The 257,135-nt window shown below is 43.5% G+C and overlaps 4 protein-coding genes, 4 long non-coding RNA genes and 1 pseudogene across 15 annotated transcripts in view; 6 read left to right on the top strand and 3 right to left on the bottom strand.

The window, feature by feature from the left end:
• Nucleotides 1-10,079: 10,079 nt before the first annotated feature.
• Mob1a (MOB kinase activator 1A) lies at nucleotides 10,080-33,373 on the top strand. 2 transcript variants are annotated; one of them, XM_048352769.1, is made up of 6 exons: nucleotides 10,080-10,320; nucleotides 13,924-14,087; nucleotides 20,754-20,847; nucleotides 24,774-24,907; nucleotides 29,456-29,619; nucleotides 32,414-33,373. In XM_048352769.1, exons 1-6 carry the CDS (start codon nucleotides 10,307-10,309, stop codon nucleotides 32,489-32,491), a joined length of 648 nt encoding a protein of 215 aa, XP_048208726.1. In that variant the 5' UTR covers nucleotides 10,080-10,306; the 3' UTR covers nucleotides 32,492-33,373. The 2 variants fall into 2 exon arrangements, with proteins under 2 accessions (XP_048208726.1, XP_048208725.1); XM_048352768.1 differs by having other exon boundaries at nucleotides 10,081-10,320; nucleotides 13,921-14,087.
• Nucleotides 33,374-33,732: 359 nt separating this feature from the next.
• Nucleotides 33,733-56,894, top strand: LOC125356360. Its single transcript, XR_007211880.1, has 3 exons — nucleotides 33,733-35,651; nucleotides 38,097-38,100; nucleotides 56,883-56,894. It is a non-coding gene; the product is annotated as an uncharacterized LOC125356360 (long non-coding RNA).
• Bola3 (bolA family member 3) lies at nucleotides 39,559-51,521 on the top strand. Its single transcript, XM_048352770.1, has 4 exons — nucleotides 39,559-39,719; nucleotides 41,927-42,050; nucleotides 45,357-45,445; nucleotides 51,272-51,521. The coding sequence occupies exons 1-4, from the start codon at nucleotides 39,666-39,668 to the stop codon at nucleotides 51,335-51,337; spliced, it is 333 nt and encodes a 110-aa protein (XP_048208727.1). The 5' UTR covers nucleotides 39,559-39,665; the 3' UTR covers nucleotides 51,338-51,521.
• Nucleotides 56,895-91,933: 35,039 nt separating the features above from the next.
• Tet3 (tet methylcytosine dioxygenase 3) lies at nucleotides 91,934-203,169 on the bottom strand. 5 transcript variants are annotated; one of them, XR_007211877.1, is made up of 13 exons: nucleotides 202,944-203,169; nucleotides 201,430-202,166; nucleotides 187,542-187,598; nucleotides 141,521-143,657; nucleotides 116,407-116,497; nucleotides 111,666-111,759; nucleotides 106,341-106,549; nucleotides 105,088-105,238; nucleotides 102,673-102,762; nucleotides 101,160-101,297; nucleotides 97,262-97,598; nucleotides 93,537-96,369; nucleotides 91,934-93,435 (listed from the first exon to the last, which is right to left on the bottom strand). XR_007211877.1 is itself a non-coding variant. In XM_048352763.1 (12 exons), the coding sequence occupies exons 2-12, from the start codon at nucleotides 201,730-201,732 to the stop codon at nucleotides 94,589-94,591; spliced, it is 5,388 nt and encodes a 1,795-aa protein (XP_048208720.1). In that variant the 5' UTR covers nucleotides 201,733-202,166; nucleotides 202,944-203,169; the 3' UTR covers nucleotides 91,934-94,588. The 5 variants fall into 5 exon arrangements, 4 of the variants coding, with proteins under 4 accessions (XP_048208720.1, XP_048208721.1, XP_048208722.1 ...); XM_048352763.1 differs by having other exon boundaries at nucleotides 91,934-96,369; XM_048352764.1 differs by lacking the exon at nucleotides 202,944-203,169 and having other exon boundaries at nucleotides 91,934-96,369; nucleotides 201,430-202,554.
• On the top strand, nucleotides 108,354-109,654 carry LOC125356357. Its single transcript, XR_007211879.1, has 2 exons — nucleotides 108,354-109,311; nucleotides 109,544-109,654. It is a non-coding gene; the product is annotated as an uncharacterized LOC125356357 (long non-coding RNA).
• On the bottom strand, nucleotides 115,056-115,633 carry LOC125356356. Its single transcript, XR_007211878.1, has 2 exons — nucleotides 115,519-115,633; nucleotides 115,056-115,299 (listed from the first exon to the last, which is right to left on the bottom strand). It is a non-coding gene; the product is annotated as an uncharacterized LOC125356356 (long non-coding RNA).
• Nucleotides 203,170-208,117: 4,948 nt separating the features above from the next.
• Nucleotides 208,118-208,796, top strand: LOC125356355 (annotated as a pseudogene).
• Nucleotides 208,797-228,741: 19,945 nt separating this feature from the next.
• Nucleotides 228,742-257,135, bottom strand: part of Dguok (deoxyguanosine kinase) — a 31,028-nt gene continuing 2,634 nt past the window's right edge. Inside the window, exons 2-7 of one of the 3 annotated variants that reach the window (XM_048352760.1) lie at nucleotides 246,480-246,592; nucleotides 239,291-239,478; nucleotides 235,571-235,718; nucleotides 231,068-231,183; nucleotides 229,468-229,567; nucleotides 228,742-228,986 (exon numbers count right to left, since the gene is read on the bottom strand). In XM_048352760.1, the coding sequence (XP_048208717.1) occupies nucleotides 228,960-228,986; nucleotides 229,468-229,567; nucleotides 231,068-231,183; nucleotides 235,571-235,718; nucleotides 239,291-239,478; nucleotides 246,480-246,592 (692 nt within the window). In that variant the 3' untranslated portion in view covers nucleotides 228,742-228,959. The remainder of the gene's footprint in view (nucleotides 228,987-229,467; nucleotides 229,568-231,067; nucleotides 231,184-235,570; nucleotides 235,719-239,290; nucleotides 239,479-246,479; nucleotides 246,593-257,135) is intronic. The other 2 variants (XM_048352761.1, XM_048352762.1) reach the window with 2 other exon arrangements.
• The window catches only part of LOC125356352, a 3,723-nt gene continuing 1,729 nt past the window's right edge, over nucleotides 255,142-257,135 (top strand). Inside the window, exons 1-2 of the long non-coding RNA XR_007211876.1 lie at nucleotides 255,142-255,153; nucleotides 256,428-256,429. This is a non-coding gene — a long non-coding RNA (uncharacterized LOC125356352). The remainder of the gene's footprint in view (nucleotides 255,154-256,427; nucleotides 256,430-257,135) is intronic.

Below are 257,135 nucleotides of genomic sequence, written 5' to 3'. Positions count from 1 at the left end.
TTAAGCCCCATGACTGACAAAAAACATTTTTTTAAGTTATTGAAATGAACTTCAAGAAATGAAAACAAGAGTTTTTTCTTTTTTGCTATTTTTGTTTTTCTTTTTGTTCTGTCTGTTTCTATGTCTCTGGGAGTATAAGGGGAGGCACAGAAATGGAGGGACAAAGAGTGAACAAATGCAGCAATGCTACTCAATGGACACTATGTTGAAAATGAACAATACAACTTGTGGATAGGGCTGAGAGGGAAAAACTGGGAGACAGCAAAGAAGGGGTGATACAGTCCAAAAAGAAATCTGCTCTTTACCTGACTTATGTAGCTGCAAGCCCTCTGTACATCACCTTTATAATAATAATTTAAAATTTTTAAAAGTTCATTTACTAATTTATTGAACAGAATAGCACCTAGTACGTGTTGGGCACTTATAGGCACCATAAAGTGTTGATAAATAGGCAAGGACTATTTGTCTAGCAAGCAGGAGCCTTGGGTTTTAAACCCCTGTACCACAAAATAAAAGCAACTAGACTACTGACAAAGAAATGTAGATTGAGTCTGAAAATCACAACTGACAAAGTCATAGTAAAAAAGTATTCAGAGTCAACAAGATGTCGAAACAGCTGTGTGAAGGCTGGATGATGAATAACATGTGTACATATAAGTTTGCCAGATCTAACAAAGAAAAGTACAATATACCCAATTAAATTTTAAAAAATTAATAATAACTTCTAGAGGTCCTATTTGTACTTTAAAGATTACTATTTATCAGGACAACCAGTTTCCAAGTCCTGCTGCTCACTCTCCTGAGTGGCCTTTACTTTCTTCTCTATTAAATAAATTCCTTTCTTTAAAAAAAAGTATTATAGGGCTGGGATGTAGCTCAATGGCAAAGTGCTTGCCTAGAAGTGCAACATCTTGGATTTGATCCCCAGTACCAGAAAAGAAAAGACAAAAAATACAGTTTAAAAAAAAAAACCTCAACCCCCTCCAAATTCTTATTTTAAAAAAAACAACCACAACTTTATCTGGGCACTGGTGGCTCATGCCTGTAATCCTAGCTAGTCAGGAGGCTGAGATCTAAGGATCTCGGTTCAAAGCCAGCCTGGGAAGAAAAGTATGTGAGACTCTTATCTCCAGTTAACCACCAGGAAATTGGAAGTGGCTCTGTGGCTCACGTGGTAGAGTGCTAGCCTTGAGCTGAAGAGCTCAGGGATAGTAACCAGGCTCAGAGCTCAAGCCTCACGATCAACAAAAGCAAAAAAAGTATTATTTATCTGGGATTCAAACTGGAGCTTTCTGTATTCTATCTGATAGCTATTTTGCATAGTCTCAAAATAGCTCTCCAGTAAGACACTAATAATAAAACCCAAGTCATCAAAGTTAATATACAAGTAACAAAACAAGCACATATTATGTGCACCTAATGGATTCATTGAGAACATATCACTTCATGTTTTTAACATGCCTGAAATCTTAATGCAGAAATTTTCCTAAACCAACAAGTTTCTTAAAAAACTGTTACAGACAACAGCAACAACAAAACAGCTCTGAAACATATTGTGTAGAATTTTTCCTGAATAAAAACAAATAAAATTTTTAAAAAATGGTTACAGATTTCTCATTTTAACATTGATAAGAGAGATTTTTTAAAAAGCTGGAATGTAAAGACTGTCCAGGAAAAAAATATGTTCCTCTAATATTACACTACATTACAAGATCTTAATCTAATTATGAGGAAATAGCAAACAAGCCACTTTAAATGACAAATCACTGCTAGTCTTTGAAAATGCTAACATTGCGATAGAAGGAGGAACTGTTCTAGCTTAAAGGAGTTTTTGACAACTAAATTCAGTAATTCTTGGTTAGATTCTGGAGCTCTCCAGTTTTTTTTCTTTTTTCTTTTTTGCTATAAATGATACCATAAGACAATTGGCAAAATAGGAATCAAGTCTGTAACTAGCTAGTAGCAGTGTGTCAATGTTACTTTCTTGACTTAGCTAAATATATTATGAAATCTAAGAGAGTAGATACAACTAGCTGTTCAAGACTAAGGTCACATAATGTTTGCAATTTACTTGAAAAGTAGCTCAGAAAAAAATAATGTATCAGGGCTGGGAATGTGGCTTAGCGGCAGAGTGCTTGCCTAACGTGCATAAAGCCCTGGGATCTATTCCTCATCACCACATAAACAAGCTGGAAGTGGTGCTGTGGCTCAAGAGGTAGAGTGCTAGCCTGGAACAAAAAGAAGCCAGGGACAGTGCTCAGGCCCTGATTCCAAGCCCCAGGACTGGCAAAAAAAAAAAAAAAAAAAAAAAAAAGTGTCAATTTGCTAGACTGCCATAAAAAAAACTCTACATACCTAATGGTTTAAACAACAGGAATTTATTTTGTCACAATTCTGGGGGCTGGAAGAATAAGATTAAGGTGCTTACAGAACTGACTTCATGTAAGGCCTCTGCCCTTGGCTTGAGGCTGGCTATATGCTGGCTATAGCATGGACTTTTCTCTGGACACATGTATCCTTGGTCTGTTTTTATCTCTACCAATCTCTTTTCCTTTTCTCTATCTCTTCTTCCTTAGCCCCCTCCATCTTCCTTTCTGTCTTTCTCTGTCTGTCTCTCTGTGTCTCCCCCTCACCTCTCCACATTTTAACGTCCTCTAGTAATAAATAAAGCCCACCTCTAAATGTTTATTTTTAAGCTTCTGTCTCCAAGTACAGTTATACTCTAAGTTAGGGTTCTAACATTGAATTTTGAGAGGAACATTTAGTATATAACAATGTGTAGACATAATGAGAAACTAGTTAAATGGAAAATGTTAGATAAAAGTTATCTGGACTAAGAGTATACAAGTATTCTTTGGATTTTTCTGCCACCTTTCTATGTCTGAAATTATTTTAAAAACAAAGCAGGACTGTAATTCTAGTTATTCAGGAGGCTATGATCTGAAAATTCCAAATCGAAGATAGCCTGGGTAGGAAAATCCATGAGACTCTTATCTCCAATTAACCCCCAAAAAGCTGGAAATGAAGCCATGGCACAAGTGGTAGAGCACTAGCCTTGAGCAAAAAAGCTCAGGGACAGAGTTGGGACTGGAGCACATACACAAAAAGAATGTGATGCTGAGCAGGGTGCTTGTGCCTTACACCTATAATCCTAGCCCCTCAGGAAGCTAGTATCTTTGTTCAAAACCAATCTGAGCAGAAAAGACCACCAGCAAAAGGCCAGAAGTAGGAGAGCACCTGCTCAAGTGGTAGAGTGCCAGCCTTTAACAAAAAATGCCAAGTAAGAGCATGAGCCCTGATTTCAAGCCTCAGCACTGGCATAATGAACAAACAAACAAATAACGTGGTGCAGAGATTTCTCAGGAGGATTCAGGGCTCTGAAGGGCTATAGGGATATTGTGTGATTAGAACTTGTCCTCAGCAGGCTGTGACTTGGGTTTACCTGAACTGGCAACTGTTACTGCATCTGAAACCAGTGATGCATCAGGGAAGAGGTGTCCAAAAGGGAGGTTATTTCTGCCTGGGCTTTGGGTACTGAGTTCTTGATGCTTTCAGAAAAAAATGAGTGACTCATACCTGTAATCCCAACTATTCAGGAGGCTGAGATCTGAGGATCATGGTTCAAAGCCAGCCAGGGTAGGAAAGTCCATCGTGAAATTCTTACCTCCAATTAAGTACCCAAAAAACAGAAGTAAAACTGTGGCTCAAGTTATAGAGGGATAGTGCTAGCCTTGAGCAAAACAAAATGCTCAGGGACAGCACCCAAGCTCAAGCCCCAGGATCAGCACAAAAATAAACAAGAATGAAAAACAGGGAGGGAGGGAGGGAGGGAGGGAGGGAGGGAGGGAGGAAGGAAGGAAGGAAGGAAGGAAGGAAGGAAGGAAGGAAGGAAGGAAGGAAGGAAGGAAGGAAAGAAGGAAGGAAAGGAGGAAGAACAGGAGGAAGAAAGGGAGGGAGAAAGAACGAGAGTAATGACCTGAGGATACATCAGTCTAGAGACCAAGGAAGTTCATTAGTAAAGCAAAGACAGAAAAAAGTGCACAGCTGGACATGGAGACAGGCACATCTGCCAATAGGTTTAATGAGTGCTTTAGCATTACAGGTAAATACGGTGATACAAGAGGTTGGAGTTTGGCTCAAATTCACCTTAGGACAGGTGTTTCTCTGTGTTCAGACACCTGGTATTTTGCCAATTACACTGTTTTATCAACTGGGCCTAGAGACCTCAAGGTAGCCTGCTCAAATTTGGGTCACTGATAGAGCGGAATTTTCCTCCAATCTCAAGTCATTGATGTCTGGACTTCTCTCTAGACAAAGGATGAATTCTTTCAAGACAGATGTCCACCCTTGAAATAAATATTTTCTTAGCAAACAGTTTTTGTGCCCCAAAGTAGTAATTTTCCCAGAATACATATCTATTTTAAGATTTCTTTGCTTAGTTTTAGAGCATGTATCCAGCTGGGCATGTAGACAGGGTCAGAAGAAGAGAACTATTGTATTTTTTTTAATTTTTTTACTAAATTTACAGCTTATGAGAGAATATAAAGCTCAAGACAAAAATAATGAATTCATCAATACAATATTGTATTGAATTTGTCGATACAATACAATATGATATTATATTCATTAATACAATATTTGTCTCAATTCCTGGCTGCTGTGTCCCACGTCTCATTTTCTCTGATCTATCCTGCCTTACAACCATAGCTGTGACAAATTGAAAGAAAATATGTATGCTCTGCTTTAAAAAAACAACACCACCTAATCCTCTTGCTGGGCACTGGTGGCTTAGGCCTGTTATCCTGGCTACTCAGGAGGCTGAGATCTGAGGATCATGATTCAAACCCAGCCCAGGCAGGAAAATCGGTATCTCCAACTAACCACCAGAAAACCGGAAGTGGTGCTGTGGCTCAAGTGGTAGAGCACTAGCCTTGAGCTGAAGAGTTCAGGGACAGTGCCCCAGCCCAAAGTTCAAGCTCCACTACCAGAGCAAACAAAAAAATCCAAAAGAACCTAATCCTCTGACCTCTCTGCACATGTTCAGAAATTCTCTTTTCCCAGAATGTGTAACTATTGTGGACATGATTATAGATCTATATATTGAATGCTAGCCAAGCACTCTACCAACTGAGATACACCCCCAAACTTAATTATAGATTTTAATGTGCTTAACAAAAGAATTTGCTTCTATACTTCTCATAGTATTATACTGAAATATCACTTGTTTAATAAAAATACTTAAAGTCAGTTTGGACCAGATTCTGTGGGGTGAGGTACTCATGCCTTTCTGTCCCCAACCCTAAATCAACTTTTCTGCGGTTTCCTTTCTCTTTCATCCCTAGAGCACATTTTGTCCTATAGGCTGTTTGGTTGTATTCCTTTCTTTATTCCCACAAAACTACAGCCACTCAAGCCTCAAAACTGCACCCTTATGCTATAAGACATACAAACCTGGCCTCTAGGTCTCCACATCCAGCTCTTTACTGGAACTAATTTAAACCTCTCTCCAAAAGAGGCCTCAATTTCACCTCTCTCTTGATTGGCCTATTTCTGACCTACTCTGACTCCTACCCAGACAAATACAATAAGCTTAACCTCCTAACTGCTTCACCTTTTTTTCCCCCCCAGTCCTGGGGCTTGGACTCAGGGCCTGAGCACTGTCCCTGGCTTCTTTTTCTCAAGGCTAGCACTCTACCTCTTGAGCCATTGCACAATTTCCAGCTTTTTCTGTTTATATGTTGCTGAGGAATGGAACCCAGGGCTTCACACATGCTAGCAAGCACTCTAGCACTAAGCCACATTCCCAGCCCCAACTTCATCTTTTTTTTTTTTTTTGCCAGTCCTGGGTCTTGGACTCAGAGCCTGGCTTCATTTTTTTGCTCAAGGCTAGCACTCTGGCCATTTTCGATATATGTGGTGTTAGGGAATCAAACCTAGGGCTTCATGTATATGAGGCAAGCACTCTTGCCACTAGGGCATATTCCCAGCCCCCCCCACACACTTCATCTTTTAAAAGAGTAGATAAGTATCATACTTCTGGAACACTTTCAATGGTTGGACACCTTGCTTCAAGTAGGCTGAGAGTCTTGGTGACAGGTGTTTTCCCCTGATGTGTCACATTCTCATCACACGGGCTTCTTTTGGTTCTTTGAGAGTAGCAAAGTCCTTTGCTTTCTTCAGTCTTTGCACAGGCAATTGACTCGGACAGATCTTTCTCTTCATTTGGCTAATTCATCATCTAGGGACTTAAGGCCATCTTAAGGGACATAAAATGTTCTATTATCTCTTGGATCTCTTCTGTCACAGTCTCTTAATGATGGTGATCTATTACTTGAGTCACATCCACTTTCTGCTTTTTGGTAGTTAATTGGAAATAAAAATCTCACAGACTTTTCTGCCTGGTTGGCTTCTAAAAGTTCTCATGTCTCAGCCTCTTGAGAAGCTAGAATTAAAGGCCACAAGTGCCTGGCTTCTTAATGTTCATAGTTGCATTCTGTACAATTATCACTATTTAAAATTATATATTACCTAGTGGTGTCATTTATTTGATTAATGTTATGGGGTTAGAAATGTTACTGGGTTCGAGGGGAGGGGGGGAAGGAGTTCCCATCCCTCCAAAAGTCCTCCACTCAGAGACAGTCTCAAACAAAAAGATGGATTTATTGGGGAAGCACAAAGTGAACTGCCTGGTCAGGGATACAGCACAGACTCGGGAGCTGAAACTACACCCCCACCAGTCCTTGAGCTGGGGTTTATCAAAGTAAAAGAGTAGCACAGATGTAGGGGATTGACACAAGGGATAGAAAATGCAAAAAGCAAATGTGGCACAGATGTAGGAGGTCGACGCAGGGGGTAGAACAAGCAACGAACAGATTAATCAAGCCATTTACAGAAGCAGATTTTGGGGTCAGGTTGACCTAATAATCAATATGGAGTCAGCTCTATTCCCCCCAACATTTCCTACCATGTTTCCTTAATCAAGATGGAGTCAGCTCTACAACAATTAAGATCTATCTTATCCAACTGAATGCAAGCACTACACAGGGCAGAGGCCATGTTCACCAGTGTGTATGGCAAATACAGAGCTCTCATCTTGGGGTTATGACATTTTTGGAAGGGAAGCTTTGAAATGGCTTTCTTGGCTTGAGTGAGTGTTCGGTGTCTGATAAATTGGGGTTTTTCTCTCACTGTCTACAACCTAAGTCCTAAGATAATGGGAAGGAACAGCTTCATTGTCTCTTTCATTTACCCATGACTGAGGCTAAAATAGGAGTCCCTGAGAGTTCCAACTGTCTGGGAGAGGAATCTTACTGCAAGTGACAAAAGTGGAGGGAGGTTGTTAAGATAAAGATGAAGTTTTGCAAACGAAGGACCAAGGCTGTTAAACAGTGGTTGCAAATCCTCTCCAAGCTGGAGAAAAGGGAGCTGTGTGATGAACTAAGGTGGATGTGGATGTGGGTGTGGGTGGTGTGGGGTGGAAAGAGGTACCCTAGAGGTGGGACCTATATCTTTGTAACTGGCTGCTCAGTTTCTGTTTTTAGTGTCTGCTGTGAACAGATGGTGACCGCTTGGTCCCACTGAGCCAAGGAGGGAATAAACCTTTCCCAGTCTTTGTGTAGAATCTATCTGTGGGGAATAAATTGCCATACAGCGATGAGCAATTAGCAACTTTCTCCCTCATTTCTAGGAAATTTTGTCTTTGATCTCTAAAGGACTACATGAATATCCCAGCCAAATTTTAACCAGAGATTTTCCCCTAATGCATTACTAAGGCTTCCTCTCTTCTTCCTGAAATCTAATTATACTGAAAGTATTTTCTAATGTCATATCTTTTGTAGATTTAGTAATTCTCTAGCTTGAACAACATCCCATTAAAAAGAAAAACATTCTTCAATTTTTAAAATTCTCATGTTGTATTATACTTTTTAAATGGTGTAAGGTATTTAAAAGTATGTGTCTATTTTGTTTTGTTTTGTTTTTGCCAGTCCTGGGGCTTGAGCTCAGAGCTTAGGCACCATCCCTGAGCTTCTTTTGCTTAAGGCTAGTATTCAACCACTTCAGCTTTGGAAGCACCACTTCCAGCTTTTTTTCTGTTTATGTGCTACTGAGGAATCGAACCCAGGGCTTCATGCCTGCTAGGCAAGCACTCTACCATGAAGCCACATTCCCAGCCCTGGGTCTGTTCTTATATTTATACCTTCCATATGACTGTAACAAAGCACATATTTTAAACTATCTACAAATAAAATTAATAAAGTTAATAAAATTTAAAAGCAAACCTCAAAGCTAGACACAGATGGATCATGCCTGCAATCCTTCCAGGCTAGAGCAGGCAGTAAAACTCATGGGCACCATCTCAACAGAAGTTGCACACAGTGGTACACATCTGTTATCTCAGTTACAATGGATAGCATAAAATAGGCAGATCACAATCCAGGTACAGTCCAGGCAAAAAACAAAACCCTACCTCAAAAGTAATCAGTAAAACAAATGCAGCAATAGTACTTACTGGACACTATGTTGAAAATGAACTATACAACTTATGGGTGGGGGTGGAAGGGAAAAACTGGGAGAATGCAAGGAAGGGAAGGGGTGACATTGTCCAAAAAGAAATATACTCTTTTTAAAGAACTAGCACAACTGGATGCCAGTGACTCACACCTGTAATTCTAGCTTTTCAGGAAACCAAAATCTGAATATTGCAGTTTGAAGCTAGTCTGGGCAGAAAAGTCAGTGAAACTCTTATCTTCAATTAACCATTAAAAATTGAAAGTAGAGCTATTATTCAAGTGGTACAGTACTAGCCTTAAACACAAAAGCTCAGGGCAGTGCTCAGGCCCCGAGATCTAGCCTCAGGACCACCACAAAAAATAATTTTTTTAAGTACAAAAAAAGAGATGGGGGGCTGGGAATATGGCCTACTGGCAAGAGTGCTTGCCTTGTATACATGAAGCCCTGGGTTCGATTCCCCAGCACCACATATGTAGAAAAATGGCCAGAAGTGGCGCTGTGGCTCAAGTGGCAGAGTGCTAGCCTTGCGCAAAAAGAAGCCAGGGACAGTGCTCTGGCCCGGAGTCCAAGGCCCAGGACTGGGAAAAAAAAAAAAAAAGAGATGGAGAGGGGCTGGGAATATGGCTTAGTGGTAAAGTGCTTGCCTCGTCGTATACATGAAGCCCTGGGTTCGATTCCTCAGCACCACATAGATAGAAAAAGCCGGAGGTGGTGCTGTGGCTCAATTGGTAGAGTGCTAGCCTTGAGCAAAAAGAAGCCAGGGACAGTGCTCAGGCCCTGAGTTCAAGCCCCAGGACTGGCAAAAAACAAAAAACAAACAAAAAGTTGGAGGAATGGCTCACCGATACTACCAAAAATGAAAAAATAAAAAAGTAATATCATTAGCTGGTTGCCAGCGGCTCAAGCCTGAAATACTAGCTACTCGGGAGGCTCAGATCTACACGTGTGTGTGCACAAATTAACATCGTTAACTTAATGTGACAAGTGATGTTTGAGTGAAATGAATTCATAAATACCACCGTGACTGACAGATTCAGAGCAAGGTCTTTTTACAGTAGGCGTTCTGCACCCCCACTTACTGAGCCTGTGACTCAACTTTCCCACAATTTCCCTTGTTATCTTCTTTTTGCTCTGAATTAATGCATGTTCATCCTCACGAAAACCTGTCCCCGAACTTGAAAGTTCATAGTGGGGGTAGCCAGGAGCTAGGGTAGGATCTGAGAGAAAAGGGACAGCTACTGGACAAAGGACAAAAATGTTCTAGAATTAAATAACGGTGAGTGTGGTTGCAAAACTCTGTGAATACATACACAAAACCCTGGAGCACACAATTTAAGAGGGACTTTCCTGCTATGTGAACATATCCCTATTAGTGCCTTATATGTTTTAAATTGCAGTATTAGGGGGCGGGGACTAGATTCAGGCTTCTGGAAGACCTCGGCCCTCACCCCGCCCCCGGGAGAGGGAAGGCACGGCGATTGGCTGATCTCTAAAGGAGGGCGGGGAGAAAGGGGATGCCAAGCCGCTGCCGGCGGGGCGAGGCGGACGAAGCCACGGCTCGCGAGATTTTGCTGGTTCCGTATTTCGGGTCTGCGAAGTGGGGGAGGCTGACGAGGTGGACGCTGCGGTGCCTGGCCCTGCTAGCCGCAACTCGAACCCCGGTCTAGGCCGGGCGCCCTGCTGTTCCGCTCTCCGCGAGCTGAGGACGGCCCTCCGCCTCTTAGTTCCCGCGTGGGCTCCGAATCCTGACCGGGGCCGGGGGCCAGCGCCCCCTCCCCAGCCCTGAGGACCGAAGATGAGCTTCCTCTTGTGAGTGAGGCCAAGCGAGAGCCCGGGGCGCCAGGCAGAGGGCGGGGAGACCCCGGGGCGTCGGCTGTGCCAGGCTGGGGGCCACCGTGGAGGCCTGGGGGTGGGGGGAAGCCGAGGACGCGGAGTGAGAAGTTTGGAGAGCTGAAAGGCCCCGAGGCCGGTAGCGCCTCCAAACTTTTCCGCCCCAGCGCCCTGGTGGGCGGAGAGACGATGGGCGGACCGAGTGCCCGGCCCCGCCGCCAGTTGGGGGTTCGCACCGGTCTAGCGGGCTGCTTTAGCTTTCCTTTCCTCCCTTCGTGTGTCTGGTTTCATTAATGTCGTTATAATAGCCCAGCGGAAAAATGCTGCCCCGGAAAATGCATTGCTGTAGTGTTGAGGACATTGCTGTTCGATCTGGGCCCTGCAGCCAGACCGTTCTGTGCCATTCTCCTGCCCAGTACTGGCTTCGTGACCTGTTGTCCTTTTAGAATCCCATTTTAGAGATAAGGCCAGGGCCCTAACGCGGCGTTAACCTTAACGCGCATTAAGATCTGAGAACCATCACTCCACTCTTCTGAAGTGGTTAGCTAGGAGTTATGAGTGAATAGCCATACGCTATAGGTTAGAAATAGAACCCACGTGCTTGGCATTTTAATTATATTTTACTGAAATTATATTTTACTGTGTTTCACGACCAGAGTTTGCCTCCCCCCCTGCCCCCCCCCACCCCGTAAATGCTACGTTTTTTGAACTCAGGACCTTCTCAGCTAGACAGATAGACCATCAGTTGAGCCGGAGCCCTCAGCTCTCAGATTTCGTTTACTTTTCGAGTAGGATGTAGCTTTTCCTTGAAGGGCTTCAGACCGACTACTTCAGGCCTCTCATAGATGGAATTACAGGTGTGCAATCAGGCTTATTTGTTGAGGTGGGGTCTCAATGGCTTTTTTTTCCAGGCTGACCTCAAACCTTGATCCAGTCTCTTCTGGAGTAGTTGTTGCTACAGGCTTGAACCAGTGTGCCTAGTCGTATTCATTCCTTTTCTTTTCCTTTCCTTTCTTTTCTTTCTGTGCCAGTCTTGGAGCTTGAACTCAGGTCAGGGTGCTGCTCCTGAGCTCTTTTGTTAAGGCTGTCTCTCTGCCACTTGAGCCACAGCTATACATTCTGCTTTTTGGTGGCTACTTGGACATAAGAGTTTCATGGACTTTCCAGTCTGGGCTGACTTAAAACTGCCATCCTCAGATCTCAACTAAAATTACAGGCATAGGCCATCAGCAGCCCTACTCAGTTCTTTAATGTGATAAATTTGAATTCTTTGTAGTAATTTGCTATTATAGCTTTACTAAAAATACCTTTACTGAAATCTCACTTGCTTTCCTTTGGGTATTGACCATGAAGAATGATTACTGTGTTAAAAGTCTGTACACTTTAGATTAAATTACTGATTTCCACGTTACTGGAGGTAACACACACACAAACACACACCCCATAGACTAATTGCTTACTTATTGATTTGTGGATATATTGTTGCCTCTGGACATAGTTACATAGTTTTATTTCTTTTAAACCTTGTCTTGTTGATGGACATGGATTGTTTTTTCCTCTTCTGAATAGTGCTGCTATGATCATTTGAGCACAGGTTTTTGCACGTATGTATGTGTGTGTTCATTTCTCTTGGTTATAGACTTAAGAATGGGATTGCTGGTCTTTTTAGGAACTGCTAAACGTTTTCAAAGTGCTACCCTGTTTTATTTTCACACTGCACTATAGTCAGGTTCCAAATTGCCCACACTCTTGCACTTCTGGTTTGTCACTTTTATTACAGCCATCTAAGTGTGAAGTGGAATCTCCTCCTATAGTTTGGCACTTCCCTATTAGTAACTAGTCATTACTAATAATGTTGAATATCTCTTTTGTGTGCTTATTCACCATTTGTGCATATATTTTTGGAGTAAGGCTCTTCAAATCTTTTGCCCACTTTTAAGTTTGGATTGATTTTAAAATTTTTGTTATCACCTGTTAGTTGGAGAAATTAATGGACGCCATTGACTTTTCCATACATGTATGAATTTTGTATTCCTCATATCTACCCTGTCCTCCTACCTTTTTGTTTTTGAGTTGTAAGAGTTTTTAAAAATATATTTTGACTACAAGTCTCTTAGATTTATGATGTCTAAATATTCTCTCTCGTGGATCATTTTCATTGTCTTGATAGTGTTACTTGAAGCATAAAAGTCTTAATTTAGATAAAGATCATAGTGAACTTTGAAATCATTTCACATTCTCCTATCATTCAATTTCTTTTCTTTCATTCCTTTTTTTTTTTGGTGATACTGTGCTCAGGCCTGCTAGGAACATGCCTCCAGCTCCCACTTTTTTTCTAGGTCTTTAGTTTGCTGCTGAGACTATATTAACCAGTTAGATTGTTCATATTTGTATAGAATATATCCATTAAATATAATTCAAGCTGTGTATGGGGACTCACGATGCTGTGGCAGAAGGATATTAAGTTCAATGCTAGCCTGAGTTACATCCTATCTCAAAATAACAAAAAAATTAAAACTACTGTTTTAATGTTTTCTTCCTTTCCCTCCCTCCCTCCCTTCCTTCTTCTCTTCCTTTCTTTCTTTCTTCTTTTTTTTTTTTGATGGTTGTGGGGCTTGAACTCTGGGCCTTGGTGCTGTCCCTGAACTCTTCAGCTCAAGGTTAGTGCTCTACCACTTGAGCCACAGTGCCACTTCTGGTTTTCTGGTGGTTAATTGGAGATAAGTCTCACAGACTTTTCTGCCTGGGCTGGCTTTGAACCACGATCTTCATATATCTCACCCTTTTGAATAGCTAGGATTATAGGCATGAGCTACCTTCGCCGGCTTTCACTCAGCTTTTGTTTGGCTTGTGATTAGCAGTCTTAACACCAGAGCCATGCCTTCAGTCTTAGCTTTTTTGCTGGTTCACTAGGGATAGTCTCAGACTCTTCTGTCCAGGCTAGCTTCAACTGTAATTTTCAGATCTCTGCCTCCTGAGTGGCTAGGATTATAGGCATGAGCCACCAGAACTTGCCCCTTCACAGCTTTCTATAGGTAGAAATTGAGGCTAAAAGAAAGTTTGGTTTCTTAGAAAGGTCACAGAGTTAGCAGCAGATCAAGGGCTAGAACCCAGGATTTTCTCCTTGGTGCAAGTGTGTGTGTGTGTGTATGATGCTAGGGGTAGAACCCACAGTCTCATGCATGCTAGGCAAGCATTGTACCACTGAACTGTATTTTAGCCCTAAATCCTTTTTTTTTTTTTTTTTTTTTGCCAGTCCTGAGGCTTGAACTCAGGGCCTGGACACTGTCCATGAGCTTCATTTGCTCAAGGCTAGCACTCTACCAATTCAGCCACAGTGACACGTATAGCTTTTTCTGCTTATGGGATGCTGAGGAATCAAACCCAGGGCTTCATGCATGGTAGACAAGTACTTCACCACTAAGCCACATCCCCAGCCCTAAAATAACCTTCTATTGTGATTATCTCTTTTCCATCCTGGCACATTTCAGGGAATATTTTTTTCCAGTTACATGCCTAAAGTTATGCCATTATGCTTTTAGTTCTCAAAATTTATACTTCTTTCTTTGAACCCAACAGCAGCAGCCGCTCTTCTAAAACATTCAAGCCCAAGAAGAATATCCCGGAAGGATCTCATCAGTATGAACTCTTGAAACATGCTGAAGCAACTCTAGGAAGTGGGAATCTGAGACAAGCTGTTATGTTGCCAGAGGGAGAGGACCTCAATGAATGGATTGCTGTTAACAGTATGTGTTTAACAACATTCAATCTAGTGGTTTATAGATTTTGTTAAAATCTTGTTATGAATACATTTCCTTGTACAGGTATAACTGTGTAATAGAGCAAATTATCTGTAAAGGAACAGTAGTACGAACACATCCAAAACTCTGTTACTCAGAGTATTATTTGGTAGTGGCTTGTGAGATTGAGTAGAGACTTGAGGAGAAACAAAGAGTGAGATGTAATTCCTAAGAATACTATGAAGCTGAAGGACTCAGTCAAGTCAAATAAAGGACTGATAAGTACAGAGATTCTACTGTGGAACATGAGTTTATAGGAAGTCTGTCTTTGGGGATTTGCCCCACCTCCCAGCAGCCCTCAGGGGCCTGCACAGGAAGAAAAAGTCAGCTATAGTTCCTATGGGCAGTTAGTAGTTTATTGTAGCTTTGGGGTGGTCTTATACATATTTGTTTCTTTCATATCTTTTTGTGATTTAATAGCTCACAAATTTTCAGCGTGGAACATTCCAATTTCTAGTTATAGTAGAGTTTATTCTCTTACTGAAAAATGTCTTGATTGCTTTATTCAAAGCTGCTGTAAACAGCTGTAATGATACATGTGCATGTTTTGGGGTGGGCCTAATATGTCAACTCCTTTGGGTAGATACGAAAGGACACAGTTAACAGATGGTATGGTAAGAGTATAAGAAACCCCAAGTTGGGCTGGGAATATGGCCTAGTGGCAAGAGTGCTTGCCTCCTACACATGAGGCTCTCAGTTCGATTCCGCAGCACCACATATATGGAAAACGGCCAGAAGGGGCGCTGTGGCTCAGGTGGCAGAGTGCTAGCCTTGAGCGGGAAGAAGCCAGGGACAGTGCTCAGGCCCTGAGTTCAAGGCCCAGGACTGGCCAAAAAAAAGAAAAAAGAAACCTCAAGTTTTCCCAAGTGGCTGGACTATTTTACATTCCCACCAGCAGCAAATGAGAATTTCTGTTGCTCTACATACTTGCCCAGTGTTTGATGTTGTCAGTCTAAATAGTGGTACTGGTGTCCATTGTTCACAGTGTGCATCTCCCTGATGAACATCTTTTCATATGCTTTTCTGTTACCTATATTTCTTTGGTCAGGTTTAAGGTTTTTGGCTCATTTTTTGAGTCTTGTGGTTGAGTTTTAATAGTTTTCTTTGTATCTCTAGGCTGTCTTTTATTATGTATGCCTTTTGCAGATATTTTTCTTCTTGTCTATTTGTCTTTGAGTGTGTGAGTGTGTGTGTGTGTGTGAGAGAGAGAGAGAGAGAGACAGAGACAGAGAGAGAGAGTGAGAGAGACAGAGAGACAACCAGTCCCAGGGCTTGAAGTTGTCCTGAGCACTGTCCCTGAGCTTCTTTGCTCACAGCCAGTACTCTACCACTTAGCCACAAATCCACTTCTGGTTTTGTTTTTTTGTTTTAGGGGGGAGGGGTAGTTTATATGAGATAAAAGTCTCATAGAGTTTCTTGCCCAGGCTGATTCCAAACCACGATCCTCAGAGCTCAGCCTCCTGAGTAGCAAAGAATACAGATATGAGCTATCGGCATTGGCCCTATTTGTCTTTTTATTCTCTTGATGGTGTATTCTGCAGAGCAGGAACTTTGAATTCAGTGAAATCTAGCTTACCAATTATTTCTTACATAAAATGCATCTTTGGTGTAGTATCTCAAATGTCATTGCCAAATTCAGGGTCACTTAGATTTTCTCCTATGTTCTTCCTTTGTTATCTAGGAATCCTATATTTTCATATTTTATATTAGGTTTGTAATTGCTTTCAAATGCTTTTTTTTCTTTTGAACTGGGATTTGAACTCCAGGTTGCACTTGTTAAGCAGCTCTCTACATGTGAGCAACACCCAGAGCCCATTTTGAGTATATTTTTGTGAGAGGTATAAGATCTGCGTTTTGTTTCAGTGTTTGCATGTGGATTTTCAGTTGTTCCAGCACTTCATTGAAAAGACTGTCATTTCTTCATTGCATTGTCTTTGTTCCTTCGTCAGATCTGTTTTGAGGTTCTCTATTCTGTTCCATTAACCTATTTGTTTGTTATTTCACTAGTACTGCACTGGCTGGATTTCTGTACCTAGGTGTCAAAATTGGGTAGTGTCAATGCTCCTACTTTGTTTTCCTTAAATGTTACTACAGGCTGCCCAGGTATTTTGCTTTTTCATATGAACTTTAGAACATGGGTATGGAAGTATGCGTGTGTGCACACACACGTGCACACACATGCATGGGAACATGTGCACGCCAGTCCCAGGGTTTGAACTTAGGGCCAAGGCATTGTCCCTGAAATTTTTTGCTCAAAACTAGCACTCTACCACTTGAGCCACACTTCCACCTCTGGTTTTTTGGTGGTTAATTGTAGATAAGAATCTCATGGACTTTTCTGTCTGTGTTGACTTTGAACCACAATCCTCAGGTTTCAGCTTTAAGTAGCTAGAATTACAGACATGAGCCGCCAGCACCAGATTTTTATTTTTTTTTTTGCCAGTCCTGGGGCTTGAACTCAGGGCCTGAACACTGTTCCTGGCTTCTTTTTTGCTCAAGGCACTTGAGCCACAGCACCACTTTCAGCTTTTTCTGTTTATGTGGTGCTAAGGAATCGAACCCAGGGCTTCATGCATGCTAGGCAAGCACTCTACCCCTAAGCTACATCCCCAGCCCCCAGCACCAGATTTTTTTTTGGCCAGTCCTGGGGCTTGGACTCAGGGCCTGAGCACTGTCCCTGGCTTCTTTTTGCTCAAGGCTAACACTCTGCCACTTGAGCCACAGTGCCCCCTCTGGCCATTTTCTGTATATGTGGTGCTGGGGAATTGAACCCAGGGCCTCATGTATAAGAGGCAAGCACTCTTGCCACTAGGCCATATCCCCAGCCCCCAGCACCAGATTTTTGAAAACCACAAAATAACTTACTGTGGTTTTGATTGAGACTAGTTGGTTTTGTTTTTTTGTTCCATTGCTGGAACTTAGACTCAGAGCCTGGGCACTGTTCCTGCAAGTTTGTGCTCAAAGCAAGTTCTCTACCACTTGAGCCACAGCTTTACATTCCGCTTTTTGGTGGTTAACTGGAGATAAGAGTCTCACAGACTTTCCTGCCAGGACTGGCTTCAAATGGTGAATCTCAGCTATCAGCCTCCTTAGTTGCTAGGATTACATACATGTGTGAGCCACCAGTGCCCAGTTGCAAGAAAAGGTAAAGAAACAAAAATAGTTAAACTGAGTGTACAAAAAGGAGTTGAGTTGTTGAAATTTAAATGTTACTGTTAATTTTTATGTATTGTTTTGATATTTAAACCACATGAAAATGAAGACAAATGGCCAGTTATAATTATTTTATTTCATAGATTCTCTCCTTGAAACAGGGGATCCCCTGGACCACATTTTGAGAACAGTGACTTTGAACCAAATGAGCCACTACCTGGGCATATTCTTTGCTTTGAGAGAATCTCCATGGCACAATGTTACATTAGAAACATGACTAAGAGAAAAGGTTTATAAGTGAGGGACTTTTATGTAAAATTCTTTTTGACAAGGTGGATTTTTTTTTTTTTTTTTTTTGCCAGTCCTGGGCCTTAGACTCAGGGCCTGAACACTGTCCCTGGCTTCTTTTTGCTCAAGGCTAGCACTCTGCCACTTGAGCCACAGCGCCACTTCTGGCCATTTTCTATATGTGGTGCTGGGGAATTGAACCCAGGGCTTCATGTATACGAGTCAAGCACTCTTGCCACTAGGCCATATTCCCAGCCCCACAAGGTAGATTTTTTTAAAAAAATCTGTTTTGTTTTAAAGAATTCTAGAAAAGCCCTAGTTACATTGTGAGATACTTCCTCAGACTGAGAACAATTTAAAAAAAACTTTACAAGTTTATGTAGTTCTGTGTACACAGAGTAGTTAGACTTGACTCAGTTGGGTTTATTACTCTTCTCTTTTCTGTTTTCTTCTACATCTAGCTAGAGCTAGAACCTGTTTCCAGACCACGCCAGCTCTTCCTCACCTTGCCTTTTCTCTGAACTTCCTAATACTTAACCTTGGTGTTTAGATTTGATATTTCTGTACTTTATATTACTCATCTCTTTTTTGTTGTTGTTCTTGGTGATTGTAGAGCTTGATCTCAGGGCCTGTGCTCTGTCCCTGAGCCCTTTTTGCTCATGCTTACTGCTCTATCACTGTGAGCCACAGCACTACTTCTGGTTTTCTGGTGATTATTTGGAGATAAGAGTCTCATGGACTTTCTTACCTGGGCTGACTTTGAACTGTGATTCTCAGATCTCAGACTCCTGAGTAGCTAGGATTTATAGGCATGAGACACCAGCATCTAGCTAGATGGTGTTTTTATATTATTATTGTTATTACTAAGTAGTTGTACAAAGGGATTATGATTCCTTAAAGTCAGATTGTGAATACAGTGATTCTTGGTCAGTGTCACCCCTTCCTTCGTTCTTCTCCTGTCCCTGCCCTCAAGTTATATAGTTCATTTTTTTTTTTTTTTACGTAATGGACACTGAATATAATGACTACTGTCATTTACTCACCTTTCTTCTCTCCATTCCTGTGCCCTACTCTTGCCAGCCCCTCCCTCAACATGTCTTTTTTCTTTTTGGTTGGTCATAGGGCTTGAACTCTGGGCCTGGGTCCCATCTCTGAGCTCTTCAGCTCAAGGCTAGCACTCTACCACTTGAGCCACAACACCACTTCCAGTTTTCTGGTGGTTAAGGTGGTTAATTGGAGATAAGAGTCTCACAGACTTTCCTGCCTGGGCTGGTTTAAACCACAATCCTCAGATCTCAGCCTCTTGAGTGGCCAGGATTACATTCATGAACCATCAGTGCCCAGCTCCAAAACACATTTTTACCTCCTGGTATTCATTTTGATAAACAGTACATTAGTTCAGAAGAGTTATGTATTTAGATTCCTCTTCCAAGTATACCATCCTTTAGTCAAGTTTGTGTGTAAATGCATTGAGTTCTTTTCTTTTCTTTTTTGGCTAGTCCTTGGGGCTTGGACTCAGGGCCTTGGCACTTGAGCCACAATGCCATTTCTGGCCTTTTCTTTCTTTTTTATTTTATTTATTTATTTATTTTTGTAATTTATTAATTAAACACAATTTTTTTGACAAGGTGTTGTGCAAAAAGGGTACAGTTACATAGTAGGGCAGTGTGTACATTTCTTGTGATATCTTACACCCTGTTTTTCTTTCCCTTCCCTAGGTCAGGTAGACATATATACAATACACAATGTACCAAGAACATATACAGTAGCCACGTGGCCTGTGCCCAAGAAAATTCGCCTAGGGCTTTAAATGTAATGTCAACATTAGACAATATGTCGACAGTAGTCTTATATGAACGTACAAACAGAGCACTTCTGGCCTTTTCTATGTATGTGGTGCTGAGGAATCAAACCCAGGGCTTCATGTATACGAGGCAAGCACTCTTGCCACTAGGCCATATTCCCAGCCCTACATTGAGTCCTGAATATACTAGCATGCATAGTTGTACATTAGATCTAGCTTCCACATATGAGAGAAAACATGAACCTGACTTACTTCACTTATATTATTATACTCTGCCAATAAGTTCTAATGTTCATGTAGTAGTTCAAAGTTTTAGGTCTGATATTGAGGTCTTTGATCCATTTTGAGTTTATATTGGTGCAAGCTGACAGACAGGGATCCAGCTTTAGTCTTCTACATATGAGTGTCCAGTTTTCTTAACACCAGTTATTAAAGAAGTGACCTAAATGTTTTGAGTGCCTGTTACCTGTTGATAAAGCTGGTACACCTCTCCCTTATACTATATTCTACACCACTTTTCTCTTTCCTAGCCAATGCTATTATTTGGTTCAGACTGGTAAGAAGCTATGAATTTTTTCATATATAATGTTTTATTCATATATGATTTATAATCAAATGACTTGATTTATTATGAAATGACATATTCTGAAGATGTAGTAGTCACTATTAAGTTAAAATTATCTCCAGTATTTTCTTTTCCTACTGTTACATGTTGGTTAGAAATTCTGTATACGTTAACTTTTAGTTGGGCAGGTCCTAGCTACTTGGGATACTGAGGCCAACCTGGGAAACCTAGCAAGACTTCATCTCAAAAAAGTACTGCCTATCTTCTCTTCAGCTGAAAGGTCTGATGTTTTTGTTGTGTTTACACAGACCTTTAATACAATTTCACCATCTAATACGATTATTTAAGATACTTAATGTAAGCCAGGCACTGGTGGCTCATGCCTGCAATCCTAGCTGCTCAGGAGGCTGAGATCTGAGGATCACAGTTTGAAAGCCAGCCTGGATAGGAAAGTCCATGAGACTCTTATCTCTAGTTAACTACCAGAAAACTGGAATGGAGCTATAGCTCAAACTAGCCTTGAGCAAAAAAGCTCAGGGACAATGCCCAGGCTCAGAAATGGAGCTGTGGCTCAAAGTGGTAAAGTGCTAGCCTTGAGCAATAATACTCACAGATAGTGCCCAGGCCCTGAGTTCAAGCTCTATGACCCTTCCCCATCTTGTCCCCACCAGATATAGATATATATATGTAAAATAATGCAATACAACGTAATAAACATAATACAATATAAAATACAATATAATAAAATACAATATAAAATACCAAATATATATATAATACAATTTTGCTATTATCTCTGCAGCTGTCGATTTCTTCAACCAGATCAATATGTTATATGGAACTATTACAGAATTCTGTACTGAAGCCAGCTGCCCAGTCATGTCTGCAGGTCCCAGGTATGTGTATGGCCTGTTACATAGGGGATTACTTTTGCTTTATCACTGATAGGTTAAGTAATATGTTAAAGACAGCTCTTATTGTCCCTTTGTTTGTATAAAGACAGTTCATTTAATAGTTTTTAAGTACTTGCCTTTAGCTGTTATTATTAAATAAGTACATTTGTGGATACTCAGTGTTTGATTAAAAGAATTTTTTTGTTGTTGTTGTTGCCAGTCCTGGGACTTTGACTCAGGGTCTGAGCACTGTCCCTGGCTTCTTTTTTGCTCAAGGCTAGCACTCTACCTCTTGAACCACAGCACCACTTCTGGCTTTTTTTATGTTTATGTGGTGCTGAGGAATTGAACCCAGGGCTTCATGCATACAAAGCAAGCACTCTACCACTAAGCCATATTCCCAGCCCTAATTTTTTTTTATTATTATAAAGGTAATGTACGGAGGATTACCATTTCATAAGACAGGTAATGAGTATGTTTCTTTTTGGACAGTGTTGCCCCTTCCTCTGTTCTCTTCCCATTTTTCACTCCTGTCTTCACCCACAGTTTATATAGTTCATTTTCAACATGGGTTCTATTGAGTACCACTGCTGCATTTGTTCACTGCATGTCCCTCCATTTTTGTACTCCCTCTTAGTCCTACCAAAGACAGATAAACAAAAAGACAAAAAAAGAAAAGAAAAAAGAGGGGAAAAAAAACCCTCTTGTTTCTGTTTCCTGGAGTTCATTTCCATCAACATTACAATCAGAGGCACAGAGGCATTACACTTCTGTGTTCCTCCCCTCAGAGGGTTCTCTTTTGGTCTCACTGTGTGTAAATTCCTAGAGTCCTATATAATTTATCATGTACTTTAGATTTAGCTTCTACATGTGAGAGAAAACGTGCCATTTGTCTTTCTGAACTTGACTTACCTCACTTAACATGATTTGTTCTAGGTCTACCCTTTCCTTGCAAATCACATAATACTATTCTTTCTAATAGTTGTGTAAAATTCCATTGTATATAGGTACCACATTTTTTTGAATCCACTCATCTATTATAGGATATCTGGGCTGTTTGTATAACTTGGCTATTGTGAATAGTGCAGCAATGAGCGTGGATGTGGAAGTATCTTTATGGTATCCTGGTTTGTGATGTTCTGGGTAGCTTCCCAGGAACAGTATGGCAGGGTTGTAGGGAAGAGCCATGCTTAGTTTTTTGAAGAATCTCCAGACTGCTGTCTAACGTGCTTGTATTAGCTTATATTCCCATCAACAGTGCAGTAGGGTTCCTTTTTCCCTACACCTCTGCCAACATTTGTTGTTGTTTGAATTCATGATGTTAGTCAATTAGTGTTTGATTTTTTTAAATTGCATCATAGTAAGTATAATTGTATTGTAGGGGTAAAATTATAGAATTTGAGTTAGGGTTTTCTTGCATCCTAAAAGTTCACTTTTTTTTTAAACTTTGCTTTTTAAAAAGAAAGATGGAATGATTCTAATTCAGATGCACTGTACACATAGATGCACTGAACACAGAGATAAATGGACATGTTAAAGTGTAATTGAAGATAAATTTTAAGTGAAAAACCAACAAAAAAAATTTCCCCTTATTTTTTAAATTGTTATTGTTTGTGCAGGTACTGGAGCTTGAACTCCATCCTTGAGCTGTTGCTCACTTTTTGGTTCACAGCTGGTGCTCTACTACTTGATCCATACCTCTAATGTTAAAGTATGATGGACTTGGAAAGTATTTTCTTCCAGTGTTTTTCCTATAATAAATTATTGATTTTATGTGGAGATAGCTAAAAAATACAAGCTGTTTTCCTCTTAATGAAGATTGTCTTTTATGACTTTGCTATAGGTATAAAGGAAAAAAGATTCCTCAGTGACGGCTGGGAAAATGGCCTAGTGGCAAGAGTGCTTGCCTTATATACATGAAGCCCTAGGTTCGATTCCCCAGCACCACATATATAGAAAACGGCCAGAAGTGGCACTGTGGCTCATAGTGGCAGAATAGCTAGCCTTGAGCAAAGAGAAGCCAGGGACAGTGCTCAGGCCCCGAGTCCAAGGCCCAAGACTAGCCAAAAAAAAAAAAAAAGAGGAAAGATTCCTAGTGAGTCCTTTTTATTGTGGTATTTTAGGAGGAAAATTTTTACTTTATTTTCTAATTATTTCTTAAACTACAAAATAAATTAAAATAAAATGTAGGGCATTTAAATTTGTCTGTGGTTTATTTTTTTTCTTCAAGAACACACTGAATATTTTTATTTTATCCATCAGAGCATGTCCAACAAGTTCATCAATTTAAGTGTATGTGGCTACAAAGATGGTTGAGATGGGTTTTCACAAAAATTAATTTATCAGTGTCTATTTTATTAACAATGTGTAGTATTTACAATCCATATATTTTTGTATTTTGGAAGCACTGGAGATTGAATCCAGTCCTCACAAGTGATTTAAAGAATCCTACTACTGACCTGTATAATCTAGCATTTATCTATAATTTTATAAAGAATTCTATTTAGATTTTAAATTTATGCACAAATTGTAAATGAGTAAACGAATAATTCTATTTTTAACAATTTAAGCTCTTGCTCAGATTTCTAGTTTAAAAATAAATCAGTATTGTGCATGATAAAATTTTAAATGGCCTGTATTAATATTTAAAAGTTTAATGACATAAATATATCTTAAAAAGATGTTTTAATATTTCATTAAGCTGGGGCTGGGGATATAGCCTAGTGGCGAGAGTGCCTGCCTCGGATACATGAGGCCCTAGGTTCGATTCCCCAGCACCACATATACAGAAAATGGCCAGAAGCGGCACTGTGGCTCAAGTGGCGGAGTGCTAGCCTTGAGCGGGAAGAAGCCAGGGACAGTGCTCAGGCCCTGAGTCCAAGGCCCAGGACTGGCCAAAAAAAAAAAAAAAAAAAAAAAAAAATTCATTAAGCAATAAATAGGTCACATTTTGAGGATTATAATTTTCTCTGAAGTCATTTGCCCCCCCCCCAAAAAAAGCACATTTAAAGTAAATATATTAATTTGCTTGAGTCATATATTTGCTCTTGGACATACCATACACAAGCCCAAATGAATATGGATACTTATACACAGCATACACACACCTCACACAAATAACTAGGTAATTCATGCAAGGTTTCCAGTTACCACTTGAAGAAAATAACACAGAGTATTCAGGTGTTAACACACTGAGCCAGGTGCTGGTGATTCACGCCTGTAAATCCTACCAACTCAGAAGACTGAGGTCTGAGGATAGATTGTCTGTGGTTTAAATGCTTTGCTTGGAACTTTTGTATATGTATTAATTATTTTAGCTCTCTCCAACTAACAAGATTTTATAATCTTGGCTCTAATAATTATGACCAAAGATCTCAAAATATAGTGGATTCATCACCACACTTAAGCCAGTTCTCAGCACACTTCTGCCTTATAGATAGGAATGTAGTTCCTTTATTGCCTGTTTTTCTTATAAAACTATTCTGCCACTGCCAGCTGCAATTGTAATTATTATATTTTACAATGGTTCCATAGTGAGTTCACATCTTCACTAGAACTTGACATAATTTTATTAAAGTTACAGATGAACAGCCAGGTGCTGGTTTCTGGAGCCCCTACTGAGGATTGCAGTTTAAAGTCAGCCTAGGCAGAAAAGTCTCTGAGACTCTTATCTCCAGCTAGCCAGCAAAATCTGGAAGTAGAGTTGTGGTCCAAGTGGTAGAAATGCAGCCACGAGCTAAAAAGCCAAGTGAGAGCAAGCAGGCCCTGATTTCAAGCCCTAGTATGAGTACCAAAAAACAAACAAACAAAAAACCCAAAGGAAACAAAGAAAAAAAAAGCAAGAAAATTATATATGAACCTGCTCTCATTACAAGTTTTAAGTTGTGAAGTTTTTTGAAAACTATCACTGACATATTTTTTTCCTCCAGATATGAATATCATTGGGCAGATGGAACTAATATTAAGAAGCCAATCAAATGTTCTGCGCCAAAATACATTGACTATTTAATGACTTGGGTTCAGGATCAGCTTGATGATGAAACTCTTTTTCCTTCTAAGATTGGTAAGTTAGTATTATAGAACTATTCTGAATGAAACATGTAATATTTGAATACTCTTACTTTAATAATTTAATACAGACTGATACACTCTTTTCCAAAAATCTTTACTAGTATATACTTCACCCAGCATGTCTGCCTGTTTCTTCATCTCACTGATTATTACTCACTGTTTAATCTTTTCCAGTCTGTCTAGATAATTTTTTGTTTGAATGTACATCTTAAAAATATTCACATATAAGCTTTTTTTTTTTCTGGAATGGGGGTTTGAACTCGGGATCTCACACTCAATTAGCTTGCTTGGCTTGGCCCCATACCTCAAGCATAGCTTTTTGCCATTTATATTTGAGATGGAATCTCATGGACTTTTCTGTCTAGGATGGTCTCATGTTGCAATCCTCTGGAGTTCAACCTCAGTCCTCTGGATCTCACATAATAAGCATGTGCTCTACTGCTCCCAACTTCTGTATTTCTTTTAAAAAATGTTCTGCTTCAGAGCTACTAATCCTACTACTTGGGAGCTGAGATTGGGAGTATCAAGGCTCAGGCCAGTTAGAGCAATAAGTTAAAGGGTATGGCTTAAGTAGCAGAATGCCTACCTACCAAGTTTGAGGCCCTGAGTTCAAACTCCAGTACTAGGTGAAAAAGATTTCTACTAGTAGACCCTTCCTTCCTTCCTTCCTTCCTTCCTTCCTTCCTTCCTTCCTTCCTTCCTTCCTTCCTTCCTTCCTTCCTTCCTGTTTTCCTTCCCTCCCCCTCCCTCCCCCCTTTCTTTCCTTCCTTCCCTCCCTCCCTCCCTTCCTCCCTCCCGCCCTCCCTCCTTCCCTCTCTCCCTCTCTCCCTCTCTCCCTCCCTCCTTCCCTTTCTTCCTTCTATCATGAGGCTTGAACTTTGGGCCTGGGCGCTGTCCCTGAGCTCTTCAGCTCAAGGCTAGCACTTGAGCCACAGCACCACTTCAGTTTTTCTGGTGATTAATTGGTGATTAACTGGAGATTAATTGGAGTCTCATGGACCGGGCTGAATTTGAACCATGATCCTCAGATCTCAGCTTCCTAAGTAGCTAGGATTACAGGCATGAGCCACTGGTGCCCAGCTAGACTATTTCTTTCTTTCATTTTTTTTTTTTTTTTGGCCAGTCCTGGGGCTTGAACTCAGGGCCTGTGCTGGTGTTAGGGCTTGAATTCAGGGTCTGGGTACTGTCCCTTGGCTTTTTCATTTAAGGCTAATACTCCTTACCACTTGAACCACAGTTCCATGTCTGGCTTTTTAGTGGTTAAGTAGAGATAAAGAGTCTCACAGACTTTCTTGCTCTGGTTGGCTTTGAACCACAACCCTTAGGTCAGCTTCGTGAATAGCTAGGATTACAGGTGTAAGCCACCTGCACTTGGCTTTTATTTACTAATATTTTGATGAAGATTTTGGCATTAGTATTCAAGAATGGGATGAGTCACTTTCAATTCAGAAGTGTCTGTAAGCAACATACTAGTGGATTCCTATTTGCAACCTATGCAGGGGCTTTTGCAGCAGAGACATTTGTAACAAGTTATTCTTTTTTTATTAATTAAATTTTATTGACAAGGTGTTGTGCAAAAGGGGTACAGTTACATAAGGCAGTGAGTACATTTCTTGTGATATCTTACACCCTCGTTTTTCTTTCCCTTCCCTAGATCAGGTAGGCATATATACAATATCCAGTGTACCAAAATCATATACAGTAACCATGTAGGGTACGCCAAAGGAAATTCACCTGGAACTTTAAATGTAACATCAACAATAGAATCCTCCTGTGTCCTTCTCTTGGAGTTGTTTTTGCTTATCCTCATCTTATATGATCATGTGTACATAGCTGTTGAGCTATTGTGCTCCACTGATAGGTCTGTTCTAGACCTTTTTATGTTTAGTAGTTGTTTGGTTTTAGATACATAATGTAAAGTCAATGACCCAAACATGTGGAAATACCATTTCCACATGGTAAGACATTTGTTGTTTTGTAGACCTGGTCTCTACTGTCTCTCCCCCACCTCCCCTCCCAGTCATATATCAAGGAGGCCATGCCCCTTTGTTCTCTGTGTTCTAGGCTTGTCTTGCTCAACATTATTTGTGTAACAAGTTATTCTTGAGCCGTTTGCTGTTGGTCATTTTTTCTACGCTGTTATTAAACCTTTCATATCTTTTCTTACAGATACTTTGTGTATGGGCTCTGCTTAAATGACTTTTAAGGTCAGCTTGGAAAGGACTTACATTAAAACAAAGCTATTTGTTTGCTCACTAAGGTTTCCTTTGGAGTTATTAAGAGTTCTTTTGAGGGTTGGGAATATGGCCTAGTGGCAAGAGTGCTTGCCTCATATACATGAAACCCTGGGTTCGATTCCTCTGCACCACATATATAGAAAATGGCCAGAAGTGGCACTGTGGCTCAAGTGGTAGAGTGCTAGCCTTGAGCAAAAACAAGCCAGGGACAGCACTCAGGCACTGAGTCCAAGGCCCAGGACTGGCAAAAAAAAAAAAAAAAAAAAGAGTTCTTTTGACCTTTATCCTTTTTTCTCATCTTTTTTCTCTTGGATAATTTATTCTGATATTTTTGGATCCCCATCCCTACTTCACTAGGCTATTTATTTTATTTTATTTTTTGCCAGTCCTGGGGCTTGGACTCAGGGCCTGAAGTACTGTCCCTGGCTTCTTTTTGCTCAAGGCTAGCACTCTACCACTAGGCCATATTCCCAGCCCCATAGGCTATATATTATCAGTGTCTTTTTCTTGTTAGACAAACTGTTTATTGTTTTTACTAGTATATTCAGCTTATTAATAAGATGACCATTATATATTCTGAGAGAAAAGAACTTGAATTTTGAAAACCGAACTTTCAGTATATAAAAAGATTCTGGTCAGAAAAACGTATCCATAAGTTCTAGTGCAATGGTTAAAAAGTTGAGTTAGTCAAGACTTGGGGGCCAGGCACAATTACCACAAAACTTAACTATCAAGCTGTTAGAAACTAGCTAAAGAGAAAATAAAACAAATGTGGAGCAAGTGTGTTTTTTGGTTGGTTTTTTTGTTTTGTTTTGCCAGTCCTGGGGCTTGGATTCAAGGCCTGAGCACTGTCCTTGGCTTCTTTTTACTCAAGGCTAGCACTCTACCACTTGAGCCACAGCACCACTTCTGGCTTTTTCTGTGTTTGTGATGCTGGGGAATAAAACTCTACTGCTAAGCCACATTCCCAGCCCCAGAGCAAGTGTGTTTTTAATGTCTTTGTTTTCTGAAAGTTTGGAAAAAAAAATGGAACAAGTGTGTGTACATGCACCAGTGCGTGGGCCTCATGTGCGGCTCCTGGGGCTTAAATTAAGGGCCTGGGCACTGTCCTTGAACTTTTCTGTTCAAGGCTAGTTCTACTTCCAGCTTTTTGGTGGTTAATTTGAGATAAGTCTCATGGACTTGCCTGGCCAGGTTGGCTTTGAACCACAGTTCTCAAATCTCAGCCTCCTGGTTACCTAGGATTATAAGGGTGAGTCACCAATACCCCACCTAGAAGAGGGTGGGATTTTTGCTTTTCTTTGTTGGCCCTGGGACTTGAAATCAGAATCTGGGTAATTTCCCTTTTTTCTCATGGCTGTTGCTCTACCACTTAAGCCACAGCTCTACTTCTAACTTTTTTGTTACTTAGTTTAATGGTGACTAATTTGGGTTGTTCTGGAAGCAAATATTATCTTAATGTTTGAGGCCCGAACTCAAATCCCAGTATTACCAAAATGACAAAAGAGGGGTTTATTTCCTTCCTTTTATTACATGTGCTTGTTTTCAATATTTTCTTGAAGTAGTGTCTGTACATGGACTTTTTTACTCTTTTTTGTGTGTGTGTGCTGGTATTAGGGCTTGAACTCAGGGCCTGGGCATCCGTCCCTTAGCTTTTTCACTCAAAGCTGGGATACTACCACTTGAGCCACAACTCTACTTCCAGCTCTTTGGTGGTTAACTGGAGATAAGAGTCTCATGGACTTTCCTACCCTGGCTGTCTTCAAACAGCTATCCTCAGATCTTAGACTTACTTCTGAGTAGTTAGGATTACAGGCATGAGCCACTGGTGCCTGTCTTTTTTCTTTGAAAACATCAGGAGGTCTTCCTCCTCTAAGGATATGCCTTTTCCAGGCTACAGAAAAATGATCAATTTAGAAGATATAATACTTTACACGTAGATATGCTGTCTCTTTCTTTGCTTAGGAGAGTTTCTAATCCCAGTTGAGTGTGTGAGTGTACACATGAATGTATGTGTAACTTTATAGAACTACAAGTTACAAAAGTAATGTGTGATCTATTTACATTTGAAATGCTTATTCTTGTTGCGTTTACTCAGGGAGAAGCTCATAATATTAACTAAAATTAAGTTTAATCTTTGAACATCATATGTCATTTGATGCCTGTTGTACAAAAATGGCTGTGTGTATTGGTGAGGTTATATGTGTGTGTTTATGTGATGCAGTTACTCACAGCTATATCAAGACTTGCTGCTATTTATTTAAGTAAAAGACTAACTGCTACATATGTGTTTTTGATTGCAGGTGTCCCATTTCCCAAAAACTTTATGTCTGTGGCAAAGACCATTCTGAAGCGTCTGTTCAGGGTTTATGCCCATATTTATCACCAGCATTTTGATTCAGTGATGCAGCTGCAAGAGGAGGCCCACCTCAACACCTCCTTTAAGCACTTTATTTTCTTTGTTCAGGTAGGTGAGCAGGGTTGATTTCTGTGTCCTCTGACACAGAACTTGGACTTTCTTGGGTTGGTAACCTTAATAAAGAGCAGTGTGTTTAGCTGGGCACCTGTGTCTTTCATCTGTAATCCTAGCTACTCAGGAGGCTGAGATCTAAGGGTCATTGTTCTAAGCCAGTCCTGGCAGGAGAGTCCTCGAGAAAACCAGAAGTAGGGCTGTGACTCAAAGTGCTAGCCTTGAGCAAAAAAGCTTAGAGATAGTACCTAGGCCATGAGTTCAAGTCCCACAACCAACCAAATACAAAGCAAAACAATAGCAATGTACTTATTATAGATGGAGAGCAGCTAAGTACAAGCATGATTGTGTGTACTACAGCCACATAAAATGCATCATCCCTGTTTTAGCCCTTCTACTTCTGGCTCCCCAGGTCTCTGATGAGGATGTGTCATTCAGTGATGTGACTGATTGAGTTATGAGCACTTAGAACTAGAGGTTTTAAAAATCACAATAATTCATACTATTTGAATGATGTATTGTTGGAAACATTGACTCTCTCCTGTCAGAAAATGGATAGACACATTTGTCAAGGCATTTTAGTTCTGCACAGAGGGTGTACTGCCAGTTTCCCCAGAGTTCCGCAGCCACATTGGGTGGGGTGGTCTGCTTGGTTCCTATCCCAAGCCAAGGGGTGACATTGTTCCATCTCCTTGTTGCTAAGGAGTCAGGCTCATTTCTATTTATAATTTGTTACTAAGATGATGGGGTGATACAAGGAAGGTAGCACTCTAACCATGCAAAGGGGGTCTGTCTCGTCACTTTATTTACCACCTGGCTGGAAGCAGGGTCACTAATGGTTACAGCTGGAAGAAGTTGGTAAGTCAGTGGAAATTTCCCACTCAAGGGTGGAGGTTCTTCTATTCTTTAACTACATTGGTAGGGACTCTTAACATGACTGGCTGGTTACAAACAACACAGCTGATAGTTACAGTTGAAGTCAAGAAGCAGATAATTCCAGGAAATATCAGTACCAGGAAATACCAGTACAGAATGGTGACTGGTTACAAGATGGAGAAATTTTAATTTGACAGAAATTGCTTTTTCTCACAACATCAAAGAATTGGCTGGACATAGTGGTACATGTCTGTAATCACAGTATTTGGGAAGCAAGAGGATTGTGAATTTGAGGCTAGCTCTGACTAACGAAACAGTAAAAAAAAAACACCAAAAAAACCCCCCAAAGGATAGGGGTTCCTTTAGCTTAACTTTAGAGCTCTCTAATTCTGTACATAGAATATGGTCTCTAGATTGTCTGTATAGTATTTTATGATGGAAAATGGTAGCTTTTTAGTAGATAACTGTATATTATAGCTCTACAAAGAAGAGTGTGTGTGTGTTTAAAAGTACACTGTTCGAGAGTTGGCCAGGATAAAAGGTTCAATTTATAGTTTGGGGATACAGTCAAATAATGATTTTGATAAATGTTGGTGTAAACAGTGTTGATTTTAGTATTTAATACAGAATCATTCTCATACCTATAATTGCTTATTTAACTCTCCTAGTGCAAGGATATGGGGGAAACTGAGTTTCTCTTGCTATGATCTGATAACACAGAGTACTTTGTGACCAAACATATGGGACTCCCCCCATCGACACACATGCAACAAGCCAGTGACTGATCAATTTACTGCTTCCATGCTCTTGGTCCCCTAATCTAATTCAGTTCAGTCTGATGCTATCTGGAGGTACTGTTCACCCCACAGTGGAGAGTTCCACCCCACAAGTCTGCTACCCACTTCAGATGCCGGTCAAAAGTAATGTGTTTTAGCTGGGCACCCGGTGCTCACGCCTCTAATCCTCTAGGAAGCTGAGATCTGAGGATCATGGTTTGAAACTAGGCTGGGCAGAAAAGCCTATGAGACTCTTCTCTCTAATTAACCACCAAAAAGCCAGAAATAGCCATGGTTCAAGTAGTAGAATATCACTTTTGAGCAAAAGAGTTAAGGCTCTGAAGCTCTGAGGTCAAGCCCCATACTGGCACACACAAAGTAATGACTAGTAGTGATCTGCACATCAAAGTTCCCTGGAGACCCTCTTTCAGTTGAATTAATTGGTTTGAACAGCTTACTGAACTCAGGAAACCTGATTACTGATTTTTAGAAAGTTTTACAAAGGATACAATCAAGCAGCCAGGTAGAAGAGATTCATGGGGTAATGCATGGGAGGTGCATGTGCCCTTTCAAAACCAGACACCCTCCAGGAACTTCTGTGTTCTTGAGCTGTCTAGAAGCTCTGTCCTTTGGGGTTTTTATGGGGCTTAATTACTTAGTCATGACTGATAACAGTAGCCATTGGTGAATAACTTACTCCTGAGTCTGTCCTCTCCCTAGATGGTGTATGTGTGTGTGAATCTAGTGCTGTAATATTCATGCTTTGGTTCTAGTGACAGGCTGATGCTCTCACAGCCACTGGCCATACCATCAGTATGTGAAAGACAGTGTTTCTAAAAGGAGCTGACAGGAAACAGGGAGGAAAACCAGGGTGTACCTCCATGTCATAGCCATGTTTTTAAAAAGAGTAAAAACAATTCTGGTTTTACATGTTGATAGTGATCATTTAATCTTTCTTTTGGATTTATGAAAGCTAGGTTTAGAAATCCCTTCTCTAAAACAACATGTAAAGGGGGACTGAGGCAAAGCTAAAGTGAAGTGTAAACGTGAAGCCCTGAGGTCAGTCCCTCATTCCACCAAAAAAATAAAGCATCTTAATTTAGGTCCATTGTGAACTTTTATTTTTCTTCTCTTTTCAGGAGTTTAATCTGATTGACAGGCGTGAGTTGGCACCTCTTCAGGAATTAATTGAGAAGCTTGGATCGAAAGACAGATAAATGTTTCTTCTAGAACACAGTTACCCTCTTGCATCATCTCCTGCTAGATCTTTCTCATTGCTACCTTGTATAGGCTATTGATATAAACTTTAAGGCAACAGGAAAAGATACCCCTGGTCTGTGTCTACAGATAAAATTGTCCTAAAGAGGGAGAGTGCCCTGATAGCTTCACAGTGAGACCTTGACACAGCCCAGACCAAGGGCCTGTGCATCTGCTCTTGTTACTGTCATTCACGGTTGCTACATGTGACAAATAACTTGTTGACTTATTCTTTCACTTAAGAAAGTAATTGGTTCTATTTCTGGTGACAGAATAATGGATATTGAAAATTTTTAGCAATAATTATTAGTAAGTTTTCTAAGCAGATTTCTTAACACAATCAAATCAATTTTATTATCTTAGTTTATAAATACTTTTTTTTTAGTTTCTTCATTTAAAACTTCTGTGACCCTTTAGATACCTTTTTATTTCAAGTTTGTATGCTGGTGTTTTTATAGATAAGAATATACCATTTTTTAGCTAGGCAAGTTGGTGCACACCTGAAATCCCAGCTTTTGGGAGGCTAGGCAAGAGGATCACGAGTTCAAGGCTAGCCTGGGCAGGTTAGTAAGACCTTTCCTCAAAAAAAAAAAAAAAAAAAGAATATATATATATGTACATATATATATTCAAAAATCTTTGATTGCAGTTAAATCATATGGCCTATGTGAATGGGATTAACAGTTATTTTTGATGACATAATTTTAATCTTTATTTGGAATTGTATTCATATCAAATAATTAGAAGTATATCAGAAATAATTTTTCTTTGACTTCTGAGGGTAGTCTTACAATTTTTAAATTTTAAATGCTTTATTCAAATTAATATGTTGCTTTGGCTAAGAAAAAAACTTCAAAAAAATTGCAACAGACTTAGATCTCAAAAACCACTACTTTTGTTCATATTGTTATTCATAAGCCTTGCAATTCTGGATAAGAGAGTGACAAAGTATTTAATGCTTCATTATTTTATTTCCTAAAAAAATATTTTTATGGGCTGGGAATATGGCCTAGTGGCAAGAGAGCCTGCCTCGTATACATGAAGCCCTGGGTTCAATTCCCCAGTACCACATATATGGAAAATGGCCAGAAGTGGCACTGTGGCTCAAGTGGCAGAGTGCAAGCCTTGAGCAAAAGGAAGCCAGGGACAGTGCTCAGGCCCGGAGTCCAAGCCCCAGGACTGGCAAAAAAAAAAATTATGTTTTTTACTGTGATTGACAGTTTGTATGAGTAGTAGGAATGCACTGATTTTATACCATTAAGAACAAAACCAGACTACAAGTAAAATAAAAACCTTTAAGGGCATACCTTAATAGGTTTTCTACCTATTCATAAGCAAGAGAGAGAAAGAGGGAGAGAGGGGGAAGAGAGAGGGAAAGAGTTAAAAGGAGACAAAATGGGAGAAGTAAGGTTAAAATCAAGTCCATTAATACTCAAAAGGATGGATTGAACCTACATAGGGATTTTATCTTGTTTTAAATGATGCATCAAAACTTGAACTTCTTTGTAATTGATAAAAGAATATTTCCCTTTAGTGAAGACTTGACTGTTTTTCATGCTTGAAATATGCCAGGCATAGGTTTCCTGGAAGACCTGTCAGACTGGCAGAACTTTAGTTTTGTGAGCTATGATTTTTGCAAAGCACTCACTATTGTCTTTTGATAAAGGTTAGATTTGGTAAGTGTTTTTTTTTAATTTATTTTTATTCCAGTAGACTATAAAGAATTGTGTAGAAGCCCCCATTTTTAATAACTCAATTTCAGAAAGCTCCTAAATATGCATGGAGTTGTAAAGGAACTATTTCATCTAATTTAGGCTAAAGCTTGAATTTAAGAGTGAATTCATCACTTAGGGAGAGGACAGCCACTCTTTCACATTTTATGATACATTCCAGCCCATGTTTTATGTTTATCCAAAGGTCTAAATGTCAGCTGTTCTGCACAATTAGGTTGATCATTTGCAAACAGGAAAGCCAGTTCCTAAGCTGCCACCTAGAAAATAATTATTTCATGGCCTTTCATTTTTAAGTCCTCAGGGAATGAAAATTTTCAACAGTGGTTGTACTATCATCCCTTATATTTCAGATATTCTGAAGTAGAGCTTCTCATTTCTTTCTATGTGTTTTCAATAATAGAAATCCTCTCTTTCCTCATGACTAGGACCCAACATGAACCAAAGACGGTTACATGCTAGGACAATAGTACAAATAGCCTATAAATGGAGTTAAAAGTTTGCTGGTAATTTACATTTGCAATGTCTTTTAGTTTTATTTCTGCCTTTTCTTTTTGCCTTTTTTGTTGTTATTAAGTAGTTGTACAAAGGGATTACAATTGCTTAAGTCAGGTTGAGTACAGTGTTTCTTGGTCAATGTCACTTCTTCATTAGTTCTTCCCCATTTTCCCTCCTGTCCCTACCCACAAGTTACGTAGTTCATTTTTTTAAACATAATGTACACTGAATATAACGACTGCATTTGCTCACCCTTCTGTCCATTTTTCTCCGTTTTGCTCCCCCAAACCTGTTTTCAATCTATGTATTTTTTTCTTTTTAAAAATGAGAATAGTTTCTCAAATCAGGCTGGCTTAAACAACAATGTACTCAAACAGTATATTATTTGTGAGAGGAGGAAGAGAAATGGAGGAAGGGAAGAGAATGGGAAAAGGATAGCACCTTGCTGGGTGGCTACAGAGCCACTCTTTGGTAAGCATTTGAAGGAATATGTGTCTTTATTTGCCTATTCCTAGGTTCTGCCTATTCTGCATCATTCCCTTCCCTTTACTCTCCTAAGAAATTGTCTCTCAGAATCTGATCCAGTCATACAGTCATAGGGTGGGTAGTGCTTACTAAATTATGAAATTAATCCTGTGGTGCTTTAATTTTCAGGCCTTTAAGAAATATTTATACTTCTTGTACTACAGTTTTTATATTGACAGCCAAATACATCATTTATTCTCCTTCACATTGTGAATAAAGTGATCATAGGCTTCCAACTAACACGGTATTATTTTTTAAGAGCTCTAGTTCAGACAGCTACTTACTAGAGAAATGCAGATCTGTCTTCTCCTTGACTGATAACGGAAGCAGAGTTTTTCTAGTAGTGCAGACACAAGGGCAGCTTTATGTGAGGCTGTCCCCTACCACTATGAAGCCTTGGCCAGGAAAACGTTGGCCTGCACCCCAAGCACTGAGCACCTTCAACAGGAGCAGTCTTCCTGCTGAGGTCAGGACAGTAAGTGGATTTGGATTGGTTTTACTACTGTAAAATTACATTGAACAGGGAAAGTAGTAGGCATATTCCTAGTTTCATAATCAGTTTTGATACTTCTGGACTGTAAAAGGCTTTGGAGGATAATATATCTGGCAGCAATTTTACTGAAGCATTGAAATTCACTTGGGTTTTCTCGTTAGATTTTATTTCAAGTATTCTGTAACTCCAAATGAATTACCAGTGTGTTACAGACTGATTGTAGAACATTGTTTGTTGTACATCAAAAATAGTTTGTTTAATTTAGTCTTAGTTACCACCTAAAATATTTTTGAATGTTCTTTACATAAAAATTTATGTTGTATTTTTAAACCTTTTGGGACTTTATCTATTTTTCTAAGTCAGTTAACTGTACTTTTCAAAATAAAAGTATTTTGTATCTACTTTTGTAATTTCATCAGAATAAAATATATTGAAAGCAGAAAATGACTAACATGTGTCTCAACACTTATTTAAATATTGAAATTGGAGATTTTTTCAGGTTTTACAGATTTTATGAAAATTTGAAAGGCTTTTTTCTCCTATCATTTTTATTTATTTATTTATATATTTTTTTTGGCCAGTCCTAGGCCGTGAACTCAGGGCCTGAGCACTGTCCCTGGCTTCTTTCTTTGCTCAAGGCTAGCAATCTGCCACTTGAGCCACAGCGCCACTTCTGGCCATTTTCTGTATATGTGGTGCTGAGGAATCGAACCCAGGGCCTCATGTATATGAGGCAAGCACTCTTGCCACTAGGCCATATTCCCAGCCCTCTCCTATCATTTTTATTTCCGGAATTTGAAGTATTATGAAAGATCAATAAATTAGCATAGATAATTGTTGGGAGGGACAGAGTCAGGATTTGAAGTATCACAGCCAAGAAAAAAATGTCCAGGTCATGCTTTGTACTGTTGTGCCAACTCGCGAAACCACCACCAAGAAGACCATCGAGACTCAGACATTCCGAAATGCAAAAGCAAGGCAAGACTTTATTCAAGCGGGCTGCGGCTCGGGCCTCGTCCTACCCACCAACACAGTGGAGGTTAGGAGGAAGTCTCGAGCTGCGATTACACAGGGCTTATAAAGGCAAAGAACAAGGTTACAACAATCAGGTGTTCAAGCAAGCAAGATTAGGACACAGGTACAAATCTGATTGGCTCAGGGTTCGATTCTAAAATGGGGTTCACATGGTAAAATGGGGCCCGACTTCAAAGTCTGGCACTTCAGTACCGTTGGCAGCAAATAACATGACTGCCTACACTGCTACTGCTGGCCACTAGGCTCAGCGTCCCTCAGTAGTGTCTCCTGGAAGCTAAATGCCTCTTCCATGTCATAAGTCAAGGATTTTTTTTCTGCCTAGCACCTTTTTGTGTGTGTGTGGGGGGGGGGGGGGGGAACCACGCTTGAAATAAATAAAATTGTTAAAAATTTAAAAAATTATACTTGAACAGTTATATTGGAACTAATTTGAAATCCTATGATTGGTGAGATTTTCTCTCAATCCTTTTGGTTTTTTTTTTTTTTGCCAGTCCTAGGGCTTGAGCTCAGGGCCTGAGCACTGTCCCTGGCTTCTTTCTTTGTGCTCAAGGGTAGCACGCTGCCATTTGAGCCACAGTGCCACTTCTGGCCTTTTCTGTATATGCAGTGCTGAGGAATCGAATCCAGGGCTTCATGTATACAATGCAAGCACTCTACCACTAGGCCATATTCCCAGCCCCCAATTTTTTTTTTTAAAGGATCAGATTCAAACTCAGGAAGCTCAGATTGTTCAGCTCTTGTCAGTTCTGCTCAGCAATCACAGTGCACAAGCTTTTGTCCTGTTCCATGTTGGGCTGTTGATAATAGATGACTAAATTAAAGTTGTGTCCTTGTGGAGCTTACAGAACTGCGGAAAAACACTTGAATATGCTAACAGGCTCTAAGGGAAATAAAAGTTGTGTATACTTTTTAGGCCCTGCTTTTCTTGTAAGGTGGTTAGTGATGGCTTCCAGAAGAGACAAGGCTGTGCCGACTAAAAAGATGGGTAATTACATAACCAAACACATGGTATATGTTGTGCAGGAAGGTTCCAGTAGTTTAGTATTTCTGAACAGTAGGTTTCAGCTGAGCAAACAGGTAAGGATTAAATCATGTGGAAGAAATTGGTTATTGCCTAGGGATTTTTTTTTCCAGTGCTGGGGCTTGAACTCAGGGCTTGGGCACTGTCCCTGAGCTTCTTTTGCTCAAGGGTAGGCACTTTACCCTTTGAGACACAGTGCCACTTCTGGCTTTTTCTATATATGTGGTTCTGAGGAATTGAACCCAGGGCTTCATGCATGGTAGGCAAGTACTCTACCACTAAGCCACATTCCCAGCCCACCTACGGATTTATTGATAGGGAGTCTGAGGGATTTTAAGTAGTAAATGTTTTCATTTTACATGAAAACAGCATTATGGAAACAATAAGAAAAGCAGGATGGGGCAAAGACCCAAATAGTTCAGCACCACAGAGTTATGTGGGTAGGTGTTAAATAATGGGGAAGGAGAAAATTGGTGTTAAAAAAAATATTACTTTCGATAAAGCAAATGAGTAATTCTGCAAATACTGATCTATGAACTTAAGCTGGGTTAGTTACAAGTTACAAACTCATCTGAATTTGATTTAGTGTTCATTCCAGTGTTGCTGGCTTCTTTGAATAAGCAATGTACAACCATCTGTCTTCTTTGAGCTTTGCTTTCTTTTGTGTCTGTTTCATTTCCAAACAGCTCTACTCACATGGTTGCCAGTAGTTTCAGCTTTCCTACTGGCTCAGATTATGTGGCCAGTCTTAAACCAATCACCATCTAGTTAACTAACACCTCGGTATGACCACTTTTAGAACTAGGGATGAGTCTGTCTCAATCAAACCATCTGGTTTGGACACCAAAGGGGGTTCACTGCTAGGAAAAATTTCCCATAGCTTTAATTGTATCATTGATACCAATAAGAAAGATTTATGAGCTGCTTCTAGTTAGACCTATAACTTTTAAGGAATCAAACAGAAGTAATCAAAAGGTGAAATGGTAAGGGCTGGAATCAATACTAGAATGAATGACTACTTTAAAGAAGGAATATGGATATGATCTATCCAGGTGAAATTTTGGAGATATTCACTGAATATGACAAAAAACTGATAAGTCCCACTAATAAATCCTGATTAATCAGGACTACATGCTGCAAATCAGTCCAGCCTAGAGAGAAAAGGCCTGGTTGAATTTTAGCCTTGACTTGTCTGTTTACTCCACATTTTCCCTACGTTCTCAGGACTCTTTTATATGTAGTGTCCAACGGCTCCTCAAATTCTGGCAAGTCCAAAACTAAATTTGTGGTGTCCTCCATCTGTTTTCATTGTTCAACTCTACAGGTCTGTCTTCATCTGCCATTTCAGTCCTGTATAGTCAGCCTCTTTCTCCCACCTCCACCCCCACCCCCCTCCTGAGGATGAACTCTGCACCTGAGCACTGTCTCTGAGCTCCTTTTGCTCAAGGCTAGCACTCTACCACTTGAGCCACAGCACCACTTCTGGCTTTTTCTGAAATTTAATTGGAGATGAGTCTTGCAGACTTTCCTGTCAGGGCTGGCTTCGAACCCTGATCCTCAGATCTCAGCCTCCTTCCTGAGTAGCTAGCCTCTTTGAGGTCGTGGCCCAGGAAACAGCCTCAGTCTGTCAGTGCTGCCTGTTCTGGGAGACTAGGCCTTGGGGGCGTGGCCGGGCGTACGGGGCGCGGCCGGGCTACGGGGCGTGGCCAGAAGGCCTAGCGGCCTCCAAGCAGCAGAGGGCGACCTTGTCGGCAACAGCGGCTTTCTGTCCTGGGCTCCACGTCTTTTCTGACCACACAGTGACCTCGGGCAGCGGGTCGCGTCGGCCGGGCATGGCGGCATGGTGCCCGGTCGTGTTAGTGCCTCTGCTCCGCGGGAGCCGCGGGGTGAGCGGCGGGGCCCGGGTCTGTTTTCCGCCGGGCAGAGTTGCGGGGGGACCTGGGGCCGGCGGCTGTCAGGGCTGGAGGACGCGGCCGGGCCAGGGCGGCCACGTTCCGTTCTCTCATTCCTTCCTTCCGTCCCCCCTTGGCCGACACGGGCGTGCGGGGGGGAGCCGGGCCCGGGCGCGCCCCGAAGGAGCTTCGAGCCGGTGGAGGCGGGACGCCCGCGGACTAGCATCTAGCCGGTCCACGTGCCGCCGGGGAGGAGCTTTTCAATTGTACTTTCGTTTCGTTTTTGCTTTACGGAGCGGGAAAACGCTGAGGTCTAGGCGTGGTGCTGAACCCTGGAAGGGTCGGAGTCCCGGGAAGGTCGGCCGGGCCTGCGAGCTTGACCCTCCAAAGCCTGCAGCCCGGAGGAGAAGCCCAGCCGAGGACACTCCCCGGGTTCCCTCCCAATCCCAATCCATCCTTCCTGGCTCATTCTTAGCCTCACTCGTTTCTTTCTTCTCTGGCCGCCCTATTGGTCTTCAGCCTGCAGCCCCTTCCTGTCACCTCCCCCAATGCTGGTGGTTAACTCCCCTCCCCCATAGGATGTTCGGTGTGGGCAATGGTCATCTGGGGATTTTGTCAGTCTGTTAACAGGGCTGCCTGCCCCACAGGTCCTCTAAGATGATAGGCTAGCCACCTCGTGACTGCGCATTTTTCTTGCCTTCTGATTACTGTGTTTGTCTCCTGAGACCCTGTTTTCAGAATAGTTCCACCCCCCCAACCTAGCAATCACACCCAGTGTCACAACATCAAGTTTCTGTCCTATTCGGCACACTTCCTGACTTGCATTTCAGCTACCTGCCAAATTTCTTTGCCTGTGTACCCAGTAGTCATGCTCCTACTCAGCCCATTCAGTGTTCCCCTTATCATGTGTTTTAGAGGGCCTGCTTTAAGGTCAGCTCGGGAGGTTGCTGTAGCTGGATAGGCTCCATCTTGGCCTTTAAGGCTAGTTGGTAAGAAAGCCATGCACACTGAGATTCTATAAGAGCCACCTGTTCTGAGCTATCAGGAGAGGCTTGAGGACAGGCAAGACTGAGAGGTGTTAAGGTACCAGCCCTGCTATTCTCCCATCTGCCCTCCCATGCTATCAGGGACCAGTCCTTGATTCCCTTCCCTCTCCCTAATGCCTGAACATCTGCCTAGCTGCATAGAGCATTTTTCTGTAGCTTACTTTGATGCTGAGGGCCCAGGTCACATGCCCTAATAAGTTCACAATCTCTAGCCTGTGGCATTCATGATCTGATTAGGCTTTCTGTTCAGCATGTGCTTAATCAGAAGCTCACTTGATTTTGACCTAAGGGTTGAAACACATTCTTTCTCAAGCACTGGCTTCCCAGGGTAGCCATCTGGGAAGGGGGTAGGGCATTGCCAATAGTGATTAATCAAAAAATATTCCTTCTTCATGTCATTTCATAGAATTCTGCGGCTTCTCCCCAGTGAGTGAGTACACCATGTTGAGAGCTGGGTTGGGCTGGGGAGTATGGTGTTAATCAGGCCTCAGGGCTAGGCGGAATTTAGCTTTACCAGTGCAGGGCAGTGAATGGTCAGTGCCTGGCTTAGCGGGGTAGGTGTGAGACGGGCTGCTTGGCCTCTCCCATAGCTGTGTCTTCCTGACAGATAGATCCAGCCTTGGGGACTATCCTTACGGCCTGTTTCCTAACCTATAAAACTAGCATCAAAATAGTGTCTCTCACAGCTTTGTCATAAACATCTCTTAAGTCTGAGGCCTTATTGTCTTTACAAGTATTTATAATTAGCTTCTTCCCTCTGCAAAAAACATGTATTCAGGGCTGGGAATGTGGCCTAGTGGCAAGAGTGCTCGCTTCCTATACATGAAGCCCTGGGTTTGATTCCTCAGCACCACATATATAGAAAAGGCCAGAAGTGGCGCTGTGGCTCAAGGGGTAGAGAGCTAGCTTTGAGCAAAAAGAAGCCAGGGACAGTGCTCAGGCCCTGAGTTCAAGCCCCAGGACTGGCAAAAAAAAAAAAAAAATCAATGTCCTAGAAAGCTATTACGCCATACCACACAGCTCCCTGACAGCCTGTGGCTCTGCTGGGAAGATCCCAAGGCCTGCCTTGCTGGGAAGTGGCCAGCAAGACTTGCACACTTGTCCAGGGGCAGCGTAATCTTGCTCTGCCACAACCCTTTTCTCTGTCTGTGACAGCTTCCTCTTCTCCACTGTGTCCATCGGATGTTTGCTTCCCAGACTGAGGGAGAGCTCAAAGTGACCCAGATTCTCAAAGAAAAGTTTCCTCGAGCCACAGCTATCAAAGTCACTGACATTTCAGGTAAGGCCTTCTCATCCTTGCCATTGTTGGTTGGAGCTTTTTAAGATCTTGCCTGTGGAGGGCCAGAGGGCAAAGAGTTTGAAGGAGGGAACTTGCTTCCAGAAGCTTCTCAGTGTATATTGCTTTCTGACAAATAGAACTCGGGCTCTCCCACCTGATGAGGTGAGGAAACATTAGAAAGAAATGGGACAGCCCCAGCTGTGGGGCTCAAGATGGCTGGCATGGCCCAGCTTGAGTGAGGACCCTCAGTCAATCAAAGCTCAGGTCTGTGGCCTCATTTGCCTCAACATGAACCTTCATCTAATCTCCCTATATTATTCTCACCCCAGAAGAGCAGAGCTAGAATAGGATCTCAGGCAAGTTTTGTCGACTCCCCTTTTTTCTTCATGAGGAGACAAACACAGAAAGGCAAAAGACCTCAGCCACTCCCAGGTTGGAGATAGAGGAGTCCGTAGAACCAGAACCAGGACTCAGGGCAAACTGTGTACTAAGCCTACCTACTACTGAGCCAAGCTCTGCCTTCCTTAGGAAGTTACTATACCTCTCAAGTTTAGACCAGCTCTGTGTCAGGTGCAGACTTGGGGATAAGTGTCTACACACGCAGCTGGAGGGAGATAGGCATTTATCCAGAAACACAGCAGAGCTGCATGCAGCTAGATAGACATTAGCCTGAATCCACACCCAGCTGCACTTAGTCATTCAGTGTTGACATGGGGGCCAGCTGCTTTCCCTAGATGCATATTATATGATCGGAAGAGCATTTAGAAATTGATTTCCTGAGGGGTCTCCAGGCATTGCTGACCTTTTTTTTTGCCAGTCCTGGGCCTTGGACTCAGGGCCTGAGCACTGTCCCTGGCTTCTTTTTGCTCAAGGTTAGCACTCTGCCACTTGAGCCACAGCGCCACTTCTGGCCATTTTCTATATATGTGGTGCTGGGGAATCGAACCCATGGCTTCATGTATATGAGGCGAGCACTTTTGCCACTAGGCCATATTCCAGCCCCATTGCTGATGTTTTGATGTCATTAAGTCTCAACCTGCCCCAGGCCTAGGGCAGACCTGGAAACTTGACCTTTAGTTTACCTCTACCTCATCCCAGACAAAATGTAAGAAGTCAGTGTGATACTATGTTTTATATATATATATATAATATATAGTATATATATTATATGTGTATATATGTATGTATGTATATGTGTATATATACATATATACATATGCACACACACACACACACACGCACACACACATACACACATATATGGTTTTTTGATCACAGGTCCTGGTTTACAACTCCTTCCCCAAGGCAGGCTAAGAAACTAGAATTTCTTTCCCAAGGCCGGTCATAGAAACTAATCTATGGTATAAGCTTTTAAATGTAGCATTGGAGAGGCTAAGGCAGTAGGATCACTGATTCAAAGCCAACCTGGACTACACAACACAACTGTCTAATATAAACTAATTCATTAATTTGAATCTTTCCTCACCTTTCTGTTTTGGAGCTGGCCATATAGAATTTCTCTGAATTAACACTTTTATTTCAGAAAAGATTCTGCACCATACCTTGGAATGCTGCACAGGAACCTGAAATTGTTTGCCTCAGTCTAAGAGCAGCCATGCCTATGAAACAGTTTCCATAAAAAACCAAAAGGGGGCTGGGGATATAGCCTAGTGGCAAGAGTGCCTGCCTCGGATACACGAGGCCCTAGGTTCGATTCCCCAGCACCACATATACAGAAAACGGCCAGAAGTGGCGCTGTGGCTCAAGTGGCAGAGTGCTAGCCTTGAGCGGGAAGAAGCCAGGGACAGTGCTCAGGCCCTGAGTCCAAGGCCCAGGACTGGCCAAAAAAAAAACCAAAAGGACGGGGTTCAGAGAATTCAGGGTAGCTAAATGCGTATAGATTGCTGGAGGGTGGTTGTCTAGAGAGGGCATAGAAGCTCCATACTTCTCCTATACACTTTGTTTTTAACATCTTTTACCATCAGTCAGTACACTTAAATGTTTTCTGCGAGTTCTCTGAGCCAAATGAACAGCTAATCCATCTCATAGAGGGAATTACAGGAACTCCTGTATAGTTCGTGGGTCAGAGCACAGAAACAGCCTGGAGCTTGTAACTGGCATTTATGACTGGGGAGATGGTGTCAGAACTGAATCGGCTTAACGGACACCCAGTTGGTAACTGATGCTGTTTGATTGGTGGCTGGTGGGGAGAAATGGCTCCACCTTGTGAGGTCACACATGTATACAAGGAGAAACTGTGATTGGTTGGTTTTCCTTCTCTGTTCTTAGTCACTGAGGGAGGAACCTTTGTGTAGTAAAAACATGAAATCCTAGAGCACACTGTAAGAGGAGTAAAAGTGTGTTGAGTAGTGCCTGTCATGTGGTGGCTAGTGTTCCCAGGGCCGAGGGCATTCTCCTGCCTGAGTCTCACACCAATGTGATAGGGGCATCATCAACCTCAGCAGCTCTCTAGCTTATCCAGCCAGGGCTTCACGGAGGTACCAGGGCTGTGGACCAGGAGGTTCAAAGTCAGCTCCGAGCATAGTAGGTTTACAGTGTCCCTGGCTCTCTTTGTTCCTTTCCATTTTGCATAGCATCATAGACACTTTTCAAAGCAAAGTGTAGGATATTTTTGCACTTTAAGAAAACTGATTGCAGATCCTTTGGGAGATGAAATACTGCAATTCAGCCCTCTCTATTCTGAATATGGTACTTTTGGGGCCCACTAAAATGACCTGCTCTACACCCCCCCCCCCACATTTTCCTTATGCTATTTCTTCCTTCCTGCCCATATGTAATGATCTGCATAGCACATTGACCTTGCAAAGAGGAGCACATGTGGGTGGAGGCAGTCTGCCAGGAAGTCACATATTGAAAGCCAGGATCCTTTTCTTCACTTCTTTAAAGTTTTTCTGTTTTCTTTTTCTTTTCATTTCATTTCTTTTCTTTAATTTTTTTTTTCTGGAGCCAATGTGGGGGCTTGAACTTGGGGCCTAGATGCTGTCTTTTAGCTATTACATTCAAGACTAATGCTCTACTACTTGAGCCACAGTTCCATTTCTGGCTTTTTGCTGTTGAATGGAGATATGAATCTTGCAGACTTTACTGCCCACACTGGGTTTGAACTGTAGCCCTCAGTTCTCAGTCTGCTGACTATCTAGGATTACAGGCATGAGCCACGGGTGCTTTTGTTTATGCTGAACAAGAATATATAGACCCCTTGGTTTGTATAGTACTTCAAGGCTAAACAGAACTGTGGCTACCATGCTTAATCATTGAAAGGCCTTTTACTCTTGTTTGTTTTAGGAGGCTGTGGGGCCATGTATGAAATTAAAATCGAATCCGAAGAATTTAAGGAGAAGAGGACTGTCCAGCAACACCAGATGGTTAATCAGGTCAGTGGAGGAACAACTCCTTGACCTCGGGTCTTCAGAGACCTGAGAAAAATAGCTGAGATTCTCTGGAATTAGATTGTGGGCAAATGTAGGTTTTACTCAAAATTGCACATAAGCTACTCACCCTGTAGTTACTTTGTAATTACTTGTATAATGCTATCAGTGTTTACTGTGTGTGTATGTGTGCATGTGAGTGTGTGCATGTGTGTGTGTATGTGTGTGCGCGCGCGTGTGCCAGTCCTGGGGCTTGAACTCAGAGCCTGGGCACTTTTCCTGAACTTTTTCACTCAAGGCTGGCACTGTACCACTTGAGCCATAGCTCCATTTCCAGCTTTTGGGTGGTTAATTGGGTTAATTGGAGATCAGAGCCTCATGGACTTTCCTGCCCAGGTTGGCTTTGAACCTAGCCTGAATCCTCAGTTCTCAGCCTTCTGTTCTGAATAGCTAGGATTACAGGCTTGAGTTACTGGCTTCTTCTTTTTTTTTTTCTTATTTTGGAGATAGATAGGATCTTGCCATGTAGCCAAGGTTGGCCTTGAACTCTTCAGTCCTCCTGCCTCGGACTCCTAAGAAATGGGATTATAGGCATATGCCACTATTCCCCATCCAGTGCTTTCTGTTGTCATATATTGAATAACATTTGTGAGCATGTTAAAAGATACATTTTTGTAGTTGGTGACTTTCTAAAAGAAAGCCTTTTTGTTTTTGGATCTGCCTACAGATTAATTAGTGCACAGCATGGCTAAGAATTACTATAACTGTCCCAACCCAGTGACAGAACATTTGGGGTCTGAAATGCCATGTTTAATCAGACAAAGTTCATACATTCCCCATGTTTAGTTTACTTGGGTTTTATATCAGTTTTGACTCTTTAAAAATTTTTTTATTGTAAAATTGATGTACAGAGGGGTTACAGTTACATAGTAAGATAATAAGTACATTTCTTGTTGAGCATTGTTACCCCCTCCCTCATTTTTCTTCTACTTTCCTCCCCCCCAACTCCTCCCTCCCCAAGTTGTAAAGTTTATTTCCAACATAATGTCTTGTGAGTATTGCTGTTGCATTGGCTCACCCTTTGTCCTTTGTCTCATCATTTTGTTATTCCCCTTCCCTTTCCCAAATTAGATAAACGTTTATATAAGTCACAAGGTACCAAAATAAAAAACAGTGACAGCAGGGGATAAACCAAAGGGAAAAAAATGAAAGAAAAAAATAACTTCACACAGTACATTAAAAACCACAACACAAAAAGCCTTCTTGTTTCCATATCATGGAGTTCATTTTGATTAGCATCATTTTATATGATCATATGTACATAGCTATTGAGCTATTGTGACCCTCTGCTGGGGCTGTCCTAGACATATACTAATTATTATTACAAATGAGGGAAACCATGGAGTCTGTCTTTCTTGGGGTCTGGCTTACTTCACTTAATATGATTTTTTCCAAGTCTTTCCATTTCTTTATGAATGGGGCCAGTTTTGGCTCTTATGGCCATAAATTCACCACGTTTGGCAATGTGTTTGACATCATTCTGAAAGGTCTTGTACATTGTGAGCTAATTTGATTTTTGTAAAGCATAGCTCTGGCTGTGAGGGTCTCAGTGACCCCTCATTCATTGAGTTCAAGTGTCCTGTGCTGCTGTTTAAGGACTCCCCACCCCTGCACACACCCCAGTCGCTCCCTGCTGGTCTCTCTTTGTACATCTAGTTGTTAACCCAAGTAGGATCTCCCACTAGGTTGTCCTTCCCCCAGCTCAAATGCTGTCCTGTCCTTGTGGCAGAGCATGGTGCTCCTCATCCTCTGACTCCTCCTTTCTGCTGCTAATGTTTCTGCCTTGTGTCCTGGATAACTATGCTGCTCTGTCTGTCTGTCGCTTTCTACCTGTCAGCCCTTTGTGGGCTGGTTGCCTTTCAGATTCACCTTTGCATTTCTCATGGTACTATCCTTTCACCTTGGACATGGCTCCCACAGCACTAAAGCCAGTGGATGGTCTGACAGGCAGGCTGGGGCAGGGCAGAACCACCTGGCTCCTCCAGATGCAATCCACATTGTCTCAGAGGTTAGAGTCCAGATAGGAGAGGCCAGAGAGGCACAGCTGATCCCCAGGCAGTGAGCCTTGGGTTTCGTTTTCAAATTATAGAGGCTGCCCAGCAGAACTGGACTCCAAGATGATACTAATTTGTATGCATCCCTTGGCCCAAAGTTACAGTTGCAAGATGTGGGTTCTGGAGTCCAAATCTGGGCTCTGGAAAGGGCTCTGGGCCCTTCTGACACTGGAATCTCCTCTCTAGCATCTCATTAAACAGCCCAACTCATTCCTGCTCTTCATTAGGAGTGGCTCTTGCTTTTCTGGGATCTGCTGACTTATGACATGAGGCTTGGCTTCTCCAAGGCCCCACAGTTCCTTGCTGCTCTGTGGAAATAACTCAGTGAGCAGAGCAATTGCTTGGGGCCAAGCCCCAGGGAGGTGGGATGAAGAGGACTTCCTGCCAGGAGCATTTCCCCTGCCCCATCCTGCTCTTGGGTGTGGTGGGAATGATGTGCTAGCTCTCCATTTGGACAGAGGTGGGATATACCTTCCTGATTCAACATTGCCTGAGGCAGCATACCCCCCCCCCCCCCACTTCTCCATCCAGGAGCTCAGCTGGCTCTTTGGAAAGGCACACGCATGGAAGGCAGTGGTCAGTAGCCATCATCCCCTCCCCTTCCTCCAGCTCATTTCCGTTCGTTGCCTCATCACCCTTCCTAAGGGTATGACTACCCACGTCTTCCCCCCCTCAGAGCCTATCAGTGGGTTTTCCAGTTGCCCAGAGTCAAATTCTAGCCTGGGATTTGTCATCTTTGATGTGATCTACCTGATTTGAGACGTTGCTTCCCTCGCAGGGGCCTTCTAGCCTCTCCTCACATGGCCAGGTGCCCTGTCCCTGCTGCCCATTCCACTCCGTGTCTGCCGCCTCCTTGGATTCTTCACTGCTCATCTCACTATGGTGGGGCGTCCTTCCTATGGTGGATGAGCTGCGCAGAGTGGCTCACAGGTCACAGCTCACAGCAGCATCACTGCCGGCCTCGAGTCCATTTTTGTGGGCTCTGTTACTTCTCTTAACTGCTTTGTGGCTATCCCCTGCTGTAACTCTGAGAGTGCACATTTACTGAGCTGCATCTGCTTACCCATGGTACTTTCACCAAGCCACTTCTCCCAAGCAGGGCCTCACTTTCCTCAGTTGTAAAGTGTGATCTCAGAGATGGGGATCCTCTGGGGCGTGCCTACACAGAGCAGGGTGGAGGTGTTGGGAGGTAGTGTGCAAGGCCTGTGGTGGCAAAGCTGGGGAGATTCTTTACTCCAAGCCTGTGAGCTGACTGCATGGCTAGCCCTCACTAGTCAAGGGGGTTTTTAAAGAATGAGAGGCTGGCTGTGGCCAGGCGCAAACACAAGGATGCCTCGAGGAGCACTCCAAGCAAGTGGCTCTTCACCAAGTAATGATGAGGCTTTTCCCAGCGACATTTGAGCTTGTCTGTAGAGTTGAATATAAGGACTTGGGGAGGAGGGGGTGCTGGAGGGGCAGCTCACTGACTCAGCTCAGCCGCAGCAGGACCAGTCAGGAATAGGAGAAACCAAATTTGGCCAGCACCTGGGTTGGTATATTGACTCTGTTACCTGCTTGCTTGATGATTTTGGACCAACAGTAGGGTCTTTTAAAATTTTTTAGCTCAAATGAGGGGGAAAAGATGATACTGTTTCTAATGCTACTTCCGTTTCTATAGCCCTGACCACATGTATTAAAGTTCTTTATGTTGTGAGAAACCAAGTAGCATAAGCAAACAAAAGGAGTTAGTTAGCTTATACATTGCTTTCTCGTATTCTCACTGAGTTTCAGCTTCTCCCGTGTACTGGCCTCATCTCTGTATGAGGTAGGCTTGCTCTCCTCGGTGGGGAGCAAAGCCATAGCCATCTCCAGTTGACATTATTTCAGCCTGGTGACCCAAGAGACAAGGTTCCATCTAAAAAATCCCAAAGTATATTCTGATTGGTTCAGTCTGGGTCACAGGTCATCCTTGAACTTCACAGGCTGGTTCAGTGGAGGGTACAGATCCAACTAGAAAAAGAACCACTCCCAAGAGAAAGGAGATCTGAGAAGCCTGGAAAATGTCCACCCCTGCTATGGCGATCAGCGTTTTGTTTAGTATAAGACTGTCTCCTTCGTACTGACTGTACACTTGAGCGCTCCGGGCCCCTCCAGTGCTGTGTCCTTTCTCTCTCTCAGCACTACAGGAGTTCAGTATCTCTGTAGAATTTTGTTTAGAGTTAAGACCAGACACTGTAGCCCCAACAAAATTCCTTTGTGACTTTATTGCCTGTTTTTCAGTTGAGGAATTTGTGTTGATTGGAATGATTTTAAAGAAAAGTTGCTCATTGTTTGAAATAGCAAACTGGGAAACTTAAATTCACTGGGGGACAGGTTGAAAAGTTACAGTACATCCATATGGTAGGCAGGCTGGTACAGAGAAGAGGGCATCTTGATACCTAATAAGGATTTCTAAGATAGTTAGAAAAAAAGCTAGATATAGAACTATGTTTAAAATGTTAATCATTGGGACCAATGGCTTAGTGCTTGCTTAGCATGAATGAAGCACTGGGTTTGAGTCCTCAATGCCACATAGATGGAAAAGCCAGAAGTGGCGCTGTGCTCAAGTGATAGAGTGCTAGCTTTGAGCAAAAGATGATCAGGGACAGTGATTAGGCCTTGAGTTCAAGCCCAGGGACTGGCAAAAAAAAAAAAAAGTTAACCATTTGTGTTTTATAAAGGTACTAAAGTAGAACATATGTTCATATTAGCTTGACTGTGCATTTTTATTTGTTTGTTTGTTTGTTTTTTGGCCAGTCCTGGGCCTTGGACTCAGGGCCTGAGCACTGTCCCTGGCTTCTTCCCGCTCAAGGCTAGCACTCTGCCACTTGAGCCACAGCGCCGCTTCTGGCCGTTTTCTGTATATGTGGTGCTGGGGAATCAAACCTAGGGCCTCGTGTATCCGAGGCAGGCACTCTTGCCACTAGGCTATATCCCCAGCCCTGACTGTGCATTTTTAAATCCCTGAAGATGTGCAAAGAACAAACAGCCATTCTCTGTTTGGGGATGGGAGTGGGAACTGGGGTTTGGAGGACAGGTATGGGAGAGTAATTTCACAGTATAACTGTATATTTTCTGATTTTTAAGACTTATAAGGTATTTCTTTTTTCTTCTTTTGAGACAGGGGATCACTATGTTGTCTTTCTTCAGCCTCTTAAATAGCTGGAACTTATAAGGCTTGTACACTGTGCCCAGCTTAAGGTTTTGTGGGGGGTTTTATGGTGTGTGTGTGTGTGCGTGCGCACGTGCTCTGAATTGGCACTCTTCCACTTGAGCCATGCCTCCAGCCCTTTTTGTTTTAGTTACTTTTCACATAGGATCTTATGTTTATGCCTAGGCTGGACATGAGCTGGAGCCTTCTATTTGTATTTCCCATATAGCTGGAATGACCGATGTGTACCACCATACTCAGCTTTTTTTGGGGGGGGGGGGTAGGATAAAGTCTCAAGTGTTTTTGGCCCTGGCTGGCCTTGAATCTTTATCTTTCTGGTCTCAGCCTCCTGAGTATGGGCATGGATTACACATGAGCCACTCACTATACCTGATTCCAGCCTAGATATTAGTGATTTTAAAAGATAAAAAATTATAAAGGAAAATTTACTTAAAGCACATGTAGTCCCTTTCTGATATAGAATTATATAAAATACTCTGTAATCAATATCAAATACAGAAAAAAAAATGATGATGTTCTCTTCCTCAGGCACTTAAAGAAGAAATCAAAGGGATGCACGGCTTGCGGATCTTTACCTCCATCCCCAAATGCTGACCACGCCCTGGCTGCAGAGATGCCACTGCCTGGAGCCCCATGCATGTCACTGGCAGCATTCTTTCTGAGGCATTTGCCAAAAAAATTATCTGCATTTGTTCATAGACATTTCTGTATTATAATTATAGAAAAGAAGCATTATCTATTTAGATGTTAATTAAAAGCTAGAGCCACTGTAACACTGTGAAGGGGTCATGAGTGGCGCTTCAGGTTCCTTTATTTTAGAAACTCTGGTCTGATGTGCTCTTCTCTGGATAGTTCTTGTCCTGCACCCAGAGACAGGAGGATGGACAGACTTTTGTCTTATGAAGAGGTTTTGTGTTTGTTATTTAGGTCACTATGTTTTGAGTTAAACTTTTATGCAGCAAAAGATAAAGAACATACTTGTGAGTTCCTGGAAGGACACGGGACATCTTATACTGACAGATTACTGAAGAGCCACACTTCAGATAGAACAAGAGCAAGGTTAGATGTTGGTAGCACACATCCACCAGGCCTCACTCCTCTCTCTAGATCAGCTTTATTGTTTCTTTCTGCATTGATGTCCATCATCATTAGATTTGATTATGAAATGTTTCCCAGAGGCTCACATATTGGAGGCTTGGCTCCAGCTGATGAGCTTTTGGGAAGTATTGAATACTGAAGGCTCTGACACAATCAATGGATTGACCTCTTGATGGAGTCATAGTATGTTATTCTTGGGAGGTGGTGGACAGTAGAAGATGGAGCCTGGTTGGAGGAAGTAGGTCACTGAGGAAGTGTCCTTAGGGCTCTGTCTTCCTGTATGTCTGACTCTGCTTCCTTTCAGTTAGGAGGTGAGCAGCTCTCCCCTGCACAAGCTTCCACTGCCATGGTATTTTTCCCAAGTACATGGAGCCAAGAAACCATGGACAGAACCTCTGAGACCCTGGAGCCAAAATAGGTCCTTCCTGCCTTAAGTGGTTTCATCAGATGTCCTTTTACAGGGACCTGAAAAGCTAATACAATTCTATAGTGGTGACAACTGCCAGGAGCTTTTTTTTTTTTTATATCTTAATGTCAAGCCACTAGAAGGGCAGATACTCCTTCAAAGTTACAGAGACAGCTCACGTGTGTGTGTGTGTGTGTGCGTGTGCGCACGCGCACACGTGCGCGTACCAGCCCTGGTGTATTGGTCCTGGGATTTGAACTTGGGGCCTGGGCACTGTCCCTAAGCTCTTTTGCTCAAGGCTAATGCTCTGCCACTTTGAACCACCGTGCCACATCTGGTTTTCTGGTGGTTAATTGGAGATAAGAGTCTTACAGATTTTTCTGCTTTAGCTGGCTTAGAACCTCGATCCTCAGATCTCAGCCTCCTGAGTAGCTAGGATGACAAGTGTGAACTACCAGCTTTTGGCCTGGAGTGTCCTTTCAAAAAAAATGGCACAGTTGTCCAGTGTAAAATGTAGTGTCCTAATGTAGGTACTTGCCGACTGAACCAGTCTGGGTGAAGGGTCCAGTCCACAGCCCTTCCCTCGAGGTCTCCTGGTGACCCTCACCCTAATTAGACCACCCCAAAAGTATTGTACTGGCTGGCTGACAACTCAGGAGAAGACTGGGGGCCACAGAGCCCCACTGAGGCATAGTGCTAAGTAGCCATGGGTCTCAACTTGTTTTCTAGAAAGTCCAAGCTGGGAAGAGGCAGTAAATGCAAGGGCAGCCAATCCATAGGCTAATGACTGACTGTGGCAAGTTCAAGGCAAACAAACCAGGACACATAATCGGGAAATTGGAAGAGAAGCTGCAGCTGAAACACTGGACTGAGGGATGCGAATTAGGGCCCACTGCCAGCTCAGGCTAAGAGGAAGCAGACTCCATGAAAGAAGGGGGCATGGAATCCTCAGTCTGGCTGCAAAGTAAATATTTCAAAATTACTAACATATGGGTCCCTGCCAGGTCTAAAGATCTGGTTAGGGATGGGGGGGGAGAGGAGAGGAGCTGATATAGAGACCACAAAAGTTGTGTTAAAGATGGGTTCTCAGGGGCTGGGGATATAGCCTAGTGGCAAGAGTGCCTGCCTCCTACACATGAAGCTCTCGGTTCGATTCCCCAGCACCACATATACAGAAAACGTCCAGAAGCGGCGCTGTGGCTCAAGTGGCAGAGTGCTAGCCTTGAGCGGGAAGAAGCCAGGGACAGTGCTCAGGCCCTGAGTCCAAGGCCCAGGACTGGCCAAAAAAAAAAAGATGGGTTCTCAGTATCATCACCTCTAACTCATTACAGCTCCATTAGGCAGGACCACTCTTGCCCTGGTACTGGCCCTGTCCACCCCCTTGTTCCTCCACAGAATTCCTGTGCACTGTCTCTCCCACCCATTTAGGGGGATTGTCACTTTCACACCATCGGAGGAAATACCTAACAATCTCATGCTCCTGATACAGTACTACCAATCTTAATTCTAGTGCCCCCTCCTTCCTCCTCCTTTGTCTTCATTGTTTACCTCCTCTTCCCTCTTCCTCTTTCCTGTCTTTCTCTTTCTCTCCCCTCAGGGTTGTAACTCTGGGCCTTTGCTTACTAGGAATATATGCTACCACTTGAGCCCTACCCTCAGCCTGTTTTTCTTGCATTGTTTTTAAAAATAGGGTCTCCATTTTATGACCAAGCTATTCTGGGCCTCAATCTTCCAATTTATGCTTCCTGCGTTGCTGGAATAACAGATGTGTATCACCATGGTTGTCTTTTATTTGCTGAGATGAGGTTTTGTAGACTTTTGCCTAGGCTAGTCTCAAACTATGATCCTTCAGATTTCAGCCTCCCAAATACGAAGATTATAGGTGTAGACCACTATTCCCAGCTCTGTTAACTATCTTAAGGTGTATACCACCGAGGTAACTCCATTTCTTCAACTGTGTCATAGTGTAATGAGTTTTCGTTTCACAGCTGGTTAATTGTTCACTCAGGCCTGAAGTGTTCAATCTTCTAGGAGACTCTGGAAAGGAATCTGACAAGTACAGGTTTTAGTCTCTGTGCGATTATATAATTGGGTTAAGAATTTTAAACTTCTACTGGAGAAACTAGTCATAACAGGAATTGGCTGGATAGCAGGGAAATACTCTGACAGGTTTTCATCCTGCATTGCTAAAAGTGGGCTGCTGAGATTAGTCTTGGCAAAACCTGGTCCTAATGAGGACCAGAGACCAGGAAAGAGATGGGCAGATCCAGGATTGCAGAAAGGAAACAGAACTGTGGTCCCGGGGGACAGCAAGACAGTGGATCCCTGTCATTTGTGCTAGGGGGAGGGAGCTTAAGGTTAGAACAAATATGACTTCATCTAAGTCGAACATGTCTGTTTGCCTCAAACTAACATCAAAGATGTTGAGCTCAGGAGGTACTGTTGGCACCTGGCTCCCTCATAAAACCATGCTAATGGTTTTGTCTAGAGTATATTGGGACTGGGGAAAACACACCCAGTTACTCGGGCAATCATGGTGGTTAACTCAGGGTTAATCATAGTTGTTGTTGTTGCCTAATGGTTTTGTCTAGAGTATTTTGGGACTGGGGAAAACACACCAGGTTACTCAGGGGCAATCATGGTGGTTAAGACTCAAGACAACTGCAGTTAGGTCAAGCAGAACCCTTCCAGATGCACAGCTGGAGTGAACTCTGCAGGCCCATCAGGCCAGGTTACCTGTGCTGGCCTGTCTCATGGACAATACTATTTGACCTCTGAGAGATGGGACTGGCCTCTGAAAGGAGATGATTTCCATGGTGAGCATGGTTCATGGAGGGCCTGGGTGGCCCCATGGTCTTTCCTAGGAATGGGAAAGCTTCCATTTCTAAAGGGTCTCTGTGTCCACCCAGCACGAGGAACAGGATAATTCAAATAATGGAAAAATATCAGTGTGGTGATTGCACAGAGCCCCACTTAAAGGGCTGATATATCGATTCTCACCCCCCCCCCCACTGCAGTGAGGCTTCAGAGCCTCCAACCTGCGTCTCTACCTTGTAGCTTAAGGGGGTCCCAGAGGTCCCTGGTGCTGAGGGTGCTGTCACCTGTGGGTGCCACATCAGAATGCCTGCAAGTGGGGAGGAATGGGGAAATTGTTAAGTCACAGTTCAGTGACTTAACAGCCCAGTAGGGTTTAATCACAATTGTGAACATTGGTTGGTTGCAGAAGGCTCTGAAGCTGGTTAACTGTGACAATCAATGAACTATGCTATAGCCAATTGCGTTTTCTATGCCTCACTTTCATTTTCCTATAATGTGACTGATCAAGGAATCTGCTTTGAGTGTAGAAGATGTCCAGTTAAGAAACTGTGGTTTGGTTTTGCTTTGTTCAAGTAGGCTTTACTAAATTAATAGGTGTCAGGGCTATTCCTTTTGACAGTCTAGGAATAAGCAAAGGGCCAGTTCTGTTGTTTCAGAGAGTTGGTCTTATTTCTGAGGTTGTAGCAAGATACCCTATCACAGTGAATTCAGAAGAGCACCTATATACTTTATGATTATTATTGGTGGTGGTGTCAGAGCCTTATACTTGCTAGGTAGATGCTCTACCACTTGAGCCACTTTGCCAGCCCTATTTGTGTTCATTCTTGTTTGAGATAGGGTCTCACTTTATTCCCTCCCTACCTCGCTCCCTCCCTTTCTTCTTTTTCTTTTTTGCTCAAGGCTAGAACTCTACCACTTGAACCACAGCTCCACTACTGGCTTTTTTTTTCTTGTTGCCTATTTGGAGATAAGAGTCTCATGGACTTTCTTGCATGACTGACTTCAAACTTCAATCCTCAAATCTCAGCCTCTTGAGTAGCTAGGATTACAGTTATGAGCCATTGGCACCTGGCTTCATGAACTACTTTTTTGCCTAAGCTAGCCATGCCCCCTAGGTAGCTAAGACAACAAGCTTGATCCATTGTACCTCGCTTTCAATGTTTAAAAAACTTTTTAGGCCAGATGCTGGTGGCTCACGCCTGTAATCCTAGCTACTCAGGAGGCTGAGATCTGAGGATCTTAGTTTGAAGCCAGCCTGGGCAGAAAAGTTCCTGTGAGACTCTTATTTCCAAAAAACAAAACCCCAAAACAGAAGTGGAGCGTTGGCTCAAAGTGGTAGAGTGCTAGCTAGCCCTGAGCAAAAAGATTAGAGACAGAGCCTAGGCCCTGAGTTCAAGCTCCACAATCAACAACAACAAGAAAAAAAAAACTTTTGACAATAAAGAAGAAAAAAAACTTTTTAGGAAAACATGTTTATTAGAAAGATGGAAAGGTTACAACAAAAAATGCCGGTAGTCTTGACTGGAAAGAAGCAATCAAATGTTCATATTGAAACTGTTAGGTTTTTAAAGTAGGTAGCCGGTAAAGGAGAACGCCATGCGGTATTCAGGCAGGAAAGAAAGTTTATTACCGAACTGCTGGCCTGTGGCCAAGATGATCCATGGCCGGAGAGAAGGGAGAGAGCGAGAGACCCCCACCCAGCCCTGCTTTATTTAGGGCAGGGGCAAGGGGTGTGGCCAGGTGGATTAGGAGGTGACCTCAGGGAAAGGGGAGGTAACTGCCTCCAAGTCTGCAGGTTACCCAGGTAACTGGGTGGAGACTTAATGAGGTGGGGGCATCTGTATGTAGCCCTCAGGGAGAGGACCTAACATTCTAGCCTTTTAATAGTTATGAAAAAGGACGAAGACTCTCTCTGGCTGCTTCCTGCTGACAAGGGGCGTCGGCATTAGGGGTAAAAGGCAGAAATGTGGCCTCTCCTGGAGAAGGTGAGCAGCAGGGTCCCTTGGTGGTAGATGCCAGTCCTTGAATGAAGCCTGGAAGAAGTCTCATGAGGCAGGGGATGGACAAAAAAAAAAAAAATTAAGGCAAAAGGAAGGGTTTAGGGCACAAAATTAAAAATTGGATGACTTGGACAGTTCTTATACTCAGGCATGGACATTAGATGGACAAGCTACTATCTCTTGATCCCCCGGCTCTGATTAATTTTGAAAGGGCGAGACAAAGTGACTCCATTTAGGATCTGACATAATTCTCCTCTTACCCCTCTCCATGATCCTTGTTCCCTGAACTGGCTGAGTCCCAGGGATCTAGGTGCTTGTTGCTGGGATGGCTTGTCCCTGATGGCATTCACAGGATTTGAACTCAGGGCCTGGGCACTGTCCCTGAGCACTTCTGCTCGAGGCTAGTACTCTACCACTTGAGCTCCACTTCCGGCATTTGGCTGGTTAGAGATCAGTCTCTTCAGCCATGCTTCCAGCCTGGCTCTTCGCTGGTTAGTTGGGAGATGGAGTTTGAGAGAGATTTTCAGCCCTGGCTGGCTTCGAACTGCAATCCAAGGAGTCTTTGTCACAAAAGCCCTTTTTGATTTCCAATCAAAACAACAAGGAGACCAAGGGGACTAGAGCTTACCTGTACCTTGTCAAGAACTGACCAAATACTTGCCAGAATTCTGCAATGACAAAACTCAGTAGATGTGATGAGTTTTAGCACAGATATATAGCTAGATGGACATAATAACAAATGACATTTACACAGACATACACACTGTGCACATAGGTTTTACAGCATGCAAAAATGAATTTCAGCAGTAGACTCTTTTGGAATTCCAATAGTAAATGACTTCTTTTTTTTTTTTTGCCCAATATTTTAGAACCACGTGGTCGGTTAGAAAAACAATTTTGCTAGCAAACAACAATTTTCAGATTATCAAATGAAGAAACCATATTTTGATAAACGCCAGTGGGATGCCATGTTGAGGGGGGTGGCAGGACACAAACACACTAACAGAGAACATGTGGCATGGCATAATGGCGCCTGAGCTGATGCCTGTTAAACCCAACATTCACCACGTGGTCAATGCTAGAGAAAAGAACTTTTAGATATCTTTGCTGACAAAGCACATTGGTGGTCAAGCCTCAGTTTTAGAAGTCTGTGAAAAGAGGCAGCTTTGTGAGCAAGGCACACAACGATGGTACGACTTGGGAGTTTTATAAAGTAAGCAAGTAAGCAGGAAGATGAGAGAGAGAGGGAGAAAAAGGAAGAGAAAGAGAGGAAAAGAGAAAGAGAGAGAGCCTGAATATAAGTGACTTCTAACCATTTACCATTGCAGTGGGAAAAACTGTATCTGAGTATTTCGAGCAGGCCTCATTGCACTGTCAAGAGGCGTGCTAGCAGAGTCTTCATTGCAGTGGCAAAAACTGTATCTGAGTGAGTATTTCGAGCAGGCCTCATTGTCAAGAGGCGTGCTAGCAGTGTCCCGGCTTGGGTGTGACTGTGATGCAAAACCCAAAAAGCACGAGAGAGAGGCACCTGGTGAGTGAATGAGCTTACCGGGCAGAAGCGGCAGGCAGAAGCGGCAGAAGCGGCGGACGGAGTGGCAGAGAACCCGAGCAGCAGCAGTTTCACTCACCAGGGCAAACAAGTGGTGTGGAGGTGGAGGTGGATGTGGAGGTCAGCAATGATATTAGTGAAAAGTGCCGCGTGGCTACTCGCAGCAGTTCGGTTCGCGGAAAAAGGGCCATCAGGACTGGGGATACTCCCAGAAAAAGGAGAAAAATAGAGGGGAATTCGCCTGTCCTGACTCTTAAGCCCTTCCCGAGTCACGGCACCATATATGTTAGGTTTTTAAAGTAGGTAGCCGGTAAAGGAGAACGCCACGCGGTATTCAGGCAGGAAAGAAAGTTTATTACCAAACTGCTGGCCTGTGGCCAAGATGATCCATGGCGGGAGAGAAGGGAGAGAGCGAGAGACCCCCACCCAGCCCTGCTTTATTTAGGGCAGGGGCAAGGGGTGTGGCCAGGTGGATTAGGAGGTGACCTCAGGGAAAGGGGAGGTAACTGCCTCCAAGTCTGCAGGTTACCCAGGTAACTGGGTGGAGACTTAATGAGGTGGGGGCATCTGTATGTAGCCCTCAGGGAGAGGACCTAACAGAAACCACACTTGTTGAGAACCCAGATGTCTGTAATGCCATTAGGTGTCGCGCAGAGGCAGGGAGCCAAGCTGAGTGAAACTGCCTCATTTCTCCCTTGCAGCTGGAAAAGCAGAGGTCATGGGGGAGCAGGAAAAAGAAACAGTAAAAAGCCAAAATAACTCATGTTCAAAGAATGCTTTTAATTTTCATTCATAGTAGCTTTTATTGTTTTTATTACTTTTAACTTTATAAGAAAAATTTGGAGATGGTACAGAATTTCTATATACTCTGCATCTAGTCTCTCACATTAGAACACTACATTCATTGCAATTAATAATCCAATATTGATATGTTAATTTTTTGGCAGTACTTGGGGTTGAAGTCAGGGCCTTATACTTGACAGGCAGACACTCTACTATATGAACCATTTTGCCAGCTCTGAGTGTGTGTGTGCATGCGTGCGTGCGTGTGTCTTGGGGCTTGAATTCAGGGCCTGGTACTGTCCCTTAGCTGTTTTGCTCAAGGCTAGCACTCTACCACTTGAGCCACAGTTCCACTTCCAGGTTTTTAATGGAGATAAAACTGTCATGGACTTTCTTGCCCAGCAGCCTTCAAACCATGATCCTCAGGTCTCAGCCTCCTGAATAGCTAGGATAATAGGCATGAGCCACTGGCTCATGATTCTTTAGGTAACTTTACTTCATTGTAAAAATTCTCTTACCATCTCCATTTGAGGATTCATTCACTTTTGTCTAATAGTTTTTGTCTTATCTGTTAAGGCAGAAGCTTTCTGAAATCCAGGCTTTAGACTTTGGAAGCATTGAATTTGAAAATCATAAACTTACAGCAACAATGAGCTCCTTCTTACTGTCTGTAGCATTTGTTCTTATGAGGAGCCATAGTGTGCCTTTGAATTTGCCCTGAAACTTAGCCCCTTTCTCTGGACTGTAAAAGACCTCCTTGGTCTCCTTGGCCATGACTCCACTTACTCTTAACTTGTCTACCAGTTGAGCGCTCTCCGAGTATCCATTCGGCGATCTCGCCTGCTCCCTCCAGGCAGTGGGCATTGATTGCAGCCGCCTGCCTGACCAGCTCCCGGCCCTCCTGACTGCCAGCCTCGCTGCTCGGCTGTGCTTCCTGCGTCTTCTGCAAGATGTCGCCATCAGAATTGGTGATGTTAACACAGCTTGAGTGTGGCCAAACCTCCTGATGAGGAATCTTGCTTCGCTGTCAACTGCCATCGGTGACACTGTGATTTTGGTGTGCCTCTCTGTCTACTGGTTTGTTCACAGTACTGGGTGTTTGAAATCAGCCTCTGCGTACTCACCAGGTGCTCTACGGCTAGGCAAAGCCTGCAGCCCTTCATCTACCTTTTAAAAACAATCTCAAGAATGCTTTTCTATAACCACTTTGTTACTTGGTTTTCTGGCTTTGCTGTGTCCTGAAAGCGGAACATGACAGCTGCCTCTGCAGCTCTGGAAGGTCTAGTTTTCTACTAACTTTAGTCTCTGCTGCAGCTTATTTTGTTGACTGGGCAGGTGAGGAAGTGAGCTCCACATGGGGGTGCATGCTGTGGCCCCTATACTCCCAGTTCTTTTGGGTTTGGTGTTGCTTCAAAAGATTAAGTTCTGTGTCTGTCCTTTCCTGAACCAATCTCTGTGTGTGCGCAGTGTGTCCATGTGAGTCCCGGGGCTTGGACTCAGGGCCTGAGTGCTGTCCCTGGCTTTTTTGCTCAAGGCTGGTGTTCTGCTTGAGCCAGAGTTCCACTTGTGACTTTTGGGGGGTTAATTAGACTTTCCTGCCTTGGCTGGCTTCAAATCGCAACCCTCTGATTTCAGCATCCTGAGTAACTAAGATTACAGGTGTGGACAGCCAGCGCAATCTGATCAGCAGACTCTGTGTCCCCTGCACACAGGCTGTGTGCTCTTTTTTTTTTGGTCAGTCCTGGGGCTTGGACTCAGGGCCTGAGCACTGTCCCTGGCTTCTTTTTGCTCAAGGCTAGCACTCTGCCACTTGAGCCACAGCGCCACTTCTGGCCATTTTCTGTATATGTGGTGCTAGGGAATTGAACCCAGGGCCTCATGTATACGAGGCAAGCACTCTTGCCACTAGGCCATATCCCCAGCCCAGTGTGCTCTTGTGGGTCCTTCTGAGTCCCTCGGCTCTCAGCTACTCTCTTTGGATCTCTTGAGTGGTTATTCCTTCTGAGTGATCCTCACCAAAGTACTAGGAGGAAACCACTCAGTGCCCCTCCCCCCACATCCTGCATGCATTTAGTGCAAGTGACCCGAGTATTTGCAAGTCTAGCAGAGTGAGCATGCGTATTCCTCGAAAACAACCAGAGCACAAGCAGGGCTAGGGGGCAGGACAAAGGGGTCTTGAAGCCCTTGTCCTGCCCCACCCCAGTAGAGTGGCCTCTGACCTCACCAGCTGAGAGCCTCCCAAGCACTGGTCCTCCGCCTTTCCTATTCCTCCAGTCGATAGGCCTTGACTGCTGTCACCTGAGCCTCATTGACTGCCATCCTCACCCCTCTCCTGCCGCATCACATTGCCTGTGCTTTCTGAAAGATGCAGGACACATGAGGTGGAGAGATTCATGACCTAACTTCGGTTTTTGGTCGGTTGTGGGGCTTGAACTCAGGGCCTGGGTCCTGAGCTCTTTTTCACTCAAAGTTAGGACTTTATACCACTCTGAGCCACAGAGCCCAATTTTCTGATGGTTAATGAGAGTTAAGAGTCTTATAGACTTTCCTGCCCAGGCTGACTTTGAACTTCCATCCTCAGATCTCAGTCTCCTGAGTAGCTAGGATTACAGGTGTGAGCCACTAGGGCCTAGCATGATCAAACTTGTTGATGGATAATCTCACTAAAGGATTACCCAATTTGCAACCAAGCCACATGCCAGGCCCACAGATGGAGTGGCCTTGGGGACCGAGCCTCTGGGGAAGAGCCTGGAGGTCTTTAGACAAAGGAGGGGGCCCCCTGGGGAGGTCAATAATTGCAAAGCAGCACTGATAACTAGTGGCCCTGGGGCCACTAGTGGGTTTAACCCAGGACACCTATCCCTTCTATCCCTGTGGATCACCTCTAAGCCAGACTGTTCCTACCAACCTCCTGTCCTTGCCCTGATAAAGGTGGGCTAACATCTAAGTTACATGACAAAATAAATGCTACACCAGATCGTTGTGAAAGCAATGTGAAATGGAATACCACAGGATTAACTCCAAGGGCACAGAAATGTGTGTGCTCGTGTGTTTAAGAATTCAACAGAAATGTTAGAAAGTAGCCAGCTGCTGGTGGCTCATGCCTGTATCCTAGCTACTCAGGAGGCTGAGATCTGAGGATCAGATGAAGCTCAAAGCCAGCCCTGGCAGGGAAACTGTGAGTCTTATCTCCAATAAACTACTCAGAATAAGCCAGGAGTGGCCCTGTGGCCCTGTGGCTCTGTGGCACTGTGGTAGAGTGCTATCCTTGAGAAATAGCCAGGCCCAGAGTTCAAGCGCCAGGCCCAGCAAAAATAAAAGAAAGAAATGTTAGAAAGTCTAATGCAGGCCAGGTTCCATGGCTCACGTCTGTAATCTTAACTACTCAGGAGGCTGAGAGTTGGGAACTGCAGTTCAAAACCAGCCTGTGCAGGAAAGTTGTGAGATTCTTATCTCCAATTAATAAAAAAAAAAATAGGGGCTGGGGATATGGCCTACTGGCAAGGGTGCTTGCCTCGTATACATGAGGCCCTGGGTTCAATTCCCCAGCACCACATATACAGAAAATGGCCAGAAGTGGCGCTGTGGCTCAAGTGGTAGAGTGCTAGCCTTGAGCAATAAGAAGCCAGGGACGGTGCTCAGGCCCTGAGTCCAAGGTCCAGGACTGGCCAAAAAAAAAAAAAAGAATCTATACCTTGAAAGCAAGTAAAAGCCCTTTGTTCTTGGCAGGCTATAGCTATATTTTGTTCATTTAAATATTTAGAACATTTAAATACTCCTTAAAAGCTAGAAAAAGGGGCTGGGAATATGGCCTAGTGGCAAGAGTGCTCACTTCATATACATGAAGCCCTAGGTTCCATTCCTCAGCACCACATATATAGAAAAAGCCAGAAGTGGCACTGTGGCTTAAGTCGGCAGAGTGCTAGCCTTGAGCAAAAGAAGCCAGGGACAGTTCAGCCCCAGGACTGGCAAAAAAAAAAAAAAAAAAAAAAAAGCTAGAAAAGAAGTTTAACCAAATAAGAGCAAAAAGGTAGCAAACAAAAAAGCATAAAAGTGTATGTGAGAGTGAGCAGAATATAGTAGAAATAAAAAGAGTGGTTCTTTGAGGAAGTTAAGAGACAAACCATTAACTAAGCTGATAAAGCACAAAAATACCAAACAAGAAATGCAAAGAGGAAACAAGCACCAGGACAGAAGGGAAAAAACCCACATGCCACACTCCCAGCTGATTTGTGTAACTTTACACAAATGAGTTTGGAAACAAGATGAATAATCTCAGAAGAAAATACAATATACCCAAATTGGCCCTTGTAAGCCATATGGTATATGCAGGGGAGGATTGCAATGGGGTAACTCCTTTGAACAACTAACATATATAGTTTAGTATATTGTTGGGTTAGATGAATGGAGAAAGGAAGGGTGGGCAAATACTGCCATAATATTCACTGTACTTATGTGAAAATAGAACCAGGTAACTCGGGGGGAAGGGTGGGGTGGGACAGATGTGGGGGAACAATGGAATGGGTGACATTGTTCAAGATACATTGTACAGATATGTTGATATGTTGACTTGAAACCCCCTTGTACAAGTACTTAAAATAATGAAAAAATTAAACCAAAATTAAAAATTGACCCTGTAGTGGTAGTAAACATTCCTAGAAACAAATCTCAATAAAAGAATAGAGACTGACTGGAGGTGTGGCTCAGCTGGTAGAGCACCAGCCAATTAGTGAAAGCATCCAGTACCAAGTTCGAGTCCAGGTCTCGAATCTAACAACAAAAAAAAGAAATCAAATACATGTAGAAGTCTACCTACCAAACCTTTAAATACTAAGTAATCCTAATATTACATAAATTTCTTTAGAGACTAGAAAATGAAGGGAATTGTTAAAGCCTTTGTAAAACAAATGCAAAATGCACATCTAAATCTGATACAACCAGTACAAAAATAGCTGTAGAACAATCACACTTAAGAGTTAATTATAAGATTGCCAAGACATACTATCTACATAGAAAAAAAGAGTTAATTAAAATATTACGCTCCTAATTCAACAAGCCATTAAGGAAATAAATCATAATGACTAAGTGGGTGGTGTGCAAAAACAATTACAACAACAAAAAACAGATAGTTCATATTTGGAAATCCATTAATGTAGTTCACCATATTTTTTCCATGTGTGTTAAAAACCCTTTTAACAAAATTTATCATCATGGTGGGTGCCCGTAATCCTAGCTGCTCAGGAGGCTGAGATCTGAGGGTCATGGTTTGAAGCCAGCCCAGGCAGAAAAGTTTAAGAGACTCCATTAAAAAAAACAACAACAGCAAAAAAGCAGGGTAGGAGGCATGGCTCAAGTCAAGCTTAAGTTGAGGCCTTGCGTTCAAACCCCAGTACAGGCCATAACTTAAAAAAATAGTACAACAATATATCATTTTTATACCCACTAGGCTGGTTATTAGCAAAAGCAGTGTAGATCAGTATCAGAACCTCACACATCGCTGTTTGGAAGGTGGACCAAGTGGCCCAGCAATCCCAACAGCTTCATTCATACATCCCATGAGAAGCAACATGTGGACAGTGTGGGAGAGCCTGAGTACTACGCTGAGCGGAGGACCCAGGCGCAGAGACTGCGCATGATTTGATTCTACTCACATGAAATGGCCAGAAAAGAAAAATCCACAGAAATAATAGACCTCGGTAGAAGTGGGACTAGGGAATGATTGCTAATGTGTTTCTTTCAGAGGGTGATTAAAATAATTTCTTAATTAATTAGAAACAATAATGTGCCATTTGCAGGGAAATGGGTGGACCTAGAACAAATCATGTTAAGTGAGGTAAGCCAAGCTAAGAGACACAAATGGCACATGTATTCTCTCAGACGTGGAAGCTAGATCTAACATACACTGGGACATGATAAGTTATGCAGGACTCTAGGCATCACACAAAGGAGGATATTCTTTGGAAAGGAATACAAAGGTGTAGTGCCTATGTGCATCTGATTGTATAAAATAATCTTTATCAAAATGAACTCCAGGAAAATGAGAAGAGTTTTTTTTCCCCTCTCATTACTGTTTTTGTTTTCTTTTTGTCTTGTTTGTTCATTTATTTGTCTTTGGGAAGGTAAGAGGGAGCACAGAAATGGAGGGACAAAGGGTGAAAAAAATGGGACAGTGGTACTCAGTAGACAGGACGCTGAAAATGGAGAAAGAAACTGGGAGAGAGTGAAGAAATGAGAGAAATGAGTGACGTTGTCAAAAAAGAAAATGTACTTATTACCTGGTGTATCCAACTGTCACCTCTCTGTACATCATCTTTACAATAACGGTAAAAGGTTTAAAACACCTGAAATTAGTAGTGATCCACACAACTTTGTGAATGTGCCAAAAACAATTAAATTGTTATTTTTATTTTTTATTTTTTTGCCAGTCCTGGGGCTTGGGACTCAGGGCCTGAGCACTATCCTTGGCTTCTTTTTGCTCAAGGTTAGTACTTTACCTCTTGAGCCACTTGTTTATGTGGTGCGAAGGAATCAAACTCAGGGCTTCATGTATGCTAGGCAAGCATTCTACCTTAGTCTAAGTCACATTCCCAGCCCACATACTTTATCTTTTAATTTAAATTTTATTGTAAAAGTGACAGAGGGATTACAGTCAGGTAATGAGTACATTTCTTTTCAAATAGTGAGTATCACTGTTGAATTGGTTTACCTTTTGTTCCACCATTTCTGTGATTCCCTTTTCCTTCCTCAAATCAGATAAACTTATACACAAGACAATGGGTACAGAAATAAAAAATAATGACAAAGGGAATAAACTAAAGGGAAAAAAGAAAGAAAAAAATTGCAAACAGTACAGTAAAAAAAAAACCCTCTTGTTTCCATTTCTTGGAGTTCATTTTGATAAGCATCATTTATATGGTCATATGCACATAGCTGTTGAGCCATTGTGGTCTTCTCCTAAGAACATTCATCCTTTGTTCTCACTGTGCGAATGCTCAGAGTTATGTTTAATTAATCGTGTCCAAGGTTAATTATTTGTCTTTTACTATACATTGTTTTAACTTGTAGATTTATAGGCATATTCTAGTTACTACAAGTAAGGAAAACCATGAAGCCTATGTTTCTTTGTATCTGGCTTACTTCATTTAATATAATTTTTTCCAGGTCTTTCCATTTCCTTACATACTTTAAAAGAGTGAACTTCATGGGTAAATGACTGTTAACTCAATTTTTGTTTCAATACTGGGGAACTAATCCAGGGACTTAAACAATTAAAGATAGAGGGGAGAAAAACTTCATAAGTTAGCAAGGAATTTCCTCCAGGCAGTGTAATATTATACTAACAAACTAAGGAGGCCTGGTAGAGATGAGCGAACCTGTCTGTACAGTGGATGGGAGCCAGCAACAGAGAGAAATACACTGGACAATGGGTGGAGAGGGATGAAGCAAAGGCTCGATGCTAATGTTTCCATTTTTAAGATATTGTAGAATGTTTTGGATTAAACATGTCCATTTATGTCCAAGGTGACTTTATCAGAGTCACTCTTTCCATCATTCCCCTCCCCTTACCCCCATTTGTCTCCACCATCACCTCAAGTTTCCTAGTTCCATTACATGTGTACACTGAGGATCATGGTTGTATTCTCCAACCATTCCTCTTTGCATTTTTTCCTCCTACCTCCTTTTTAGCCTGCATTTCACCCCAGACAAGACATGTTCCGCTTTTGTGATATTTTGTTAAACTGTCTGTTAATGCATTAAAGGAGTTGCACATGGCAACCCACTTCTATGAAATACCATATTTTAATCAGTTTATTCAAGATATGGTAGAATATTGCTATCCAAAGTAACATACAGGGATTAAATCAGTAGTTTCTAGAGGCTAGGAATGGAGGAAGAAGACTGACTTAGAGAACTTTCTGGGGCAGTGGGAACCTGGTGGTAGTTGGGTGTTAGTTGCCTGACAGGCTACATGCCAAAAGCAATCAAACTGGACACCTAAAAAGAGCAAGTTTTGCCAGATGCTAGTGGCTTATGCCTGTAATCCTGGCTACTCAGAAGGCTGAGATCTGAGGATCACGGTTTGAAGCCAGCCCAGGTAAGAAAGTCTCTGGGGCTTTTATCTCCAAATAACCACCAGAAAACTGCAAGTGGATCTGTGGCTCAAAGTAGAGTGCTAGTATTGAGAAAAAGAATCTCAGGGACAGAACCCAGGCCTGGAGTTCAAGCCCCATGTCTGACGAAAGAAAAAAGTGGGGGGACAAGGTTTTTTTTGTGTTTTTTTTTTTTTTTTTTTTTGCCAGTCCTGGGGCTTGAACTCAGGGCCTGAGCACTGTCCCTGGCTTCTTTCTGCTCAAGGCTAGCACTGTGCCACTTGAGCCACAGCGCCACTTCTGGCTTTTTCTATATATGTGGTGCTGAGAAATGGAATGTAGGGCTTTGTGCATGCTAGGCAAGCAGTCTACCACTAAGCCACATTCCCAGCCCAAGTTTGTTTGTTTGTTTGTTTTTTGGAGTTCTTTTTATTCCATGTGGCAGAAGGAAATTTTATTCCTTCTTTTTTTTTAACTCTACAGACATGATATTAACACCCCCAAGCAGTTGAGGCATGAGAAGCCAAATGCATGAACACCATAAAAGTAAAGCAATTTCATCAGAGCACCAGTGGCTCACACCTAAAATCCTAGCTATCAGGAGTCTGAGAGATCTGAGGATTGCAGCTCCAAGCCAGCTTGGACAGAAAAGACTGTGAAACTCTTATCTCTAATTAACCAGCAAAAAGCTGAAAATGGAGGTATGGTTCGAGTGGTAGAGGATCAGTCTTAAGTGGAAAAAGCTAAAGGACAGCACCCAAACTGTGAGTTCAAGCCTTAGTACAGGGAGAGAAAGAAGGAGAGAAGGAGAGAGGGGGAGAGAAGCAATAGAGCAAGAGAGGGACTATAGTCAGACTCAGTTTGCTTAGTATGTTAGATTACTCAACTCATATATGCATGGACATAATAAATATGACAAAGAAAAAATAAAGAAAACACTGTAATACAATCAATTTGGATTAAATCCTACCTTATAGAAGTCAAGATTTGAGTAACACATGTATGACCTCATTAAGAGCTAGCAAGGGGGATGGGAATATGGCCTAATGGTAAAGTGCTTGCTTCGTATACATGAAGCCTGGGTTCGATTCCTTGGCACCACATATACAAAAAAAGCCAGAGGTGGAGCTGTGGCTCACATGGTAGAGTGAGCAAAAAGAAGCCAGGGATAGTGCTCAGGCCCTGAGTTCAAGGCCAGGACTAGCAAAAAACAAAACAAAAAAGAACTAGTAAAGGAGGAAGGTGGGAGAAAAATGAGGGAGGAGGTAATAAGTTTGACAAAAAAATGTACTCACTACCTTACATATGTAATTGTAACCCCTCTGTATATCACCTTGACAATTAAAATAAAATATTAACAAAAGAACTAGCAAGGAGCCAGGAATGTGACTTAATGGTAGAGTGCTTGCCTAGCATGCACAAAGCCCTGGGTTTGATTCCTCATTACCACATAAACAGAAAAGGCTGGAAGAGGCGCTGGAGGGGGAGGGGGAGTAGGGAAGGGGGAGAGGGAGGGGGGGCGAGGAGGAGGAGGAGGAGGAGGAGGAGGAGGAGGAGGAGGAGGAGGAGGAGGAGGAGGAGGAGGAGGAGGAGGAGGAGGAGGAGGAGGAGGAGGAGGAGGAGGAGGAGGAGGAGGAGGAGGAGGAGGAGGAGAAGGAGGAGGAGGAGGAGGAGAAGAAAAAAAGAAAGGAAGGAAAGAAGGAAGAAAAGAAAGAAAAGGAACTAGCAAGTCAATCTTGCTAGGTTCATTCCCAGATATATAAACATAAAAAATAAATTATGGCTATCACATTGGAGGCCCAATTCTGAAAATGATGGTAGGCTGATTGCTGATATAGCTAAAAATGTCTTATCAGAATTTAAGGTTTATGATCTACATAGAGGCACTTACCATACCAAGTTACCTAGCGAAGTAAGATTTATTTAATCTTTCATTTAGGATGGAAAAGGACTACTTTTTCTAAGGAAAATGGTCCTAATACAAAAAAGGTCTCAGAAAAAGTCCCCTTTCCCCTCACAGTGTTCCTTTACTTCATGTTTCCCTCAACACCAATCTCAGCTTCCTTTCCTGTGTTGCTGGGGATGAACCCAAGGCCTCATGCATGCTTTCCTGGCATATTCAAGGGGCCCTCAGTTCAAACTTCCGCAAAAATAAAAATGCACAACTTAAAGTTGTAGACCATAAAGTGAAAGATGACTATTCTGCTCTTACAATAAGCATTTCCAATTTCTAAAACTTGCATAAAGATACAAAAGGGCAAGTAATAACTTCAGATCTTTAGAAAAGGACAGTAGTATTTATAAAATATATTTGATTAGGTTGTGTTACCTATTAGCTAACAATGACCCCATACAGTGGGTAAAAAGATTAATTCTAAAATACTATAGTAATTTTACATCTATAGAGTATAATAAATACCAATAGTCATTTTACTAATAAAAAACAGCAAGATTTAAGCCAAGCACCAATGACTCATGCTTATACTCTTAGCTTCTCAGGAGGATGAGATCTGAAGATTATGGTTTGAAGCCGGACTGAGGAATAAAGTCCATGAGACTCTTACCTCTTAAGAAAACTATCAAATAGCCAGAAATGGAGCTACAGTAGTAGAGCACTAGCCTTGAGCAAAAAGCTCAGGAACTGGACCTAGGCCCCATGTTCAAGCCCAGAACTGGCACCAAAAAAAGGGGGCAAATTTTAACACACACACACACACACACACACACGTGCGCGCGCACACACACACACAGTTTCAGCAAACCTACCTGCCTTTTAAAAAATGAAAGAGTGAGCCAAGTGCTGGTAGCACACACTTACAATCCTAGCCACTCATGAGGCTGAGATCTGAGGACTGTGTTTCATAGCCAGCCTTGGCAGGAAAGGACATGAGACTCTTTTCTCCAATTAACCACCAGAAAACCAGAAGTGGGCTGTGGCTCAAAATGGTGGAGTGCTAGCTGTGAGTAAAAACTCAGGGAGAGTGCCAAGGCCCTGAGTTCAAGTCCCAGTACTGAAAAAAAGCGAGACTGTATATAATCTGTTAGCTTTTATGTAAATAAGAGAAACAAGGATCAGTGTGTATATCTGCTTATTATTATTATTATTATTTAGAAAATAAAGCCTAGGAAGAGAGGCACTAGCCCTCCATGCACTTGCTCCCCTGGAAGGGCCAGGTGGGAGGTGCCGGGAGGCAGAAGGAAAGGACAGAGACTTTTGTGTGTGTGTGTGTGTGTGTGTGTGTGTGTGTGTGTGTGTGTGTGTGTGTGTGCCTCTCCTGGGGCTTGAACTCAGGGCCTGAGTTCTGGCCCTGAGCTTTGGTGCTCAAGGCTAATACTCTATCACTTGAGCCACAGATACACTTCCAGCAGTTTTATTTTTAGTAGTTAATTGGAGATTAGAATCTCTTGGGCTTTCCTGGCTTTGAGGATCACGGTCCTCAGATCTCAGCCTCCCGAGTAGCTAGGATTACAGGTGTGAGCCTGAGTCACCAGTGCCTGACAAGGACTTTTTCCAATATATAGTTTGAGTTTTGAAGGCCAATGTAGGAAAAGTGCAAGACACTATATGGAAAATAAAGCACAAAGGGGCTAGGGACATGGCTGGAGTATATAGAGCACTTGAAATACAAAGCCCTGAGTTCAGACACCTAATATTGTAAAACAAAAGAGCAACAAAAATACTGGGGTTTGAATTCAGGGCCATGTGCTCTTGTGGGGCCCTTTGGTTCACTGGTGCTCTACCACTTGAATCATACCTCCAGTCCAGCTTTTTTCTAGTTAATTGAAGATGGAGTCTTCTGGATGGACTTTTCTGTCAAAACTTCAAAACATGATCCTCCAGCTCTCAGCCTCACAAGTATCTAGGATTATAGTTGTGAGCCACCAGGGCCTGGCTGGAATCTTATTTTTTAAATGTAGATCCTAGGGTTTGATCTTGGCTTAGGCACTGTCCCTGAGAAATTTTGTCCATGGCTAGCACTCCACCACTGAAATCACAGCTCTCAAAGCTTACAGCTTGTTGGTGGTTAATTGGAGATAAGAGTCTCATGGACTTTCCTGGCTGGGCTGGCATCAAACTGTGATCCTCAGATACCAGCTTCCTGAGAAATTAGGAGTGAGCCACATGCACCTGACTTGGCACATATATATATATATATATATATATATATATATATATATATATATATATATTAGCAGGATTAACATATATCTCTTTTAAAAGTCTGGGAAGCCTATATCTCCATGTTTATCTGTACTTTTAACAGACAATAAAGTTTCAATTTCTTTTTTCAATATCTAATTTCTATAGCTTTGTCAGTGACCATCAAAAGCAATCGTCTTTGTATAGCCCGGTTTGATTGGGTGCAGGCAGGTGTGTCTACCCCCACTGAATCTAATTGAAAGAGAAACACACTAATAGATTTCTAAACAAGTGGGCAAGTTCCACAATGAATTCTAGAAGTTACAATAATCTGCATATATTTTTTTCCAATACTGGCTTTTTATTTCATTTTTAACTTGGTTATTGTTATCATAAAGATGATATACAGAAGGTTTAGAGTTACATAAATCAGATAAAGAGTACATTTCTCTTTGGACATTGTCACCTCTTCCCTTGTCCTCTCTCAGGTTTTTCCTCCTGTCCCCACAAGTTGTAAAGTTCATTTTCCACATAGTGCCCAGTGAGTTGCATTTGCTCACCCTTTGTCCCTCTATTTCTGTGCCTCCTCTTACCACGTCTGACCTTTTTCCTGATGAATTGGAGTCTCACAGACTTAACCTGATCAGGCTGGCTTCAAACCACCATCCTTAGCCTCCCAAGTAGCTAGGAGGAGAGGTGTGAGCCTCCAGTGCCTGGCTGCTCTGCTTATTTTTTTTAATTTAATTTATTTATTAATTGAACACAAATTTTTTGGACAGGGTGTTGTGCAAAAAGGGTACAGTTACATAGTAGGGGAGTGTGTACATTTCTTGTGATATCTTACGCCTTGTTTTTCTTTCCCTTCTCTAGGTCAGGTAGACATATATACAATATACAATGTATCAAGAACATATACAGTAGCCATGTGGCCGCGCCCAAGAAAATTCTCCTAGGGCTTTAAATGCAATGTCGATATTAGACAATATGTCGACAGTAGTCTTATATGAATGTACATACATAGATTTTGAGCTATTGTATTCCACTGAGAGGTCAAATTATGACCTTTATGTGTTGAGTAATTGTTTGGTTTTAGTTACATACTGTTGGGTCGCTGCCCCAATCCTGTGGGAAATACTATTGGGCAAGCAGTTTTTGGTTTCACAGACTTGGTCTCTACTGTCTCTCCGTCTCCCTTTCTTAACAGTCATATATCAGGGAGATCATGCCCCTTTGTTTTCTGTGTTCTAGGCTTGTCTCGCTCAACATTATTTGTTCGAGTTCTGACCATTTCCCTGTGAATAACAATATTTCACCATTCCTAATCGCTATGTAGTATTCCACTGTGTATAGGTACCATATTTTTTGGATCCATTCGTCTGTGGAGGGGCATCTGGGTTGTTTCCATATTTTGGCTATTGTGAATTGTGCCACGATAAACATGGAAGTACAAATGTCTTTTTGATATCCTGGGGTTTGCTATTTAGGATAGATGCCTAGGAGTGGTATGGCTGGGTCATAGGGTAGGTCTATATTGAGCTTTTTGAGAAACCTCCATATTGTTCTCCAAAGTGGTTGTACTAATTTGAACTCCCACCAACAATGGAGAAGGGTTCCTCTTTCCCCGCACCCCCTTCAGCATTTGTTGTTGCCTGAGTTCAGCATATAGGCCATTCTAACTGGGGTGAGGTGGTATCTCAGGGTTGTTTTTATTTGCATTTCCTTTACTACCAGGGATGTTGAACATTTCCTCATATGTTTCTGTGCCATTTTTACTTCTTCTCTTGTGAAGTCTATCTTTAGCTCCTTTGTCCATTTCCTAATTGTTTCTTTTTTTTTTTTTTTTGCCAGTCCTGGGCCTTGGACTCAGGGCCTGAGCACTGTCTCTGGCTTCTTTTTGCTCAAGGCTAGCACTCTGCCACTTGAGCCGCAGCGCCAATTCTGGCCATTTTTCTGCATATGTGGTGCTAGGGAATCGAACTGAGGGCTTCATGTATACGAGGCAAGCACTCTTGCCACTAGGCCATATCCCCAGCCCTCCTAATTGGTTTATTGGGCTTGGAGGGGCTTAGTTTTTTGAGTTCTCTATAGATGACAGATATCAGGCCTTTGTCTGTTGCTGTGCTGGTAAATATCCTTTCCCATATCATTGGCTGTCTTTCTGTTTTGGTGGCTATGTCCTTAGCTGTCCAGAAACTTTTTAATTTGTAGTAGTCCCATTTGTCGAGTCTTTCCCCTATTTGTTGTGCCCCTGGGACTCTATTCAGGAAGTTCCTTCCTGTGCCTATAAGTTCTAGCGTCTTTCCTACTCTGTCCTTCAATAGTTTCAGGGTTTCAGGTCTGATATTGAGGTCCTTGGTCCATTTTGAGTTGATCTTGGTGCATGGTGATAGGCTTGGGTCTACTTTGAGTTTTCTGCATATGGCTGCCCAGTTCTCCCAGCACCAGTAGTTGAAGGGGCTATGTTTATTCCATTGTATGTCTTTAGCTCCTTTGTCCAATATCAGCTGACTCTAAGAGTGCGGTTTTATTTCTGGATCTTCAATTCTAATCCATTGGTCTTCCGATCTGTTTTTATACCAATACCAGGTTGTTTTTGTTATGATGGCCCTGTAGTAGAGCTTGAAGTCTGGTATTGTGATACCTCCTGCGCTGCTTTTTTTTGCCTAGAATTGCTTTGGCTATTCTAGGTTTTTTGCTGTTCCATATGAATTTATGGATTGGCTTCTCTATTTCAGTGAAGAATGTGGCTGGGATTTTGATAGGGCTTGCACTGAATTTGTATAACAATTTGGGCAATATGGCCATTTTTACTATATTGATTCTGCCTACCCATGAGCATGGGAGGTCTTTCCATCTCCTTGTGTCTTCTTTGATTTCCCTTATTAGATTTTTATAGTTTTCATTAAATAGGTCCGTCACGTCCTTGGTTAAGTTGATCCCTAGGTACTTTATTCTTTTTTTGGCTACTGTAGATGGAATTGTTTCCATAATTTCCTTTTCTGTTTATATATTGCTGGTGTACAGAAAAGCTGCTGACATTTGTGCATTGATTTTGTATCCTGCTACTTTGCCAAAATGGTTTATTAGGTGTAAGAGTTTGGGCACTGAGTTTTTTGGGTCCTTCAGATATAAGATCATGTCGTCTGCGAATAGGGATAACTTGATTTCTTCCTTGCCGATGTGGATCCCTTTGATGTCCTCCTCTTGCCTATTGCTATGGCTAGGGATTCCAGTACTATGTTGAAAAGAAATGGGGAGAGTGGGCATCCTTGTCTTGTTCCTGAATTTAGGGGGAATGATTTAAGTTTCTCTCCATTTAATATGATATTAGCAGTTGGTCTGTTGTATATGGCTTTTATTGTTTTGAGGAATGTTCCATCTATTCCTATTCTCTCCAAAGCTTTTAATAAGTATGGATGCTGTATTTTGTCAAAGGCTTTTTGGGCATTGACTGAGATAACAATGTGATTCTTGATTTTAGTTCTGTTTATGTGGTGAATTACGTTGATTGATTTACGGATGTTGAACCATCCTTGTGACTGTGGGATGAAGCCTGCTTGTTCATGATGTATAATTTTCTTGATCAGTTTCTGGATCCTGTTAGCTAATATTTTATTGAGGAGCTTTGCGTCTGTGTTCATTAGTGATATTGGTCTGTAGTTCTCTTTTTTTGTTGGGTCTTTGCCTGGTTTGGGAATGAGTATGATATTAGCTTCATAGAATGGGTTTGGGATTTCTCCCTCTGTTTCCATTTCGCAGAAGAGTTTGAGGAGTATTGGTATTAGCTCCTCACTAAAGGTTTTGTAGAATTCATTGGTAAACCCATCAGGGCCTGGGCTTTTCTTTGTTGGGAGGTTCTTGATTACCTCCTGTATCTCACTGTAAGTTATTGGTTTATTTAGTTGATTTATTTCTTCTTGGTTCAGTTTGGGCAGTTTATACTTCTCTAAGAATTGACCCATTTCTGTAAAGTTATTGGTTTTTACTGAGTAGAGGTTCTGGAAATAGCTCCTTATGATTGTTTGAATATCATGTGTACTTGTTGTAATTTTTCCGGTGGAGTCCCTGATTTTACGTATATGAGTCTCTTCTTTTTTTTTGTAAGTCTTGCAAGGGGTCTGTCAATTTTGTTTATTTTCTCAAAGAACCAGCTTTTAGTCTTATTTATTTGTTGAATGGTCTTTCTATTTCCAATCAGATTTATCTCTTCTTTAATCTCTGTGATCTCTCTCCTCCTAGTCGATTTGGATTCGGTCATTTCTTGTTTCACCAGTTGTTTTAGTTTCATCGTGAGGTTATTCACCTGCTCTGCTTCCATTCTTTTAATGTGAGTGCTGAGGGCAATGATCTTGCCCCTCAGTACTGCCTTAGCTGTGTTCCATAGGTTTCTTTGTGATGTATTTTCATTGTCATTGTGGCTTATGAATTCGTTGATTTCATCTTTAATTTGGTCTGTGGCCCAAGTGTTGGATAACAGTGTGGGGTTTAGCCTCCAAGAATGTGTATAGCCTCTGTGGTAACCGTTGTTATTGAGGGTTACCTTTAATCCACTGTGATCAGATATAATACATGGGATGACGTCAATACTTTTGTATTTGCTGAGGTTCTTTGTGTGGGCTATGACATGGTCTATTTTGGAGTATGATCCATGGGCTGCTGAGAAGAAGGTGTATTGGGTCTCTGTAGGGTGGAAGATTCTGTATAGGTCTGTCAGATCCATTTGGGATATGGTGTTACTTAGGTCCTCAGCTCCCTTGCTGATAATCACTCTGAGTGTTGGATCTGTCTCTTGGAGAGAGTGGGGTATTAAAGTCACCCACTATGATTGTGTTTGCGTCTATCTTGTTCTGTAATTCTGTGAGAATTTGCTTGACATATGTAGGGCCTCCTTTGTTCGGTGAGTATACATTTATCACCATGATGTCTTGATTCTGGATTTTTCCTTGTATTAAAATGTAGTGTCCTTCTTTGTCTTTTTGAGTTGATTTTAATGAAAAGTCCAGCTTGTCTGAGATCAGGATGGCTACACCTGCCGTTTTGGTAGGTGCGTTTGCTTGGAAGATCTTGCTCCATCCTTTCATTCGGAGCCTGTTTTTATCCCTTGCTGTAAGGTGTGTCTCTTGTAGACAACAGATGTCAACTTTTTGTTTGCGGATCCATTCTGCCAGTCTGCTCCTCTTTATCGGAGAGTTTAAACCATTTGTATTCAAAGAGATCAAGGATAAGAGTATTTTTTCTCCTTCCATTTTCTTGTTGAGCTGTTTTTTCCTCTTTTTTTTTTCCTTGTCTTTAGTGAGCTGTTCTTCCTGTTGGGCTTTGGCTATTGTAGTTTCTTTCTGTTTCTGTCTGTGTCTCTTGTACGATCTCTGTTAGGTGGGTTTCCCCTCTTAGAATTCGCTGTAGGGCTGTTTTTTTTATTCACATTCTCCTTAAGATCCTCTTTGGTATGGAAAGATCTGGTTTTCCCTTCGAATATGAACTCCCATTTCACTGGATATTTGATCCGGGGTTGCATATTGTTAGCCTGTAGTACTTGGATGGTGTTCTTCAACTCACTTCGTGCTTGGTAGGTTTGTGTGGAGAGGTCTGCTGTTATTCGAATCCTCTTCCCAATGTAGAAAATTTCTTTCTTCGCTTTGGCTGCATTCAGAATTTGCTCTTTATTCTTGAGATCTGAAGCCTTGAATATTATGTGTTTTGGGGTGGCTTTTCTGGGGTCTGGCCTGCCAGGTGTCCTATAGGCTTCGGTTACCTGGATGGGGTCCCTTGTGAGATTGGGGAAGTTTTCTGCAATAACTTTATTGAAAATATGATGAAGCCCTTTGCTCTGGTATTTGGCTCCTTCTTCTGTTCCAATTATGCGCAGATTATATCTCTTGTCTTTGTCCATTAGTTCCTGGATTAGTCTGCCCTGAAGCTTCACCGTTTCTTGGAGTGTGGTAATTGTCTGGTTGTTGTCGGCTGCTTCATCGACCAATCGAGAGATTCTGGATTCCATATGGTCGATTCTTTGTGCTGTGGATTCAATTGCGGAGTTTATGGATGTCAGAGAGCTATTTATGGTTGTCAGATCAGCTGATCGTGGACATTTCTTCCTTTAAAGAGTTGTATTTTAAATCTATTTTTTCATGCATTTCACTTCTCAGGATGTTAAGGTCTTCTTTAAAGGAGGCTTGCATTGTATCCATGTTTGCTTCCATTTCTTTCTTGGCTTCCTGGATGTCCTTCAAGACTTTCCCTCTAAACTCCTGGAATTGTTTTCTGATTTCGATTCTGATGATTTCCCTTATTTCTCTTAACATGGCCTCATTTGCTTTTTTAGTCTCCATCTCCTCTTCAGTCGTGCTGCTTTTTGGAGCTGGTGAGTTGGCTTGCACTTTGATGAACTGTGTTATATTTCTTTGTGATTTGCGCATCTGGGGATCTGTGGGTGGCTTCTCTGGTTTGGTTTTGTGTTGTTTCCCGCTGGTCCACCGGTGGGAGCCTTGTGTCCTGGTGTCCTGGCTCTGGGTTTGGGTTTGGCTTTGAACCTTGCTTCCCAATGGGTGAGCGTGACCTTCTCGGTTATTGCTGACGTGGTCACTCTCCCTGCTCTTGGGGGCCGGTAGGTTCGGTGTCTTTCTCTGCGGGTCAGTGTCCTGGCGCTGTGCTGTGCTGACCCTAGCGTGCCCCTGTTGGGGGTTTGCTGGTCACTGATTCAGCGTGGCATGGAGGCTTATCTCTTCTTTGGTTCTTTTTTCCACTCTGTATCTTGGTCAGAGGAGCTCACCTCTCAGGCAGTTTGCCTTCCTGTGTGGACCACTCCGGGGTGGGTGTTGTTGAGGGGCGGCCCACCCTCTTGTGCAGAATGCGCCAAACTGGGTGGACACGGGCTGATGGACAGGTCTGCCCTCCTGTGTAGGCGCGCCTACCAGAGCGGGCGCTGTCGCCGGAGGCCCCGCCCACCTGTGCGCTGTTGCTGCGGCCCTGTCCACCTGAGCAGGATACGCCTACCAGAGCGAGCTCCAGGTTGTTGGGGTGTGCTTGCGCCCTCCCGCGAGTTCGCTGTGGGGGGCGGTATGTGTGGGGCCCAGTGGGATCAACTGTCCGTGCGTGGGTTAGCGCCCTCAGACTACGCCCCCGCTGCCAAGGGGCGAGTGATCAGGCCCAGGTGTCCCTGCTGTGCTGGTATTGCCCATCAGCGCCTGTGATTTTAGTTGTAAAAGTCCATGAGGTCCAGGTGCCTCAGGTGGGGCTTGCACCGCCGGCCATCCCCCGGCCCCTGTTGGGAAGGGGGCGGGGCTGATTTGGCCAGTTCAGGATCTTGGGCAGCCTTGGGGCTGCTCCGTCCTTCCCCTGCTAAACTCCTGTGACTTCCCAGCGCCTGATGTGAGCTTCCTGCCTGATTTGGGGGTTCTTTGTTCCCTCGGGGTGGGGCGGGGGAGGGAGGGAGATCTAGCTTCTTTGTAGGGTTTGGGTCTCTGATAGCTGATCTCCCGTTGGGGGAGGGGGTAACTGGGGACTCACTCGTCCTGGATTGTGTGTGTGTCCCGCGCCACCCTTGGTCCTTTGGGTATGGCAAAAGGTCGTGGTGGCGTCCCTGGCTCTCTCCTTCTGCACTGATGGGTTCCCCAGCCGCTTATGTCCGTCCATTCCCGGTGTGGGCCCGAACTTCCCATCGCCGCTGTGGCCGTGTGTCTTGGTCCGCAGTCTCTCTATTGTCCATGGAGTCCTGCTGTCTGGACTCTGTGCTCCCGGCAATCGGTCTGGTGCGGGGAGGGTGCCCCTTAGATTCTCCGGCTCCGTGTAGGTTTTCGGCTCTTCTTTTTTGCTCCTTTTTGTTTTCCTGCGTTTCTCCACTGCTTCTGGCTGCTGGTTTTGCTGGATTCTTGATGGGGTGTTGGGTGCTGGAGCTCCCAGCTCGCTATTCAGTTGGAGCGAGTTGGGGTACCTCCCTACTGTGGCGGCGCCATCTTCCTCCCTCTGCATGTATTTTTAAAAGATTGATTCCATGAGATTTAAAATGTCCTCTAACTTGGAGACAGTGAGAGAAGAGGTGTAACCTTTCTCTACATAATCTATATAATAATTTAAAAAAACGAAAAGTATCCCCCAGTTATAATTTGTACATATGCAAGAAAATTCCATGTGGTGACAGCTACAGAATAACAACACTGAAGTAATGTTTTTCTTCATCTCTGTAATCGCAGCATTTGCACTGTCATTTCAAATGTACTGCTTAAAGCAGAGGTGCGTGGGTCCCCAGGGATTGAAGAGGCGCTATATTTGAACCCAGAGCTGTGCTTCAGCAATTCAAATGTGAATGTAGCTGAAAAGAGTCAAGATACCCTTGGAGAAATGCCAGCTATTAAGGGGAAGTTACTTTTTGGACACACGTGTGTGTGTGTGAGTGTGTGTGTGTTAGTACTGGGCCTGGAACTTGGGGCCTTGCTTGGCTGTTTCACTAAAGTCTGGCACTTTATCACTAAGCCACACCTGTGCTTCCAGCGTTTATTTTGATTAATTGGTGATAAGGGCACCTCAGATTTGTCTGTGATTCTCAGATCTCAGCTCCCTGAGTAGCTAGGATTATGAGCCTGATGCTACAGCTCTGATTCTGAACCATGTGTCTTGTCCTTTATTGAGAACTCCTAATATTCCCAAGGGGAAATTCAGTGCTCTATTCTAGTAGGATCTTTCTGTCTGTCTTTCTGTCCTTTTAGTCTGAGACTGGATGTTCTTGCTCATTGGCTGGTACTCTACCAACTGTGTCAAGCCTCCAGCTCCTCTGACAGGATTTTTAATAGCTGCCTGCATTTTAGTACATAATCTCTCATTTTCTCTCCCAATCCTTCTCTTTCTCACTGGTTCTGGGGATGAAACTTGGGGCTTCATGCATGTGAGGTAAGTGCTTTACCACTGAGCTACACTCTAGCCCTTCACTGTATACTCCTTCATGTTCTCTAGCGAATTCTGTCCTCAACAGCACTATCCATGGGGCTCCTGGCTACAGTGCCTGGTTGAGTACGTGATGCTCTTTTTTACTTTTATCTTTTAAGCAGTACTGGGTTTGAACTCAGGGCTTCGTGCTTGCTAGGTAGGCACTCTTACCACCTGAGCTATGCCTCCAGCCTTTTTTACTCTGGTTTTTCAGACAGAGTTCTCAGGTGTAGCTTTCACTTTGATCCTCTGACTTATGTCTCCTGCATAGCTCTAATTGCTAACAGAAAGGTGCCACCAAGCCCGGCTTGTTTTGTTGAGATGGGCTATTGCTACGTTTTTGCCTGAGCTGGCCAAGCTTGAACTGTGCACTCTTCCTGCTTCCACTCTCACGTAGTTATGATGATATTGAGACTTGTGTCCAGATGTTATTAGAAGGGGAATTTGGCCTAGTGGAGAGGTCTGCTTTAGTTGTGGTGTAAAGTTTTAGTTCTGATAAATAGCCATCTAGATCCTAGTCCAGCTACCAAGACTCATGAGGGAGGCTTGGGTTAGTCATGGCTTTGGGAAACATTGACACTGGGGTCATAATTGAGGTCTAGTGTGTCTGAACAAGGGCTTTGAAGGGAAATCCTGCAGACCATGGATACTGAGTTGATTCTCCTGGGGGAAATTGGTGCTTAAATGATACAAGGCACCAAGGGGCCTGTGAAGGGGAGAGTGAAGTCTTCAGAACCCTGGGGCATGGAACATTACCATCCATGGAGTCCAGGAACAGAGGGTTAGGATAGGTTAGAGGGGACTAAGCCAAGGTTTTAGAAATGATGAGGCTGTCTGGCCTGGGAATCAGCCTTTTTTTTTTTTTTTTTTTTTAAAGAAGCCAGAGCATGGACAAGTGAGTGGAATGGAAGTTGAAGCCAGGAGGGTGTCTATACTTGTAGAAATGTGGCAGGATGCTGGGGAAAGGATTGATATGACAGCGTTAGCCCAGCAGGATTAGGTCTGGGCAGACCCAAGAGCATGGGAGGTGAGAAGCTGAAGAACTAGGGTAACAGATGACGTATTCCACGCCCCCCCCCCAAAAAAAAAGCAAAGGGTGTCAATCAAGAGCCAGTCAGTGGGATGTGACACCCAGGATCAGCATGTGCAGAGAAAAGGCAAAGGACACAGGGAAGTGAATAAAGGGTGGGAAGTTAGGGGACGTCCAGTCACATAGGAGAGGGGTGTCTACATGTCAAGACTTTGGGATTTGGGAGCAGTGATAGGGTTGGAGAGGTCTAGAGTTCCTGTCTTTCCTGGCGTCCTCATAGCATTGACAGTAATGCACAATGGTTAGTGCGGGTTGAGCAGATTCTTCAGGCCCAGCTCCTCCTCCAGAGTGGTGAGTGCCCCTTCTTTGCAGACTAACACAGGAGGCATGAAGATGATTCGTGGCTCTCTCAAGCCTATAAGGGTAGCAGCAAAACTTTTCATCAGGTTGTTGACTAAGTTGTGTAATTAGCTAAGAACAACGGATACTCCCACAAAGATCAAGATTCAAAATAGGCAGGGAGAATGAGTTAAATAGACCACTTAAAATGGCTGAAATTCAAGTGCTGTGTGAAGTACTAAAAAATGAGCTGCAGACAAGTTGGGAATTGATTTGGGAGTTCACATCAGAACTCATGATATGGTCTAAGATGATTCTTGGACTCTTCAGGGATGAAAAGCTTTGTGTGTTAGTCATGGTTATTACCTGCCATGTTCTGAATGCCTGGGACTTTTATTCTGCACTAGTTTTTTATTCTTCATATCTATCTTATGTTAGTGACCTATTTGCACAGAATGACAGGGAGACAGAACCGACCAGCTCACATCAAGAGCACCAGTCATGCATGTTCTTTCCTGAGCCTTCAATACCCTTAATGCGTTAAAGCTAAGAAACACTGGTGAGAACTTAGGAAAATACCATGACTAGACTGTGGGGTTCTTGGCTTCTCTGTGCTGGATTGACCAGCCAGACCCCACCTAGAATCAGATGTCCTGTCGAGATCCAATGAAGAATGACACTATAGGAAGTGGGGTTGGAGTCATGTAGCGAAGAGTCTCACAGGGACGCTGCTGTCATAGGAAGAGACTCTGTGGGTGGGCTTACTCTGAAGCATACACAGGTGGATTCGTTCACTTCGTAACTGCATCAAGTTGATATGGAATCCCTAAAGAACTTGATATTTAAATAACTTGATGTTTAAAATGCTTCTATCTATACAACAGAAGGCAGGTAGATATTTTAAAAGATGTAGGTCTGTATTACTGATAGTCCCTCAGTAGTAAGCTCTCCCGTGGGCTGTTCGAGGGTTTATGGAGGCTGAGTTTCTTGTCTTAAGGTATAATGGTGTGTGTGTGTGTGTGTGTGTGTGTGTGTGTGTGTGTGTGTGTGTAGATTCTAAGAAGGAGGGAGAGTGTCAGGGATGGCTATACCTTTAAGACCTGGGGTTGCTTGGCTGTTATCCACTCCTACCTTCTCCCCGGGTCTGGAACCTCCCCTGGAAGAGGGAGCTAAACCAGCCCTGCCTCTCATCTGTGAGCACATGTCTCCTAATGGTGCTGGCCTGAGCCCAGAGGACCGGTCCTGGGGGGAACTGTGGTCTCCGCCTCTGCGGGAAGTTCCGTGACATCATTGTGATGGACAGTTCTTCAGCCAATCGTTAATACCCAGTTAGTCCCTCCTCTTCCTGCCTCCATTACTGTTATATAAACCCCTCCCCTTTGGGAAGCTCCAGAAGCTTACTCCGAGGTGTCCACATGTACCTGGCCTCCTTGGCGAGTATGGGTGGGGGAGGGCATTCTCGCAGCCACACCTGGTCCGGAGCATACCTGTGGCCCTCGCTCCCGCATTACTTCCTACTGGCCAGAGGATATGCGTGAGAGTGAAAGGGGAACACACGGAGGGGGAAAATAGGCCTGGGATCTCCACATGGAAGGTTTAAAGCTAGCCTAGCAAATGGCGCCCAACATGGGGTGGAAAACACGCGGGAAACAAAATTCTCAGCATCAGTAAGCCTCCGGGAGCGCGGGTGTGGCAGACCATCGATTTAGCAAAGGATGGGAAAGGACCAAAGAGGCTGGAATAATTTGTCTTTCACTGGATTGGACTTTTGGGACGTTCAGGCCAAGGGCCAAGGGATTTCCGCTGCCCAGGGGGATGGGTTCGCATATAAGTCCCAGGTGTGCGGCTTTGCACGTCCCGGCGGGCACGGCAGGGGAGTGCAAAAGGTGACGGCAGCAGCGCCCGGAGTGGGTGCTGCCGTCCGGGCCAGGACCCCCTCGCCCACCCGGGGTTTCCAGGTCCCGATTTGCGAGCGGTGGAGGTGGGAGGCTGGTGTCGCAGCATGGGGCGGCAAGGCATGCACAGAGTTTCTGGAGCGGCATAAAGTTAGCCCCGCGCCCCGGGACGCCCCGCTGTGGAAGCAGCCATCGGAGATGCTACAGGGCTGGCATTTCCGAGCCTGGCGTGGGGGGCGGGGGGGCCACCGGCAGCGCACAGGCCCACTGTGGCCAGCAGCCGCGCTGTTTCTGGGCTAATCTGCCCCCACTACCTTCCCGCTTCTGAGGCCTGGAAAGGTGGCGGCGGCGGCGATGCCATGTGCACCAGGGAGAGGTCGGCCCTGGGGCTGAATGGGCGCGTGCTGGGCTCCGGGGGTGCGGGGCTGGGGCAGGCAACCAGCTGGCGCCCCCTCCCTAGTATGCGCCCTGGATGGTGGGCGGCCCTGGAGGGCGACGGCAGCTTCGTGTGCGTGGTTTTGGAGCTGGCCGGTGCCCGCATCCTCCCTACCTCTAAAGCCTGCCCCAAATTTACTGGACTGGACTATAATACTTGTTGACTAAAAGAGACAGGGGCTTAGATTTTTGCTATTAATGTTTGATAAGTCAGGATGGCCTCCTCCCACCCCCACCCCTGCTGGTGGGCGTGTTGGATTCATCGGGGCTGGGTGGAGACTTGGAGGCTGGGAGGCTCCTGGCAACGCTTCACAACAAAGGTGTCCTGCTGTGAGCTTGTGGTCTGTGTCCTGTTCGTTTAGTTCTGTGTTAAACTTTCCCTTGCAGCTCGTAGGCGGAGTTACAGCAAGAAAAAACCCCAGGTCTCTAACCCAAATGAATTGTTTGGGGGGCAAGCAAACATGTCTAAGAAAAACTCCAATGAGTAATTTGACTGGATTTTCTAAAACTACCCCTTGAGAGATACTAAAAAAAAAAAAATTGGAAGAGTTTTTCTTAATGGTTAAAACGTTTATTTATCTAATGTGATTTGATTCCTGTGCTATTTCTACAATTTAGAGATACTGTAAAGTCAAGATGCTGAGACCAAATCTCTTGTGTTTATGAATTCTGGTAAACACTGTTAAAAGTACTTTTGTCACAATTATTTTGGATATCAGTTTAATGATTCAGGTACTAAATTCTATGTGAATACTGTGATGTAATAAGTAAGACTCCTATCTTAAGTTACATATAATCAGGCAAGTGTTTTAAAGTATGTATAATAAACTAGTGGGGATAAAAGTAAATTCTCATTAACCCTGTATGTAGGAAAAAAATGGCAAAGCAAGCTAATGTTTCTCACTAATTTATTGGAAAGCTAAATGGATGTTTCTAATTTTGTAATTGTAATTCCTGCATTAAGAAAAAATTGTCATTTGAGTTCAGAGTCTTTCAGATGCAAAATAAGGCTGAGGCAAAGGCTTAAAGTACATTCCTAGATAAAAATTTAAACAACCAGAGTGCTAACATTTTGCCAGGTCAAAGACATCATAGCTGTATTGGAGGCCACAGAGTTACCTTGGGATTTTGTAACAAGGGAAATCTCTTAAAGTCATCACCCTGCTTGAACCAAAAGGGCATCAGCCTACAAAACCCAGAGAATACTCAAAACAACCAACCATGAAATGCTGGGAGATTTCAAATAACCAGTCTGTGTAGAATTTTGCAGGCAATCCAGCAGGAGGTGACAGCCTACCCAGAGGGTTCTGAGAGGTGCCCCTAAAGCCTTGCCCAGATCTCTCCTGCCTGACTCCATCACACATGGCATGAAGCCTGCGGAGCCAGGATGGAAGATACAGCCACTGCTAAAGCTGAGACTTTTACATTGTTTTAACCCTTTGCCCTCAATTGTCATTTATCTGTGTTCTCTTCCACTTTCCAGTAAGATCAAATGGTATGATTTAAATTGATGGCACATAGATCTCATTCAGTCTGCTGTTCTCTAAGTGTTATAATAGAACTCTGACAAGCAGTTGTTGGTCAATTCTCAACATGTTATAGATGGGGCTCTGTTCCTATTGTTCTCCTTGTTGCTTTAATTGGATATAAAAAGGGCTTGTATGGCTAGAACTCCTCGGATTGCAGTTCAAAGCAAGCCCAGGCAGAAAATCTCTCTAAAGCTCCATCTCCCAATTAACCAGCAAAGAGCCAGACTGGAAGCTTGGCTCAAGAAAACCAAAAAAAATGCTAAAAACAGCACCGTGGCTCAAGTGGTAGAGCACTAGCCTCATGCAGAGGTACTCAGGGACAGTGCTCAGGCCCTGAGTTCAAACCCCGTGAATGCCGATGGGAACATGCCATCCCAGCAACAAGCTCTTGAACTCCTGGGACTCAGCCAGTCCAGGAAACAGGGATATGGAGAGGAGTAAGAGGACAATGATGTCATATCCTAAACGAAGTTGCTTTGTCTCGCCCTTTCAAAACTAGTCAGAGCCGGGAATCAGGAGGAATAGTTACCTGTCCATTTTCCTTTTTCCTGCCAGCCGTATTTATGTATATATATTTATTTTAGCCTCTGACTGGCTACTCCAAACTGGTTCACTAGCCCTAAACACTTCCTCCAGTTATTCCTCCTTCTTTGTAATTGACCACAATTGGGTTTATGCTCCAAATGGAACTTTTCTGGCTTATCCCCAGGGTATGTACTCCTATGTCATTCATATTAACTAGCTCTGAGAACTTGTCAGTCTTTTGCTTGACCTTTTCAAAAGTCTCTTAACAGGATAACATCCCTCACTGAGGTCACCACCTGGGAACTTGCAGTTCAAGGCCATCATCTTTCTACACTGCTGTGCCCAACGCTGATCTGGACCCTGGAGGCCCCCGCCCTAGGGACTTCCTGAGGTGCTGGCCAGAGGAGACCATGACACCCTCTGGCCCTAATAACCATTTCCGTAGTAATGATGAGGACTCTTACCAATGACACTGGACGGTACCAGGCCATATGGCAAATCAGGGGCCCTCTCACTACTTTGCCCCCTTTCAGCAGGAAGTAGTTCCAGAAGAAATGACCTTCGCCCATACTCCCAGCCTGGTGCCCTCCTGTGTTAAGTTCATTAATTAAAACAAAAAGGGGGGGGGGGAACAGCCCCCATGACCAGCTAAGGACAGCTATGCTCACATTAAATATCTTAAATTTACACAAAAAGGAAATTTTAAATCTCCCCAAATCAGTGCAGGAAGGAGCCTTGTATGTGCCTTTTCCGATTGGGAAACTAAGCCCAGAGCACTTGCTCTGGAGAAATGTCTTCTTCTTGTTCTCTCTAGGAAAACAAGGACCGTGCTGGATTTCTTCTGCTCCTCCATGGGAATATGGGAAGCCTGCCTGCATGCAACAGCAGTAGATGACACCGGAGGCAGCCAGCTTCCCTTCCCTGCTTGCTTTCTAGACTCTTCCTTGAGCGTCCCTCGTGGTGCAATGTTTTGCCATGGCGATGTTGCCTGCGGCTTTGCACAGGGACTGAAATGGGGAATTGCACTGTTTCCTTTTTGCCTTTCACCCTGCTGCTGAGTTTAGGGGTTCACGTTGGAGAAAGATAGGTGGAAGGGTTAGCACCCTACTTCAATGTTTGTGATAAAATATTTTACTAACTACATGTGTTATCAGCGCCTGGCTGCTGTGGACTACTAGAGTCACCAGAGATTAAACCTGCTCTTACCTCACCGCCAGAAGAGGGGAACGATGCCTGCATTATCTTGAGTGGCGCAGAAACGGGCTAAGGACTCCAATTTCTCCAGACTGAGCCAAATGGATGGCCCCTTCACTTACCCCTCCTTGTGGAAGAGGCCCCATATATATCTTATGTCAGCATTTGCCTCATGCCTACACATGCCATATGTTTACAGCATCTCCTGCTAATTTAAAAAACAAAAAAGGAGATGTTGGGGATGGCTATACCTTTAAGACCTGGGGTTGCTTGGCTGTTAGCCACTCCTACCTTCTCCCTAGGTCTGGAACCTCCCCTGGAAGAGGGAGCTAAACCAGCCCCGCCTCTCATCTGCGAGCACGTCTCCTAATGGCGCCGGCCTGAGCTCAGAGGACCGGTCCTGGAGGGACTGTGGTCTCTGCCTCTGCGGGAAGTTCCGTGACATCACCGTAATGGAGAGTTCTTCAGCCAACTGTTAATATCCAGTTAGTCCCTTCTCTTCCTGCCTCTATTACTGTTATATAAACCCCTCCCCTGAATAAAACTTTGGGAAGCTCCAGAAGCTTACTCCGAGATGTCCACATGTACCTGGCCTCCTTGGCAAGTATGGGGGGGGAGGGCATTCTCGTGGCCACACCCGGTCCGGAGCATACCGGTGGCCCTCGCTCCCGCATTACTTCCTACTGGCCAGAGGATATGCGTGAGAGCGAAAGGGGAACACACGAAGGGGGCAAATAGGCCTGGGATCTCTACACGGAAGGGGGTTTAAAGCTAGCTCGGCAGGAGAGGTAACTTCTCATTCCTTTGTTTCCTCCTTTCTCCACTCAGTTCTCTTTTCAAGAGCCATGACCAGAATTGGCACTATGAATTACAGACACGGGATGGAGGGAGCTGATCTCTGCTCCGTTTCCTCTCTTCCTACTTACTGATGTCCGAGGCATTGGAAGCAGACAGGATTCAGTGATCATTAGCAAACAATGTTGGAAGGCAAAAATTTAAGGGTAGGGGAAGGGTCCATCTAAGTTGAATGAGAAAGGGGGAGAAGGCGAGGTTGACCAGCAGACAGGGTCTGAGCACCCCTTTACCAGGCGCAGTATCATTAGGACAGTCTCCCCACTGCAGTCAGGGCTTCGAATGGGCATCTTCAACAGAGGCTGGGATAGGAACTATAGGTCTCGTCAATGTCACAATTTAGTTCATGTTCAAGAGGGAAAAAAAAGACCCACACCGAATTTGAGTGCAAAAAATAAATATAAAATTTATTAAAACACCCACAATATTTTAAAGATACCAGGAGTAATACAGTCACAAACCCAGTTGTTTGTGTAAATTATAATAAAATACAAATCAAAAAAGGATACATACTTGCAATTTCTAGGCACCCTAAATTAAATTTACTGAAACACTGGGGAAAAGGAAGGATAAGGAAGGGTAGCTCAGGAGGCAAACCAATAAAGTGGAAGGAAAAATATTAACAAAAAGGTAAAAATTATACAAAATAAAATTATCAGCATAAATTTACTGTACTAAGAATATCTACAGTTTAATAATACACATCCTATTGCCTTGAGACATTGCAAAAAATCTACCATTCATCCATCAACCCCAGATAAAACTTCATTTCAAGTAGCCACAGTTTACAAAGTCAAGACGGAATATTCAAGTATGGTTGTTAAGTTCACCTCCATTGGAAGCCAAGTAACCAAACAGGAATTCAAACAGATAAGAAATAAACCACATCCGAAAGCTACAAGGGTTCTAGAGTAAGTCTAATGCATTAAAATGCCACGAGACAACTAGTCCTTGTTTCTTTAAATACATGAAAAAAAAATGACACCACTCCATTTTTTCTCCCCCCTCCTTTCCCCCAAAAGAAAAAGATACTAACTAGAACCAAGAAAATTTGAGATGTCCAATCAAGCCAATTGGTATTATGTGAAGAGTGATGAGTCCCCTAAGTGATGGTAGTCAAAATGAGAAGAGCATGAACAATATAAAAAGCGTCCCTGATATCAGAATAGAAGCAAGTGAGGACCAGGCCAAATAGTGTGCTGATTCTTAGGCACAAATCAGCTTCAGACCCAGCACGGCCGCCGAGGTCTTTGCTCAGGGGAGAAGCCTATTGCTTGGCCTTTGCCGGCAGCACTGCAGGAGGAAGGGCTAGGTGAGCCAGAAAGGTTGCACTCATGGAAACAACTATGCATATGAGGATGTAGGGCTCAGGAGCCTGTACAGGGGGATGCACCTCAAAAACGTTCTTTTGGTCCAGGGTATGTTGAAGGTGGCCGTGGACAGCAGCATATGCAGCTGGCAAATAAAACTAGGTGTTGAGGGGAAGTCATTTGAAATGACAGCCATGATGACAAAGCTCAATGAGATAGACATAGGGAATTCACATTTTATTCAAAAGCAAGAAAACTTAAGGAGAATAAAATACAGTCAACCACGCTCTTTCCTTTTGGCATTTTGCCATTGTAACTGTTGAAGAATGAAAACCAAAATGACCTCAGGTTTGTCAAGGTCAAGTATGCCATCAAATGGATAACCTGCAGGTATCAGATGCTCAGAGAACCTACTGAAGTTGTCACAATGTCCTGTTTTTGAGGTATTTAAAAAAAATTGTGACAGTGGATTATGCAAAAGTGGAGCTTCCTGTTGTGTTCTTAAAACACCCAACTTCTGTGGACCCAAGGAGAAATTTAGCACCAACTAAAAAAGCAGCCTCAGTGGCACCAAAGGACAAAGGCGCTATACCTCCAGTCTGAATTCAAGGAGCTGCCAAAGAACAGGCGAAGCTGTGCTGGCCAAAGGCTATGGCGCAAGCCCCTTGTCTGCCACCGTCCCAGTGCCTGATGAGGAAGGAGTTCTCTCTGGACCCTCAGGGTCCCCACTCGGGGCTCCAAGATCATCTGCTTAGCACCCTGGGCCACAGGAGGATGCCCACCAAGCTAGAAGAGGCAGGAGTACCTGAATCCCCTTCTTCTAAGGCATCCCCCCAGGCCCTCTCTCATGTGGCCCCTAAAGGCGGGTACATCACAGCGCCTGCTCCTCACTGCCCCCTGATGGAGTGACTTGCTTTCTTGCCTTTCTTTGGCCACCAAGGTAAGAACAACAAACCAAAACAATAAACCAAACCAAAGCAAAAACCTCTTCAGAGCAGATTATAGCATGGTAAACAGAGGTCTAAGAAGACAGCACCAAAAGAGGAGGGGGGAGGGAAATAAAAAGCGGAGAGAGACTGGAGCCCACCTTATTTTTGGTTGGTTGTGGTTTCAGAACATTGATAGCACCTCAGCGAGACAGGATCAGGGACAGTCACATTAAAACACCATAGCACCATTTTATTTAGACTATTTCAATTCATAAAAATGCTTCCTAGTCCATAAAACACATTTCAGTAACAAAAGGAAAGATACTGGTTGAGGCACGTCAGGGATATCTGTTTCCCACCACCTTTTCCTTGGTGTGAGATCTTGAAGAATTAAACTTCAAGAACAAAGTCTGGCTGGATTTCTTTCATTGACATTGGATTGCAACCATCCTCGTGCATCTATTGCTGTCTGATACAAAGCAACGGAACTCTTGCTACTTCCTTCCTTGCTTCTGCACTTAAAAAAAAAAAAACAATCTCTTGCTCTGCAAACTACTGATTCCAGGAGGCAGATGGGAGGGCCAGAGGGGCCGGGAGAATCGCTTTCCATGCACACCACTGTCATCTCAGTTAGAAGGCAAAGTAGCACCCAGGAGATTGGGTGTGGGGAACTTAGGCCCTGTTGAGAACCAGACCTGAAAACAATCCTCTTCCCCCGGATCTATGCAACACACCCTTAGTGGAGCTTTCTGATGGTAAGACAGTTTCTTAAGCTAGCACCAGTTATTTTGTGAGAACCTGCTGCAAGGTTTTTACTTTTTAAAAGTCTCTTACATTGAACTTTGCAAGTACTTCCCTGGTGTGCAACAAGCAGGGAAAACAAAAAACAAAAAACAACAAAAAAAGGAAAAAACAAAGCAGACATCTGCACTGCGAGTAGATGGGGTCTGGGATTGGGGCACCTTGGGGGGATGACTAGAAGACTATCGTTTTCTGATGACATAGTACTCTTAAAACTTGGTCATGCTGTTAGGTTCTTTAGTTGCAATGGCTTTCACTTTTCTTCTCATGATAAAAATGTCTGTCAATCACCTTAAGGGCTTAAAAAATGATTAGTGCCAGTAAAAAATAAAAATTTGATTTTTCTTTTTAAGAAGCCTTCAGCAGCAAGGGGAGGGGCTAAAGAGCTGTGCATAGTTACTTCTTCACTATACGTCTAAAGCATGCTCATTTCAATGACTGAGATTTGAGGTAGGTTATACATGTAGTGTGTGAAAGTCGGCATGGGCACTAGCATGGCCACAGCACCCCCGAACTCTGGAACAGTGCTCTCTGGGGGGTGGGGGTGGGGGTGGGGATTGGGAATATCCAACTCAGACTGCCTCTCCCTCGCCTCGTCTGGCCTTGACACAGCCTGTTTCCTGGCTTAGAGCTTGTGAACAAAAGCTGTGTGGCCAGGCGACACACGTCCCATGCTTCTTAGCTTGTATTGGTTTCTTTCATCTAATGGCTTTGCTACCGAAGGGTGACAAGAGAAAGAGTATATGGAACACACGTCAGAGAGACTCACACATGCCGTATCAGAATCACCTGGGCTACACTCAGGACCTTCCAAACCAACAGCCAGCCTGGGGCTTCCACGAGCCATACAGACGGTCACATTCGCCAAATGTTTTGCAAAATAGCATATTTCTTGCTTAAGATCATTTAAAATGAAGTTTTCAAGGCACCCCCGCATCTACCTAAGCAAGGAGTCAAATGAGACCTGCGTAAAAGTACTGATGCGATAAGCAAAATAGCATTTAAAGGACCCAACTTTTCCTCAAAACTAGAAAATCAGCATGCTTCTTAAAGACTCTGCCTCCTTTCGCTTGTCAAATTGAAGGTCAGAGGTTTTCCTATAAATCTGAGTTCTGAATAAATCTAAATCCTGATAAGTTCTTGGGTATTTATTTCAAAAGCAATAATATTTCATTTTTGTCCTGTAAAATAAATGCAACTTTACAGAATATGGTAAAAGTGGAGGATAGACAAAGCACGTTAAATATTTAGCTACTATTTACAATTTCTCCCACAATTACATGTTAAAATGTATTTTTCCCCCAAGTTGCTGTTTAAATCTAGGCAAAAGTGCTTAAAAAAATCTTTCACTATTTACAGTTAAAACCAGACCACATGAATGCTCAGGACATCTTATAGAGGCTCTCCGCCAGGGCCCCCAAAGCTTCTAGTAGCCCCCACGTGGCGGCTCTCAGCTCGGACACAAGGCACCTGGAAGCTCAGGAACTCGCCGTTAGCATTGCCATCTGATTGTTAAACTTGATTCATGAAGACCCACATCTGAATTAAACTGCTTAATAAATACCTGATTTTTCCCCCTCAGGGCTTGGCTGTCACTCACTGGGTGGCCATGTCCCCCTCTGTGTGTCTCACGAAGCTCCCCACTCACCACACATATCCATATGGGTAGCTTGCTATCTTTTCTGTGAATACCACAGGAAAGCAAACACTCCAGGAAGTCTGACTTGCTGTGAATGAATGTTGCTTCTACCAGACAGGCTCAACAACCTCTCTGACAATGTCACAAAAATTAAGCACCACATTCTCATCAAAGGACTAAACAAATGCACCAGAATTTTAGAATGGGTGTGTTACATGGGGTGGAGAGGGGAGGAAAGAGAAGAAAGAAAAATGATCCAGTGGAGAACTGGCACCAATGAAGGAAGAAAAATCATAGCAACCTGTTGAAAATGTTTGATTCTTGCACTTTTAAATTAAGTATAGGCCCCTCCCCACATGAGAACAAGGTGGGGGGGCCAGGGAGGCATGCACCATTGTCCGATGTGGAGATCTAGGAATAAGGACAGATGTGTTAACTGTTGTTACACTGGCTCGCTGAGCTCCCGCAGACTCTTGACCAAAGAGTCAAGAAAGTTCCAGCACAATACTTACAGCACCAGGCTCCCCGCCACAGCACAGCACCAAGCACAGAGCCATGGAGCCTGGCTGGCTCTTCACAGCTTGGGTTCAACTTCTTGTTTTTAAAAATACAGTAGCCCTTTTTCAGTATCAGCATTAACTGTGGGGCGATTTTTAAAAACTGCCACTAAGATCCTTCAGCCCAGTTTTCATTGGCTTATCAGCGTGGTGGAAAGGGCTCCCAGGAGCCTTGGCTCTATCCGGCTCCAGGTGCGTCTAGCGAACCAGAACATCATGTACTTGATAAATAACGGACAGAGAGGATTCAGTGTGGAGACTAGCAAGCTTGAAGCCGTCTACTTCCAATTTGGTTTCTGGGGAGATCTACACCAGCATCTCTGGCCAGACCTCGGGTCTGGCCCACTGCCAACTGGAAGGGGTCCCCGGATGTTTGTGTATAGCTTTTCCCACCCTACAGAGAAGACAGAGGCTGTCCAGAGCAGTCCCTGTGCACAGGAAGGGACGGATGGACCGGAGCGACCCGCTGCCCTTGGCTCGGAGGGGCAGATGGCTGAGAACCCGTTGGCTCCCAGGAGGCTGCACTGCTTGGCCGCAGCACGGCTGGCCACTCCTGTCTAGCCAATACCATTACTATTGTCGCTTTAAAAAAAACCCAATAAATATACATTTTAAATGGAATTTAAAACCACTCCTTTGTGAAAGGACACTATAAACTTTCTTTCCATTATTGTGATATACAAGGATAGAGTTTTAAAAACAAAGGGAAAAACAGCCCCTCAAATAAGGGGAAAAATAAAACATGGAGATATAAATATTAAGATCACAAAAAAAAAAAAATCACCCGACAGCCGTAGTTTCTTCTTCAAAGTGCTGGGGAAGTAGGAAAGGGAGGGGCGGGTCAGTTCTGAGGTTTGGACCATAAATACATATATATGATAGGTATATCCATATATGTAGATATAGAAAGACTTCTGCACCCCCAACCCGCCCCCAGTGTGAGGGCAAAAGCACCACAGAGGCAGCTCGGGCGGGGCCCGACGCTGAGGTACGCTGGCTCCCGGCACCTAGATCCAGCGGCTATAGGGGCCAGTGACCTTTGTGTAGGCATAAGAGGACACGGTGACCGCCGAGTCTGTGGGCATGGCCAGTGCCTGCCGGGTGGGGACAGCCCTCTTCTCCTTGTGCTGGGACTCGGCAGCCATGGCGCCCCCCCACTTGCGCTTCTTCCCGTACAGCTTGGCCTCCTGTTGGCCCAGGCCCAGCCTTGCAGCCTCCTCCTGCCGTGCCCGCGCCCGCTCTGCCAGCTGCTTCATCTTCGCCTCCCAGAGGGCCAGCCCGTGGTTGGGCTGGTTGAGGTTCTTGTGCTGGTAGAAGACCAGCGAGATGCGGGTGGGATGGAAGCGGTTGGGCTTCTTGAGTGGTGTGGTGGCATGCAGCTCCCGCCGGGCACACTCAATGAGGATGGAGCCATGGGCGGGGGCCACGGCCACACCACCGATGTTCTCGTCCAGGAAGTTGTGTTCACTGTCTGACCACAGCTCCTCTTCTTCCTCCTCCACCACTGGGCCGCCCTTCTCCTCCTTCACCACCCCTTTGCTGGGGGGCTCCTCAGCTGTCCCCTCCTCCAGGCTAAAGGGATCCCACAGCTTCTCCTCTGACTTTAGGGCCCCAAATAGCTTCTCACTGGAGCCCAGGGGCATACCGAATGCCTGCCAGGCTTTGTCGAGTTGGCTCGAGCTGGAGGTGGGAATCCTCCCCTCGTCCCCTTTCATGGGGCTCCACAACTTGTCTTGGAGCCCAGGACCTCCTTTCAGGGCAGAGTTGAAATCCACTGCCCCAATTCCCCATGGCTTCTCAGTCAGACCGGGCCCAGCCAAGGCTGAGGAGCTGTTCCCAAACTTGCAGGGGCTCCATGTTTTGCCTCGTAGCCGTCCTCCAGGATGGGGGGCTGACTGCTGCCCCTCCCCTGGGAACAACCCCCACTGGCCATCTGGGAAGTGGGATGGAGTCAGGCAGCTAGCCCCAAAAGAATTAAGCTTGTCAGATCCAATGGCAGGGCTCTCCCCTCGAGAGAACATACCCCAGCTGCCACCGACACTGTTAGTCCTCTTGGGCGACATGCTTGAGCCTCCTGAGTACTGCCCCCACAGGTGATTGGACCCCCCATTCTGAGATGCTTCGGGCAGAGGTGTTTTGCCCATCTTGCCAGAGTCTCTGGGTATGCATTCAGCCTGAGCCAGTGAGTCTACTGGCTCTTGCTTGATGGATCTGTTATAGCAGTTGGAGCTTTGAGCAAAGGGAGAAGGGTCTCTGGATGCTGGGTGGATCTGGGGAGCCTTGGGAAGTAGATATTCCTTGGGGCCTGGGTAAGCAGGCTGCTGGTGGTGAGGAGCAGGGTGGTGGGTATCTGCGGTAACAGCCTGGCCAGGCAGCTCGGCAAACTCAGCACCACCGTAGGCTGGGCTCAGGCTGTTGTGCAGAGCATGGAGGTCTGGCTTCTTTTCAAAACTGCCATTGCTCCCACCATGTCCCCAGGCACCAGGACCAAGGAACTGGGAGGGAAAGACGGGGTTGCTGGATGGAAAGCCATAGTAGCTGAAGGAGGGAAGAGCGTACTTGGCATGGAAGCCGTTGACAGAGGCCAGGCCGGGCTGGGCGTAATGGGAGTGGTAGGAGTACACACTGCTCATGCTGTAGGGATCTGAGGGCCGGCAGCTGCCCAGCACCGAGTAGCTCTCCACCACCGAGTTGCTGCTGTACTTGAAAGAGCTGAAGTGGTTCTGTGGCTCCACCTTCAGAGAGGGCTTCAGGCTTTGCTGGGACAACCCACCCTTCAGAGACAGGCCTGGAAAAGCAGAAGGCAAGGTGTGAGGCAGAGGGCTGGGGATGCAATCTCCCTCTGTCCTTGAGATAGGCCTTGTCAGGAGAGGCAGGATGGGGAGTGCTGAGGGAGCCCAAACTGAGCCTGCGATCTTCCCTAGGTACCCCTAAGCTCATGCCCCAGTCCTGGGGGTGCCTTGTGCAGTTCATGTGGTGTTTGCAGTATTACCTCTCTTCATTAAACTGTTTTCATGGAAACATTCTCCTTCTCTATATGCTGGTGAGGAGAAATTATGATGGCTGACTACAACCTGGCTGTCCTCCCTGGGCCTGGGGTAATGCTGCATTCCCCAGATGAAGAGGGTGTGTGAGCACACTGGACGGGAATCCAAATGCTCGCTCCCTGAAGATAACCAGTCAGTTTTGTGTTCACTTGCCCATGTGGTTCCATTAGTTGCCTTTTTTCCTTTTCCTTTTGTGGTACTAGGGGGTTTGAACTCAGGGCTTCATGCTTACTAGACACTTTGCCATTTGAACCATGCACCCCAATCCTTTATGCTTTTTTAGATAATGTCTCATATTTTGATCAGGCCCAGCCATGAATTACAGTGCTATTATCTATGGCTCCCAGGCATGAACCACAGTGCCTGGCTTATTGGTTAAGATAGGGTCTCCCTAACATTTTTCTCCAGACTGTTCTGAAACTATGATCTTCTCATTTCGACTTCCCAAGAGTTGGGTGTTTTCAGGAGTGTGCCACCACACCAGGCCCTATCAGGTACCTTTCTGACAATGGCTCAGGGGCCACGGGATTTTCTGCCTGAGGAGCCAGCATGGTGCAGGAAGGAGGGATAGACGAGGTAAGACCCCTGGAAGATCTGACCCATGCCTGTCTTGGTTGTGTTCTCTCTACACACCTGGGTCGGTGGGGACCCCAGCCAGCTCCAGTGCCTCCTGCTTGATCTTCTCAGGGGTGCTCAGTTTCTCCTTCTGAATCTTCTTCTTCTCGGCTGCTGCCTTCCTGGCTTCCAGCTGCCGCTGGCGGCATGACTTGGCAGGCTCTGGCAGGCGCCGGACCTCGCGAGGGAAGGCCGTGAGCACCTGGATGGCCCCACTGCTCACCTTGGCATTCTGGTTCTCCTCACTGCCAAACTCATCCGTGTTGGCCATCTTGTAGAGTGGGAGCACATGGAGCTGCTCATCCTCAGGAATCTGGCCCACGCAGCGATTGTCTTCCTTGGTCAGGGTGCAGACCTGCCCCACACAAGGGGGAGAAATCATGGGGCTGGGGACCATGGTGGGTGGGAGGGGTCTGAGTCCCCAAACATTTGACCTTCTCTTTCTCCACATAGCCCCACTTCTAGCCATTCACCTGGTCCTACCACTTACTTTTGTTTCCTAGAGGTTCTGAAAAGCAACAGTATCAGCAACAAGTTACAGTCTGTGCTGTAGCTTTCATATTATCTCCATGTCCTTAGTGCTGCTGAGGGGGTGTGATGGCTGGCTGAGTCACAATGCTGACCAGAGGTTGGGCTCGGCCAGGAAAGCTGCTCCACCTTGCATCCCAGCATGGCTTCCATTGCATGTCACCTAGCTGTGCATCAGATCTTCTACTCTTGCTCCTTTTGCCATTAAGATAATTTTCCTTTTTATTAAAACAACAACAACAACTATATACTGAGTGCTGTAATCCTAGTTACTCAGGAGGCTGAGATCTAAGGATCATGGCTCAAAGCCAGCCCAGGGCAGGAAAGTCCATGAGACTCTTATCTCCAAGTAACCACCAGAAAACCGGAAGTGGCAGTGTGGCTCAAGTAGTAGAGCACTAGCCTTGAGCTGAAGAGCTCAGGGACAGCACCCAGGCCCAGAGTGCAAGCCCCACAACTGACAATAAATAAATAAAACAAAAAGCTTTATGTTGGCTGTACAAAGTTTAGGCATGCAAAAAGAAAAAAATCTCCATAATCTCACTACCCAGAAATAATAACTGTAGACACTTTATATACCACACACAACTAATTTTTGGTAATATCTTAAGGAAGGATATTATGCATAGTTATTATCAATAACATTTTTCTTAATAAAGTATAGTTTCTTATGCACTAAATATATTTTATATGATTTAAGGGGGCTGGGGATATAGCCTAGTGGCAAGAGTGCCTGCCTCGGATACACGAGGCCCTAGGTTCGATTCCCCAGCACCACATATACAGAAAACAGCCAGAAGCGGCGCTGTGGCTCAAGTGGCAGGGTGCTAGCCTTGAGCGGGAAGAAGCCAGGGACAGTGCTCAGGCCCTGAGTCCAAGGCCCAGGACTGGCCAAAATAAATAAATAAATAAATAAAAAGGAAAGAAGGTACCATTTAAAAAAATATATATATATATATTTTATGTGATTTAAGATCTACATAGTATTGCTTTTTCTATCAATGTATTAATCCCTTATTGTACTTTCTCACTTGTTTCCAATTTTTTTAGGTCTGTGAAGCAGACCTACTACATACTGCCAAACTGCCCTCCATCGTGACTGTTTTCTACTCATCCAATGAAATATGTTTGCAATTTTTTTTTTTTTTTTTTGGTCGGCTATGGGCTTGAACTCAGGGCTCAGGCACTGTCCCTGAAATTTTTTGCTCAAGGCTCGTGTTCTACTACTTTGAGCCACAGCTCCACTTCTGGTTTTCTGGTGGTTAATTGGAAATAAGAGTCTCATGGACTTTCCTGCCCAAGCTGGCTCTGAACAGTGATCCTCAGATCTCAGCCTCCTGAGTAGCTAGGACTACAGGCGTGAGCCACCAGCACCAGCTACAATTCATTTCTTTCAAAAAACACTTTGCTATCATTGCTATTCACTTTCTCAATAGGGTTTGCTTCCCCCTCCCAAAAATTATTCTATTCTCTTATGTTTCTGTTTTTCTTCTTGCAAGTGTTCTAACACTTTGGTGGGCCCCCAGCCCCAATTTTCTATATTCTTGATACTCTAGCATTTGGGGCCTTGATCCTGGAAGAAGGGTTCCCTCTACTCGGAGCTATCCAGTTCTTGGAAATAGAAAGCTGTACACACAGCCATGCCAACTGTGGGCAAAATCTGTATCATTGATACTGAAAGCTTGAATTAAGAAAAGTACACCATAGAACAGTATGCAGATACAATGCGATCTCATTTGTGTAAATTCTTCCCTGGGGTCCTGCCACCCAGCTGTCTGAATAGATGGTCATCAAATGCTAACAGTGGTTATCTATATGATTTTAGGCAAATCTTCTTTTTAAGTATCATTCAAAAGTTGGTACTTTTTTTTTTTTTTTTTTGCCAGTCCTGGGGCTTGGACTCAGGGCCTGAGCACTGTCCCTGGCTTCTTTTTGCTCAAGGCTAGCACTCTGCCACTTGAGCCACAGCGCCACTTCTAGCCATTTTCTGTATATGTGGTGCTGGGGAACTGAACCCAGGGCCTCCTGTATACGAGGCAAGCACTCTTGCCACTAGGCCATATCCCCAGCCCCCAAAAGTTGGTACTTTTAATGACAGTTATTATTTAGCTAAAAGACAGTATTTCTCATTTTGTAAAAAAAAACACATTACATTTATTTCCCTCAACCCAGAAGCTCTGAGATTCAAGCAATCTAATTGTTCACTCTCTCCTATTCCTCAGTGCCTTTTCTTGGCTTTTCTCCTAACCCTGATACCTCTCCTTTCTATGTATTTCAGTTAGATACCCACGCACAGGGTGTAGACAGGAGCCTGATCCATCTAGCTTTTTTTTTTTTTTTTGCCAGTCCTGGCCCTTGGACTCAGGTCCTGAGCACTGTCCCTAGCTTCTTTTTGCTCAAGGCTAGCACTCTGCCACTTGAGCCACAGCGCCACTTCTGGCTGTTTTCTGTATATGTGGTGCTGGGGAATTGAACCCAGGGCCTCATGTATTCGAGGCAAGCATTCTTGCCACTAGGCCATATCCCCAGCCCTCCATCTAGCTTCTTAATCTTGAACATAGAAGAGAGAGTATAAAAATGAAATCCTGGGATGGGAACATCAATCCCCACAGGATTAAGAGCTACAAACAGAATCCAACAGCCACCTTCCCTCTTTCACAGATCCCTGGAAAAGAAGATCCTCCCTACAAATGATCTCATTAAAAAGCTGAGCACAACATTGGCATCCTTCTTTGGAGAGAGTCCCACCATCTCTCCTCTTTCTGTACTCACTTCCTACCTGAGTGTTGTGGACACTATGCTCTTCAAATCCTCCTCTGCATCCCACTTTCACACCTCGCAGGTACACCAAACTGAATCCTTGATTCCCCCCACCCCCACCCCCAAACCTGGTCTTCTCATTATGCTACTGCTTTGTGAATGGCATCTAGACCCTTTGAGTATCAATTTCTCCCTTACTCCATTTCGTTCTCATGGCCTTCAGCACTATTACAGCATTCACCTAATACGCCTAGAAGTTTAGTTCCCTTGATCCTCCAGCATCTAGACAAGGCCTGTGGCCTGTTGATACTTAATAAATGTTTCTTTAATGTTTCAAGGGCTTTTTTTTAGGTTATGGACCAAGTGTCTACTAAGATCTAAAGGTACACCTTACATAACCAGAGACTTCAGGTGATCAAGCAGCTGCATCATCCAGAGTTTACCTAATCCAGCCCTGAACTGTCCATTTATTCCCTGAAGGTTCTCTCCTACTTGATCAGATACCTCTCAGAGAATCTGGTCTCCAAGTCCCTCCCTATTCTAAATCCATTTTCTACAAATCACAGCTGGGTTTCCCTCCCAAGATCACCCTACAGGTGGTGCTGTGAACAGACACAAGTTTCCTTACCACAGTGCACCCATTGTAGAGGTTATGCTGGTCTTTGTGGGCGTGGGCACAGAAGTCCATGCAGGCAGTAACCCCAGAGAAGGGGCGTCCTTCCTTTAGCCCCAAGCGGCAGTCTATCGCTATTTCCTCATTGGTCACCTGTGGGAATGGCCAAGTAGAGTTACTTATAGAACCTGAAGTGAAATGCCCAGATTCTGCACTTAAGGAGTTAGGTATTAAAGGGAGGGAGGCTAAAGATCAAGTTTCCATGAACTTGGAGGTTTTCTGGTTGAAAAGCCCCAGCTTTAAGAGTTACTAAGAGTTACTGCTCACCTCTTGTCTCATCTGGGAGATTCAGGGGTGTGGGAGAAGCTTTGTACTTCATAGTGGAAACCAAAGCAGAGGACAGGGAGGACTACTAAGGAGGAGGCCCTAGAGAAGGGTTTTGAGAGGTAGCGTGGGATGCAGTTAAACCTGGAATTTAAAAAAAAAAAAAAGAAGGCCAGGCACTGGTGGCTCATGCCTAGCTACTCAGGAAGATCTGAGGATTGTGATTCAAAGCCAGCCTGCACAGAAAAATCCATGAGACTCTTTTTTTTTTTTTTTTTTTTGCCAGTCGTGGGCCTTGGACTCAGGGCCTGAGCACTGTCCCTGGCTTCTTTTTGCTGAAGGCTAACACTCTGCTACTTGAGCCACAGTGCCACTTCTGGCCATTTCCTATATATGTGGTGCTGGGGAATCGAACCCAGGGCTTCATGTATACGAGGCACGCACTCTTGCCACTAAGCCATATTCTTAGCCAAGACTCTTATTCTAATTGATCACCAAAAAGTCAGAAGTGGAGCTATGGCTCTAGTGGTAGAGAGCTAGCCTTAAGCTGAAAAAGCTCAGGGACAGGCCTCAGGCTCTGAGTTCCAGCCCAGGACTGAAAAATAGAGGCAGGAGAGGGGTCTTGAGCTGGGAATTAATAATTTACTCCTATAATCTTAACTACTTGGGAGACGAAGGACAGGAGATGGAGGTTCAAGGTTAGTCCAGGCAAGAAAGTTTGCATGACCCCTTCTCAACCCATAGCTGGGCACAGTGGTCCATGCCTGCCATCCCAAGCTGTATGGGAATCTGAGACTAGGAGAACTGTAGTTCCAGGTCAGCTCAGAAAAAGTCCACCAAGAATCTATGGAGGAAAGTTAGTCATGATGGCATATGCCTATGATTCCAGCAATGACAGGACGCCTAAAGTAGTTGGATAGTGGCTCAGGTGCATGCCTAAGACAGGAAGCAAGACTCCATCCTAAAAATATCCCATAAAAAACAGAGCTGAAGACATAGTTCAGTGATACTGTACTAGCCTAACAACCAGAAGGTTCTGAGTTCAATCCCCAGTACTACAAAAAAAAAAGGAGGGAGGTTGTTATTCTGTAAAATAATTATGCCACTCCTTCACTTCTGGGCTATAGCACAAACAAATACACATTTCCACTTTGCAACTTCAGGGAGGCTGGATGGAGATGGCATTCAATCTAGGACCTAGTACCTGGTTCTGATAGGCCTGAGGGGCCAGCTGCTTGTAAAGGGGAGCAACTTCAGTGGCCAGGCCCTGGAAATTCTTCCGGAGTACTTCTTCCTGCGGAGAGAACAGTCACACACATTCAGAGTGGCCCTATCTTGAAAATGCCACATGTTGAAAATGAACTCCATCCATCCCCATCCCAGGTATCACTGGGAAAGTAGGAAGTTAACTGCCATTGGGATTTTACAGTGTTCCCTCTACCATAGCTATTTTAAAGTTGAAGACACTTAGACTTAACAAGAAATTCATTGTCAGAAAGGTCCAGTCATCTTGACTACTGGGCTACTGTTCCTCTGAGCCATAGCCCAGTTCAGCTATGATTCATAAAGCAGGCCTCTGACTGCCCTGCCACAAGTGTGGTATATGGTAGTGTTGTGCCAAGTCGCAAGACCACCACCAAGAAGGCCACCGAGACTCAGACATTCCAAAATGCAAAAGCAAGGCAAGGCTTTATTTAAGCGAGCTGCAACTCGGGCCTCGTCCTACCCACCGACACAGCGGAGGTTAGGAGGAAGCCTCGAGCTGTGATTACACAGGGCTTATAAAGGCAAAGAAAAAGGTTACAGCAATCAGGTGTTCAAGCAAGCAAGATTAGGACACAGGTACAAATCTGATTGGCTCAGGGTTTGATTCTAAAATGGGGTTCACCTGGTAAAATGGGGTTCACGTGGTAAAATGAGGCCTGACTTCAAAGTCTGGCACTTCAGTAGGCAGGAAAAAATAAAAAGAATAACAGGTAAAGATCTTCTTTCCTATGCTAAAGACAAGAAAGCAGAGGAAAACAAGAGCTTTCTGCCATGAATTCTATGGCTGGCCTGGACCAGAGTCTGTCATGAGCCAGGTGCTCTGAGGAGAATCCCAAAGCTTTAGCCACCAGACTGACATACTATTTGTGTTACTCACAAGCCACATGTGGCTACTGAAATGTATATTAATTTTGATTAAGATTAAATTATAAATTCCATCCCTCAGTTTTACTAACACATTTCATATAATCAGTAACTCCGTGTCTTCTGTATGGGACGGGACAGCAGAGAATGTTTCCATTAGAGATGACGTTGCTCTAGACAAAGCAGCAGCACCTCACTACACTTAGCAGAGTTAGGTGGCCTTACAGGGCAGCCAACATGGCTTGCAGAGCCTCCTAGGAGACCTTGAGCACAGGTATTGAGAGTTTAAGAAGACAGTAGGATAAAGAGACAAAGGCAAGTAGACAAGATTAGAAATGAAAATTGAGAGTGATGGCTTAGCTGTCAATATAGAAGAGTGACAGGGATTGGCTACCTCCCTGGCTGATGTCTAGTTACTGCCACCAGTACAGAGGGCTGAAGCCACATATCCAGAGATGAGATTTGTGAGCTCTAGGGAAGCAAAGACCTGGGATAGAATCCTGCCTTCACCTTGACCTACCTATAGGACTTGTGCAAGCTACCTGTTCCTCAGTTAAGTGAAGAATAGTGCTCAGTTCACTGGGAAATCCTAGAATGAACTCAAATACTTGTGAAGTGATCAGCATCAACTGTATCCAGCATATAGTGAGTATACAGGAAATGGTGGCTATCAGAATCTAGCTAATATCTGTGACAAATTAAACCAGTGGCTTTTCATTCCTAGTAATTCTTAGTATTGGCAACCATGATGTTTCTCTAGCCACTGAAGCAACTGCATTTGCTGCTCCATGTGGAAAGTGCACGCTAGTTTATAAAATTCTTTACCAGGCTGAAACCCAGAGGTTTGTGGTTTGAAGCTAGCCCAGGTAGAAAAGTCTGTGAGGCTCCATCTCCAAAATAACTAGCAAAAGTAGGATTGGCAATACAGCTCAAGGGCCAGCCAAGCAGGTTGAGAAAGCAAGTAAGAAGCCCTGAGTTCAAACCCCAGTACCCCAAAAGAAAAAAACATTCTATCAAATTAGACTTAAAGCTCACAAAATAAACATCATTTGTATTGTGTGTGTGTGTGGGGGTGGGGAACAGATCACAGGATACTTCAGAAAGTCCTGCAAAGACTCAAGATGATGATGCATGGACTAAGGGCCCCTCTTTCTGCTGTACCTCCTGTAATCAAAAAGATGTCTTAGAAAAAAATCTGGTCCTTTGACAGGACCACATTCCGATGTGGAATTTGAATATATAAGTCTTCAGAATAGTTACCGTAAAGTAGTTGTTTAAAGTGCATATCTGAGGTAGCAAGTCTGTTTCTCATGCCTCTACACTCCTTGTTTCACAGGAAGATAAAGCCAGTTTAAAAACCAAAGTGAAGCAACTTACATCTTCTGCACATCTGTGGTATACCAATCCTACCTCCCCTTTGATGATTGAGCACTCCACGTGGGAAAGGGTGAGAGGGAGGTCCTTGTGCTTCCAGCACAGCTCCACTCACCTCTTTGGGATTGTCCCCTGCGAGACGGAACTTGCGTGGTGTCTTACTTCGTGCATACTTGCAGCCATTGAAGTACATGCTCCAGGAGCAGCCAAAAGAGAAGGAGGCACCGCAGGTGTTAGGGTCTTTGCCTTGGCAAGCGCAGGTTCGGCTGCAATGAATATCACAGGTTAGGCTTATGGATGTGGTATCTTTTTGCCAGACTCTTCTTCCTCCCTTAAGGGGAGGAGGCCCTGCTGATGCCTGGCATCCCATCCACCAGCCTCTCCTTCCCGACCCCAAACTCTTTCCTCAGATTTCTTTTGAGGTAGAAAGCGAGCTCTCAGCACCCTGCTAGTGCTCAATCCTAAACTGCAGGTCTAACCAGAGTTTTTGTTGGGCAAAGTGTGTGGGTTGAGATAGGGCAAAGAATCTAGAAAAAGCCTGAAGGTTCATTCTTTGCCTTAACTCTAGCATCCTGGCCAGCTCCAGTGTAGTCCCGTCAGCAGGAATAACATGAGACCTAATACTTAAATATGCTTGCTCCTTTAGCTCAGATACTGACAGGTCTTAAAACCAATAGACATGCTAAAATTCAATACTCAACAAAATCCAGAAACCAAATGTCCCTAAATTGGAGAACAGATAAAGAGCAACAAATCCACATAGATGTGGATGAGCTACTGACATATCAACCAAATTCCAGAAACATGCTCAATATAAGAAGTCAGGTCCAGGTGCTATAAAGCAGTATGATCCCAGTTATGTAGCATTCTTGTGAGAGCAAACCTATGGAGGCAGGAAATGAGACTGGTAGCTGGCAAAGGGCTGCTAAAGAGTCCGTGGGGTGATGGAACATCATCTTGACTGTGGTGATGACCGTAAATGTTAAAACTCTCTGAAGTACCTACCTAAAAGGCTTTCGTCTATTGAAAATAAATGTACCTTACTAAAAAAAAAGGTAGGTTTCATAAATATAAAGACCATGTATTTGAGAGACATATATACTTTTTTTGTTAACATCAATTGAGACTCAACAGTGATCTGGATTTAGCACTGAAGCAGAGCTAGAGCCGAATTCAGAATTCATCCTGGGGTCTGTCTGTGGATGAGCAATTAATTGTTCCTTGGCCACGCTCCTAGCTCTGCAGAACACATGGCTTCCAGGGAGTGAGCCAGCCCAGGGCTGTCCAGAATGCCTGACTTGTTGCCTGGGCCAGGGGGAGGACCTCGGTTCTCTGACACTGCCCATCTACAGCCACCCTGCTACGTACTCATCATTGAGGCCACATCTTCGGCTTGTGGGGTTGCCATACTTCCGGAGGGTGTCAGTGAGCTCCTGGTAGAGAGTGTCTCCAAGGCTGCGGGGGATGCCTTCCCAGGCCAGGATGAGGATGACGATCACGGCGTTCTGGCAGTGGTGACCTGCTCGGTGCCGCACCAGGCACAGCAGCTTCTCCTCCAGTGTGTGCCTGCGGATCACCTGCAATGGAGGGTTCAGTTAATGGCAGGAGCCATGTTTCCCTTAGTGTCATCCACCTGTGACTGCCACACAGACTTGGGGTGCCCAGTCTTTTAGGACCATGTCATATGGGTTCCACATCCTGCCAACAGCCATCACGTAGACTAAGGAGACTGACATAATCACATAATCACTGACATAATAACAAGGGCAAAAATGCAGTTTTTTCAAAGAATAAAATAAAAATTAGCATAAACTCAAGATACTGATGACAGGCCATAGACTTGGGAGTAAAATCATGCAAGATAAATTCCTAAGTCAGAAATATATAGTCAGAAATTGTTTTCTTTATGTTTTTATTTTTGCATTACTAGGATTTAAACTTGCACTTGCTAAGTAGCAGGTACTTTCCACTCTTGAGCCATGTCTTTTGTTGCTGGCTAGTTTTGAGATAAGGTCTCCCTTTCTGCTCGGTCATGTGCCTGGGCATGACAATGATCTATTTTAGGTTTCGCAGCATTGCTGGGCTATGCCCACCACTCTAGCTTCTTCTGTTGAGATGGAGTTGCATGGGCTTTTCTGCCAGAGCTGTCCTGGCACTATGATCCTCCTGATCTCAGCCTCCCAAGTAGCTGGAATGTCAAGATTATGTCAAAGAAACTTTTATAGTATCCTAAAGCATTTGCAGCAGGGCACTCTGTAGAACAGTTTGTGGTTCTTCAAAAAACAAAACACAGAAGTAGCATATAATCCAACAACTTTACACCTTGGAATATTGTCAAAGGAACTGGTGTGGAAACTCTATTATATGATTCCACTAACATGAGGTATCTGAATACAGAGAGACAGAAAGTAGATAAGGGCCGTCAGGGACTGAAGAAGAGTGAGACAGGAGTTCCTGTTAATGAGACAGAGCTTCACATAGGGGTGATATAAAAGTTTTGTAAAAAGACCATGTTGATATGTTGATGTTGCACAACAATGGCAGTGTACTTAATGCTACTGACCTGGACACAAAATAGTTGAAATAGTAAATTTTATGTTGTGTATAAGTTACCATAATTTAAAAAAAATGATATACTCACCGGGAACTAGTAGCTCTTGTCTGTAATCTTAGCTATTCAAGAAGCTGAAATTCTGCTTCAAAGCCAGCCTGTGCAGATAAATCCAAGGGACTCTAACCAGCACAAAGCCACAGTAAAGGTGTGGCTCATGTTGTACAGTCCAAGACTGGGACTTGAACTCTGCCCCTGATGTTTTTGCTCATTGGCTAGCAGTACTGAGTCAAACCTCCAACCCCTATGACTGGCTTTTCTTAGTCCATTATGTTGCATGTACCAGAATTTCCTGCAATTCTTTTTTGTGTGTGTGTGCCAGTCATGGGGCTTGAACTCAGGGCCTGGGTGTTTTCCCTAAGTTTTTGTGCTCAAAGTTAGTGCTCTACCACCTGAGCCACAGCTCCACTTCTGCCTTTTTCTGGTGGCTAATTGAAGGTAAGAGTCTCATGGACTTTCCTGCTCATACTACCTTTGAATTGTGATCCTCAGATCTCAGCCTCCTGAGTATAGAATTACAGACCAGGCACCAACCTAGCACCTGGCTCCTATACTTTTTCATTGCTGTTGTTAATTATAAAAGTGATGTACAGAAGGGTTTCCTACAAACTTTTAAAGGATATTTTCCATGCTAAGGTGACAAGACAAGATAGCACTTCCCTTGGGATCATCATTGTAAGAACTGCATTCTGGGAACCAGGAGCGCGCGCGCGTGCGCGCGCACACACACACACACACACACACACACACACACACACACACACATCAAGTCTGATACTGCATTAGAACTCCATGTAGTTGCTTGACTTCATGGAGACTGGAGTGGATATGGGGGTGTCAACTCTATCTGTGGACACTGATTTGGCAATGGTCTTTGGACCACAGTTTTCCAGGTGCTATGGTGAACCCATGATCACAGCTTGGGGCAACCCATTGGCTGGCTACCCTCATGGGCATGTGTTCAGACCACACAGCAAGATACCCAACAAGCCAAAGCTGTGACTGAGGCCATGCCATTCTGTTTTCTCAAAGTGGCAAACATAAATGTCACAGACAAATGATAGCTCTCTCTGGCTACACTGTTACAGGCCATGGGTACACTAAAAAAATGAACACTGCTCCATGCCCACACACCTCTGAAATAAAAGTCTAAGGAAAACAAAGGGCATAACACCACCACACCCAGGTACCGCAACACATTCTGTCCAACAATCACAAACATCTCACCTAGGTTTGGGCAAGAATTTCCTGGCACTGAAATATCAGCAGCATGACCCCAGCAGAGCCTAATCTATCCTCCCAGAGGAGCCTGGCTACCTTCAAATCACAAGTTACCTGATGGGTTCCCATTCTCACATAATTCTTTCAATGGATTTTCTGGATACCTATGATGTACATTGACTTTATCCCATATATCCCAACCACTGCTTTTAACTAAAAGTACTGAGGTACTGGTGGGAGTTGGGGGTGTCTAAGCTACAAAAACACAGACAAGAACCTTGGCTGAAAACACAACTCCAGGACCAGTGAGTGGGCAGTGACCCTACAGGAAGTGATTCTACCCTAGGCAGGGGGATGCTGCCCTACTTACCCATGATCAAAGAGCACTGGATTAAGTGTTGGATGCCAAGGTACCACTAAGAAAATCTACCCTTAACAGCACTTCTGAGTCACTTCACTAGCAGGTCAGACGAGAGGGAGTACCTTCCTCTTTAACTTCCAAAGAAGGTAGAATTCTTTTTTTTTTTTTTTTTTTTTTTTGCCAGTCCTGGGGCTTGGACTCAGGGCCTGAGCACTGTCCCTGGCTTCTTTTTGCTCAAAGCTAGCACTCTGCCACTTAAGCCACAGCACCACTTCTGGCCGTTTTCTGTATATGTGGTACTAGGGAATCGAACCCAGGGCCTCATGTATACGAGGCAGGCACTCTTGCCATTAGGCCATATCCCCAGCCCCAAAGAAGGTAGAATTCTTTATAGGAGCCCTCCTACCAAAATTCAGAGTATCTGGCAGCTGTGTAACAAGCACCTTTCACCCCCAATCCACCACAATGACAGTGGTTAGAAAAAGAAAAGCAAAATCCTCAACACTGTTATTTTCTTACCACTAACAATTTTGTGACCAACCACCTGTGTGTTCTTGCATTTAAAAAAATGTTTTCTTGTTTTGTTATTTATTATCATGGAAAATTTCCCACACTTGCTACATATCCCCTTCTATGTATCATCTATAAAGTTTCTGGGATCTCTATCAGCTGTTCCATCTTTGAATAAACCTCAAGGTCTGTGCTACGTGTGCTCAAACCCTGTAGGACCAATGTACTGAGGATGGCGTTTATCCCTTCTGCAATTCAGCTTCCCGCCCAAGTTAGACAAACTTTCTTTCAGTCCTGAGCAGTCCTGCAAGTATGGTCAGGAATGAACACTATATCATCCACTTCTAGGCTCTGAACACACATAGTCTCTTCTTTAATGCTACCCACATAAACAGCCACCTCTCTCTTTAAGCTGCCAACTTTTCTGAAGCTGGAAATGCCTCTAGTTCTGTCTGTGTCCCAAGGACCTTCAGTTTCTGATCCAAGACTTGAATTTCTAAAAAAACAAATGAAAACTCAGCACTGTCATTCTCTTGCCACAGTTTTGTGACAGATAGGGACAATATTCATCACACCTGTGAGTGCACTAAGTAGCACAGATCCTTTTGTTATAATTCAGCAGTAGAGACTGAAAACTGCTAAAAATAGGCATGTGGCAGTTAAAAAGTTCACACACCTTCTATTTCCACTAAATGCAAAGATGTAGAGACCAGAGGTCTGCTGATGAAAACTGGCATGTGTGCAGATGAGGTCATCCTACCAGTCTCCTTGAAGCTAGCCATGTGTGTCCACCAGCCATTCTGACTTTGTACACACGACCTTTTCTTCACTAGGAATACTTCCATCGCCTCCTAGTTCATTTAATATGGCCCAATGCCCATGGCTGTACATCTCCACTTTCTTGGGAATGCCTATCCTGAACATTAAATCCTGCCACTTCAGTCCCTTATTCTTTTTTTTTTTTTTGGCCAGTCCTGGGGCTTGGACTCAGGGCCTGAGCACTGTCCCTGGCTTCTTTTTGCTCAAGGCTAGCACTCTGCCACTGGAGCCACAGTGCCACTTCTGGCCATTTTCTGTATATGTGGTGCTGGGGAATTGAACCCAGGGCCTCATGTATACGAGGCAAGCACTCTTGCCACTAGGCCATATCCCCAGACCCAGTCCCTTATTCTTGACAGCAACAAAAGTTCCTCTCAAAGTTAAATCTCATCTTTTTATGTCCCCACTACTTTGAGGATCTATAAAGCTGTTTATACAGCTTGGATATGAACCTTCTGGGTTCCTTCAGAGGTGTGTGGGCATGAGTGACTTGGATGCATACCCTCATCGAGTGCCCAGCATATATTAAGCCCATGTATTCCAAGAGACTGGCTTCAGCAGAAGCAGATGCTTAAAGAGCTTCCTAGAGTAAGAAGGGAAAGCCAGGAGAACAAGCCTTTATTTTTTGTAACTGGGTTCTACGTCAGTGATAATTCTCCTTGCTGATATGCTCAGGCTTCCTGGCAAGAAACACTGGCTCACAGACTGGGCAGACTCAAGGCTGGTCACGACACTGTCCAGAGGCTTTGCCACATCCTCAGGCCATTCCACAGTACATTGGCAAAGGCCATTCCACAGTACATTGAGAAGGGAGAGGAGGAGACTCCCCAGGAGGCCCATTTCCTCAGGGTGATGGCAGCATTTCCAGCCATCCCCCCTCCCCCATTTCCTTTCCCTATAGCTCTGAAGCACAGGCCACATGAACTAAAGAATGATTAACACAATTACAAGACAGCTCAGGATACCAGGGCCTGGCATTTAATCAAGATGAAGACAAGCAGGAAAATGACCCCACAAGCACTAGGCATTGGCTCCAGAGTCTCTTCATGGTGAACATGTCTGTTTCCTACAAACACATCCATCCCTTTGCTGGTCTGAAATCTGCTTTGCTATATAAGTTTAGGGGCAAAGACAGACAGGCATATCTTGGCTGTGGGGACTTCATACTCACCCACTTGGCAATGGGGCAGCCACGGGAGCTCTTTCCCTCCTTCCCCGTGTAGATGACCTTCTCGATCCGGATGGCTTTCCCTTTCTCTCCATACCTAGAGAAGGAAACAGATGGTGCCATCAGTATAGTGGAGCCCCAAAGGAAAAGTACCCATGGCAAGATGGCAGGCCCAAGTACATTTCAATTCAAGCTTCCAGTTACTTGGGGAACAACAAAAAATTGAAATGGTTATTTTGTAATCAGAGGCTCTTGAGACAATGGTTTCTAGGCTAGCCTTTGCTTTCATACTCATTTTATGTTCTCATTTATCTGGTCCATCTCCGGTCCCAGGATAGGGGGCAGTTAGGCAGAGTGTCCTTAATTAGTGTTATCAAGAGAAGCATTTGCACCCATCCCTGCTAGCAGAGTTATCTGAGCATTAGCTATTTATAAATTCAATACACAAAAGAAAATAAATGGGGAAACCATTTGCTTAACTATCCCAGCTAATCTATGAACATGACAAGACCTGGGGGAGTGTTCTGGCCACACACAAACACCAATGTCCAGGTTCTCCTAGATAGTACCAGAGTCTGCTATACACACACACACACTTCCCTGGCCCTGTCCTGAGTGCTCAGAGCCTCAGGTTTCTGACATCATCTATGCAATGATAAATGTATGACACAGAGCCCAACTGACTTGCCTAAGGCCGCACAACTACACTTGGACAATGGAAGTTCAAGCATAGCCTGGCAGGTCAGATATGCGTGATTGGAGACCCAGCCTAGTCATTTTTCAGAAGATGTAGTCACATTCTCTTTCCCACTCTTTCCAGCCAGACACTGTACCAGCCCAGCACTCCTGACATGCTAGTAAGCATCTTTGCTTTTCCACTTTACTGAGTGTTTCTACCATCTATCACTGAGCATGGGGCTATTGTCCTAAACAGTTTAAATCAAGAATCAGCTTTATCAAATGCATTTTAACATCTAAGGAGACAATTATTGAATAGTTTTTGTTCTTTGATCAATTAACATAATATGCTTAACAGACTTTGTGTAAGTCAAGCCATCCTTGTTTTTTGTAATATGACTTCAATTCGATCATGGAACTTTATTTTAATATACTATTAAGGTGTAATGATGTAGCTACTACTAAAATACACATATTCTCTAATTCACTCCACTTCTAGAAATCACTTCTTCAAAAATAGCTACAAATGCCTCAGGTTGAGGGGGGGTAGCTCAGTGGTACAAAAATGAGTACGACTAAACCTACTTGACTCAGAGCTATACATATTGTTGTAGATGGCTAGGAAGACTGAAGGTTAACATTAAACTCTGAACGAAGCATCCTGCAGGAGGAATGACTGTGCTTCCCCAAGCCCTCTGGGGTTTCTGATGCCTCCTAAACTTTCAGAATCACTGCTCTAAATAAAGCTGAGCTTCTCTAGCGTTAGCTCTGCCACACTGGTGAGGTCAGCTCTCCCACAACTCAGCAACTTGCGAGCAAAGTGTTGGTTCTTTGTTTCTAGAACAACCATTCATTGAACTTCTATGCTGCAGAGGTCCCCTTTCCAAAACAAACCACACAAGAATCTGGATAGTGATGCACAACTCTCAGATATGAGTTTGACAACTGACTCCAATTATCTATGAAAATGAGGATCTCAGGTATCCAAGCATTCAAGTACAAAGTCCATAAAGAAATTGAGATACTCTAGGATTAGCTGTCAATCTTCCTTCCAAGATCTGTATGAGAAAAGCTAAAATTACCAATTGCTCCTTAATTTCATTTTATTTTCTCTTCTCTGGCTTCAGCCAATTTGTCATAGTATGGTGGCGCTTCATAGAAATATTGGAGGAAAAGGAGAGAAAGATGGCCAAGGCCATTCACAAACTTGCTCCTCCCGCCCCGCCCCCCGCCCCTGCCCCTAAGTATTTTCATTCATGCATTCCCCTCTTTAGTTCCTCTAAGGAGCTTTAAAGGACTAAGGATGTGGCTCAGTAGTATAGCACTTGGGCAAACTCTCCAGCATCACAACAACAATAATAGTCTGTAAGATAAAAATAACAAGTGATAAAATTGGAGAAAAGAGGGAAAAGGTCAGGAAATAAAGGACTGATGTATAGATATATAAAATACAATTGGCAGGATTTGGGGTATATTCTTGACACATAAGCTTGGAAAATGCTATCACAGAGGAAATTAAAAAAAAAAACCACATTATTAATGACTCTTTAGGCTCAGGGCCAGAATTGAAACATTCCTTTCTACTGTGTATGTGTACACGTGCACGCATGTAGGAAGGAGACTGTGGTGCTGATAATACAATGCTGACTCTACATTTACTAGCAGCCAACATAAAGATGGGAAGGCAATCTGTTACATGATTTACAAGGCTCTTAAGATAAAAATAAACCAGTTGCCGAGGAAAACCACAAGTATTTGTGGTATATTCTTGAGAGGAATTCCTCCCTTGGATGTTTCTAGAGAATCTATAGATGGCTACTATTTCTAAAGCAATGAGAAAAAAATACATTCTCAACTTTATCACTGCCTAATGACCCTCATTTCAGGATATACTCTGAGTTCAAAGTTATTTAGACAGCTGTCTGGAAATCTTATGAAATTATTATTCTGAAAAAATGTAAAGTGCAAAATCAAAAACAAAACAGTCATCCTAGACCAAACATACATCTGATTCCCTTGCAGCAAATGACATGTTGAGATTCCTTACAAAAAACTCTGGTCCAGTGTTGACTTGTCCAGCCTGGAAACTGCAGGAGACATGCATGTGGGTGCATGTAGTAGCTTGTACAACACACACTACTTTAAACCCGCTTTGTTCTCCTGGACTCAGAGGGCCTTTAAATCAGATCTGAAGTGACAGAGCGGTTCTGTGATCAAATGCTTTTCTTTTTTTCTTTTTTCTTTTTTTTTTTTTTTTTTTGGCCAGTCCTGGGCCTTGGACTCCGGGCCTGAGCACTGTCCCTGGCTTCTTCCCGCTCAAGGCTAGCACTCCGCCACTTGAGCCACAGCGCCGCTTCTGGCCGTTTTCTGTATATGTGGTGCTGGGGAATCGAACCTAGGGCCTCGTGTATCCGAGGCAGGCACTCTTGCCACTAGGCTATATCCCCAGCCCCCGATCAAATGCTTTTCTGATGGGCTACTCCAAACAGAAAGTTTCCAGATGACAAGGAATTAAGAGTGATTCCTGTAGATCACTGACCTCAACCCATCTTGTCTGACATCTCAATCATGCTTCCTGCTACACTGACAGAACTAGTCTGTCACACAAAATTTCATTCCCAAATCTGTAGAAATTCTAAGCCATTGAGCCTTCCACACAACTACATGTATATACTAGCAAACATATCAGTATATCTGTATCACCTTTGCCTTTTAAAAAATGTTAGTACTTATTGTGACTTTTTCTTTTGAAAGCAATCTGTGCAAGTATATGAAGTACTTGTAACAAACACTCCATGGTTCTTATATGGAAGTGCAGAGTACCCTCACAACGCTCCCACAATGTATGTACTTCCGGAATATCTACTATGGGCTATAGCCACAGACATAGACTTTAAAGTCTATGTGAACTGCTTAAAAAAAATCTACATGAATTGCCAAAAAATAAAAACAAAGGAGGCTGGGAATATGGCCTAGTGGTAAGAGTGCTTGCCTTGTATACATGAAGCCCTGGGTTCAATTCCTCAACACCACGTATATAGGAAAGGCCAGAGGTGTGCTGTGGCTCAAGTGGTAGAGTGCTAGCCTTGAACAAAAAGAAGCCAGGGACAGTGCTCAGGCCCTGAGTCCAAGCCCCAGGACTGGCAATAAATAAATAAAATAAAAACCAAAGGAAAACAAAAAAAGACCTCCAAAGTCCTGAATTTGAATTGGGAGTGTCAATGAAAACTTATGATGTAGTCCGTCTCTAAACAATAATAAAAATTAAAAATCTGCAACTTCAGTCTTGCTACTGAAAATGGACTAAAAATAATGGACAACCAAGAGTCTTTTTTTTTTTTTCTTTTGCCAGTCCTGGGGTTTGAACTCAGGGCCTGAGCACTGTCCCTGGCTTCTTTTTGCTCAAGGCTAGCACTCTACCATTTGAGCCACAGTGTCACTTCTGGCTTTTTCTGTTTATGTTTTGCTGAGGAATCAAACCCAGGGCTTCATGTATATGAGGCGAGCACTTTACCACTAGGCCATATTCCTAGCCCCCCGAGTCTTTTTTCTAAATAATTTTTCCTCTAATGAATTAGGACTTCTTCAGCAAGCACAACATGAGTCCAGAACATCTCCTCATACAAATCAAGTATATGATATCACTTATGAAGTAGCTTTGAAAAAGAAAGATAAAAAACCTAGCTACAATTAGGCCTTTAGCTCTGACTACCAATTTATAGGCCTTCTAGAGGCAGAAGAACATTTTAAACATTTTAAAAGCTATCAGCAAAACTAAGGAAAACTAACTCTGTAGACATAGAATCAAAAAACTTTTTTTCAATAAAAGTATTTCAGTAATAAGAAAAGGAGTGGGGAATGGATGGGTGGGTGGGGCACATGGAGGGCAAACATACAGATCAAAGAAACCCAGGCCTGGGTTTCACACTTAACCTGCTACAACCTGAATTATGAGGATTTCCATTCTGAATGCTACTGACACAACACAACAGAAACCAGCAGGGCTTAATAAGTCACAGCCTATCAACAATACCCATTCCTACTCAGGTTTCTGTGCAATACTCACCGATCCTCCATCAGTTCCCGAATAGAGGCTACTGTGGGGCCAGATCCCAGGTGAGTGTAATATGGACCTTCATCTTTCTCCACTACTTGTTCTGTAGAGGAACCAAAGAGCAGGGATTATTTAGAGATGCCAATTAAGCAACATTAATTTAGAAAAGCAAAACTACCAATAGGAAAAATAGTAGGCATGTTTCAAAACAGGAAACTCAAATGGCTTAAACATGTACAAATGTGTTTAATTTAGAAATTAGGAAATACAAATTAGAGTCACAATAAAACTGGCTACATAGCCACAAAATGGGCCAAAATTCAGACATCTGATAAAACCAAGTGAAGCCTGTGGTCTAACCACTCTGGAAGTCAGCTCACCCTTACCCAGTAAAGCTACAAGTTGCACCCTGCAAGACTCAGCAATTCATGTCTACAAATGCACTCTAGAGCAGGCATCAACACTGCTCCCACTGACAGAACTCACAGAAGCAGCACCCACAACCAAAAGGTAAAAACAACAATAGACAAAAGGATAGATTAAGTGCAGTAGAACCACACAGTGGCATATGATTCAGCCTTAAATACTATGCTAAGTGATATATGTCAGACACAAAAAAATAAATACAAGAATCTACTGGGACAAGTTACCTAGGAGGGGAAAATTCCTAAGGAAAGGAAGTAGGAAGTAGAGGTTACAGGAGTAAATGTAAATGTAATCAATGCCACTGAACTGTATGTAGAGCTAAATATGACTAAAATAGCCAATTCTGTTGTATTTACCACCACAACAGGAGAAGCAAGCCCTGACACATGCTATAACATGGATAAACCTTGAAAACATTATGTTCACTGACAAGCTAGATAATATTTTGTATGATTCCATTTATAGGAAAGATGCTGAACAGATAGATAGAGCTATAGAAGCAGAGTGGCTGAGGGCAGGGCTGGGGATGGGGCAGATGAATCACTACTCAGCAGCACAGGGTCTTATTTCAGGGAAGTGAAAATGCTTCCCAATGAGTTAAGAGGTAGCTCTACCACACGTGTGCAAACTCAGTGCAACTGATTTATTTGCTTTAAAATGGTTCGTTTTGTTATGCGAAATCCACCTTAATTTTTAAAACTGAACAAACTACTATTGATTCATGCAACAATGTAGATAAGATTTAAAGGTCTTTTTTTTTCTAAGTGAAAGAAAGCAGAATCCAAAGGCTACATAGTAGTAACTTGTTTAAACAGTGTTTTGACTGGATACTATAAGGCTAAAAACAAGAAGAACTCTACACATAGTACACCACTGTTCTGCAATTGGTAAGTTTGTTTCATATCAAAGGAGACAGGACAACTGAATGCAATGTAGTTGCATTTCACATTTTGTCTGGATCTTGTAACAGAAAGAACACTAATGGAAGTTCAAAAATCTGTAGTTAACAGTACTGTACCAACATTAATTTCTTACTTTTAGGTGCATAAGAATTATACAAAATATTTACATTGGGGAAAGGATGAAAAGGATATACAGGAGCTCTACCTACCAACTTGGCAACTCTCCTATAAATGTAAAAGCATTTCTAAATTAAAAATAATAGAATGAGCCAGGCAGGGAGCTGTAATTTGTGATCTTGTCCTATAAGAAATCTTGATAGGGCACAACAGCTCACACCTGTAATCCCAGCTACCCAGGAGGCACAGATGGGGAGGCAATCCCAGGAAAAAGTTAGTGATACTGTCATCTCAACTAGTAAACTAGGCATGGTGGTTTATGTCTGTAATCTAAAACTGAGTTAGACTGCAGTGTGAAACCAGCCCTGGGCAAAAAACATGAGATTCTAGTCTCACACACATCAAAACAGGTAAAAGGATTTTCATAGTGACACTTTAGCAAGAGTCAAAATTTGAAACAATCTACTAGAGATGGAATGTCTGTCTGTGTCTTCTCCAAGTCCTATGTGAGAATACTGGGATGTGAGACTTCCAAAGAGTAATAACTGGTCATCAAAGTAGAGCTCCTCTGGTTTCTATTGCAAGCACTCTGGGCTAGAGTGCAACCCCTTTGCCCCCCAAAAAAGACTAGCAATTATGTGTGCAGTTGAGAATTAACTGTGCTGCTTCCATTTCTCAGTTCATGAAGGCTCCAGGTTATTATCCCTTCCTACTGTCACAGACTATTAGCATGGTCTCTGCCTGGGTCCCCATCGAAACCATCCTACCCAATGCCACCTGTTATGTTCCCCAAACACTACTTCCCACTGAAAGCTTCACAGTAGACAGAGAACACAAGCCAAATTCCAGAGCACTGTCAGCAGCCCCTCACCACTGCACACCTCCCCGCCATGAAGTCACCCCCACTGTCTCCTGCCATACAACCACACCATGCCTAGTATCTTTACCTGTTTTCTCATAAAAAATACTGCCTTCTCTTTTTAGAAAGAGTCATCTCTTAAGGCCTACCTGAAGTATCACCTGATAGCAAAGCCTCCTGAAGTCTTTCAGTGCACCTGTATGCAACAGCAATGTCAAATATTCCACTGTGACCCACAGGGAATTGTTGTGGGACATACACACAAGCACGCAGGTGCAGACAGACTTGAGCAAGCATGGCACATTCTACCTGCAGTCTCTACTCATGTCTTCACGGGTAAAATATACTATAGGGCTTAGCACAGTTTGAGGCCTGTAATTTGAACTCAATAGGTTACTGACCTGTCAAATGACTGTATGATGTACAAGGTATACAACCTTCAGGAACTTTAAGGCAGTTGATATATTTAAGACATTAGACAACTGTTGAGGATGAGATGAAATGTCAGGTAAAAAGCTTAATGTTACATGAATGAATGGTTTCAATTAGAGTTTAAAAAACTACCTTCTCCAAATATACACTATTTAGACCAAGGAAAATACATTTATTACAGAACGATATAAATGAAGGGTAGGGGAGGACTAGCCAAGAGAAGTGGGTGCTAGAGGTGGTGGTCTGAAAGCCCTTCAGAGGTGCTAGGAGACCATACGATACACCATACAAACATGGAATACAAGCATATACCAGAACTTCTGGGCTGTTACAGTTTCTATTGTCTGGAGAAAAGTCAAAGGAATGAAGTGACCACTGGGTCTTATCAGGGAACTGAAACATAATGGAGTTTTTGGTGACTACTTCTGCCTCAAATGGGAAAACTCAAAACTCTCATGGCTAAGGCAAAGAAGAAGACATTCAAGTACAAGTTACAAACTAAATCTTGGCAACTCTATCTCAGTAGCTGTAAATGAAAGAAAGAAGATGTAAACCAAGCCAGTCTGGAAACTGGCCTGTCAGGTTTCTCTGGGAGGGCCACAGAAACACCCTGGGAAGACAGTACAAAAGCCAAACAAAACTAAAGCCAATTTCAGCAATTTACAAGGTAGTCCAGAAGTGTCTTAAAAACACTGTTTCTTTTCATTGCATCACTTTCTCTGAGAATATACTTCCTCTGGGGGGAGGGAGGGGTTATATGTGAAGAAATAGTTATGAAACTAGTGTGGGCTTAGAGGCGTGGCTCAAGTGGTAGAGCAACTGCCTAGCAGACATGAAGCCCCAAGTTCAAGCTGCAATACTGCCAGCCCCCGAAAAAACAAACCACCACCAACAACAACAAAAACCTTCTATGGAACTAGAGTACAGTACCAGCCTTGAGTGAAAAAGCTGAACAAGAGCAATGCCCCGAGTTCAAGCCCCAGTACACAAGGAAAAAGAAAAAAAAATCACCTAGGTGTATATTGTACATCTATATACATGTACACATGCCCACTGACAACATTTTTGCTTATGTAAGTATCTCCTTATTTTCATAGTTTTGGCTTTCTATATTCATTACCATGAAAGGTACTTTACAATACATGGAATGTGGCCATTAGACCAACCATCAACTTTTACCTTGCTAATACCATGTACATCCCAAAGCTGAATTTACATGCCTTTGCATATAGAATAACTTTCTGTTTCAATGCTGAATCATAACATACCCTTTTGAAGTTTTTTTGTTTGTTTTTTTGCCAGTCCTGGGGACTGGACTCAGGGCCTGAGCACTGTCCTTGGCTTCTTTTTGCTCAAGGCTAGCTCAAGTCTAGCACTCTACCTCTTGAACCACAGCACCACTTCCAGCTTTTTCTGTGTATGTGGTACTGAGGAATTGAACCCAGGGCTTTGTGCATGCTAGGCAAGCACTCTACCGCTAAGCCACATTCCCAGTCCCCCTCCCTTTTAAAACTAGTCCTGGGGTTGAACTCAGGACCTCACATACTTCTCACATACTGTTAGCTATACTCCCCTAATCCTTTTATGCTTTAAATTATTCTTCATGTAGGGCCTTGTTTTTTTGGGTTCCCCCCCCCTTTTCTTTTGCTGGAAGCTGGCCACAGACTGATCTTCCTAACTAATAATTAAGCCTTCCTACACAGTTGGGATCACATGCATATACCTCCACACTTGGCTTATTATTGATCGAGATGGAGTCTAATTTTTTGCCCAGGCTGGCCTCAAACTACAATCTTCCCCAAATCAGTCTTTCCAACACCTGGGATTATAGGCAGGGCAACCACACCTGGCTTGAAAACTGATTATTTTTGCAGGGGAGGAGTGGTGATAGTACTGGGATTTGAACTCAGGGCTTCACAGCAGCTCTATTGCTTAAACCATACCTCCAACCCATCTTTTTGAAACAAGGATCTTACTAACTTCTTCCCAGGGTAGCCTAAAATTGTAATCCTGCCAATCTCTACCTCCTAAGTACCTGGTACCACAGGTGTGATTCACTAGTACATAGCTGGAAGACATTTTCTTTTTTCTTTTTTGTTGGTTGTGGGACTTGAACACAGGGCCTGGGTGCTGTCCCTGAGCCTCTTTTTTATTTTTACTTTTATTTTATTGCAAAGGTGATGTACAGATTACATAAGTAAGGTAATGAGTACATTTCTTGTCAACCAGTGTTACCCCCTCCTTTGTGCTCAAGAGCAGCACTCTACCACTTTAGCCACAGTGCCACTTCTGGTTTTTTTTTTTTGTTTTTTTTTTTTTTTTTTTTTGGCCAGTCCTGGGCCTTGGACTCAGGGCCTGAGCACTGTCCCTGGCTTCTTCCCGCTCAAGGCTAGCACTCTGCCACTTGAGCCACAGCGCCGCTTCTGGCCGTTTTCTGTATATGTGGTGCTGGGGAATCGAACCTAGGGCCTCGTGTATCCGAGGCAGGCACTCTTGCCACTAGGCTATATCCCCAGCCCCACTTCTGGTTTTTGACTGGTTAATTGGAGAGAAGAGTCTCACAGGGACTTTTCTGTCTGGGCTGGCTTTGATCATCAGATCTTAGCCTCCCGAGTAGCTAGGATTACAGGCATGAGCCACCAGTGCTCGGCTTAGAAGAAATTTTAAACAGCACTTAAACCTAATAAATTAATGTTAAAATATTTATAACTTGATTGAAAAGATAGTAGTAAAAAGCTATGACCAGATTTTAAGTGTGTATCTATATCATAATTGTTGTCTGGCCAATAATTTATATAAGACATCACTGGGTATAAGCTGTATCCTGGCTTCAGATATGTTAAGAAATTTTAAAGTATACTCATACCCACACCTGTCTTCCAATAATAAAAGTAGTATTAAGTCACCTTTTGTTCTCATAATTGGTCATTAAAAGGAAATCTATGAATTTATCTTGGCTTTCTGGTAAAAAACAAACAATTGATGAAGAAAAGTACACTTCTTGGTAGTAACACTTTACAAAGGCTCTATCCTCCCTCCCTCCCTCCCTCCCTCCCTCCCTCCCTCCCTCCCTCCCTCCCTTCCTTCCTTCCTTCCTTCCTCCCCCCCTTTCTTTTTGTGCTAGTCCTGGGGCTTAAACTCAGAGTCTAGGCACTATCTCTGGCTTTTGGGGGGGGGGGGGGAGAGGGGGAGGCAGTTAACTGGAAAAGAGAGTCTCATGGACTTTCCTTCCCAGAGTGGCTTTGAATCTGAGTAGCTAGGATTACAGGCATGAGCTACCAATGCCAAGCTTCCTCTTACATTTTTAGGCACACAAGATGGTATTGGTAACTACAGACATTAACTATGTTGCACTGATCTCTAGAGCTTACTCATGGTATATAGCTATAACTATACCCAGTGAACAACTTCACATTTCTTCCCCACCCTCTGCAATTACCCTGTGTTTTTCTGTGATTGGGTTATTTCAATTAACATAATGTTTTCTAGATCTGTTCACATTTAGAAAATGCCAGTTATTAAATATGACAGAATTAGCAAATAATCACTTTGCAGTCCCTAAAGATGTTGGATGCAGCTGGGTGCCTGTGGCTCACACCTATAATGCTAGCTATTCATGAGGCAGAGAGCTGAGGATCTCAGTTCGAAGCCAGGTCCAGGCAAACAATCTGTGAAACTCTTCTCTCCAATAAACTACAAAAGGAACTGGAAGTAGAGTTGTAGCTCAAGTGGTACAACACTAAGCTCAGGGTCAGTGCCCAGGACTGGCAATGAAAACAAAAGCAAAAAAGATGTTGGATGCAAAGGAAATAAAAAGCAACTTTACAATGCCAAGACCAGACTCTTAATCTAGTGATCAACTAACAGTGGAACAATCAGACCTCTGGGAGGGAAAGAGTTTCAGCAGAACCCAGTAAATCTTTGAATCTAACTTCCAGTCTGCAGGAACACACAGGAATACATTAAGCAACAACACAAATCCAGAATGACTCTACAAAATGCCAGACAACTAGTCCTATTCTCAGTGTACTCTGGGCATAGATATGCCTTCTTTTCCTGCAGTGCTCTGCATAAACCACCATCTATGTACATACACAATGCTGTACTTACCATGTGCCTTGCGAAGAATTGTAATTGAAACTTACTTTGCAGCTAATAAAGTGTGCTAATGGGCTTGTACTTATAGTTCCAGAGAAGAGAATATACTTTGCAAAGTTGGGGTGATATTCTATGTACAACATATGCTCAGAACCAACAATTTGGTACTGTTTTCTCCACAATTAAATACAGTTTCTCAACCTTCCTCATGTTGTTTAAAGCCATTAATCTCTACTTAAGACTTGTTGAGTTTATCCCATTTAGTATTGTATTTACTAATCCATCATTTTGTTTGCCATGCTTATTTTATTGTTTGCCATAGATGTTGTACTTTATTCTTCTACTAGTTCCACTCCTAGAAACTTGGAAAATCTATAGAATTTTTTTTTGTAATGACAGTGGGGCTTTTTTTTGGAGGGGGGGCAGTATTGGAGCTTGAATTCAGGGCCTAGTGCTGTTGTGTCAGGCCGGGAGACGACCACCAAGAAGCCACCGAGACTCAGACATTCCGAAATGCAAAAGCAAGGCAAGGCTTTATTCAAGTGAGCTGCAACTTGGGCCTCATCCTACCCACCAACATAGCGGAGGTTAGGAGGAAGCCTCGAGCTGCGATTACACAGGGCTTATAAAGGCAAAAAACAAAGTTACAACAATCAGGTGTTCAAGCAAGCAAGATTAGGACACAGGTACAAATCTGATTGGCTCAGAGCTCGAGGCATTCTGGGGGCAGTTAGAGTTAAGCATTCCCAGTGGTTAGAGTTCTTGACCCACTGGGCCTTAATAAGCTTGTCCTGGCTTTGCTCACAGGGCCTGCTTATCTCAGGTTCACGTGGTAAAGTGGGGTTCGCGTGGTAAAGTGGGGCCTGACTTCAAAGTCTGGCACTTCATTTCCCCCTTTTCTCTTTGGTACCTTGGGAGCCAATCATGGCTCCATTCTGTCCATTTCAATGGCTTGCATGTCTAGGGGATGATATAGAGATAAGGCATGGGCCAATAGGGCCCAAATTAGTAACCTAAAACAACTCTGGTCCCTTGGTTTTAAAGGGGGACTGATGGGTGAAGATCACCCATCTTCTGTAGCTTCTTCAGGCTGACTGAGGGACGTTGACCTTACCTAGCCAGGAACCTATACTTTACCAAGGGACTGCAGGATCAGATGTCCACTAGGAGCTTTACTCCAAACTGGAAATTATACCCATGTTCCTGAGCAAGCCCAAAACTACCAATGCCTTCTTGCTTGCATGGCACTTTACAGGACTCCTGCTAGTTGCTAAAATAAGGGGGTCACCCCACTTTGGAGTGAGCTGCCAAAATAGAGTTAATGAGAGTTTACTTCTATCCCCATTAGTTTAATATATATCCTTTTACATCCAAATTTCTGACACTTAGCTCTGATTTTTTTTAATTAAACATTTTTTAACTATAGTTCCTCTTTAAAACAATGCAATAATCCTTTAAAGCATTTGGTAATGCCCAAACTTGATGACCATTTGAATTTAAACTTAAACTCACTCAATTTTACATCATAATAACAGTCTTGAACATGTTCACACTCACACATGCACACACACATACATATTCAAAAGATCTTAAAGCACGCAAAATAAACATCGGCCGTACATTTTCCAGTGGCAAGAGATATTTTTGCCAATCTTACTCCTGCAACACGCAAATTTTAAGACAAAACCTTTAATATATGATTTTAGCATTCTCCAGCCTCATTTTCCAGGGCTTGATAGTCTTAGTAAAACATTTTTACACTCATACTGAATTCGTGAGCTGTCGCCTGTACATCTTTCCAATGAGCTATGCAGGTTTGACACAAAAGATACTGTCAGACTTACAAACACAGAGACGAAAGCGCTGCGTGGTGCGGTCACTCCGTGCCACCTGCGGATGGCTTGGGCTGGCCCCATGTCTGCCCCTGTCAGCGGCTGCAGGTCAGGACTTGGGGCCGACGCCTCCGTGCCCTGGGCTGCCGGTGCCAGGACTGGGCGGGCCCCTCCAGAGCGGAGGGCACAGCTGAAACATTTTAAGAAGGGCAGAACCCAAGCTGGAGTGTCCCTGTCAACTAGTTCCCTCCAGGTGTCTATATAAGGAATCTGGTCTAGATAGCCTGAACGAGGCGCTTTGATTAGGCTTTGTAAAGTACTGATCTTAACTATATTAAAGCTCCCCTCAAGTGGCCAATTAGCTCTCTCAAAGGTGGGCCATTCTGACTTACACAGGGTGATCCATTTTTCCTCCTTAAGGGTCACACCTCGGTTCTGAGCTATTTCCTTGACTTCCCTCCAGTGAGCTAAGGTCAAATCTAGGGGGCTAGATGGAGATCCCCAAGATAGAACGTTACCCATAGCTCTGACCAGATGTTTAGTTCAGAAGGCTAATAAAAAAAAAAAAAAACACACAACACACAGGCCTGAGAATAAGAAAAGTTATGAGTTGGAGATCTCCTAGGTTGGCCCACAAGCCTCCTCCTGCTAAGCAGCAGGAGCAGACCTAAGTTGGCCCAACCTCCCGCAAGGGTGCAGGAGGAGTGGACCCAAGTGGACTCAGAGTCTGGGGCGTTCTCCAGTCTCCCCGGGATTGCCGAGTAAGCGAATCCGCTTCGACAACTCCTTAAAGAACCCCTTTAAGCAAAAGCAAAACAGACAAACAGACAAACAGACAAATTACAGGACAAGACAAATAAACAAATGAACAGTGCTGTTTTCTTACCTTTGGAGTCTGGGGTCTCGGGGGTCTCTGGGGCGATCCCGGACGAGCCCCCAAATGTTGTGCCAAGTCGCAAGGCGGCCACCGAGACTCAGACATTCCGAAATGCAAAAGCAAGGCAAGGCTTTATTCAAGCGAGCTGCAAATCGGGCCTCGTCCTACCCACCAACACAGCGGAGGGACCAGAGTTGTTTTTGGGAAGATGAGGCAGGATAAACTAGAGGCATGCAAAACAGAGGTACAGAGACTGTACTTGTGAGAAATGGTGACAGGCCCTTTGGTTACTACTTTGGGCCCTATTGGCCCATGCCTTAGTGGGTCAAGAACTCTAACCACTGGGAATGCTTAACTCTAACTGCCCCCAGAATGCCTCGAGCTCTGAGCCAATCAGATTTGTACCTGTGTCCTAATCTTGCTTGCTTGAACACCTGATTGTTGTAACTTTGTTTTTTGCATTTATAAGCCCTGTGTAATCGCAGCTCAAGGCTTCCTCCTAACCTCCGCTGTGTTGGTAGGTAGGACGAGGCCCGAGTTGCAGCTCGCTTGAATAAAGCCTTGCCTTGCTTTTGCATTTCGGAATGTCTGAGTCTCGGTGGCCTTCTTGGTGGTCTTCTCGCGACTTGGCACAACAGTGCTGTACTTTAGCTTTTTCACTCAAGGCTGTTACTCTAACACTTGAGTCACAGCTGCACTTCCAGTTCTCTGGTGCTTAACTGGAGATAAGAGTCTTACTGACTTTCCTGAACAGGCTAGCTTCAAATCATGATCCTCAGATCTCTACCTCCAGAGTAGCTAGGATTACAGGTATGATCACAAGTGTAATCCAGCACCTGGGTTGACAGGAGGACTTTAAAAGATATTAGCACTTCTAAAGTTTCTCCTCTCTCTCTCCTTGATTTTCTCTCCTGATTTTTGTTGGTACACTCTCTAACATATTTCTCCCTCTCTATAAGACATTTGATATAAAAATAAATTTCAAGTATAAATATCCTTGTTTTAGAAAAAAATATTCAGTTGTTTAAATTTAGACTTTACATTTGAATAGATTCAGTATTTACTGCCAGACCCTTTACAACACAACCTCTCCATCATTTATTTTTAGGCATTTCCAGAAAATTTCAGTTTCTGTATATTTGGAAATGTACGGAGGTTTGAACTCAGGTCTGTGTGCCTGGCTAGGCAGGCACTCTACCATTTGAGCTACTCTACCAGTCCTAGAAATGTCTTAATGAAGTCTTAACAATACATGAATGGTGATGTAATTGGGTAGAGAATTCTTGGATTACTTTATTTCAGCATTCTAATCTGAATGTTGCAACAAAAGACTCAAATCCACAACCAAGAGCCCTTGCCAATTAGTATGAAAAAGATAGAAACACAACACTGGAGAAACAGGCAACCCAATCTGTACAACCATTCCACAAAAAATGTGTATGTCAGCCACAATGAAATATTACTGTGTGCCTGTCACAGGGAATGATTGGCACTATTTCCTGGTAAGGATGTATAGTCATGCTGGCAGGTGTTACAACCACTTTGGAAACTGATGGTACCTACTAAAGCTAAACATACACAATTTCAGTCCTAGAAATAAACTCAGTAGAAGCATATACATTTAGACTAATGCACCAAGAGATGTGAGTTAAGAACCAGTATGATTTATAATAACCCTCAACTGGGAATGACCACTTCCAAACTATCTACAATCTAGTGGCTACATAATGGCATATTTATATAATGGAATATCCAAACCATAAGAATGAGCCCCAGATACTGCCACAGAGAACACACTGAACCTCACAATCAATGAATGAAAACCAAAATATAAAAGAGTACATATTATATATGCACAATTCCATATATACAAAGCTCAGAAACAGACAAAAATAATCGGTGTCATTAGAAGTTTTAATAATAACCTTAGGACAAGGGCCAATACACTATCACTGTGCAGGGCTTTGCAAGTTCAATGGCAATTATTCAACTTTGCTAGGGTAGTAAAAAAAAAAACAACAGCTTTAGATGATATATAACTAGGTATGTTTCAACGGAACTTTACTTTTGGACCCTGAAGCTTCACCTACATAAAACTGAGTGGATGGTAGGGAAAAGGAAATGTGGGAGAGGGGAAAGAGGGTGGGGGAGGATGGGGGAGGATGGGGGACTGTGGGCAGAGGTGGTTAAGGGTCCTCACTCTCCCACACAGAGGCAAAACCTAGAGGTGTTGATCTCTGCCTCCATCCTGAGGCCACAAGAACATACAGGAAGGACCAAGGATCTGCAGACATTTGGGTCCTTCCTGTCATCAAGTGTCTGTGGGGAGAGGTGGTCCAAGGGCCCTTGGCCCTGCTTTCAGGGCACACTAGCCCTGGCCCAAGGTGGCTTTGATGGTGGCCGCCAGCCTCAAACCTTAGCCTTGGTGTCTCCATAGTCATCGCCTCTCCCAACTTCCCAGCTACCATCACATCGCAGAAGCCGGTGACCTGTGGTACTCCTTTACCAGAGATGTCCAGGCACTGAGGAATTCATCTTCCAGTTTCTCCTCAAACTGGAGATGTTTGGGCTCAGTGCCTAAAGTGCCACAGCACAGAACCCGCACATTGAGGGCCATAGCTGGGGACCCAGCACCGGCCCATGACAATGTCCGGAAAAGCATGAGGTCCGTGCAGCAGGCTGTAGGCACAGGGTGAATTTTATGTAACTTTTGAGTCATAAAATAGCGGTTTTGTTTTGTTTGTTTGTTTTATATTATCAAACTGAATTACATAGAGGTTACAGTTTCATACCTTAGGCATTGGATACATTTCTTATAGTTTGTTTTTATCAACCATTTAAAAACTTTTTTTTTTTTTTAACCATCAGATGTGAGCCAACCTAAGGTTTAGAGCATGGGGGGGAGGGGGGAGGAATATTCTGACTTGTTAGTAAAGAGTTCTGTTACACAGGCTGTAGCTTCTGTAAACTTTTACTGAGCTGTACCCTTGAGATTTATAAACGTTCCTGTATTTCAGTAAAAATGTTTTAATAAAAAACCCTTTAAGTTCATTAGAATTATTGACAACTTTTACTAATTTACTCCAGGATGTGGTCATTTCTTACTATAAAGTTTTTGTTTTTAATTTCTGAAAAGTTGTTCTGGCTCTTACCTTTCTTCAGTTCCATGTTGTTTGTTGGGAACACCAATGGATGGCTCCCAGGTTCCTCACAGAAAGATGAGTGTGGGACCCCAGTATCTATCTATCTCTCTTTGAGTCTGATGATGTTCATTTCTGTGATGAATTTTCAGGGTTTTTGTTGTTGTTTTGGTGTTTTGGGTTTTTTTTTGGCCCATCCTGGGGCTTGAATCTCTCTGTGCTCAAGGCTAGCGCTCTGCCAATTGAGCCATAGCTCCACTTCCAGCTTTTTCTGTGTATGTGGTACTGAGGAATCGAACCCAGGGCTTCATGCATGCTAGGCAAGCACTCTATCACCAAGCCACATTCCCATTCTGAGTTTTCAGTTTTGTACCTGTCTTAGAGTGCTCTTTTATGCTAGTCCCTTGCCATAATTGATTTGCTTTTCCTACAATTCTGATTTTACTTTTCCAGCTTCCAATAACTGTTTTTCTTTTTTTTCAAGAGGTGGGTTTTGTTTGTTTTTGTTTTTTTCTGTTTGTGTTTTGCTAATCTATTGCCTGGGCTCATCTTAAACTGTGATCCTCCCAATCTCCATCTCTTGAGTAGATGGGATTAGAGGCATGAGCTACCTTGCCAGGCACCTTCCAACATAGTTGTAAGTGCTTTGTAATAGCATAGATCTTCTGGCATTTTATCCATAACTCATCACTTTGTGACATAGCACCTCATCTTTCATTTTGATTTCAGTATTTCCCTTAAGTATCAATGTGTCTATTGAACTCTTATTTATAATGTAAATTTCCATCTTAAATTCTACATTAATCCTTCCAACTTCAGTTAACCCTTTGTTTTGTCTCTTATATTTAAAGAAGAGTTTTTGTTTCCCAGGCTGACTCAAACTTTCAATCCTCCTGCTTCTACCTATCAAATGATAGGATTACAGGAAAGTGCCACTATAACTAGCCATGTTAAATGAGTATTTTAATAAGGGAAGTTTATCTCTAAGCTCTCCCATCCTGCTTCTCACACTTGTCAGCTGACAATGTGGGGAATAATTCTTTACTCTGGGAACTGTGGCAGGAAGCTTAGCTGTATCCCTGGCCTCTAGATATAAGCAGTATTGTACCCACTGTGGCAACTAAAAATGTCTTCAAACATTGCCAAATGTCCTATATTTGGAGAGGAAAAATAGCCCCAGCCTAAATTTATTGGTCTAGGGCAGGACACAGTGGCTGAAACCTGTAGTCCTGGCTAACTGGGAAGTAGAGAACTAGAGAATTAAGTATTTTGCAGACAAACCATTTTTGAGACTACATCTTGACAAATAGTTGGGCACAGTGGCATCTATCACCTGTCATCACAGCTAGAGGGGAATGATGGCTGGGAACGAGCCAAGTGCCTCTTCATCCCAGCTACTCAGGGAAGCACAAATAGGATTGCAGACCAGGTTTTCCCAGGGAATGCAGCAAAAATCTACCTCAGAAATAACCAGTGCAAACTGGGCACTGGTGGCTCATGCCTGAAATCCTAGCTATTCAGGCAAAATCTGAGGATCATAGTTCAAAGCTAGCCAGGGCAGAAAAGTCCATGAGATTTTTATCTCCAATTAACCATAAAAAAAAGCCAGAGACAGAGCTGTGGCTCAAGTGGTAAGAGCGATAGTCTTAAGCAAAAAAGCAAAGGGATAGAGCCCAGGTCCTGAGTTCAAGCTCTACTAGTGGTAGAAAAATAAAACAAGCAAACCACCCAACAATGAAAAAGGGGCCAGCAGGGTGGCTCAAATGATAAGCATGCCCACATTAGCAAGTGCAAGTGAACTCAAGGTGCCCTGAGTTCAAACCACCAAGCACTGCCCACCCACCCCAAAAAGAAGTCACTCATCTATACTCATTTGCTCATACTCTTGCTTACTTAAGCTAGAAAACTAGATATTATAGAGGTTTCAACTACTAGCAAAGGATAGTAGTCTGAGGTAATAAGAGGAAGTGGACTGGCTTGGGACTGCACAGTCCCAATTGGGAAGTCTAGCCCCAAGCATGTCATTTTGCTAGAGTCAATGCCTCTAAATTTGTATGTGTGCTTATGTGTTGTGTGTTACAACATGAGTGTGAAGATGGGATTTGGGATTACTACCTCACAAGGGTGTGTTCCAGTCACTCTGATAAGATCATATTTTTTTAAAGCCTCAATTTTGGTAGAATTTTTATTTGGTGGCTCACACACACAAAATTCTCTGCCAGTGGCTGGATTTCAGATGAAGAGCTGGCTCCTAGCATATGGTTTCCTTTCTCTCCAGCCAACCACACTCAGACCAGACTGTGCCCTGATAGAAGCTGGAGCAGAGGAATAAAGTCACTTGCTTGCTTTCCAGAGTGCACACCTTCTTCATTAGGTGGTCTCCAGCCTACTCTCCGAGTTGTAGGGATCTTATGAGCCTTAACGATGGTTTCCCTCTTTGGGAGTCATATACTCCACTGTATATAATTAGTATATCTTTAACTTATTATACTGGTAGACCCCTTGGTTTAAGATTGTGGCTATCAGGCAGGGACAGGAGCTGGCTTATGTAACTATAATCCTTCTGTATGTTAGCTTTTTTATTTTTTTTGGCCAGTCCTGGGCCTTAGACTCAGGGCCTGAGCACTGTCCCTGGCTTCTTTTTGCTCAAGGCTAGCACTCTGCCACTTGAGCCACAGCACCACTTCTGGCCGTTTTCTATATATGTGGTGCTCGGGAATCGAACCCAGGGCTTCATGTATATGAGGCAAGCACTCTTGCCACTAGGCCATATTCCCAGCCCTGTATGCTTTTTAATAACAATGAAAAGAATGAAAAAAACAATAAAAGATTGTGGCTATCACCAGATTTTAACTGGCAGCCAGGTGCTAGTGGCTTATGCCTGTAATCCTAGCTACTCAGGAGGCTGATCTAAGGATCTAAGGATCCTGATCTAAGGATCATGGTTCAAAGCCAGGCTGGGAAGGAAAGTCTGTGAGGCTCTTACCTCCAATTAACCGCCAGAAAACTGGAAGTGGAGCTGTAGCTCAAAGTGGTAGAGTGCTAGCCTTGAGTGAAAGAGCTCAGGGACAGAGCCCTGGCCCTGAGTTCAAGCCCCACAACAGACAACACAAAAAAACCAACCAAATTTAGCTGTCCTTTAATTTTGTTTCTTTTTGCTCCTTTCACTAGGTTTCAGAAAAGGAATGTTTTGCTATCTTGTCATTAGGTCTCCATTATTCCCTTCACTCCCCAGTGTAATGTTTCTTTCTTCTCCACAAAAGTAGAGCAGCAGAGAAATGGCTCAACTCTTCTTATAGAAATATCTATTGCATATCTTACTTTGACTGGTGAGCTTTTTCTGGAATATATAAAAGAAAGCTCTGGGGGAGACCTCAGGAGAGCAAGATTCAATTTTTGAGAAAATCCTGGTTTCATGGCTCTAGGTGTTTTTCTTAACCCTGTGAACTTCATTTTATACTCATTAAAATGGAAAAATATGCTGTTCTACTTCTGCACTGGGCTGAGGGGGAAAATTAGTTATTTTGCTATCAGCAAGAGATATTAAACATAACAAATTAGTCATTACTACTAACAGAAAGAGGAACTCTCAGTTTCTAAACGACCTTCCACGTTCCCTCCCTGTCCACACAGACAAGGCATTCCCATGTTCCCAGGGAAAACTCAAGACTAGAAATGTACATGGGAGCACAGCTGAGACACTTACAAAAATGACATTGGCACAAAGACATTATACAATTAATGCACAGATGCACAAACCACACAATAGTTTTATAGCTACTTCTCTTTCCAAATAGTCTTCTATAATGCTTCTTCAGTTTTCTAATGCAGCTTCAGTAGTCTTAGTGCTGAACAACATAGGTACAGTCAAATCTACTTCCCAGTCAGTGAGTAACTGACCAATAGCAGGATGTCCCAAGAGGTGAGCAGGTGACAAGGACCTAACTGTGATTATGTAATGTCTTAAGATTTTCACACTAAATCTTCACAGGCAAGATGTGTGCTTTGCTGACTAAGTCCCATCTCCGTCCATATTGACTGTGGTTATCAGAACCTCACTTCTGTCCACCATTGCTAGTATTTTAACTAATAGTGTGGTGATAATGGAAGATGGTAGTCTGTAAGCAGAGTTCTGGCCAGTGTTTTGTATATTTGAAAGGTCCATGCAAAAACTTTGTGATGAATAAAGATCTGGCTTTTAATGGGAAAAAGCAAATTTAAAACTTTTTTCACACTAAAGACTCAGTTGCTTATGAGTCTGGGCTGCATGCTGGGACTACTGGTAATAGACATAAATATCTTTATAATAACTGAATGAAAGGTAAAGACATCATGCTGAACAGACAAAGGCCTAGTATCTGTCAACTACAGAGAACTCAAAAACAAACCCCCGTCAAACCCAGTAAACCAATTATTAAATGAGCAAAGGAGCCAAAGAGAGACTTCACAGGAGAAGAGATAAAAATGGCAAAGAAACATATGAGGAAATGTTCAATATCCCTGCAAGTAAAGGAAGTGCAAATATAAACAACCTGAGATACCACCTCACTCCAGTTAGAATGGCCTATACTCTGAACTCAGCCAACAACGAACGCTGGAGGGGATGCGGGGAAAGAGGAACCCTTCTCCACTGTTGGTGGGAGTGCACATTAGTACAACCACTTTGGAGACCAGTATGGAAGGTCCTCAAAAGGCTCAGCATAGACCTACCCTATGACCCAGCCATAACACTCCTAGGCATCTATCCTGAACAACAAGTCTCAGGATATCAAAAAGACATCTGCACATCCATGTTTATCGTTGCACAATTCACAATAGCCAAAATATGGAAACAACCCAGATGCCCCACTACAGATAAATAGATCCAAAAAATGGGTACCTATACACAATGAAATACTATATAGCAATTAGAAATGATAAAATATTGGTATTCACAGGGAAATGGTCAGAGCTTGATGAAATAATGTTGAGCGAGACAAGCCTACAACACAGAGAACAAAGGGGCATGGCCTCCTTGATATATGACTGTTGGGGGGGGATAGTAGAACCCAGGTCTGCGAAACAAAAAACTTCTTTTCAAATGGTATTTCCACAGGTTTGGGTCAGTGACCTTACATTATATATCTAAAACCAAACAACTACTAAACATAAAAAGGTCTAGAATAGACCTATCAGTGGATCATAATAGCTCAACATCTATGTACACATGATTATATAAGACAAGGACAAACAAAAAGAACTCCAAGAGAAGGACACAGGAGGATTCTATTGTTGACGTTACATTTAAAGTTCTAGGTGAATTTCCTTTGGCATACGCCACGTGGTTACGTGTATATGATTTTGGTACACTGGGTATTGTATACATGCCTACCTGATCTAGGGAAGGGAAAGAAAAATGAGGGTGTAAGATATCACAAGAAATGTACTTACTGCCTTATTATGTAACTGTACCCCTTTTGCACAACACCTTGTCAACAAAATTTAATTAATAATTTAAAAAAAACCACTATGGTTTTTTGTAGAGTTGAAATACAGAGGCAGAATGAGGCTGATCGGGTAACCAAAAATTACTAAAGTGACTGATCAGTTAACCAAAAATTTATTAAAGTGCTTGCCACATGCTTGGCACTAGCCTAGCTGCTTTAGCGACAATTCTTGTTCTTTTATTTTGGCTGGAGGCAGCATGAGGTTTGGACTCAGAGCCTCACTCTTGCCACTTGAGCCACATGCCTCCAAGTCCACAGCAAAGCACACAACAAAGTCAGGCAAAGTAGCAGCAGCACTAAATCTTGACTATTCATCCCTGACACCGATACAGGAGCTAGCTCTGGGTTTTTTAACTTATCCTCTTCACCTTTTCTTTTTTTTCTTTTTTTGGCCAGTCCTGGGCCTTGGACTCAGGGCCTGAGCACTGTCCCTGGCTTCCTTTTGCTCAAGGCTAGCACTCTGCCACTTGAGCCACAGCACCACTTCTGGCCATTTTCTGTATATGTGGTGCTGGGGAATTGAACCCAGGGCCTCATGTATACGAGGCAAGCTCTCTTGCCACTAGGCCATATCTCTAGCCCCTCTTCACCTTTTCTTTACTACATTGCTTCCACATGACCTTGAGTCCCTTTGCCCTAAATGTTGGTGTCCTCTATTCTCAGGTTTCTTCTTGGTCTTTATGTTTAGCCTGAGGAAATGACCATGACTGGAACTACCATCCATTGTTGAAGAACATGCCATTCACAGATCCAACCAGACACCTTAGGTTCTTCCCACAGATGCAAAACTGATTCTCATCCAGAATTTTCAGTCTCAGTGAATGCACCACTCCCCACCTTGTCTCCCAGCCTGGAACCTCAGGAGTTGCCTGTGACTGGCCCTTCTCCTTGCTTACTCCTATATCCAATTGCTGCCAAAGCAGTTAAGTCTTTTTCTTATTCTTTCATCCATTCCTGCTCAGTGTCATTCTAGGCACTCTTTCTTGCCTGAGCTTGCAAACTAGTTTGGCTGCTTTTAGTATCATCTCTAGTTCCCCTGAAACTGCTTTCTGGACACTCCCAACCCTCAATCTACTACATGCCAGTCACACAAAACTACTTTCATTTCCCGGTGATCTCTCATCTCCATATTTTCATGTAGCTTTGTATGTTTTCTATCTCCATGATCTTCACATCCCTTTGCCTAGCATTCAATATTTTCTCCTAGTTAACCAATTCAACTTCTATTGATCCTTTAAAATTCAGGCATCACCTTCTTCAGGAACTCTCCTAATACCTCTCTTCTCAGGGTCAGATTCCCTACCTTTATAATGATACATAACTATTCTTTTTTTTTCTTTTGATACGTAACTATTCTGTTGTCTCAAAAAATATTGAGAGCATAAAACGTTGCTCTTCATCTCAAATTGAATGTAAGGAAGGGCAGAGAGGATAAGTTTTCATAAAAAAAAAAACCAACAACAAACTATAGCAGACAGACTACATGATTGTAAGCATGGTTGTTCACTTAGCTTCCCCCATTCAGGACTGAGGTCCCTACTGAAGTCACCTGCAGACACTGGAATCAGCCATACCTGCTGACAATGTCACTCCCTTATTTTGACTTACAAGGCATCAGGTAGGAGATATTTTTCTTCTGGCCATTTCTTTCAGGCAGGATAATCAACTAGCTAAAAATGCAGCACACCTATGGAGGCAGCTAAAATCAACATCTCCTATCTGCCTGCTCTGGGCTCCATTTTATTCTCCACAGCTTCCTGTTGAATGTTCCTCAGAGACATCAGGACAACACTTAAAAGCTAACATGGACTGTCTCCTCATTTGTAAAGGATGCTTTTCCCACTAAAAAGTCATTTGGACTCATTCCCTGTCCTAACCTGGTTCCTCCGGGAGCTTCTCATTATTGAGAATAGGATACAATGCACAAAGAGCTATGCCTACCATCCCTGCAGCTCAGGGTCCCACCTCTGACAAAGACATCACAGACTGAGAATGGGTGGCCAGGAGATCTCAAATGCATGCTTCAAAATATTAGAAATATGTTGACAACACCCACACATCCCTTGCTATAGTTAAGTATAGAAATTCAACTTGTTAAATTTTCTAAAAAACTGTAAATATCACACTTCATTTCAGAGGAAGATATTTCCTTAGCTTATTTCCTTCCTTAGCTTCTAAATTTACTTCTTTGAAATTTCAAGTGTGCCTTTTCATTCTAGTATTATATGAATCCCTTTTAGATGCTCGGAAAACAAAGCTCTTGGCAATTAATGTTTTGGTTACCTGGTGATGCCTAAATTAAACAAAATTGCATATCTGGCAAGATTTATCAAGAAACCTAGGTAATAGGTTTCTTTTGCTATGCCATAGAAACTGTTTGTGCTTTTATAAAGTTATTCTTGTGTTTCATCATTGTAATTATTTTAACAAATAAATTATAAGTGCATTTTAATGGGATCTTCCAAATTTCACTTTCATCTGTGTGGGAAATTGTTATATAAAACTGCAAATGTTAGGGATTAGGGGTTAGGGATTTAGCTCAGTGGAAGAGCACTTGATTGGCAAGTTTAAGGTTGAATTCAGTCCTCAGTATCTCAAAAAGAAAAAAAATAAGGCAACTGCATCTACCTGCCACTGGTAAGGGATGAACTTTTGGAACATGAATGCTCCCCAGCCCTCCCTAATCCCAGAGTGAGTACTTCTGTCTCTAATCCTTGTCTTGAGCCTAAACTCACCAGGACATATTGTATCCTACTAGCTGACAATACACCAGCCTGAATTCAGGGCTCTATCCAGATGCTTCTGAATTACAGACAGCTTTCCCTAATACAAACCTTGGGCCCCTCTAGAAGCTATTTCAGGGTAGACTTCTGGGACCCTTTCCCTTCTGTTGCCATTGCTGTAGATAGGGCTTGTTTCTCAACTAACAGTTTCAATCACAGTATGGCCTGGTAGTTAGGAGTTTGTCTAGGTTCAAATCTTACATGTACCATCATTCTATAACCTTCGGAAATTATTTAACATGAGTTATGTATCTTCCTTGTTAAAATGGAGCCAGTGAAAGCCAGGTGAATCCCAGTTATTTGGAAAGTAGAGATAGGAGGATTATTATGGTTCAAAACCAACTGGAGCAAAATGTTAGCAAGACTTTATCTAAACAGTAAAGGAAGGGGAAAAAAAAGTAAGTAAAGGAAAAAAAATTATAAAGAACTTGGAGGCATGGCTTAAGTGGTAGAGCACTGCCTGGCAAGCATGAAGCTCTGAGTTCAAGCACCAGACCCATCAAATGTGTATGTATATGTACATACACATATACATATATTTGTACATATACACACATATTTAATATATGTAAATGTACATATATATTTTTAATGGAGCCACTGACAGTCTTTCCGCCATACAACTATGATGAGGACTAAATAAAGTATTGTCTAGAGAGAAGTTGGCCTGGTGATGGCAACAGGGCACGTACACTGCTCTCAACACCTTCCTAACCAATCTCTGCCACAGGTTACCACCCTCTCCCAATCTGCCTTCCGTGCTACTGCTAAAGGCACTTTAAACAAAATATTGCTTGATTATAAAATACATATTTCACCATAAAAATTTCAGAAAGCATATAAGGGAAAAGTTACCGATGGTCTGACCCCAGGAACAATTACTTGGTATAGCTCCCACTAGTCTTTTTTCTAATCTTCTTTTGTCAGCTGTGAGGCTTAAACTCAGGGCCTGGGCACTGCCCCTGAGCTTTTTGGATAAAGGCTAGTACTCTACCACTTTGAACCACAGCATTACTTGCATGTTTCTGGTGGTTAACGGGAGATAAGAGTCTCACAGACTTTCCTGTCTGGGTTGGTTTCGAGCCATGATCCTCAGATCCTTGGCCTTCTGAGTGGCTAGGATTGCAGGCATGAGCCACCAGCATCCAGCAAGATGACCTTTTATGTACTATTTATTTTCTCTGTTTCTACCCAAGCCTTTTCCCTATAATTTCACAATTCACAATACCTTTTGTACTAATCTTTGTTTAGAATGAGACATAGGTAAAATAAAGCTAGAGCAATAAATGACTTGGCAGTGATAAGACTGCTCCCTGCCTATATTCCCATCTGCCGAGGCAACACTACTGCGCTGCCACTGCTGAACCTCTCAGATGCTGACTGTCTTCTGCATCCCTGGCTTCAAGCTGGGATGCATGCTCTCTGAGGACTCCTCAGGCTGGAGGAACGCAGAACACTGCGGTTTCAGGGTCATCTCAGAACAACCAGCCTTTATTCCTGCCCACACGCTCAAGGCTGCCCCTAACTCTGCTTATACACTCTTTTAGTCTTAAGGAACCACTTCCCAACTCTCCCCCAAAAGTTTACATTTTTCAAAACCCATCTCTGAACAGCTTCCTGTAAAATATTATATTCAGTGATAGGATCAAGTCTGGTTTTATACATATCCTCATGATGTGGCCACTTCTTCATGACACAATGCTGACACAAAGAGGCACACAGCAGAATATGTGGAATGGACCACTGGATACAGTCATTCAATGATGAATCATTTCTCTTCATTTTTATTTTTAAAATAAATGGCTGATAAGAGAACAGTGAATTAAAAAAAATTTTTTTAGGGTTTGAACTCAGGGTCTTAAGCTTGCTAGGCAAATGCTCTACTTGAGTCAAGCCCTCAAATTTCGCCCCCCCCCCCTTTTATGCCAGTACAAGACTCAGGTGCTGTGGCTGAGGTCTTCAGCTCAAGGCTGGCGCTCTACCCCTTGAGCCACAGCGCCACTTCCAGCTTTTTGGTAGTTAACTGGACAAAAGAGTCTCATGGATTTTCCTGTCCAGGCTGCCTTTGAACTGTGATCCTTAGATCTCAGCTTCCTGAGTAGCTAGGATTACAGGCATGAGTCACCAGCACCTGGTCCATGCCCTGAAATAGTTTTTAGGTTGGGTCTCCAACTCTGCCCCTATGATGACCTAGGGCATGATTTTTCTGCCTCTACCGCCCAAGTAACTAGGACTATTGGCATATACCACCATCACTGTGTTTCCCCTCTTTTTCTTTTTTGGGGAGTGGGAGTCCTTAAGTGTTCTACTACTTGAGCCATACTCTTAGCACCTGGCTCATTTTACCAAATAGGATCTTTAACTTTTTGCCCCAGCTGGCTATGAAACATACCATCCTGTCTTTACCTCTTCAGTAGTTGGGATTACAGATATGAGGTACCATGCTTCTCAATGTTTTTACTGCTTTTTTCTGGCTATTTGGGCTCTTCTAGCCCTACGGTGTGTCAAAGGCAATTCTAAATACTTTCAAAGATTAACAAGCCTAAAAAGTGGATGTTACCGTTTTCACTGGCGAAAACTGAGATTCTGAGAGGTTACATGAAGTGCTCCAAGTCTCCCAGCTGGTGAGTTGGAATTCAAATGTTAAAAACTAGCTCAGCCAGCCCTAATACCCATATAATTGAATGCAACAACTGAACATTCACTCTAAGTCCCAAATACTAGGTAAGGCTGCTCCTGATCTAGAAGAAACACAGGGCAGAACACCAAACCCAGGCAATGGGGACAGACACAAAGACCAATTTCTGTGATCACAAAGAACAAGCTTCCTCCAAATACTGGGAGATGCTCCAAGGTCATTTTATTATTAGTCATATCTAAAAAAGAATAAAGTTAGTAGGACCCATGATCCTGGAGTATGTCTGTGAACTTCTGGCAAAAGCCCCTACATGTCTTCACCTCCCAATTTTATTTCCCAAATGTGTCCTCATCACTGGCCTCAAATCCAGGATTGTTTGAGCAGGACAGCCAGCCCAGCTCACTCTCATTTCCTGGGAAGCAGCATCCCAATTAATGACACAATTTACTTGTGAGAAAACAGCCTGCTTTGTGCTAAGATCCATTTGTATATCATGAAGTCACAAGAATTTAACCACTTATTGCCAAGCATCAATATGCTTTTCTGTTAAAACACGAAATGCACATCTTTTACAGAATGCTCCATAAACAGTAAAGTGCAGGAAGGTAGTCTATCACCACACCAGTGGCCTCCTGTGGGATGGCCACACCCACAGTAGAGGTTCTCTGGGCCCCCCAGACCCACTTTCATCCCAGAAAGCAAGACATACAAGGTGATTTGGCTTTTTAGTATTCTGACCTACAGGACAAGATGCTCACATAGCCCACACCTAAGTCTGTTAGAAAGGCTCAGACCCCAACATTATAGTCTTGAGCAACTACAGACTTGATTAAGCCTATCCAAACAGGGTGCAACACCCCCTAAGTCTGTGTCCCTGATACATATCACCACCAACTCCAACATCTAAATTGCTCTATCCGTGCCCTGTAAGAGGCGCTTGGTTTGCTGCCTTCTCAACCTATTCTCAGGAGACCCTCTCACTTCTTGTCTAGGTGATGACAACTTTCTTACAGTTCCCCACCAGTATTTCCTCATTATAGGCCAGAACAGTCTTGTTCTCAACCTCTCAGAAGCTTGCTCCTACCCACAGGATCAAGTCCAGCTCCTGACCTGGGCTGCTGGGGCTATGAGCAATCTGGCCCTAGCCTACCTACCCTTCCAGCCACCTTTTCTTCCTTACCTTTCCTTCCTGCCAGAACAAGGACAGTCCCAACAAGTCTCATCTTTCCACAACCCAAACTACTCCCTCTTTCTAGAGTATCTCCTTTCTTCCTGATGGCCCTAGTAGGGCTTGACACTGACATCATCTTCCTCCTACAGGAAGGCCTCCATAATGTCCCCGACTCAATGTGTACGTACCACAGAGAATCTATGCCTATCGTCACCTACATGGCACACACCCACAACATCACTATCACTTCGCTTATTTCTTTTTCCCTAAGATCCAGTATAGTGATTAGTACACAGTAAATATTTGCCCAACCAAAGAGCCAAGAGATCCAAGCCCACTATGCTTGATATCCAGTTTGGACTTACCAACACAATCGCAGGTAGGGAACTCAGCTTGGGCCCTCTTGGCAGGCGTGTCCAGCAAACTCTTGGTGGGTGTGTCCAGGTACTTCAGAGGTGACTCCAAGAAACCACTGAGGGTGGGTGTGAGTGGATTCTCAGCCTTAGTGGGCGTGGCCTCCTGGCTTACTTCCTCTGAATGGAAGCAGGTGGTTGAGAGCACAGTCACAGCCCCTGAAGATTCAATCTTGATCTGCTTGGGAGAGCGGGTGGCAAAAGGGCTTTCAGGGGCTGGGAGACAAGTTGGCTGGTTCTCAGTGTCTTGAATGGGCACAGAAGGAGGGCCAGGAAGCCCAAAGCTATCCCCGAATTCAGCCTCAAACTGCCGGATGAGCTCTTCTAGCTTGTCATCAGCAGGGGGAAGGGGGCCAGTGGACCCTGGCTGCAGTGCTGCCATAGGACTAGGGGACCTCATTTCCTGAGTAGGGGGCAGCAGGCTGTCCCCGGAGGGACTAGGTGCAAATAGCGCAAGAGAAGGTTCTGGGGGCAAGGGGACAGCAGAGCCCTGTGTGGTAGGGAGAGGGGCTGGTGGAGGTGCCTGCACTTCCTCTGAGGCTGGGGATCTCAGCCCTTCCAGGATGATCTGCCTGAGAGGCAGGAAGAGAGGCTGCACTTCCCGGGACCTGGACTTCTTTATCTGAACGGGCTTTCTGACACTGGGCTTGATCCCAGGGGTGGCTTTCTCTGTTCCCACAAGAGCTCCAGCTGGTGCAGAAGGCTTCTTCTTCTTTTCCTTGGGTGGTTTATCTGGAGGCCGTGGGGCAGGTGAGCTTGGTGGGACCCACCAGCCAGAAGCAGGAGGCTCTGATGGAGCAGAGAATGAGGCATCATGGGCCTGTTCTAGAAAGAGACTGCGCTTGTGGTGAAGGTGCTGCTGCAGAGCAGTCTGAGCCTTCTGGTGGGTGTCAGGTTCTGAAGATGGTGGGGGAGCCTCCCTCTGGAGATTCGGGGATGGCGATGGGGCTGGGGAGGAAGAGGGTGCCTCAACTTTGACCTTGGGCTTCGTGGGCAGGGCCTCAGGTCGCTTGAATACTGACTGGATGTAATCACTGGCACTGCCTAACAGCTGCTCCAGTTCAGCCATGGGGTCAGGGCTGGGGCGGGGAACCGGCCAGGAATTCCGGGGGTTCGTTGCTGGTGGGGTTTCAGTGCCCCAGGCCTCAGAAAACTCAGTCCTTGGAGTTGCTTGAGGGAAGGCTGGGCTGTTGGGAACAAAGGATGGGTGTTCCTCAGTGGGAACCACAGGCCATGAGGGAGCCCGGAGGTAGGACTGGGGGGACCTGAAAGGGGCAGAAGGGGGCAAGGCCTCAGGGAGGGGACAAGAAGCCTGGGAGGTGGAATGAGAAGGTTGAGGGAGGGCGGAGGAGAGCTGTGTGAGTGCCTCAATGGCGATGGCGGTCTGTAGGCTGATGTTTTTTTCCTTGGCGATGCTCAGGGCACTCTGGGACAGGGGCAGGCTCTCCAGGGGAGGTACCTGGGGGACCTCAGAACTAAGGAGTGGCCTGGTGCCTGGTGCTGGGAGGCTAGCCTCTCCAGGAGGCAGAGTCCCTGGGAGCCTGGGCCGATCCTGCCCTCCCTCCATGACCACAGACTTGATCTTCCCCTCCAGCCACTCGAGGTAGTCAGGGCACTCTGGGCCATCGCAATTGCAGTTGGGTGGTTTCATGCCATGCCGTGCAAGGGCCAGGGCTGTCTGCAGGGTGTCAAGGTCTTCACTGCCAGCGGAGCAGCCTTCAGGCCCTGGCCGGGGGCCCCTGTTGTTGTTCCCAGCCTCACGACTCATCTCACGGTTGAAGGTTTCATAGAGCCGGGTGCTAAGGGCCCCATAAGAGGATACAGCTTCGGCCACAGCCGAAAAGGCCACCAGATCATGGGCATCTTCCAGGCGAGCAGTGTGAGCTGGGGCAGGGGCAGCGTCCCAGTTGGGCTTCTGGTCTACCCGCCAAGGACCTGTAGCTTCCAGTAGACTGGGTCCGGCGGGCTCTCTAGCACCATTGACCGGCGCCCCTGAGGTGCTTAGCTGCCTTGAGTCCCCATGGTACACTGGCCCTGAGTCCATCTGACCTGGAACAGGTCCATCAACCGGGCTGAGCTCTGAGCCTGTCTGGAGAGAGAGGAGAGAGGAAAAAAGGAGAGAAAAAAATATGAACCATACTATTGGAAAAGTATTTTCCTGCTTCACAATACCTGGGGCATTTCCAAACCCCATATTCCTTGCAACTCTCTTGAACTGACCAAGTCTCAGTTCATTTTCCCACACTCTATTCCTTAGTTTGCTTTACCAGCAAAAATGGAAAAAACTCTTTAAGAAATAAATCCTGATGTGGAATCTCATGTTGTTCATGTTCTCTGAGAGCCCAAGTTTGACCCCACAAAACTAAGACACCAGAAAAAGGTCTTTAACTCACAATGGCCAGTCACACAGGATCATGTTTTCTTTAACTTTTTGTTAAGAAGGAAAGAAAACTAAGTTCATATGCTGTGCAAGGGTCAGGAAAGCTGTTTTCCCTCAGCTGACCAGGGCTCAGCCACACCATCCTAAGTGGAAGAACCCAAAGTTCCTTGCTCTCCCGGTCACACCTTTGATTAAGCACAGGCTGGCCGTAGGGAGCTAGTGACAGATCACATTACCCAACATAGCCCCAGGCCTGATGGAAACACTGATGCTCCTATGCACTATGTGTTTAGACCCATATAGAGCCAGTCATGCTAAGGACACGTGCTTTGCTGCTTGGAAAGATTCAGACTTCCCCTCAAACTACTGATGCACACATGTACACAATACACCTAATGTATACACACATAAGAGAAGGCACACAAAACATGTAAACACAAAACAGAAGGCATGACAGAAAGGGGGATAGGAGGCCCCAGTCCAACAAGGTAAAAGCTAATACAAAGACATAAAACTGAGTTTGCAAGACTTTTTTTTTTTCAGTTTTAAACTCAGAATCTTGCTTTTGTTAAGTAGGCACTCTACCACTTGAGACACATCCCTATCACTTTTTACCTTAGTTATTTTCTCAACCAGGCTCTCTTTTCCTCCCCCTCTTCCTCCTACCTCCCCATTCCTCCTCTCCCCCTCCCTCTCTCTCCCTCCCTCTCCCTCACTCACCTCTCAAGCTAGCCTGGACTGTGATCATCCTATTTATGCTTCCTGAGTACCTGAGATGACAGGTGTATACTACCATACCCAGACAAGATATGTTCTCGCAGACTTTTTGTCTGGGCTAGCATCAAACTGTGATCCTCTCAATCTCCATTTCCCAAGTTGCATAAGCTACAATGACTGGCCTGTTTGCAAGCCTTATCTCTTAGAAAAAAATTTCCATAATATAGAACTCCAAGGAAAAACATAAAAGGAATGACAGACTTTTAAAAGGCACAGTGGAAGCTGCTAGTAGTAGGTGGAAGACTGATAAGGTACAGATCAGAGAGATACATGCTCTGAAACCTCTTAAAGATTACTTCATTGCAGTAATAACTTCATGATTGTTATAGTTGGATCTAGAATGTTCCCAAGGTTCATCTGTTGAAGGCTAGGTTCTTGGTAGGTAGTGCTACTGGGAGGTGACAGAAATTTCTAAAGTAGGGCCCAGTTGGGAATATACCTTTGCAGGGATACTGGTGCCTCTACCCATTTCCCTCTCTCTCTCTCCTTGCTTTTTGGCCTCCATTATAAGAGCAACTCTGTCTTGCTGCATGCTTCTCACTGACATGATGTCTGCTTTACCACAGGCCTACAGCCATGGAGTAAAGTAACTGGGCACTTCTTTTTAAGCTGCTTGTCTCAAGTATTGTATCATAGCAATGGAAAGCTAATAGTGGAGAACTCTAGTAGACACTGCCTTAACCAAATAAGCAAGGTTAGCATCACAAACCAACCAAGGTTAGCGGTACAAACCAACATCATGTGCCTCTTAATTATATACTGGTAACACCAGTCACATAGAACTCCTGCCATAATCTAGAATCCAAATCTATTCATGAGGAAACGTAAGATAAACCCAAACTGCAGGGTGTTGTACAAAAAGTACTTAGAATGTTCTCTTTAAAAATCTCAAAGTCAAGAATTTCTTCCAGTTTGAGAGACAAAATATATGTTCATTGTTTAGATTCTAAAATGAGGAAAGGCAGCAATAAGGTACATTGTGAGGACAATAGAAAAAATTTTAATATAGACATAGATCATACTGTGAACATCTTAATCTTCTTGACTTGGATCATCAGACTATAGTTATATGAGAATGTTAATTCTTAGGGCATTTACAGAAGTATTTAGGACTAAAGAGACACAGTTTTTCTAACTTAATCTCAATCAGATAAAAAAATCATCTGCATATATAAAGACATGCAGAGGAAATTATAAAGCAAATGAGGCAAAAATATCAGCTTTCTGAGTTCCAAGTACATTCTTGCAACTTTTGTGTAAGTTCAATAAATTCTATCAAAACTAAAAGCTAAGGAGGATTTAGTCATTTTGGCAGAACACACAGTGCTTTCACTGGGTGGCTTAAGAGGAAGCCAGACTCAGGACTTTCAGATATGGTGATGATGGGCTCCAAAGTAGTGAAGGAAACTAGGACTTGGGGGACAGCACTTTGGGAGGTGAGATCCAGCCTGCAGCTCCTGCTTCATCTCCATCACTGCTCCTGTTCTGGCCACAAAGGATTCTCTTGTTCCTCCAATAGGCCATGTTCTCTAATATCACCAAGGTTTGTACATGCAACTTTCCAGCATCTTAGAGGAGTTACTCTGACTTATCCTTCTAGCACTAGCTTATTATAACTTACTCTCTTACCCAGTTAGCAGATGTTTTTGTGACCCCTGCCCCTGGGCTCTCAGGACTCCCTGTACATTGTGGCTCCCAGGTTCCCATGGCCTCTCTTTGAGTACTTACCACATGCCACAACTATTTCCTGTTCAAGTAATTGCCTCACCCATCTAGTAGTAGCTCCTCCAAGCAATGTCCAGATCCTAATGACTCCTATGTCTTCTGCTTATAGCTAAGGCAGCTTCATACTCTTAGAGAAAGGCAAGGCCTCCCTTTCTTATTGGTCCTGGAATAGGCTGGCCCTTATCAACACTGGTAAAAGACTACCTTTCTAATACCTAGGTTGTGGCCAATAACCTAGCACTTCCTTCTTTCTTAGAAACCTACACAGAGGTGGCTAACAGACATTACAAAATCTGAAGTGATCAAATTTTACATACTTCTGTACAAAAGACAAGTATGCATAACCAGAAACATGAAACAATAGCATAGATTTACAAAAACAATGTCAGAAAGACTAATGCTTCATGAACAGAGGCTTCCCCAAAATGGTCAGGTCAGCTAAAAAGGGATTTAAAAAGATATTTTTGGTGTGTGAATAAGAACAAGGAAGGGGTAAGGTTAGCTATGTGCCTCTGAATTTTCTGAAAAAGAAAATGCTTTCAAAACCTTGAACAAAAAAGTTCAATGGCCTTGCCTAAGCCTGGAGTTCAAGCTCCAAGACTGGTGTGTGAGTACATGTGTGCATACACATAAATGTGTGCAAACATGTGCACATCTGCACTTGTGCACATGCTTTCAAATCAAAAAAGAGAAGGGAAAAATAGGTGTAGGTTATGAGATGAAGGAAGTGAAGTCAGCATAAATGAGAGATTTCAAAAGACCTTAAGTACCAGTGTCCTGGCCAACAGATCCCACTGGCACATTTCTCAACACCTGCCAGTCCTAGAGCAAACTCACCAGCAGGAGAAGCAGCCAGCAGGCACATGGGAAAGCATCATTTCCAACACTGATGTTAAGAATCCAGTAGGATTCCTGAATGAATAAACAGAGGAAGCACAAGAAGTCTGGTTCTATGGCAAACCATGCCTCATGTCATGTAATCAGTAGACCAGTAGATGAGGAGATACCATAGCCGACAGTTCATGAATCTGGGGCCAAATATGCCACAGGACTTCTATGCAGTGCATACAGTACTACTGCTGTTTTGCCAAAATTAAAAAAACAAAAATAGTCTGCACATAAATCCTATACTTTCCTAAAGGTTCACATTTTGCCCTTGAAATTTTGTTAACAAAGCAGTAGCTACTGTTTACACAAATTATAATATGTCCACCTCACACCTGATTTCACCATCCACATTGCTTTCCACAAACCAAGGCCAGGGGTCAGGGATTGATTACTTACTAGTTGCCTGAATTAATTATCACATAATTCACTGTGCTACTTGCCAAGCTCTTGCAAGCAGTTAAGCTCGCAATTTAGTCAAGTTTGCAAGATGGTCAAGTTTCACAATGTCTGCTGTGACCCCTTTGAAGCAAACTACATAGAGTTAAGGGCTCACTGGTGGCTAGAGGATCATATGCAAATGGTACAAGTAGTATATTAGGTTGTGAGAGGAAAAATCTCCAGTAGTCTGCAAGAGGGCTATGTTCTCGGACTGGTCCTGTTTCACATATTTAAGCAATAACAACAGAGAAGGCGCATTTACTAAGTAGGTTGATGGTGAAAACAGGAAGAATAAACTGAGTGCCAGGTGCCAAAAGGTCAATAGGCTAGAGATAAAAGGCCTAATAGGGAAAATAGGGCCCATGCTAAGGCCCTAAACCACATCTATGTAAACAACAGATGGAGGAAGCACAATGTCAGCAGTGTGCATTAAATGTCTTAGGAATAAAGAAAGATAAAAAGCTGACAGTTAACTGATGGTACACTTGGTATGATGATATAGCAGTTTCAGTCCTGCGGCTCGTGGTTTATTCAAACTTTCTGACTACAATGAATGGTAAGACATACATTTTATACTTCAATCCATTAGGTATAACACCTCCCCCCTTACTAGATGAATATGGCTTTCTCTTTTCTTTCCTTTCTGTTTAAGGCAGGCTGCAATCTTTTCTTTTTCTTTCTATAGGACTGGGATTAAGCTGAGCTTCATGCTTGCTAGCTAGGAGCTCTATTGCTGAGATACAATTCAGCCCTTTTTTGCCTGGTTATTTTTGAGATGGGTGGTACTTCTTGCCCAGGCATGCACCTGGACCATAATCGGCCTAGTTTGGGCTTCCTGCTGTAGCTGGGATGACAGGTACACACTACGATGCCTAGTTTCTTTCCACTGAGATGGAGTCTTGCAGGCTTTTCTGCTTCGGTAGGTCTAAAATCATGGTCCTCCCAATCTCAGCCTGGCTCAGATTGCAGTCTCTTAAGCTAATGTCATTGTCCAGCAGATCCCTCAGTTTGACAATAGATGTGTGTGACAGCACTACTATGTCCAGCCTGTACTTAAACACAGGCTTCTATGTGGAGCCATATTCTCTGGGGACACAGAAGAAAATAAGCAGGACAGCTCTAATTGTAACAATACCCATAAATATACACAACTATAATTTGTCAATAAAAACAACTCATGCAAGGGAGAGGTTTCATTTGGTTGTAGAATAGAATTAGACTTGTTTTGAGTGGCCCTGAAGAGTGGAATTTAAAAATGGACAAAGTTGTGCACAAAGAATTTAGTCTCCATTTAGGGAAGAATTTTCTTAATATTCCAATACTCAGAAATGCAATGAACCCAATCCCTGTAACAGCCAAGAAGTAATGAGTTCTTCTCCATGGAGACAGTGACATGGAAACCCAGCAGCTGTCTGGCAAGTATAGGCAGGGAGGCAGGGCAGTGAAGGAGGGGAAAGGAGGTCGGTTCAGGTCCTTTCAGAGTCCCAGCTCAGATCTGTCCAATCCTAACCCCCTCACTTTCCCCCTTGAGGCTCCAGCAAACACCGCTGTAAAGATGCTCATCCATATAGGTGCCCTGCATAGGTGCCCACTGAGGGGCAGTCTGTCCAAAATGGAACTCTCCCTTTCCATCTCCTTTTCCAACTTTCCTACTTTTGTACCTACTAATGTTTCCTATCCAAACATTACCTGTATTCCTGCAACAAGCTCAGTCACCCAGCCAAACAGCCCTAGACATGAACTGTTTATCTCCTTCCATGCCACACCTTCCCTCCTAATCAGGCCTTTGTATATGTGTGCATGTATGCATGCGTGCATGCATGTGCATATGTGTGTGTTTCTGTGTGTGTGCATGCGTGCTGGTCCTACGCTTGAACTTTGGTTCTGGGTTTGAACTTGGGGCCTGACACTGTCCCTGAACTTTTCTCAAGGCTAGTACTCTACCACTTGAACCACAGCTCCACTTTCGGCTTTTTGGTGGTTAACTGAAGACAAGAGTCTCATGTACTTTCCTCTCTGGGCTGGCTTCAAACCTCAATCCTCAGATCTCAGTCTCCTGAGAAGTTTCATTTACAGACATGAACCACTGGCACCCAGATCATGCATGCAACAGTGGCTCCTTTAAGGAATTCTGCACACCCTATCCCCCCTATTCCACCAGAGACGCAGACACACCTGTACTCACTTCTCCACCTTCTTTCTGTAGGTGGAGAACATACTTCACCCTCCCTGTACATTTCCAGCCATCAATTTCTACTCGTCTTTGTATTTTAAGGACTATTTTCAAGATGCACATTAAGTGCTTAGTATGCATGGCAGACTGCATTTTCCAAGTATGGCCAAAGCAATTTACCTATCCCATAAATTTCTCTCATTTGTGACCTTAACATTTTTCACATGGAACAGTGGGGATCTCCATTCCCTTTCCTTTAGTCTGGGTGGGCTTGTGACAAGGGTAGAAATGACACTACATGACTTTCAAAGTTGGATCAGAAGAGGCAATGCAGCCTCTCCTGGTACTGCCTTAACACTCCTGGAGCCAAACCATCATGCTGTGAGGACACTCACAACCATAAGAAGTGAACATGTAGGAGGCATCCCGAGGAGCCTTTGAGGATTCCAGCCCAGATATCGAGTTACCTGTAGCTCTTAAGCATTCCCAACAGTATTACTTCTAACTATGAAACCTAAGAGCATAGTAAAATGATTGCTACATTATGCCTATAAGTTTTGGGGTGGTTTGTTACATCAATAGAGCAGACTATTTCAGGAACCTCAAAAAGATGAAAGGGAAGAAGCAGGCCAACAAATGTCCTAAAGCACGCTTGTGCTGTGAAAGCAGGTGTACCTGGGCCTGTGAGGGGAAGGGAGGAGTCTGTTTCTTCTATGAGGACATGCATGTATCCAGAAAATTCATCTGTAAAGGCGGACAGGCATTTGAAAGAGGAGGAACAGGTGGCGGGGGGCGGGGGGGAGGAATTTCAGATGAAAGGGATATCATATGCAAAAGGCATAGTCATGGCTGGGGGCTGGTGACTCATACTCTAATCCTAACAACTCAGGAGGCTAAGATCTGAGGATCATGGTTCAAAGCCAGGCTGGGCAGGAAAGTCTGTGAGACACTTATTTTGCTAATCTTCAATAAAGTACTAAGAAGTGGGAAGTAGAGCTGTGGCTCAAGTGGTAGGGCCCTAGCCTTGAGCAAAAAATACTCAAGAACAGCATCCAAACCCAGAGTTCAAGCCCAAGGACTGGCACAAACAAACAAAATAAAAAATGAACTATACAACTTTTGGATGGGGACAGGAACAGAAAACTGGGAGAGAGAGCAAAGGAAAGGATAACACTGTCTATAAAGAAATGTACTACTCATTACTGGACTAATGAAATAGTAACCCCTCTGTATATCACTTTTACAATAACTAGTTTTTTAAAACCCACATTCATAATGAGCTCAGGCAGGCCTGGGGATGAGTATATCTTGGTCCTCAAAAGGGAGAAGGCAAAAAAAAAAAGAATAAAGTACCTAGGGATCAACTTAACCAAGGACATGACGGACCTATTTAATGAGAACTATAAAAATCTAATAAGGGAAATCAAAGAAGACACAAGAGATGGAAAGACCTCCCATGCTCATGGGTAGGCAGAATCAATATAGTGAAAATAGCCATATTGCCCAAATTGTTATACAAATTCAATGCAATCCCTATCAAAATCCCAGCCACATTCTTCACTGAAATAGAGAAACCAATCCATAAATTCATATGGAACAGCAAAAAACCTAGAATAGCCAAAGCAATTCTAGGCAAAAGAAAGCAGTGCAGGAGGTATCACAATACCAGACTTTGAGCTCTACTACAGGGCCATCATAACAAAAACAGCCTGGTATTGGTATAAAAACAGATCGGAAGACCAATGGATTAGAATTGAAGACCCAAAAGTAAAACCGCACTCTTACTGTCAGCTGATATTCGACAAAGGAGCTAAAGACATACAATGGAATAAACATAGCCTCTTCAACTACTGGTGCTGGGAGAACTGGGCAGCCATATGCAGAAAACTCAAAGTAGACCCAAGCCTATCACCATGCACCAAGATCAACTCAAAATGGATCAAGGACCTCAATATCAGACCTGAATCCTTGAAACTATTGAAGGACAGAGTAGGAAAGACGCTAGAACTTATAGGCACAGGAAGGAACTTCCTGAGTAGAGTCCCAGGGGCACAACAAATAGGGGAGAGACTCGACAAATGGGACTACTACAAATTAAAAAGTTTCTGCACCGCTAAGGACATAGCCACCAAAACAGAAAGACAGCCAACGATATGGGAAAGGATATTTACCAGCACAGCAACAGACAAAGGCCTAATATCTGTCATCTACAGAGAACTGAAAAAACTAAGCCCCTCCAAGCCCAATAAACCAATTAGGAAATGGGCAAAGGAGCTAAAGAGAGACTTCACAAGAGAAGAGATAAAAATGGCAAAGAAACACATGAGGAAATGTTCAACATCCCTGGCAGTAAAGGAAATGCAAATAAAAACAACCCTGAGATACCACCTCACCCCAGTTAGAATGGCCTATACTCTGAACTCAGGCAACAACAAATGCTGGAGGGGGTGCGGGGAAAGAGGAACCCTTCTCCGTTGTTGGTGGGAGTTCAAATTAGTACGACCACTTTGGAGGTTTCTCAAAAAGCTCAATATAGACCTACCCTATGACCCAGCCATACCACTCCTAGGCATCTATCCTAAACAGCAAACCCCAAGATATCAAAAAGACATTTGTACTTCCATGTTTATCGCGGCACAATTCACAATAGCCAAGATATGGAAACAACCCAGATGCCCCTCCACAATGGAATACTACATAGCTATTAGGAATGGTGAAATATTGTTATTCGCAGGGAAATGGTCAGAACTCGAACAAATAATATTGAGCGAGAGAAGCCTAGAACACAGAAAACAAAGGGGCATGATCTCCCTGATATATGACTGTTAAGAAAGGGAGACGGAGAGACAGTAGAGACCAAGTCTGTGAAACCAAAAACTGCTTGTCAAATAGTATTTCCCACAGGATTGGGGCAGCGACCCAACAGTATGTAACTAAAACCAAACAATTACTCAACATATAAAGGTCAAAAATTGACCTCTCAGGGGAATACAATAGCTCAAAAGCTATGTATGTACGTTCATATAAGACTACTGTCGACATATTGTCTAATATCGACATTGCATTTAAAGCCCTAGGCGAACTTTCTTGGGCGTGGCCATGTGGCTACTGTATATGTTCTTGATACATTGTATATTGTATATATGTCTACCTGACCTAGAGAAGGGATAGAAAAACAGGGCATAAGATATCACAAGAAATGTACACACTGCCCTACTATGTAACTGTACCCTTTTTGCACAACACCTTGTCAAAAAAATTGTGTTCAATTAATAAATAAATTAAATTAATAAAAAAAAGGGAGAAGGCAAGCATGTGGGCCACAGCATGAATACTGTAGACTAATACCACTGTCCAAATCTATGAGAATAAAGGCCTACACTAGGGCACTGGCAGGGAGATGGGGATGAAACTTGGTTAAGGAGATAAAATTTGGAGCTGTAAGGAGTAAGACAAGGAAGAGAATCTATTGATTCTCGATTGATGCGCATCCCACAGTTCACAGTCACCACCCATGGCCTCATTCTGTTAGGGACCTTCATAGAAAAGTGTATGACTAACTTCCCTCATATTGGGGCAACTGGGACTTATCACCAGGAAAACTGAGAGGTGGTAAAAATTATTCCAGCAGAGAAGTATCTTTCTACAATCTAAGAAGAGACCTAACCCCTTGATCTACTACATCTTGAGGAGCTGATGTGTACAAACAGCTTTGTCACCTAAGTCACAACTCTCACCTTCCACTAGGCCCTAGGAACTCCTATCAGGACCCCTGCATCCTGCCTGGTAAACATTCACCTATCACCTACTCCTCCCTTCCTAGATTCCCAAATCCCCACTAGCCCTTACACATCTGCAGCAATTCAACAGTGGCACCTTGCTCCCCTAGGGGCTTCACATTTAGGGCTTGCCCCCTAAGTGTGGGGCAAGGCTGAATAACAGTGGCACTCCACTCCCCAAACATTTTATGTGGCCACCATGAGGGGGTACAAAGACAATATCAGCTTCCCAAGTCTTTCTTGACTCACAGAGTAACAATACATGGAGACAGATCAGCAATCCTCTGCTAAAAGGAAATAGAAGGGAGAAGGGAAGATTAAAGACATTTTTCTTGGAAGAGCAAAGTCTTTATTGATCATACCTTCTTAGGGCCTCTGAGAAAGTGAAGTTAGTGAGGAAGAAAATTGGGAGGGCTGGTTTAGTACTGTCAGCAATCATACACTATATCTGAAGAAATATATCCAAAGAGGTATTTTCAGCTGGAAAGAATAAACCTGCCACCACCCTCCTCAGTGGCCAGTGACCCATGCTCTAAAGTGGAATCTCTTAGAGTGAATTCTCATGTGACTCCAAGATAATGGTGGCTGCTTCCCTGCCACCTGGCTACTAAATCCCACTTGGAGCTTTCCCAGCCGCACACCCCACCAGCTCTTGTGCTCAGACAACAGCTGTTGAGGGTTTGAACTTTCCAGCTCCACCCTTTCCTTCAGTCCCACAGTTTAGCATTCACCTCTACACGAGGCCAAATCCTTCCTTCATCCCCCAAATGGGCAGCTCCATCCCTTCTAATGGCACACAGGTCATATTTATGGCATAGTCTGACTGGAGCTGATCAATTATTTATCTCTTAAGAAGATCTTCCCTCCTGGGATTTACTGACAAAGCTAATCTGTGAGTGGAGAGAGAGTTCTAGGGGACTCTTGCAGAGGATGTGTGTGTATATGTGCCTGCTTTTGCAGAAGAGAGGGAGGGAGGGAGGAAGACAGACACAGAGAGGGAAAGAACAGACAGAATGAGACTGAGACACACACACACACACACACACACACACACACACACACACCAGACCAGTATATAATTTCCACCACTAAACTAGTCCTCTCTGAGCCAGGAAACCCAAGAGGGTTATGTCTAACTTCTGGAACCACCATGAGCTACCGGAGGGCATTTTTATGTGAGGGGAGAAGAAGTGGTTCTTGTGGTTACTAGGTACATATCTGTATCTCATTTTGAAATCTCATGTTTTTCCTACTACAAAATGGGCAGATACAGAAGACCTTTCAGTGGCTGGGAGGATGCTCAGGAAAACGCTGAAATGGGTCTGATTCCCTGAGGTAACTGTATCTGGCAAAGATACAAACTTTTCATGCCTTCTGACCTAAGAGTAATTAATGTGGCTTCAAACAAGAAAGGAAAAGAATGAGGTAACAGGAAAGTCTATAAAACTCTGATAGAAAACCCTTATGAGAGGATGTATTTTGCTAATTATTCCACATTCATTTATCTCATTTAATAATCACGAACTACTGGGTAGACACATTAGATAAGGAAATGAACACAGAAGTAAAGTAACATCTCTGTATCACAGTAAGCAGAAAAGTAATACTGCCAAGTAAGTACTAGTACTCTTTACTTCAGGAAATGCAAAAATAAGACAACAGTTACATGTAAAAAATTTTTTCTATGAAGCATTAACAGACAAACATTAGTGTTTCAACAACAGAAGAATCGTTTTTAAGAATTTTTCATGAAAAGAAAATGGGGAATAAACATATAAAAACATTCAACTTTATTAATAATTAGAGAGCTACAAAGTAAGACCACAATGAGGCTAGGTATGATGGCTCATTCCTCTAATGCCAGCTCTTAAAAGGCTGAGGCAGTAGGGATGCAAGTTTGAGGCCATGCTATATAATGAGATCTTGTCTTGGAACAAGGGAAGAAACAAGCAAGCAAACAAGCAAGCAAATAAGCTTATTAAGATTCCATTCTATATGCAACATATAGGACTTAAGAGGAAGAATATTTAGTTTGAATATTGCTCCTACCACTTACTAACTTAAACAAGTTAGTCAGTTTTTCTGTGCCTGCATTTCCTCATATGTAAACTGGACACTAATAACAGTAGGTATACCTAGCTCACAAAACTGTCAAGAAGATTCAGCAAGCACACAAAAACGCACTTGTAGCAGTATAGGTAATACAGTAAGCACCAGGAACTGTTTTACTTTAACACTGAGAGCTGGTGGGGTTTAACAGCAGCCTTTCCTAGCAAGAAGGCAAAACAAGAAGGAAAGTTTTATGGACTACATGCACACAGATGTTCATAGCAGTATCGCTCATAAACTCTAAGACGTGGAAATTTCTAAGTGTTCACTGACCACAGAATATGCAACTGAATAGTATACAACAGGAAGAATGAACAAACCACAGGACCATGAATGAATCTCAGAAATTAGGACTTCTTAGTTTTGAAGGACTGAATACATTCTGCTGATTCCACAGAGCTCTAATAAACAAGCCAAGTTAAATGTAAAGGAATGTAAGCACATGATGAAAACTTTAAAAGGCAAAAGGAAAGTAAACACAAAATTCAAGGCAATGTTTACCATCCTGAGGATAAAGCTAAGAGAGGACTGGGAGAAAGCACAGAGGTAGTTTCAGTAATGTTGGAAACCTCTTACTTAACATGAGTAAAGACCTTGCATGTGGTTTTTGTATTGTTATGCGTTAATATACGCACATATTAAAATATATATACAACTATATAAGTACTAGATCTAGCATGTTTATGTACACACACAAAATTATGACATTTCATAAGTAGATGTACAACGGTTTAAAATGATAAGTTATAGGAACATGTAAAAACTCAGGGAACTGTGTTAAAAAGACAAAAAGAATGTATTTGAACTAGTTACATGGATACTTTCCTAAGGTCTTTTGATGGGGGAAGTGAATACAATTTAAAGTGGAAAAGAAAAAAAAGGATTTCAAGATATTGCCCAATGTAACAATTCAGCTCCTCCATTAACATTACATATGTATGCGCACACATAAAACATCAAAAGAATACATAGAAATGTAAGCAATGCTTACCTCTGGGTGGTAGAGAATGGGTGTACTTTCTTGTTCATAGCCTCCAAAACTTATGATACTTCATTTTTTAGGGAGAAAGGCTTAATAACAGAGAACCGGCCCGCACAATTGAAATCTGTGCAAATGGTACTCGCTAGTGAACAAGACTAGAAGGAAGCCTCTGGGGACAGGAATTTGTGGGTGAGGTTTTTTCGTGATGTTTCTGTTGCTAGAGTTGTTTGCTTTACAACACACACAGAGGCAGCAGATCGCACATGCAGACATAAGAAAGCTGAGTAGATGTCTAAAAGATAAAGAGAGCACTGGAGAACGGGTTCTGAGCCAGCAATTCCCTGCCCATTGAAGACTTCTACAACTTGCTAAGCTTGAGGAGAATTCCAAGCTACAGCCCCCTAGCTGACCGCACAGAACTGTTTCCTCCCAGCTAACCCCTTCCCCAAGGCACTCAGTGGCCAGACAGGCAGGAGAGAGGAACAGAACCAGAGCCGCGGTCGTGCTGCGCACCCAACCCCCCACACCCCCCAGCCTCTGCGCCTGCCGCCTGGGGGCAGAATCCGGCTCACAGGGCAGATGTGAGCCCCTGGCCTCACGCAGCCCCTGGTGGCCGGCCAGAGGCCAGCGGGAGGAAATCGAGCCCGACCACATCTGAAGCCTGGCAAAAAGCTACTGCCTTCCGAGGCAGCCAGCACACTAGAACCAGGTCACGGCGCGCAGGCGGCTCCCCCACCGCTCTGCCCCCCAGGCCAGGGCTCCTCGGTGCGCAGGCAGCCCGGAGCCAGGGGCCATCCGGCCAGCCACGCCGCGCACGTCCCTCAGCCAGGGGAGCCCCCATCGGCTCCCGTGGGGCGGGGCGTCCGCCAGGCCACGCCCACCCGGCTGTCCGCACCCAGCCCTCACCAGCACCTCCAGCTCCGAAAGCCTAAGGAAACCAGAATGCAAACATAGCTAGTACCACAGTTCCCTGACAGACACATCCAACCCTTGGTGAATGGCCCCATGCACGTTTCCTGAAAGGGGCCTCAAATCTCACAAAACTCAGGGTCAATTAAGGGGGTTGGGTTAGGGAGGTGGAAGAGAACAGCTCCAAGAGCTACTTGCAAGCTGGGTTAAAGCAAACACTTCTACTTTAAATGTAAGCTTCCCACTCTTCAGGAGACCACATCTATTTCAGCAAATGAACAAATGAGGCAATAACCAACGCGAAGGCTCAAAATTGGCAAGTGTTCGTAAAACTTGGATCCAACATCCTTTGCACTCATGTGGAGATCCTCCCAACTACCAAGCTCTAATCATTCTTTTGGAGAATGAGCTCCCACGTGTGCAGGAAGAGATAATAACCACTAATGGACTCCAACTCACCCCTCAAAGCCCTGGAAAGTTTGCCCCCTACTCACCTATTCCTTCCTCAAGAACACAAGAGGTTCAGTGTTGTTGGTTCATGTCTGTAATCCTAGCTACTTAGGACACTTAGACTTGGAACCAGCCCAGGCAGAAAAGTCCAATAAACTCTACTTCCAAAATAAGCAACAACAAAAAGAGCCATGTTGGAGGTGTGGCTCAAGTGACAGACAGCCAGCATGAGCAAGTGGAAGGTCCGTGAGTTGTAGGTCCCAGAGTCCTAAACCCAGTACCAGAAGAACAAAAAGGCCTCACGAGGGCTTGAGTTCATTTAGAAAGCAAGGGTTCTAAAACCTGGAGGAAAATTAATTTGGGGCAAAGAACCAGGCATCTGGCTTTACCTAGTGAGCTAAAAAATTAAAAAAGGACATTTCTGCCATTAGAAATGTGCTGCCATCAGAGGGCAGGATATCAAGGAATGCAAATAAATACTCCTTATTCTAAACCTCCACTCTTGAAAAATCATACAATCCATCTCAGTATCAAACCTCATTTATCTAGACACTGCTAGTTAGCCCAGAGAACTGAAAGATGATAGTTATTAGGCATCTCAAAGTCCTACCCTCAATAGTGGAGAAAATAAGAGGACTCTTGTTGCCATCTCATCAGCCCTAAGAGTCAGAGGTGATGAAGAAAATAGTCTTGTGGCAGACCACTCTCCCTACTGTTCACCTCCCTAAGTTTATGTGGCCCTGCTGAATTCTAGCCTTCTTCTGTGTTCCTGGACTTCCTTCATCCTCTCAAGGAGCTGCTCTCTATCCTCCCCCATTTCATCCTCTCAGAAACCCACATTCCACCTAGAAACTCCATTTCTATCCAACACTGCCAAAAACTTCCTTTCTCCTTGACTGTCCTCCAGCTACCAGATATTATTCCACCTGGATGCATCTGAAGCCCACACACTTAAACCTATTTTAACACCTGTCCCCTTCTCCCAGCATCTCCTCTGAACATCCCCTTTTAAAAAAATTCATATTAAGAGCCATAATCCTAGACACTATAATTCTAATCTTCCATCACCATCAATGCTTGTTTCCGCATGCAAAACATCCCAAAACATATCAAGCATGCCTGTTGTGAGCATTTCAGATCTGGGTTCACTCCAGTGCTTAATCTCTCCCTCCCTCCTTCTCCCTCTCTCTCCCCCCTCTCTCTTTTGGTAGTACTGGGGTTTAAACTTGGGGCCTTATGCTTGCTTGCATCCTTACTCCTCAGCTACCTCTAGCCCTGTTTTGTTTTGTTGGGGTTTTTTTTTTTTGTTTTGTTTTTTGTTTTGTTTTGTTTTGTTGTCAGCCATGGGGCTTGAACTCAGGGCCTAGATGCTGTTCTTAGGCTTTTCTGCTCAAAGCTAGCGCTCTAACACTTTGTGCTACAGCTCCACTTTTGGTTTTTCTGCTTGGACTGGCTTTGAATCATGATCCTCAGATCTTAGCCTCATGAGTGCCTACGCTTAGAGGTATAGCCACTGGTGCCCAGTTTTTGCTTTGTTGTTGCAGTTGTTGTTTTTAATTGTCGAGGTGAAGTACAAGGGGTTACAGTTATATACCTGCTGGCTATTTTTGAGGTAGGGTCTTGCTTCTTGCTTACTTGGATAGAATCCATCTGTGCCAGATTTCCCATTATAGTTAGGATAACTGGGATGACAAAGGACCCGCTGTATCAGGCTCTCCATTGGTAAAGGGACTTATGAGCTTTACTGTTGGGCCTGGCTTCAAACTGAGGTCCTCCCAATCTCAGCTTCCCAAATGCTGTAATCTCTTAACTTCTCAAGAGGCAATACTGGGATTGGAGGCATGACTTAGTTGATAGAACACCAGCCAATGAACAAAAGTATCAAGTACTGCATTCAAGTCCCAGTCTTAGAACTAAAAGAAAAAGGGAAATAAAGACAAAAAGGGGAGAACAATACCAATAGGAGGCACCTTGACTGGTCATCCCATCTCAGCTTTCAATCCAGCATGACAACATAAGATTCACTCAGTCCATGGAGTCCAGACATTCAGATCCTAACTCCCTGTCCAGGATATCCTCCAACACACAACTTCAATCTTCGCTTTTGGGTCAAATAGTAAAAATAAAGACAGACAAATAGATTAACAAATGTATCAAGGACAATAAAGACCCAAGGAGTAAGGCTGATTTTAGGAACTTAGGCTTATAAATCTACATTTGTAAAAAGTCTTCTTGGGCCAGGTGTCTAATGGCTCACACCTGAAATGCAAGCTACTCAGGAAGAAAAGTCCATGAGACTATTATCTCAATTAACCACCAAAAAGCCAGAAGTGGAGCTGTGGCTGAAGTGCTAGCCTTGAGCACAAAAGCTCAGGAACAGCACCAACCCTTGAGTTCAAGCCCTGAGACAAGCACACACAAGTCTTTCCTACACATTAGTGAAAGCTGAAAACTCAGTATGATGGGAATGTTTTAGAATGTTAGCCTCTCATCAAAACCCTTAAATACCAAGGAAAAAAGCTAGATAAAATAGAAAATAAAGCTAGCAGAATATCACACTGCATATAAGTTACGATTACAATAATTTAAAACTATGTATGCAGATGACAAATGACAGAGTTTTAATTTTTCCCAGAGTAAAAGTAACTGTGGTAACCCACAAAATCATGCTGTTATCAACACATAAGGGCAATCATTCCTTTCTTTCCTTTTCTTTGGTTCAAGACTGGAACTGGAATTTGGCAACTGATACTTCTACTCATTGGCTAGCACTCTACTGATTGAGCCATGCCTCCAACCTCACAATTGTAGGGGATGGCTATGCCTTTAAGAGGGGACGGCTGGCTCTAGCCCGTCCCACCTCCTTCTGGCTTCAACCTGAAGAGAAGCTGGACCAGCCCCTGCCTCTCAGCGGCAAGCACATATGTCAGAATGGCTTCGGCTGGCCCTGAAGGCGGAGCCAGGAGGTCTCCGCCTCTGCGGGAAGTTCCCTGACATCACCGTGATGGACACACTTGTTAGCCTATTGTTGGCACCTGGCCAGTCCCTCTCCTTCGGTGTCATTACTGGTATAAGACGGTTAGACCCTCCCTTATTAAACCAGAACACCCCTTGAGGGTTCTCCGAGAAGTCCACGTTTTCCTTGGGAAACACAGGGAGGGGGCAGGACATTCTTCCGACCACACGCTGACAGAGGCTGCACGTGGCCTTCGCTCCCGCAGTTAATTCCTACTGGCCAGGGGATGTGTTGAGGGTGACAGAGGACCACACAGAAGAGGCAGAGAGGCCCAAGACCTCCACGAGGATGAAGGTAGAGCTAAGCCCGGCACACAATCATGCTTTAAAAAAATCTGTGCACACATAATTACATACTCATTTATTTATCCCTCCACCATTCACAAAATCAGCATCATTTTTAGGCACTAGGGATACAGTATGGTGAAGGACCAGAGTTCTTTCCTCTAGAACCAGGACTTTGTTAGATGTTTGAATTTGTCTTAGATCCACTGAAGTGTCTTTAGGAATTTACGCTGTACAGCTACTACTAAAATGTGTGTGGCAACCTTTGTGGCTTTAAATATGTAATGAATAAAAACTGACACTAACTGTGAATATATGTTCAAGCCTTGTGTGTAGTTTCTGGTAGGCTATCAAAGGCATGCTATAAACTCATTACAGAGCCTGGAAAAACCTGGGTATACAACCCAAGTAATATGTAGATTGCATACGGCCAGCAGCAGCTAGGCCAGTATTCCTCCAAGCAGCCTGAGGACTAGTGCTATTCCAATCTCCATCAGTCCAGCTCAAAGTACAAAAGCTCAAGGAGTATTAACTTACTCTTGTGTTAACATTTGACATGGTCATGACATCTAAGCACATGATGATTTTCCTAGTATTATTTTACAAAATGATTAGTCTATGATGGATTAGAAAATTTAAAAACTAGAGAGGAACTGAGACTATGGACTAGTGGTAAAGTGCTCATCTTGTATTCATGAAGCCCTGGGTTTGATTCCTCAGCACCACATATATAGAAAAAGCCAGAAGTGGCGCTGTGGCTCAAGTGGTAGAGTGCTAGCCTTGAGCAAAAAGAAGCCAGGGACAGTGCTCAGGCCCTGAGTTCAAGCTCCAGGCCTAGCAAAAATAAACAAAACCAAACAAAAACTAGAGAGGATAATGGGCCCAGTAGACAGAAGGAATAATGTCTAATGTTCTATAGTATAGTAGGGTAACTATGGTGGACAATAATTAATTGTATATTCTAAAATATCTGGTAGAGAAGATCAGTAATGTTCCAATACAAAGAAATGATACATGTTCAAGATGATGAATGCCCAATTGTCACGAGGATGAATATGCCAATTAACCTGATTTTCATATCACACATTGTATACACATATTGAAATGCTACATTGTTGGGTAGGCACTATAGCTCAGGCCTGAAAGCCTAACTAACTATGTGGTTGGATCTCAATTCAAGGCCAGCAGAGACAAAAAAAACTAGGAAGAGCCCATCTCAGCAAGTAAGTCAGGTGCAGTGGTTGTCCCAGCTAGCAGAAGGATAAGTAGGAGAATCACATCCTGGGCCAGAGCCAGGCAAAAAATTCAGGACTATAAGACCTTACCTTAAAAGTACACACACAGGGCTGGGAATATGGCCTAGTGGTAAAGTGCTCGCCTGTATACAGGAAGCCCTGGGCTTGATTCCTCAGCACCACACATATAGAAAAAAGCCGGAAGTGGAGCTGTGGCTCAAGAGGTATAGTACTAGTCTTGAGCAAAAAGAAGCCAGGGGTTATATCACTGTTGAAATTACTTTCAACATGCCCTGTGAAACCGTAGCTTCTTTCGTTGATGATCCCCTTGTATCCCTTCCTGTGGCTGTACTCCAGCTATCACTGTATCTCATCTGAATACACTGGATACTGTATATACTGGTATTAGAACTAGTGAAGTGAAAGGGACTATCAAAATTGAGAGACAAAGGATAAAAAGACAAACGACTCCAAAAGAAATACTTGCAAAACCATTTGGTATAAACCAACTGAACAACTCATGGGGGGAGAGAGAGAGGGGAAATTGAGGGAGGAGGTAACAAACAGTACAAGAAATGTACCCAAGGCCTAATGTATGAAACTGTAACCTCTCTGTACATCAATTTGACAATAAAATTAAATTAAAAAAAAAAAGAAACCAGGGACAGTGCTCAGGCCCTGAGTCCACGCCCCAAGACTGGCAACAAAAACAAAACAACAACAACAAAAAGTACATACACATACACACAACCAAACCAAAAAGTTCTGGAAATAGGGCACCAGCCTATTAGCAAGTGGGAAGCTCCAAGTTCAAACCCCAGTACTTACAAAAATAAATGTTACATCATAATCTTACAATTCAGGAGGTTGTGACCTCCAGGATAATGGTTCAAAGCCAGCCTGAGTAAAAATGTCCATGGGACTCCATCTGCAAATAGTCAACAAAAAGCTGTGCTCGAAGTGTTGCTCAAATGGTAGTATGCTAGCCAAGCAAGAAAGCTGAGCAGATTCAAGACTCTGAGTTCAAATCCCAGAAAGAAAAAAAAAGGGGGTGGGGGGAAACTGAGCAGAGAATCACACCATGAGGAAAAGTCACACCATGGGAAAAATATTTTCAAATTATATAACTTATAAAGGACTTCTATCTGAATAAACTCAGAACTCAATAAAAAGACAACCCAACTTAAACCTGGGCATGTCAGCTGGACATAGTGCACATCTGTAAACCCAGCACTCAAAATGTAAGACAGGGGGCTGGAAATATGGCCTAGTGGTAGAGTGCTTGCCTCACAGGCATGAAGCCCTGGGTTCGATTCCTCAGCACCACATATAGAGAAAAAGCCAGAAGTGGCACTGTGGTTCAAGTGGTAGAGTGCTAGCCTTGAGCAAAAAGAAACTCAGGGACAGTGCTTAGGGCCTGAGGTCAAGCCCCAGGATTGGCCAAAATAAATAAATAAATAAATAAATAAATAAAAATATGTAGGACAGCCAGGCACCAGTGGCTCACACCTGTAATCCTAGCAACTCAGGAGACTGAGATCTGAGGACTGGGGTTCAAAGCCAGGCTGGGCAGGAAAGTCTGTGAGACTCTTATCTTCAATTAACCCCCAGAAAACTGGAAGTGGCACTATGGCTCAAAGTGGAAGAGTGCTAACCTTGATCAAAAAAGCTCAGGGATAGTGCCCAGGCCCTGAGTTCAAGCCCTACAACCAACCAACCAAACCAAAAAAAAAAAAAAAAAAAAAAAGGAGTAGGACAACTACGACTTGGAAGGTAATATGGGCTATAGAGTATTCCTCTATCTCAAAATAGCAAAATAAAAATAAATACATAAAAAGGATAAAATGGTCACACAAAAAATAACTGTTCAACTATTCATACATTATTCCTAACAGCCCAAAATGTGAAAGTAACCCAAATATCCTCCAATCGATAAAATATGGTCTACTCAATACAATGGATCCATTAAAAGGAGTGAAAAACTGACACATGCTACAATGTACTAGGTATTAAGTGAAGTCAGATACAAAAGGTTGCATATTGTATGGTTCCATTTGTATGAAATCCCATATTAGGAAAATTCATAGTGATGGAAAGTATATCCGGGGCTGCCAGGGGCTGGGCAAGGAAGGGCGATCTAAAAGGAGACAAAGGTAGAGAGGCAAGTGCTATTTTTCACAGGGTTTCTTTTGGGGGAGGGTGATAGAAAATTGTATGAAATATAGTAGTGTTGACTGCCCAACTCCGAAAGTACTGAAAAAAAAAAGCCACTGGACTGCACACTTTAAATGGGTGAATTGTATGTCATATGTATTATATCTTAATAAAATCATAATTTAGAAAAGAAAGCTTTTAGAGAATACATTTATTTTTTATTCTGTAAGCAGCCTTATGAAAAACACAGAAGATGAAGAAGGAGTGGTGAGCTTATCCTCAAACAAAGGCTGGGTGGAAAGCCCAGCCCATTAGCAAAGACACTTGTGAGTCTTCGAAGGTTTCCTTATATTTCTCCATTAGGATACAAGGGAAACAGGTGGCTCTGCCTTAGGCCTTCAGATAGCAGTTCTTTTTTAATCAAAGACAAAGAGTACCTCAAGTCTCATGTCCCCAGAAGATAACTCCTCCCCTCCCTGCAGGGCTGGTGGCCAGAAAGCCAAGTGCAAATTATTTGTTGAAAAACAACTAATTCGTTCTTAATACAAGGGAGATAACCTGTAAGGTCAATTACTTGTTAAGCAGGTAAATGACCATTCCAGACCTAAGGGATCTAGAGCAGGTGGCCCTTTCACTCTGTTGGAGCCTCCAACTTATCTTAATTTAGCTACATCTCAGGCTCTAACTCTAGATAGGAAGAAACAAGTCCCAGCCAGTGACCCCAAACTATGGTGGTAAGAAGCATGGCTAAAACTCACAACCCCACTTCAGGCTGTTACTCTTCAGAAAGCAGCGCCCTTGCCCCACCCAGGGCAGTGATCTTGCTCCTCAGTACTTTCCTCAGACAGTGGATAGACCAGTTTTAAAGTCCCTTTCACCCCAGGAAGGGCCTTGATCCCAGGCCAACAAGGAACCTGCCAAGGAAAAGGTGGGGCTAGGGCTGTGTCCTGGTATTGCTGATTGGGGCAGAAGCAGAGAGTAAAGGAAGACAATTCACTGGGGAGATGGCCCAGTCCCACCTCTGTGCCTGTAGACTTGGTCAATGACACAGAACAAGGGGTGGTAAAGACAGGACCACAGCTTGTAGATTCCTGCCCCAGTTCTTCTAAGACTTGCTACAATCCCTAAGCAAGTCATTTTACCTGTTTTGGCCCTACATGCCTCATAAGCTTTAAAATAATTCCTAAAAACTATCAGGAAAACTAGAATCTGCTCCATATGGGAAAAAAAAAAAAAAGACCTTAGAAAAGAAGGCCTATGAGCCAGCTCTTATCAGAGACTGTGATCTCCAGTTAACCAGCAAACAACTAGAACTGGAGGCATGGCTCAAGTGACAAAAAGAGTATCATCCATAAAGGATAAGGGGAGCCAAGAACACAAGGCCCTGAGTTCAAGCCCAACTATAAATAAGTACACACAAACAAAATAAAATACTGAAAAACACCTTCCCACTGAACAAAGGGTGAAACATGGTGGAGTTTCTCTCATAAGAGATTGTGACAATTGACCAATTTTGCATAATGTGCAAAATTATCACATTTAAAGTAAGCACATTAACTTACCCTGCTCTTTGGACACCATTTGTATGTGTGTATGTATGTGCATGTGTGCGCCCATGAGCACACACACATGCACATGCCAAGGCCTGGACTTGACCTGAGGGCCTAGGTGCCTGTCTCTGAGCATTTTTGCTTAAGTCTAATGCAGTGCTACTTGAGCCACAGCTCCATGTGTGGCTTTTTGTTTTGTTTTGTTTTTTGGCAGTCCTGGGGCTTGAACTTAGGGCCTGAGCACTGTCCCTGGTTTTCTTTTTGCTCAAGACTAGCACTCTACCACTTGAGCCACAGCACCACTTCTGTTTTTTTCTATATATGTGGTGCTGAGGAATCGAACCCAGGGCTTCATGTATATGAGGCAAGCACTCTTGCCACTAGGCCATATTCCCAGCTGTCATGTGTGGCTTTTTTGGTAGTTCACTGGACATAAGAGTCTCATGAACTTGCCTACTCCGGCTTCCAACCTCAATCCTCAGATCTAACCTCCTGAGTAACTATGAATATAAGTATGAGCCACTGGTGCCTGGCACCATTTGTTTTTGAGGAAAAGTATTTTTACAAATAAAGGCAAGGAAACACTCATATCACATAAATAGCTAATAAGCCTAATAGTTAAGTAACTAACTGGTTCAAAGTTTCTCTGCATCAACTAAGCTGCATGAAGTGTATGTGGAAATACAAAATTCTTAAGTTTTTAGGACCAGAAGCCCAGTGGCTCATCCTGTAATCCTAGCTACTCAAGAGACAGAGATGTGGAAGGTTTTGGCTCAAAGCCAGCCTGAGCAAAAAGTCCATAAGATTCCCATCTCAGCTATGCACAGAGTATATACCTGTCATTGCAGCTAGGTGGGGAGAGTGGGGGAGTATAAAATAAGAGGGTCCTGGCCCAGGCTAGCTCAGATTAAAAAAAAATCTTATCTCAAAAATAACCAGGACAACAAAAAAAGGAGGAGGGGGAAAGATGAAGTCGTAGCTCAAGTTGTAGAGCACCTGCCCAGTGTTAAGTCCTAAATTCAAACAGTAGTATCCCCCCCCAAAAAAACTCTGTTTTTAAACTTTTATTATTTGCCACCCTTGGTCAAAACTGTTGAGTAGTAAGTAAGGTTGAGTACTAACTGTTGGGTGCAAATTAGATGAGCTTATTGTAGTTGACTAGAAAACATGAATTCAAGAGATGGTTCTCCAAATGACCAATGAAGAAACCTGACAAGACTTATTTTAAACAGAAAAAAAAGCAAATATTATAAGTTATACAAGGAATAATTACTGTCCATGAATTTGAAATGTTTTCTAAAAGCTTTGAAAATATGAATAGGTATCTTTTGAGGTATGTTCTTTCAAGAGATATCAGTGCCCAGGCCCTGAGTTCAAGCCAGAACTGGCATAAAAAAAAAAGTATGGTCCAAAACCCAGCAGCATGGATGGGTACCACCATCGCCTGAGGGCATGTGAGATAGTCAGAATCCCAGGGCTCACCCCATCAGTTAAAACATGTCCTGTAGTAAGACCCTCCCCCAGATTACTGAACCTTAAAACATGATAAGCACTGGTCTGCCCTATACCTGCCCAACTTCTCTTCAATTTCTCAAAATTACCTACAGCAGTACCTATTCTGTTTTGTCTGCACAACCAAAAGTATGTGTGTGAGGGATCAACTCAAACTAATAAAGCTAGATTTGATCCTATACTGTATTTTGAAAAATTGGCAAAAAAAAAAATACCCCCCAAAAGAAATTAGTATTTTTCCAGGTTGTTAACACTACTACTACATGAAATTTATGAATCCATAAAGAGACTCACACAAAGGAAAAAAAATAAAATAATACGTATTCACAAAGAAAAGCAGCTCACAACTAAACATAATTAAAAAAAGATCTGTAAATCAGACTTTTTCCCACCACTTTTATCTCAATTAGGGAAATTTTCATAATAAATATTTCAGTAACAGATAAAAAATATAAAAGTCAATAAATATTAATAGGAGTATATGAGTTCTAAGTAGAAAAATTCAGAATTAAAAAATTATCTGGGGGCTGGGAATATGACCCAGTGGTAGAATGCTTGCCTTGCATACATGAAGCCCTGGGTTCAATTCCTCAGCTCCACATATATAGAAAATGCCAGAAGTGGTGCTGTGGCTCAAGTGGTAAAGTGCTAGCTTTGAGCAAAAAGAAGCCAGGGACAGTGCTCAGGCCCTGAATTCAAGCCCGAGGACTGGCAAAAAAAAAAAAAACCCAAAAACTATCTGCTTAGTTGAACTTCTGACTTTTCTGCAATGAATTTGCATTCTTTGTGATAGACAACAGCAAAAAAAAGTTTAACTATTTCCCAAGTTGGATAACTTTTACACTTTTAATTACAGTTTCAATTCTCTTTCATTTTCACAAGTGGCAGATAAGGTCTGGTCTTTCTATACCCCTCACAGCCTGTTCACAGCATTTAAGGCATGCCATTGCAGTCCTAATGAAGTATGAGGAGCTCTAAATACAGAATCTGCCAGCCCAGCAGTCTTCAAATTCCAGTGTGCACAAGAATCACTTGTAGAGGGCTGGGAGTATGGCCTAGTGGTAAAGTGCTTGCCTCGTATACATGAAGCACTGGGTTCGACTCCTCAGCACCACATATATAGAAAAAACCAGAAGTGGCACTGTGGCTCAAGAGGTAGAGTGCTAGCCTTGAGCAAAAAGAAGCCAGGGACAGTGCTCAGGCCCTAAGTTCAAGCCCCAGGACTGGCAACAAAAAACAAATAAACAAAGAATCACTTGTAGAAACCTGGCTATAGAGGCTAATTACCAGATTGCACATTCTGATACCCAAGGCCCTTGAAATACCCTTTGAGAACCCTGCTTCAACAAGGTAACAAACAGTACAAGAAATGTATCCAATGCCTAACATGTGAAACTGTAACCTCTCTGTACATCAGTTTTATAATAAAAACTTAAAAAACAAAAAACAAAAAACAAACCCTATGGAGGTGAGGGTGAGTGCGGGTAGGGGAAGCCTTCTGCTAAGTGAAGCAGGGCTCTTACAGGCTGGCAGGAGACAGTCTACCTCCCATGTACACAGGCAGGCTTGACCAGTCAGTGGTCAGTGCCTCTGTTCTTTGAAAGAGAATAACTCATGCACAGTGATGGCAGGGGTAGTTAAAAGCTTTTTCCCATATGGAGGTTCCTCAAAAAGCTCAGCATAGACATACCCTATGACCTAGCCATAACACTCCTAGGCATCTATCCTGAACAACAGGTCTCAGGATATCAAAAAGACATCTGCACATCCATGTTTATCGCTGCACAATTCACAATAGCCAAAATATGGGAACAACCCAGATGCCCCCCTACAGATGAATGGATCCAAACAATGTGGTACCTGTACACAATGGAATACTACATAGCAATTAGAAATGATAAAATATTGGTATTCACAGGGAAATGGTCAGAGCTTGAACAAATAATGTTGAGTGACACAAGCCTAGAAACAGAGAACAAAGGTGCATGGTCTCCTTGATATATGACTGTTGGTAGAAGGGACAGTAGAAACCAGGTCTGCAAAACAACAACTTCTTTTCAAATGGTATTTCCACATGTTTGGGTCAGCAACTTTACATTATGTATCTAAAACCAAACAACTACTAAACAAACATAAAAAGGTCTAAGATAGATCTATTAGTGGATAACAATAGCTCAACAGCTATGTACACATGATTATATAAGATGAGGACAAGCAAAAAGAACTCCAAGAGCAGGACACAGGAGGGTTCTATTGTGGTCGTTATGTTTAATGTTCTAGGTGAATTTTCTTTGGCATACCCTACGTGTTTACTGTATATGATTTTTGTACACTGGATATTTAATATATGCTTACCTAAACTAGGTAGGGAAGGGAAAGAAACATGAGGGTGTAATATGACAAGAAATGTACTCACTACCTTATTATGTAACTGTACCCTCTTTGCACATCACCTTGTCAATAAAATTTAATTAGAAAAATAAAATGGCTTAATACTTGCGGCAAAAACAGCTTTTTCCCACAGGTTAGTTGACTGAAGTACTAAGCAGCTCCTTGTTGCAGCCTCTCTGTTAGAATGCACTCTGCCCAGGGAGAAAGCATTTGGAACAACTCCATGGGTTCATGGAGGTCCATCTGTCAGAGTTTCTGCTAAGCACTGAGAGGGCAGCTCCTGCAGAGCTGGTAGAGAAACAGCCATGGCTGCCAGGAGAAGGCCCTTCCTCCCAGTCCTGGGGCTACTGGGCACTCAGCATGTGATCTGTCCCTAGGGGCACTAGGAGATAAGATGTACAAGGATGGGATGGGGGACTTCCCTTCCCCATCCCCAACATTGCTTGGGTATATGTAACTTTGCTTCTACTGTTTTGGGGGATTTAAAACTAAGGAGCCAGAGAAGCATTTCCATCTCCGCCATGGCCCTGAGTGTGGGAGATGTGTGAACAGGAAGGTAGAGTGAGCCCTGACCACCAGCAAAATGAACAAATGAGTTCAAGGCAGCAGTGAAGTCAAACCTGCCTTCGTGGACACAAAGCTCTTACAGAGGAATTAGAAACCTGCTCACATCATCAGCCCTCACCTTGGTTTTATGCAAGTCAAGAGGAAGAAATTCTGACTCCTGCTTAGTACCAGCAGGGATTACCAAATCTCCCAAATCCACAGCTCCAATGTCCTAGGGGCAAGTCCTTAGCTTATGGCTTATGATGAGCTCAGCCTTCCTGGATAGGCAGGCATCTTCATCACTACTGAGGAACTTGGATGGCAGAGATCAGGACCTGAAAACCTGAAGGTCTGAAGGGGCAAGACGGAGCAGCATGCTGTGGCATTCTCATTAGAAATAGTACCTTTCATTAAAAGCTTAAAATTCAAACACCATGGCAAGCATTAGCATGTTGAGGGTACAAATTCTGGAGAAGGGTGAGGGGAGAAAGATGCTACAAGAGAGGATACTGGGAATGCAGTCGGGAGACATGGAGCTCATTTCACCAGCTGTGTCATTAGGTTTTTGGTTGTACTAGTCTGTGGGGTTTGTGCTTGTGAGGCAGGAAGTTCTACCACTCCAGCCACGCCCCCAGCTCTTTTTCTTTGGTTATTTTTCAGGTGAGGTTGTGCCGCCACACTCAGCTTTTGGTTATGAAGGAATCATCTTTTTTTTTTCCTGAACCAGCCTTGAGCCACGTTTCTAATCTTTACCTCCCAAATAGCTGGGGTTACAAGCATGAACCACCAAGTCTGGCTTTTGTCAGTGGTCTTTACAAGCTCTGATTCCAGCCTTGAAGAATCCTCTTATCCAAAGAGGAGTGGCAAATGTTTGTTGGGGCTGCCTTCAGGCATTTGGGAAACAAGAAAGCAGGTCTCCCTACTAGTTAGTACTAATGAGGGTTAATGACTAGTGAGTTGTCCCAAGGTAATTATGAGGTGTGAGCCTCTCCCTGATGTCTGCATGTGGGAAAATGGCCTAGGATCTTCTTTTTCCTGTGCAGACAGGGGGAGCACCCCATCTGTTATCCAGATCACTACATCTAGGCTTGGAGCCAGGAAGGCCTTAGGCTCTACTCCTTGCCTTGGTACAGACTACACACTTCGAAGAGGTAAAGTTCACTGTCTTTCTCATCAAATTGCTTCTATAAGCACTTATTAAAAGGGTTTACTGCATGTTAGATTTTGTGTCAAATACTATATCCCATCACCAGGAGCTCTCATCTAGGCACTACATACAGTGTTGTCATAGAGGTACACAGGACAGGGAAATGTGGGACAACAGCCTAGAGCAGCTGAGGACAAACAGAAGCAATTCTGGTTGCTAATCCTTTAAAGATGGGTTAAAAAGTTCAACTGGGGCTGGAGGCATAGTTCAGTGGCAGTGCAATTCCATGGCGTGGGTGAGGCCCAGACTCAATCCCCCAGCAATTGAGAAGGAAGAGACACAACAAAAAAGACCCTATTCCTAACAGCAAAAACCAAGAGATGTGTGATAGCCATATGAAGGAAATTTTAAAACCTCAATGAACACCCAAAAGGCCTAGAATAGATACATTTCTCTCTATGAATGGAAAGACTCAATACAAAGCTGTCCATTCTCCCCTTGAAGCTGTAAGTTCATGTGACTCAGATAGAAAACTCCCAAATTTTTCTCACAGAATGGACAAGATGTTCATAAGGTGATTTGGGGAAATGATACCATACACACCTAATAAAGGCAAACTTTGTAGGGAAAGTTTGTTTTTTTTTAACTCTACTGTTGCATTAAAAATTGTGGCAATTGGCTGGGAATGTGGCCTAGTGGTAGAGTGCTTGCCTCATATGCATGAAGCCCTGGGTTCAATTCCTCAGTACCCTATAAACAGAAAAAGCCAGAAGTGGCACTGTGGCTCAAGTGGTAGAGTGCTATCCTTGAGCAAAAGAAGTTCAGGGACAGTGCCCAGGCCCTGAGTCCAAGTCCCAGGACTGGAAAAACAAACAAACAAACAATTGTAGCAATTAAAAGAATGCAATTGTCTGGTATGGTGCCACTAAACTGTAACTTCTGCACTTGGGAGGTGGAAGCAGGATTGTGATTCTGAGACCAACCTGGGCTATACAGCAAGTTCTGGGCCAGCCTGAGTTACAAAGTGAGACCCTGTCTCATGGCTCAATGCCAGCCTGGGCAAACAAATCTGAGACAACTCACCAGTAAAAAGCCAGAAGTAAAGGTATGGCTGGTAGCACACCAGTCTGGAGCAGAAAAAGCTAAGCAAGAGCATGAAGCCCTAAGTTCAAGTCCCATTAATATCACACACAAATGCACACGTAAAAAAATTTTTTAAATGGACATATTACCTTTAAAATTCAAAAATACTTCTATTTCTAAGTCCATACTTCTCTGCTCCCTACTCATAACCTCCCTTGCCTTTTATGGCACTCTAAGTTGCTGAGATGAAGGGCAAGAAAATCATCTTTCAAGTAGGTATTGTACCCTCTACCTTGGGCCAAGCCATTTTCTGCTGCCCTAACAAGTTCAGGACCACAACAGGCTCTGTTAACACCCAAACAGGGGAGACTGAACCTTCACAATATGAATCAGTGGTTGCCTGCAGCGATGATCTTTGGCAAGAATATGGAAATGAGATTTGCAGAGGAGTTGGAGGCAGTGTCCAAGAGATGCTCTACTCTGTTTCTTTCAATATCTTTTCCTCTCTATCCTTGAATGTTCATTGGAGCTTACAGGTTACCTTTTGGGCTGTATTTTCTAGTGATGCATGAAAGAAATAGGGAGCAAAATAACATGCAACCTAGTCCATCTCAGGCCATGAGCTCTAGGTCAAATGTCCATTTTTCCCTGTCTCTCTCCTTACATTCTAGCTTCATTTCTATAGCACTAATACATGAGGCTTTTCTAAAAGCCATTACTAAAAGTTCCATGTTTAGGATATGCTCCCACTCTAAACAATAAATTCACAGAGTTTGCTTTGGTTAAAAGTTTTCCACATGTCTAGGCTGCTATTAAGCTATTACTAAGGGTCTTATCCAGTGGGGTTGGACCAAGGCTCAGGGAGTGATCAAGAGCTACATTGAGATCAGTTTCCAATCTTACCTACTTTGGGAGAATCATTGTTCAAAGCTGGCCTGGGCAGCAAGTAAATGAGACTCCTTACCTGAAAAAATATGCTGGGAGTGGTGGCAAGTACCTGTCAAGAGGATCACAGTCTGAGGCCAGCCTGGGCAAAAGCATGAGAGACTCTTCAAAATTTATCTAAAACAAAAAAGGGGCTATAGGCATTGTTCAAGTAGTAGGCCTTGCCCTGCAAACATTAGGCCTCCACTGTTGAGGCCATCATTGTTGCACCTTCAAGGAGTCTCAAAGCCCTGCTGGGAGGAAGTAGTCAGGCTAAGCAGGGACTTGGGATTCATGAGGTGGTCCTATCTTCCAGAACTCCAACAGACTTAAATTATTAAAACCCTGAGAAGAAATCATACTTAAACTTATGAGAAAAAGTCATATATTTAAATGTATATGTTATCAAAGAAGAAAAAATTAAAAGGGTATTCTAAAAAGCCAATTGAGAATCTACAATAAAGACATACCAAATAAACATGAGGAAAAGGCAATTTAAAACTAAAACAAAGTATGTGGCTCAAGTGGTAGAGTGTCTGAAAGACTAAATAAAGAAAGCAGAAGTGACTGCTTTTTAACATACCTATGTCCTTTGATATTCTATAAATTGAAAATTCAGAAAGGGGAAAGTTAGTGAGGAAAATGAAAAAGTAACTCTATATAATGTTAATAAATTTGAAAATGAATCACTTGCATGGAAAATAGAATTAAACATCAATGACAATAGGAAAAAAAGCCTTTTCTTGTTTTTTGTTTTTGTTGCCAGTCCTGGGGCGTGGACTCGGCCTGAGCACTGTCCCTGGCTTCTTTTTGCTCAAGGCTAGCACTCTACCACTTGAGCCACAGCGCCACTTCCAGCTTTTTCTATATATGTGATGCTGAGGAATCAAACCCAGGGCTTCATGTATACGAGGCAAGCACTTTACCACTAGGCCATATTCCCAGCCCGAAAAAAAGCCTTAAAAAAAAGATGACTTCATCTAATTCAAATTCTTACTAAGTAGAATTATTAAGCTGTATTACCTAAATTGTACTAGAGCATAAATAAAGGCATTGCAATCTATTACAAAGTTACTGTTATTCTAAAATCAATATCTGACGATGAAAACCCCCAAAGGAATAATATAGGTTAATCTCACAAAATGCTCATATTCATAAACCAAATACCATGTTAAATGTTAAGCTCCATTACTCAGTGTGGTTCACTCACAGAATGCAAAGATAGTTCAATATCAAGATACATATAAACAGGGAGATAACTGAATATGGCCAAGATGGCAAACATAGGCTGAATTGTTGTGGTATATCTATGCTATGTCCTCTCTTTCTATTATATTTCTCTTCCAATAAACATTTCTATTATCTTTACCTAAAAAAGAAATACATTAACAGAATTTTGAAAGGAGATATAGCTTGATCTTCAAAATGCACTAAATAGATGAGACAAAATGAAATACTCATTGGTAATAAGAAAAAACTTCTTAAAATGGGAGAGATCATTTCTTTAACATTATATATGAAAAAAATAAAACAGCAACCAAACAATCAGCAATGCCATGCTTAAGGGTAAAATGCATAAAGGTAAAATGTTTAAGGAAAAAAACACTCATGTACATTAAAGAAGAACAAAAACAAATAGTTAGGAGGCAGATGCTCTCTATTTGGTAAACATTTGGCAACTCCATTTAGCACAGGACAGACTTCCCTGGTCCCAATTCCAGCTCCACTCATCACGAAACATCAGCCCCTGGTCATGCTCCTGGCCTGATTCTCAGTGTCCTTGTTGGGAAATAGGATTACTCTACCCACCCCAGAGTTACCATGAGAACTGAAAGATGAAACTATGAAAACTTTGCCTACTATGCTCAACTTGTACATGTGGAGTGCTCAATAAGCAGTATAACAGACAGTTTTCAGGTAAAGTAGACTATCATGTGGTATGATTCCATTTTTTTTAAACACCACACAGGTATACAATATGCAGAAAAATAAAACTCTGGATGGGTACTCCAGGTAACAGAGACTGTAGTGAAATTATGGACAACTTCCTACCTCCTCTCTTCTACTTCTGTTTTCTAAAGAACATTTATCACCTGTATAGTCAAAAGGAGAGCATGGGCAGGTGCAGTAGCTCACAACTATAATCCTAGTTACTTGAGAGGTGGAGTTACTTGGGAGGATTCTGGTTTGAAGCCATCCTGGCAAAAAATTAGTGAGATTCTCATCTCAACCAATACAATCCAGTTATCCCAGCTACACAGGAAGTGTAAAATAGGATCATAATCCAGCATAGTCTATAGCACATTAGTGCAGGCACACCATAAATGCAAGACCTTATTCTCAAAATACAGCAAAGGGCACTGGGGCATGGCTCAAGTGATACAGTGCCTATCTAGCTAGCAGGAGGCCCTAAATTCAAACCCCAGTGTCACAAATAGAAAGTGAAGAGGAGGAAAGATAAAAGGCCAAAAGACACAAGTTTAAACTGGGCACCAGTGACTCATACCTATAATCCTAGCTACTAAGATCTGAGGATAGAAGTTTAAAGCCAGCAGGGTCAGACAAATCCAAAAGACTCTTATCTTCAATTAACAGCAAAGAGCCGGAAGTGGAGGCATAGCTCAATGGTAGGAAGAGCATTAGTTCTAAGTAGAAAAAGCTAAGCAAGAGTGTAAGGTCCTGAGTTCAAGCCTCAGAGCAAGTACAAAAAGTTTAAAATTTATCCTATGAACCAGTACCCACTCATTCCAGAGTATCCACGTAGATAGATATGAGGAGTGTTTAAAAGTATGCTAAAATGGGGGCTGGGGATATAGCCTAGTGGCAAGAGTGCCTGCCTCGGATACACGAGGCCCTAGGTTCGATTCCCCAGCACCACATATACAGAAAACGGCCAGAAGCGGCGCTGTGGCTCAAGTGGCAGAGTGCTAGCCTTGAGCGGGAAGAAGCCAGGGACAGTGCTCAGGCCCTGAGTCCAAGGCCCAGGACTGGCAAAAAAAAAAAAAAAAAAAAAAAAAAAAGTATGCTAAAATGGAGGGACAAAGGGTAAACAAATGCAGCAGTGGTACTCACTAAACACAATGTTGAAAATGAACTATATAACTTGTGGGTAGGAATGGGAGGAAAAATCTGGAAGAGTGAGGGAAGAGGTGACATTGTCCAAAAAGAAATGTACTCTTTACCTGACTTAGGTAACTGCAACCACTCTGTACATCATCTTTATAACAATAAAAAAAAATTTTAAGTGTGCCTGGCACAGAATAAGCTAAAACCTCCCAGCCCCAAAGTTAGCATACATTGCCTTGACTTTGTTCAAATGCCATAGAAATTCTGAGTATTAGGATCATTTCTAGATCCAGGTGCTGGATAGACATACATGCTTGTGAAAATTTACCATGATATACACAATATGTACAGCATGTATGTATATGCTATAAAAAATACATTTTTGTATATATGATATATTTCAACTCAAAGTTTTAAATATTAAAAGCTGAGAGAAGAAAGTTAAGTTTCTATCATGTACTACAGATTCCCTCTGAAATTTTGGTTTTAATACCCAGAGTTCATACTCATGGATCAGTTTCATGGAACAGAACACTCAATCCAGCATGTCATGTCTGTCTTAACTTTTCCAGACTTTGTATTATCACTAAAACTTCCAGACTTTGTATTATCACTAAAACTATCAACTGATGAGAAAAAACATTCTGGTATAACCATGGTTATGGGAGACACAGGGAGAGTCAAACTAGACAAGGCAGCTCTCAATTTCAACTATACATTCTAATCACCTGGGTTAGCTTCCGAAAATGCTGGGGCTGACTCTACTCCAGATCAGTCACTTCTATGTATCTAGCAAATGTCTCCAAGGTTAGGGCCAGGGCACTAACATCCTTCTTAAAAGCTCCTCAGATAGTTGATCAGGATACATTGTATTAATGTGTAGAAATGTCACAATGAACCCCATGTCTGTACAGTTAATGTATGCTAAGTTTAAAATATCTCATCAGAGGATTTTAATATGTAGTGGGGGCTGAGAAGCACTAAACTAGTTGAACCAGAGGGACTGGCCACTGGAAACTCTTTAGGCAAGCTGAAGCATGGCCCCTGTCTGTCTTGGAGGAAGCTGTGGGGGTAGGAGTATTTAAGGCTGGCAAACTCTGGCACCCAGCCAAGTCCTCCTTTATATCCCATTTCCCCAAACCTCAGGCAGAGAGGCTTCATGGGGAAACCATCACCTCTCCTACAACCCTGTAGAGGACACAGCATCTGTAAGCCATGGAGGAGGGTCTCCCAGGGTTGGCTACAAAATCCTGGGTTCTGGCTCCTAGCCGAGGTGTTCTGACTGCTCTTGGACCATTTGCCAGGACAGTCCTAAGACACACGCCACTCCAACCACACAACCCCAGAGCTAAACCCTAACTACTACCCAGGGTCCAAATGATCTCTCTGAGAACCCACAGCTAGAAAACAGGAAACCACTAAGGAATAATAGTAGAGGGCAAGGCCATAGGGCAGAGGTCAACATAAAGCTCAGCTATCAGCTAGGACCTAGTTGAGAGACAAATAGCAAGACCAGTGAGGAAGAGGATGCTGCATGGCCGGCCTGTCTGCCTGCCTAGACCTTCTGGCACTATAATCTGGGAGCCTCAAATGGCACCCTTGTTCTCTGTTCACACACCTAACTGTGCAGTAAAAACCATAGATTTGCTGGAGGCATGACTCAAGTCATAGTACTTGCCTAACAAGTACAAGCCCCTGCGTTTAAACCCCAGTAACACACACACACACACACACACACACACACACACGTGTGCACAGAGAAAAGAGACAGCGTAACAAACAAAAAAGTAAGAAAGAAACAAGGAAGAAAGAAGGAGAGAGGGAGGGAGGGAGGGAGGAAGGGAGGGAGGAAGGAAGGAAGGAAGGAAGGAAGGAAGGAAGGAAGGAAGGAAGGAAGGAAGGAAGGAAGGAAGGAAGGAAAGAAGGAAGGAAAGAAGGAAGGAAAGAAAGAAAGAAGGAAGGAAAGAAGGGAGGAAGGGAGGGAGGAAGGGAGAGAGGAAGGGAGAGAGGGAGGGAGGGAAGAAGGAAGGAGAGAGAGAGAAAGGAGAAACAGAAAAGAAGTGGAGAGAAAAATGAGGGAGGGTGTAGCAAGTATGACAAGAAATGTACTTACTACCTTATGTACACAACTGTAACCCCTTTGTACATCACCTTGAAAATAAATAAATGAAAATGAAAAAAAAGAAGTGGTAGTCCATGGTTTTGATCTAGCAGAGGGCTACCTTAATCAGGCAGCCACATGGTATTTTAAATGTTCCTGCAATGATTCTTATTCAAGGAGTCTTAGGCCCACATTTCCAAAGCATGCTCTCAGAGGCCCATTCTGTTCAGTTAACAACTCAGAGCTATGCTTAAAGCATGAGAGTGGGAATGGAGATGGGCTGAGGCACTGAATGATGATCCTTCGACAGAGAAGAGAGCAGAAAAAAAGGAATGTTGGGGGCTGGGAAGGCAGCTTAAAGGTAGAGTGCTTGCCTAGCATGCATGAAGCCCTGGGTTCGATTCATTAGCACCACACAAACAGAAAAGGCCAGAAGTGGTGCTGTGGCTCAAAGTGGTGGGCACCACCACCAGCTCTACCAGTGTCTATTTCCCTAGAGTTTTGTGTGCTGGGAGATGACAACTCCCATAGTAAAGGCCTATTCTCCCCTGCCTGCTGCAGTCAGAAGGAGACCTGTGCTCCCCAGGATAAACTTGTTCAAGCCAGTAGAGAAGTGATTTCACTCAAGGGACACTCCCAAGGAAAAATGTAGTAGTACAGGGAAACAGGTCTGAGCTACTCAATCTTCTCAGCCTTTCTTTCTGCCTCTGACAGGTGTTACTGGCCTCTCTCTCTGGCTCCAGCCCTTCTGCAGGGTAGTCAATAGTGTTAGAGATAGCTATGGAACTCCCTGAGGTACAGGAAGGTGATTGGCAAGAGACAGCTCCTTCTGTAAACTCCATCTGCTTAGCAGGGCTGGGAACCAAAGTCCACAGGCAAAAAACTGCAGAGTCCCAGGGACAGGCATTTGGGAAGAGGTGGTAGATGCTTCAAAGGCACAGAGCTCAGGGCTCACTGTCAGGGACAATATGCAAACCCTTTCAAAGCCTTTGTTTCCTAGTGAAGCCCAGGAGGTTAGGATTACATGTGAAAATGCTTGGAGGTGGGGTAGAGAAATTCAATTACTTAAACACTAAGAGTTCCCAGCCATAGATGCGGATTTGCTTAGACCCTAATCCTCCTATCCTTAGTGAGTTTGTCTCTTAAGTAATATTTTTGTGGCAAGAAAGCATTACTGATTCCATAGACCCCTCCTTTCCTCTAGAATGAGGCAGGTGGGAAGAAGGAAATTCGTATTTTTACTTAATTTTTAAGATGATTTAAAAATAGTTGTACACATGGATTTCAATTCAACATGTCAATTTGTGTGTACAAAGCATTTCAGTGTCATCTCTTCCATCATTCTCTCCCTTTAGCATCCCCAAAAAAAAAAAAAAGGCCAAAGACCCTCAGCTAGGGGAAGCAGGGACAAGATGCTTAAACTCAACTGTCAGAAAGATTAGAGTGTCCATCTTTACAGAAATCTACCAATAGATTATGAATACCCAAATGGAAAGGTAAGAAGACAGTATAGCAAGAGAGGGTGATATCTGGGTGCTGGTAGCTCACACCTGTAATCCTAACTACTTAGGAGGCTAAGATCTGAGGATCCAGGTTCAAAGCCAGACCAGGCAGAAAAGTCTGTGAGACTCTTATCTCCAATTAAACCACCAGAAAATTGGAAGTGGTGCTGTGGCTAAAGTTGTAGAGCTCTAGTCTTGAGCTGGAGAGTGCAGGGACAGCACCTAGGCCCAGAGAGAGACGGGGGAGAGAGGGGAGAGAGGGGAGAGAAGGGAGAAAGGGGAGAAAGGAGAAAGAGAGGGGAGGGGGGAAGAGAGAGAGAGAGAGAGATGAGGAGGGTGAGAGAGGAGTATGAGGGAGGGTGAGAGTGATGGTGTTGTAAGGAGTGCAGCTGACGCCATCTTGATTAGGGAAACATGGTAGGAAATATTGGGGGGAGTAGATTAGGTCAACCTGACCCCAAAATTCTGCTTCTGTAAATGGCCTGCTTGTTTGTTGCTTGCTCTACCCTCCTGCATCAACCTCCTACATCTGTGCCATGCTTGCATGTTTGTTGCTTGCTCTACCCCCTGCGTCAAGCCCCTACATCTGTGCTATGCTTTTACCTTTATAAGCCCCAATTTGAGGACTGCTCAGGGTCACGGTGGCAGCTCCCGAGTCTGTGCTGTGTCCCTAGCTGGTCAGTTCATTTTTTGTTTCCCCAATAAATCCATCTTCTTGAGGCTGTCTCTGAGGGGTGGACTCTTGGAGGGACAAGGAATCCCCTCCCTCGAACCCCATAACAATGGGAATGTTGTAAACACATGTAGAAATGTAACAATGAAATTCCCTCTGCAAGTAATGTAAAGCCCTTTTCCCCTAACACCAAAAAAAGGAACCCCCAAATGGAAAAAAAGTCAAGATGCTTTGCATCTAGGGTTCAAGATCTACAGACTTGACCCTATAAACTGTCCTCTTCTCCAAGACATATAATGTTCATTCGTTCATGTTCTCTTTTTCTCTCTCTTACACACACACACACACACACACACACACAGTCTTTCTCTCTTGCACACACTCTCTCCTGCCATTTAGAGGGCCCAAGGTACTACTCTTTGCCATCATATTCCTAGGCTTGCAGGGATAAAGGAAACACAGAAAAAACATCCTTTTCTACAGAGGTGAAGGTATAAGTAAACCTTTTTGAGTACTCCACAAACAGGGAAGCCATGTCTGAAAGAGCAGGAGGGCATCAAAACAAAGGTTCCTATTATGCACTGTCAAAGTTCAAAAGCAGAGCTGTCTATAAACTGGTCCATAAACTGGTCATAACCAGTCCATCACAACAGAGAACTTTTTGAAACCTTTACAGCAATATGAAGCAACTGTAACATCCAAGGGCATGATCATTGGTCCTGCCCTGCTGGATGGTCCATGGTGCTGACTGAGGTGAGCTACACATGCTTCAAGCTTTCAGCCAGCTTTATATAGACCGTGTTTTAGCTTTGCAATGTTTTAGAAATTAAAAACAAGAAAGGACTGGTCTGGACTGGGAATATGGCCTAGTGGCAAGAGTGCTTGCCTTGTATACATGAAGCCCTGGGTTCAAGTCTTCAGCACCACATATATAGAAAAAGCCAGCAGTGGAGCTGTGGCTCAAGTGGTAGAGTGCTAGCCTTGAGCAAAAAGAAGCCAGGGACAGTGCTCAGGCCCTGAGTTCAAGCCCCAGGACTGGCAAAAAAAAAAAAAAAAGACTGGTCCTTCTCCAGGTTTAGTTTGAGAAAAGCTAATTATTGCTTTACAGAGGAAACTTAAAAGTCCATGGACATAATGGCTTCTCTTGACTAATGGCTAAATCCAAGAGTAGTAGCACAGGGGGAAACAGAAAGGCAAGAGACTAAACAACTGTGCTTTTCACCTGTTCTTAGCCAGCGTGCCTTACTGGAAACATCCCCCCAGAAAAAACTGGGGCTGGCTATATGACCCATGCTTTTTTTCAGTACTGAAATTTGAACTCAGGGCCTTATAGCAGGGATGACTGGTAGGCACCATCATGCCCAGCATCTTTGCATTGAGATGGAGTCTCACAAAGAGATTTCTACTCTGGCTGGCCTAGAACTGTGATCTTCCCAATCTAGCTAGGATTATAGGTGAGAGCCACTTCTTATGTCTGACAAGACCCACAATCTTAATAAGCTGAAAGCGAGTTCAGAGTAAGGTAAACAGCATAAACAACATCCATTTTTTCTGGAGTTCAAACTTAACACATTTAAACCCAACACTGCTTTCAACATGAAGCTCTCTTTCCAGCTAGTTCATTTCTAAACCACTACCCTGACCTGTCATCACTAGATCTCAGAAACACCAACATAGTGAAAACAAAGTTAGCATGCTGATTTGCCCTTCAAAGTCCCTTGAGGGTCACTGGACCAGAGAAAACAAAGGTAAAAAGTTGGGTGTATATAGGTGTTTTGCCTGCTTTGTGCTGCCCCAAACACACAAGGTAAGATCAAAGGCATTTATTGCATGAAAATGAAAACTGGCAATGCCAATTCTCCATGTAGGAGTTCTGATTTTAAGTAATTTAGCTCATGTCTCTAACTTCCAATGGTTTTATGAGGTTTGAAGAATGATTTCTACATTTTTTCCCCCTACACCTACTACTGATTTAGGAATGCGGTAAGTGATCAGCAAATAGTGAAAGACAAAGGAACAAAGAGAAAAATCAAAGTTGAGAGCTGGGAATATGACCTAGTGACAAGAGTGCTTGCCTTGTATACATGAAGCCCTGGGTTCCATTCCCCAGCACCACATATATAGAAAACAGCCAGAAGTGGCACTATGGCTCAAGTGGCAGAGTGCTAGCCTTGAGCAAAAAGAAGCCAGGGACAGTGTGCTCAGGCCCTGAGTCCAAGCCCCAGGACTGGCAAAAAAAAAATCAAAGTAGATGGGGATGGGGTCCTGGTCCACATCACCACAACAATCTGCACATTTTAATCAACTAAATCATTCCTGTTTATCTAAATTAGGTTCCTAAACTAATCCACAAGAAAGCTACCTCCTTCTCAGAAGCTGCAGAGATGCTGGGAACAAGGGGGAGTCCTCAACTGACTGCCAGATGTCTGGGTGTGAGAGGAAATGAGGCCAAAGCCCAGGAGGTTAGGACTGGGAAAGTGAGGATTAAAGGTTAGGACTGGGAAAGTGAGGATTAAAGAGGATTGGGAGACCCAAAAGCTGAGCCAAATCAAAGCACCTCCCCACAATCTCTGTCCTTCACCACCCCCTAGCCAGCCAAACCATTTGCTACAGCCTCCAGGGTATGGGAGGGCACTTGGCAAGACCACAAAGCCTATTTCTAGCAGATATGTCCATCTGTAGCTGGAGGGAGCTCAGCACTCGTGTCCTTCCTCATCAGGCCTAGTAAGAGACCTGCATAGCCATCATGGTGGTCACTGAATGCAGTCCCAGGTTCCTACACTATCATGGACAGGACAGCTCTCCTTTCAGCTCACTCTCAGCTCATGATGGTAAAGTCCTCTTCTTTGACATTCAAAAGAAGGTTAGGGTCACCAAGGAGGCAAAGGAAAATTATGGGATTTAACCTCAGTCCTTATCATGCACGGGGAAGCCCGTTCTTTCTCCATCATTATATTCAACTCTGAAATCCTCTTAGTTCATTCCCTTGCCTGCACTAGCTTGATAGGCTTACTTGCTTCCATATCTCCAAGTTCACTGCTTTTAAACATACAATGGGATTCTCCAGGATCTTTGAAGAGAGCTGGAAGGAAAAACAAGAAAGAACTAGCAGGAGTGCTGTACGGTGGGTGAAAAGTTGGGGATCACAGATTCTCAACAACAAGGCATGTCTGCTGTGGTCAAAAGGAGAGACAGAAGGCAGAGATCCTGGGCACAGTCCCAAAATAGTTTCCAGACATCCTCAGCCAGTGCAGTGGAGTGTTCCCATGGGGCAGAGCGTGGGAGCTGTGTGGGAGCCCAAAAACAGGGTGGCCTGCTGCTCTGGGCACTCGCTCCTGTCCAGACTGCCAAGGGGAGGGAGGCAGCAACAGTGTACGCTATGACATGCTCGCTAGGATGTCATGGGTACACACGAAGCACACTAGACAATAAAATGACAATGTGTATTCATCAAATTTAATTCTGTGCCTGTTCCAGGCACTGTGTACACCCCTATATCAGGCTAGTCCTAAAGTTCTGGCAACACTTGGCATACAACAGATACGCATATTCTTTCTGGCTTCATTCATGCAAAAGGCTTACTCCCATTGCACACACAACACACAGTGATCTCAGAACAAGCTTATACACCTCACCCTTATTCTTTATACTACAACCTAATGATGGAAGAGGAGTGAACAAAACTGCCTCATGAAGGGTATGCGGAACATCATTCCCACTTGCCACCCAAGAAAACCTATGTGGGAGAAGGCAGAACTAGGAACTGGCAGCACTCAGACCTAAGTGCTGGCAGTGCTCAGGCTGAGATAAAGCTACAGATTCTCAGACAACTTAACAACAAAAACAAGCAGACACAATATCAGAGTTGTAAGAACATAGCCAGCTCTGAGAAAAAGGAAGGGAAAGAACTATTTGGAGGGCTTCCTCTGGATTTTTTTGAGGGGGAGGGGGGTTTTGGCCCTAGGGCTTGAACTCAAGGCCTGGGGGTGCTGTCCCTACACTCTACCACTAGAGCCACAGCTCCATTTCTGGCTTTTTTGGTGATTAATTGGAAATAAGAGTCTCATAAAGTTTGCTGTCTGTGCTGGCTTCACATAGCAATCCTAAGATTTTGACCTTCTGAGTAGCTAGAATTATAGGCAAGCCGCTGGATTTTTAAGTAGCCCCCGCCACAGGTCCATAATTCGAAGGACCTGGAACGAGAACAAAAGCCTCTAGCAGCTCTGCAGAACTGATATTATCCCAGGCCAGGAGAACACTGGCCAGAGAACTAGAGAACACACTGGCAAAGAACAGAAGGGAAGCAGGTCTGCCAAGGAGAACCAGCACCACTGCAGGCAGGCAGACATGCAAGTGGGGTGCTTTGGGGAGTAAACAGACCTGCCAGCAGTCTCTTCTCAGCAGAGGAAGTTCAGGATGACAAGGCTGGAAATACAGAGGAAGGAGTGACATGCCTACTCCCTGAGTCCATCTGTCCCTATCAGCTTGTCCTGCTTTCCCTAGGCTTGGGGCAGACCAAGTCCACTCAATGATCTCAACGTGTCCAGTGGCAACAGCCCTAAAACAGTGCACAGGTTGACTACAACTCCCCTAGTCAACAGTGGGTGGCCAAGGGAGGAAGTGGAGGTGGAACTTAGGGATTCCACTCAGGAAAGGTGCAAGGAGGACCAAGTATGAGCTCACCACTCTCTGCACCCACAGCATCATCAGTACACACCACCCTTTGCTTGCCTCAGGACCCCCCAGTCTCATCCCACTACTATCAGCCTCACTAAGACATACATGCTAGCTCCCCTGAGGAGTGGATGCTACTTGGCTCGTCTCCATTCTCCAGAAACTTCAGAAGCAGAATTCATTCCCTCCCCCAAGCACTTCCTAGCCTCAAATTCTCTGGGATGAGTCCAGGGAACAACCCTGGCTTCCTGATCTTCCCTACAGCCTCAGTCTCACTCAGGAACCCCCATGCCATCTGGGGAAGCTGAGTCAGCCTCTCCCTATCAATGTAGTGGGATGGCAGGGTGCCAGTTTTAGCACCTCCGTGAAGCTTCCCACAGTTTTCCCAGGAAGGAGGAGGAGGACTTACAGAGAAGAAACTAAGAGCATGAGGGAACACTAGCATCTCACCCACCTGATACCCAAGCAATCAGGCTCTCCTCCTCCCTTCTCTCCACTAGGAAGAGTCCCACTGGGCCTGTCCCTGCCCACCTATCCCCATACTCCCTCTCCCAGTCTCTATGTTCTTAAGAGACAGCAACAAGGAGCTGTCTCCTACTTTTTCCTCCACTCTGGACCAGCAGAGGATATTGCTGAGTAATCCTAAACTCACAGCAGGTCTTCAGTCCCCAAAACAGGAGCAAAGCTCAAGGAAACTTACTGATCTGATCCTTGCCAACCTAGGAGGATTATCATGGTTTCCTAGTAATTACATACTCCATCAGGCTGTCCATTCCCCTGCCCCAAATAGCCCACAATCACCCCTCCTTCCCTCAGGCAACCAACCACCTGGAGTATCTCAGTGCCCCCTTCTCTGCTTCCTACACACCTGGAGACACTCCCTTCCTGGTCCCCCGACACTAAGCAGCACCAGACTAACAGGAGACACCCGTTGGCTTTCCAAGCCATAATGTTGCATCAGCCCCCACCCTACCCAAAATAATCCTCACCCCCACCACCTCCTCTCATCTCCAGCCATCTCCATGGTGACAGCAGCATGACTAATGACACCCTATCAGCTTCAGACTCAGGAGCATAATTCCCTCCTTCCCCTTACCGTCACCCCCCCTCCCCCAGGGATTTCTGCAGATTGGATGCAAACCAACAGTGCCAGGGACATTCTCGAGAGGTTTCCAGAGGCAGAGGTGGGGAGTGGGTTGCATGTCTTTAAAAAACGAAACAAACAAACAAACAAAAAAAACCAACCAAAAAAACAGTTCGACAAACCAAACCCAACTGCACCCAAACCATCCAGCTGAGAAAGCAAAAAGAATCCAAACAAAACCCACACAGGCCTGAGAATTCATTGGCCGCCCACACTCGCGCTGCCCCTCCCCCTCAGCTGCTGCTACACACACAGTGGGAGATTAAGGGATCACCAGAGGAGACCCTTTATTTTTATCCAATTCAGTCGCACACTTCCCCCAACACACACACACACACACACACACACACACACAAGGTACCTTGACAGCCGCCCCTTGTGCCCACGGCCCCGTTCCTTCACCAGCTTTTATTTCCACCTGCAAAAGAAGCCAGAGACTGATGAGCCAGGCTGCTACCAGGAAAGCAGCGAAGTCCTTCTGCAGTACCCCAGCACACGGAAGGGGAAGGAGACGCAGGGCGGGAAGGGGCCTCGGGAAGAAAGGCTAGCAGGAACATCTTCCTGCCTCCAGCTGCCGCCCAGACCTCGCTGAAGGGCTCATTCGCTCCCACTGTTTTGTTTTCCTTTTTCAACCCTTCCGAAATCCAAGAAGGCTCTGCCCTCCCTGTCTAGCTCCAGCCCGACCGGCCCTCCAGGCCCAGAGCGCTCTACCTCGGCCGGCCTTCTCCAGTGCGTCGGCCGCCGCCGGGCCTCCCATTATCCCCGGGCCGGAGGGAGCGCACAGAGGGAGGCACTGCAGAGGAGGCGGCGGCCAGCTGCCGGCTGCGCTCCCCTCCCCTCTTCTCTTCCTTGCCTCCTCTCTCCCCTCCTCTCCCCTCCGCCCGGCTGGTGTGCGAGGGGGCGGCGCGCGCGCCAGCCAATCCCGCGGCCAGCCCGGCCTCCGCCGATGGACCTGCCCAGCCGCAGGCCGGGGCCACCCCCAAGGGTGCAGCTGAGTCGCCCGAGCGGTTTCTCGGGCCTGTCGCGGCTCCCAGGCAGGCTGGAGGCTCCGGGAAACCCTCTGCCTCCTCCGGAGGATACCCGAAGGTAATACACAGGCGTCCCCTACCCTGCCAGGGTCAAAGATTGCACCTGGGTAGGGCATGGGCAAGTGGGTCTCGGGCCCTTCCAACTCCCCGCCCTGGCCTCGCCTCGCCCCACCCCACCCTCACCCTGGCAGCCACAGAAACATGAATTTGAGGCACAATCTCAATAGCTTCAATCCTCCAAGAAGAAAAAGAAAAAAGAAAAAAAGGAGGCGGCAGTAAGAACCTTTACCCTGTTTTACAGATGAGAAAACAAAACAGTAAATTACCCAAGGTGACACAGCTAGAAGAACCCAGTGAGCTCCAGCCCAGGTCTGTCTCCATCTGTAATCAAACTTTTCACCAGAGTATGGTTCTACTCCTTACCCTCCTGCCCCCACCTTAGAAAACAGGTTGCTTTACCGAGCCCACACTGCCTGTGCCTCAAACCTCCCCAAGTCAGGTTCTCCCACCACATTCCCACCTCCAGGATCACTCACACCTGGTGCTTAAAACATGCTCTCACCCCACCCCACCATGACTTCCCCTCTTCCAGAGGCTGCAAAAGGTGCCCTTCCCAAGACTTTTACTGGTCCCCAGACCTCAGGGCTTCCCATCAGTGGAGAGACATAGGAGGGAAAGCAGCTCAGACCTCAAAATCTCTTGTCTTCCAGGTCCCAGACTCTAAGCCTTCTATGAAGGCTGCAACAGGAGACTAAAGGGCAGATGTCCGAAGAGCAACAAACAGAGAAGGTCCTGCAGTCCACTCCTAGATTTGAGTCTAAGGCATGCCTGGGCATATCTTAGCTGAACACCCTGAAACTTCTCTTATTGTCTGACACCCACAAATCCAATTTCAGTTCCCAGTTCCACTGTTACCTGGCTAGTGATAACTTACCTCTGTGAGCCTCTCCTTGCTCATCAGAAGAACGGAACTATCAGCTACTTCACACAGCTGCCAGGGCTCCCAAGAAGAAGTGCAGTACATTGTCTGACCCACTGTGGGTGCTGCTTGCTACTGGCACTTGGCATTTGTGGACTAGCTCACTGGGTGCTACCTCTCATTCTCACAGATGAGTAAGCTGAGGCCAGAGAGAAGTGACTCACAGGACATGATGCGTGAGCACTCCTCCTGATCCAGTGATTCGCTCTCTAACCCACTCCCTTACAGATGCCTAATTGCTTTCCTCCCCAGGGCCCCAGGGGGTACTTAGAACAGGATAAGCTACTTTGGCAGAGGCAGACAGCAAAGCTGGCATCTGGTGTAGAGGCTTCAGGCTGCACTAGGGCCCACACCTGCCTCCCCCTGGGGACAAAGGGCAGCTCCACCAGGCTCCTCCCAGGTCAGGGAAGGAGGCAGGTGATAAGAACAATGCCAGTGAAATCCTTCCTTTATTCTGCCTCCCCCCAAACTCCTGTGCTATAAGCTACCTTGCTTCCCTACACCCAGTAAAGAGCCCAGTACTGCTTGGACTGAACCAATTAAACTGACAGCTATAGTGGCCACAGCCCCTGCTACATACCAGGCCCTATGCCAACCTCATTGCAGGATCATCTTATTTGACTTACTCAACTTACAACCTTGTTTCTTACAGGAAAACAAGAGATATGGAGATGTTAAGTTACTTGCCTGTCAACACAGCTGGTGAGTGGTGGCTGGAATTCAAACCAAGGCCTTTCCCATTGCAACCCTCTAATCCCGCCTCTCTCTCAACCCCAGGGAGATAGAAAGATGACTGGGGTCTCTTGAACCTATTATCTATTTCCTAGCTTCTCTTTCAGACCGGTGAGAATTCCCTGTGCTGCTGCTCCTGCTTGGAGCCCTCCCCTTCACCTCCAAGCAAGCAAATGTAATGTGAGGCTCAGTCTAAATAGTGCCTCCTCTCTGCCAATATCTCAGTCACTGAGCCTCCCTACACATCACAGTCTCCTTCAGGGTTCACATGGAGCACTGTACTACCTCTTCTAGGACACTGGTCAAAAGGGAGATTAGGCAAATTAAAATATAGTCATACCTGGGGACTCCCAGAATGGCTTTCCTGGTTTTGGCCTCTTCTGAGCCCAATAGTTTCTATTCTGGGTATCATCCTGTTGGCTCCCTGGCTATTTCAATGTATATCTTTTTGCATCCAGTGTATGCTGGACAGAAATGAAAATTATAATAGAAAAGGGGGAGTTGTGAGAGCCCAAAATCCAAGCTGTGAGACCCCAAAAGGACTGGGAGTTTGGAATGTCTTCTCCCAACATACTCTCAGAATGCTGAGTTTCCTGGAAAGGTCAGTAAGTCCTGGCTTAAAGAGCCAGAATTAAGGAGCACACAGTGGGTTGCAACATACAGTACAGATATTGGCTCAATAGTCTTCCTCACATGGTAAGAGCCTATCTTCCCTACTCTACTAGGTTCTGCACAGAGCTGGAACATTCTAAGCTACATGAGGGTGGAGCAGCAAGGTTCTGAGCACTGAGGTGGGGAGACTACTCTCCAGGTCAGCCTGCTCATTGAGGTCCCCAAAGATCTAAGGAGACCTGTGTCCTCCTAAGAGGCAAGACCTGCCACAGCTGAGCTACAGCCAAGTCCCAGACTTATCCAGCCAACAGAGGTCTTTCTCACCTGCCTATAAGAGCCATGGTGCCAAGTTCCTGACTTACCTCCCTATACTATGGTAACATAGCCCTTGGCGACCCCCCAAAGAAGACTATCATCTATAAGGCAGCCCACTTACTCCCATTCTCACCCCATCCTGGCCTACTTCCTCTTCTAAGGCACCTGGAATTCCAAAGCTTGAGAGAAATGCATGCCAGGGCCAAGACATTTTGCTCCCTTCTTGACCTCCTCCCAACTGTGTTCCCTCTTTCTATATTGGTAGAGGCACTTGGGGCCCCTCCACATAGGATCACACTCCCATCTTCCATTGCAACCCACTGCATTCCCGGCAAGAAAGATGGGACCACAGTCCTTCTACTGGGGAGAGGTGAATGGATTCACCCACTTTTAGGACTCACACTGAGAACCTCTGAAACATGGACACCTGCAGGCTGGACTTCACAGAGATAAAGACCAGGGACTGAGGACCCATCTGGACATGTGGAGGGAAGACCCCATACCTGAAGGTTTGTCATACAGTATCTTATTTAAACCTTAAAACAAACCAATGAAACAAGAACTATTCAGGCCCATTTTACAGCTGGAGAAACTAGGATATACAGCAGGTTAGCATCTAGCCAAAGGTCACACTAATAGAAAAGCACTGAGCTTAGTATCCCCTCACTTAGGGTGGTACAACTCAGGACCACTATGATTAGCATTATGATGTTCAAATTTACCTACATCATTTACAGCTTCATTTACAGCTAGCAGAAGATAGAGGCAGACAGGCTTCTCCTTTTTCCCTGCTTTGGCTGTGTCCTGAATGAGGTCTCTACTGGGTTTTCCTTCAAAGCTTTCTCCAGGAAGCCACCTCTGGTTTCTCCAGCCTTCTGCTGGTCTATATCACTTCTAACATTTCTCATTTGACACCTGGAAGTTGTCTCTGTGTGTCTTGCCTCCTCAACCAGAATGGCTGGAGTCATGCTTGTCCAAAGCTCCCAGGCAGTTTTGCCCAACATTTCACCCACGGAAGGCACCTAGAATCGACTGTGAGGGAAATGTGTGACCTCCTTCCCTTTTGATCACACAAAGGATCCTGCCAAAGAAACCCAACACCCCCTCTACCTTCAGAGCTGATGTTTGAAGTCTCCGGTGTCTATGCATCCATTTCTACCCAAGTAATTGCAGCCCATCACACATACATCATCCCCTATATTTGAAACTCTTTGCGGTTGTCATGGGAACTGCCTTTGCCTTCATTCACTGATCAGGCCTCACAATTAGCTTTGGCAACGGAAGTCTATGTCAAAGGCAATCACAGGGAGGAGAGGAAGCTGAGAAGCAGTAAGAAGAAGAAAGAAAAAAAAATGTGTCCTTCCTTGGAGATGCGACAGAACCAGACTGAACCAAAGCTTCCAGTGTCCAAGGGAATCAATCCATTGAGAAGCAGCCAACAACCCCACCCTCTTACTTCCATGCCAACAAATAGGATGCACAACAAATAGGAGCTAGCTCTGACAGGTAGCAATCCACCTTCTGCCTATACCTCAAATGCCCTCTTAAAATACCTATAAGATGTTCTGTGAGTCCAATCAGGAACTCTACACCCCAAATTCAAGTTTTGGACATGAAATATCCAAGATCTCAAGACTATATGATACTACACAGAAGACAAGACAGGAAGGCTTAATACTTGAGCTACCTAAGACAACCCCATAAGACTTCCATGAGGAATTAACACAAAGCATCTAACCTTCCACCTTAAGAATCCATGAACACCAGCCTGCCTTCAGCCTTCTATCCTTCTACCAGCCACAAGCATTCCAGTAGCATCTCCACAATGGGCAGGGGCAGAGGAGACACCATCCTTCTCTACACTGAACCTCTCAAAACATGTTGCTTTCCTTCCCAGTAGAGCTAAAAGGGGCCCAAAGGAGACTAAAGCTGGTCTTTGCCCTCAAGGCACCTCTCCCTTATAGCTCTTCCAGAATGTACTGCTTCCAAGCATGTATCCCTCCCCCATACCTCGAGCTTATTAAGGACAGATGGTTAACTGCCTCCTCTTAACTCCTTGCTCAGGCTCAGCCTGGTGATTTCCCAGTCAGTTCTAGGCAAGGCTTACTGAACAGAGCTAGGAAGGCAACTTGCAAGTCTACATGTGAAAGCAGATATTGTCCTGCATTAGCTTTTCCCATCCCCAGCCCTCTCTAGAGCCCTCTTCACCCTGTAGGGTGAATGCAATACAGACCAGATCCAGCCTTCACAGAAAGTGTCTGCTATCCCTCTCTCTTCCAGGGCTCCAGAATCATTCCTAGCCTCATTGGGGGAAACTAGAGTACTCTAATCTTACTATGAAAGGGTAAATCAATTTAAAAAAGACAGGAGAAATCAACTCAGTGCTCTCCGTACAAGAATGACTCAGAAGTGGAAAACTCCAGTCCAGTATTTTGTTTTTTGTTTTTTGTTTTTTTTTTGGCCAGTCCTGGGGCTTGGACTCAGGGCCTGAGCACTGTCCCTGGCTTCTTTTTGCTCAAGGCTAGCACTCTGCCACTTGAGCCACAGTGCCACTTCTGGCCATTTTCTAGATATGTGGTGCTGGAGAATCGAACCCAGGGCTTCATGTATACAAGGCGAGCTCGCTTGCCACTAGGCCATATTCCCAGCTCCTAGTCCAGTATTTTGTCCCTCCTGTTTGGCAAAGCTTCCCCAAGCACCCTTCCTGAGGCTTCTCTTGGCAGTAATGAGATAGGGCAGGGGACTATGAGGAAACTCGCAGTCAGGCCCATGCCACCAAATGATTCTATCCATTTAAACTCCCATCCCATCTTAAGAGTCCCGTGTTGCTGCTCCAACAGCTCTAACTCCCAGAGTAGGTGTGGAGGAAGTGGGACAGGTGTACAAGCTGGAGCAGCACTATGGGGAAAGAACCATTTGAGAGTGTCCGAGACTATTGTCTATGTTACTTGAAACAATCAAGCAACCCCTAGATCTGATGATCTATGAAAGCCAGGCAATGAGCCTGCACTGGGTTGCTTCTGTCCCTGTCCCTCAGTAATTAATAAAAACTTAGGTTTATCGGTTTATTATGTGAGTGACAGATTGGGTCACTGAAGGGTATGTGCACTGCAGGTGTGGCAGTGTCTCAGCCTTGCATGTATGCACCTAGGCAGAAGACTATATCAACCTTCAAGAATTCTCAGGACCACCTCCTGGGCTGCAGCAAGACACAGGAGAAAGATGAAAGTGTTCTTTTGTGTTTGGTTTTTTTTTTAACAATCTATTATCTTTCTTAGCATCTTGTCTTCATTCCACAAGCAGCTGTAAAAAGTGTTTAGGAATGGAATGGGGAATTAGGACAACTCCTGAGACCCCAAGCCTGGCCTACCGACCCACTGGAATACCACACTACCTTCTCAAGAATGAAACATCCCAAGACCCAGGAGGGACTCTGAGCAAGGCCCATGAAGAGGTCTGCCTGGACTTTAAGTTGACATGAACAAGGTTCACTGGGGCTGCTGGTCAGGACTTCAGTTGGGCATGATTCCTTTTCCCCAGTAAGAGGCTATGGGAAGCTACACCTTACTCCCACTTCCCCTAAAGCAGATAAGTAAAGCCAAGATGGAGCCTTCAAGACACAGTGAGCCTCTTTAGAACCCACGAAATCATTGCTTCCCCCACTTCTACATAATTTACCACTTTCCTAAGTGGGCGCCATGATCCTAAACCAAAAATCTGTCTGAAAACAGCCAACCCAGATAGCTATTTCCCCAACCTAAAAGGAGACTGAGGTGAGGGTCCAGGTACCACAAAGAAGGTGCTATACCCAGCTCACAGCACGCCCAATAAAATTTCTCGCAGTGACAAGAACATTGTTTCTATGCACTTTCTAATTTGTGAACTACTAGCCACATGTGGCTATATAGTACTTGAACATAGCTAGTGTTAGTGTTACTGAATGTAATGTTAATTAGTTTTTTTAAAAACTTAAATAGCATGGTTATCATACTGGACAGCTCAGCTCAGGTAGATTCTCTACCTTCTTCCTTTCCTTCACTCTCCCCCATTATCTTTCTCCCTCCCCCCGCCTCTTTCCCTCCCTCTCTTCCCCCCCCCCGCCCTTCTCTCTCTCTCCCTCCCTCAGGCTGGGGACTTGAACTCAAGGCCTCAGTCTCTTGCTTAGCTTTTTCAATTACACTAATGTGTGGATGATAGAGCTAGTGCTCTATCATACCTCTGGTCTGACTTTTTTTGTGGTTATTTTTTTCCCTTCATTGTCAAAGTGAAGTACAGAGGAGTTACAGTTTCATATGTAAGGCAGTGAGTACATTTCTTGTTCTGAAATTTTTTTATGGTTAATGAGAGACAAGTTTCAGATATTTCTGCCTAGGCTGGCTGTGATTCTCAGATCTCAGCCTTCTGAGCAGCTAGATTTAGAGGTGTGAGACACAGGCCCCTGGCTTTTTTTTTTTTCTTTTTAATTTGAGATCATGAAATTCTTGAGAATCTGCTGAAAACCACAGACCTTCTCCCCAATGAAAACACACACCTGAACACTCACATAACATTTAGTTGAAAATTTCTAAACTTTGCAAACCTATCCCAACCTAGATCTAAGATTATATCTAGTATATTTAAAAAAAGATTAAATCTATAGTTGGGCATGAAGCACAGTTGTAATGTACTTTATGGGAAGCCCTCTCACATAATTCAATACCAAGAACCACAAAAACTTAAAAAAGTCTCAGCCAGAAATGTTGTGGCCTAATGTTTCTTCTGCAATGTAATTTTCTAAAGAATATAGACTAGACCTGCCTGATATTATGCCTTACATAGTTCTAGGAAAAGTGCAAGTGAGAAAGCCCAGAGAGAGGACAGGTCTAGTAACATCCCTGCCCATCAGCACCTGGCCTCTATGCAGCCACATGCAGGTATAGGAAACATAACACCTCTTAGGCTAGCTCTTGAACGTACAAACAACTAAGATGTTAAATCTTTCTTTTTAGTTTGTCTGTAAAATGTTCACCCAGTAGTAAAAGTTCTATGTACTCCTCCACACGAAAAAAGATTCTCTCTTCCTCTACCATATAAGACTTTCTGTCACTTGCATTCACCATATGCAAGCTGGACAGCCATCTTTTGGGGGGAGGGGTACGCACGCACGTGCATATGCACACAGGCGCACCAATACCAGGGTTTGAACTCAGGGCCTAGGCACTCTCTCTTAGCTTTTTTCACTCAAGGCTGTTGCTCTACCACTTGAGCCATGCTTGCAGGTTAACTAGAGATAAGAGTCTCACAGACTTTCCTGCCGAGCTGGCCTTGAGTCACAATCCTCAGAGCTCAGCCTTCTGATTAGCTAGGACTACAGGCATGAGTTATTGGTGGCCAGCATTAGCCTCACCTTATCCTCTATGGGACTACTCAGTTCTCAAGACAGGCTATCCTATCACGTGGCTACTGTATATGTTTTTGGTACAGTGTATTGTATATGTATGTCTACCTGATCTAGGGAAGGGAAAGAAAAACAGAGTGTAAGATATCACAGGAAATGTACACACTGCCCTATTATGTAACTGCACCCCTTTTGCACACCTTGTCAAAAAAATTTAATTAATAAATTAATTTTTTAAAAAAGAAATGCAAAAAAAGAAAAAAAGATAGGCTATCAATATTCCTAAAAAGCTTCATCTTTCTACCTGGTAGGAAGCCAATAATCCTTACTTGTAAATTTCTCTTATTTTTAAAAAGAAGTACAAGACTTTGCATTTATCCCAATTAAATCACACTGAGTTAGATGGGGCTCACTGTACCATCCTTCAAATTAACACTAACTACCAACACCCACGCAAGAATCTGACACCTATTTCCTACTTCTTATGAAAATGGTACATATCCTTACTATTTTATAAGCTTGATCCAGACCCTTCCAAGATCCCATAGATACCCCTTCTCTGCACAACCACTTATCTACTTTCAGAGGCCCCTATGTCCTGAATACCTTCTGATCAGCAAACATCTTCTGAGATCTTAGCTTGTCTGAGCTGCTCTCTCGCATCCACTTTTCTAAAATCTTGCAAGCTATCTTTCAAAATAATTTATTCTAGAGCTATCAAAAATTAACATTAAGGGCTGAGGTATGTGGCTCAAGTGCTAGTATATCTGCCTAGCAAACACAAGACAGAGTTCAAACCCTAGTACTGCAAATACATTTTTTTAAAGAAGAGAATGGACTGGGAATATGGCTTAGTGGTAGAGTGCTTGCCTTGCATGCATGAAGCCCTGGGTTCGATTCCTTAGCACCACATAAACAGAAAAAGCCAGAAGTGGCACTGTGGCTCAAGTGGTAGAGTGCTAGCCTTGAGCAAAAAGAAGCCAGGGACAGTGCAGGTTCTGAGTCCCAAGCCCTAGGACTGGTTTAAAAAAAAAGAAGAAGACGAAGAAGAGAATGAATTAGCATCAAGACTATGTATTTATATCTAAAATCTCCAAAAACCTATATTTCTTGGCAGTCTTTTGTCTTTTGGCTGCCTTACTCATATAGAATTGTCTAAGCACACAGGAAGGTGGTCAAGAAAGCAGAGGGCCCAGGATGAGGGCCAGGATGGCTTCTTTCCCTAGCACATCAGGACCCAATGGTGGTTCTCTTTGTTCCCAGTTACACTCCCAAACTTGTAATGCTACCCCTTCTCTCTCATTCTTGCTGGGAACGTACAGATGACTTGTTATCAAGAGTGTTTTCCACCAGCTTCAGCATATTCTGACCAGTGAACTTTCTGATGTGCTTGTTGTGAAGGCTCAGCCCACTCCTGCACCTGCCTTCAGTGCCTTGAACCCCAGAATTCATGACCTTTACCATCTGTGCCCAGCAGAAAGTAACCCTGCTGCCACACAGATGGTTCAGCCCTTCCCCACTGCCACCACCACCTTCCTCTATAGACTACCATTTCTGACTGTTTTGTCAGCATTTCCTTTTTAAAAACCAATCTTATCCCTCCAGCTGGCCTCCCTTTTTAGAGTCTGAGGCTTTGGGGTTAAAAACTACTTGCATTTCAAAGACAAGTTTCTAAAGTCTATAGTAAACACTTCTCCTTGCCCAGTCTCCTTTCAGGCTTCACAAATGCCAAGTTGGTGCCTCTTTCTCTCAAGATTCTCATCTCTTCTCCACCAATCAATTCTCCCTTTGTTGCTAACAGCATCCCTCCTTACAGACTCAGAAAGAGAGCTACCAGCAGGCTGGGCAAGAATTCATCTATTTTTTATATTGTTTTAAAACAACAACAACAAAAACAAAAACAAAACACCTAGTTCCAAGATAGCTAGTCTGGTATGTGGCAGAAAGTATTCTCAACCCATGTATCTTTTCATTTTCACCTATGTTTTCTCAGTCTTGTTTTGAGCTTGATATACATATTTTGCTATGTAGAGGATTTTTTTGTTTTGTTTTCCCCCATAACATTTCATTCTACTCAACTGGGTCTTTATTTCTTCACCAATGGGCAACTAATCAGACAGGACCAGGACCATGGTGACTCTTCTGTGCATGGTATACATCCTCTTCCCCTATGTTCTGTCCCACAATTCTTTCAACAAGCTAGCGATGTCTTCAAATAAACATTTAATTTGATTTGTGTCGCATGCTGACAACTCAGATTAATGCACAGTTGTTTAAACATAGTTGTTCACTATTCTGTCCCCTACCAGGAATACCCCTATTTTACAATTAATTGAGAAAAACAATGCTCAAAGATTAACTTACGTTGCTCTACTGAGTCGTACTCTGCCTCCACATCAAGTTCTAATCAGCTGTCTTTATTCTTCTGTGACCCACCATTCAGATAAATAAACTGCAAGTCAAACAGCCAAGGCTCTAACTCCTTCCTGGAATTAGGCATGGAGACTATGGCACACAAGTGAACTCCTTTGAGTATGTTACCTACAGCTACTACCAACTTTTCCCCAAAATCACATTAGGACCTGGAGAACAGGTCACCTGTCCCTGGGGAGTTGTCTCTAGTAGTCTCAAAATGCTGAACTACTTTTTCAAGTAGAAATATTCCCCCAGTCTCCTCCCCAAAGCTCACTGTGGGGAAAAATGGAGAATACAGATGGAAGACAAAAAAAAAATCTTTTCTCTTACAGCTGATACAAGGCAGCTGTCAACAGAGAGTTCAAAGGAAGCCCCAAAGGCAGCTAGGAGAAATGAAGCCAGGGCAAAGGAAAGGGTACACCACTCTAAGTGCAGACAAAATGTCAAGGAGAGATATGTGTAAATAGTCCGATTTCTGAGTTTCCTTGGATGGTGTGTCCTAGCCCACCAGAAGAGTCAGGACCCAAATGACCTCTTCAGTCCTGGCCTATGATCTTTCTGCTACATGTTACTAAGTTCTAATGATCTAATGATTAAGGTTTCAGCAATCTCCCAGGGCTGCTAAACACTTTGCTCAGATAGTTCAGGAATGTCTTAGCTCTGCAACTATGACAGCAACAATTAAATGAGGTGGCTCTTGGATAGCAGTTCTCAAGCTTTAAGCCTTCAACTCAAAAAAAAAAAAAAAAAGGAGAAAACCACTAGTTTCCATTTTGTATTTTACTAAGATTAAATAAATAAAATGTATTTCTATACATACCTTTCCTTTGTAAAAGAAAGCACATTTTAAATATCAAGAAAGGACCTTGCTTTAGGACAGGAACCACTTTAAATCTAAGAGAACAAGCTTTAGGGAAAACATTCTCTCCACTTTCCCATTGTACTATTTCTACAGAAGCCAGCCCAGATCCACAGACCTGCATGTAAACCCCGTCCTAGGATGTTACAGCCACTTTACCTCAATTTGGGTAACAAGGGGGACTGCCAACCATGGCAAGGTCCACAGAGTGCAGACATCTCTCAGCCAGGTTGTCTGGAAGCCTCGGCCAACCCAGATCTAAGTTCTTTACCATGACCACCGCACAGCCTGGGCTGGCAGTTACACACAGAGATGGCAGGCCCTGGCCTCACTCCCAGCCCCTTTTACTCAGGTATGCCCTGTTGTCGCCAAAAGAAGCCATCCACAAGGGTCACTGATTCAAGATCATCAGCCTACAAATCTCAGCCTCCTAACCCCTCTGGTTTGGTAATGGGAGAAATGGAATGAGGGAGTGGAGAAGGAAATGAGTACTAGAAAGAAGGAACTAAGTTTTACAAAGTTCACAGGACAGGTTCTCCTTTCACCGGGTCACCAGATTTCATGCCCAGAAGTGAGACTTGTACAGGACCCCAGCCCTTTCAAAAATGACCTGCAAGGCACTGCGCCAGCAGCATGCTAACTGCCCTCAAGACTAGCAACTTAAAGGAACTGGAACACTATCTCCCAGGCTGGGATGGCAAGCTGTGGATGTAATACAGATGTCTGCTTTAGTAAGTACAGATAAAAAGGGCAGTCTGTGGAATCACAAAACACAGCATCCACAGCAAATGGGCACAGGAAAGTAAAAAGGGAGAGAAATGTCCAGCACCACCATTTCCCTAACCTCCAACACTTGGATCCTTTTTCCTAACCACGGAACCACAGCCCCACCAGCTTAAGGCATGGTTCTGCACTCAGCGGTCAGGGAAATCCCAAGTGCATGCTGTCAGTCCATGATAGCCACAGGTGCCCTAGCCCTCAGAGCATGAAGCTGGCAGCACAGCTGAGGAGGCTACAAAGGCCATCAAGTACAACTCTTCTATTTCCCCAAGGAAAAGACAGGCCTGAGTTGTCTGGGCTCTCAGATAAATCAGTGGCAGAGCCAGGGAAGCCTTGCAAACAGCTCAGGACTTTGTCTCTGTCCAGCGCCAGTTCCGCTGCCTGAAGCGACCTCAGACGCTATACCGCCCTGCCTAATCTGCTCAACTTCACTTGTCTGTACTTCTGCCAACTCTCCACTGTTTCAGCTGCCACCAACCTCGTGCCAACAGTCAGTCCACCACCAGAAGAAGGAAAGATGGCCAATGCGGGCTCACTCCCACTTCCCAACCCTTGCTCATCCCAATTCCTTCTCATCTCCACCCCAAATAAAGAAAGCTCTCCTCGAGATGACATCATCTCAAAAGCACCATTAATGACTTAGTATATGGTACCCACTACTCATCCAGGTAATTCCCAAAGGCATTTCAACTGTCTTGCCATCTAAGAAAAAGTAAGGCACTCAAGAAAACATTCCATTCTATAAGGTAGCATGAAATCGCCCTGCCCACTCCAAAGCTTGTTTTCCAAAATCCCTTGTTTGGCATCACCTAGACATTATTAGCATTTACTAGAAATGCAACATCTGGGGCATCAAGCAGATCAAGGAGCTAGATTCCAGGGCTCAAGACAGACTGTCATATCAAATGCAAACTTCAGACATGAGAATAGCACCCTCTGTGACTTGGTCACTCCCATACAATTGTCAGTCCTGCCAAGGAGCCCCCTGGGCTTCCAATGTCAGCTATGAACCTACTTACAGGCCTCACTCGGAGGCCAACCAAGGAGATCAGAAATGGAAGAATGGGCTTGAACAAGATGAGTCTCTAATCGGACTTCCATGAGTACAACACTCTGGAGGAAGGGATGGGAGCCTAACAAGGGCCAGCTTACCTCCTTGAGAAGCCCCACTTTTTTCTTCAGCATCTCACACTTGCGCAGTTTACAGATCTGGTGTGTGCGGCGATTGGTACAGCTAGTGCAAGCCCCGCAGTTTTCCAGCCGCCGGCAGGGCTCACAAGTCCCACACCGTTTCCGTTTTTTTCGCCCATCTCCACCCCCTCTCAGTTGGGCTTCACTCCCAGCCATGGAAAGCCCGGGTGTCTGGAAGCCCCCTACCATCACCTGGCCCTGAGGGAAATCATAAAGGCCTGGCAGGTCTGCTTGGACCGCCAGGGGCACCTGAAACTGGCTCATGATGCTGTTGCTACCAGAGGCGGGGGCATAGGTGCCAGGCAGAACCACGGTCCCGTTTTCTGCTGCCTGTAAGACCCACCAACGAATTCTTCTTTCCTAAACCAGTCAAGATCTAAAGGGCGAAGGCAAGGAGCTTCTGTCTCTGGGATGGGTGCCTCTTCTTAAGCCCTCTTCACCTCCTCTGCAGCAGTCTGACTGGGCTCCTTCCAGGGCTACCCTCCCACCTGCTGGGGCCCAGGATCTGGGGGAGGAGAGCAGCAGCAGCAGCCCCCAGGGAAGAGATCATCTTGGCTGGGTGGGTTCTTCACCCTCACCCACCCGGGACCCGGGCATGAGGTGAGCAAGGTGGGTGTGTAGTGGGGCAGAGCAGGGCGAGGAGTACTCCTCCCGGTATTGCTCCTCCGGGATAAGGATGATGAAGGCAGCAGCACTGCCTGAAAAAGACAGAAAGGGGAAGCGTATCACTCGGGGCTCGGGGACAACTTTCACGTGTTATCTCTTCCTGCTTGGAGGGGGGGGGGGCAGAAAATGGGGGAAGAGAGGGGCAAACACAAACCAAGTCTTCCCCAGAACCTCAGGCAGGACGCACCAGGGAGGCGGCCTAGGGCCAGACTAAGTGCTAAGGGGGCCTTAGGCGACGAATTAAAGGGGTGATCGAGTGGGATTTCTGAGAAAGTTGCCCTCTGCGCTCCCTGCTTTAGCTTGAGTTTCACCACCAGCGCCCCACACCCCCTCGCCAGGGACCGCGGGGCCCTGCCTAAGAGAACGGAGCTTTCAAGAGAAAGTTTGCTGAGCGCCTTGCTCCGCCGGGATGCCCCGCGTCCCCTGCACGGAAGCGGCCTGGAGGTGGGGACGTGCCCGCCGAGAGCCCGCGCCAGCCGCCCCGCAGCGCCCGCCGCCCGTCGGGGGAGGGCGGCCCGCGCCGCCGAGGGGGCGCGAGGAGGGGGGCGCGCTCGGGGCGCGGGCCGGGCTGCGCGCGCGCCGCCGCCACTCGGGCTCCTTTGTTCTGGGGCCTTGGCCGCTAGGCTCTGCCGGCTCCGCCACCCCCGCCCCGCCGCCTCCGCCTGGCTTCGCGACGCGGTGACCCACAGCACCCCGCCCGGCCCCTGGCCACAAAGTAGCGGCCTCCCGCCCCCCGCCAGCTCCGGGCCGAACCCCCCCTCGCCTCCCCTCCCCCACCCCGGAGCCGGAAAGGCACCGACTGCACCGACCTGCCCGCCGCCTCCGGGGCGGAGCGCACAAAGGGGCAAAGTTTCCCGGCCCTGGGCCGCCGCTACCACCGTCGCGGCCGCCGCCGCCTGAGGCGTCCGCCTCCCGGAGCGCCTGGCCCAGCAGCGCTCGACGCACGGAGCCCCCCCGCCCTGGCCGAGGAGGGGACGGCGCAGGAGGAAGGAAGAGGCAGCGGCGGCCGCGGCGGCGGCAGCAGCAGCAATGAAGGCGTCCGCGGGACTCCCCGCCCCCCGCGCGCCGCGGCACGTGCTCGCCCGGGGACTCCCCCGCCCGGGAGGGCGCGCACGTGCGGCCCCGCCGAGCCCCGCCGGCCCCGCCGCTGCCCCCGCCGCCGGGCCTGGGCCGCGCCGGGCGGGAGTGCCCGCGGCGGGGCAGTGGGGAGCGCGCCGCGGGCGGGTGGTAGGGGCCCGGCCGCGCCTCTGGGTCTCTGCACCTGCGATCCCGTCCCACCCTCCCGGTCAGCCCTCTCGGGACTCCGCCGCCCCCCTGGGCTGCCCACCCCTGCCCTCCCGCGGCGCTGCAGCCCAGGCGAAGAGAAGTGGGGAGGAGCTCGCGGACCTCCAACCTAGGCCCCCGGCCTAGCGGGCCTGGGTGTCCCCACTTCCTGCCACTCCCTACGGGCACGAGCGGTCCGGGACGGCCCGGTCATCTCCACGAGCTCTGAGTCCGGGCCCGACTGTCCCCCCTCCGGCTGCCGCTCGCGCATTCCGAAGCAGGACAATGGGGGGCATCGCGCGTTTGCGTACCGAGTCAGCCTGGCTCCCAAGAAGGGGATGCCCGGAGGCCAGAGGCCGCGGGGCCACCGACAGGGCAACCCTAGAGGGGATCACGGCCGAGCGCCCTTCCCAGGCGGACCCGGGACCCCGGCCATCGCAAGCCTCCCCCTCGCGTGGCTCTAGGTTCTTTTGCGTCGAAAACAAAGACTAATCCAATACCCCCCCACCCTGCCCTGCCTCCCAGAGGAGGGGGAACGGGCGCGTCTCGGAGTAACCCCGGAGGACCGTGTTCTGGGGGGCCTCGGATAACCTTTGTGGGACCCATGGTGCGCCCAAGCCCTAAAACCGGGTGTAGACGCATTGAAAAGTCACCCTGGGCTATATTCCAGACAGAGGTGAAGGAGCAAGGAGCAAGCATATTTCCAAGTTGCCAAACTGCCTATTTTCTGCTGCTTTTTCCCCTTCACCTGTTGTGCAGGCCAAGTTGAAATTCCAGGTTAGATTAACTGAGCTCCACCCATCTGGCTTGACTGCCAGGCTGGTGCCCGAAAAAGCTGCCTTCCGTCTACCTGGGTTGCTGTGGAGAAGGGTGGGTCTCTGACACACACGGGCAAGTCCTGGCAGTAACTGCCGTGGGGTTGGACTAGCCTGACCAGTTTGGGCGGTGCTCACCGAGCCAGGTACCTGGCAGGCATCCCGGTCCCGGCTGATGCTAACAACTCAGCCAGAACTGGAAAAAGAGCATTCGGCCCTGCTATTTAGAAAAAGAAAATGGAAAAAAAAAGTAACTGATCTCAAGTGTTGTCCAGAAAGCCCTAGGCAGTCGAGGTAGTTCAAGTTGTTGGGAACTTCCTCTTGTAGGCCTGATTTTGACAGCTTGCTCCAGTGGTCAGGTTGTCAACTGTTAGGGTGGGTGGTGAATTTGACTGCAATACCTAACTTCCTACTTTGGTCTTAGGAAAGATTGAAGAGTTTCTGTTCAGTGAAGTGGGACTAGAACTATTGTGTAATTTTCAAACAGAAGTTGTGGATTTGTTATTTTCAATGTAATGATTCTTAGTGTTTCAAGTAATTAATAAAAAATGTTCATTAAAGGAAACATGGATAGCACAGGTAATTTGAAGGGTAAAAAAATCACCCCAATATAACTATGTTTAATTATTTACTACATTTCCTGCTAGCCTTTTCTATCTATTCATGGATGTTTCCTTTTTAATTTTTTTCTTTCTATTTTGATTTACTGATTATGCAATTCATTATCCTCTTTTCACTTAACATGACACCAAAATAATCATGTTCCTATTTGGTAAGCATTCTGGAAAGTGTGACAATATGAAGATGGCTCTGTCCCCTTGCTAACAGTGTGACCTTGAACAAGGTACTCACCATCTCTGAGACAATCCAAAGACATTGTTTAAAATAGGGCTTGATAAACGACTTATTTAGTTCATGAAATTACCTTGTGAGGTAGATATCATCATCAAGGAAACATGTAACTTTTCCAAGGTCACTCAGCCAGTATGTCATGGACTCAGAATTTGATACTAGCTTCTTTCCTCCATAATTCTGCCTTGGTAAATGCATCCACCAATTCATCAGGCCATGAGGGACAGTAGGAGAACAGTAGCAAACCAAGAGAACTACCCAACGGTAAGAGGGAACCAGGCCTGCCAAAGAACTGCCTGCCAAGCCTTCCTAATCACTTCTTCCTCTGGAACTTTGTGCTTTAGAAATTTATGCTTCGGGAGTCCTGCTACATTCTGTTTCTTCTTGGGAAAAGCCCTCCCCATATTTCCCTACTCACCATTCTACTTGCCAGATTCCAACAAGTCCATAAATGTCAGTTCTTCAAAGAATCCTCTAGAAACTCAGATCCCAGAGCCCTAGGGACCCTGCACGGAACAGTTCAGGGTGCTCTCTCCACAGAACAGTTGTGGGCATTGTTACTAGTTTCAAACTTCCCTCCTAGTGACCGAGAATTCCTGGAGGGTAAGAGGACCTGTCCCTTTACCTGTAACCCTAGACCTAGCACCTGATCACCATGTATTGAGTGAAGAACCAGGTCAGTAATGCCTGATCAGTGAACTATTCCACTAACACCCAGGACCCATAGGCTTCCAAGTTTCTTTTCTATCTCGTGTCTTACCACAGTCCTTACCCTTTAAGGGGAACACCCAGGTAAAGTCCAAACTGCTTGGGTCCTGCTTTGAGGTCTCCAGCCTCTGAGCAACAGAGTTGTCCCTTACTGGTTCACTGCTCAAGGCAGGCAGGCAGACAAGCAATGGAGCCTACTACCCACAGCAGCTTAGTGCTTCTCTCTCATAGCAGCATTAGAGGAGTCTAGCATTTTCTACTACAACTGCCCCAGGATTAGCATCACTATCACCTGGGAACCAGTGAAAAGCTTCGTGAGCCCCACCTAAACCTACTGAATCGGATACTCTCCTGGTAGGGCCCAGCAATCAATTGTTTAAAAAACCCTTATAAGAAGCAGCAGTCTAGAGGAAACAGCAAGAAGCAAGTTAAGCACCTAGCTGGGAGCTGGGACATAGGGTCAGGATAAGGATAGTTGAATAGAGCAATAAAGAGAGTTTGTGCCAAGGAAAGGGACAAATAGCATAATTGGATATATGTGATATATGTGCATGAGCTTTTGAACGTGATCTCAGAGCCAACACTGCTGGGAGCTTACTGAACCTGCAAATGGTTGAATGAAACAAACCTCACAGGTACTCGGCCCTACTTCTTGTCATCAGGTCTTACGGAATATGTTTTTTGAAGGACAACATATTATATATGGGCCCTTTTTAGAAATGTAACTATATACCCGGACTTGGTTTTAAAGTCTGAAGACTTTAAAGCTTTATTTACATTTGGATGTATTTTTTATTTTGACCATATAGTCAGTTGATGCTTGGAGTGTTTCCATTTCAAAGCACTTCCACACACTATTGTTGTGTTTGGATAGTGGCTAAAACAGAAAGTGTGAAAAGTTGCCTTTCTTTTCTGTGGCATAGTTATTACTATAATTTTTCAGATAAATGAATTGGGTATCAGAGAATTTGTCCAAGATCACTTACTTATTGAGTGACAGAATCTAGCCTATAATCAAGGCCTCTGAAATTAGCCTACCAATTTAACTGAGATGGAGAAGAAGCTGCCATTTTACTTTTGGGGAAAGGGAAGCTCATTGGCATGGGTTTGTTGACATGTATAAAGCATTGTTGTGCCAAGTCGCGAGACGACCACCAAGAAGGCCACCGAGACTCAGACATTCCAAAATGCAAAAGCAAGGCAAGGCTTTATTTAAGTGAGCTGCAACTCAGGCCTCGTCCTACCCACCGACACAGCGGAGGTTAGGAGGGAGCCCCGAGCTGTGATTACACAGGGCTTATAAAGGCAAAAGCAAAGTTACAGCCATCAGGTGTTGAAGCAAGCAAGATTAGGACACAGGTACAAATCTGATTGGCTCAGGGGTCGAGGCATAGGGCTCAAGGCATTCTAGGGGTGGTCAGAGTTAAGCATTCCCAGTGGTTAGAGTTCTTGACCGGCTGGGCCCTAATAAGCTTGTCCTGGGTCCGCTCACAGAGCCTGCTTATCTCAGGTTCACGTGGTAAAGTGGGGTTCGCGTGGTAAAGTGGGGCCTGACTTCAAAGTCTGGCACTTCAGCATCCAGACTGCTTTTTAGTAAGTCAAAAAATGCCTTTGTTCTTTATAACAACTTTTGTGATTGCATTTTGAATTCAGTTGGATAAAATAGGCTGCATTAGCTGGGCACTGGCGGATAATGCCTGTAATCCTAGCTGCTCAGGAGGCTGAGGTCTGAGGTTTGTGGCTCAAAGCCAACCCAGGCAGGAAAGTCCATGAGACTTTCATCTCCAACTAACTACCAGAAAACCAGAAATGGCACTGTGGCTCAAAGTGCAAGTGCTAGCATTAAGCAGAAAAAAAAAGATGCTCAGGGACAGTGCCCAGGCCCAAGGGGAACACAAGATAGCCATCAGAATAGTAAATAAGAGAAACCACCTGGAAACCTTCCACCCCGAAGGGTCCACCAGGACAAAAGGAGATTTGCTCCACTCAGACACCCAAGTTACTGAATGCCCAACAGGGATACAAATTTTGGTGCTTCTAAGCCTTGATCAGTTATGTTGTGCTGCAACAGCAAACAGCCCTCAGTTCTCAGTGGTTACACATAACAAAAGCATATTTCTCAATCAATAAACATGCCCATTGTGGGTGAATAGGAGCTCTGTTCCCATAGTCACTGAGGGACTCACACTGCTGTGATTGGACCTGTGTCCCTTCAACCTGCAAGTCAGGAACCAAGGGTAGGGCAAGAACTTGCTCTTTTATTTATTTGTGCTGATTATAGGGCTTGAACTCAGGGCTTAAGTGTTGTCCCTTAGCTTTTCTGTCAAGGATAGCCCCCTGGTCCGGCGTCATCTCCGGCGGTCGCTGCGGTCCCCAGCCATGGTCCTCGCCGTGCGGGTCGTGTACTGTGGTGCTTGAGGCTACAAGCCCAAGTATCTCCAGCTTAAGAAGAAACTGGAAGATGAGTTCCCCGGGTGCCTGGACATCTGTGGCGAGGGCACACCGCAGGTCACTGGCTTCTTCGAGGTCATGGTAGCCGGGAAGTTGGTTCACTCCAAGAAGGGAGGTGATGGCTACATGGACACCGAGGTGAAGTTTCTGAGGCTGGTGGCCACCATCAAAGCTGCCTTGGCCCAGGACTAGGGTGTCCTGAAGGCAGAGCTCAGGGCCCTCGGCCCTGCCCCTCTCCATATGCTTGATGACAGGATGGACTGAAATGTCTGCAGACCCCTGGTCCTTCCTCGATGTTCTTGTGGCCTCCGGGTGGATGCAGAAATTGATGTTCCTGGGCTTTGCTACTGCGTGGGAGAGTGAGGACCCCTGGTCACCTCTGCCCGCAGTGCCTCTCCTACCCTCCCCCCTGCCCCCTTTCCCCCACTACCCTCTTCTCCCCCCTTTCCCCACCACCCTGTGTTGTCTGATGGAAGCCTATGGCTCCCTTCTCCACCTGCTACCATAAGCAACGGTTCGAAACTTCAATAAACATTCAATAAACTATGTGCTTCCAAAAAAAAAAAAAAAAAAGGATAGCCCCCTACCACTTAAGCCATGGCTCCACTTCTGGATTTTGGGTGGTTACTTGGAGATAAGAGTCTCATGTACTTTCCTGCCTGGGCGAGCTTCAAACCTTGGTCCTCAGATCTTAGCCTCTTAAGATGGTAAGATTACAGATTTGAGCCACTGGCAAGCACTTGCTTTTGAGGCTATTAACCTGGAATTGACACAACATTTCTGCTTTCATCTCACTGGCCAAGGTAAGCAGAGGGCAGGAAAATGTAGTAAGTGCAATTTTGCCAAATACTTGGAAGGCCAAGTGAATTATATGATGAACAGCATTAATAACACATAGGGAATGTTGGGGAATGTGTGTGTATGTGTGTGTAATTGTGTGTGTACACGCACACCTGTGTTTGAGGTAAGTGTAAGAGCAATTTCCAGGGCATTCCTCCCTCCTGGGGACATATAACTATGGTTCCTATACTAATAGACTCATTTTTTACACTAGGGAAGGCCCAGAGATTTAGACTGTGATGAAAGTATCTGAGTTGAGGGAAGCATGGGGAAAGAGGAAAGTGACCATGGGTGAACTCAGTAGAAATTAACCTGCAAACAGAGAAAGGGATCCATCAGAGGGAAGGACTTGTGGTAGGTGTGTCCCCAGGGATTTGACTACTAGAACTTTTAAAAACAGTACAGCACTGACAAAGGTGTTTCCTGCCTTCTGCCATTCTCCCACTCATTCTTCTGATGACATTTCAGGAAGCCTTTGATGATCTCTTGTGTTTTTGTTTTTGCCAGGCCTGGGGCTTGCACTCAGGGCCTGCACTCTGTCCCTTCTACCACTTGAGTCACACATAGCACCACTCTAGCTTTTCCTGTTTATATGGTACTAAGGAATCAAACCCAGAGTTTCATGCATGCTAGGCAAGCACTCTACCACTAAGCCACATTCCCAGCCCTGATGATCTCTTGAGATTGGGTGAGGGGCCCACCAATCACATTGTAGGAATGCCTGTCTTAGACCTGGGCACTGAGCTGTGGACAGGGCCACACCTTTGTCAGTGCTGGCTGCTGTAAGGGTTTATATTGATGTAGGGTGTTAGAATAGAAGCAGACACCAGCCAAGGGCTGTTGAAGAAATCTCAGCAAGAAAAAAGTGATAGTTTCTACTGGGGTTAGTAAAGGTAGGGAGAGAAGTGAGAGGAAAGATTTAGGGAGTCAAGACAACAGGATAGGAGATGGCTGGACAAGGGAGAGGAACTGAAAGGACAACAGAGGTCCAGAGAAGGAGCACATAGATGAAGTCAGCAAGGACATGTCCCATTTGAGGCACCTAGGGGATATGTGCACAGACTCAGAAAGCAGCATTTGTAAGGGCTATAAGTTCAAGCGGAGGACATTAGCTGGAAGATCATATGACCTTCCTTTTGGCTAATTTTTCCATTAAGCTGTTTGTGGTGCTGCATACCTGTAATCCCAGGTATTCTGTCTCTGGAAGACAGAATCCCAGGCAAACTGGGGCTATATAGTGAGATCCTGTCTCAAACAAGCTAAGCTTCAATACAGAATCCTCCAACAAAGTCAGCACTCTGTAAAGAAACTTGTAGAAAATAGTGTGTGTACAGGGATTGGGGTACTATAGAAAATATATGTAGTATAAAAATGATGAAATTACTAGCTACAGATCCTAAGTCAGCACAGTGAAAAGATCTTACAGAAAAACATCAGCAACAATGAAAACCCCCACCATCCTTGAAATATTAGTTCACTTTTAACTGGTGTGTCCCATGACTTAGTTTCTGTATTGTTCCTGTCTCATCTCTTGGGAGCCGGAACCTGTTTTGTCCCACCTGAGACTTGACCCCTACAACTCCTTTTATATTTGAGGCTCTTTTTCAGCTTTATTTACAGGAACTCCACAGTGCAAGAGCATCATTCCTCAAAGCCTCCACCAAGATTAGTAAGACTTGAACTCAGAGCCTCATGCTCTCACTTGGCTTTTTTGCTCAAGGCTGGTGTCACAGCTTCACTTTTGTCTGGTTAACTGGAAATAAGTGTCTCATAGACATTTCTGCCTGGGCTGGCTTTGAACCATGATCCTCGGATCTCAGACTATGAGTAGCTAGAATTACAGGTGTGAGTCACCAGTTCCCAGCGTCTCTCTCTTTCCTTCTCTTTCTTTCCTTCCTTCCTCCTTCTCTCCCTCCCTCCCTCTCTCCCTCCCTCCCTCCCTCTCTCCCTCCCTCCCTCCCTCCCTCCCTCCCTCCCTCTCCCTCCCTCTCTCTCTCTCTCCCTCTCCCTCTTCTTCTTCCCTCCCTCTCTCTTTCTCTTTCTTTCTCTTTCTTTCTTTCTTTCTTTCTTTCTTTCTTTCTTTTTCTTTCTTTCTTTCTTTCTTTCTTTCTTTCTTTCTTTCTTTCTTTCTTTCTTGTTTTGAATTCAGAGCCTCAGGCTTGCTGGGCAAGTGTTCTACCACTTGAGCCACACCCCTAGCCATTCCTTTCCTTGTATATATTGAGATGATTCTTTTGAATACCAATTTCAGTTTCAGCTCCACTAGGAAGTAAATTTTGGCTGTGTGAGATATGTCACTTCCCAATCTCTGTTCTAACTATAAATATGGGACTGGTGATACATCCTATGCAGAAGGCCATATCTCAGACCTTAGCATATAGTAGGCACCAAACTGCTCCATCCTTCCATCCTCTTCCCAATTCCAAGAAAAATAGTCTTACAATATTTTAACTATCTATAACCATGACAACCAGAGTTAACATAACCAATACAATAACCAATAAGAATATAATTATGCACTTTAATTGTGTCCAGGTGCCTATCATGAGGCTTGGCCCTAAAGAGGAGATCCATATAGTCTCCTCATTTGGGGAAGGCAGCTCATCAACCATCTCTCCCTTCATAGTCAATCAATACTGGGTCATGTCAGCTCCTCTCACCTGTCCTGCACTTACTTGTCTCCTTTCTCAGGCTGCCTGCTTCCCTTCCCCTCTCTCTGTGATCTCCTTTGTCACAGATATGGATTATATTGCCTTTTGATTCTAGTCTGGATATAGGTGGTCCTATCCAGAGTCATGGACACTCTGTGATAAGTCATCTGGGACATCCTATAGCCAATCAGAAATTTGTTTCAGATTCTTGCTTCCCACAGTATAGGCCATGGACTTGAAGCAGCAGTAGGTACTACAGAGAGCCGGTGGAAGAGCAGTATCTCAGCAGGCTCCAGAGATACTGATCAAAAGCTGAACTTTCAGGAGACTTCTAGGAGTTTAGTGGGCCCCTGTGTGATAAAACAGCTCTGCTTTAAAAGCCTTCTGGGGTAGGACAAGTTAGGGTAGAGACAAAAAGGACACAGATACCCCTTACTGAGCTGGGAATGGCATTCCTAGAAACTCCTGCACCAAGGGATGAAGTCATCCAGGGGTCACTTTAACACTACTCCTGGGGAGAAACATTGTATTCTTTCTTTAAAAGCTTTTTTTTTTTTTTTTTTTTTTTTTTTTAAGGCAGGGTCTGTGTATGTAGCTCAAGCTGGCCCCTCAAATTCTCCTCTGGAGTGAGTCAGTGCTTGGACCACAGGCATACACCATCATGCTGGGGCCCACAGTTTTCCTTTTTACCTATGCCACATCAGAAAAGTGGAGAAGATTGAAAGCTTGAAGATTGAATTCTGGAGAGTCCCAGTGAGACACAGGTACTGGAGACAAAGTGCAAAATGTAGGAAAGTACTAAGATTTCTGTTGCAATCAATGCACATGTCCTAGTGCTGGGGAAGACACATCAAGACTTTTAGTTACAGTTAGACTGTTTTACTGGAACAACAAAATGTTTGCTCTGTTCACATAGTTGCATAAGTACAGCAAAAATAGTGGTGGATGACATGGGCTCTATTTTTTTAAACACTGTGTGTGTGTGTGTGTGTGTGTGTGTGTGTGTGTGTGTGTGTGTTGGTTTTGTCTCAAGTGTGAGAGCCCCCAAAAGCTGTGAGACTCAGAAAGATTTGGAGGATGGAATGCCTTCTTCCAGAACTCTTAGCATGCTGAGATTTTCCTGAAAAGATCAATCAGTCCTGGCTTGAAGGGAATTCAGATTCTATCCTGGGTGTAGGCTAATTCCACCTCAAACTTTCTGGGAACTTAATGATAGACAAAAATCTATGCTAACCTAAGTCATTTACTGCTTACATCTGCTTCTTAAGATAAGTTATCACTTGAGTAAGATTATACCACATGATTGGTGTTTCAAGGAAATTGTGACCCCACTTTCTTCTGCATATATGCCCATGTACCCTACTCAATAAACACCTTGTAAAATGGGTCCAGGGCACATGAAGTTGGTGGAAGAATTCAAGCCTCTGGTGCCCCAAACCTCAATTCCGCAGTCTGGTGTCCATTATTGTCTTGCCTCTAGTTTCTGTGGGTTGCAACACTCAAGGTCTTGTACTTTTGTGCTTACTAAGCAGGTGCTCTACTACTTGAGCCACCCCATCAGTCCCAACCCATATACTCTTTCAATGTTTTTGTGTGCATGCATATGTGTGCACACTCAGGTTATGGGACTTGAACTTAGAGCCTAGGCACTATCCCTAAGGTATTTTTTGCTCAAGGCTAGTGCTCTATTACTTGAGCCATACAGACTCACCTCACCAACTTTGCTGCCTGGGCTGGCTTTAAGCCATGATCTTCAGATCTCAGCCTACTGAGTAGCTAAGACTGCAGGCATGAGCCACCAGCATCCAGTAGCTCTTTCTATTTTGAATTTATACTTTGCTGAAATCATCGATGAAGAATCTCAGATCAAACCTTTAGAAGTCTATCCAGGTGAGGAAGCCAAGCCATGAATTTGCCATCTGATTTCACCAGGATGTTCCCTGGTGATTGATTTGCCTTCTTCCAAAGTTTCTCAAAATATCCCAAAGTAGGTGGGCCTGTCAAGAAAAAAAACAACAAAGCAAAGACATTGTTTACTAACTGTGAAGGCTTGTCACTACAGAGAAGGTAAAGGGGCTCCCCTTCCCCCCAGGAGAGTTTTACCAGCTCCTTGATGTTAAGTAGTATCTGAAACTATGACATTCCTTCCAAGTGCTAACCAGTCAGAAAAGGAGCTGCTTCTTCTTCTTCTTCTTCTTCTTCTTCTTCTTCTTCTTCTTCTTCTTCTTCTTCTTCTTCTTCTTCTTCTTCTGCTAGTCCTGGGCTTGAACTCAGGGCTGGACATCTTCCCTCAGCCTCTTTGTGCTCAAGGCTAGCACTCTACCACTTGAGCCACCGCCCCACTTCCAGTTTTTTTTTTTTTTTTTTTTAGTAGCTTATTGAAGAGTCTCATGGACTTTCTTGCCCAGGCTGGCTTTGAATCTCAGCCTCCTGAGTAGCTAGGATTATAGGTGTGAGCCACTGGCACTCAGCACCATGTCTCCTCTTATTCTGTAGGACTGTTGTAATGGTGACAAGACTAGGCTGTGACCCATATCAACATGACACTCAGCCATCTCAAACCACAATAAAACTCACCAGGCTCTGATAAATAATCTATTATAAATGAATGAACAAAAATCTGTAAGACAGAAAAACAAGATGTCAAAGTCAGAAAGAGGCCACAGCAAAATAGACTAGCAGCTCAGACAAGAACATACAGTGGATCAAAGACATCTGAGCAAGCACTGGGGTGCCTCCAACGGGGCCTGCCCAGACCCCCAGGCTCACTATGGGTCTCATGGCTGCTAGGAAGAGGAGGAAGAAAGTAGGAGAGGCCTGGAAACAACTCTGAGGCTTGGCTGAAGAGCTTATTTTATAAGTACATGCTTGTCTACAAAACAAATACAGCAAGGACCCAAAAATGTTTCTGGAACACAAGGAGGAGGCTCCTTTTGGCCACAGAGCCCTTTCTGGAAGCAAGCAGGTAAATTACTTTATGAAGGATGCCAGAAGTCTGCTTCCTGTGGGCAATTCTCTCTCTCTCTCTCTTTTTTTTTTTTTTTTTTTTTTTTGGCCAGTCCTTGGGCTTGGACTCAGGGCCTGAGCACTGTCCCTGGTTTCTTTTTTTTTTTTTTTTTGCTCAAGGCTAGCACTCTGCCACTTCTGGCCGTTTTCTGTATATGTGGTGCTGGGGAATTGAACCCAGGGCCTCATGTATACAAGGCAAGCACTCTTGCCACTAGGCCATATCCCCAGCCCCCCTGTGGGCAATTCTGGGATGTGGGCACAAACATCAACACTGAGGGAAAACCTCAGGATTAAAGGTAGCCAGATTTGGAAAATAAAAATACACAAAATACAGTTGAATTTGAATGTCACATAAACCACAAATAGTATCTTGGTATACATGTATCCTAAATATTTCAAGTCAAGAGTGGATGGTCCTGCTCAGGATCATAGTCTGTCCTCACACACATGACCATGGGAAATTTGGGTTAAATGAAAGTCTTTGCTTGGAGTTGGGAGAGCCCAGCAGTACCATCTTATGACACACCATATTTTTGAATGTAGAATGGAAATAGTGCTGGACAAATAGTTTAAGGGTGGGACAGTCTTTTGTATGTTGTTATCCTGTATAGTTTGCTTTGTAAAGTGTTTAAAGGAACTACCAACATACTTTTAACATTAACATGTTCAGGGTAGAGTTAGTTTAAATATTCTTTAAAAGTAGTATAGTTTGGGGCTAGCAACTACAAAGCCTTGAGTTCAAATTCCAGTGTTCCCTCTCCCCTCCCCCCTTTTTTCTCCTTTTTCTCTCACACAAACACATATATACAAAGTTGGGCACCTGTAGATGAACAAGTTTTTATTTTATTCCAGAGAAATATAATCATGTTTAACCAAATAAATTAATTCTACGTATGACATTTGTCCATTAAGACCAGTAGAAGAAAATGGGTAACTACCTGATCAAGGAATATTTCTAAGTAGTAAATCAAATCATACTATGTCAATGAATTAAAAGATAAAATATTTATAAAACAAATGAACAGGGAAAGTAGCATACCTAACATGTAGCATACCTAACATATAAGAGAGAAAATGGACACTCAAGGGGCAGGGGAGGTGAACGTCTAGGAGGTAAACATTCACCACAGAAGAAATGACAAAAAACATTTTTTTTCTTCTTTTTTTTTTTTTTCCTTTGGGTGCTGGTATTGGAGCTTGAACTCAGAGCCTTGAGTTCACACTCCCCCAAGGCTGGTGCTCTACCATTTGAGTCATACTTCCACTTCTGGCTTCTACTTATTAACTGAGGATAAGAATTTCTTGGGTTTGTCTGCCTGGACTGGCTTTCAAATGTGGATCTGCAGAGCCTCCTCAATAACTAGGATTAAAGGCAAGAGCCACCAGTGCCCGGCTCTAGGAAGAAAATCTTGATTTCAGAGAGATTGAGACTCTTGCAGGGCAGGCAACAGAGGCTCACACCTGTAATCCTAGCTACTCCGGAGGCTGAGACCTGAGGATCACAGTTCAAAGCCAGCCTGGGCAGGAAAGTCAATGAGACTCATTTCCATAACCACCAGAAAACCAGAAGTGGCACTCAGACTCAAGTGGTAGAGTGCTAGCTTTGAGCTGAAGCGCTCAGGGACAGTGCTCAGGCCCAGAGTTCAAGCCCCATAACCGAAAAGAAAAAAAGAGAGACTTTGTACACAGGAATAACCTTGAGGGTGTGAGGACTACTGCTGCTTCTACCCTATGCCCAAAGATTCTGGTTGAAAGGACTGCGATGCCCCACCCTATGTTGGCCTCCTTGACAGTATCTTGTCATGTCTTGAGTTTGCAGCATCAGCTCCCTTGTGCACCCACTGGCTGCAGGACTGACCATGAATGAGGGTGGGTGCTTAAACCCCTGTGGTCTGGTGGAGGTTCTCTGGAAGAGCAGCTCTACACTTGGCTTCCTGCTCCATAGGTTGTCCTCTCTCTCTAGCTGTGTGCTTTTCACAACTTGACTATCTTAACCTTATTTGTCTGTAGAATGAGACAATTTAGTGTCTGTCATAAGCATTGTCATTTCAAGGAAAGGATGAGAAAGCACTATATGTGATAAAAGCATATAGTTAGAGTCTGGATCTTCAGATGATAGCATTTGTATTTGATAATTGGAATATCTTTGGCAACATAGGAACTCATGCAACTAAGCAATTTTCTTTCTAAGCCATGTCAATCTTGTAATTTGATTTGATCTGGAGATCTTGAAGGCAGGCAATGTCAAATGTTCATGCCTGGGGCAGTCCTAGCCAGAGGGTTGATGGCAGTGGACAGAGCCAACAAATCTAGGATGGTAAACACTGATCACTCCTGCCTGGAAAGGTAACTGGCTTCCAAGAGCCAAAATCCTGTTCTTACAAAATTGTGCCTTTTTATTTTAATCATAGTCTACTTCCAAATAAATAATCCTATCAACATCTCCCCTAGGAGTTTTTTGTTGTTGGTGGTGGTGGTTATTTATTTATTTATTTTTCCAGTCCTGGGGTTTGAACTCAGGGCCTGAGCACTGTCCCTGGCTTCTTTTTGCTCAAGGCTAGCACTGGACCACTTGAGCCACAGTGCCAATTCTGGCTTTTTCTTTTCTTTCTTTCTTTTTTTTTTTTTTTGGCCAGTCCTGGGGCTTGGACTCAGGGCCTGAGCACTGTCCCTGGCTTCCTTTTGCTCAAGGCTAGCACTCTACCACTTGAGCCACAGCGCCACTTCTGGCCATTTTCTATATATGTGGTACTGGGGAATCGAACCCAGGGCTTCATGTATACGAGGCAAGCACTCTTGCCACTAGGCCATATTCCCAGCCCTCAATTCTGGCTTTTTCTATATATGTGGTACTGAGGAATCAAACCCAGGGCTTCATGTATGCTAGGCAAGCACTCTACCACTAGGCCATATTTCCAGCCCTCCCTAGGAGTTTGTCTTACAAAGTTTAGTGTGTTGGGAATGCCTCTTTTGTGATTGCCTTTTTTAAGGTACATCTTTTTCTGAATATTTTCAACCAATGAATCCATCCTCTGTCCTTTGAAGAAGACCTTAATTTTGAAAAGCAGCCAAAAATACCTTTCTGAACCAAATCTGGTGATTAAGGTAGTATCCAAACATGTGAGACATTTTATTTTTCAAGGCAGTTACTTTTAATGTATGTATGTCTCTTTTGCCACCCATTTACTCTTTGTGCTCGGCACAGACATTCAACATGTCCTTTTTATTCTTTTTAAAAAAATGTTATTATAAGGGTAATGTACAGATGCCATGCCACGTGTCTCCATGTTCGCATCCTGTGTCCTGTCTTCTGGTTCATCTCCAGTCACCACGGCATTCCACCAGCTCTCCATTGGAGCTGACTTGGTTTGTTGGTATTCTTTTTGTTCTATCTTTCCTCTCTGGCCTGTTTCCTGACAGTGTTAAGTGTATTTGTGGGCTGCAGGCCTTTGTAACAACTGGCTGCCTGCAGGCTTCTAATGCTCTAATAAAGACTCCAAGATTCGATCCTTAAAAAAAAAAAAAAAAAGTAATGTACCAAGGGGTTACAGTTATGTAAGTCAGGTAAAGAGTTCTTTTTGGACAATGTCACCCCTTCCTTTACTCTCTTCCAGTTTTGTGCCCCTCCATCCTTTCCTACAACTTGTGTAATTCACTTTCAATAAGTGTCCAGTGAGTACTGTTGCTGCACCAACATGTCCTTTTTGAATGGTAAAAAGAACATGGCTCTTTGAGACCCTCAGACTGGCACATACGAGAGCTCTGTAAAGATTTTTGAGCAACAGTAACTGTTTGGAACTAGCAAATGCTATGCTGCATGTTGGTTAGATACCAGTCCCAAGAAAATCATGCAATTCCATCCATATCTCTGAAGCCAGACTTAGATTTAGTTTTCTGAAGTGACCACTAATCAGTGACACTGGACAAATTTTCAGGCATTCTGGGAATTATTTTTCATGTCAACCCAATCCATAAAACATCCAGTGTACTGCTATTAATGACAACACCTGAAAATATCTTATCACAAAAGGATTTCAAGACATTGGCATTAATCCAGCCTTGCAAATGAGCTGAGGTGCACATGTCCATACTTCAATGCATCGGAGGTGCAGAGTTAAGCTTAGGGCTTATAGCCAGGACAGAGAACACCCACCTGGGTTGTTCTGGTTCTTGTTAACAAGCAGTGTAACTTTGGGAGAAATATTTCACACACACTAACCTCTTGGTCCTTATTTCCTTATCTATACATTGATCTAATCCTCTTTTTTTTTTCTTTTGTTTTGTTTTTGTTGCCAGTTTGGGGCTTGGGACTCAGGGCCTAAGCACTGTCCCTGGCTTCTTTTTGCTCAAGGCTAGCATTCTACCTCTTGAGCCACAGCGCCACTTCTGGCTTTTTCTTTTTTTTTTTTTGGCCAGTCCTGGGCCTTGGACTCAGGGCCTGAGCACTGTCCCTGGCTTCTTCCCGCTCAAGGCTAGCACTCTGCCACTTGAGCCACAGCGCCGCTTCTGGCCGTTTTCTGTATATGTGGTGCTGGGGAATCGAACCTAGGGCCTCGTGTATCCGAGGCAGGCACTCTTGCCACTAGGCTATATCCCCAGCCCACTTCTGGCTTTTTCTGTTCATGTGGTGCTGAGGAATTGAACCCAGGGCTTCATGCATGCTAGGCAAGCACTCTACTGCTAAGCCACATTCCCAGCCCCTGATCTAGTCCTCTTGAAAGTCCTCATTCTAAACTGAGAAAAAGAAAAGACAGCAGGTTGCTAATAGTAGATATGCTGCAAACCATAAAAGAAAGTGAAGTTTCACCAGAGAATGGAAAGTCTTCTGGAGTGCAGAGTTCCAGCTTTAAAAGGAAGGGGGCAGGGTGTGGAGCTGAAGACAAACCCAACTGCTCCTAACCACTGGACCAGTTCCAAGACACAGGTCATCTGAGGTCAAGTTCAGGGCATGCAGCCAGCCACCAGGAAGGAAGCAGCAACCAAAGCCTGCCTCCTCTCCTAGCCCTTTACCTTCTGAGCAAGCCCAGCACCCACCCTGTTGCATGTCCCAAGGGAGCTCATAGGCTCTGTCTTGGCTCAGGCATTCTGGCTCTGGTCTGAGAGACATGGCTTCTCAGAGCTGCCAAGAAGCAGGAACAGTAGCAGAATCTTGGTCAGCCACTCTCTTCTTTCCTAAGCACCCAACACTGAAGTATCTCAAATATACTATTGCCAGGCAGTGGGGGAAAAGAGGCCAGGAGAGTGGAGAAGAGGGCAATCCTTTCTTAGTTCTCTGCCTTTGCTTATGTGTTTACTGCCAACTATTTGCACATCAACTTGCAACAATCCTGTTACCACTGGATTCCTAGTTCAAATGCCATGTGACCAATGGGGCAGCACTTCTTCCAGTCTGTACATCACTCTCAGGACCACAGTGTCTCTGCTTTTCACCATCACATCATGTATGTCTCCTCCTTTGCCCATGTTGGAACGTCCCTCTCACTGACTGCCAAAACATTCCTTGCTGCACCCTGTGTACTTTCCTACTCTGTACCCACCTTCTGGCTCCATTTATTCAATGACTAGTCTGTGTCCAGAGCATGCTTATAGTATTTGTAATTATTGGAGCCTCTGTGCAGTTAGTTTTGCTCCCAACTTTAGCAAAACATAAGCTTCGCCAGGCACCAGTGTCTCACTCTTGTAATTCTAGATACTCAGGAGGCTGAGATCTGAGGATCAAAGTTCAAAGCCAACCCAGGCAGCAAACTTTATGAGACTCTTATTTCCAATTAATCACCAAAAAAGCTGGAGACAGAGGTGTGGCTCAAGTGGTAAAGAGCCAGCTTTGAGTGAAAAAGCTAAGGGACATGCCCAAGCCCTGAGTTCAAGCCCCAGTTGGTGGTGGGGGCAGATCTAGGGGAGAGAGAGAGAGAGAGAGAAAGAGAGAGAGAGAGAGACAGACAGACAGAGAGACAGAGACAGAGACAGACAGAGAAACAGAAAGACAGAGAGAGAGACAGAGAGGAGAGAGGAGAGGAGAGAGGAGAGAGGAAAGACACACACACACACACACACACACACACACACACACACACACACACACTCTCTCTAGGATGCTTTAACAGAGGCCTGCAAGGTAGCTGCTGTTCTTTCCTTCCCACCAACACGGAGGACAGTGCTGTATATCCACATCTTTGAACATGAGATGATATAAAATGAGATGATATAAAACTTTAAGATAATTTTTTGAGGTACTGTGGGGTTTAACTCATGCTATCTAGGCAGGCACTTTAACCCTGAGCCCTGCCTCCAGTCTTTCTGTGCTAGTTTTGAGATAGGGTCTCACTTCCTGCCCAGGCACACCCTGGATTATGATCCTCTTAATTTTTAATTTCACACTGTAGCTAGCATGACTAGTGCCTTTGCGATCAGCTATCCGCTAAAAGGAGTTGCACAAGCTTTTCTGCCTAAGCTAGCTGCTCATCGCAAGCCTCCCTTTTTCAGCCTTCCAAGTAGCCAGGATTATCTGGCTATCTATTTTTAAAGCAAAGAACTTATGATATAGAAGCCCAAGGACTCATCTAAGGTAATATAATTTGTCCCCAAACCACTCCCTAGTTTGTCCCATGTGCCAGCCCTGGTAGTCTGGGCTACCATTACCTTCAGAGGTGTATGTACCCTACTAGGTAATATTTGTCTGAGTTCCCCGGTTTTAAGTTCCCTGACATCCACATGTGCTATAGAGTGTCCAAAATTAGATGAAAGAGAATATTGTAACAAGTTCTAAGTAATAGGTTGTATGAATCTACTATCACAGTAAAATAGCTTTCTTATGCAAAAGAAGTTGGAGGGGAGTTTATAGTCTGATGTTACCATTCTATCAAATCAGAACCAAGTCTTCTGTCTCCTGCAATTCTCTTTATGAGGTACTTCATAGTTCAAAGTGGCTCCTTGGATCACTTCGGGAAGGAGGTATCTGAGAGTAGAATCAAAGGGATTACTGTCATCTTCTATTTCTACCATCTGCTCTAAGGATTTCAGTCACAAAACAGCTTAGGGGCTGCTCCAAGCTCTAGGAAAGCTGGTCTGAGACATGAAAAGCCTTGCACTATGTTACTGTCAGCATTATATTGGATACATTTTATTGTTTATGTTTAGTACAAGGGCTCCTTCTCAATTAAACCTTTACTTTTGCTTCCTTCTTTCCACTCACCCAATGCTATTGGATGACTTATTTCAATAAGCCAGGCACTGGAGCTACAAAGATGTATGCTGTGCTGTGCTGTGCTGTGCTGTGCTGTGCTGTGCTGTGCTGTGCTGTGCTGTGCTGTGTGTGTGTGTGTGTGTGTGTGTGTGTGTGTGTACTGGCTTGAACTCAGGACTTGGGCACTATCCATTAGCACTTTCCAATCAAGGCAAGCATTCTACCACTTGAGCCATACTTCCACTTCTGGCTTTTTTTGGTTAATTGGAGATAAATCTCATAGACTTTTTCTGTTCAGGCTGGCTTTAAATTGTGATCCTCAGATCTCAGCCTCCTAAGTAGCTAGGGCAACAGGTGTGAGCCACCAGTGCCTAGAAAAGGGTCATTTTAATGCTATGTAGTCAGTGTGACAGGAAGATAAATACACTCAACAGGAGTACAACATAGAACACTTGAGCCTGCTGGAGTGGGGATTGGTAGAATTCCTGACAATAGCAATCGCTATAAAAGTGGGCTTATAGAACAAAGGGCATTCTAGGAGATGGGGCAACAGGAGCAAACACAATATGAGTAGCAAGGAAAATAGAATGGCAAGGGTTTGATATAAACCAGAGGTGGGTTGTGAAAGACATGTGTTTGTGTGTTCTGGAGGGATCCGTGACTCCATAAGGTCGGTGTGCTGCCACACAAAATAGGGATTTGGAAGTTACAGGAAGAAGCGTGGACTGGGTAGGAGCCTGGGTTAAGAGAGGAGGTGAAAGCAGAAAAGATGTAAGAAATATTAAGGAAATTAGTGGCATCTGATGATGACCTGAATGGTGGGGATGAAAGGAGTCGTGAGAGGCTCCAAGATTTTTAGCTCTAGTAGCTAGAAGAATGATGGAGACAGAGCATTCTTGCCCTAGAGGACACACCCTATTTCATAGGACCATACACATCCCTTTGTTGCCCTTTTGCATATCTGTTCCTAAAGCACTTGAGCCCTTTTCATTTTAGGAGTTTCAATTCATGTGTCCACCAGAGATGAAGTTCTTTTGACTGTGGCTCTAGTGAATCAAGTATAAGAACAAGCAAATCTATAAGCTAAACAAACTGGAGTCCACAAATTCCACCTGAGCTTACTGGTTCCCAGTAGAAACTTTGACACTAGAAAACCTACCTGTAGGAAACATCTGCCATCAATGAACACATCCTCTTCCAGTGTTTGGGAATTGAATCAAGTTGGTTGGAGTTAGAGCCCACTTTCCACGGGGAAGATGAAGCCTGACACTGTCTCTTCCAGACTCCCTTGCACTTAATTGGCATGTCAGGGGCATGTAGCTCAGGCTCTGTAAGTCTGATGTATGTACTCGAGTTTGATCCAGAAGCAACTTTCTGTGACAGCAGCAGTAGTTGCAGGGCGATCACATTTTCCTAACTGTGGTGAGCCCTCCCAGGGTCTTGTGAGTGCCTCCCAGGGCCTCCCAGGCCCTGAAACTGAAGCTTCATTTAGGTAACAGCAACTTGCTTCTGTTTACCTTCAGTGAAGGGCCATGACTAATTCTGACATGATGGCATGTCAGTCCAGCAGCATACATGGCCAGACACAGGCAGGGACTAGAAGAAACAACTTTGTTCAAGTGTATAGTAAATGAGCAAAGGCATCTTTCATAGATGGGGAAGATTAGGTTTAAGGGCCCAAAGCCCACTTAAAGAATCTGGTCATCATCTTGTAAGAAGCAACATTTTAAAACAAACTTCTATTTTGAAATAAATACTGGTTTATTGAAGTTGTAAAAAAAATTTCCATATACCTCCCCCGCCCCCAACTAGTTTCCTTTAATTCTAGTATCTTAAATGGTATACTTGTCAAAACTAAGAAGCTCACCAGGTGCCTGTGGCTCATGCCTGTAATCCTAGTTACTCAGGAGGCTGAGATCTGAGGATTGGGTTCAAAACCAGCCTGGGCAGGAAAGTCTGTGAGACATTTTTTTTTTTTTTTTGCCAGTCGTGGGCCTTGGACTCAGGGCCTGAGCACTGTCCCTGGCTTCTTTTTGCTCAAGGCTAGCACTCTGCCACTTGAGCTACAGCACCACTTTTGGCCATTTTCTATATATGTGGTGCTGGGGAATCAAACCCAGGGCTTCATGTATATGAGGCAAGCACTCTTGCCACTAGGCCACATTCCCAGTGTCTGTGAGACTCTTATCTCCAATTAATCATCAGAGAACCGGAAGTGGTGCTGTGGCTCAAGTGGTAGAGCACTAGCCTTGAGCTGGCCCAGGCCCAGAATTCAAGCCCCATGACTGACAAAAACAGAAAAAAAAACTCAAAAAACTAAGAAGTTCACAGAGCATGTTACTGTTATCTAAACTCCAGACTTCATTTGGATTTCACTAGCTTTTCCACAGATACAACTTTTTCTATTCCAGGATCCAGATTGGATGCCCTTTTGCCATTGGATACCAACTTGTTAAAAAATATTAACATGGTAAGAAGTTCATGGGAGATTCATCTGATAGTAAAGGGTGAGCTGGGAAGTGGGAATAAGGTATTTTTAAAGCCACTGTGGAATTTTCAGCTAACCTTCCAAATGCATTCTGATATCCAGTGCCTGAAAGAAGCATCATTATGCCTGCTCTGGGCTTCAGTAGGCCAAAAGCATGTTTAGGAAGCACCTGGTGGCTTCTACCTAGCAGGGCTGGTACTGGAAAGTGTTCCTGACCAGACTATCAACATGAGCTGATAAATCAAGACAGGCAGCCAGAGAAATATATGCTTGCCTTCTTTTCTCGAAGTCTAATCTTTTCTCCATATGTCAATCTGTTATTATGAAAGCACACTCTTGGACCTGGGTTTAAGCCTCAGCTCCATCACTGATTGTGCAGTTCTATGTGAATTACTGAACCTGAGCTCCAGTTTCTTCACTGGTGGTGATCAGAAATGCAATGTTACTGGTTCTTAAAATGAAGGGGGCACAAGCTAAGGATTGTGGGCAACCACTAGATGACAAAAAAGGTAAGGAAACATTCCTCTACAACATTCAGGAAAGTAGCAAGCAGCCGTATTAACTTGAATGTAGCCCCTTGTGACCCACAAAGTAACTGTGTAAGGTTATAAATTTGTACTACCTTATGCTACTGTATTTATAGTGTATGTATGTGTATGTGTTCCAGTACTGGAGCCTGCACTCAGGGCCTGGGTGCTGTCCTTAGCTTTCTCATTCAAGGCTACTGCTCTACTACTTGAGCCAGAGCTCCATTTCTCACTTTTTGGTAGTTAATTGTAGATAAGAGTCTCATGAACTTTTCTGCCTCCACTAGCTTCAAATCTCTATCCTCAGATTTCAGACTCCTGAGTAATTTAGGGTTACTGTATAGGTGTGACCCACCAAAGCCCAGCTGTATTTGTAACAATATGGTAACAATGGAAAATAAATAGATCACTCAAAGACTGAAATCATTGACAGGGCTTGAATACACAAAAGAAGCAAGCAAGGGTGCCTTGGGGACATCAACACTTCAAAGGGTTAGAGAAAAAGCCCAGGAGGCACCAGAAGACACCCATAAAGGACAAAGATTGAAGGAGAAAGTGGCCAACTTTCTCACTATTTAAACTGCTTACAGTTTAAACAGAGAGTTGAAGGGGTTTAAACAGACTTTATATTTTAAAGTACATGTTTTATTTCCTTGCTTCATTTCCTCCACTGGGATTCTTGCATTTGCACATAACAAACAGCTTCTTTCACCTCAAATTATTATCTTCTCCCTCAAATTAAAGCTGGGCAGTTTGAGAACTTTCACAATCATGATCCATGTTATAAAGTCATCAAAGTAATACTTGGTTCCGAACAGCAGATTTTACCACATCGTAAGTGTGAATGAAATGAAATACAGCTATGTTAATGAATACATCTAAGTTATTTGACTCTTAACCCTCCTGTATCCCCTTTCTTTTTTTTTTTTTTTTTTGGCCAGTCCTGGGCCTTGGACTCAGGGCCTGAGCACCGTCCCTGGCTTCTTCCCGCTCAAGGCTAGCACTCTGCCACTTGAGCCACAGCGCCGCTTCTGGCCGTTTTCTGTATATGTGGTGCTGGGGAATCGAACCTAGGGCCTCGTGTATCCGAGGCAGGCACTCTTGCCACTAGGCTATATCCCCAGCCCCCCATCCTGTATCCCCTTTCTGTGGTTGTACCTGCACTATCTCTGTATCTTATCTGAGTACATTAGAAACCGTGTATACAGGTATTAGAACTAGGAAACTGAAAGGGAATACCAAAATCGAGAGACACAGGGCAAAAAAGACAAACGAATACAAAAGCAATACTTGGAAAACTGTTTAGTGTAAATCTACTGAACAACTCATGGGGGGAAAAGGGAAAGAGGGAGGGGGGAGGGGGGAATGAGGGAGGAGGTAACAAACAGTACAAGAAATGTATCCAATGCCTAAAGTATGAAACTGTAACCACTCTGTATATCAGTTTGACAATAAAAAAATAAAAAAATAAACAAAAGCAAAATAAAAAACTTGCTGGGTGCCAGTGGCTCATGCCTATAATCCTAGCTTCTCAGGAGGCTGAGATCTGAGGATCAAAGTATAAAGCCAGCCTGCACAGCAAAGTCCATGAGACTCTTATCTCCAATTAATCACCAGAAAACCAGAAGTGGTGCTGTAGCTCAAAGTGGTACAGCACTAGCCTTGAGTGAAAAATGCTCATGGACAGCAAAAAAAACCCAAAAGTAAAACTTTTTTTCCTCTCTCCGCCCCCACCCCCAGAACTGGGGTTTGAGTGCAGGGCCTGCATGTGTCCCTGAGCTGTTTTGCTCAAGGCTAGTGCTCCACTTCTGACTTCTTGCTGATTAATTGGTAAGAAGGGTTTCATGGACTTTGCTGCCTAGGCTGGCTTTGAACCATGATCCTCAGATCGTGTAACTCACCAGCACCGGGCCAATGTAAAACTTTTGTACTTCAAAGGCAACTATCAACTAATAAAAGGTTAAATGACAGGATGGAAGACACTGTTAAGTTATGTACTTTTCTGAGAACTCTTATAACTTAATAATAAAATGGCAAATAACTAAAAAAGTACAAAAGATTCAAAGATACTTTTCAAAATAATATACACAAATTATCAGTAAACACAGAAAAGATGTCCAACATTATAAACCAGTAGAGGAATTAATCAAAATCACAATGAGAAACCACCCATACTCACTAGGATGCTATATTCAAAATCATAAGCACAATTTGACATATTCATAAAATGAAATGTTAGTCATAAAAGAGTGTAATATTAATTCATGCTTCGACCTGAACCTTAAAATATTACACAGTCACAAAAGACTACATGTATATTATATAACTCAACTTACATGAAATGTCCAAATTAAGAAATCTAAAGAGCTGGGCGCTGGTGGCTCACACTTGTAATCCTAGCTACTCAGGAGGCTAAGATATGAGGATCATGGTTCACAGCTAGCCTGGGCAGGACAGTCAATGACACTTTCATCTCCAATAACCACCCCAAAACCAGAAGTGGAGCTGTGGCTCACTGTAGAGGGTTAGCCTTGAGCAAAAAAAAATTCACAGACAGTGCACAAGCCCTGATTTCAAGCCTTATGATGGCCAAAAGTAGTAGAAGAATCTTGGGGGTGGCAGGAGGGGATGACAAACAGTGTGTATATGTAGGCTTTCTTTGGGTGATAATGAAAATTCTGGAATCTGGTATTGGTTTTATAATCCTATGATTATACTAAAAATCACTAAACTATATACTTTAAATGGATGAATTAGTATGGCATATGAATTATATATCAATAAAACTAAATTTTTTAAGTAGGATAACAAAACCCCTATATTGTTTTTCCAAATACTTTGTACTTGTTCAAAACCAGTCTCACAATAATTTTCTCATGGCATAAAGGACTGAAACACAGATTTTAGGGCACTCTGAGTTCTGTGTGCTTACAGAACTGTCAAGGGCTCAGTACTAGAAATCTACTTTTGGTGAAACATGGGCCTACAGGTTTCTTATAATATAGCACTTCAATTCTACAGAGCATATATTTTATCTCCCTTAACAATAAATTGTCCTTGAGGTTTGAAAAGTAGTTTGAAACTAACAAAAAGTTAGTTTCTTCTTTCCCTTATGCACTGAGAGTCACTCCATTAAGGTCATCTGGCTGAACCCTAAATAGTAAATGCTGAACTTTTTGCTGAACACTATATGTTCTCTCCCTTTCTTTTGGCAGCTTTATAGATCTAAGGCAAAAGACTAAATAAATTCCCCACTCCTATTCCCTGATACCAAGAGCAGAAGATGGGAGGAAATAATCATGATTCTAAGAGTTTGGGGCTCCATTTTCCAGTTTTTTTGGTGTTTTTTTTTGCCAGTCCTGGGGCTTGGACTCAGGGACTGAGCACTATCCCTGGCTTCTTTTTGCTCAAGGCTAGCACTCTGCCACTTGAGCCACAGCGCCACTTCTGGCCATTTTCTATATATGTGGTGCTGGGGAATCAAACCCAGGGCTTCATGTATGTGAGGCAAGCTCTCTTGCCACTAGGCCATATTCCCAGCCCCATTTTCCAGTTTTGGAGCTTGCAATCTAACTAGGCTATTTTATTATTTCTCTTCTTTATGTAGTACAGAGCTTGGATGAGGGCTCTTGGAACAATTCCTGACCTGGCAAGTCACAGGAAACAAGTGAACACACAGGAAATCTGGTTCCTGAAGGATTTAGGAGGAAGAATGGCTAAGAATTCTCAAGGGAAATGGCTAGTCTAATCTATCAGGGAGTTTAGACCAGGCATCAATAGATACATCCTGAAATAAATGAGCAACGGATTAGAAAAGTAAGTAACTTAAGTCACATTTATTGTCAAAGTCCTTTGACATATAAAAAAAGACAATAGCAAAATCCAGAGAGGACACACATCATACCCCTGAGAGGCAGAGTGCTCCAGGGACAAAAGGGGATAGAGATGGATGGAAAGCGGAGACTCAACGTTTTCTAGCTTCAGGAAGTCAGAGAGCACATCTTAATAACTGGTCAGCAAGGATATCTTAGTGTCTGGTTACAGATTCTTTATGAAGCTGTTTACCTGAGAAGAAAGAAACCCAAAAGTTAGATTTCGCATTTTCAGCAGACTATTCAATGGCCTACCCACAATGTCTATATATCCAGCCCCATGAATTTTTTGTGAGGAAGGAAAGGGAAAGCAGGGCTGGAGAAGAAATGTGAGCTGTTCAGAGTCACACAGCACCAGTGGCAAAGCTGGGAATAGAATCCAGAAGTCTCATTTCCCTAGTTTTATAATACCTTAGAGAAGCAAGTCAGCTGGCAAGCACATGTGATAAGTCAATTATTCAGCAATTATTATTAACCCAACATGCTTTAAAGAACAGAGACTATATGTAACTTAAACACAATCTAATAGGCTTTGGAGTGTGAAATGTAATTGGAGATGCAAAGTACAAAATCCAATATAGTAAACTGAAGCAGAGGCCAGATGGATGAAAGCACAACAGAGAAAGAAAACAACAAACAAACAAAACAGAGGAGTTCACGTCCTTCTTACTTACCTTTCTCATGAGTTCTTCTTGTTTGGCTAGTTCTTTAGAAAAATCATCATTGACATCCAACACCAGCACTGGAATGTTCATCAGAGCCTCAAAGTGGAGTCTGTAAGAAGCATAAACATTTGGTGGACAGGAAAAAAAAATAAACAGAGCCAAGTTTCACTTACCAAATTATAATAAGCACAAGAACAGATCTCAATTCATATAGCTTCTCAATGAAACTGCATGTAATCAGCATTAAAAAAAGAAGAAGAGAGCATGGCTCAAATGGTATAGTACTTTCCTGGAAAGTCTGAGGTAATAAATTCAAATCTCACACAGAAAAATGTTCCTGCACACAGGAAAATTCACTGAGCTTTTAGAAATGGAAATGTGGTTCAGTGGTAAAACACTATTCTTGAGTGGAAAAGTTAAGCAGGAATGCCAGGCCCTGAGTTCAAGTACCAATACTGACACCAAAAACAAACAAAATTTTAAATTTACCTGGGGGTTAATGGCTATAATCCTAGCTACTCAGGAGTCTGAGTATCATGGTTCAAAGCCTGCCAGAGCAGATAAATCCAAGAGACTCTTACCTCCAATTAACCAACAAAAAAAGCCAGAAATGGAGGTGTTGCTCAAGTAGTATAGCACGACTTAAGCAAAAACAAACAAACAAAAAAAAAGCGCCAAAGGAGAGCACAAAGCCCTATACTTAAATTCCAATATTTAGTACAAAAACAAAACAACAAAATAACTAAAGCAAAAAGGACTGAGGTGTGACATTAAGTGGGAGCATGCTTGCCTTGTACACACAAGCCTTCAGCACAAACCCTAATATGGTACACATATACATATATATGTATTATGTAGGTATGTATATATGTGTGTATCAACATACAAACTCAATAAGCCAAGTTGATTGAAGCCGATTTCTCCTTAGTTTTGAGACTAATAATGAAGGCCAGAGCTCTAAACATTTTAAGTGGAAAACACAGTAAGCTTGAAGGGAAGGTATGCAGTAACTTGGAATGTCAGCTTAGTGAAATTGATCTTTTCCTAAAAATTTGATTCCTTCATCCTGAGCCAACAATCAAAGCATTAATCTAATATTCAATCTGGGGAAATGTAAAAAACAAAGAGATTAAGAGTATGAGGGTATGAGCAAGTTTACATAGGAGCTGGAGAAATGGAATCTAAGAAAAACTCTCTTGAAACATACAATTAGAATCACAACCCCTTTGTACAACTTTTGTTGTTTTTGTTTTTGATGCTGATCCTGGGGCTTGAACTCATGGCCTAGGTACTGTCCCTGAGCTTTTTTGTTCGTGGCTAGCACTCTACTGCTTGAACTTCAGCTTTACTTTTGGCTTTTTGGTAATTAATTGGAGAGTCTCATGGACTTTTTTGCCCAGGCAGGCTTTGAACCATGATTCTCAGAATTCAGCCTCCTGAATAGCTAGTATTACAGGAATGAACCATTGGTTCATATATATTTATATTTAATTCAAATTTCTGACTTGGAAAATGTACATTTCCAACTTTCTTAGGGCTATATGTTGAACTTCTTTTGATAAAGTGGCTTTAGAAAGCAAGTCTCTGTCTTGCTCTTTTCTCTACTTACTTTGTTTTCTTGTGAACAAGCCAGTCTTCATGTTGCCGATGAAGCTGCTCGAGATAGGCCAGCTGAATTCCTTTCTCTTCCTCCCTGGCCCTCTGGTACAGTCTCTTCAAACAAACCTAAAGAACAAACCCAGGCCCCATTCATTTAGTCTGCTGTTCGGTTAAAACGCAGTTTTAGTGGGTTCTGAAAACCCATACATCTTCATGTCTATCCTGGCACCCCAAGTCATGACCTTGCTTCTGCTGCCTGGCTCTCTTATTCAACTTGAAATTTTACACCATTTTCTCCACTTCCATCTTAAACCCATATTCTTTTTTTTTTTTTTTTTTGCCAGTCCTGGGCCTTGGACTCAGGGCCTGAGCACTGTCCCTGGCTTCTTCTCGCTCAAGGCTAGCACTCTGCCGCTTGAGCCACAGCACCGCTTCTGGCCGTTTTCTGTATATGTGGTGCTGGGGAATCGAACCTAGGGCCTCGTGTATCCGAGGCAGGCACTCTTGCCACTAGGCCATATCCCCAGCCCCTAAACCCATATTCTTGATGCGTTAATGGCAAGCAATATCCACCCATTTGGCCAAGGCTGAAACCCAGGATTACCCTTCTTTCTCTTGATGATATTAGTAAGTCATAAAATTCTCTTTAATCGCTCTAATTTCTTCTCCTCTTACCTCTGCCCTTGTCAAAGGCATTCTGCTTAGCTGTATCCTGCAGGTGGAAGAACATGCAAAGATCCCAGGCCTTAAAGTCAAAGACCTAAGGGTCAATTGGTCTACATCACGTACTAGCTATATACATTCTTTGTGGGCTTCCATTTTTCCCATCTTGAACCCACCCACAGGTTACTGTCAGGACCCACTAAGGTAGGGCACGTGAAGTTCCTCACAAAAGCTGTTCTCCTTTCAATTGCTCCCTTAATGCAGACTTCCATAGTACTGCATAATAAAACAGCATTACTTTCCTAGTTTGAAATACTTTGTTTCCTATAGTTCCTTAGTGAGTATAGCTATAACCATAGGGTTCAAGGAATTAAAAATGGCATGCATGCATATATATATGTATATATGCATGCATATATATGCATGTGTGTGTGCGCATTTAATTTATTTGTGTCTATGTGCTGGTACTAGAGCTTGAACTCAGGGCCTCGCACTCTCCTTTGCTTTTTTTGCTCAAGGCTGATGCTCTATCACTTGAGTCACACTCTAGTTTCAGCTTTTTGCTGGTTAATTGGAGATAAGAATCTCAAGAAGTTATCTGCCTGGCTTTGAACGTTTTCATCAGATCTCAGCTTAAGTAACTAGGATTATACGTATGAACCACTGGTGTCTCTCTCTCTCTCTTTCTTTTTCTTTTTTTTGGCCAGTCCTGGGCCTTGGACTCAGGGCCTGAGCACTGTCCCTGGCTTCTTCCCGCTCAAGGCTAGCACTCTGCCACTTGAGCCACAGCGCCCCTTCTGGCCGTTTTCTGTATACGTGGTGCTGGGGAATCGAACCTAGGGCCTCGTGTATCCGAGGCAGGCACTCTTGCCACTAGGCTATATCCCCAGCCCTCTCTCTCTCTCTTTCTACACACACACACACACACACACACACACACACACACACACACACACACACACGTATATAGATAGATAGATATAGATTTAAAAGTGAGGCTTAACAATGATTTCCTTCCTCTCCTTTGTGGAATTCTATTCTATCCATCTGTAGAAAGTCTGAAGTAGTTCACTGGCTCAGAAAACAGTGTGTCCTTCTTACACAAAACTACTTATCCTATTTGTCCTCAACTTCCTTAGTTCCTCTGCTGGTCTTGCTGCTTCAGTAAGATTTGGCCTCCTTCTTGTAGGACAGGCCAAGCTACTTCACAACTCAAAACCTTTGCTTCAAATGTTTATTTTGCCTGAATTGCCCTTGTTCTTCTTTCTGTTCAGCAAAATGTTATTCAATGTCGTCTGTAATGGAAGTATTGATGAATTAACCTATTGCCTTAGGATTTTCCTCATTCAAATACCTATAAAGGTGAACTATATCCCCAAACATGCTACACAATACTTTCAATGATGTGCCATCTTTGCTGTCTTCTTTTTTTCTCACTGTATTGAAACTATGTAAACTGACTTCTTTCAGGCCTTTATATCCAGCTTCCCAAACTGAAGCTCAGATACAGTTCTCATAGACCACTACTTTCAGTCCTTACCCTTTCTCATCACTGCCTTCCCCTGGCTCAATTAATAACTGCAGTTTCTAATATTTACCTATTCCAAACAACGATACAGTTTACAGAGGCACAGTGATTCATAGGCCCAAATGTATAAGCACTTGCTTATACTACCAAATTGTCTCCTTATAAGTTAACTCATTTAGCTTGGGCACGGTGGGTCACACCTGTTTATCCCAGCTACTTTTTAAATTGGGAAGAATGTCAGTTCAAGAACAGCCTATGCAAAAGTAAAAGCAAGATTCTTTCTCAAAGATAAAATTTAAATAACAAATTGGAGCTGGATACCAGTGGCTCATACCTGTAAATCCTAGCTATTCAAAAGGATGAGATCTGAGAATCGAGTTCAAAGCCAGCACACGCAGGAAAGCCAGTGAGACTCATCTCTAATTAACCACCAAAAAGCCAGAAGTGGAGTGTGACACAAGTGGCAGAGTGCTAGTCTTGAGCAAGAAACTCAAGAGACAGCACTCAGGCCCAAAGTTCAAGTCTCAGGACCAGGACACTGGCGCACTAATGGGGAATCTTTAATTTCTATTTCTTCCTATGTAGGTAACAAGATATTTCTCTCTTCATTTTTCTAGCACCAGGGTTTGAACTCAGGGCCTTGTACTTGCTCAGCTTACATGCCTAGCTAGCTAGGCTTTTTGGTGGTTAATAGGAAATAAGAGTCTCAAGTATTTTTCTGCTTGGCTGGCTTCAAAACCACCATTTTCCAAATCTTACCTTCCTGAGTAGCTAGAATTAAGGCATAAGCCACTTACACATGACTTCTTCCCTCCCCCCCCCCCCCCCCCGATTTCTCCCTACTTTAGCTTGCTCTACTAAATTATATAGCTGCCAAAAAAGAGTGAAAGGGCTTGGGGCTCAAGTGGCAGAACACTTGCTTAGAATACACAAGGCCCTGGGTTTCAACCTCCCAACATATTACTAAAAAAAAAAAGGTTAGCCCATTAATATTCCTACCAGCAAGTAGCTTTAGGATTGCTAGATATAGCAAAGCTATATGATTTTCCTCTCTGAGATTAAAAAAATTGTCTGAATTAGTGATTATATTTTAAAATAATACATCCATGTTTCTAAGTATACCCAGGACAGAGAAATTATTCTTACAGAAGCTATTTATAATTATTCAATCACTGCTTTTAGATAAGCATCTATTAAAATAGACTTACATTTCCCTTTTTTAAACTCTTACTTTGCTTAACAGAGCAAATTCTTTTCCTGTAAAAAGTCTAGATAAACTCCTATTTTGGGCGTATCTTCACAATTCTTACTTCACTGATAAAGTTTAACAAATCATTTTTTAAAAAAAGATCCAATGAAATAGAGCTTTTAGCTTGGGCACACTTCATTTGGTCCTCATAGAGAAGACACACCTGACTGTGAAGACAGTAGAGGTGCAAATAGCATGGAATGGATGCTTTCACCAACCATCTTCCTTACTTAGGAAGAAGAGCCAAGCTGAGTGCTTGAGAGGACACAGGAACTAGATTGTAACTGCTGGTAAGTCTGCCTACCAGGCTTCCCAAGTCCCAAACTCAGGTGACTTGCCAGACACTGTCTGCATGCAGGAACAAGGATGCCTGGCCTTTTCTCTTTTGATTTTTCCCCCACCCACCTGCCCCAAGCTTGGTTTTTACAATTCAAGGGATATCAGGTAGGAAGGAGCCAAAGGCCCTACTGAGGTTCACCTCACATGCTCTCCTCAGGGCTCAGTGCTAGAGTGCTGCACATTAGCATGGGCTTTTATTTAGAGAGAATTTAACTTCTATTTTGTTTTTTCTTTGTATATAGTTACCTTTGAGTCTTACAGTAGAGGTCAGAGTGACTTCAGGGGAAGGATAGAGGCATACCTGGGTCCCCATTTAAACAGTACTAAAATCCCTATCTAATCTCAAACAAACAAGCTATTTTCTTTTCTGTTATTAAGGTATTATTCTTCAGTTCCTCTCATCTCCCCCCAAAAGACTTAACAGACAACCAACAACAATAATCACCACCAACTTCACCATCCTGCCCCTCCTCATAGGTCAATCAGAACGCACACAGAAGAAAAGTGAGGGAAAAATCGCCTGCTTTCCTTATAAGTCCTAGTAAATGAGTTCAACCTCTACTCCCCAGAAACAAGAGCCTATGAGCTAGCCAACTGGGTCGCAATACTAAAATAGGGCTAAACACCACTGCTCTCTGCGCTCTAACATCTCCACCCAGAAAAATCAAGGGCTTGCAGAATGCCATCTCCTAGGTTTCATATGGCCCTAAAATCTAACGTTTTTGTTCAGTTACCTGGGGAGAAGCCTGGAGATAGATGAAGCCATGTATTGAAAGTCGGCTGGCAAACTCCCGCAGGAGGAAAGAATGCCAGTCCTGATAGATATGCCATTCGACGTCACTGAGGGAACCATTCTCAAAAAGATTCTTTGCAAAGATATACCTAGTTGGAAATGAAAGTGGGAGATGGGAGATGGGGGAAGGGAAGTAACAGAAAATGGAATGAAAGACAGAGAAAGAAGCAAAAACAGTCAATAACCAACTTGTTCCATGTCTATCTAAACCACTTAATCTTTCTAGGACCTCATCAATCCTTAGGAAATCTCAATTCTAAACCCATAGCTCCCCTCCTGCACAACACTGCAATGGTAAATAACACCTAGATATAGAAATTAAAATCACAGCTTTCTGGGTGAGTAATTATTCAATGTACAAAAAGGAACATTAGAGAAGAATTCATTGGTCCCCAACAGTTTGCCTTGTTAGAAAGCAGTCAGCAGAGGGTATGTGTAAACTTGCATCCCAGATATTTCCCTATTTTTATATCAAGGCACGCACCAAACAAAAATCAAGTGAATGTACGATAAAGCCAATGCCATATTTAAGGACTAAAAGTTTCTGAATCTCCAACTGCAGAGCCATTCTTTAATTAAAAAATAGAGGGAACTGTTTTTATGTTGTGTTATCATTATGGAACAGGAAATTCATTTCCTACTGACTTCAGTATTACCATTAAGAAAGCAGACTTTCCTGCAAAATACTCTTGCTGGCTTGCTTTCTCTGCTGCTGAGCTTCTAAGTCAGATAAAAGAAGACTAAAGCTGAAAATCAAGCTAGCTTTCCTCCTTGCTTACTTTCACAACAAAAGGAGGATCTAGTAAATTAGGGAAATAGAGCTAAATAGAAACCACAGCTTTAGAAGGGCCAATTCTGCCTTAACCCATCAGTCACCTTGATATAAAACACAATTTACATCCTCAACAATGAGCTTGTTTCTAAGGCAACGCTTAGTAACTGGCCACTTCTGGGAAAATGAAATTCAGAATCTCTATGTATGAATGGCTCAGGGAAAAGACAACTGCAAAGCTGGGAATGCTATCCTTATGAGAGTAGGTTTCAGAGGAACTCTCCAGGTGTGTGCGTGTGTGTGTATGTTTGTATACACGTGCATGTGCACACATGCACCAGTATTGGAGCTGGTAATGTCCCTTAGATTTTTTTTTTTTTTTTGGTCAGTCCTGGGCCTTGGACTCAGGGCCTGAGCACTGTCCCTGGCTTCTTTTTGCTCAGGGCCAGCACTCTGCCACTTGAACCAAAGAGCCACTTCTGGCCATTTTCTGTATATGTGGTGCTGGGGAATTGAACCCAGGGCTTCATGTATAAGAGGCAAGCACTCTTGCCACTAGGCCATATTCCCAGCCCCTCCCTTAGATTTTTTTTGCTCCAGGTTGGCACGCTACCACTTGAACCATTGGAAGCTCTACTTCCAGCTTTCTGATAGCTAAATGGAGATAAGAATTTCATGGATTTTGCTACCTGGCAGGTTTCAAACTGTGATCCTCAGATCACAGCATTCGGGGTAGCTAGGATTACAAGTGTTAGCCGCTGGTGCCTGGCTTCTCATCTGATCCTGGCCGTAGAAGTCACTAGCCATGTCACTTTAGAAGTCACCTAAGTTCTCTCAGCCCACTATTGTGATGACTGCATATTGTACTTAGAAGAATGATCAGCACAGTGTATTTAAAAAAATCTCAGTATTGCAACCACTTTATTGAAAGATATGAAGAAGCTAATTTGGAAACTCCAAAAGTATACTTTCCTAGTCTGGAATAGTTTAGCTACAGTCTAACTGAAGGCATTAAAAAAGGTGACTTTTTAAAACTCAAGTTCTACATTCAAATTTATTTATGCGGGCTGGGAATATGGCCTAGTGGTAGAGTGCCTGCCTCATATACATGAAGCCCTGGGTTCAATTCCTCAGCACCACATATGTATAGAAAAAGCCAGAAGTGGCGCTGTGGCTCAAGTGGTAGAGTGCTAGCATTGAGCAAAAAGAAGCTAGGGACAGTGCTCAGGCCCTGAGTTCAAGCGCCAGGACTGGCAAAACAAACAAACAAATTTATTTATGCTTCTTTATTTCCCCCTTGGTGATGGCATGGATTTTATCTGATCAAAAACTTTGTCATGATTTTTTTAGAAGATTTCATAGAAGTTAATTATTTTCTATCATGTGTTTAATATGTTTTAAATAGATGATTTTAAAAAACTAAACATTACTTTTAACTTCAGGTGTCATATTTAAATTATTTTGATTTATGGTACTACATTTAAATAAAGGATGTTTGATTATTTAACTAGTAAAAAAAAATAAAACTCAAGTTCTAAAAAAATGTTGTCAGCATCTCCATAGATAACTAGAAGATGAAATTAGATCTTTTTTGTTCTTGAGGCAGTGTCTCACTATGTAGTCCAGGCCAGCCTCAAACACTCCTGGCCTTAGCTTCCCAAGTGCTGGGATTACAAGTATGTACCATGAGGGTTGAAAGTATGATCCTATAAAGAAAAACAAGTCTTACAAAAGTGGCCCTATTCTCCTGAGTATGAGTTCTTCTTTCTCCAAACTAGTGATGATGAATGAGAGCAGGTAGAAGAGAAAGGTAGCTGAGCATAGTGGCACACGCACGCCTATGATCCCAGTGTTCCGGAAGCTGAGGTAGGAAAATTATACATTCAAGGCCAGCCTGGGCTACATAAAGAAATCCTGTTTCCCATTCTTCCCCTCCATAAAATGGGTGAGGTTTTGAATACTGAGAGCTGGAGGCAAACCTATAGACTGAATGAAGAGGCTTTGGAGAAGAACAGAATAAAAGGAACATTTGGGTATTCTCTTCTAAAAATCACATGCTGGTGTGTCCTTTAGTTCAATCAGAAAAGAACTAGATTTCTTCCTCCTTGTAATCCACTCCCCTATAACCATGTTTTTCCTTTGGAACACACATTACACATAAATGAGCACATATTCTGAGAACATATCCAGTCTCTTTTGGACTAGTATCCTTAGAGAGAGTCAAGGACTGGATCTGCCTCCTTTTCTGTGTTCACTCCTGATCACAGGAGGTAACCATGAGCTGAAATGGAATCTCTTGAACTCTTTTTGCCTGGGCTGGACTCTAACGGTAATCTTTTGATCACTGCCTCTAAATAGCTAGGATATAGAGTTGAGCCACCATGCCCAGCTATTGATCCTTTTTTATTCTTCAAGAAAGGATATTTAGGAGACTAGAGGCATGACTCAAATGATAGAGTGCCAGCCAGTGAGCAAAAACATGAGGCCCTGAGTTCAAGTCCTAAACCTAGAAAAAGAATAGGAAAACACACACACACACACACACACATACACACACATACACACAATTTTTCAAAGTACCATTTTCTTCTAAGGGCAGTACTAGAGTTTGAACTCTGGGCATACCACTTGAGCTATGCTTTCAGAGCTGCTTTTTGCCTTTTTCTTTTTTAATGGAGTCTCACAGACTTTTTTTTTTTTTTTTCCCTGAGTTAGCTTTACATAGTGATCCTTTGGCTCTTACCCTGAGTAGCTATGATTACAGGCTTGGGACACCAGTGCCTGCCATCAAAGTATAATTTAAATAGCTAGAGCAGTGCAGGGTCTGTACAAGAAAAGAAAACTGCAGAACTAAGTGTGAGGCTTCTAGCTAGCAGCTTGGTGACTTACCTGTCACTGTACACAGACCTCTCAAAGATCTGTACGAGCTTCTCAGCCTGTAAAAGTTTCTCAGGGAAAGGCTCCAGCTGTATTTTCAGGCGGCTCATAAAGGAGTATGTCTGGAATGTGTAGGACCATCGTGTTGGCTCCTGATACATCATGTCCAGCAAGTTTCCAAGACTTGGGGTAGTGCCGTCCTAGAGAGGATGATAAAAGCAGAGAACTTCCTAGAAGATGTATTTATTCCATAATATACTTTACTCTCGTCCTTTCCCCAAAAGGCTTAATATTAAATGCAAGAAGAAACTACAAGGACTGGTGGTATGCTTCCAGTGGTAGAATACTTGCCTAGCAGTAATATGAGGCTAGTTTAATCCCTAGCACTATTTAAAAAAAATGAAGGAATAAAAGTTTCCTTCTTAAAACAACACAGCAAAGAGTACTAGTGGGAGTGAGGAGGGCTACAAAAGGGAGCAACTGAGAATGAATATGGTTGATGTAATTTGCAGTACAAGTACAATGAAGTCTGCTGGGTTTTAAGAAGAAAGAGTGAACCAAGTGCTGGAGGCTTACACCTATAACCCTAACTACTCAGCAAACTGAGGTCTTGGCAAAAGTCAGCCTTGGCAAAAAAGTTACAGAGATTCCATGGCAAATTAATCAGCAAAATGACAAATAGGAAATGTGACTCAAGTAGTGAAGCACTAGCAAGCAAACTGAGCTGAATAAACAGACTGAGATCACACGATCACACACACACACACACACACACACACACACACACACACACACACACACAAACAGTGGCTCATACTTATAAACCTATCTATTCAGGAGGCTAAGATCTGAGGATTGAGGTTCAGAATCAGACTAGATAGACAAATCTGAGAAACCATTATTTCGAATTAACTGCTAGAAGTGGTAAAGTGCCAGCTGTGAGCAAAAAACCCGAGCAAGAGCACAAGACCCTGAGTTCAAGCTCCAGCGTGGGCACAAAGAAAAGGGGGTATGGGATGTGGGACAGAGGAATGATATTGATTGGGATACATTGTATACATATGTGGAAATATCAAAACAAACTCCCCATTATAAAACTAATGTATGCTAATAAAAATATAATTAGATCCTCCAGCTGACTTGAAACCTGAGGAAGAGACTTTCCTGCCTTACTAGACAAAAATCTGACAGAATGAGGCAACATGCTACATTCAGTGTAACAGAAGAGAGCAGAGCGAAACTCATTCATGGACTTGTGGGGTCTGGGGTGGAGGGAATGAACACTCAATGACCACTTAAATTTCTACTTTGATCCAGGTACCAATGACGCATGCCTGTAATCCTAGCTACTCAGAAGGCTGAGATCTGAGGATCTTCTTACAAAGCCACACTGGTCATAAGAGTCTATGAAGACATTTATCTCTAAATAACTAGCAAAAAAGCCAGAAGTGTAGTCAATAGTAGAGTGCTAGCCTTGAGTGAAAAGCCCTGAGTTCAAGACCTAATACCAGCAGTAAGTAAATACAGAGAGAGAGAGAGAGAGAGAGAAAGAGAGAGAGAGAGAGAGAGAGAGAAGTCCACTCTGAATAAAATCCTTCCACTATAACACTATATTGACTTTTTTTCTTTTTTCTTTATACCTCCACTTCCAAGTTTTGATTGTTAATTGGAGATAACAGTTTCATACTCTCCCTGCCTGGGTGGTTTCCAAATGAGACTCTCAGATCTCAGCCTCAGCCTACTGAGTAGCTAGGATTATAAGTGTGAGCCAAGTGTCAAGCCTAGCTTGACTTTCTTTTGAGATTCCATCTATAGCTATTTCTTTCTAAAAGTTTAAGGCAGATTTTTAAAAAAGAAATTGCTCATTTCCAAGTCCAACTAACTGGGCTGGGAATGTGGCTTAGTGGTAGAATGCTTGCCTAGTGTGCACAAAGCTCACATAAACAGTAAAAGCCGGAAGTGGCGCTGTGGCTCAAGAGAGAGAGCACTAGCCTTGAGAAAAATAAGCCAGGGACAATGTCAGGCCCTGAGTCCAAGCCCCAGGACTGGCAAAAAACAAAACAAAACAAAACCAAGTCCAACTAACCAACAAACAAAACCAACAGAATTCCATACCTTTCATAGAAGGGGTATACTATGCTAAAACAAACAATAAAGATTATCCTTCAATCCAGGTACTTTATGAAATGCACATGAAAAAGAATGACTAGGATATAAAGAGTCAGATGGTTAGGCAGAAAGTGTTGTAGAGGGAATCTCAGGAAGCTCCTGGGAAAGTGGCATTTAACTGGGAAGTAAATGGTTTATGGAATGTTAAAAAATGGCAACAGAAATTAGGAAGACAGCACTTCAAGTATAGAGACAAAGATATAGAGGAGGAAAAAAGATTAAAGATTAGATGACAATAAGTAGTCCAAGCTGGCTGAACAGAACACTTGGATTACAAAGGCCCTTTGAAAGGCTTCAGCAGACGCAGTGCACCACTGATCTGAAGCATGTAACACTTTCCTACAATAGAAGCTACCTTTTCTATTCTAAGGCAGAAGACAGTTTTAAACACCAACCACTCAGAAATTATACCACCCACATAAATTTCTAAAAACAAAAATGTCTTGCTGGGTACAAGTGGCTCACACGTATAATCCTAGTTACTCAGCAGATTGAGATCTGAGGATCAAGGTTCAAAGCCAACCCAGGTAAGCTTGTAAATCTCCAATTAACCATAAAAATGAGTTGTGTTGAGGCTCAAGTGTTATAGCACCAGCTGTGAGTGAAAAAGCCCTGAATTCAAGCCCTAGTACTGGCACATACAGACAAAAATTTCTCTAGAATATGTCCCAGACAAGTGGAAAATAAGTAAAAATAAAGAGTGAAGAAGCAGGAAGCAAGGTGTGGTGGCATATGCTATAATTCTATTCAGCATTTGGGAGGTGGAAGCAGGAGGACTACAAATTTGAGTCCAGGCCTGGGATACATAGTGAGATCTTGGTACAAAAACAAAAACAAAAAGAAACCAGTGTCTTTAACTCCCTTATCCTGTGTGGGAAGCAGAAAATGTTTCTCCTCTTTTATTTCTTCTTACTTTACCCCTGTTGTATTAAAATAAATCCTTGCTAAAATGTCAAAAAAAAGGAAAAGAAAATGAAAAAAGGACACACAAGAAATGGGTACATGTGGTGAAAACTGTGGTTACAATAAAATGAGGAGTTAAGTATAAAGCAGCTATTATTAATGTGACTATGTAACTTAATGTCAATTTAAGAACTGTTAGAAAAGAAATGTTCATACTTCAAAAATTCTGTAAGTTCCAATTTCACATAACTTCAATATAACTGAGGATAGAGCCTGGAAAAGATGGTAATAAAAAGTATGAGGTTTTTTTCTGAAGAGACTCCATCATATATATTTTAGGCATGTATATTTTAATTTAAAGATTACCACTGGTACACAAAAACAATAAATTGTCTAAATGATAAAAGGGAGGAAGTAAAAAAATAGAAGTAAAACAAAAAGAATAAAAAAGATAAAAGCAGAAAATAATATGGTATATATAGTCTTAATAAAAGGGGAAAAAATTCCTAAGAAAGCCAGACCATCAAAATGAGCAAAACAATCCTTAACTGGGTTCCAGTCACTGACACCAGTAATCCCAACTACTTAGGAGGATGACATCTGAGGATAGTGGTTTGAAGCCAACCGAAGCAGAAAAGTCCATGAGACGCTTATCTCTAATAAATCACAAAAAAAAACCCAGAAGTAGAGCTTCGGATCAAGTAGTAGAGTATTAGCCTTCAGCAAAAATCACAACAAAACAAAAAACCTCAGAGAAGTTTAGAGCCCTAAATCCCTAACTGGCACACACATAAAAAGGAACCAATTACATTACAAAACATGACATACATAAAAACAAAAGAAAAATATATAAGCAGTATATGGGAGCTAATAATTTTTACATAGAATGAGACCTCAAAAAGCCACTCCTGGAACTGGGAATGTGGCTTAGTGGTAGAGTGCTTGCCTAGCATGCATGAAGCCCTGGTTTCGATTCCTCAGTACCACATAAACAGAAAAAGCCAGAAGTGGTGCTGTGGCTCAAGAGGTAGAGTGCTAGCCTTGAGCCCAGAGAGGCTCAGGGACAGTGCCCAGGCCCGGAGTTCAAGCTCAAGGACCAGGGGAAAAAAAGCCACTCCAGAAAAAAAAAAAAAAAGAGCATAAAAGTCAGAATTCAAAAGCCAGCACTTGGGCTGGGAATGTATTGGCTTAGTGGTAGAATGCTTGCCCAGCATGTATGAAGCCCTGGGTTCAAGTCCTCAGTACCACATAAGCAGAAAAAGACAGAAGTGGCCCTGTGGCTCAAGAGGTAGAATGCTGGCCTTGAGCAAAAGAAGCTCTGGGACAGTGCTCAGGCCCTGAGTTCAAGCCCCAGGACTGGCAAAATAAATAAATAAATAAATAAAAATAAACAAAAGCACACAATTTTTTTAAAAATAGGAAAAAAAAAGAATAGGCAGCCACTAATAATAATAATAATAAAAGGATGATCAAAAAACACTTTCAGGGGCTGGGGATATAGCCTAGTGGCAAGAGTGCCTGCCTCGGATACACGAGGCCCTAGGTTCGATTCCCCAGCACCACATATACAGAAAACGGCCAGAAGCGGCGCTGTGGCTCAAGTGGCAGAGTGCTAGCCTTGAGCGGGAAGAAGCCAGGGACAGTGCTCAGGCCCTGAGTCCAAGGCCCAGAACTGGCCAAAAAAAAAAAAAAAAAAAAAAAAAAACACTTTCAGTCAAAGACATAAATAATATTTTCTCACCTCTCACATTAGCAAGGATGAAAGGAATAATACTTAGTATTAATGACAGTATGAGGAAATTGATATAAATTTCCTGAATGGAAATTTTATACAACATAAAAGTACTAGCAATATACATAAAATTTAGATATCAATATTCTAGTTCTAGATGATTGGAAAAAAATATTAATGTACACAAAAGCCTGACTACTAAACTGGGTGACTCACACGTATAATCCTAGCTACTCAGTGGGCTGAGATCTCAGGACTCTCCACGAGGCTCTCATCTACAATTAACCATCCAAAAAACCAGAAGTGGAGGTGTGGCTTCAATAAAACCAGTCTTGAGTAAAAAAGCTAAGGGGGGCATGTTTTGAGTCCCAATATTGGCATATACACAAAAAATCTAATTATTAAAAAAAGGTTAAGGGCTGGGAATATGGCCTAGTGGTAGAGTACTTGCCTAGCACGCATGAAGCCCTGGGTTCGATTCCTTAGCACCACAGAATAAGCCACAAGTGGCACTGTGGCTCAAGTGTTAGAATGCTAGCCTTAAGCAAAAAATAAGAAAAAAGGTTAAGCCACAAGGATATTCATCGGAACACCTCTTCATAGAGAAAATCGAAAGCTAAATTCTCAAAATACAAGACTTCATAGTTAAATGATAGTATTTTGTATTATGCAATATGCTATAATCATTAAAATGACATTACTGTTGAAGACCTTGTATATCAAGTGACATGCAAAAGGCAGTCAAAATTTTTGTTTTAAGAAAGCAAATGTGAGGGGCTGGGAATATGGCCTACTGGCAAGAGTGCTTGCCTCCCATACATGAAGCCCTGGGTTCAATTCCTCAGCACCACATATATAGAAAAGGCCAGAAGTGGCACTGTGGCTCAAGTGGCAGAGTGCTAGCCTTGAGCAAAAGGAAGCCAGGGACAGTGCTCAGGCCCTGAGTTCAAGCCCCAGGACTGGCAAAAAAAAAAAAAAAAAGCAAATGTGAGCCAAGTGGCTCACACTTGTAATCCTGGCTGTTTAGCTGTGGCTCAAACAAAAAAACTCAGAGACAGTGTCCAGGGCCTGAGTTCAAGCCCCAGGACCAAAAACAAACAAAGAAAAAAAAGCACATATGTGTGTGCTTATACACACACTTATGTAAGCATATATAAATATATGTGGGGGGTTGTTGTTGTTGTTGTTTTTCCCAGTCCTAGGGCTTTAACTCAGGGTCTAGGCATGGGTCGCTAGGCTTCTTTCTGCTCAAGGCTAGCACTGTACCATATAAGCCACAGTACCACTTCTAGCCTTTTCCGTTTATGTAGTACTGAATAATCGAATGGAGGGCTCCATGCATGCTAGGCAAGCACTCTACCATTAAGCCACATTCCCAGCCCCAAAAGGTGAACACTCTTAAAAAGGTAAATAAAAGCTGGATGCCTGTGGCTCATGCTTGTAATTCTGGCTACTCAGGAGGCTGAGCTATGAGGATTATAGTTTGAAGCCAATAAGGGCAGATAAGTTTCTGCAAGAGAAGTTCATGAAGCCTAATGGGGTATACCACTCTCTCAGCTACTCAAGTTTCACATCCAACTGATGTGTTTCCTGTAGAAACCAACTCTATAGATTTTACCATCGAAGCAGGCCTGCCACTGGGAGCCTGTGTGTAAGGTGCACACAAAACACATGGTTCTGAGTATCAGTGGCTCAGGCTCGTAATCCTAGCAACTCAGGAGACTGACATCTGAGGATTGCAGTTCAAAGTCAGCCTGGGCAGGAAAGTCCATGAGACTTTTATCTCCAATTAGCTGCCAAAAAACTGGAAGTGGATCTGTGGCTCAAATGGTAGAGTGCCTAACCTTGAGCACTAGTGCTCAGGGACAGAACCCAGACCCTGGGTTCCTAAGGCTCAAGCCTTAGGATTGGCACAAAAACAAACAAAAAACCCACATGGTTCTTAGTATGGCACGGCTGGCATACAATAAGTATGCACTTTATAAATGTTAGCTGTTATCTCTATTTTGACTCAAAGTATGACAACATGGTATGTAAGGTTCCTTTCCTAAGACTTTGTCATTAATTATTGATTGTGATGGTCAGCTTCACTCATAATAATATGAAAACTTAAGGATAGGAATGACAAAACTCATCTTTAAAGCTAGATATGATTTGAGAAACCACAAAGAAAAGAGGCAAGCACTTATATAGACATCTAAAAACCACAAAAATCAAAACTAAACTTATTCAAACAAGTCATATCCTTTCTGGTGTATATGTGGTCTACTTTCTGGAATGAAGCTATTTTAAACAGGAGACAAGCTGGGCTACTTCATCTCCTCAGAGAAAATTAAATTATTACAATTAGATTACTCACCCATGCCTGCCAACTACCCACCACAACTGGAAACTTACTTTTTGGGTGCCAGCAGCTTGGATATTCTGCCATGTTGCCACAGGTTCTGTAGCAACGTGCCATTCTGGGTAAGTTTTAGTGAGTAACTTCACGAAGGTGGACTTCCCCACAGCTGCAATGCAAACAGCACGTATTGGGATGCTTCCCAAAGCAGACTAAGGAAAAAGGCTGGTACTAAACTCTGCCACTCACACGAATAAGCACCAGATTTTCCAACTTCAAAACTTAGCAGCCTTATCAATTACTCTCAGATTGATGATGGGTCAGGCAGTCACCACAGTATATACAAGCAACAGAAAGAAAAAATTCTGAGGACTGGACTTGCAATTTTGATGGCCAACCTCTCAGAGACAGAGTATTTAGTAGCAGCTGAAAATGCTGGACCATAAAAGGTGGATAAAATCAGTTACATAAATTATAAAGCTTCAGTCACAGTTCCATTGGTTCTATGACAGTGTAAAAATTACAAGTAGAAATGAAAACAATTATGATCCTCATTCATTCAACAAATCTAACACATTTTTATGGAATGCAAAGTGCTCAGGACTGTCCAACCCTGAGGTACAATGGTGAACAAAACACTGAATGGATTTTGTCCTCATAGCACTAGTATGGATGATAGATACTAAAACACACAAATAACAAACTGTGTTAGTGCTAGAAAGGAACAATGGAGAATAACTAATATATTTCAGGAGGTCAGGAAAGGCTCCTTTAAAAAAAGGCCCCAACAAATGAGGTAAGACCCTAACAAATGAAAAGTTAGCCAGGTAAAGGATAGGAGAAGGATAATCCATGAACAGGGATGAGGAAAGGCCTAGAGGAGAGAAAGGACTCAGCAAATGACAAGACACTGAAGTCAGAGGTTGTAGAAGCTAGGAGGGCTACAGCATGAGCATATGAGGGAGAAAAGTGGCTAAGATGGGACGAGGCAAGCAGACAGGCCAGGTCACACAGGGACTTGTAGGTGTGGTAAGAAGTTTGACGTAGAAGGGCAAAGAAAACTCATTGAGAATGGGATTTAGGCAGGGAAATTACCAACACCTGTAAGCCAGGCCTGTAATCCTAGCTATGTGGAAGTTGAAACTGGGAGGATAGAGGGTTGAAGTCAGCCTGGGCAGAAAAGTCTAAGAGACTCTATCTCCAATTAATCAGTAAAATGTCAGACAGGGAGCATAGTTCAAGTAGTAGAGCCTCAGCCATGAGCCAATAAGCTGAGCAAGAATTTAAGGCCAGAAGTTCAAGCTCCAGCACGAAGAAAAGAAAAAGAAAAAAAATCATTAGGTAAGAAAAGATTTGAAGCAGAAGTAGGCAGACCAGTCTGGTTAATAGTAGTTGGACCATAGTGATGACAAGACAATGCAAAGTAGCTGCTTTCAGAAATAACTTATAGGTAGAGTCAACCTAGAGTCAACCACAACACTCAAATTATCTTTTCCCATTTACACCAACCTTTGGCCCATACTCTCCTTGATCTCTGGATATACAGAGCCCTCCAGGTTTCTCCATTTGGACATCCCATAAATACTTCAGTGGATATATTCCCCAAATGAACTTATCATTGTACCCACCAAATTGACCTTCCCACTGTATCCTAGACCTCGGGGGTATGGCAACAATCATCCATTCACTGTCAGAATTTCCTCCTTTGCCAACCCCTAAGTGGCCCTTTGTGGCTACTGACATTTTCCTCATATGACCTTTTCTCTCCATTCACATTTCCATGTTCAAAACCAGGTTCTCATTTCTTCCCTTGCCAACTCAAGCCTGTTCTCTTCAGTGCAACCTCCATTACAGCAACAATGCATATGAAATATGGCTTAAAATCCTTACACTGTTCCTGCCTTCATGATAAAATCCAAACCTGTTAGTATGTATGGTCTGTGAGATACAACAGGTATCCCCTGCGTGTATTTTCTCGTTTTAGTTTTCTTGTACTCCTCTGGACCAAGCTCCATGCAACCATAATCACTGTGCTCTCTCCTGCAAATGTAACGTTGCATTGCTTTCCCATTTGTTCTTCATCTGATCTACTCCTACTCAGTCTTTAAGGTTCTGCTCACATGTACCTCTTGTGCAAGCCTTTCCAAACCAATGCCTCTCAACTAGATTAGTTAACCATACTTTGTACTTGGCTCATATTCCATCACTGCAATTGTACTTGAGTTTCCCCAGGTAGAAGATGGGGTCCTCAGGATAAGAGAACCAAGCCCTAGCCTAAGGTCCTGACAGAACAAATAAAACACATGTTAATTCCAGTTTCCTCTGAAATTGACATTTGTGAAAAACATCCAACATCAAAACAAAAGTGAACATTTGGAGTTTATTTGGAGATCCATCTCCTCTATCAGAAGTAGTCTTTATCAAGTGGAACCCACCCTCTAGAGGAATTCAAATGGAATCCAGAGAAAGAGGCACATCCTTTCAGTTGATTCTAGCAATCACTCACAATTACTGATTAGGCATGCAGATGTTTCATCACATGAGCCCACACATCCAATATGACACTGATTACACATCACTCCAACTTTTCTCTCAATACACAGGATAAGAACAATATGAATGTGTGCATTTTGTACAGTCACGCTCTTCCTAGTCCCCACCTCCAGTCAACATGTGTGCCTAGTCATTTTGCTCAGCCTCTGTGCTTCCCACACATCAGTGGGTAAATGCCTTTCCCTACTAAGCCTAAGGTCCCACCTCCTCCACGAAGTTCAAGATTTCTTTAGTTCATATTCAATTCCTACCACACTGATTAGCTAGCTACCAACTGGTTGAGTTTGTATATTTTCAGAACTCTGCCTGACCTAAGTATACCCTAGCTTAAGTCAATACCTAGATTGCAGGCTGTTCAGTAAGTCTGAAACATGGTCCCTGCTTAAAGGTTAAGAAGCTATTTTAAATAATATGAGAAGATGAAGGCAATGGTTAAGAGTGAATGGTTGTTAGATTTATTATTAAGTTAAAAACAATTATCTGAAGCTGAGTACTGGTGACTCACAACTGTAATCCTAGCTACTTGGGAAGCTAAGATTGGCAGGATAGTGGTTTGAAGCCAGCCTAGGCAGAAAGTTAATGAGACATAGCTGGCAGAGTGGTATGCACCTGCTATCCCAAGCTACACGGGAGACTGAGGATCAGGGTTCCAGGTCAGTTCAAGCAGAGATTCCCATTTCTGGAGGGAAGCTACATGTGGTGACTTACACCTAAAATCCCAGGAACTAAAGGAAGCCTACAGTAGGTGGATCACAGTCCAGGTATATGCAAGACCCTATCCTAAAAAAGTAAATGAGGAGTAGAGGCTCAGCAGTAATGGGCCAGTCTAGCAAGTGTGAGGCTCTGAGTTCAAACCCAGAACTGAAAAAGAGAATTATTTATAAGCTGTTGCAGGAGGAAGGAAAGGACTCTAATGTTAGAAAATGCCAACTTTATCTGTAGTATCAGACACCAATTCATCTAAGGGCAGTCAGGACTCTATGAGAATTCCACTCGTGTGAAATCTAGAATGCCAATACATTAGATGTAATGAGAAACATACATTTTCAGGTACTGGAACATTCACTTCGAAGGCCCAGAGCACCCTATAACCCATTATTTCTAGGCTTCTGGAAAGCCAGTTTAGTCATCAGAAGCCAGCTTCAGCATACAGTGACAATAATCAGTACAAGGTGTCTTAAGTACTGTGTCATCTGTGTTGGCAAGGGCTTGGAGAATCTGAGTAGTTCACCAAAACTCAACGTTTCCTTAACTAACTCCACTGGAACCAAGCTGTGTTAGGTATTACCCACAGATGTGGAATAATTACTTTAAAATAATGCAAAGCTAAATATTTACATTAGAACTAGAGACAGTAACTTTTCCAGTGCTACTATCTGCTGTTTCTTCTTGCTTGGGTGTTTTTGTTTGAAAGTGTTCCCAAGGGTTTCGTGAGAGTGGTAGTATTTGGCTCTCTACTGCCACAGAAGCCTCCTACTAACAAGATCGTGCATGTCTACAGACAGCCTATTTCTTTAGGCAACACTGGTCTCTTATGCCATTATCTCAGATTTAGCCGTTTTGTTAATCAGCCTGTTATCTTTCAACATACTGTTAATTAATATTATAATGTTTGGGAGGCAGATGATCTCAAAAGCAGTATCAAGCTTTCCCTTAGGACTTTGACTATCAGTATACTTCATTTTGTACCATTACTTAAAAAAAAAGGTGGGAAGCCCTTTCTTAGAGACTATTACTTCAACATGTTGAATTTTATTAGTTCCAGAATTGTCATTCCACAAATTGGGCCAGAAAAGTCTGTTGTTAATGTTCATCTTTTCCTAAGCCATGACTTTGTCTTCCTACAAGTTCTTCTATGAATTATAATGCTTGCAATAGTTACATCATGCTAAAAATCTAGGAGTAAAACAACAGCATCTGGTGTAACACTCCAAATAATATATTCTACTATTTTAAGCTTAAGTATACTATCACTTCTAGACATTTTCTTTATTTTTTGCCAGTCCTGGGCATGACCACTAATCCCTCAACCCTCTCATTCAAGGCTAGCACTCTACCACGTAAGCCACAATTTTATTTCCAGGTTTCTTTATGTGACTAATTGGAGGTAAGAGTTCTGCCTGGGATGGCTTCAAACCACAATCCTCAGATCTCAGCCTCCTGAATATCTAGGATTATAGGTATCAGTCATAAGCACCCAGTCATTTTCTTTTCTTAACAAAAAGGAAAACATTAAGGAAAAATCCAATTCTAAAATCCCTCCCCAAGGTCAAACAAATATAAAACTACACATACACACACACATGCATACATTCTTGTATGTGTGTGTGCACACGTGCATGTGTGTATGTGCTGTTCCTGGAGCATGAACTCAGGACATGGGTGCTGTCTCTGAGCTCTTTTGATAAAGGCTAGCTCTCTACCACCTAAGCCATACCTGCACTCCCAACCTTTTAATCTGGTTAGCTGTAGATAAGAGGTTCCCAGACTTTTCTGTTCTGGATGGCTTTGAACTGTGATTCTTTTTTGCCAGTCCTGGGCCTTGGACTCAGGGCCTGAGCACTGGTCCCTGACTTCTTTTTGCTCAAGGCTAGCACTCTGCCACTTGAGCCACAGCGCCACTTCTGGCCGTTTTCTATATATGTGGTGCTGGGAAATCGAACCTGGGGCTTCATGTATACGAGGCAAGCACTCTTGCCACTAGGCCATATTCCCAGCCCTTGAACTGTGATTCTTTTTTTTTTTTTTTTTTTTTTGGCCAGTCCTGGGCCTTGGACTCAGGGCCTGAGCACTGTCCCTGGCTTCTTCCCGCTCAAGGCTAGAACTCTGCCACTTGAGCCACAGCGCCGCTTCTGGCCATTTTCTGTATATGTGGTGCTGGGGAATCGAACCTAGGGCCTCGTGTATTCGAGGCAGGCACTCTTGCCACTAGGCTATATCCCCAGCCCTTGAACTGTGATTCTTAAATTAGCCTTCTGAGTAGTTAGTATTACAGGCGTGAGCCATTGGCATACAGCTAAGACGTATTTTTTTTTTTAAATTCCCCCTAAATTTAGTCTTTATTTCAAGAACTGCATTTGATAGTGCATCAGATCAACAGGTGCTTTTACAGAATAGCTACTAGGTGGTAGGTAATGTAACCAAAATGATGTAGTAGGCTGAGATCTTAGCCCTTATCCCAATCCTAAGATTAAGAACTCAGGATCATAAAGACCCTAAGCCTAAAAGCATTCTGGGAAAACATCAGTCAACAGGCTTAAAACAAATTTAACACATATTTATCTTGGCTTTTTTCTTTTCATAGGAAACTATTTACTGGAGGGAAATAAAAGAGTTCCTTACAGTTCAGAGTATGTTGTAAACTTGGCCATTCAGCATTAAAGAGCCTCACCGATCTGGCATGCTCTTCTCGCCTACTTTGCCTATCTCATGATTCATCCCTCTACTGCCACTCTTTCTGTGAAGCCACCTTGAACTCTCCAGCTCTTTTTTTACTCCTAAACATAGAGTAAATTACTGTCTGCTCTGATATGCCAAGGTATTCTAATTATTTGTTCACATATCATGCATGCTCTCCAGTTAAGATTCAGAACTCACTTTTTGAAGAGACTGTAACTGACTCGCTTTGCATCCTGAGTACCTAGCCAGATATTAAGAATAGAAATGAACGGATGGAATGAAGTCAAACACAGACACCAATATGAAGTGTTATTAATAAATAGGTTTTTTGCTGAGTACTGGTGGCTCATGCCTATAATAGTAACTGCTTAGGAGGATGAGATCTGAGAATCAGTTCAAAGGCAGTGGGGGCACAAAAGTCCAGTTGAGATCTTACCTCCAATTAACCACCCAAAACCAAGTGAAGCTTAAAGGGCAGAGCAATAGAACTTAATCAATAAAGCTCAGGGACAGCACCCAGGCCCTGAGTTCAAGCCCCACTACTGACAAAAAAAGAAATAAACATAATAAATAGGCTCTTTACCTCCAGGATTCTTTGCTTGATTTTTACACTCAATGCAAGTAAAAGACTAAATATTAGTGAGTTAGATAACTAATTTGAATGTTGGATGAAACACGTGATTAGGGAAGCCCTCTATTGCTTTATGTACCATTTCTATATAGAGTGAAGAGAGTAAATAGTTTCCTTTTAGCTTACCGGGTTTTTGAAAATACAAAGAGAACGGTCTCAGATGACTCACTAGTAACTATATTTCATAATGTAATCCTTACTTCAATTTATGTATGTATTCATAAAACAATTGCCTTTGGAAGACAATAACACACTTCAATGATGAACAGTATTTTAAAAAATCTAGGTATTTTATTGTTCAGAGTTTCAGAAGTTCTAGGTATCAAGCTTTTGGCTTTCAATCACACATCACATATGACTTCAGAAGTCATTTTAGATGCCATAGCTGCCATTGCACTGATCCATTTTTCTCCTGTGCTGCTGTTTGAAACTTCAGAATCAGATTAACAGGAGCCAGAATGGCAAGCCTAGGAGAAAGGCCTCTGTAAACACACTGAACTTCATAAAGCCAGGGTTCACTTTCTCCTGCTACAGATTCCCAAATTTGTACTTTCACACTGATTTGTTTTAGGATATTACTTGTGATTAAAGAAAGTTCTAGCACTTGACTTAAAAACACAGTTTGGGGTGAGTGCCAATGGCTCACACCAATAATCCTAGCTACTCAGGAGGCTGACATCTCAGAATCACAATTTGAAATCAGCCAAGGCAGGAGAGTCCATGAAACTCCTAGCTCCAACTAACCACTAAAGAGCCAAAGTGGAGCTGTGACTAGGGAACCAGCCTTGAGTGGAAAAAGCAAAGGGACAGCACCCAGGCCCCGAGTTCAAACCCCCAGTACCTACCAGCACAAAAACAAAACAACAGAAACACCCCACACAGTTTGGGACTGGAGGCATGGCTCAATGATAGAATGCTTGTCTAGGAAGTACAAGGTCCCAAGATCAATCTCTACTACTAACCAATAAACAAAAGAGCTAAGTTTGGTGGTATGTATCTGTAGTCCCAGTTACTCAAAAAACAGGCAGGAGGATTGCTTGAATCATGAGGCCAGCATGAGTAACATAGTTAAGTCTCAAAAACATTTTTTTTTTCCATCCAAAAATCACTTAGTATATTCCCTCTGGGTACCAATGACTTCCACTTGCACTGGGATAGCAACAGGATTCAAGAATCTGGCAAACACTGAATGAGTATAATGTGTCAGCAGGGGGTCAGTACAATGTGTCAGGTGATAAAAAGATGAACAGGATACTTGGTAGCTCCAACCCAGGAAGGGTATTGAATATGCAAACAATCTTGACAGAATTCAAGAGCTACCACAGTTGTTGAGTATGAAGTTATGGCAGCCCACAGAGAAAGGGTGACTAATTCTGTTGGGAGTCATCTGGTATGGGGGTGATGGAGAAAGATAAAAGTGCAGAGTCAGATTAAATCCCCCAATCCACTTCACATCATCATTTTCTTGAAACTGCATTCATTTCTAAGGCTTCCACAGACACCCGCACCAGTATATAACTTCCATATCTGAAATCTCAGCCCTCTGCTCATCTCTCTGGACTGTAGTCACACATTCCATTCCACCTCAAGAAAGCCTCTTTTGTATGGCTCATGGGTACCTCTTAGGAAATTTATCATTCTTAACCACCCCCTACTTCCTTTATTCCATTTTCTGCTTTTTTTTAAATTTAATTTATTTATTAATTGAACACAAATTTTTTTGACAAGGTGTTGTGCAAAAAGGGTACAGTTACATAGTAGGGCAGTGTGTACATTTCTTGTGATATCTTACACCCTGTTTTTCTTTCCCTTCTCTAGGCCATTTTCTGCTTTTTGAGTCAGAATCCAATTAAGCTCGGTGTCATTCTTCTCTATTCCTCATTATCCCTCACCTCCAGTGGTCAAATCCTGTTGATACCAATTTCAAAATGTCTCTCAGATCATCATTCTCACTCCTTCCATTCCCTCTTTCAAGGCCTACAACGTTCCTCCCTCCAGTTACTACTACAGCCACAAAAGTACTGTATCTATGTCAAGCATTTCTAATATACTTACTCATCCAACAAACTGGATGGAAGGCACTGAGTACTGCAGCAAACAAGACACATAAAGAAAGGGTTTGCTTTGTGAAGCATTCCTTCTTTTCAGTTATTACCACCAATTTCCCTCTTAAATGAATCTGCTCATTGCACATACTGACTTCAAGTCTTCAATAGTCTCCCAATGCCAACAGAATAAATGTGTAGCGTGATCCATAGGCTCTTCAAAATCTGGCAACTCTTATCCTACCAACATCTATTTCTTCTACCCTACAGGACTCCTAAACTCCAGGCACATCTGTCTACTTCCTTTTTAATTAAAACTACATGCTTCTTCAGCCTTTACATCTTAGCAAATGTTACTTCCTATGCCTCAATTTTTTTTCTTTTGCCTCTAGAGATTCTGAGTTTCTATAAACAATCATGGATCTCATGACAATATGGAATTGTTTAAAAAGTCTGCTTTCACTTGGTTGTGAGCTCCTTTAAGGACAGGAACAGTATCCTGTTACTGTAATGCTCAGAATGAGAGTAGACTCTAGTAAGGCATCTTGCAATCCTCTGTTGCATGAGAAAACATGGAAGGCACAGAAATCTGGTCAGATGAAAAAGTAAAAGATAGGAGAATCAAGGGCTCCAAACTACCTGATGGCTTGTTCAAAGTACTTATTTGTGAAATAGTCTTGCCACTCTTTAGTGTCTGAGGACAGAACTTCCTTCAAGGTTGCATTTCTCAAAGTACAGAAAGACTTTTTGGTGCTGGTCCTGGGGCTTGAACTCAGGGTTTAAGTGCTCTCCTTGAGCTTTTCTTTTTTAGGTTTGCTTAAGGCTAGTGCTCTACCACTTGAGCCACAGCTCCACTTCTGGCTTTTCAATGGTTAATTTGATGTTAGAGTCTCAAGGACTCACCTGCCTAGGCTGGCCTTTAACTGCAATCTAGGATTACAGGTATGGGCCACTGGTGCCTGAATCAGAACAGAGTATTTTAAGTAACATGATCAGGTAGGCAATAGACTCCTTCCTTTCCCATTCCTCAATATTTCTGAGAAAAACACACAGCCATAGTGCCTAGTCTTACTTCACATTAATGACCACTAACTCCAAGCAGATCATTATGATACCAGCTGTTTAACATTTTCCTCCTTCACTTATTGGACTATTTAATGTCTTTTCCACTCATTCCAGGACCCCTGCTCATATTCCACTATGAAAACTGGCAGGAACCAAAGACCTTATGAAAGGAACCAAAGACCTTCCTAAGTTCCACATCTACTACAGTCACAGCTCATGTATTTTGTCATATCTCCTGTTACAAGGGATAAACTGTGGCTAAACTCTTCTTATTTAGACAAGAAATCCATTTTTTTTTCTTTCTTAAGAAGCAGTCCAGTTTGGTGTAAGTGAACTGAACACCTCAGGGGGGGAAAGGGAAAGGGGGAGGAGGGAGGGGGGTATGAGGGACAAGGTAACAAACAGTACAAGAAATGTATCCAATGCCTAATGTATGAAACTGTAACCTCTCTGTACATCAGTTTGATAATAAAAATTTGGAAAAAAAAAAAAAGCAGTTCAGCTGGGAATGAATGGTTCACATATGTAATCCTAGCTACTCAGGAGCCTGAGATATGAAGATCATGGTTAGAAGCCATGCAGGAAAGGGACAGAAAGGTCCATGAGGCTCCTATGTACAATTAACCACCGAGAAGCTTAAGCTATGTATGGCTTAAGGAGCAGAGCTCTAACCTTAAGCAAAAAAAAAAAAAAAAAAAAAAAAAAAAAAAAAAAACAACTCAGGGACAGCATGCAGGCCTTGAGTTCAAACCATTCCCTTGTATTCCCTGCAAAAGAAAGATGCATCCAGTGGTAGAGTGCCTTCCTAGCAAGCAGGGGGCCGAGAATTAATTCCTAAATAAAATCACTCAGCAATTCTATCTTCTCTCCTATTTCACCATTTCCCCCCTTTCTATCAACTTACAAACATGCTCTAATCTCTATCTCTCAAAAAGAGACTAATTCAAAATTCTCAAACCCTCTATCAATTTCAGCTACCACTTTATGATTCCTTTTTTCTAAGTGTTCTGACAGTTGTT

Source organism: Perognathus longimembris, chromosome 8 (assembly GCF_023159225.1).
Source record: "Perognathus longimembris pacificus isolate PPM17 chromosome 8, ASM2315922v1, whole genome shotgun sequence".
NCBI classification, from domain to species: Eukaryota; Metazoa; Chordata; class Mammalia; order Rodentia; family Heteromyidae; genus Perognathus; species Perognathus longimembris.
Note: the sequence above shows the minus strand (reverse complement) of the source record. Positions and strands in the feature narration are given on the sequence as shown.

Excerpts from the sequence above, each read along its gene's own strand:
- Mob1a (XM_048352768.1), top strand. Across the intron at positions 20,848-24,773 it reads GTCATGTCTGCAGGTCCCAG|ATATGAATATCATTGGGCAG; the intron begins GTATGTGTATGG and ends TTTTTCCTCCAG. Across the intron at positions 29,620-32,413 it reads ACTTTATTTTCTTTGTTCAG|GAGTTTAATCTGATTGACAG; the intron begins GTAGGTGAGCAG and ends TTCTCTTTTCAG.
- Bola3 (XM_048352770.1), top strand. The coding sequence starts at position 39,666 with ATGGCGGCATGGTGCCCGGTCGTGTTAGTGCCTCTGCTCCGCGGGAGC. Across the intron at positions 42,051-45,356 it reads CAAAGTCACTGACATTTCAG|GAGGCTGTGGGGCCATGTAT; the intron begins GTAAGGCCTTCT and ends TGTTTGTTTTAG. Across the intron at positions 45,446-51,271 it reads AACACCAGATGGTTAATCAG|GCACTTAAAGAAGAAATCAA; the intron begins GTCAGTGGAGGA and ends TCTCTTCCTCAG.
- Tet3 (XM_048352763.1), bottom strand. The coding sequence starts at position 201,732 with ATGAGCCAGTTTCAGGTGCCCCTGGCGGTCCAAGCAGACCTGCCAGGC. Across the intron at positions 105,239-106,340 it reads AGATGTGGCCTCAATGATGA|CCGAACCTGCGCTTGCCAAG; the intron begins GTACGTAGCAGG and ends TATTCATTGCAG. Across the intron at positions 96,370-97,261 it reads TGGGGTCCCCACCGACCCAG|GCCTGTCTCTGAAGGGTGGG; the intron begins GTGTGTAGAGAG and ends CTGCTTTTCCAG.